Raw genomic sequence first — 263,896 nt, forward strand, 5'->3', positions numbered from 1 at the left:
CCTGCGTTGAGTCTTTGTTGTGGCGCCCGGGCTTCTCTCTAGCTGTGGTGTGCAGGTTCTCTCTCTAATTGTGGCACGTGGGCTCCAGGGTGCATGGGCTCAGTAGTTGTGGCACACAGGCTTAGTTGCCCCGCAGCCTGTGGGATCTTAGTTCGCCGACCAGGGATCGAACCTGTGTCCCTGGCATTGGAAGGCAGATTCTCTACCACTGGACCACCAGGGAAATTCCTGGAGATTTCTTTATGGGGAGAGTTTTAAATAGAAATTCAATGACTTTAAAATAGATATAGAGCCATTCTGTTTATCTGTTTCTTTTTGAATGAACTATAGTAGTTTATATCTTTCAAGACATTTGTCATTTCATCTAATTATTGTATATATTGACATTAAGTTGTTCATAATTTTTCCTTACCGTCCTTTTATTACATGAAAAATCTGTAGTGATATCACCTCTCTTGTTTCTGATACTGGTAACTTGGGTCTTCTCTCTCTTATTTTGCTTGTTCAGTCTGGCTAGCAGTTTATCAATTTTATTGATGGTCTCAAATAATCAGCTTTTGGTTTCATTCATTTTCTCTATTTTTTTGTTTGTTTTTGTCTGTTTAATTTTTGGCTCTATTTCCTTTCTTCTGCTTACTTTTGGCATCCATTTGCTCTTTCACTAGTTTCTTAAGGTGGAAGCTGAGATCATTGATTTTAGACCATTTTTCTTGGCTAATATAGGCCTTTAGTGCCATAAATTGTTTTTTAAGTACCGCATCTCACAAATTTTGCAACGTAGCATTTTCATTTACGTTCCGTTCAAAATACTTTGTAATGTAATTTTTTTTTTCTTTTTGATGCATAGCTTACTTAGAATTGTGTTATTTTGTTTCCAAATATTTGAAGATTTTCCAGACATCATTCCAGTATTGATTTCTAATTTATTTCTATTGTGGTCAGAGAACATTCTTTGTATAACTTAAATAGTTTTAAATTTACTGAAACATTTCATGGCTCAGAATATAGTTGAACTTTCTAAATGTTTTGGGTCCACTTCAAAAGAACATGTATTCTGCTGTTGTGGGGTGGAGTGTTCTGGAAATACCAATGAGGTCAGGCTGGTTGTGTTATTCAAGTCTTCTCTATTCCTACTGATTTTCTATCTATCTGTTCTGTCAGCCGTTAAGAGAAGGATGTATGACTATACCTGTGGATCTACCTGCTTCTTGCAGTTCTATCACTTTTTGTTTCATGTGTTTTGAAGCTTTGTTTTAGGTGCATATACCTTTGGGTTGTTACATCCCTTGATGAAATGACTCTCCTTGTGCCCGCTAATAATATGCACTGCCCTGAAATCTGTTTTGTTTCATATTGCTATATCTGCTCTCGCTTTTTAAAATTAGTGTTAGCACAATGCATCTTTTCCATCCTTTTACTTTTAAACTATGTGGGTCTTATAAAGCAGGTCTGATGGTAATGAGTTCTTGAGGCTTTTGTATATCTGAAAAAGCCTTGTTGGTCCTCACTTTTGAAAGCTTTTCCTCTCGGTAAAGAATTCTAGGCTGATGGATTGTTTTTCTTTCATTGCTTTAAAGATGTTGCTTCATGGTCTTTTAGCTTGAATTGTTTCTGACAAAAAATTTGCTGTCATCCTCTTTGTTCCTCTGTATGTAATGTGTTTCCTCCTTTCCTCTAGCTACTTCCAACATTTTTTCTATATGAGTGGTTTTAATCAATTCAATTATGATGTGCCTCAGTGTCATTTTCTTTACGTGTCTTGTGTTTGAGTTTCTTTAAGCTTTTTAGATCTGTGGGTTTAGAATTTTATTCATATTGAGAAATTCGGGTGCTATTATTTCTTCAAATATTTTTCTGCTCCTCCATTTCCTTCAAGGACCCCTACTCCACGTGCCCTGAAGTTGTCACACAACTTGCTGTTATCCTGTTCATGTTTTTCATCTGTTTCCTCTCTGTGCTTCATTTTCAACAGTGTCTATATTTTTATGTCCTCAATTTCACTAACTCTTCCTTCTACCATGTCTAATCTGTGATTAATCCCACCCAGTGGGATTTCATCTCAAACACTGTAGATTTGTTTAAATTTAACTTGGGCCTTTATTTTTCTATATCTCCCATGTATTTATTTAACATATTTGGTATCTCAAATAGTATCTCAAATGTATGGGATACAGTCATAGTACTTTTTAAAATGTCCTTGTCCACTAATTCTATTATCTGGGTCATTTCTGGGTTAGTGTCAATGGATTGATTTTTCTCCTCACATTGGGTTGCATGTACCTGCTTTTTTGCATGCCTGGTAATTTTTTCCCACTGTGGAGCAAGAGCCTTTTCTTATTTTGCCTGATGACCACTCTGGTTGGTAGGGAGAGAAGCTATTTCTAGTCCTAGGTGAGCTCCAGAGATTGTTCCCTCTAGTTTTTTTGTTTGTTTGTTTTTGTTTTTTGCAGTATGCGGGCCTCTCACTGTTGTGGCCTCTCCCGTTGCGGAGCACAAGTTCCGGATGCGCAGGCTCAGCGGCCGTGGCTCACGGGCCCAGCCGCTCCACGGCATGTGGGATCCTCCCGGACCAGGGCACGAACCCGTGTCCCCTGCATCGGCAGGTGGACTCCCAACCACTGCGCCACCAGGGAAGCCCATGTTCCCTCTAGTTTTATTGGTAGTTACTTTCCATGCCTTGGATAGTTTCCTCTTGTGCACGCCCTGATCTGTGCTCAGCTGAATCTTCTAGGGGGACCCTTTGCAAATCTCCATGGTCCTCTCTCTGTGTAGCTTTCTCCTTTCCAGTACTCTGCCCTGCAAATTTTAGTTGCCTTGGCTTCCTTGCTCTCAGCTCCATATTCCCAAACCAAGGAGAATACCACACTCTGCCAGTCTTCCCCTTTTTTTTGCAAACTCCCATATCTCAGAGCTTGCTGTCCTTCACTGCCCATTATACAATATCTTAAAAACCATTGTCTAAAAAAAAAAAAAAACCATTGTTTTATATATTTCACTGACTTTTTAGTTCTTTCAGGTGGGAGGGCACATCCAGCCTGTGTTTTTCTATCTTGGCTGGAAGCAGAAGCCTTCCTTCTGTACTTCCCTTTGTACACAGGCAGAGTAATTTTCTGATGTTTACAATGGAGAACACTGGGTGAAACTCTACCTTGTAAGATTACTGTGAAGATTAAATGAAAGAACACATATAATTGCTCAGGACAACGCCAGCACTGAACAAGTGTTCAGTTAATGTTGACGTACTTGTCAGCCTTTGCTGTGGCAACAAACAACCTCCACACCTCAGTGACTTACAATAACAAACACCTCTAGCTCATGGGTGTTCTGGTTTACTGGTCTTTAGCTGTCATGATTCAGCTGTGCTTAGCTCACCTTGAGCACCAGTCTTTCTCATTCTGGGACCCAGATTGACAGTAGGATCATCTGAGAAGACAAGAGCATGAGGCCAAATAAATCACTGAAATGCATTTAATGTTTTTGCTTTGATGTGCCTGTTGCATGCTCTCACATTCCATTGGCCATCCTGAAAATCAATGAGAGACCACTATACTCCATCCTCAGCGAGTGCTGGCAGAGAAAGGATGTATGATTCTCTTACAGAAGAGGGAGCTGATAACTGGGGACAAAACATAATTTACAACAGCTGGTGATTGTTATTCACATCTTCTGCAAGTAAGTTTCCCTGTATGTTTTTGTTCAAAGCTATACTTTGTAAAGAGTATTGGGGTGAACGCATCTCTGTCCATTAGCATTTCCTTTATCTTGGGTATATATCTGTCCTCCACTTGGTTTGTTATTGCCCAGAGGACTCTGATGACTGCAGGAGTTGGAACGATTCATTCACAGTGGGCCCAAAGGCCATTGAGACAGATGGATGTTGAGAACTGGCAACTCAAGGACAAACAGTATCAGTGGTCTGGGCATTGGGTGGATAACTTAATGACTTTCTTCAGTCTTCAGTGTGCCACTCCTATCTTAGGCATCCAAGTCTTTATTCATTATCGTTGGTGCAGGAAACAAGGCTCCCATGATGCATCTGAGAAAATCAGCCCATCCGTGGAGGATGCCAGTCACTTCCCTTCTTCATGTAAGAATCTACTCCACCCCCCTCTGCCTGAATGGTTCTCTCCTCCGCCGAACTCCAAGAGCCTTTATTTCAGGGCATCTCACTTGCCAATTACTTACAGGCAATTTTGTAACAGGTCTCCTGTTACATTATTTAACTACCACATGGTTTGAAGACAAAGGAACTCGGATTGTCTCAGGGCCAACTTTGTGCCAAGTCCCTTACACGTAGCAGCTCTTCTAAACCTTGTGATGACCTGACCAGGTGGGTATTGGTGGCTCTGTTTCACAGGTAAGGAAATAGAGGTACAGAGAGGTTAAGTGACTGTTCAAGGTCACACAGCTAGTAAGTGGCAGAGCTGGGATTGGAACCCAAGTTTGTGTGCTTTTCATTGTAAGTATTTTGTGTCTTTAGTGGGATTTTATGTTCCTGGAAAACAAGGACTACTTCTTATACTTCTTCGTATCATCCGCAAAAATCCAATACAGAGACTGAGCAATAGTTAGGTATTTAAAAACGTTACTAAATGTCTTTATAAAGAGAGAAGCAGGTGACTTAATGCTCCTTGAGTCCTGGAAGAAATACCAGGTGTGGTGTAGGAGGAAGTATCGCTCCCCTCTGCTCTCATTCCTTGGTGGTCTAATCCTCAGAGCTGGCCAAGGCCATTGTGTGGCTGAGAGGATGTATAGATAAGAGGGCTCTGTCAGTGCACAGAAGTAAATCCATGAAGTTGCAGAGCTACAATAGAAGAGAACTCACCCTTACAATGTGTCTCTCTACTGGGCTTTCATCATTTGTTATCTCAGCAAAGGCACATAATATCTTACAGGGTCATGTTTCTTAACCCCATTTAACACCCCGGTATCAAACAGCAATAAATAACAGAGCTGGAATCTGAAGACAGGTCTGGCTGACTCCAAAGCCCCGACTGCTGCCTCTACACCCCACTACTGACACGGATAGCGCACCCTCTGTTGAGAGGAAGCCTGGTCAAGCCATCACTGAGGATGAGCAAATGGGGAATTTGCTCCAGCCTTGAGCAAACGGGGAGCAAATGGGGAATTTGCTCCAGCCTTGAGCAAATGGGGAATTAATAACTCAGAATATATTCCACCCACACAACTGAAAGTTACCCGCTCCACGCTACCTGATCTATTGTCACTGGAGACTTTTTTTTTATCAGCTATTACCTGTGTGGTAGTCAAGCATTTCATTATTTTCACTGAATTATCTCATTATGTTCTTGACATAGTCTCTCATTCCCTCTGAAAATAAAGTGGTTTAAGATGAAAACTGCAATTACAGCGCCATCTATTAAAAGGACCTGGGGGGCTTCCATGGTGGCGCAGTGGTTGAGAGTCCGCCTGCCAATGCAGGGGACACGTGTTCGAGCCGTGGTCCGGGAATATCCCACAGGCCGCAGAGCAACTAAGCCCGTGTGCCACAGCTACTGAGCCTGTGCTCTAGAGCCCTCAAGCCATAACTACTGAGCCCTCGAGCCACAACTACTGAACCCACGAGCCACAACTACTGAAGCCCGCACACCTAGAGCCCATGCTCTGCAACAAGAGAAGCCACCTTAATGAGAGGCCTGAGCACCACAACGCAGAGTAGCCCCTGCTCGCCACACCAAAAAACAAAAGAAAGCCCACACACAGCAACAAAGACCCAATGCAGCCAAAAATAAATAAATTTATAAAATTTTTTACAAGTTAATACCACCAATAATGGGACAAATCAACATCACTGCCTCCTGATATGTTGCACTGAGAAGAACACTACATCACTTCTGTGGTGTTCTGGCCCAAAGCATAATACATAACCTAAAACTAATAACAAGGAAATATCAGACAAACCTAAATTAAGGGACATTCTACAAAACAATTGGCATGACTCTTAAAAATGTCAAAGTTATAAAAGAAAAAGAAAGGACGAGGAATCCTTCCAGATTAAAGAAGGCGAAAGAGACCTTAACTAAAGGTAATATACGACCCTGGATTGGATCCTGGGCCAGAAAAAAAAATTTGCTATAAATTACATTATTTAGACTATTACAATATGGACTATAGATTAGATAATAGTGGTTTTCAACGTTAAAATCCCTACTGTACTGTGGATATGTCAAAGAATTCTTTGTTTTTAGGAAATATGTAAGGAAATATTTAGGGGTAAAGGAGCATGATGTATGTAACTTATTCTCAACTAGTTCAGAGAGAAGAATGATGACACAAATATGGCAAGATAACAATTGGTGAATTGTGGTACAGTAGAGATGGTCACAAACTTATTGTTACTCTTCTGATTGGGAGACAGACTAATTCCTGTCTTTAAATCTGAGCTGGTCTTAGTGACTTGTTAGACCACTAGATTGTGGGGGAATTGATGCTCTGGGACTTCCTTGATTACATCATGAGAAGCTTTGAACTTTCGACCTGGGCTACTTCGAAAGCTTCCTCCAGGGGCCTTGAGCTGCTATAAGACATCCAACTCTGGCTTCCCTGGTGGCGCAGTAGTTGAGAGTCCGCCTGCCGATGCAGGGGACACAGGTTCATGCCCCGGTCCGGGAAGATCCCACATGCTGCGGAGCGGCTGGGCCCGTGAGCCATGGCCGCTGAGCCTACGCATCCAGAACCTGTGCTCTGCAACAGGAGAGGCCACAACAGTGAGAGACCCACGTACCGCAAAAAAAAAAAAAAAAAAAAGACATCCAACTCCCTGAGACCACCATACTGAAGAGGCCCTGCATAGGTGCTCCTGTCGACACTTCCAGCTCAACTCAGCATTGCAGCCATCTTCAACCAAGGTGCCAGACTTGCAAGTGAAGCTCTCCTGGATTCTCCAGATCACTCTATCCACTAGCTGAAGAGCATTCCATGACCTCTGTCAACACCACATGGAACAGAGATCACTCACCTGAGCTCTGCCCAAATTCTGGACTCAGAAAATCATGATACATCCTATAATGGTTGTTGTTTCGGGGCAGTTTTTTTTTACACAAAAATAGATAACTAGCTCTAGGTAGATTGATTTTTTACAAGGGCATTCCTTGCGCTGTTCTTGCAACTTTTCTGTATGTGTGATATTAATTTTAAATGTAAAAAAAAATTAGGGCTATCAATTCACGGTTAACATGGGTGTGTATTTTTGCTTAAACCAAAAGCTCTTTTTTTTCAGCAGGAAAAACATTTAGCAATTCCTTAAGTCTATGCCAACCTCTAGACCCAAGTTGAACTTTTTGAGTGAAACTTGGTGAGTCAATACCACAAAGGGGGGACTTCCCTCGTGGTGCAATGGTTGAGAATCCGCCTGCTAATTCAGAGGACACGGGTTCGAGCCCTGATCCGGGAAGATCCCACATGCCGCGGAGCAACTAACCCTGTGCGTCACACCTACTGAGCCTGTGCTCTAGAGCCCGCGAGCCACAACTACTGAGCCCACGTGCCACAACTACTGAAGCCCGCGCACCTAGAGCCCGTGCTCCACAACAAGAGAAGCAACTGCAATGAGAAGCCTGCGCACCGCAATGAAGAGTAGCCCCCGCTCGCCGCAACTAGAGAAAGCCCGTGCACAGCAATGAAGACCCAACGCAGCCAAAAATAAATAAATTAAATTAAATTTAAAAAACTCACAAAGGTGTTTGTTGAACTTTGATGCTCAATGTGGAAAACAAGACTCATAAATTGGAAACACACCTGCTAAATATCTCACCTCTACACTCCATCGCCATTGGATCCAACTGCTTCTTCTACTTCCCCCCTGGATATCTCAGTGGTACTTCAGCTCAACATGTCCTAATCCTAACTCACGTTCTCACCAACCTGAGCCCCAGCCCCCCACCAAAATAAACAAACAATAAATATATCTATTATCCCTAGCCCCCCTTTAGTGCTTGCTATATCGGAGAGTGGCTGCCCTGTTGCATCATTTCAGTATCAGAACAAGAAATCTGGGAAATTCTCCATCATAATTTGCATTGGTTTTGCCTCCTGATCGCTCTCCCATTTGTCTCCTTCAAGCCAAGCCACCATCACCTCTCACCTTCTAACCACTCTCTTTGAATTTCATCTCTCCCTCCTGAGACTTGGTCTCCAGTTCCTTGGGCAGCAGCCACGTTTAGAACACAAATAAGATCGTATCAACTTTCCCGCTGAAAAACAATTCGAGGCTTCCTTTTGTTCTTGGACTTCCTGCAGGAAGCCATAAAGGAAAACTTTAAATTTAACTAGGAAAAATGTATCAAACTCTCTGAGGCAAAAAAGAATACATATAAATTATCATAAAGCAGGCTAAAAGCAAATAACAAATTGGAGGGAAATATTTGCAACAAATTTTTGAGTAACAAAGAGCTATATTCCTCCTTTATATAAAAGACCTCACGAGGGCTTCCCTGGTGGCGCAGTGGTTGGGAGTCCGCCTGCTGATGCTGGGGACACGGGTTTGTGTCCCGGTCCAGGAAGATCCCACATGCCACGGAGCAGCTGCGCCCATGAGCCGTGGCGGCTGGGCCTGCGCGTCCGGAGCCTGTGCTCCGCGGCGGGAGAGGCCACAACGGTGAGAGGCCCGCGTACCGCAAAAAAAATGACCTCACGAATCAACAAGAAAAGGATCAACCTCTAATAGCAAAATGGATCTACAACACAACAATTTAGTTCACAATAAAGAGAAAAATGACATAGAAGTACACAAAAAATGTGCCCAACTGCCCTCATAGATAAATAAAAATGAAACTAAGAAGCAAACAAAAAAGTTGCCTATCAACTTGGCATAGATTGAAAGTTTTGAAAATACAAAATGTTAATGAAAGTATAAGGGTCAGGCAATTCCCTACATGGTTTGTATAATCAAGGCCATTTTAAGACCTTTACAGATTTCAGGCACTCTTACTGTCAGAAGCCATGCCCTACATCATACACTACAATACATGTATATCCGATATTAAGTACAACTTTTGCTGATATTGAAATGTTGAAAGGGTTCTAATAATTTTGCTTTTGAAGTTACTTGACTGTAAGTAATTCTTAGGATGAGCTGTTCAATTTATGATAGGCTATTTAATTTATAACAGCCTATTTCTCAACAGTCGCTATACGTACTTGTGAATTCTTGCAAAATAAGCAAAATATATAACCTACAAATTGTTTTCAGATATAATGAACTTTGTATGAATAACAGCTTTACAAGTAATATGTTGTAGAGATATTTAATTAAATATTTATTGATCTCGAATTTGCAGTTTCCCTTTGTGTCAGGAAACTAATCCATACTGTTCAGTGCCCAGACGTTTCCCTAGGCCCCTGATGCTGAACTATGCCTATAGAACATTTTAGTGGTAAAAGGGCCCTGGACAAACATCTTCAGAGGACAATTAGGTAATGCCTCTCAAAATTATACAGGTGCATACCTTTCACCAAGAAATTCCACTGAAGTGAATTTATCCTACACGTATATTCACACATGTGCCCAAAAATGTCTTTATAAGAGTGTTCCTGGCCACATTGTTTGTAACAATTAAAAATAGTAAGAACTTAAAATGCCCATCAATCAGAGATTGAGTAAATACGTAATGGCACATCCGTGCATTGGGGTACCATGCAGCCCTTGGAAAAAACTGATGTATATCCAACGGCGCTAATGTGGAAAAGTCTCTGCATGTGTTGTCAAGAGGAAAAAATGAAGGTATGAAACACTGCAAGTAGAACTCCATCTCCCTTCCCCTCACACACCAGCTGTTTCTTAGAAAAAGCTATATATTACGTGTGTGTGTGTGTGAAATCACTCTGGAAGCACATATGAGAAACCTTGACAATGGTTATCTCTATAGCATGGGGCACGGATCGGGGAGGGCACTGAGTTTTCTTTGACTATAACCCATGAGTCATTTTCATAACAATTTAACAAAGGGATAAGGGCAGAGGGAGGATGGGGAAGGGGAGGAGAAGGAAGAACAAACTCCTAAACTGGACCAGAGTTCGAGTGATCAGGCACTTTTGTGATGCTGAAAGGCTTCATCTTGTGCTCCGGGCCCTCCCGGGCCTCCACGCTCTGGCTCGCTTGTGTCTCTCCCTTCTGCGCATTTCCAATCCCCCCTCCCATCTCTGAGTCTTTACACATGCTTTTCCTTCTGCCTGGAATTACCCCTGCTAGCACACACACTTAATTAACTTTTACTCCTCTTTCCCATGATCTCTCACTCCTAAGGAGGCCACCCCTGACCTCTCAGGCTGGACCAAGCTCCCCATTATTCCCTCTTATCTATGCTTTTAATGCAGGGCCTGAGTCACATTTCAAATCCTACACCTGTGGGTCGTTTCATGCCTGGCTCCCTTAGTAAATCACTGATAGTCATATTCCTGTCATCCGGCACCTTATCTGACACATAGTAGGTGCTCTGTAAATATTTAATGAGTAAATGAATCACTCACAGAGCTGGGGGGTATCTCCCCTTGTGGAAGTGCGACATTGTTTATCCAGCACGGCCCCTCTCCTGCCCTTCCTACCCCCATAATGTGAGCTAAGGACTTTACCTTCATCAGAGAAAAGCATTCCTCAAGGGGCCTCCCCCAGTGCTGTTAGAACACACAAGAATGAACACTTTCTTGTGGACAGCTTGAAGGGGTGTCAACAGGCTTCCTTTTAATAATCTTACGTTTTTGTTGATGTCACGGCTGTTAGAATTTGGCAAAATGAAAGTCCATTTTATATTGGACAATATTTTGTCAGACATATGTTTGAAAAGCTTAAAATAAATTTAAAAGGAACATGATATAGACAAAACAAAGGTAAAGGATATTTCCACTGCCAATATGGCCAAAGGACCTGATCCTCCCTGAGGAAGCAATGAAAACTTTGGATAAATGTACTGGAAAAAAAAAAAAAAAAGACCTGAAGACACTGAAGAAAGAACCAAAGCAGGCAGAGCCTGGGGACGAGCCTATACTTGGAAAACAATGAATGGCACAGGGTGAGTTACTCATATTCATGGGTTTTAGACTTAAATAAGCCTAAGTTAGCTCCACACAAGGTCGGTAAACCTCTGCTAGAAAACCTGCACTTTCTGGCCTGAAAAAGAAGAAGACAGAGTTCAGGGCAACTGTAGCCACTTGAAAAGTGAAGGTGGATCCTGTAAAGGAGAGAGCCAGAGAGAGTCCCAAATTCAGTGCAAAAGCTCCACTCACATCTCCGGAACCACTGACCCGTGCATGCCCAGGGCAGACTGTGAACAGCCTCATTAAGAGAAAAGAAATAAAGTGAGATTTGAGCTGCTATTAGAGAGAATTTGCAGTCAGAATCCAACAAAGGTAATCGCCTACTAAGAAATAAATGAATAAATATACAAACCAGAATCTTGAGTTTCTACAAAATAAGATGCACGATGTTGGGGATACAATTCAAATTTATTTGAAATACGAAGATCAGGAGAATTTAGCCCATCAGGAAGAAAAAAAGAAAATTAAAAAAGACCACCTTGAGATAACTCAGATGTTCAAATGAGCATGTAAGGATTTTAAAGCGGCTATTATAACTCTATACTATAATTCTACACGAATTCTTCCAGGAAATAGAAGAGAACACTTCCCAACTTATTCTATGAGGCCAGCATCACCCTGATACCAAAGCTCAAGACATGGCAAGAAAAGAAAACCACAGACCAATAGGAACATAGATATAAACATTCCTTTAAAATTTTAGCAAATTTAATCCAACAGTCTATTAAAGAAGAGACTACATCATGACCAAATGCGGTTTATCCCAGGAATGCAAGATTGGCTGAACATTCAAAAGTCAATCAATATAATTCATAATGTCAACAGGCGAAAAAGAAAACTATGTGATCATCTTAATAGATGCAAAAAAAGCATTTGAAAATTTGCCTTTCATTTAGGATAAAAACTCTCAGCAAATTAAGAATCAGAAGGGGACAAAGGGAAATTTCTGAACCTGAAAAAAGAGTATTTATTAAAAGCCTACAGCTAAACTCATACCCCTTGGTAAAGACTGAAGGCTTTCCCCCAAGAATGGGAACAAGAATGTTCACTCTCAATAAAAAATAAAGAATAAATTTGTTACTTTGGGCTGGAAAAAAAAAAAAAGAATGTTCACTCTCATCACTCCTACCAACATCATACTGGAAATCCTAGCAAGAGCAATGAGGCAAGAAACAAAAGCGAAAGCCATTTAAATAGGAAAGAAAGAAACAAAACTGTCTTTATTTGCCAACGACGTGACCATCTAGGTAAAAAAATTCCAAAGAATCAACAAAAAATCTGTTAAGACTATTAACTGAGATAAGTGAAATCAGAAAACACAGTCATAATATAAAAATCAATTGTATTTTTACATACGATTAATGATTAACTGTACATTGAAAATTTTAAAACGGTGCTATTTATAAGAGCATAAAAATCATTAAATACATAGGGATAAAGTGTTTAAAGTATGTGCAAGCTTTGTATGAGAGAGATTAAAGAGGACTTAAATAAACAGAAAGATATGCCATGTTCATAAATTAGAAGACTCATTACTAAGATTCAATTCCCTCAAATTGATGTATAGACTTAGTACAATCCCAATCAATAATCCAGGAGACTTTTTTAAATTGACAAGCTGATTTTAAAATGCATATGAAAAAACAATGAATCCGTCATAGCTAACCCATCTGAAAAGGAAGAATAAGTAAACGGACTCACATTACCTGGTTTCATAACTTTCTATAAAGCTATAATGATCCAGACAGTGTGGAACTGGCGCACATACAGATCACACAGACATATAGATTAATGCAACAAAACAGAGCTGAGAAATAGACTAATTCATATATAGTCAATTATTCTTCAACAAAATTGCTAAGGTAATTCAATGGTTTCTACATCATCTTTTTTTTTTTTTTTGCGGTATGCAGGCCTCTCGCTGTTGTGGCCTCTCCCATTGCGGAGCACAGCCTCTGGACGCACAGGCTCAGTGGCCATGGCTCACGGGCCCAGCCGCTCCGCAGCACGTGGGATCCTCCCGGACCGGGGCACGAACCCGTGTCCCCTGCGTCGGCCGGCGGACTCCCAACCACTGCGCCACCAGAGAAGCCCTACTCTTTTTTATATTTAAGGGAAAATAAAGTGGTATCTTGGAGGTCTTCATTATTTAGGGGTGTGGGCTGGGAAAAGCACTAGGCCATAGGGTGAATAGGGGTACCCAGTGGGGTGTGTGTGTATGTGTGCGTGTGGGTGTGTGTTGTGGGCATCCAAGGTCGCTGGCAGGTCAAGATGCGAAGATGGCTTCTTTCCTGTGGCTTCCTTTCTTTCATTTGTGTGTGTATTTTCCCCTCCTGCTGTCAGGCCTCCTCCCTGGCTTTGCCTCTAGGATGCTTATCATCCCTCCTGCCCTGGCCGGGGCTGCCCCTTCCTCCCCATCTTCATCGCTTCCTTCTCGAGGCCATCACAGTCAGCTGCCTGCTCTCTAGCCGGAGCTGCTGCATTTCTCCCCATGTCTGTCGAGGGAGATGCCTGAGCCACTGTGGAGCATGCCTGGACTGTGAACGCCACAAATTAAAAGAAGGAACAGGGCTCCCGGGATAAAAAGCAGCACCTGTACAGAGAACAACTGCTCTTAATACTTTTAAGAATTCCTCCATATCTATTATCTCACTTAAGCCTTAGGACTGCCCTGAGCAGTGGGATGAGAAATCCTCACTTTAGAGGGAAGGAGACTCTGGCCCAGAGGGCCCTCCTCACTGCCATCAAAATGAGCAAGCACCTTGCTCACAGGATGTCCAATGTCTCATGGGAGACCAGGAGTGCTGAAACCAGTGCAGACTTTGGAACCTGCGAGAAACTCAGGTCTGAGTTGGCTTCCGCTTGCCAGCTGTGTGACTTTAGGCAAGTCACTTACTTTCTCTGAGCTTTCATTTCCTGTGCTCTGTTGTAGTAATACTACTTGCCTCCCAGGATTATTAATGATGATCAAATGCACAACGAAGATAAAATTCTTCTACAAGGAACTCACATACAGATGGCCAAGAAGCATGTGAAAAGCTTCTCAACATCACTAATCGTTAGAGAAATGCAAATAAAAACTACAATGAGGTATCACCTCACGCCAGTTAGAATGGGCATCATCAGAAAATCTACAAACAACAAATGCTGGAGAGAGTGTAGAGAAAAGGCAACCCTCTTGCACTGTTGGTGGGAATGTAAATTGATACAGCCACTGTGGAGAACAGTATGGAGGTTCCTTAAAAAACTAAAAATAGAACTACCATATGACCCAGCAATCCCACTACTGGGCATATACCCAGAGAAAACCATAATTCAAAAGGACACATGTGCCACCATGTTCACTGCAGCACTATTTACAGTAGCCAGGTCATGGAAGCCACATAAATGCCCATCGACAGATGAATGGATAAAGAAGATGTGGTACATACATACAATGGAATATTACTCAGCCATAAAAAGGAATGAAATTGGGTCATTTGTAGAGACGTGGATGGATCTAGAGACTGTCATACAGAGTGAAGTAAGTCAGAAAGAGAAAAACAAATATCGTATATTAACGCATATATGTGGAACCTAGAAAAATGGTACAGATGAACCGGTTTGCAGGGCAGAAATAGAGACACAGATGTAGAGAACAAATGTATGGACACCAAAGGGGGAAAGTGGTGGGGAGGGGTGGTGGTGGGATGAATTGGGAGATTGGGATTGACATATATACACTAATATGTATTAAATAGATAACTAATAAGAACCTGCTATATAAAAATAAATAAAATTAAATTCAAAAAGAAAAAATGAAAAAAAAAAACCTTCTACAAGGAACTCATTTGATTTCTTTCTCCGTGAAGACAAATCTGCTTATTTGTGATTTTTTCCTTTGGGAGCATCTTTACTCACTCATTTTATTTTGAAATATTAAAACCTAAACATTCTGGACTTCCCTGGTGGCACAGTGGTTGAGAATCCGCCTGCCAATGCAGGGGACATGGGTTCAATCCCTGGTCTGGGAAGATCCCACATGCCGCAGACCAATTAAGTCCGTGTGTCACAACTACTGAGCCTGTGCTCTAGAGCCCATGAGCCACAACTACTGAGCCTGCATGCTACAACTACTGAAGCCCCCGTGCCTAGAGCCCATGCTCTGCAACAAGAGAAGCCACTGCAGCGAGAAGCCTGTGTGCAGCAATGAAGCCCCAATGCAGCCAAAAAAAAAAAAAACCCTAAACATTCGAAGCCTCATGTTATGTATATAATTAAAAATGGAACTGTCTCCCCACCCCACAGATTATTGGAGACTATTCTTTTCCTTCTCTGTTTTACCTTCCTCTATTCCCTCCCCCTGGTCTTCTGTACATCATCAGATACCCTTAGTCCATGAGTTCTCCCTGTGCTTGAGTCTAACTCAGAAAAAATCCACCAAAGTAAACGGAACCCTTGTGCACTGTTCGTTGGGAATGTAAACTGGGGCAGCCACTATGGAAAACAGTTTGGACGTTCCTCAAAAAATTAAAAATAGAATTACTATATGATCCAGCAGTTCCACTGCTGGGTATACCTCCAAAGAAAAACAGATCACTATCTTGAAGAGGTAGCTGCAACCCCATGTTCGCTGCAGCGTAATTAATCATAGCTGAGATATAGGAACAAGGTAAGTGTTCATCGACAGGTGAATGGATAAAGAAGATGGAATACTATTTAGCCATAAAAAGGTGGAAATCCTGCCATTTGCAACAACATGGATGGATCTTGAGGACATTGTGTAAGTGAAATAAGTCAGACAGAGAAAGACAAACCTGTATGTTCTCACTTATATGTTGAATCTAAAAAAGCTGAACTCACAGAAATAAAAAGTAGAACGGTGGTTACCAGGGCCTGGAAGGTGGCGGTAATGGGGAGATGTTGGTCAAAGGCTACAAACTTCCAGCTGTAAGATGAATAAGTTCTGGGAATCTAGTGTACAGCATGGTGACTATAGTTACCAATACTGTATTGCATAATTGATAGTTGTTAAGAGAATAGATCTTAAATGTTATACACACATGCAGAAGGAATTATGTGAGAAAATGCAGGTATTAACTAACCTTGTTGTGGTAATCATTTTGCAATATATGCATGTATCAAATCATCACATTGTATATCTTAAGCTTACATGTGATATGTCAATATCGTAATAAAACTGGAAGAGAAAAATTCCAGAGTCATTGCAAGAAAATTATAGGAGAGAGAGAATTACCTTAAAGAATGCCACCTGAACACACGGAATGGGTTGGTGCCCAAAAGGGGGGAAAATAGTTCCCAGGAGATAGAATTAACTTTGCATACAGCTCTCATAAATCCAGACACACTTGTGCTTCTAGGCCTGCCTGGTCCTGAGCACAAGCTCAGAACCATCCCTGCTGAGGAAACCAAGGGCTGGGGTGAACAGCGAGGGAGTCTGGGAGGCTGTGGTGCCCTGGGGCCATCCCTGTCTTCTGTCCCCCACATTCCTATCCACAAAGTCCCCCTCTGACGTCCCCTGCAAGGGCTTCGGCCATGCACCCATCTGGGCTTGGCTGGGCTGGGTTTGGCTGGGAGGAAGAGAGGTCCCCAGGCGGACACAAAGCAGGGCCCTGACCCAGGCCCCGGAAGTGTCCTGCATTGTTCTAAGGGAGGCCCCCGGCAGCTCCCGGCTGGAGGAGGGGAGCAGGTGGGACCCTGCCAGCAGGCAGCACCCTGGCAAGACAGGTGGCGAAAAAAGGGGACAGACAAAGGTGGTGAAAGCCCCAGGGCGGTCTTCACCAAGCCCCCCACCACACACACACACACACACACCTGCTGCCTCAGACCATCCTGACACTGGGGGATGGAAGCTGCCCTGTGTGCTGGTCTGCCTGGGCCGGACCCAAAGTGTTTCTCCGTTTAAGTGTCACAGCCAAATTCCAACTCCCATTTTACAGATGAGGAAACTGGGTCTAAGAAATGCTTGTTCTAGGTCACACGTCAGGATTTAAACCAAGCAGTCTCTTTCCAAGGCCAATATTCTTGATCTGCTTCACTTGATTCTTTCCCTAAGGTAAGTACTGAGCTCTTGGCCTCTTGCACGACTTCTAACCTTGGTCAGAAACACAAAACACTGGGACTTCCCTTGTGGCGCAGTGATTAAGAATCCGCCTGCCAACGCAGGGGACACGGGCTTGAGCCCTGGTCCGGGAAGATCCCCCATGGCGCGGAGCAGCTAACCCCGTGCTCCACAACTACCGAAGCCCGCCGCCTAGAGCCCGTGCTCTGCAGCAAGAGAAGCCACCACAGTGAGAAGCCTGCGCACCGCAACGAAGAGTAGCCCAATGCAAGAGTAGCAGCAACAAAGACCCAATGCAGCCAAAACTAAATAAATAAATAGATTTATAAAAAAAAATAATAAAAATTCCTCAACCTGTGTTATCAGAAGCCAGGATATATCAGAATTCTCCATGGGGACAAATGAATCAAGCTACCAAATTTCTTATCTAGAGATATTCATATCACAATAAAATGTGTGTTTTCAGATGTTTAAAATCATTGTTTTCAAAAAGAGAGACTTTTGACCACACACAGATATGCTGAAGCACAACGAGTCTGAACCACCACTGGCTCCACTGAACACGTTTTGCAAATATCTGGAGGTGGCCTGACCAGTTGCTGGGTACCACTACTCCTGGGCGGGTGGCAAATTGCAGGGCCTCCTGGTACCACCGAGCAGGAAGGGTGGTGCCGTGAGGTAGCTGTCATGCAGCACACACATGCTGGCTCGAGGGCTGCCTGTAGCACAAGCTCTGTCTCCATGAAAAGGAATAGAAATAGAACCATTAGAGAGACTGGAGGTGAGAACAGTTACACTGATCATATTACCATGTGCCATGATTTTGCAGATCCCATCGACTCCTCACGTAGGCAGGATCATCTCCATTTTACAAATGAGGAATGGGGGCTGAAGATGATGATGTGATGAAGGGGTATCTAGGTGTCTCCTCTGCCAATGCTTGCATCCCCCTTCTTCTGGCAATAGCAACCCTTGCCCCCCTCACAGTCAACTATGACTCAGGTGAGGCTGCCTGGCTCCCGGGATGCACACCTGACCCAGCCGGGTCCCTCACCAATTCAATCCGTAGGACACAGCGATTGGCTCAGGGGTGTGCACGTGACCCAAGTCAGCCAAGGAGATTCGGTCAGTCCTGGGGCTTCTGCTGGCTTCTTGGGAAAGAGGAGCTCTCTCTCTTCTGGAATGGCAGAAATGACAGGTGCTTGGTTGGACTGGGGGCATTTTGTGGAGTAAGAACCTTCCTGAGACTGAACCATATAGAGCAGGACCAAGAGACGAGTGAGATCCAGTCCGAGGGTCCTCTGAGTCTGGCATTGCTTGGGCCTTTCATGTATGTGAGCAAAGCAATACCCAATTTTGATTAAGCTCATTGGTTTTCTTTTTCTGCCTATTTCCCTTTGCTTCCCCAGCTCCCCTTCTCTTCTTTTTAACCTCAAGTTCAGATGATGGGGCTAATCCTATTCCTCAGTCATGACCCATTGTCATCAGCCATTGGCAGGTCTCAGGGGGCAGAGGATGGGCACATGGGAAGATGTATCTCCCAGCCTCCCTTGCAGTCAGCAGGAGACGTGACTGAGTTTTAGCCATTCTTCTTTCAGCTATTCTATCCATTATCCACTCATCTTTTTTTTTTTTTTTTGAGCATACTAAAGTAAATTCTAGACACCTTCTCATTTGACCCTCATATAAGGACTTAAAAAACATTACCGGACTTCCCTCATGGTGCAGTGGTTAAGAATCCTCCTGCCAGTGCAGGGGACATGGGTTCGAGCCCTGGTCTGGGAAGATCCCACATGCCGCGGAGCAACTAAGCCCGTGCACCAAAACTACTGAGCCTGTGCTCTAGAGCCCATGTGCCACAACTACTGAGACTGTCTGCCATAACTACTGAAGCCCTCGCGCCTAGAGCCCATGATCTGCAACAAGAGTAGCCACCGCAATGAGAAGCCCACATACCACAACGAAGACTCAACGCAGCCAAAAATAAATAGATAAATAAATTTATTAAAAAATACATTACCACATACCATTATCACACCCAACAAAATTATGGTAATTTCTTAAAATCATCTAATACCCAATCCATGTTTGTGTTTCCCCAACTGTGCTAAAATGTCCTTCTGTAGTTGGTTTGTCCAAATCAGAATCCAGTTATGTTCCTTTTGCATACAGCTTAAGTGTTTTAATATCTTTTAAATTTATTTTAATCTATAATAGTAGCTTCTTTCATTCTTTACCCTACATCATTTATTTATTGGAGAAACAGAGTCATTTATCCTGTAGAATTTCCCACATTCTGGCCTTGGCTGATCGCATCCTCTGCTTCTTAATACGTTCCTCCATCCCCTGCGTTTTCTGTAGGAAGACCTCGAAGTGTGGTTCTATTCAGGGTCAGTTTGGGGGCTAGGGATACTTCATAGTAGTGCTGTGTATTTTCCATGGCATTGCACCCAGAGGCATATCACATCTGGATGCTGCACTTTGGGTGATGTTCAAATGGATCAGGGGGTTCATTAACCATCATAAAGCCCCCTTGCCTTTCACTGCCTGGTTTTAGCAGCAATGATGACTGTGGCTTAGATCCATTATTTCAACAGGGGTTGCAAAAATAGTGGTTTTCTGATCAAATCATGTTTCTTGCTTTTATTCACCATGATTCTTCTCTAAAGATAAACTTTTCCCCATCAACTCTTTGATTACTCTGAAATATAGGCTATCCAGTAAAGGCAGGATAAGTGCTTGTTTCTTTTTTTTTATTTACCTGTTTTCAGAATAATGACTTACTCCTTACCAAACTTAAACAAAAACCCCACAATACATTCTTAGTAAGTATCATTTAAAGAGGATTTAAAGTATATATATTTCAATAAATTACGATCATTATTCTTTTTGATGCTCAAACTGTCTCATCTTTGGCCACAGAGAGTCCCTTCAAGTGGATTTATCTCCTTTCCATAGGACCCAGGGAGTCCTGAGAGCTTCCTTGTTTTCTGGCACAAGATGTCCCAGGCTTATCTTGTCCACATCCTGCCCCAGCCCTGGGGTTAATCATTTTTCCAAGGAGCCCTGATTCCTTTTTGGTACTTAAAAGAACACAATCATTTTTTTAAAATTAATTAATGAAAGTTTTTTTATTAAACATCTTTATTGGAGTATAACTGCTTTCCAATGGCAAAGAACACTATTTTAAAAGCTCTCCTCCTGTGGAAGTGAAGCAGACAAGCAGTTCCCACAATCGCTGGTCAGATCTTTTCTGGTGCCGCCAGGAGAGACAGATGCTGCAAAGAAACCTCACTGCTTTCAAGAGTTTGGCCTCTGGCTGGCCCTGCCGGAAAGGACAATGGAGAAAAGCCCAGAAAAACCAAGCCCAGCTGTCTTCGCATCCTTCCCGCAGAGCAACTGGCCAAGAGCTGACAGGTGTGAGGCGGGGGTTTTCCTGGAGACCCGCTTCCTCTGCTCACCAAGCTGATACCTCAAACAAAGAGTGACAAGTTTCCTCATGGAGGACTCAGTGGTGCTACTGCGAAGTGTGTAATTGTGTCTGTGTGGGAGAGGAGAGGTGGATTTCCTAAGGGCTTTTGGTAAGGCCTACACCAACAATTTAAAGCTCACATCCATCCTAAGAGCTAAGTACCATTTCTATCCCCATTGTACAGACAAGGAAAGTGAGGCTCAAAGAGGTTAAGTCACATGGTTAAGGTCAGCACATAATAAGTAAGTGGATGGGTTACAGTGTGACCCAAGTCTCTTGGATTTCATAAAAATGAAGCTCCCTACACCTGGGGAGGGAGGTGCTTTTACAATATCAAAAACACTAGCAGCAGCAACTGAAATTGCTACATGTCACTCCAATATCCATTCTCCCTTTCCTTCTTATTATCAGAACTCTGGGAAAAAAATGTTCACAGCTGAAAGACTACATTTCCCAGCTTCCCTTGCAGTTAGGGAGTAGCCAATGAAATATAAGCAGAAGATGTTGGCTGGGACTTCTGGGTAAGCTCCTTGTAAGGGAACAGACAGCTGCTGGGTAGCCATTGCCCTCCTCCTTCCTAGCTTCCTGCTTACACTGTGGCCAGGATGACTGGAGCTCCATCGTCATCTTGGATCATAAAACAGCACTGAGAATGGAAACCTGGCATAAGGATAAGGGAACAAAAAGATAAAAGGAGCCTGGGTCCCTGATGATGAGGAATTGCCATGCCAGGTGGGACTGCCTATGACCAAGATTCGCTACTTGGTCAAACTCTAGTCAGTCTCCCCTGAGCTCTCTTCTCAATTAGACCCTGACTTTTGAGCTTCCCATGTTCATCTCTGCATTGTTCAGTTTTAACAAGAATCCTGCTGAAGTAGTTTAGCCAGAACAGTGCCCCAGCCATCAATATCTGATCACCCTTGATATCAGATCAGCCTCCTCGTCCTCCACCATTGTCCAGGCGATGTCTGATTGCACTGGCTTGCCTTCAGCAGGAATACTGTTAGGCCATTTTAGCCAGAATCCTCCTTCATCCCTGATGTTTGCTTTTAGTAGTTTTTCATCCACTTACCTCCTACCCTGCTCCTTAGGCATAAATCCCTACTTGTCTTTGTTGTATTCAGAGTTGAGTCTGATCTCGGTCCCCTGCTACAAAACCCCATTGTAGCGGATCCCCTTGAATAGAGTCTTCCTTACAGTCTTGATCAAGTGTCATGAATCATTTGTTTTTTGACACCTATCTTTGGACTTCCTTTATGGGAGAGAGAAACAGAACCCTATCTTGTTTAAGCCATGTATTTGGGTATTTTGTTCAGGGTAGATGAGCCTAATCCAAATAGATATAAACAACAACGTCAGACGCAGAAGCACTGCAGAATTCTGGATCTTCAGTGATGCCCTGCTTCACAGGCTATCAGCTTTCCCGAGGAAACTTCCCTTTTATATGACAAATATCTTGCAAATTCCCCTTTATCATCTTGAAATAAAAATCAGTCACATGTAATATATCCAAATCAGTACAATGTCCCAATTCTAATGTTATGTTAGGAGAAATGAAAAGAAAATAATTTGTAAAAATATGTATTTCAATATATAAATGCTTGTGCAATTATACCAGCAGACACCATGAAGTACATAGTTAGATGCTAATACCTACACCTAAAATCGCTGTGTGTGTGGCAGGCTAACCGGGGTGTTTTCTTAGTGACTCAAATACAGGAGTGGTTTCAACTTTCTAAAATGGCAAAACCCTCAGTAAAGTTTCAGTCAGAATGAAACAAAGCATAATCTTACCTCGATTTACACAGTTAGATGCATTTCTAGAAAACACAATATTAAAACCACACAAGAGGGAAGAGACATGGGGATATATATGTATAGCTGATTCACTTTGTCATAAAGCAGAAACTAACACACCATTGTAAAGCAATTATACTCCAATAAAGATGTTAAAAAAATACTATGTGTTTACATAAAAAAAGTTCCAGGATGAGCTAATTAGGACCAGGTTTTTCATCTACATGAGTTTCTGGTAGGACAGTGAGAATTCGTGTAGGGTGCAGGACAGCTTTGTGGTTTGGCGCTGTCCCACACATTGCAGGAGACAGTGGACCCCTCCAGCGGACCTGGGCGCTAAGAGCACCTTGCAAGCGCTCCCTAGTGTGTGGGACTGTCCTGGCTGAGGACTGCTGGCAACACAGCTGAAAAAATGGCCTCTGCAGCCCCACAACAAGAGCAGAGTCACCACAATGAGGGCTGTGCTTTCTTCTTCAGGTTTCTGTTGGATTCCAAGGGTGACTCTGGGGTCGGGAATCACTATCCCCATTGGTTGGATGAAAAGGCAGTAGACACTGGGAAATTGCGCATGCTAAAAGAGCTGAGCCTTGAGCCCCTCGACGACTTGAATCCTAAATTTTTGTTAGAAGAGCTAACAAAGGATAAGAAGTGTAACCATCAACACAATTCTGTTTTATACACAAACACCTAGCCAAGCCAACGCTGCACATTTTTCTCGTAAGACACTTGCCGATTAAATTGGGCTGGCTAATTAACCCTTAGATGATGTGAAATTAAAATCTAACCATGCTTTGCTTGCAGCATAAGAATAGAGAGGAAACGCATTTGTGGCAGCTTTCCGCCGAGCTCTCAGCCTGAAATGCGACAGGGATGAGCAGGAGATTCAGACTCACAGTCCGAAGCTAGCCCTTGCCTGATAGTCACAAGAAGGACCTTATACAAGTTCCCAAGAACCATGACATGAGAGGAAGCAATACAAAATACACCAAAATTCATATTTCTTCTACCAAAAAACTGACCAACTTTTTTGTCTTCTAACACCAGATTGGTTTTGCTGAACTCTGGGCATGGCAAATTTATATTATGATTTCTCTCCTTCCCTCTGTAGGCACTGGGTGAACTCAACTTACTGACATAGTCCCTCTCACCGTTTTCATATATGTTTTTCATTTTAAAATAAAGGAAAATGCTTTCTTTATCCAACTCTTTCCTTTGCACACAAGTTTCTACTTTTTTTCTTGAGACAGCAAAGACTGACACTGGCAGAACTTTCTCGAAGCATAGGTCAGGCAGATAAAGGGTTTTAATAAAGGCGGAGTTGACAGCTTTCCTTTGGGCAAAATGGAATGCCCCGCGGGGTACTGCACCTATTGGCCTTATACTGGGTAGCAGGCCTACTCACAAGTGTATCTCACATTTAGTGCTCAGAGCAGCCCTATCGGGGCAGGTATCACAATTCTCATTATATAGATGGGAAAAATAGGAGAAGATGACTTAAGTTCCCAGAGCGGGGGGCAGACTCAGGATTTGAACCCAGATCTGTCTGAGCTAGGAAACTGTGGTGATTCTCTCACCCCCTTTGATAATTCCCCATTTGAACAGCTTTGCCCTCCTCTACTTCCTCACCTGGGGCAGGGCGTTCACTGCCCATCAGGCACAATTATTTTGTGGGGCACAGCGAGCTGGACTTTCTGCCCTGGGACTCTGTCTCCCTCTCCAAATCTGAAACTCCAGGGGCGCAATTGTAAATGCAAATTCTACCTACCAAATCCTTTGGAAAGCAGTTCTCTCTCCTAGTTCTGTGTCTCCCACAAATATAACTGAGTGCAATTATATTGGTCTTTCATAAACAATGAAGAACCGTTGAAGGAAATTCTAAATTCAAGCAAGCTCTGCCAGGATTTCTCTGTAACTCAGTAAACATTGCTGAATATTAGTAAACAAACAAGAAAACTGATGAATGTGTTCTGTGCTTCCCTAGACTGTGAACACACTCTCGGTGATGGGGGCCGAGGGAACTGCCGGGACAGGCCAACTGCAGTCATTGGCTCTTCTCCTCATCCCACCTACTTTAAAGGGAAACCCTCCGGGAGCAAAGAGGAAATTGCACCAAAAAACACAATATTACTTTAAATCCTTGATTTCCTGTATGACACAGCAAAGTATTTACTCTAATGCCCACTCAAGTCAGCATAAAATCTCATGCCCCAAGAGAAGAAGGGCTAGAGGGAGGTAAAAAGAGGGCATTTATCACAACTGCAATTAGAATCAGTTTTTAAGATTTGTAAAGATACAATTAAAGAATTGTACCTTTAATCGTTTTAAAGATACAATGTCAATATTTTGCATACGATGCCCCTGTGGGGTAGAGATTCTAGGAGCTGCTGCTTTCAAATTCGTAATTGCCTTCTGGCTAAATTATACCATTAAATCATAAAATTATTAAGATGCAGCCCATCTTTGGACATATATAACCAGTACCAAATTGTGTCTTTCTTAGAGGACAAATACCTGATGGTGAAAATATTCAAATTACATTTAATTTGTTCTCTATCATCACAGAACACTATAAAATCATTCTGTATTTCTCTCCATGTTTTAATGTTTGTAATCTACCAGGCCCTTAAGCATTGCCCAGATTTTCCTAAAATGTTACTGCAACGAACTTTCGGGGGTACTCCTCTGTGGGTGCATGCTGTTTCCAGGTTCTGCGGGTTCTGAGTGCCAGCTGCTGGGCTCAAAGGGGAAGAACCCCCTGCAGAACCCAGGAGACAGACCGGGCTGCGAGCCCTACAGCAGCTGCCGGGCGCCCCCTAGAGCTTCGGAAGGGGCAAGATGCCTTATTTCTATGTAAGTCTTAAACTCATTCTATTCCTGAAGCCTTTTCAATTAGAAACACGTTTGCTGGGACGAAGTGAGAGAGTGGCACTGACATATATACACTACCAAAAATAGATAGCTAGTGGGAAGCAGCCTCATAGCACAGGGAGATTAGCTCGGTGCTTTGTGTCCACCTAGAGGGGTGGGATAGGGAGGGTGGGAGGGAGATGCAAGAGGGAGGGGATATGGGGATATATGTATACATGTAGCTGATTCATTTTGTTATACAGCAGAAACTAACACAACATTGTAAAGCAATTATACTCCAATAAAGACGTTAAAAAAAAAAGAGAGAGAGAAAGAAAGAAAGAAACACGCTTGAATTGAGAGAAACCTTACTCACTCACTCTGATGCAACCAGCTGCCCTGTTGTGAACTGCACTGTAGCAAGGAACTGAGAGTGGCTTTTGGTCAAGAGTTATCAAGCATCTGAGGCCTCAGTGCAAGAACTGGTGAGGAACTGAGTCCTGTGGATGATCACACGAGTGGCCTCGGAGGCAGATCCTTTCCCAGGAGAGCCTTGAGTTGACTGCAGCCTCAGCTGACACTGCAGCCCCCGAGAGTCCCTGGGATGAAGGACGCAGACCCACAGAAACCATGAGACAGTAGGTATTTGCTGCTTTAAGTTATTAAAGTTTAGGCGTAATTTGTTATGCAGTGATAGATAGGAAGGAAAAAATTTTAAATCATCAGACCCATCAGCAGCTTGAAGAAACAGAGCATCAGTTCGTTCAGTGTCTCCTCTGTGCCTATTCTCCATGCCACCCTCTTTCCCTTTCTCCTGCCAGAGGTAACCACCATCCAGAATTTTTAACATTACCTTGCTTTTTTTTTTTTTTTTTTTTGCGGTACGCGGGCCTCTCACTGTTGTGGCCTCTCCCGTTGCGGAGCACAGGCTCCGGACACGCAGGCTCAGCGGCCATGGCTCACGGGCTCAGCCGCTCCGCGGCATGTGGGATCTTCCTGGACCGGGGCACGAATCCGTGTCCCCTGCATCGGCAGGCGGATGGACTCTCAATCACTGCGCCACCAGGGAAGCTCATCCCTTGCTTTTTAAAAAACACACATATATGTTTGCCTAAACACATTTTGTTGAGTTTTGCAGGTTCTTGAACTTTATCTTATATAAATCCAGTTACACGTATGCTTCTGTGATTTGCATTTCTTATTCAAAATTAAGCTCCTGAGACTGAACCATGCTGATCATGTGGTTCATTCATTTTCACTGATGTGCATTTCTCCACTCTTTTGTCCTTGGACACTCAGAATGTTTTCAGTGATTTTCTATTGCCACCGGCCTGCTGTGAACATTCTTGGGCATGACTCCTGGAACACATGAGCCAGGATTTCTCTGGTGTAGACACGTAGGAGTGGAAGGGATCTTCAACTTTATAATATAATGAAAATGTTTTCCAAAGGGATGCTACCACTCTACACTCCCAACTGGTGTGCAGAAGAATTCCTCTGTTCTACATCCTTTCTGATCGTTATAAAATGACCTCTTGTGATTTTAATTTGCAGTTCCCTAATTACTACTAAGATGAACACTTTTTCACTTGCTTTTTGCAGATCAGGTTTTATTCTCCTGCACAATGCTTATTTATGACTTTTGTCCAGGTTTTTATTGGGTTGTCTTGAACCGATTGAGTCACAGGTGTTCTTTATACATTCTGATACTATACCTTGTCAATTACATGTGTTGCAAATATATTCGTTTGGCATTATCTTTTCATTCTTTTTGAAGTATTTTGAGGAAAAGAAGTTATAAGGTTTAATGTAGTCCAATTTATCAATCATTTCCCGTCTGATGTGCACTTTTTGTGTCTTGCTTAACTTTCTCTCCCACTAGTTTATAAAGATTTTCTCCTATATTTTCTTCTTAAAATTGTAAAATTTTGGCCTCTCACATTTACATCTAATCCATTTGAAATGGATTCTTTTAGTATGGCATAAGGTATCCAGCAACTGGATATGAATATCCAATTTTATAATTTTTCATATGGCTAACCTTGAACCAGCACCATGCTGAATGGTCCATCCAGTTCTTAATGATTTGTGATGCTATCTCAGATACAATCAAGTCTCTGTCTAGGTGTGTGTCTGTTTCTGGGCTCTGTCTTCTGCTCCATTGTTTCAGCTGTATATTCTTGTGCCAATACCAGAAGTCCTAATTACTCTAACTTTATAATAAAAATATCACCTTGGGCTTCCCTGGTGGTGCAGTGGTTGGGAGTCCGCCTGCCGATGCAGGGGACACGGGTTCGTGCCCCGGTCCGGGAAGATCCCACACGCCGCAAAGCGGCTGGGCCCATGAGCCATGGCCGCTGAGCCTGCGCGTCCGGAGCCTGTGCTCCGCAACGGGAGAGGCCACAACAGTGAGAGACCCGCGTACTGCAAAAAAAAAAAAAAAAAAAAAAAAGTCACCTTATCTTATTCTTCTTTAGAAGCATCTAGGTTATTCTGGTCCTTTGTTTTACCATGTACATTTAATGATTACTTTAATTGACTTCTAAGAAAAATGCTGTTGATCTTAAATCATATAAAATCCATAGGTCTACTGGAGACAATTGCTATTGCTCTAAGTTTCCCTACCCATAACATGTTGTATTTCTACAATTATTTGGGACTTCTTTAATAGTTTTCCAAAAGAGTGTATCATTTTCTTCATATTTTCTGAGCTTTAGGTCCAGCTATGTTATTTTTCACTGTTGCTATTGTAAATGGTATTATTTAAAGTTTGTAATATTTTGTTTGTTGCTTCAATAAAACACAATTATTTCTATATACCTAGCAACATTGTTAAACATATGTTAATTCTAAAAATTAATCTATAGATTCTTTTGAATTTTCCATGTGGATAATCATAATAACTTAGTCTCTTCCTCTCTAATTGTTTCTGGCTAGGATCTTAAGTACAATGTCAAAAAGTGGTAATGGCAGCATTCTTGACTTGTTCTTGATTTCAAAGGAACTAGAGTAACATTTCACTTCTAAGTATGATGGCTACTATAGGTTTTTGGGAGATATTTCTTATCAGGTTAAAGAACTCACCTTCTACTTCTAGTTTGTGAAGAGTTTTATCATGACTGAATATTAAATTCCACTGGAGGCTTTTTCCATATCTGTGATGATCATATGGTGTTTCTTCACTAATCTGCTGATGTGATAAATTTGCATTAATACATTATTTAATGTTAAACTAGCCTTGTGTTGTTGGGATTATCCCAATTTGGTCATAATCTACTGTGGACAAAGTGTCGCCTGCCGTTTCAGTAAGCAAAGGATGTTTTGGAGGTCTTAAAGCTATCAGCCACTACAGCTGCTGCCCCCCACTCCTTCCCTGGTGTACCCTGAGGGGATTCAGGATGGAGAAAAACAGGATACTGGCCATGCATACATAGTCAACTAATATTTGACAAGGGAGACAGGAACACTCAATATGGAAAAGATTGTATCTTCAATAAATTGTGGTGGGAAAACTGGATGGTCACGTGCAAAAGAATGACATTGAACTCCGATCTGACACAAAAATTAAGTTAAAATGGATTAAAATTTAAGTCAAAATGGATTAAAGACTTAAATGTAAGACCTGAAAACGTAAAAGTTTTAGAAGAAAATAGGGGAAAATCTCCTTGACATTGGTCTTGGCAACAACTTTTTAGATATGACACCAAGAGCAAAAATTAATAAGTGGGACTACATCATACCAAAACATCTTCCGAAATAAGTTAGACAGAGAAAGGCAAATTCTGTATGATCTCATACGAATCTAAAAGAGCTGAACTCATAGAAATAGAGAATAGAATGGTAGTTGCTAAGGGCTGGGATTGAGGGGATTGGGGAGATCTTAGTCAGGGGGTACAAACGGCCAGTTATGAGTTAAAGCACAGCATGGTGACGATACTTACAATACTGTATTATATCCCTGAAAGTTGCTAAGAGTCCGATTTTAAATGGTTTACCAGACACACACACACACACACACACACACACACACACACACACACTCAAATGGTAATTATGAGAGGGGATGGAGGTGTTAACTAACCTTACTGTGGTAATCATTTTGAGAAAGGAAGGGAGCAGGGCACAACCTTTAAAAGAATAACATAGCCCGAGGACATGACATACACTGATTAGAACCAAATAGGTCCAAGATGGCAGATGACTAGACCTTGAGCCTCAGTATATGCTCATTGTAACACTTCAGCAAACGAAATGATACATCCACAGGCGCCATGGCAGTTTCAAGGCTGACCACAAAAGGTCAAAAAGTGGGCAGTGGCCCAATTCCTGGAAATCCCCACTCCTTCCCCAAAATAGCTGGAATACTCCTCTCACTCCTTAGCCTATGAAATTACCCACCCCTATAAAAACTGACCACCCCATACCCTGGGGCCTCTCTCACCTTCCCAGATGGCCCACACTCTGACATATGGAGTGTGTTTCTCCCTGAATAAACCTTTCACTTTGCTATGGCTCGCCCTTGAATTCTTTCCTGTGTGAAGCCAAGAACCCACACTTGGTGGCTATCCCAGGGACTCAGAGGTGACCTGGGATGTGACCATCCTCTCGTGCCCCACTCTCTTTCCTGCAACAATTTTGCACACAAAAGTGTACTTTCAAATCATCATATTGTACACCTTAAACGCATACAATGTCATATGTCAACTATATCTCAATAAGGCTGGGGGGAAAATAGTTTTGTAATAGTATGGGGAAAACACATCTAAACGTTCTATTCTCTGAACTATTTCCCCAAATGATGGAATTTTGCCTACCGATTTATAGCTTCTCTAAGATAGGTAACATTTTGCACTTTAAAGAACAATGACAACACTAGAAAAACAAAACTGTCTGCATGATTTGGATATATGCTGAAGTATGAGAACCACAGCCCCAGTGTACCCTTGGAAGGGGAGTTTTGAGAATCACAGAGCCTCAGTTAGCTGAGTCTCTAAAGGACTGTTAGCGCAGAACCAACCTGTTCTCAGCCCAAGATCCTTAAATGAGCAAGCAATAAATTCCTATTAGGTTGAGCCATTACGTATTTGAGTCTCTAAACTACTGTGCCCTAGCCTACCCTAACTAGTATAAATGCTTACCTCATTAATTTTCAGCCTTTTTTTCCTTTTATAACATATGGGCTTAAAAGGTAAAATTTTCTCTAAGGACTGCTTAAAAAGTTATCAGTTTTGACATTTAGACTTTTTGTTATTCAGTTTAAAATATTTTGTCCATTTGACTGAGGGGATTTGTGGATTCTTTAGAAGCATGTTTCTCAATTTCCAAACTCACAAAGTTCTTCAGTCTTCTTGTTGATTTCCAGTTTAATTGCTTTGTGGTCCCAGAAACAACTCTGTATGACTTTAATACTTTGAAGTTCGATGAGACTGCTTGGGTCCATTTTTTTTTTTTTTTTTTTTTACATCTTTATTGGAGTATAATTGCTTTACAATGGTGTGTTAGTTTCTGCTTTATAACAAAGTGAATCAGGGCTTCCCTGGTGGCGCACTGGTTGAGAGTCCGCCTGCCGATGCAGGGGACGTGGGTTCGTGCCCCGGTCCGGGAAGATCCCACATGCTGCGGAGCGCCTGGGCCCGTGAGCCATGGCCGCTGAGCCTGCGTGTCCGGAGCCTGTGCTCCGCAAGAGGCCACGGCAGTGAGAGGCCCGCGTACGGCAAAAAAAAAAAAAAAAAGTGAATCAGTTATACATATACATATGTTCCCATACCTCTTCCCTCTTGCATCTCCCTCCCTCCCACTCTCCCTATCCCACCCCTCCAGGCGGTCACAAAGCACCGAGCTGATCTCCCTGTGCTATGCGGCTGCTTCCCACTAGCTATCTACCTTACGTTTGGTAGTGTATATATGTCCATGCCTCTCTCTCGCTTTGTTGTGTCCATTTTTATCAACATTCTGTGTATGCTTGAAAAAAACACGCATATTCTGTAGAGTTGAATGCAGTGTTCTATGTGTTTCCACTGGGTCAGAGTTGTTAATCATCTTGTTGAAATCTACATGCTTACTGTTTTTATTTGCTTGTTCTATCAATTTCTGAGTGAACTTTGTCAAAAACTACCTCTATTGCTGTGGGTTTGTCTGTTTCTTCTTGTGGTTCTTTCCATTTTGGCTTTATACAATGAGAAAATGTCATTAGATGCATGAAAATTTTAAATCATTGAATCATTGTGTTTTGGTGAAACAAATCTTTTATTAATATGTGGTGACTAACCTTCTTGAATTTTAGGAATGTTTTCTTGCCTGAAAGCCTTTTTTCTCTGGTAGCAATATAGTTACACTTATTTTCCTTTGGGTAGTATTTTTACACCTTAACCAATTCTTTTACTTTCAACCTTAGCATGCCCTTATGGTTTAGCCATGTCTTTCACAAAGTTGTTGTTTGTTTTTAAATTCAGCCCGAAAATCTTTAAACTGGAACATTTGGTCCTTTTCCACTTAATGTAACTACTGATATATTTGGATTTAAAACTATCTTATTTCATGCTTTTTGTCTCTCCTTTCTGGCCTTCTTTTTAACTGAATTTCATGTTTTCCCCTTCTACTAGTATGGGGAAGAGGCCTTTCATTGGTCTTACAATGTATATGTCTTACAATGTATATTTATGTATATTTATATATACAATGTATATATAAATATACAATTAAATATACAATGTATATTATGTATATTTATGTATATTAAATATACATTTACAATGTATATTTAAAATTTTAAATGAATCAAAATCTTTGTCTTCCTTCTGGTTAATACAAGGTTCATAGAATGTTCAAACTCCCACTTACCTCCTTCCTCACTTTCATAGAATTGTAATGTGCTCGGGGCTTCCCTGGTGGCGCAGTGGTTAAAAATCTGCCTGCCAGTGCAGGGGACACGGGTTCGAGCCCTGGTCTGGGAAAATCCCGCCAGGGACACGGGTTCGAGCTGTGGTCTGGGAAGATCCCACATGCCGCGAAGCAACTAACCCCGTGCGCCACAACTACTGAGTTCGCATGCCACAACTGCTGAAGCCCGCAGACCTAGAGCCTGTGCTCCGCAACAAGAGATGCCACCACAATGAGAAGCCAGCGCACCGCAACGAAAGAGTAGCCCCTGCTCGCCGCAACTAGAGAAAGCCTGCGCACAGCAATGAAGACCCAATGCAGCCAAAAATTAAAACATTAAAAAAAAATTGTAATGTGCTGTATTTTTCTGTTATTTAAAAAAAAGCCACAATTATCTCTTTCATATGGTTAAACACCTTTTGCATTTACCTGCCTAACTTACTGCTTTTTTGTTTACCATTTTATCTTGCATTTTAGGCCTTCCATTTGGTCTCAGATTCCTTCTGCCTAAATCTTTTAGGATTTCCTTTGGTGAGCTTCTGTTGATAGCAAACTCCCAGTTTTAATTTTTCTGAAATTTCTTTATTCTATTCTCATTTCTGAAAGATTTTTACTGGGTATAAAATCCTAGTTTGGCAGTACCCTGGAAGGAATTGTTCCATTGTCTTCTGTTATTAATGTGGAGTTAGTTGTCAGCCTAGCTGTCATTGCTTTGAAGGTTCTGTCAAAGGAAAAATTCTGGATGCTTTTTTCTCAAATTTTTCTCTTTGCCTTTGGTTATCTAGACACTTTGTGTCTAGATAGGGGCCCATTTTTATTTATTCTCTTTGGGATTACCTGGGATTTTGAATCTGTGGAGTACTGTTCTTCATCAGTTTGAGAAAATTCTCAGCCTTTGTAGCTTCAGATGATCTCTATGATCCGTTTTCTCTCTGCTTCTCTGGGACACCAATCAAACATCTATTGGACTTGCTGTGTATCCTGCCTGCATCTTACTCTCTCGTCTGTAATTTCTTCCCCTTTGCTGCATTTCTTCTGCTCCATCTTTCAGTTCCACAATTCTCCTTCAACGTTGTCCAACTGCGGTTTAAATTTTATTTTTCATTTCTGGAAGTTATATTTGGTTTTCGAATCTGTTCTACCATTTTTAAGCGGCCCATTCTGTTTTCAAGTAGGCCTTATATTTTTAAAAATGTACTAGTTTGCATTTGGCAATCTTTATTTGATACCTCCAGAATCTGTTTTTGTTTTTTTTGGTGGGGGGAGGACAGGCCGTTTTTGCTTCTCTTTTGAGGGTTTTCCCCAGTGGTGCAGTCTCATAGGCCTTGGAGAACTCTGGATGTGGTTTTACCACAACCTGGGATGAGGGATGAGGATTGCTTTTTCCAGGAATGAATGGGATTTGCTTCTATTGTGCACTTGAGATTTGTATTTCTGGAACCACTTTCATTCATGACCCGAGGGTCCCCCGCCCCACTCTAATAATGCAGATTTGGGCTTTAATTCTGCTCAAGGGTCAGTACTTGATCTACAGTTTCAGGGATAGGCTCTTTTCCTCTTTCAATTTTTCTTCTCAGTTCTGCTCAGCACCAAGGAAACTTTGTCTGGTCCCAAGGGGGCAGAAAGAAGACTCCAAATGTACTTCTGGGGTCCCAGCTTAACGGTAAGGGTCTACTAGGCTCCTCAACTTAGGGGAGACCTGCTTGGTCATCTGCTTCTGTCTCCCTTGTTCTGAAAGGCTATCAAGATTATAGTTAGATCAGCAAACACGTCTAAGTGCCTATCAACTTTATAGGTTCTTGCTGTATCTTGGATTTTGGCCTGCTTGTTCCTCATTATTATATTAACTCTAGGATGATAAGATTTTTGAAGTATTTTATCTAGTATTTTAATTGCACTCATTAGAAACTTTGGCCCTAAAACGTAGCCCATTATGCAGGTAGCAGAAATCAAGATCTTCACCTTGCTTTGATGTTCTTCAGTTTCGCTATGTGTATAGGCATGATTTAATCCTACTTAGGATACACTGTGATTCGTGGAGCTACGGATCCATGTTTATCAACTCTGGGAATTTTACCTTTAAAATATTGCCTCTTCTCTATTCTCTTCATTACTTTAATATAATGTAGTATTAGACATTCTCATTCCATCCTCCATGTCTCCTAACTTCTCATTCATACAGTCCTTTTCTCTCTCTTTGCTGTCTTCTAGGTCAATGATTTAGATATACCTTACAGTTTAAATCACTTCACTTATGTCTAGTCCATTTTTGACTTATCTGTTGAGTTGATGTCAGTTCCTGTATTTTAACTTTTGGTCTGTTTATCCCTTATGTTTCTTATTGTATGCTCATCTCAGTAATTACAGCTACTCTGCATTTTCTGTCTTGTCAGTTGGAACCTATTAAGTGTTTGACAGTGTTAAATGTGTTGTTTTCGTGTTTCTGTAATCACTCATAGTGGCTGGTCTTAACGTGTTTGGTGATCATCAAGTAATGCTATGAGAATTCTGTAGGCCTAACTTGTAAAGTTTTCCTCTAACGATTTAATTCTACTTCTACTGGTATCCCCATCCTGGAAGCACCTCAGCCTGCTCTGACTCCCCTACTCTTCAGCCCCAGACCCCAAATATAACTAACTGCTCCTGGTCATCTAAGCTGCAGCACCAGTCCCTACCCTGATTAATCCAGATTTACTCTAATAGTTTAGCTTTGGGCTTGGGGTAGAGGAGTGGAGGGGAAAAAGTCCTTGGGGAACCCTTCTGTTTTTTTGCCAGCAATGCCTTAAGAAGCATGTTCTAAGATTAGCTGTCACGGAAGAGATGAGCTGCTCAGAGGTCCAGCTTACTCATGATACCACAATCAGATATTCACTTGTAAAACCTCCATTTTATATATTTCTTGAAACATATTAAGCATGACTACTTTATGAACTGTACTTTGATACTTCCAGCATCTGAAGTCTTCATGGGTTTCATTCTGTAGCTTTCACTCAAAATTTACTCTTTTCCTTAAGTATCTTTATTTCACGTTACTTTTTAAATACGTTTAAAGTGAACAAATATTAAATGTACAGTTAATGATTTTCATATTGTGTACACACCTATTTAACCACTACCCAAATCAACATGTGAGAGATGGCCATTATTCCAGAGTTCCACTAGGCCCCCTTGTTAGTCAGCTCCTCCCCCACACCTTCCAGTAAACATTAATTTGGCTTCTATCATGTTGAGTAGTTTTGCCTGTTCCTGACCCTCACATAAATGGAATAGAGGATATACTATTCTGTGCCAGGCTTCTTGCATCTAACATGTTTTTGATACTCATCCATGCTATGGCATGTATCAGTAATTCACATCTTGCTTTCTGTTTTGCTGTGCAGTATTGCACTGTATGAACATAAAGTGACCTTCTCTTGATGACCACCTTTAGTAATAAAGCTGCTATGAACATTTGAGGACAACTTTTCATTTCTCTTGGGAAACTTTTCCTCCCCACCTGGTAATAATTCTGGGTGATACAGTGGATATAGTTTTAAATTTTCCTAGAAATGGCATCTTTCCAAAGTAGCTGTACCATTTTAACACTCTAAACAACAATGTATGAGTCCCAGTTGTTTGAACCTCCTCGGTATGATGTTTACTTGTCATTGTACAGGGTGCACTGTAGTGTTTCCTTGGTTCTAATTCATTAATCATGTTAAGTATCTTCTCATATGCCTACTTTTTTGTAAAGTGGCTGTTCAGGTCTTTACCTTAAAGATTTTCCTTATTAAATGTCCTGTCAGATATACTGTGAATATTTTGTCTGTGGCTGCATTTTTACTTTTAATGGTGTCTTTTAAATTTTGATGTTTCTTCTTTTTAATGGTTAGTGCCTTTTTTTGGTAAATTTCAATCCTTGCCTACTCCAAGGTTGCAAAGATATTTTCTTCTAGGTTTACAATTTTAATTTTTACCTTTAGACCTATCATCCATCTTTTGTGTATGGTGATGTAATTGTTCATTTTTATTCATATTATTGTCTAGTTGCCCTAGCATACTTATCAGGGGTGTGGAGACAAAAAGCAAAACAAAAAATCAGTATGTAGTTTAGGAAGATATAGATCAAATAACCTGGGCCACTAAAACTCGCAGTTCATACAATTTTCATCAATCTTATTGGATCATCTTGAAAGCTAAGGTTCAGAAGTAGCAGTTGAAAATGGGCTATTTATTCTTGACAATGAGACTCAAGGAGGAATTATGAGGTGTTTTTTTTTTTTTTTTGCCATACGCAGGCCTCTCACTGTTGTGGCCCCTCCTGTTGTGGAGCACAGGCTCTACACGCACAGGCTCAGCGGCCATGGCTCATGGGCCCAGCCGCTCCGCGGCACGTGGGATCTTCCCGGACCAGGGCACAAACCCGCGTCCCCTGAATCGGCAGGCGGACTCTCTACCACTGCGCCACCAAGGAAGCCCCTATGAGGTGCTTTTAAAAGTAGGGAACTGGATAACAGAAAAGGAGGGTCTAGCACTAAATTTTGTTGGGCTAGATGTAATGAGCTCCTTTGAATTTGACTAGGTTTAGAATCCTGGATCTACCACTAGTTTTCAAAATGTCAAGACAGTTACTTTTGAATCAATTCCCAGGAAAGAATAAAAGAAAATGGATTATTTTTCCTAATGGGCTATTAGAAAACTTTGATCTTTACTTCAAGGAACACCCCTCCCTGTATCAGCCCATATTTCCATCCCTGTTTCAAAGTCTGGGTAAAAATACTATTTTTTTCCAGGCAGCCTTTCCAGATTTTTCTAACAGAATTAATCACCATGACACTTCAGAGAAAATACAACATCCCTGAGGTTCACAGGTAGTATAATTGAGGGCTGCCCATCTAAAACAAACTGAACCTATTTGTTAAGTCTGATTTGCTATGATGCTTTGGGAAAAAAAATCCACTGCCGTTCCAGTAGCCTCAGGACGTAATCTAAGCTCTATATAGATCAGTTTCAAAGACAGACAGGCCATGTTGTTCCAGTTTACTTACTGAGCTCCATTTCTCATGACTCCCCAATGTTTCATTCTAAGCCAATCCCCATCTATCTTTTAGGTTTTTTTTTTTTTTTGCGGTACGCAGGCCTCTCACTGTTGTGGCCTCTCCTGTTGCAGAGCAACAGGCTCCGGATGCGCAGGCTCAGCGGCCATGGCTCACGGGCACAGCCGCTCCGCAGCATGTGGGATCTTCCCGGACCGGGGCACGAACCCATGTCCCCTGCATCGGCAGGCGGACTCTCAACCACTGCGCCACCAGGGAAAGCTTTTTTTTTTTTTTTAATCATCTCAGGGTCATCTCAAGTGCTGATGAATAACCTAGTGTAGTGAGTAAACACAAACACTCAAATTGAAAAAGACCAGCTGTAACTAACAACCCTTTAAATATCATGTGTCTATTCACCCAATATACAGGCTGTTGGGAAATCACATGAAATCACTGTATAAACATAGCACTCTACAAATTTACTGAGTTGACTCCATACATAAAGGTAGTCAGCTGGTTTGTGCAATGCAACAAATTAACAAAGGAAATCATTTAACTACACTTTGCTTGCTTGCCTGAGTGTCAGTTGTACAGATGTCACACTTGAACCTTAAGAAATCATTAACTCACAGATTCCTTCTTCTATCACAGCTCCTGATATTTGGTAACATCCACACAATTTACATCTGGGACACTTGAGCTAAGTCATACCATTATTTTGCCAATATCTTCACTCTACCCACCATTTCAGTCTTCAGTGGAAAGAGTACTGTCAGGAGGCCAATTTCAGCATTATGTTGACAAATGGAACATGACAAATTTGTCCTGGTTTCCTAACAAAACTAGGTGGTTTGACGGTTGCTACAATTTGGGAAAACCTAAAAAAACAAAACAGACAAAATATAAAGTGGGTAGGCACTACATAACACTTATACCTGTGTCACTTGTATTTCAATCTATCATATGTGCATTCAGTTGGTTATTATAACAAGTTTCCAGCTCTTTACCTTTAATATTCTTAGCTTTCCCAAAGGCTGAAATTAAAACAAAAGCTGCTACTGTTAAAAAAAAATTACAAGCTAGGGAGGAATCAATCAAATAACCTAATCAGGCTCCAATTTCTCAAATATTCTTTGCAAATTAGATATTTTGATACATGAAATGTCCTGGATTTACAGATCAACAAACCTGTGGAAAATATGCAAGAAAAGAAATTTCTTCCTGAACTATGAGGGAGTGGGATTATTTGACCTTTCAATTCCTAGAGGTATCTATCACTAGGTCTAGCAGGTAGGACCCTAACACTTAACTTGAAAAAAATGGCCATGCACTTTTGTTCTACACATTAATCCTAAGAAAGTACGATTACATTCTCACCATACCAGAGTATTAGGATACATTATAGAAAAACTGAAAAATGAACACTGGATTTTCATATGCATATTTTAATTTTTGGAATTTTAACAATTCAAATAAAATTCAGCTAGTTAACATAAATACAGAGTAAATGCACATAATTTACAGCCACATACAGGAATTCAATAGCAAACGTCACATAAATGGTCAAAGGATATCAACTCTTTGAAGTTGATTATTTAGCTATGACTGACAGGTCATAATTTAATGGTTCACATATGCAGGGGTACACATTCAAAATGTTTATTAACACAAAAACTGAGTAAAACTAGAATTTTCAGTTTCTAAAAGGAGTAGCATAAAAAGCAGAGTGTAGATTGAGAAATATAAGGGCACAATGGAGATTTGTGTGGGCCGAAAGTTAGTATATTGTATTAAATACTTTTATATAGTTAAAATCCCCTTCCAATTTAAATCATTTAGAAACATCTATATTCTTAGGAATGTTAAAGTCATGATCAATACTAGAGGAGAAAAAGGCTGAACTATTATTTACCAGCCCCAAAGGGGTCCCTATACTGCTAACAGTCCAGGCAGAAAAGCGTGTAAACAACAAAAGACAGCACGAACAACGCTGGAAGGGTAAAGGATAAACTGATTCCTAGCACTTAAGTCCTTCAAGATCAAATCAGTATTTGTAGTGATCTAAAACAAAATCTAAAAATGGTGACGTATTTATACTCCAGTAAAGAGTAAACACGCATTATTCTTAACAACCCAAACTCAGCTGGTCCTCATAGAATAATGCTATTCCACAATGGGCATTTGGTTTTAGGAGACAAAAGTCTGGATTAAATAATTTAATGATATTCTCTCTTGGTGTCAGAGTTAAAAAATCAATTGCTTGAGGGTTCCATCTAGTAAGATTGGTTCCACGAAATTACATACATAAGGAAAACCAAGACAAAAGCTTTGGTGATACAGTTTTTTCCCTGGATTTAAAAGCACTGTATGGTACCCCACAATCACAGGTTGGTCATTCTCAGATTTTTGACTTTGAAATCTAGTAAACTGTTTCTGTAAGCCACAAGTACCAGAGTTCCTATCTGCTGCTCTATGAGTATGTTCTTTCAGTATGTACCGCTTTAACCTGAAAAGTTCAATTTTCTGAGACAATTCTCCAATAAAAGTACATACCAATTTGAAGAGTGCTGACTACCTCTACACTAGAAATAAAAAGCTATCTGATAGAAAACAGATGAAAATAAAACAGTTTAAAAAAGAAGTCCAATGCTTTTTAAGTGTTTTTCTTTTTTTCTTTTTAAACGTTTGCATCAATTAAAAAAAAATCTCCAAAGAAATGTTTCAAAGACAAACTTTATGTACAATTTTTATATAAAGTTTTCTTTTTAAATTATCTTTGTCATACATAAACTACGGCAGATTGTACTTTGGGGGGAAAAAACAAAATAAACTTCATTGCTCCTTTCCAGTTGTCACACAAAGAAACAAAGTCTGAGACTCTAAGATCTTTTCCTTCCAGCACGTAAATATATTCACTTTTAAAAGCTGAAAAAAATGCACTAAAGGGTCAATACAAATACAAACAGGAATAGAATACGAGTTCATCCTTGAAGGACACTTGTTATGAATTTGCTACAACTAGATAAGATGTTCCTTAGCTGCTGGTTTTTATATCATTCTTAATCATTTGTGGGGTATTCAGATCACTAAGATTAGAGAGTCTCTGTCTCACATTCAATACAACTAATGTTTACAGATCTTCACAAGGCAAATTGCACTGTATTAGGCAGGATAAGTGGCACATGAAAATGAAAACACTATATATTGACACTTTACGGATTTAAGTTACAAACCCCATTACTGTTTGTTTTTGGGGGTGGGGGGCATGTTCCTCACAATATATGTCAAAGCTGAAATTCACCATAAAAGGTATTAATAATCCCAAAGGTAATGAAACTGAATTTGCCTTTGGTCTCCAAAGAGATTGGAATATTTTAAATTCCAATCGAAGCACCTCAAAAACATCCAGTTACTGTTGATTGCAAGGAAGTTAAGGTGTAGGAATTTAAGAGGGCACTGTGTCTCACTGGTGACAGTGGAGAAAGCTTGCAATGACATGCTATGATTTTTTTATATGTTAGGGGCACTACAGTGTACATAAGAATACTTAAAACATTTATAGTAAAGATCTCCAAAATATACCTAAATCCCAGAAAAATGTTATGAACACTGTTTCTGCCTAATACATAACCAATACTTAAAAAAAGTAATCTTGGGAATTCTCTCCTACTCTCACCCTCCCCCCCAAAAGGCCACAAAGTGCATTCACAAAAAGTCATTCTTAAGATAAAGCCATTGCACAAAATGTACAGTTCATGTATACTGAAATGACTACCACACTGGAGTTTAATTGTATAAGTTTCATACACCAGTATAGCAACATCCATAAGCGAAAGTCTTTTAATTGAATTACAGTAAATATCTTCATAAGGGCCATACATATAATACATTTAAAGTATTAAAAGGTGCAGTTGAACTCAACAGCAAAATGTAAAAGCTATATCCTGTTAACACGCTTAATCTGAATTAACTTGAATCTTTCTATGATTTACCATTCAAGAAATTCGGATGGAATAAATTCCTTGTCCAAAGCAGTTTGTTCATTTATTAAACTAAGTTAATTAGGATCATTACCTGCCCAATCAGATTGCAGAGGGCCCTTCGTCTATAATGTTTATGCTGCCCCAGGTATTTATAACATCATCTTAAAAAAAGAAAACACCTTGTAAGGACAAAGCTAAAAATTACCATTTTCTCTACTAAATAAATACAACGTATGCAGAGCTTCTGGAAATAATTCAAAGGTTCAAATTCTTAATGTGAAACCAAACAGAGAAACATTCAGAAGCAGTAAATTTTTTCCATTTTAAGAAAATGATACCTAGGTATGGCAGGGGATAATTCAAGTTCATAATTAATTAGTCACTGAAAAGACACTGCATTCATTCATGTATCATTAGGTTAGAAAAGATAAGAGGACATGCTCAAGTTACTGAAATGGCCAAGAATCAACATTTTACTGGTTGTGTCCCAAACTATTACCATTTGAGTTGATACATTAACAAACAATTTAAGTGTTCACATTATGCTAAACATAAAGCACCTGTGAGCAGTGGAAACCAAAACATTTTTAAAGCTAAAAATAAACACATGTTTAGACACTACTTCATTTGTCGTCAAAAACAGTGACTACTAATCCCAAATGATTAACTTTAAAATATAGTGCCAGATCCTCTCAAGGAAACGCGAAAATACTATCACTGTTTTCAATTTTATAGGAATTATGCAGAAGTTAGAAATTTATGACTGGCAATACTATCTTTGGATAGTTATACAGTTACAGATGGCTCTGTCTAGAAAACTGGAAAAGTGCTCATGGAATAAACACTATACTCTGATTGCCATAAATCAACAAAATGCCAACTGTGTCCTGTGGACAGGGTAGAGAAAATGGCAATTTTGAAGAACGAGCGCTTCTAAAGGCTTTTTCTTGGAGGCAGCCAAGGTTTTTTTTCACATTACTAAAAAGACTAAGTAATGTGGTTATGATTACTTTAATTCCTACAACCAAACTTCCACTTAGGTATAGTTCCATGTTCCCACACTATTTTCCTTCTGTCCACCAAGCTGGCTTCGGTACTCCATGGTCCACTGTATCTTTTGGTCTTCCCTCTTTATAGTACAGCAGCCTGGTGGTGCTATCCGTTGAGCAGGTAGACCACTAATTCATAGGTGGCCATCATAATGGCTGTGTTTGGAATCTGTCTCACCAGATGAGTTGTCAGACCACGGTAAAGAGACCCATAGCCTTCTTCTTGAACAAGCAAAGACAGTGTCTGAAAAAAGGATCTATATTTTGTTCCCTCCTCACGCAGTCTTGTTCTTACAACTTCTGTATGGGAAAAAAATAAAGTCATTTTATTTAAACACCAGTGTGATATCTTTATACCCCTCCTAATACTGGACAAATCCCATTTATCAGACTGTAAGTATAAGCTCAGGATAAATGAGGAGTAATTTTTAATGTGCAACTTATTGAAACTAGTTACCATAGCCATGTCTTTCACCAAACTCCTAAGCTAGCTGGCTAAAATCACATATACTAATTATAAAATTTCATAGGTTCCTGAATGGTAAAAGACAGAATAAACAAAAATATCAGCTGTATACTGGATATAGATAAAAGGGAGAATAGATGTGATAAATAAAGGTAAAGTTGGAAAGAGAATAGAGGTGGTATCAAAGATGAATACAAAAAGATACAGTGAGAAACAAGCAGGAAAGATTTTTAAGAAGTGGACATTACAATGAAAAAGTAGAATTATTAATTTATTCACAATGGTCCACATATACCAACATGAAATTTCATGTGGACGAGTCTGAAAATGCTTAAAATACTAGTTAGTGTCAGCTAAAAGGCCACATCTGGGAAGCAACCAGGCAAAAATCATAAACCTTTAGAGCTGTAAAGGATCTTAAAGGTTAGTCTAATTTTTCATTTTAAAAGGTAAAGAAAGAAATGGGGGCTACTAAGAAGTTTCAGTCAGCTGAAGGCAGAGGCTGGGACAAGAATTAAGAGTTCTTCAACCGAAGAATCTGTTCTTTCCACGCCCATTATTTTTCAAACTTTTTCAACACAATGCTCCTGATGGGCCTGAGGGAAATGGCTGAAAGTAACTTTCACTGCAAATGTTAACATTTGAAATCTCCTACGTCCTGTCTTAAATATTCATGTCATTTATATATTTCACTCCAAAATACTGTTTATAAACTGTACCTCTTCTTATAATGATATCATCTCACTTGAAGAGACAGGGTGCTTGCAACTCCAAAACCCTCTCTCTCTCTCACCTGAGCAGGTCACCGTCCCATAGGAGGCCAGAACCTACCCAATGCTGCTGGTACTGTCCTCTTTTGATTTCTCTTAAAGAAGTCAGGAATGGCCCTCAGGAAACTGGAGGTAAGCTGACAGTCTCATTTTGTTCAAGAGTTGTTTTTATTCATAAATTACGTTTTAGAGCAAATACTCATTTTCTAGCTATTTCATTTTTCCTGACAGAGCTTTAATCACATAGCCTTAGCTTTACAAACGTGACTGTAAACATTAATCAGCATAACAAAAGCGAAGCACTTAGATGAAAAACCCAAACCAAACTAAACCCTCAAACATACCAAAATCAAAGTTTACACTTTAACAAAACAACAAAAATGTTACACAAAAACCCTCAGCGTGTTACAGAGAAATTCTTAAGTGGTCTTCTTAGTTATTAATGAAAAAGGCTAATATTATAAAACTTAAAAAACAGAAGTTTTAAAAATCATTAATATATACTTATTTGCCAACATGAAACAATACAAAATAACTTGGTCTTTGGGATTACAGACTTCAATTCAAATTTGAGCTCCACCACTGAGTAATTAAGCTATGTGACCTTGAGCAAGTTACTTAATCTTAACATTTCTGGTTTCCCATCTGAAAATGAAAACAATTCTGGTTATGTTCTGGCATTATCTCTAGACTTATAAGTACTTTGCACGATATTTGTGCAGATTAGCAATAATGTATACTGTATATATGTATGTAGTAATAAAGTATCTAGTATGGCACCTACATCCATACTTTTTTAAAAAACAGAAACTTGCCCAAGTCACCTGGCTGGAATCTGACTCTAGGCTGAAATCTGACTGTCCAGAGCCCATGCCTAATTGCCACCATGCTACTATAGCATACCTGCACTGACCTATTAAAACAGCCTTATGTGACTCATACAGGTTTAATCCCATTACGGTTAACCCATTACGGTTAACTGTATTTAGTTATACTGTAATTCAGTAAAATTATAAATACTCTAATAAGTTGGCCATTGGCTGGGGTGGGAAAATATTTCTGATTTAACAGAAGATTACTCATATACATTCAAGTCCTCTTACCATGTGGATATGCTATAGTTGTGGCACACGTTTTTGAGGTGGCAGCAGCTAGCATCATTCCCACAAAATCTGATGCTTCTTTTACAGACTCTTCTTCATTTTCCATTGTAGAAGCAATCTTATATTCCAGTAGTTTTTGCTTAATACTTTCATAAATAACAAAATGGATAACAGTCTCGGATATGCCAGCATATGAAGCAGACATGCCCCTATAAAATCCTCTAAGTCCATCTGTCTGATACACTTTACGGACACACTCAAAAGCGCCCATTCGCTTTTCCCCACGGTTCCTGAAAAGCAAAAGGGAAAAACCTTATTAACAAAAATAAAGTAGTATAGGTTTTTAAATAAAGTAAATGAAATATATAGAAATATGCCACTCTACTAAGGAATAACCCTCTTTAATTCATGAGGAAGTAAAATGAGAATTTTAAAACATTCATTTTAGATTTCCTATTCTTCTGTCCCAAATTTGTCATACTAGACAGGTAACATAGTTTATTTTACTGAATGCAAAATAACTACTTTGAATCTTCAGTTTCATTGAAGTCTGACTGTATGAATAAGCAACAAAATCCACTGTGACTGTGTTCAAACACACTGTGACTGCAGCTCAAGATAAAAACAGAACAAAATAAACAAAAACCCCTCACATTATATTAAATGTAGTTCTAAGTAAGCTGAGTCTTTTCGCATTTAATAATATATAAAAAGAATGACTGGGACTTCCCTGGTGGTGCAGTAGTTAAGAATCTGCCTGCCAATGCAGGGGACACGGGTTCAAGCCCTGGTTGGGGAAGATCCCACATGCCGCGGAGCAACTAAGCCCGTGCGCCACAACTACTGAGCCTGCACTCTAAAGCCCGCGAGCCACAACTACTGAGCCCGTGTGCTGCAACCACTGAAGCCCTCGAGCCTAGAGCCCGTGCTCCACAACAAGAGAAGCCACCGCAATGAGAAGCCCGCACACTGCAACAAAGAGTAGCCCCTGCTCGCTGCAACGAGGGAAAGCCTGAACACTGCAACAAAGACCCAATACAGGGGGAAAAAAAAAAAAAAAAAGACTGAGACACCAATGATAATAGAATATCACAAAGCAAGGAGTATAATTAGGCTAATTTCTGTGTACCTGGGGGATTCTTCCAAGCCCACCCAGTTCTTCCCCAAAAGTGACTGGGTGACTTTAAATCAAATTTCCTATGATCCTTTGAAGGTAATGGCCATATCTTTCACCTCAGTAAATACTGAATGAGGACTTCTACAGTTATCAAGTATTTATGAAGCATTGTGCCCAAGAAAACTTTCTTAGTGCTACTTAAGGGTGCAGCATCTACTCTTTTACAAGTATATAATTTTGAGTTTGTAAAAATATTTACTACCTTCATCATGATTCCCCCAATACAACTTTATCTGTAAGAAATGGGTTTAAATGCCACCCGCCGGAAAAGAAATAGAAAACTTAACTATTTATAAATTATATACAACTGGATAACATAACAAAATAAAATCACAACTAAGACACCTACCTGATAACCTACAGATTCCTCCAATTTTATAAACTAATAATTGTCTTGAATCAATGACTATCCTCAACTAATGGTACTGAATAAATAGCTTCTCAGTTGAATGATCCATGCAACCAACTGTAATTAGTTTCTGCTGTCATATCCTTTCTTACAAGGAAGTCAAGGGCTGTGAGTCCTCAAGGTCAATATGCAAACACATCAGCCCTGTTCTTGATCTGTGCTGTAAGGGAGCGTCCTCAAATCAACCTTTCACTACTACCCCAGCCCCATCCCATTTCCCCACCCCTAAGCCTAGGAAATTGTGCTGGCTTGATTATTATTTTTTTCACTTACAACATTAAAGAGTTTTAATCCATGCTTTTCTGGGATCACCTACAATCCACCCTATAGCATACTGAAGCATGCCCCTGGTAGTTTATCACAGTACAGTAGGGACTGGCATCTCACACTTTTTAACCTCTGGGTTGGCTTACCTACCATTACCTTTCAGATCTCTGGCTTTAGGAGATAAACTCTGAGTCCTGCTGCAACACTTAACATTTCATTAAAAATTATTCTAGATGAAACAAGAATTAGACACTGCTTTTCAAGTCTCCAAATAGCATACAATTCCACATGACAGGATGTGGAAAACAAGAGCTTTAAGCAGGCATAATTGTTAATGATTTCTTAGATCAGTTTTATTTATAATCTATGATATCTACACTAGACTTCCCAAACCCTAAAATATAAAAAACAGTGAAAATTGTTATACACAGTCTACTCCAGACTGAAAGGCTAAACAGTTTCAAAACTATCAACATGATTATTATTATTATAATACATCAGATAAGGTCATTGCTCTACTTAGAAGTGTTACTTTTTCCCTGTCCTCCATTCTGAAGGCCAACAGGAGTTGAGATGGCAGGACTCTAAGCCACACTGCTTCTAGCTTTGTCTCAGCTGCCAGAACACATCAAAGGCCCTAAACTTAGGATATGTGAGATTTGCACTATTGCCTCTGGTTAAAAATGGGCTCAAAAAACCATCCCTTGACTATTCCATTTAAAGGTGGTCCCAACTGTTTCCTGGGATATCTCTAGAACCTACCAGTACCTGCTCATTATAGATATATTGAATGAATGATCCTGCTGCTATAAAGTGGCTGGCGGTAACAGATGAAGTCCATGAATACACAAGAGCTAAATTCCACGCCAGAACGCTCTGGGTACAAGGCTCATGAGTTTGAGCAATGATCCTTAAAGACTCAGTCTAGACTCATTGATCATGTTGTTTATTTAGGTGTCAGGAGGCCGATTATAATCACACATGGAGTGAATGAAAGTATCACAGCTCGGGCTAGATTAATAAGTCATTTTTCTTTCTTCTTCCTTTACTGAAAAACACAGTGTACAATATACTTTCCTTCCTAGAAACTGTCATACTGCCTACTATTAATGTCACTTTTGCCTCTGATGGTGCAGCCAAGTTTTAAAACCAAACAAAAAAACCAAACCAAAAAACAAAACAAAAAAATCAGCAGCAAATGAGGGGAAAAAATGTTTAGATACCTGGCACTGAGATCTCATTGATACAAATTTATAGAAGAAATTTAGTTGAAGCCAACTTTAACAAATTTTGTTTTAATGAATTAACATACCTTGCATCAAGCTGTAACCGAGTCTTTATAAGCCAAATGGGGTTGGTCGCTGTGATTGCGGTAAAACCTAAACAAACATGTTTAAAATGAACTCTGGTAAAAATTAAGAACACACTATTAACTTCAAGATTTTAAAAACTATATAAATCTATATTAAAGAAAATAAATATTTAAACTATCAAATGATGTATGCTTTACACTTTTATTTTACAAATCCATTCAACCATGAACATTTGTACTTTTTATTTCCAAATCAGTCTCAAATTCTGACCATAACTAAAAGATTCTTTTAAGAGCAAAATATGATTATATATAAACTCCTCTTCCAACATATTCAGAATATCCTATGGGTGGCACTCTACTCTCTAAGCTAAATTCAGAAACCCATTTCTACAAAGAAACATAGAAATCTTGTGTATTCTAGGGCTTTTTTGCATGCAAACTCTACAATAGCTACTTGGGGTCCAACTAAATCGCAAACCACTATGTTCAAAATGGAGTCTACATAAACGTCAGCATTTACCAATATCTGATCTTAAGTTGATTGTACAACAGAAAGAATTGTTTGGCCTTGTGAATACTTTATATAAGCACACAATTACTAATACTCTTAAAATAATGGTATCACAGAGATAAGGGTTCTGTTAGGGTTAATAGGACAGATCTATTTTTCATCCACTTAAAAACATACAAAAACTTAAAAGTTCAAAAAGTTACAAATCAGAACTTCCCTCTTACTTTTATAGACACTGAAGAGAGAAACTTAAAGTAGAAGGTAGTTCTATCTTACTTTAAAACTAAAGTACTATGTATTAACTACCAAGAAGGGTGGTCCCCTAAGATGGCTCATTCCAGGTAGTAAAGTAAGATCTCTGGAACAGTATGTTTCTAGGCTAGTGCATATCTTTTACTTGCTATCTTCCTAGTGCTGTGGGAAAATAGCAGCACATGAAATGCAATCTTGATGATGGAAATTTATGAAGATTGCTTCATCTATACAAAACAGGATTTTCATATAATACTTGTGAACACTTAAGATCACTACACAAACTTGATATAACTTACATCAACCTACATTTATTCATTTGGCCTTTAAATTCAGTGAAAACTTACATGCAGAAATGTCTAAGGATCTTAATTTTAAATACTTGCTATCAAATACTAGTGGGTCAAGCACATTATTTTTAGAAAGGTTTTGAAATATAACCAGCACACTTAATATTAGTAAAGTACTTTCAGGAACAAAAATGCTGTGGTACACTTAGGAGTAATTTGTTTTTTTAGTTAACATATAGTGGAGAACTAATCATAAAACTTTTTTCGCTTTCAAAGTTAGTATGGGTATATCTACAAAGGCAAAATAATTTTACTGAATTGTTTACAAAGTAGAATTTAGTCTCACAGGTTCTTTTCCCTTCTATAATGTCAGATAATTTAGCCAACTCAAATTTTACTCCCTTAATCCACTATATTAATACTGTGGAAACAGCCAGATGTTTCACAAACAGATGCTCAGACTGACTCTATTATGAGGCAAAATAACTGAAATAAGTTTGGTTTAATAACTCCTTCAATAATTTTGTAATGATTATATAGTCTCCATTTCTCAAGTGCTTTTAATACTACATACATACATAATATAAAACTAGGAAGGGACCAACAATTTTGTAAGCATCAGCCAGTACTAAAATAATAAAAATTTAATGTGTTGGACAGGGTGTCAGGAAGATGTTTCAAATAAAAAGTTCTTTTCATGCATATATTCTTGATAAAAGGAAAGAGAAGAAAAATATGAAACCAGATCAGTTTAAATATTTTGTTTGGAAAAGATTTTTCTTGCATGTTGGCTTAACTGAGAATAAAGTTATGGAGTTCAATTTTTTTTTCTCTTGAACCCCATTCTTCTCAGTGAAAATGTCAAACTAAAGATATTCAAATTATATTCTAAAGCAAATGTGCACCTGACATCAGAATTCTGGTCATAAGCCTAATTTAATGATTCTTTATTTTAAACTTAAATATGTGCATTAGCTAAATGTTTATACAGTAATATTAGGAGTTTATTAGTAAAAAGCTGCTCAGCAGCACAAACCAACAAAACACTCTGCGTTACTCACAATGGTTTTTATTAATTATTATGTGGAAATTTTAGGAAAAAACCATTTGCTTTTTATTAAATTTTGAAAGCCTAAAACTGGGAATGCTTATATCCAACTTTTAAAAAAGCAGTCTGTCTAGGTAAAAATCTCATTCAATTTATTATACTTTACTTGAAAAGAAGATGAGCATCAAAGCTTTTTTTTTAAAAAAAGTAAAAGTTCTATGTCTAAAAATATAAGCTCAGGACCCAAGCTTATTAACACTCTTCTAAGTCTCAAATTCCTCAATTAGAAGCTGAAAAAACCCCCATATGTGTAAACTTTAAAATATTACAACACATATTTATAAATATTACTAGGAATAAAATTTTAAATACCCATAATGCTGCGTACATGTTAATAAACTAAACAGGAAGCAAACAACAGGTATTTCTCACTTAACTAAAATTCATTTCCAGACACAGATTGACCTATGGAACATGACACATTAAAATTTAGGTAAGTGAGAGAATGTCATCATCTTATATCTATACAGCTTGCGCTTACTACAGTTGGGGCTCAACTCTCCCAGTAACAAGCTAGTTCTTAATAAAGACACTAGCCTAACTGCTAGCAAACCATTAAGTTAGACAAAAGAATCAAGGCATAATCCACAGGTTTTTAGCTATTGGTCCTTTACCAGTTCTGGTCCTTGGATTTTATGCTATTACATCCTCTTAACCAAAGACACTCTAAGTATAAACTTATGGAGACAGTATTAGGCTAATTAAATCTAGAAAAATATAATCTATTAATTCAAAACATGAAACAAGCAGGAAGAAATAAAAATTTATTACTAGCTTAGAATTATATATGGTAAGGCAGTCTGAAGTTGACAAACAGTCAAAGTTAAACATATCTTCCTACTCCTTTTAAGACAAACAAAGATGCTGGGGATGGTGCCCCTGAAATTTAGAAACTTCCTATTACTTTTTATTTTGACATTTAAATTTTGTGACATTTTGATAATATGCTATTTCATATTAATATTCTGAGCACCCCATTAAACATTAAAACTGATTTAGAAGTATATGAAGAATCTACCTGTAGGTTAAGAAGAATTAATGTTGCTGCTCCACAGTCAGTTAAAGCAAAATGGCAGTATACTGGCCATACTATTAGTAGTATAGTTAATAGTTTATTAGAAAGTTTAAAAAAAACTTTTAAAATGCAATTTTTAAAGTTCTGTTTCATCTAATATTCCATCTGATAATGTAAACCAATTAAAAACCAGATTAACAGAAATCCTGGTTATAGTAAACTTGCTGAAAATGTCTATTTCATTAAGTGAGTGATACCTGTAGTATTGCATTTTCAGTACTTTTTATTTCAATTAACTTCTGTAAGAACAAAGCCCACCTAACCTTCTAAGAAAAATACACTAAAACTACTAAAAAACCCCCCAAAAAAACCTGATTAAAACAAACAAGATCCCATATATTCTTGTCCCATATTTGGAAAGTAACGGTAGGTATTAAGATCAATGTTTTTGTAAGAAAGTAGAAAGCCAAGTATCAACAGACAAGAGAATAGAAAGCACTGTATTAGACTTTTAAAACGTTATGCTAAGCGAAGAGAACTACTGTTTTTTCTAAAAGTTGTCGAACGGCATGATACCATTAATAGCCATGTAAATCTTAAATACTGCTAAGGAATTCTTTGGAGGTCAAGGCTACTATGGCCAAGCTAACGACCCCAAGCTTTTAGTACACGATGACTGAAAAGTTACCCAATTCTTCCTTCTAGAAGGAATATTATAAAGGAATCAGAATTAAAGTTTTATAAAATAGATAATGCACACACAAATTCAGGAAATAAAAATTCATTTCCCGCCTTCTATTAATTCCACAGCTATTATAAATTCCCAGGGTGTGTTTCTTATAACTAGAGGCTGCAAGAGATGCTCAGATCAGTACTCACGAGGTTTAAGTTAGTCCATATTTCTACAGGAAGTGACCTGCGGATGGGGAGCATGAGATGACACGATCTCACTCTTTTCTCGGGAGAAATGTACAGTAAATGCCTAAAATAGACACAGGCTTTTCTGTATCATAACAACAAGCAGTGACCTCATCAGAAACATGTGTACAAAATGAATCCCATTGGAAGGATTTGAGAAATATTTACTGTGAGATCTAACTTTTTGAAAATTTTAAGTTAAAAAAGAAAAAGAAAGGAATATAAGAATGGGCCATAATTTTTTTTAAAAAGTACCGAGTACTGAAAATTCTGCCATCTGTAGCAGTTTCAGAGTCCAAATACTTACCTAAAATAAGATCAATTTTGCCTTAAAGAAAAAATGCTAACCTTGTCAAAGGGGAATCTAAGAAAATATTTAGAGGGGATTATCATATCCCATTTTCCTACCATTCTACCATGCTCAGAGCTGAAATCACAATTTTCTATTCCTTAACAATCAGCCTACTTAGTAAAAAAAAACAGAAACAGGGGAGTTCCCTGGTGGCCCAATGGTTAGGACTCGACATATTCACTGCTGTGGGCCCAGGTTAAATCCTTGGTGGGGGAACTAAGATCCTGCAAGCTGCGCAGCATGGCCAAAAGAATTAAAATTAAAATCAATAAATCAATAAATCAATAAATAAAACAAAAATAGAAAATTCAAGTAACTTCATTTTGTAACTGTAATTTTTTTAAAAAAATAAAGTATAGGTGGCTACAATAGTACCTTTCACCTTTTGCACTATGATCAGTAATATTGCACATCCATTTTTATGAAATATTTTGGATTATTTTGTATTCAGTTTCTTGTGCTCTACAAAATAAAAAAACAGGAAGAATGTTTACATACAAACACACAAAACGTCTAGCCATCCATTTGGCTAAATAAACTGCCATGGACAAATTATTTAAAAGAATATTTTATAATGCAAGACAAAATTTCTACTTAATGAGTAAAAATTTAACCTTTAATAATAAGTCAAATAGAAAATGTATCCTGAAAAATAACAGTGAATGCTATAAGCAAATAAAACCCACTAGGTATGTAGTAAATGTTAAACAATTACATTGTTGGTATTGAAAAAGTTAAGCAATCACTGTGTGAATATATAATCCAATAAAAATCAGAATTCATTTCTTTTAAATCTGTACCGTTGTACAGAAAAGTATATACAACCCAGATAAAAACTTTTGAAAATTGGGAGTTACTATAAAGAAGAAATGTAATACTATATTTTTTTGTATACACGCCTGTGTCCAGGTGTATACAGAGGGATACGCAAATTCATTTTAACAAATACATACAGAAACTCTCAAGAAAATAAATACCCTCAATAGCTAAGACACACTTAGTCTGGCAAATGTCATACGGGGAGGGGGTGGGGGGAAGGCAGGTAAAACAGAGTCACCATTACTTGATTTGATTAAATAGCCTCACAACTGGAAAAAAATTTTTCAATGTATGAAAATTCATAGCTCAAATTGAGAGGTTTACAAATTCTTATACTATTCCCTTGAAATACTAAAACAAAAGAAAACAAGATGGCCTTTAAACAAACTGTCCTTTTAATTAAAAAGGTTTAGTATCTAAAACACTCAAGTTCATATTAATAAAATACAAAATGCAACTGAATTGAGGTTACTTGGAATAAAAACTACGTACAAGGTATGTTACTAAAGCTTAATGCATGTGCTACTTGATGTGGCAAAATCTTGCAGACACTATCATTAATGGTGTATTTTAGTGCATTTTTGACGATAAAGTGACAAGGTTAGCATTTTTTTTTGAACAGCCAGTTAAAAAACAAGTTTTCACATGACTGCCTCTAAGCACTTTGCATCCCCAATTCACATTTTGAAGATCTCTAAAACTTATCCTGAAGAAAAACCAATGCAGTCTGGTCTAGACTCTTACAAGAATGAAAGGAGCAAAAGGCTACCTTAAGTCTGCATGGGACCATTCAGTTTCACCAACCATGTAGCTATGTATAAAAACTGCAAAGCTAAATGTTATTGCTCATGAATAGTGCAAGGAAGCTCTGAAGGCATAGTTCCCAGAAAAATCTAACTGCAAACAAATGGAAGAAGTATTTTCAAATTACACAATAAATGAATAGCGCAAGACTCTCTGAACAAGTATAAGACTATCAATTTACCAAAATTCAAGAAATTCAAGTTGGGAAATAGTATCAATGTATAAATAAAAACTGGAAACTATGAGTTAACATTTGTACACATTTGAGAAAAAAAGTAGAAAATGGCAATTCCACTGAAATTCTCTGCAATGTGATACAAATATAGTAATAAATTCTGATTAGATATGCCAATGAAAAAAGATTTTCCAGTGGGAATTAAGATATTCTGAAACTCTAAATTTGTAATACTGAATATATAACTATCCTCAACTTAAAATAATTGCTTACCTACTTTCTTGGCATCAATTCTTTCAAAAAAGAAAGATTAACATTTCTTTACAATTTTCTGGGGTTAAGAAACAAAAACATGAACACTGGTAATCCAGAAATATATTCTTAAAGACCCTAATACAGTGGATATGTAGTTTGAAATTAGCCACTAACTTTACACTCAAATTTATAGAGGGAAAAATCATATCTAGTTGTATTCAACATCTGTAAAAGTACATTAAAAAAAATTCTAGTTGTAACTAGATGATCTCTGTGGTATTAAAGAACTAATTCTCAGAACATAAACCTATGTAGAGCAACCCACTCATTACAAGAATAAGGTAATGGGGATTCACATAAATTATCTAACTTGCCCAAGATCTCTCTTCATTGGTAAAGAGTATTTCACCACCTTGATCTTTAAAGCTTTACCTTCCAGCTTTAAACTTCAATGAGTCAGTCAACAATTACTAAATATAAAAAGCCATGAAAATAATTTTTAAGGTACATGCTATTTATTATATGGCTATTGACCTTTCAGAAATTAGTATTTCAAACTTACTCTTAGTTCATTAAGTATGTGGTTGAAATTGATCCAATTTATTTCTAAACAGAAAATGGTTAACAGTTTAAGGCACTCATTATTAAGCATCTAATTGAAACTCAATATACTGATCAACAGTTGACAAAAGTAGTTATAATTTGCTTTATAAAGTCACAGCATATTTTGGAAATATGAGACATGGTTAAATATAGAACAAATCTCAGAAAACTATACAGAATTTTTCTAATGAGAACCAAAGGTCATGGCTTTGTCTAACATGCAGGGCAGCAAATGATTCCAGAACCACACTAGTCAAACCAATCTTCCAGTTTATCTTTAAGGCAGTGCAGAGGCCCACGACTAGTTGTTTTAATTCAGAATCATATAGTCTCATCAATGATGATAGAAGAGTTCCTGGAAACATTTCTAGAGCAAGCATGTACACATATCTGGTACCTACATTTTGAGTGTTATCTTAGTGCGATTTATGTGGAATGATAAACATATTTTTCAATACATACGTTGCAATAACTCTGAATTATCAATAATATATCACTCACAAAAATTTCAGCATTTGAGCACAGGACAAAATGAATACTTTACCAAGAACTGCCGGCACATTTCAGACAGAAGCCAAAACATGCAGCAAAAAGGGAAAAGGCACTAACAGAAATTGAGGAGAAAAGAGTAAATTACAGCTCTGTAACTTGTAAGTGTAATTATGGTTGGATTCTTAAAACTGTTAAAAGTGATCACTAAATATTCAGTGTACTACACAAAACAATGTAAATATTATATTACCTGCATGCTATCACAAACTCCTAAATACCAAAATGCCAACTGACAAGATTTTACATATACCACCTAATCAAATTTATTGTATACTAATAAATGTAAAAATCATGTTTACAGATGCTAATCAATGAAAAGCACATTAACTGCCTTAACTTTACAAGGTTAAATTCATCAAAATTCAATATTAAGTCTCTAGGTGTCAGAAAATTTTTTGTCTTTTAATATCATATATTCATACCTGCCATTGCAGCTGAAATCATGTGTACCTGGGTAGAATCAGGATCAAATAAACCATTCAACTTTTCCTTGCAGTTTGAATAAGCAGCAAAGTATATTGCTCTAAAATAAAGATTTAAATTTTGTCAATAAGCATATTGATTTAAGATTTAAGATTTAAAAGACATATAAATTGATCTTTATTATTCCAGAAATCTAAAAACATAATGCCTTAGTTTTTATTTACATTCTCATGTAACATCACATACATATTTCTTCATGAAGACCATGAAGTACTTTTTGTATCAACTCATTAAAGATAAAGCATCCTCAGATAGTCCTACCCCAATAATCCGACAGCAACTAACTGAAAAAGTATAAGACTTTGGCAGGCCTATGTAATGTTAATAAGGCTAAGTTAAATACACTGAGTTAAGTAAACGTGATATGAGTACTTTATGTTTTTTTGAAGAGAGGAAGGTAGAACTGACTCAAGTGATCAAAGTATATGTTAAACAATTTTGAGATACTGTGCTATATACCAATCTATACTACACAAAGAGTAGTTCACAGCACCCTTTAAAAGAACAATTGCAAAAGAAATCAGTCCCATCAGGTCAGATCTTGTTTCCTAACATTTGTAAACATCCCATTAAATTTGTAAATATTTTCCCTGTTAACTCATTGACTGTGACTTCATGCATCCCAACTACCTCCTCACTGTTGAGCTTTCCAGGCATGAGTTGCTTGCTGTATCAAATATCCTGCTATTGCCCAACAATCCTGATTATCTGTCCAATAAGGGGAAGAGTAAACAAACAAGTAAAAATGGGGAGAGTATCACTGCTGTGCTTTTTTAATGTGCTTAAGAAAAAAAGGAAGTTAATATGACTGAAAATGAAACATTCTACTTCACGAAAAAGAAAAAAAAAAAAAGGATACATTGAATGATACCAAATTAGCAAGGGGAATAAATAATGCATTACTAGAAATGAATAAGAAAAGAAAGCATCCTAATGAGAAAATGGGCAAGGAATATACATAGGTAATTCACAGGAGATACAAATGACAAATAATTACAAGAAGGAGGACATGAAAGCAACAAAATAAAACAAATGTATATTTTTAAAAAAACAGTGAAAAATCATGTTTAGTCTATTTGACAAGTATTAAAAGACACGGATAGTAGCCAACCCTGGTAAAATGTGGATAAAGAGCAACTAATTCCCTATCTGAGAATAAAAAGATGGCATGCCTTTTCAGAAGGCAATTGAGCAATGTTCACTAAGTTTAAATGTTCATACGCCCTTTTATCCAGAAATTCTACTTTTCGGTAACTATCCTAAAGAAAAATACTTGCTTAAATACTCAAGGATAAAGGTACAGCTATGTTCACAAAACCATTGTTTTTAACAGCAAAAATCTGGAAATAAATCTAAAGGGTTATCAATAAGGGATCAGTCATACTATACAATTTTTAAAAGCTTCACTTATTTTCATGGAGAAAGCTTCAAAACAAATTTGGTGAAACATGATTCAATTTACGTAAATAATAATAAGTCTACATATTATGCATTTTATGTGCATAAGCCAGAAAAATTAATGGAAGACTATAACCAACTGCTTATCAATGGTGGTTATGTATGGGGAGGGAAGAGGAGTAACTGTGGAAAGGTGCACACGGTGAGAGGTGATGGGTTTAAGGTAATATGTCAAGCTTTACACTACACTTTTTTTAGTCTTTACAGTAAGAATGAAATTTTGGATCATTTTTAAAAAAGAAAGAGCCCATAAAAAGTTGAAACCCAATAAATAAGATATGGATCTACTACACTGTTTGAATACAGAGAGCTGGGTACACATTTTCACTCTGAATGTGAACTCTGCAGTGTTCTATCATGTGAACTCTGCAGTGTTCTATCATGGAAGAAGTCAATCTAAGATAAAAAGAAATCATAGAGAAAGGCCTTTTGGCCTTTCATCATATTAAGGCCTTCTTGGTTTTTTGAACTTGGTGCAAAAACTGCTTCACAGTGATCTCACTAAGAGGTCCTCTGCACCTGCACACGGTACAATCTGCCTATCCTTTTAGATGGCTACTGATACCCATTTGTTATACCATAGTGCTTTATCTTGATTTCTTTTCAGGATCCCCCCTCATGAAGCTTGAAACAAGAAAGACTACCACAATTTGATTAACTTAAATGTATTTTTTTTACCTGGAAGGGGCCACCCCCACTAAATTGGGGCCTAATCCTCTAAACAGGGAACGAGGCCCTTCTTTTTCCAAGATCACCCTGAAAGAGAAAAATATTATTTAGAAAGAAATGTCCTTCAAAGTGTGGTACTTTATTTATATAGCAAATGTAGAGTCTAAATTCCCCATGTTTGCACTATAATATGTTATACTCTTGTCAGTGTTGCTCACTTATAAAAATCTGTTTTTCTTGACAAAGTATAAATTAATAATGATTGATAACAGATTTAGTAGCAATAATAAAAAGAACTCCTTTCAGATTCTTTCCTAAAAGTTTTCAAGACATAATTATCAATATAGATTTCTACATTTATTTTCATATGATCATGCTACTCTTATCTTCAATCTCCTCCATTTTACTACCTTTACCAGCAAATTCAATTCCCAATTAGAAATGTAGTTCCCTCCTAGTATTTGAGGTCCTTTCCTTGATATTGGACAACTCCCTCATACTGCAGCATTATCTTATCCAACCATTCCAGTGAAATGCCATGGCAAAATTTATCACCCTAACATCCTTTAGGGTACTAAAATGGTTAGTCTGCTACTATTCCTTCCTCTACTTAGTTAACATTTACTATATTGAATAGGTACTGTATAAAGACTAAGCAGAGTAAGGAGACAGAAAAGAGGGTAAGGCCCCTGCCACTGAGAAGTTTGCTATCCAGTCGTGGAAAAAAGAATTATATTGAAATAAATAATTTAACAGACCATATCAATAAGCAAATACTATACAAGCTAGATATATATGCCCAGTAGGAAAAGGAACAGAGTCATGTCCAAGTCATGGAAGGCTTTCTGAAGGTGAGTTACTAAATGAAGTTTTGGAGTAAGAAAGAAAGATTGAGGAAGAGTAGGTATTTTAATTCAGACTTAACAGACTGCGCCAGTGGTTCTGAAGCACCTGTACACTTAAGAATGATCTCTTGAAAGGCAGCTGAGCAGAATGGTTAATTAAGGGCCTGAACTGTGGGGCCTGACTTCCCAATATAAAGAGCTCAATTTTGGTAAGTAATGACTTTTATCCTTACTTTCATCAGCAGTAAACAGAGAAAAACAGTACTTTTGGGGGAAGGGGGCAGGTAGGGTGGTGGTTACTATAAGGAATAAATAAGTTAATTAAAAAAAACAGCTTAAGACTTCCCTGGCGGCACAGTGGTTAAGACTCCGCCTGCCAATGCAGGCGACATGGGTTTGAGCCCTGGTCCGGGAAGATCCCACATGCCATGGAGCAACTAAGACCGCGCACCACAACTACTGAGCCTGCGCTCTAGAGCCCGTGGGCCACAATTACTGAGCCCGAGCACCACAACTACTGAAGCCCATGTGCCCAGAGCCCGTGCTCCGCAACAAGCCATCGCAATGAGAAGCCTGCGCACGGCAATGAAGAGTAGCCCCTGCTCGTCGCAACTAGAGAAAGCCCGCATGCAGCAACGAAGACCCAACGCAGCCAAAAATAAATAAATTAAAAAAAAAAAAGAGCTTAAAAGAGTACCTGGCTCACAGTAAGCACTTGATAACTCTTACTATTATCATTATTACTGGAGCATTTGTTCAAAATGCAAATTTCTTAGATCCCACCCTCAAAGTATTCTTAACTCAGTAGGTACAGGACGGTGCCCAGCAATCTACATTTTTACCATGCCACCAGATGACTGACACAGGTGATACAGAAGCACTTAAAAAAGAAAGAAAGAAAGAAAGAAAATTTATTTGGCTGTGCCAGGTGTTAGTTGCAGCACACAGGATCTTCACTGCAGCATGCATGTGGGATCTAGTTCCCTGACCAGGGATCAAACCCAGGCCCCCTGCATTGGGAGTGCAGAGGACCACCAGGGAAGTCCCCAGAAGCACTTTTGATAAAACTAGATTAGACAGAAGCAGAATTAAGAATGACAAATTGTAGAGCACATTTTGAAAATTTCCATGTTTGCTAGCCCTTTCTGTTAATAATCCCTTTGAGAAGTAAAAGAAAGGTAAGTGTCCTTTAAAAAAAAACACATTTGCAAACACTCACAATTTTGCATACAATTTCACCTAATTTACAGACCTCTTGAAGCTCATCCAAGAGCCCCTAAGAAATTGACAAAGCCTGGGGGGAATTCCTAAAGTTCCAGGTTAAGAAGCCATGAAACACTTCATAGCCACTAGGATGGCTATAATCAGAAAGACAGATGGAGTAAAACATAGGTTGGTGAGGAATTTTATTTTACACTTTATTTTATTTTTTGGCAAGGAACTGGAAATCTCATTCATTGGTGGTGGGAATGTAAAATGATGTATCCGCTTTGGAAAACAGTTTGGCAGTTCCCTAAAGTGTTAAATATAGTTACCATACAACCCAGCAATTCCACTACCAGTATATCCCCCAGAAAAATAAAACATGTGTTCCTATAATGGCATTACTCGTAATACTCCAAAGGGGAGACAATGCAAATGTTCATCAACCAATGGGTGGATAAATAAAATGTGGTACGTACCTATACAATGGAATATTTGGCAACAAAAAGATATTTGTTACAACGTAGATGAACCTTGAAAACACACTAAATGAAAGAAACCAGTAAAAGACCACATACTATATAATTTCATTTATGTAAAGTGTCCTGAATATGCAAATCTATAATGACAGAAAGTAGATTAGTAGTTGTTGCCTAGGGCTAGGGGGAGAGGAAGAGGAGAAAACAGGAGTGACTGCTAACAGGAAAGGGCTTCTTTTTGTGGTGGTGATGAATATGTTCTAAATTTAGAGTATGGTGATGGTTTGAACAACTCTGTGAATATACTAAAAACAATTGAATTGTACACTTTAAATGGGTGAATTTTATGGTATGTAAATTATCTCTCAAGAGATGTTGGGAAATTAAAAACCAAAGGAAGAAACCATGAAACAGATTGATTAGGACAGAGCCCCAAAATAGGGAAAAAATGGGAATAAGAGTCAAGAGAGTTTAAGGCAAGAGAATGCAGAGTCGGAAGCCATCTGGACACCGATGACAGGTGAAATATTAAACTGACTCTTAAATGAGAAATTAAAACAGAGCCCAGAGGGATTCCTACAGTTCCTCTGAGGAAAGTCAGAGAAGGCAAAACCACTGAAAAATAGAATTTAAAAAATATAGTATTGTCACAAAAGTCAAAGGAAGAATTTTAAGAAGAGGAGCATTACATTCGGTAATAACTGTCAAAATCATGATATTAAAATACTCTATTATTAAGCAGATAGAAGTATATATCTACAACAATGGCATTTTAACCCCAAATTGTTAACAATTTTATTCTACCTACTCATGTACTTAAGTAAATTTGAAAAAAGAAAAGAGTGATGAAATCTTTTGGTAGTGAAAAACACACAGTATGAGTTTACTTGCTACTACAAAATAAACACTACTGAACTAAGCTCAAATAGATTATGTCCCAACTGAGCTGATAAGACAGACATCCAGGGCATTCAGTTACATATCTAAGTTTAAACATATAAAACTCAATTTCAATAGTTTTGAAATTTCAAATCTAATCTGTAACACAATGAAGTATGGTAAAATGTAAAAACACATCTTTTTCAAACCATTAAGAAATGCCGAACACTGAAGTACATTTTAAAATCAGTAGAACTTTGCTTTAAACCTTAGTTATATTTAGGTCATATAAAAATCAGACTGACATTAATTGGATGTACTTACTTGTGTGAGCACTTTGAAAATTAAAAATACACATAAAGAGTTAGCATTTAACATGATCACATTTCAAAAATAAATGAATTTATTTAAACAAAACAAAATACCTATAATGTCTTGAGAAAATAAATCCACTGGATAAATGTAGAAAATACTCCAAATACACATGATTTGGAAATAATATTACATTTTATCCAACGTACATATTATCCAACTTACTGTTCCTCTCCATTAGGGATTATTGTTTCTACTGAATTTATGGGAGTAATTCTGTCATTAAGTTTGTAAAAACCTTTTTAAATATGGCAGAATATAAATAAACAAACATGGGCATCACTAAGGTAAAGCCGACAAAAAAAATTCATGAATACTGTGCTCTCACTTTAGACAATGGAGAGGTCCAGGAGACACTACTCGATTGACACTGGCTCCAGCCATGGTGTTCAGCTGAACTTCAGAGATATAAAGTGTCACAGAAGATGACTGCAGCCGTGTTTTTACAACTTCCAGTGGACATGTCAGAATAGCTCCCACCGTACCACCACATCTACAAAAAAATGCAAAGAACAAAACTTATCTACTTAATTCACAAATTAGTACACATGCGCAGAGCTATGAAACAAATGAACAACTGGGGCTTTGTGAAGGTACTAAAATTTACGATTTTTGATTTTAGAAGACTAAATAATTTTTTAAATGTTTCACTTATTTGACTGTATACAAACACCTTTAGTAGTTAAAAGTAACTGAGCTTAATATCTACCTAGCAAGAATAATTAGCTGAAGATTCCAAACAGTGGGTGTTACTACTGAAATTTACTGGTACGTCACATCATAGCTTTTAAACACTGTTCTAGGGCTTTATTTGGTACTCCTTGCCCAGATATTACTTGTGTTGAAACCTAGACCATTATTTGAAGTATATCCTATTTCTCAAACTCCTATCTTATCTTTCAAAATTCAAGAAATGGTCTTGAGAGCAATATGAAATAAACCACTGATGGATAATCATACATGTCCCCTTATTTTAAATATCCAAATACTCAGAGGCATTTCACCTACAAATAAATACGGAATTTGAGTCTCAAAATCTGTATGTTAGGCCCACCACGTGGGAATCTGTGCAAAGTAGGTAGGCTTAGCTAGGAGAATCCAATTTAAATATAAGGACTGATCACCAAAACAGCAACAAAATAAAAGCTCTTAAAGGATATTATTTAAACTTTTTGAAAGTATGTAAGAGACCTGGAAAATAATTTTCTCTTAAAGCATTAATAGTTACTCAATGGAGTTCTGAGAACTGTTTTCTAACCAGAGGAAAATCACTCAAGAGACCTCTTACTGCATTGAAAGAGAAAAGCAGACTGAGTCAGAAGTAACCTGGACCTCCAAAACAGGCATTAGAGCAAGAAGAAAAACAGCCCACCACAGAAAGATACTAAACAATTCTACGTATAGAATTTAAAAAATGTGTATATACAAAAGATATAATAAAAGGAAAGCAGGCATGAAAACAATATCATTCCAAAAAAAGTTAGGACAAGAAATCATTAATAAGAGTATTTCATATTACTTTAACAGTACATGCCATCAAGAAAATAAAACTGAAACAAACTTTATGCAATAAAAGTGAAAAATTAACACAACAAATGAAAAACAGAGAACATCCACATGTAAAATGAAACTTGATTCTTACCTCATATCATATTTTAAAAAGTAACTCAAAATGGACTATACAAAACTTCTAGAAGGAAACATTTGGAGAAAAATCTTTTTGACTTTGGGTTAGGCACATATTTCTTAGATTGAACAACAAAAAGCAAACACATGAATCATAAAAGAAAAAAACTGATAAACTGGACTTCACCAAAGTTTAAAATTTCCACACTCTGAAAGAAACTTAAGAAAATGAAAAAAACAAACCACAGTCTGAGAGAACTATTTGCAAAACACTTATCTTGTAAGTACTTATATTCAGAAACAAAACTCAAAAATAAAAACAACTAAAAAAAGACGAACAGATACTTCAACAAAGATATATGGATACAAATAAACAAAGATTTTTCAAAATCATTTTTCATCAGGAAAATGCTAATTAAAACCTCAATGAGGTACACTGCACATCTTACTAATGGATAAAATTAAAAAGACTGACAATAACAAGTGTTGATACAGAACAACTAGAAACCTCAAACACTGCTGGTGGGAATGCAAAATGGTAGATTTTTTTTTCTGGGGGGGCCACACTGTGTGGCTTGCAGGATCTTAGTTCCCTAACCAGGTATTGAACCCCGGCCCAGCAGTCAAAGTGCAGAGTCCTAACCACTGGAACACCAGGGAATTCCCACAAAATGGTAGATTTTGGAGGAAAAAAAAAAGTCACAGTTTGAGAAAAAGTCTGGTGGTTTCTTACAAAGTCAAACATATTACTGCTGTACATCCCTGCAATCCCACTCCTAAGGTGTTGACCTGGGAAAAATCAACACATACAGGCATACTTAGAGAGATTGTAGATTCAGTTCCAGACCATCCCAATACAGTGACTACCACAATAAATTGAGTCACATGAATTTTTTGCTTTTTTAGTGCATATAAAAGTTATGTTTACACTATACTGTAGTATATTAAGTGTGCAATAATAGCATTATGTCTAAAAAAAGTACATCTTAATTTTTAAAAATGCTGATCAAACTTGTAAGTTTTTTGCTTTGAAAAAACAGATGAGTTTCTTTTTAAAATTTATTTTATTGACATATAGTTGATTTACAATGTTGTGTTAATTTTTACTGTACAGCAAAGTGATTCAGTCATACATATATATTTACATTCTTTTTCATATTCTTTTCCATTATGGTTTATCACAGGATATTGAATACAGTTCCTGTACTATAAGAGTAGGACCTTGTTGTTTATCCATTCTATAAACAACAAATTTATAAGCTTTTGCACAGTGAAGGCTTTTGCACAGTGAAGGAAACCATAAACAAAACGAAAAGACAACCTACAGGGCTTCCCTGGTGGCGCAGTGGTTTAGAGTCCGTCCGCCTGCCGATGCAGGGGACACGGGTTCATGCCCCGGTCCGGGAAGATCCCACATGCCGCAGAGCGGCTGGGTCCGTGAGCCATGGCCGCTGAGCCTGCGCTCTGCGACGGGAGGGGCCACAACAGTGAGAGGCCCGCATACGGCAAAAAAAAAAAAAAAAAAAAAAGACAACCTACAGAAATGGGAGAAAATATTTGCAGATGATGCAACTGACAAGATATTAATTTCCAAAATGTACAAATAGCTCATACAACTCAATATCAAAAAAAAAACAACCCAATCAAAAAATGGGCAAAAGACCTAAATAGACATTTCTCCAAAGAAGACATACAGAGGGCCAACAGGCACATTAAAAGAAGCTCAACATCACTACTTATCAGAGAAATGCAAATCAAAATTACCATGAGGTATCACCTTATACCAGTCAGAATGGCTATCATCAAAAAGTCTACAAATAATACATGCTGGAGAGGGTGTGGAGAAAAGGGAATCCTCCTACGTTGTTGGTGGGAATGTAAATTGGTGCAGTCACTATGGAGAACAGTATGGAGATTCTTAAAAAACTAAAAATAGAGTTACCATATGATCTAGCAATCCCACTCTTGGGCATGTATCTGGAGAAAACTCTAATTCAAAAAGATACATGCACCCAATGTTCATAGCAGCACTATTTACAATAGCTAAGACATGGAAGCAACCTAAATGTCCATAAACAGATGAATGGATAAAGAAGATGTGGTATTATATACACAATGGAATGTTACTCAGCCATGAAAAAAAAAATGAAATAACGCCATCTGCAGCAACACTGGATGGACCTAGAGATTATCATACTAAGTGAAGGAAGTCAGACAAAAAGACAAATATATGATATCACTTCTATGTGGAATCTAAAAAAATGCAACAAATGAACTTACAAATAAACTTATGGTTACCAAAGGGGAAAGGGAGAGAGAGGGATAAATTAGAGTTTGGCATTAGCAGATACAAACCAGTATATATAAAATAAACAACAAGGTCCTACTGTACAGCATAGGAAACTATATTCAATATCTTGTAATAAACTGTAATGGGAAAGAATCTGAAAAGTATATATATAAAAATAACAATCACTTTGCCGAACACAAGAAACAAATACAACACTGTAAATCAACTATACTTCAATTTAAAAAGAAAGAGAGAAAAGCATACAATTTATTTAAGTTTTATGTGTAAAACTTTATAAGAAAATGAAGACCCTAAGAAGTGGCTAAAACTGAGCATTTTTATGCTAGGTTTGATGAAGAATGGAAAATCGTGGGAAAATGTGATAGGACAGAAAAAGGGTATGAGCAAAGAAATAAAAATGCTGTTGGGAAAATGGTTCTGATAGACTTGCTCAACACAGGGGTGCCACAAACCTTTGTTTTAAAAAAAAAAAGGCATTATCTTCAAAATACAATAAAGCAAAGTGCAATAAAACGTGCTATGCCTGTATATGTCCACACAAAGACCTGTCCATGAACGTTTACAGCAGCTTTACTCTTAATAGCCAAAAACTGTAAACAACCAAAATGTCCATCAACTGATGAAGGATAAACAGACTGTGGTCTATTCATACAATGGACTACTGCTCTGTAATAAAAAGCAGCAACCTGGATGAATCTCAAAAACATTATGCTAACTGAAAAAAAACAGCACAAAAGGCTTTCATTTTGTAACATTTTCATTTTTATGACATTCTGTAAAAAGCAAAAAAACTAGAACAGAAGTAAGATCAGTGGTCACCAAGAGGCAGCTGAGGTGGGAATAACTGACTGCAAAGGGCATGGAGAAATTCCTGGGATAACAGAAATGTCCTATGTTTTGATTATAGTATAGGCATACATCATTTTATTGTGTCCCACAAGTATTGCGTTTTTTAATAAATTGAAGGTCTGTGGCAGCTGTGTTGTTAGATGATGGTTAGCATTTTTTAGCAATCAAGTATCAATACATTTGGGTTTTTTAAATTTTATTTTATTGGCAGCACCTCGCAGCTTGCAGGATCTTAGTTCCCCAACCAGGGATCAAACCCATGCCCCCTGCAGTGGAAGCGCGGAGTTCTAACCACTGGACAGCCAGGGAATTCCCAGCAATCAAATACATTTGATCCTTGAATAACCTGGGTGTTAGGGGTGCCGATCCTCTGTACAGTCAAAAATCCACGTATAACTATATAGTCAGCCCTCCTGTATCCGTGGCTCCACATTTGTGGATTCAACCAACCATGGGTTGTGTAGTCCTATGGTATGCATTTACTGAAAAAAATCTGCCTATAAGTGAACCTGTGCAGTTCAAACCCGTGTTGTGGTGTGCGGGCTTCTCACTGTGGTGGCTTCTCTTATTGCGGAGCACGGGCTCTAGGCACACGGACTTCAGTAGTTGTGGTGCTCGGGCTCAGTAGTTGTGGCACACGGGCTTAATTGCTTCGCGGCACGTGGGATCTTCCCGGACCAGGGATCGAACCTGTGTCCCCTGCATTGGCAGGCAGATTCTTAACCACTGCGCCACCAGGGAAGTCCCCAGGTCATCTGTATTTTTAAATTAAGGTATATATGTTGTTTTTTTTAGACATAATGCTATTGAACACTTAATAGACTACAGTATAGTATAAGCAAACCTTTTTATGTACTGGGAAACCAAAAAATTAGTATTTCTCAAAAATTCCATTTATGACTTTAAATAGGAAATTAAAAAATTTAATCCCCCCAAAGAAAAGATCAAAACCATGATTATATTTTCAGAAATTAAGCGTCAATTAGACAAATAGTAGGGCCATAAAAGATCTGAAACAAAATTAAGCAGGCCAAGGGAGAGTTCTACACTCAATGAATAAGAAACTGATATTTTTAAGCAGCTATGAAATAGGCTTAAAAACCTAATTATAGGGCTTCCCTGGTGGCGCAGTGGCTGAGAATCTGCCTGCTAATGCAGGGGACATGGGTTCGAGCCCTGGTCTGGGAAGATCCCACATACCGCGGAGCAACTAGGTCCGTGAGCCACAACTACTGAGCCTGTGCTCCGCAACGAGAGGCCGCGATAGTGAGAGGCCCACACACCGCGATGAAGAGTGGCCGCCGCTTGCCACAACTAGAGAAAGCCCTCGCACAGAAAAGTAGACCCAGCAAAAATAAATAAACAAACTCCTACCCTCAACATCTTCTTAAAAAAACAACAACAAAAAAACCCCCTAATTATATATAAGGCCCAAGGAGAATCTTAAAAACAGAAGCCGTAGTTTATTTGTTAATTGTTGAGGCTACATAGTAAGAGATATGAATCATCACAGTATACACTTTAGTATATACTACAGAACTCAAGAGAGCCTACATGGTAGACCACACTGTATTCACACTACAGTAGTGATTTATTTATAGTAACTCATATTTGTTTTTAATTCAAATTTGCCTAGCTTTTTGAAAGCTGTTTAATATATTTACATAAGCTTATTGAACAAAAACCCCAAATTTGTAATAAACATGCAAATTTATATTCTGTAAAACCTAAAGAATATGTCCTTGGTTTTCACAATGAACATGAATTACTTGCATAATTAAAATAAACAAAAGCAAAAAGCAAAGTTAGCACATTCACAGGAATGACTACCTATATCATACTCAGTCATTCCTGGTTCCGAGAGAATAAACACATTACACAAAGAAAACAACCAACCAACCTACCAGGGAAGAACAGTATCTATGCCTCACAGGCTTGTTGTAAGGATAATATACGATAATGATATAACCCATGACATGACACATAGAAAGTACTCAATAAGCATTAGCTACTTAAGTTGTCAGCATCTATTACTGATTATAGCCACTAAATTTTTTAATTTTTTTTTTTTTTGGCAGTACGCGGGCCTCTCACCGTTACGGTCTCTCCCGTTGTGGAGCACAGGCTCCGGACGCGCAGGCTCAGCAGCCATGGCTCACGGCCTAGCCGCTCCGCGGCATGTGGGATCTTCCCGGACCGGGGCACGAACCCGTATCCCCTGCATCGGCAGGCAGACTCTCAACAACTGCACCACCAGGGAAGCCCAGCAACTAAATTTTTTAACAGAACTATTACAAATACTTTATGGCAGACGACAGACATATATACTATGATTCCTAAAAAAAACACTTCAATAAATAAAATACATGACGATCTAAACTGTACAGAGCTGCGGGGGGAGGGCGGTTTAAGTGGGTGTATACACAAGCACTTACACTGTCCTGAAGCAGTTTTACATTATAAAATGCAATAGGTATGTAGTACAGGAGTGACGCTCCAGTGTTTCTCATGCTGCTTTTTATCTTAGTCATTTTAAAGTAATTATTTTGTACACTGAAATCATCATAATTGATGTAGAGAACAAAACTACTGCTGTCAATAAACATTTAAAAATCTCTATGTATGAAAGCAGGATTAATTACATTAGATTTATCTCTTCACCATGTCAAAACTCACTGTCTAAAGGAAAATGCCACAAGGACAAAGAGGAGAAATTAACACGATTTCAAGCAATGAATCAAATGGGAAGGATTAACTGCCTTGGCAAAGAGGAAGAAAGGCTTGCAGAAACAAATACCAGAGAGAAGCAAACAGTTTTGCCCTGCTGAACTCCTTACAACAGGCCTAATGACTAAGTGCACCAAGTACTCAAGATGGAGGTAAGGCTAAGAATTTAAAACAGAAGGACTGGCTGATGGGTAATGTAGCAAAGCTAGGATACCCAGGTGGTATTCTCTTCCTCCCCACCATGGGTAAAACTGTATTCCAGGGCAGAAGGCTAATTTTCTGAAGCACACGAACTCAAACTGTGAGCTCAGGTTTAGCGGGTACAATGGATGCAAAAAACCCACATCAAGTTACAATATTGCAATCTTTCATTATACTGGAGACAAAGATCTCATGAATTTCTAGAAAGAGCAAAAGGTCGCAAACACAGGAAAAGTCATAATAGCATCACACTACTCAACAACTGCAGAAGATTACTTATTCTAGAATTCTATGCCAAACCTAACTATTAAGCAGATAAAATAAGAAGTTCCCGCTGGTAAGGAGACATGGGGGAAGGGGGCAGGGAAACGGTTTTTATTTCAGCAGCTTTTTTTGTAACTATACGTATAAACTTCTTTATTTTTAAATAAATGTTTAATCATAATTTTAGCAGTAAGTATCCTTTAAAAACAGCACGGGTTTTTAACTGGAGAATGTGGTTGATGTTTCTGGGACCCAATGGACTCCATGAAAAAATGATGTATTTGCGCCAGTGTCTTTGACTCAGAACTCCAAAATAAATCCAGAATCTTGACCACCTCTCAACATTTCCACCCTGGTCTAAGCCACAATATTTTGTCGAAGTTACTGGACTAACCTCCTAATTAGTGTCTCTCTTCTTCTACCCTTACCCCACTCCCTCCAATGTATCTTCAATACATAAGAGTGACTGTATTAAAATCTTGTCAGATTAAGTCACTCCTCTGCTCAAAACTTTCCAAAGACTTCCTATGTCATTCAGAATAAAAGTCAAAGTCCTCACAATGGCCTACAAGATCTAACACAATCTGATCTTCCCTGATTCCTCCTGATCTCATCTACTATCCACCTTCTCACTCACTCTGTTCCAACCATACTGGCCTCTGCTCTAATTCTAATTATTAGAGTTTAACACACCAAGCATGCTCCTGCGATATTGGAGGCTAACAATCATCAGTTCCAAGGGAGATCAAAGGATAAAGAGGCCTTCTGATATCCGACTATCCTCAAGTCTCACTGGTTCTACATTCTAAACTTCCTCTTATATTTCCCCTCACAATCCACACTGCAAGTGCCTTAAAGCAGGGCCTCATTTTATTTCTAGCCTTCTAGCTGGTTCTGAGTCCCTTCTGATCCAGTGATGTGGCCAATGTGTCAAGATCAATTGCAAGGTGTCACCAATGTAATTTGCTACTAACGAAAGTATTAAGTTGGATGCTTTACTGGTAAAAGAAAAAGTTACAATTCAAAGTCTCTCATTCATTTGCTTTAAATGCTTCAATTAGCAAAGAATTCCAAGGAGAGAACAGCCAAGTTTGATAGCAGAAGAGCATATAAATGTGTTATTCTGTAATATCAAAAATCTAGAAAGGGGACTTCCCTGGTGGCGCAGTGGTTAAGAATCCGCCTGCCAATGCAGGGGACATGGGTTCGAGCCCTGGCCTGGGAAGATCCCACATGCCGTGGAGCAACTAAGCCGGTGAGCCACAACTACTGAGCCCGCGAGCCACAACTACTGAGCCTGCGTGCCACAACTACTGAAGCCCATGTGCCTAGAGCCCATGCTCCACAACAAGAAAAGCCACTGCAATGAGAAGCCCGTGCACCGCAACTAAGAGTAGCCCCCGCTCGCCACAACTAGAGAAAGCCCACACATAGCAATGAAGACTCAATGCAGCCAAAAATTAAAAAAAAAAAAAAATCTAGAAAGGGGGTTTCTAAGGTTATGAATCAAATAAAACTGTAAAATGCCCCTATACCCTTGGTATATCCACATTAGAAAATCTCAACTATGTGTTCTTCGTAAAACTATTTGGATCAATGCCAATTTTAAAGTTTCAAAGGCAAATGTCATACCTTTTAAAGATATGAGGCCAAGGTTGCTTGGTGAGAGTCAGGTTATCATGTAACTATGCATTGATTTTAGAGAATATTTAAGGATTGTTTAACATGGTTATCACAAAACACCTTTGTAAGACATTTAAAACTATTCTATTTTCATGATGTTTGAGAAATTATACAATAAGTAAATCAAGTCACCCCAGGAATTTACTGGAATGTAGACACATTTTTAGCCTATGGTAATTTGGGAGTAAATGTGTCAGAACTTTCAAGTGTGGCTTCTACTTGTTTACTGTATATAATGAAGATAAAATTTTTTGACATGCCAGGGGTTCTAACTACTCAAGGGCTATGGATCCCTTGAGTAAAGCAATGGCTAAAAGCTGCTTAGAATGGAAAAAAAATTTTTTTTTTTGAAGCTAGGCACAATGGAACCAAGAAACTGGTTAAAAAAAAACAAAATGAAACAATCTGGAAAAACAGATCTTTAAGAAAGAGAAAGGACTCTGAGGGCCCTAAGATACTCTCCCTCACCCAAGTTACAGCAACACAAGAATCAGAAATGTGGGAGGTTGGGGGAAGATAGGGAAGGGGAAAAAGAAATTGTTCACTAAGTAAATATTAGTAACAAGCAGATCAGTTCAGCCATGATGCCAAGAGTCATAAATCCCTAGGTCAGTGCAGATGCAAAACCTGATCAGCAGGATAGCCCCAAGGGCCTGAACCACTAGATTCAGTTCCCCTGGCTTTAAAGAACTTAACTAGCCACACCTATGGAGGAATTTAAGGTGCCCCAGGTTTCTGCTAAGGAAAGGATGGGTCAAGGAAAAGAAATGGGATTCTAAGACTGTGGCTGTTACACATATATCTTTGATTCTGACCTTTTGAGCATGTATGGATCAGGACACTTGTTCTGAATAGGCAAGGTTAATTTATAAATGGACAAAATCTATTCTGATTGGGTCCACAATATTTGTGTGTATGTGTATGTACGTATATACACACATATATATGTATATGCAGGTACTTTAGAAATATATTTCTGTTAACATTAAACAAAACTATTTTGTCAGACAACTGCAGTGTCTAGCTTTGTAAAGCACAGTGAATAGGTTAAAATATTTTGTCATTTTTCTGCTGCAGGTAACACTCCCCTGTAATTTCCTAATTAGGGCATTAGTCATATTAAGAAATACCACTAAGAAAGAGATTCATTAAAATGTTAGCTATAGGGACTTCCCTAGTGGTCCAGTGGTTAAGAATCCGCCTTCCAATGCAGGGGACAAGGGTTCAATCCCTGGTCAGGGAACTAAGATCTCACATGCCATGGGCCAACTAAGCTGCGTGCTACAACTACTGAGCCCACATGCTCTGGAGACTGGGCACCACAATTAAGAGAGAAGCCCGCGTGCAGCAACGAAGAGCCCTCCTGCTGCAACTAAGACACGACACAGCCAAAATTAGATAAATATTTTAAAAAATTAAAAAAAAATGTTAGCTATAGAGTTTCAATCTCAAAACATGTAGCCTGTCTCTGAAATTCCATAAAAATCATTTAGAAAGTCTTACTAAAGATTGTTTCTCTGATAGTATATTTGTAGAGGTTATTTCTTCTGAAGCTTTAATGTTCAGGCAAGAAACAAGTTCTTGAAGAATGAAGGACATATTCTACATACTCGACAGACTAACTTATGAAAAGTCAGATATGAGAGTGGTTGAAAAGTCAGATATGAGAGTGGATGAAAATAATGGTATTTGGCTGGGGGGGTACATGTAGTGTTTCTCATGCAGGAAAAAAATTAACAAGCTAGGCTTATTTGAAATACTAAAGCAAAATCAAAACACTGATAAACTGAAAAAAAAAGAAAATGTTAACCAACAACTTTGATAAACATGGAAACACAGAAGTAAGCCATTATGATACAGCCCAAGATGTGGATGTATAGTCTTCAACGTAAGGAAAAACAATGATATCAAGACTAAAATTCACTACAGAAGCAAAATATGCTGAGGGTATGTGGTAGTTTTAGTAAAAGTAACACCGCCCACCCAAATTACTGTTTTGTTTCTTTGATCCCCCTTTGTAACAAATCTCAAAATCCTATTTACTGTCTCTAATTTCTCTCCCACTCCCATCAGATTTCCCTCCCCCTGCTCTGCTTTGGAAACTGCTGATCAAGGTAACCAAAGGTCTCCACAATTGTTAAATTCAATAATTAATAGCTCTCAGACCTCATCTTAATGGACAATAACATATGTCCTTCCTAAATACTGTATATTTGTTTCTTCACTTGACTTTCAGAACACATTTTCTTGGGCACTTTTTAAGTCTACTTTGCTGGTTCCTGCTCTGCTGCTGATCTCTTTTGCTGAAATTTCCTCTCTTCTGCTCTATATTCACTCCCTTACTGACCTCGTCTAGGCTCATGTCATCATCTATGTTCCACCAACTATTAAATGTGTTATCTCTAGTCCAGAGCTCCTTCCTGGAGTTACCTAATATAACCAGCCACCTAAACAACTGGCTTTTTGCTTCTCTACTTCTCAAATTTTCGTCTTAAATGGAACTACATACTGATCTTCCCCCAACCTTATTCCATCCACAACCTTCCTTCCCATCTCAGTTAACAGCAATTCCCTCCCTCTAGGTGCCTAAACTAAAAACCTTGGAGTTATTCTTGACTTTTCTTCACACACCACATACAGTACATTACAACCTTCTCTGAAGAACCGTTACCTCTCACTTTGATTACTCCAGTAGCCAAATCATTTCCCTACTTCTGGCCCTGCCCTATGTACAGTCTATTCTAAGCATGGTACGACCAGAATTTGGCTTTAAAACTCCTGCAATGACTCTTCCCATTTCAGAAAAGCAAAAGATCTTCAATGGCCTAACAATAGCCTACTACTCTGGCTATACTTGCCTCATTTCAGTGCTCCTACCCTACTTAGGAAGAGGCCTGTTCCCTCTGAATAGTTAACTCTCTCCTCTCCAGGTCTTCGTTCAAAAGTCACCTTCTCAAAGACTCCACTGTCCTCCTCCTTAGAACTACAGTGCACCCCCATTATTCCCCTTTATCCTACTCTACTTTTTCCCCAACCATGGCACTGAAATCTTTTAGTGTAACAATTCAACGCCCCCTTTCAGATAACTGTGGATATCTTTCAATATTACAGTGAAACTGGGCATGTGGTAGGCTCTTGAAATTAGCTGCAATATGGAATCTGAACTATACCAATAAACTTTTCATATTGTTACATTAAAATCCATTGCTTTATTTTACATTCTGAATCTTTTACCTATGCACTACTTTATAACATCATGCATTGGTTATTTGAAAAATATTGGTTCACTGGATTATACAGGTCTTCCAAGTGTAGATACGTTTTGTGATACAATATTTTAAAAATTACATTTTCTATCTATTCAAGATTTCAAGGGACTTCCCTGGTGGCGCAGTGGTTAAGAATCCGCCTGCCAATGCAGGGGACATGGGTTTGAGCCCTGGTCCCGGAAGATCTCACATGCTGCAGAGCAACTAAGCCGTGCGCCACAACTACTGAGCCTGCGCTCTAGAGCCCGCGAGCCACAACTACTGAAGCCCATGTGCCTAGAGCCCATGCTCAGCAACAGGAGAAGCCACAGCAATGAGAATCCCGCGCACCACAATGAAGAGTAGCCCTCGCTCACTGAAACTAGAGAAAGCCTGCATGCAACAACGAAGACCCAACGCAGCCATAAATAAATAAATAAACGATAAAAATAAAAAGATTTCAAAAATTCTAATTTTTGCTTGAAAACTCAAATTTTATCATATGGCAACAAATGTTATCATTTGTTGTGGTTTTTCTTGAACCAACAGGCCCACTTCTTTCATTTTTTGAGAAAATATCTGACAAATATTCAAGTCTGAATTGTCATAGTCTCTCTATCAATTGTTCTTTTAAGACTGGTTCTCATGAAAAAAGAGGCTAGTTCAGCTTGAGGATGAAACAATTGTAGAAATGCTTTACTCATGTTTCCCATTTGCCAAACAGAATATGAAATGAAGATGTGTACTCAAGAGTCAAGATTTTTTGTTTTGGGGCCGTGCCATGTGGCATGTGGGATCTTAGTTTCTTGACCAGGGATTGAACCCACGTTCCCTGCAGTGGAAGCGTGGAGTCTTAACCACGGGACCACCAGGGAAATCCCAAGAGTCAAGATTTAAAACATTAATTTTTACTGCTTCAAAAACATTATTAAGAGACCCTGTGTTTTTAAATTGCAAGTGCTAGCGACTACTAGCACAGTCTGGTGATGCTGCCTTGATGTATGCTAAGGTAACAGCAGCTTCACCAGTCATTGTTTTTGCACCATCAGTCCAAATGTCAACACAGTGAAAAGGCAAATAATGTGTTAGTATTTTTATGAGAAGAGCTTTAATGTCTCAGACCACCAAAAAGGTCTTGGAAACTCCCAGGCGTCCCTGACCCACAATGCTATACTACACTAAACCCCTTACAGGAAAATAAGTTTGAGAATACATCAGGATAAGCAAATTACCTTAGTCTTGCAATCTATTAGTAAGAATTAAAATGTATTTTTAAAAAGAAAAAAAGAAAAAGGTTATAAAAATTATGGAAATAAGGCTAATAAAAAATGTAGACCAAGTGTAAATAAACCACATTATACTTTTAAGTAGTTTACTTCTGCCCTGATTTTACAAGGAAACAGGTGCAAGTAATTTAACAAATATTATGACAAAATTTCTACAGAATCAACATTATCTGACACCCAAATGGAGTTTCTTCCTGAATAAATGAAAAATAAATGATTTGATAAATGAATGGATTGATTAATTCCAGGATATAAAAATAAACCATTTCTTAGATAATCTGAAATTACTAACTATATGTATTAAGCTCTCGCTGTCACAGGAGCTACAAAGGAAGGAAATTCATCCACTTAAATGTTGAAGGTTTATTCCTCCCATTTGAGGCAATCTCTCTCTCAAATGGAAAAAAACCCAAACTGCCTCTTGGTGGACATATGCAGCTGACACACAACTAAACAATGTAGATCTATAAAAGAATTTAAAAACATACTGCTTATGTTTTCATACACAAACATATAGTGTTATTAAAAGCATAGCTAAAATTAAATCATATTTACACCCTTTTGGGGCAGTTGTGAGTAGCCTCCGTAACTCAATCAACCTAACCGATGACCTTACAAACTCTGAATATTAACCCTGACAAAAACATAATGGGACCAAAGGGTGTGTTAAAGAAAGCACGAGTTATGCATGTGAGTCGGTCACCCAGACCCAAGGTCCAGTGCTAGTCTGTTTCAAGTTTTCCTGATTTAATAATACATCTATAAGGCTACTAGAAATCTGAGATCTTGATAAACACATATTTGAATAAATACGATTATAACCATCAGGAAAACAATTCAAAGGCTCCACCTTAAGACAATTTTTGTCTAAAGATTAAATGCCACTGTGAAAGGTTATTGGTTATTGCACAACGGCTAATAAAAAGATCTCTCGTCTTTTCTCTATCTTGTTATTATTAAAGTAAAAAATAAGTTTCCTAACTCCTAATTTACATAATTCTATCATGATAAAAAAATGAAATCTAGTTTTCTATGAAGAACCTCCAAAAAATGATTGCCTAAATATGCAACTTTGAGATATACTAGACATCTTCAATTAAGAACAATGTTACCCACAACTCAGTTTGCATTTCCATAATGCTTAGCATACAGACTTCCAAAATATTCTACAGAAATTTTATACAGAAATCTATTCTAAATGATTTCATTTAATATAGAGCTGGGAGGTTCTTCAGAGATAATTTTAACTCTCATTTTACATGTATGAAAAGCTGTTTAATGTTGGGTAAATTTTTTATACCTTGGTATTTTCCCATATTTTGAAGGGGCAAAACCAGATGATCTTTACCATCCTTCCTAGTTCTACTGTTTCTCTAAAAAAGGTAAGCCAAGTTTTACTGAAATGACTTATGAGACCACATATAAACATGAAAGCGAAATGGGATGCAAAAGAAGAAAATTTATAAGGCTGAGTACCTATCTTGTGTCAGGACCTATAAACAAGTACTTCATTTAATACTCTAAAAAACCTGCATATGCTAGGTTCTTTTTTGGGGGGTAGAGGGGCTCCTAAATCTATTTGGGTTTAGATGCTGCAAAAATGCCCCATTTCTGTTTTTAAAGAAAACGCTAACCATAAGGGCCTTGACAGGCATTAGTAACAACAACGTGGCTGATGATCCTAATCCAAACTGGGAAGTTAGTGCAATCAAGCTAACATTTCAAGTAAATTTTAAACAAAACTTGACATCTGAATCTTGAATGCAGAGCAATAAGAATGTTAGGACCTAGAATAGGGCCTTAGAGATCACTTAGTACAACTTCTTCATTTTACAGATGAAGATGAATTAACATCAAAAAGCGTGTCCATTTTTCACCCAAAATAGTGGCCAGAAGTAGATGCGTGGTATCCTAACTTTCAAAAATTACCTTATGATCTAATTATAGGAGGGAACCCAATTACTTGCACATCTTTACAAGAACATCTACATGGCTAATCGTTTTTAAAAAATGATTTAATTTGCCAAGATTATTCTTACGTATCAGAAATATAGAAAGCAAACCCTGCCTAAACCGTGTCTCACAAATTAAACGAACAGTATTAAATGAAAAGTATTTTAATGCCAGAACAGTGCCTGGCCCATAACTGGTGTACAATAAATGTTCAATGAATGTGCCAACTCGAGGAAAGTACTGTCATCACTGGCAATAGAGTCCACACGTTTAACTCCAATCAAGCCACTGTGAATAGAACCGCCTATGTATTACTTTAATATTCTTAAAGTAGTCGATTTAAAAACAAACTGTATGTTTTAAAGGGATGCGACTTTATATGGTCATAATGGCAGCAAAGCGCCTCAGCATAATTCTCCGTAGCCATTTTTGATAAGACTGTGATCCTACAGATAAAAAGTAACTCCTAAATTTAAAATTGTTACGACTCTCCAAATAATTTGGAAAGAACCACCTAAAAAGGAGACTAAACTGGGTGAACAAAAGATCTGTAGTACTCAAGTTGGCAATCAGGGAACTGAGACTTTAAGTTTAGTCTTAATCTTGTACACACAGTAACTACTGCCAAAGCTTCTGACTTCTCCCCTACCCCCCACTTTCTCCTTTTAAGCTGACGAAAAGCAGCGGGTGTACAAGACGCCTGGTTCTCAGGAACAGAATCCGACCCCAGAAGCACTGTCGCTTTGTAGCGCATCTCGCAACCTGGAGAAAGGAAATTTTCCAAGACCTAGAAACCTACAGCTATTGCGGGCGACAGAACCCCAAAGCCTTCCAGTTGGCGCCGGAAGCCCCCTGACGACCCACCGGGGCCGAGGAGGGCCCGGAAATCAGCTGCCGGAGATCCGACGCGGGGCGTGAGCGACGTGAGGCAGCCCCACAGCCCGCGCGCCAGGGACGGAAGGAGGAGGAGGCCCGGCGCCCATTTTGTGCTCGGCCTCCGCACTTCCCGCTTTCCCCCCCCCCAACGCCGCCCCGGCCGAGCAACCTACGTGAGGCCTGCAGTTACTGGCCTTCCACGGCCCCGCATCCCCGACGTCCGCTAGGCCGCGGCGCGTGAACTGGGCCTGCGTGGACGCCAGCCCCGCCGGCCACTCTCTAGGCCTCGTTCCGGTTCCGCGGGCCCAAAGCCTGACGTCCTAACGGCGTCGCCCTCCCACCCCTCCCCGCCTCGGCCTCAGTCCCGTGGGCTCCCTCAGCTCCCCCGGCTCCAGTCCCCTCAACCCTCCCCGCCCGGGCCTCACTCGGTTCCCGGGGCTGAAGCCCCTTCTCCCTTCTCGCCCGCGTCTCAGGCCACGGCCCTCGGCCTCAGCCCAGCGCCCTCAGCCCCAGTCTGCAAGCCCCTCCTGGGACGTACCCTCCGGCAAACAGATGCACCAGCGTGTCCCTCTGGCTCATTCTCTCTCCCGCATGTCCTCCGGGCGCTGAGGCGGGACGCGGTTCCGGCCGCCGCGACGGCCGCAGCTTCCGCTCCGGACTGGAGCCGCACGGCACCCCAGTGACGGCGACGGGAACTGACGGAGACGCGGCTGCAGAAGGCGACCGGCGCGGCCCTCCCCGCCGCGCTGCACCCACGCCGCCTCCCACCCTGGCTAGGTTTCACCACTCGCGCTAGAGGGCAACTCGGCGGCAGCGGGGGCGTGAATATTCCGACCCTGCCCCCCCCCCCGCGATATAAACAGAAGCTACCATTGGTCCGCACTGCGTGACGTGAAGCAGCCGGCATGCCTCTTTCACGTGATCGCTAAGGGGTTTCTCAATGGAAGGGGCCGGGAGGCGGGGCTAGAGCGCGTGCCCGGAGGGTAGTGGGTCACCAGGTCCTCGCACTTAGTCCTCACTCCCGGAGGGCTGCACCGGCTGCAGCCTGGGCCCGCGCAGACATGGGGATTCGAACTTCACGCTCCTGGCCCCGACCACGTGAGAAACGACCTGGATGCCCGGTAAGCAAGCGGAGTTGGGACGCTAGCCTGCCCAGTCTATGATTTACTTTTTTTAGACTATTTTTTTTTAGAGCTGTTTGACGTTCACAACAAAATTGAAAGGGAGGTACAGAAATTTCCCATTGGCCCCTGCTTGATTCACGTTTTAATAATTGGGTCTATGACCCAGCATTTATGCTTCCTGGTGTCTACCTCAGAGTAGCACTCAGTGCATGGAAAGGCTTATACAGACACTCGTACAGGATCACAAACAACAGTACGGTGTTTACAAACAATGCTTAGTATAGTATACTATTAGTGTAGAATAAATATTCTTTATTTTAGAAAGAATAAAGAAACTGGCATTTACTCATATTTCTAACCAGCAAGTTTTTTCTTGTATGTATATACAAGAAGGTCAAAGACTGAGGGAAAGAAAATGTTTTATCCCTCTGCAACATGATTAAATATTTAAAATTTTTGTTAATTAGTAATTATTTCTAAGGTGCAGAAGTGCAGGAAATAATATAATATAATCTGTATTCATCACCCACAATGAACAAATGTTGATATTTCCCACCTCTTTGTTTGGTAACTTCCATTTCACCTGCAGGGTCCTCACCACACTTTCCCACCCATGTGGGATTATCCAGGGCTCACCTTCCTTTCCTTCCAAGACCATTTCCTTCACGGAGTCCTCCCTGATTGCCTTAGCTCTCTATGCTCATTACCTGCTCCTAAATTCCCACAAAATGTACAGACTGCGTGTCACTGGCAAGTGTGCATCTACTCCACAGTAAATGCTCATCTGTAAAATGGGCATAAGAATACCTACCTCACAAGGCAGTTGTGGGGACTAAACACCTTAAAATTATGTAAAGCACCACAGGAGTGCTATGTAAGTGCTACCTATGATAATTAGTAATATTATTTTACTGCATTGTATTCTTAATAGCAAAACTGGCAGCAGCTAATATTGCTTGAGCACTTACTAATATGCCAGGCTCTGATCTGCAGCATTCTCTTATTAAACTCTCACAACTGCCCTATGAGGCCATTGATATTATTCCCCCAATTTTTCATGAGGAGACTGAGATTTAGAATAATTGACTAGCCCAAGATTATCCAGTTCATCCAGAAAGAGATTGGATTTGAATCCAGCAGAATCTCTCTGATCCCAGAGCTTCAGTTACTGAAGTAATAGCTGCACATTAGAGAGGGAAATTTTGAAAAAAAACAAACGAAACTCCAAAAAGTAGGAATAAAAATTGACACTCTGGCCATACTTCCCCCAAACCCTTGTATTAACTTTTGGTGGGGGGGTTAGTTCTATCTTTTTTTTACAGCAGTTTTATTGAGGAATCTTTCACATGCCATAAAATTCACCTGTGTATAGTGTACAGTTTAGTGGTTTTTCATATATTCTGATGGTTGTAGAGCCATCACCACTACCTGATTCCAGAACACTTTCCTCACCCAAAGAGAAACCCCACACTTGTTATCAGTCACTCCCATTCTCCTCTCTCCCTATCCTCTGCCAACCACTAATCTACTTTCTATGGATTTGCCTAATCTGGACTTTTCATATAGATAGAATTATACAGTATGTGGCCTTTTGTGTCTGGTTTCTTTCACTAAGCATAATGCTTTCAAGGTTCATTCATGTTGCAGCACACATCAGTACTTCATTCCCTTTCATGACTGAATAATAGTCTGTCGTATGCCTATATCACATTTTGTTTATCCATTCTCAATGGATGGCCATTTGGATTGTTTCCACTTTTTGGCTGTCATGGATAATCCTGCCATGAATATTTGTGTACAAGTTCTAGCATGCAGATACGTTTTCACTTCTCTTGGGAATATACTTGGGAGTGTCATTGCTGGGTCATATGATAATTCAATGTTTAACTTTTGGAGTAACTGCCAGACTGTTTTCCAGAGTGCCTGCACCATTTTAGATGTATTTCTTTTAAGACAATGGCTGTAGCTCCATGTTTTGGGCATAGTGAATGCTGTGGTAATTATATTTAATGGAGCTTCTGAAGCTGGTAAGGAGGGAGCCCAAGTTCTTATGTGGAGTAAATTATTCCTGTAAGAGCAATAGCAATTCCTAATGTGACCGTTCATTTTGGAACCTCATTCAGATGGCATCGTGGAAGGAGACTCTGCCCCCTGCACATTCCGTCCGGTAGCCCCTGGGGCTGCCCACTGGGGTGTGGTTGCTGAGGCCTTCATTTTTGTGGGGATTCCAGGGTTAGTTGGCTGTCATGTTTGTTGCGGTTCCACTGAACGGTGTCATCTGCCAGCTGTTTTATAATTTTCCTTCCTCGTTGCTGTTGGCTAATATCTTTAAGTGATTCCTTCAGGACCAGCACACGATGAGGTTTCTTGAGCCCTTGCCCCTTAAACAAACAAGCTTCTAGGTGCTTTTTCAGAATGATATTAAGGCAGGGTGGGTGGGGCTAAGTGAGCTTGCTTTAGCGTCAGGCACACCTGTACCTCTTCCAGACCCCCCCCCCCAGTCCTACTGAGGGGTCTTCTGGGAGCTGTAGTTTTTAACTGAATGTAGAAAGAGAAGCTGATGGGGAAACTGTGGGTGGCCACAACTGGTTACTTGGCTCAAAACAAACAAATAAGCTCATTGTGAAGTAGAGGGGACTGCTACTTTATTTCCTGATTGGTACTAACCTCAAATTTTAATTGCTGCTGAACTGCAGGAGACAATCGTTCTAGACATGGCAGTTGAGGAGGAGGGAGTGATTGGAGGGGGGAATTGGTTTGGTATGCACTCCTGCACTCCACACCTCAGGAACGTTATTGCATGTGGATCGGCTGCTTTTGGAAGAGTATTGCCCAGAAGAAGAGGTGTTTGGTTTTCACAAGCCAAAGATATACCAAAGTATAGAGGGCTGCTGTATTTGCAGAGCTAAATCCTCCAGTTCCCGATTCACTGACAGTAAACTCTATGAAAAGGACTTCCAGAGCTGCTTTCGGTTACATGAGACTTGATCAGGAGACACCTGTAATGCCCGTGTCCTGCTGTGAAAAGGTGGAAGAAATTACCATCAGGATCAAAAAAAAAAAACAACTGGAATCACGTGGTAGAGGCAAGGGCAGGACCCAGTCTAAAGACTACACTGAAACCAGAGAAAGTGAAAACTCTTATCTGGAAACAGGATAAAAAGCAACCAGATCAGCAAACTGCCAAAGGGATTTAAACGTGGTAATTCTGATGCTCACAGTACCACCTCAAGTGCTTTTCCAGCTCAATCTCCCTGTTATAGTAACCAGTCAGATGATGGCTCAGATACAGGGATGGCTTCTGGCTCTAACAGTGTTTTCCATTTTGGATCTCACATACTGGATACGACAGAAAATATGCTGTGGCATTATCTATAAAGGCTGTCTTGGGGAAGTCCTCATCTGACACACATCTATTCAAGTCTTGCTGCAGCAATGAGAAAGCAGCTGCTGAGAAGCCGGAGGCACAGGGGCCAGAGCCTCTGCCCATCTCCACTCCTGCGTGGTGACAGGTTTATGTAGAAAGGAAACAAAAAACAATTTAAATTTTGGGAAACAAAGCAACAAAATGACCCTCCTATTTTTAACTTGGATACCTGCTATTCTGCCAAATGACGATTTCTAGAATAGTTGGTTTTTTTTAATAGAGTTTTTTTAAAAATTTATTTATTTTATTTATCTGTTTTTGGCTGCGTTGGGTCTTCGTTGCTGTGTGTGGGCTTTCTCTAGTTGTGGCGAGGGGGGTCTACTCTTCATTGCGGTCCGCGGGCTTCTCATTGCAGTGGCTTCTCTTCTTGAGGAGCAGAGGCTTGCATGGACTTAGTTGCTCCGCGGCATGCGGAATCTTCCCGGACCAGGGCTCGAACCCCTGTCCCCTGCCTTGGCAGGCGGATTCTTAACCACTCCGTCACCAGGGAGGCCCTTAGGATAGTTTTGAGTGGGTTATTTTTCCTTCAGTTCCACAAACTCTGAAGCCAGTGTCTAGCTTACTAAAAGAAAAAAAAAAGTGTACATAATATCGGGTTGGCCAAAACGTTCGTTTGGGTTTTTTCTGTACGATGTCATGGAAAAACCCAAACGAACCTTTTGGCCAACCCAATATTTCAGATGCTGAGTATTTCATAGGAAAGCTGAATGAGGCTGTAAAGTGCTTTTAAGTCTTTTTTAAAAATCCCCTTGGGCTTTCCTAGTATCCATTTATTAAAAAAAAAAATCCCCTTCTAATGAATGAAATTAGGGGAATTTCAGGGGACAGAGGGGATTTGTTTTATGATAAATGTATGTAGTTTTAGTCTTTCTATATTCAGAAGCAGTGGTTGGAGCATTTTTTTAAGATGGCTGGCTATACTTGTTTTCCTTCGTTATAATAAATTTGTCATAACTCAGTAAACATGGACTTGCCCCTATAGGTAGTTGTTAATAACTTTGAAATATTAAGGTCTTGCCAAGGTTCTGATGATTCAAACCTGTACGACTGAATATTAAGCAGGACAGGCTAAGCTCTCTGGTGTGAATATCTTGAAAGAGTAATTTCTAAAGCTACAGAGGTAACTTGACTGTATATGTTGCATCCCGTGTCACCTCCCTCCATATTGATGTTTGATAAAGGTTTTAATTTAGATGAAACTTCTAAAGCGGAAGTTCCTCTTGGGGAAATGTCAGGTCTTTAGGATAAGCAGTCTTATATGAATAGTACCAAAGCATTACCACTTGGTAGAGAACACACTCTATTAAAAATGTTAAATTATCTGAAAAATAAAATGTGCAGGTCTTCAGGATGGCACACGAAAAAGCAAAGTTAATGCTTCTTGGGGCACATTTCTTAGAGGGCTTGCAAGTGTGTAAATACTTTGTTTATGTTACATGACTGGTTTACTGTTACTGTTACTGTTTACGGTTACTGTTCATCTGTTACATGACAGATTTTCCTTGAAAATCTGCACAATTCACTTTTAGCTCTGGATTACTTCAGTTGACCTTTGTGAAGGTTTTATCTATGTAGAATGGTTGTTCGACTTGTTTTAACCTATTAGGGCTTTGGGTTTTTGTGGGTTTTTTTCATTTTATATTAAAGTAAAATTCTACTAAAAACAATTTTTTTTAATTGCTATGGGCTGAAGAAAAGTTCTTAATAGCTATTTGTGGGGAATTGGAGCACAGATGGACCACCAATGCCATTTTCCCCCCACTTAGCCTTTGTTGGTCTTGTAGGTACAGAAAATTCATATGGGTTCTAGATTGGCAACATTAGTTTTAAATATTTGGGTAAGATTTAAAAAAAAATCTTTGTGTCTTTTTAGCTTTTAGTGGGAGGTTGGAGAGATTGTTTTATATTCTCAGCCAGATGCCATTAAATTTTTTTCCTTATTTTGCTATTAATAAAAAGTAATACCTTCAAACAATACAGAAGTGCATGAGTTAGAAATTAAAATTGTCACTTCAGCCTCTCTTCCTAAATCCTACTCCTCAGAGGACATCATTGGTAAGAGTTGGGTAAGCGTCCTCCTGGGTACTTGATGCCTTGATGGTAATCATCTCAAAGAGCTTCAGATGTGTACAGTACTCACCATGTGCCAGGCCTTGTTGGAAGCACTTTTCATGTATTTTAACTGTAGAACCCAATGAAGGACATTTTATAGACGAGGAGACTGAGATACAGAGAGGTTAGAGGATTTGTCAAGGTGACTCAACTAGCACGTAGCTGAGTTGGGATGGAAACCTAGGGAGTCGGGCTACAGAATCTGTACTCTCATCCTCTATTCTGCACCATCTCAATTGTTCATTGGTTGAATGAGAATATTAGCTATAGTTTTAAAAAAAAGGGGTGGGGTGGGGTGGGGGAGAGGGGGCTTTTGAGAGAACTTAAGGAGATGTGGTGCCCAGAGGACGAAATGTATGCTTATATCTGAGCCCCAGATGGAGTCATGAGGGCAGTGGCTCCCAAATGCAGGTTTCATGTCCCATTGAGCCACCTCTCCCATCAGCAACATCAGTTACTCTGTGTCACATTTCAATTCAGTCATGGTTAAAGGCCTTCCTTAGATACGCAGGTGATAAGCAGAGCTCGCTCTGGAAATATATAAGGAGCTGGTAGAAAATGGATTTCCCCCAGAAGGATTCAGTTATCTTGTTGGAAACACTGTCCACCAGGGAGCAATTTAGGAATGTGTCCCAGGTGGCTTGGAGAAAAACCCAAAAAAACAAAATACGACTTTTCCTACCCTCCAGGACAGGAGTATTAGAAGGGTAGTGACACCTTGCAAAGAAATGCATAGATTTTGTTGAGATAGGGTGTAACACACTTTTGTGTGGACAATGCCTGGGACCTCAACGGCGTGTGGTAATGCAGAAGTTGTGCCCTGCCTCCCATTTAAGAAACCATCTAAGGGCCTTACCAAGGGTCCCTGCTTTTTTTTTTTTCTGTTTTTTTTATTGAAGTATAATTGATTTACAATGTTGTGCTAATTTCTGCTGTACAGCAAAGTGATTTAGTTATACACATACATACATTTAAAAAAACAAATTTATTTATTTTATTTATTTGTTTTTGGCTGCATTGGGTCTTCGTTGCTGCACGCGGGCTTTCTCTAGTTGGGATGAGTGGGGGCTACTCTTCGTTGTGGTGCGTGGGCTTCTCATTGCGGTGGCTTCTCTTGTTGCAGAGCACAGGCTCTAGAGCGCAGGCTCAGTAGTTATGGCGCATGGGCTTAGTTGCTCCATGGCGCGTGAGATCCTCCCGGACCAGGGCTTGAACCCGTGTCCCCTGCATTGGCAGGTGGACTCTCAACCACTGTGCCACCAGGGAAGCCCCAGGGTCTCTGCTTTGCAACCCAACTTGCCTGTTGGCATTTGAATCTTGCTTTTAACATTAATGCTTTGTTTTTATCTCAAAGTAATAAAGGCAAACAAACAACCCAATTCAAAAAAATGGGCAAAGAACTTGAAGAGACATTTCTTCAGAGAGAATGAAAAGATGCCCAACATCACTAATCATTAGGGAAATGCAAATCAGAATCACAGTGAGATCCTACTTCACACTGATTAGGATGGCTACTATAAAAAGAAAACAAAACAGACAAACAAGATCAGAAAATACCAAGTGTTGGCCAGGAAGTGGAGAAATTGGAACCCTTGTGCATTGCTGGTAGGAATGTAAAATAGTGCAGCTCCTGTGAAAAACTCTATGGCAGGTTCTTAAAAACTTAAACATAGAATTACCACATGATTTAGTGATTCCACCTCTAAGTATGTACCCAGAAAAACTGAAAGCGAAGACTCAAACAGATACACTCACATTAATGTTCATAGCAGCACTATTCGAAATAGCCAAAAGGTGGAAACAACCCAAGTGTCCATCGTCAGATGAATGGATAAACAAAATATGGTTATATACAATGGAATATTTATTCAGCCTTAAAAAGGAGGGAAATTCTGACACATGCTGCAACATGGATGAATCTTGAAGACATTATGCTAAAGTGAAATAAGCTGATAAACAACAAATTATATTGATAGGATTTCACGTATGTGAGATGTCTCGAATAGTCAAATTCATAGAGAAGGAAAGTAAACTAGTGGTTCCCAGGGGTTTGGGGAAGGAGGAATGGGGAGTTAGTGTTCAGTGGGTATGAAGTTTCAGTTTGTGATGGTGGAAAAGTTCTGGAGTGGGATAGTATGATGGTTGAACAATAATGTGAATGTACTTAATGCCATGGAATTGTACACTCTGAAATGGTTAAAATGGTAAACTTTATGTTATGGGAATTTTACCAGAATAAAAAAAATACTTCAAGCAATGCATATGGTTGTAAAAAAGTAAATATATAGTATTAGAAAAGTTATAGTAACTTTCCGACTTCCTGCTGATTCCTCAGTCTCCTCATTTTTGCTCCTAGAGGTAGCCACTTTCAACTTTTTACTTTTTCTTTAGTTCCAGATTTCTCAATTATAGCAATTCATGCTGTTTTCCTTGATTTATTAATTTCACATTATCCATTACACTTCAGGTTATCAGAGATGCAGATTTATCTTTCTTACTCCACTCCTAAACTCCCCATTTTTCCTGCTTCATCTTCCTAATAGTTGTATCATGATTTTTTAGTTAAACTGACAATTATTTATCATCTTATGGCTATATAAATTTTGTCCACTGCAAAGCCAAATGGTGTACATGCCGTTCTTGCACAGCTTTTTACTTTTCTTGGTTAACAATTGCCCTTTTTTTTCTATTTGCTTAATTTTCTCTACCTGTCCTAATTTTTTCCACATACTACATCATATCTATCTATCAATGGTTAAAAATATTATTTTCTAAAGGTTTTAAGATCAGTCTGTCAATCCCCTTTTCTTCCGCCTCCCTCTGGAGACCTCCCTCCTGGATTCTTCCCTCTTCCTGCTCCAACCTGAACTAGTTATAGTTACTCTCTTGCTGCACAGTTGTCATCCCGGGATTTACATCCCCTTACCTGTTTTCTGGATCTCATGTTTTTTGGTTTTTGGTTTCTGTTCTTCTTCTTTACTTGCTGCTTCATTCTGCTGAAGTACATTCTTCAGCAGCTGCCAGAGAAGAGTTGCATAGGAGGTGTTATTATTAGATTTTGCATGCTTTTATTTTATCTTCATATTTGATAATTTGGCTAAGTATGGGATTCTAGATTGAGAATCATTTTCCCTCTGACTTTTTTTAATCGACTTTTTAAAAATTAATTAATTTACTTATTTTTGGCTGTGTTGGGTCCTCGTTGCTGCGTGCAGGCTTTCTCTAGTTGCGGCGAGTGGGGGATGCTCTTCGTTGCGGTGCGTGGGCTTCTCATTTGCGGTGGCTTCCTTTGTTGCGGAGCAGGGGCTCTAGGCACGCGAGCTTCAGTAATTGTGGCACACAGGCTCAGTAGTTGTGGCACACAGGCTCAGTAGTTGTGGCTCGTGGGCTCTAGAGCGCGGGCTCAGTAGTTGTGGTGCACGGGCTTAGGTGCTCTGCGACATGTGGGATCTTCCCGGACCAGGGCTTGAACCTGTGTCCCCTGCATTGGCAGGTGGATTCTTAACCACTGCACCACCAGAGAAGTTCCCCCACTCTGACTTTTGAAGTCTCTGCCCCATTGGTTTCTAGCATCCAGAGCTAATATTGAGAAGCTTGACTCCATTTGTAGCTCTGGTCTTTATATAGAACATGTTTTTTTGCTATTTTAACCTTTTAGGATCTTCCTTTTATCCCTGGTTTTGGGAAATTTCACCACAAAGTACCATGATGGTGGTGGAGTCTGTTCATTCATTGTGCTGGGTACCCTATGGGCCTTTTAAGTCTGTAAATGAAAACCTAGAATTCACCCTTGGAGTGTTCTTTAACGGTTTCTCGTGTGCTGGTTTGGGTCTTTCAGCCCCCAAAGCCAAAAAGTATAGTTGATTTTTTCTCCCCTGAACAGTACCTGGCAAGAAGTTGGCACTGGGTCAATACCCAGAGTCAATGGCGGAAAGTTAAAAGGATAGGCTTCTGGTTTGGCAGCAACGCTGTGCAAAGCGGCACTTGGCAAATATTTGGTGGCGAAGAGAGTGATAACAGTTTTATTTCATAGGTGGCCTATTCCCTTGAGTCTGGGTCCCCCCTCACGCCCCACCCCAGAACTGCTTCAGCAGCTTTCCACCTTCTCCATCCTTGACCTCAGGCCATGCCCTCTTACCCTGCATAGTAGTTGGGTGAACAGAAGAGAAACAGAAAACAGGACTGGGAAGTCTCACTGACCTTGGAGTTAGGGTCAAAGATCAGTGTCGGGGAAAGCCCCACAGCCTGTAGTCAGAATTACCTTGGAAAAGCCTTTAAATCTCCCAGAAGTATGAGGTACTAAGAACTTCTTTTACTTTATGTTTCTCTCTGCTCCTCAATTAATCCCTTAATGTCTTCTTTCAGGATGTCTGTGAAACCATCGCCATCCAACTTCTTGGCCACAGCGAAACTGTTTTTCCTCTTTTCATTGATTGGGAAATACTTAAAGTTGTTTTCCCAGCTTTTCCATAATTTTGGCTCTGTAAGACTTTCACTTTCAAACAAAATGGAGTAACAGGGATCAGAAATATGAAAATCCAGGCAAAAAATATATGTAAAAATGTAAACAAAAAGAACAAAGAGCATTGCTCATCATCCCCTTATAAAGAGAATTAAGTCACACCCCACAGTGCCAGTGTGCCCTGAGGGGAATTCAGGATGGAAAAAGCTGGAAGCATTCTGTGCTTTTGGATGTACGGTCCCCTAGATAGTTATTACAGTTTATGCAGTTATTTATTACAGTTATGCAACGAACTTTTATTCAACAAATTTTTATCAGTTAGGGATCTGACACGTTGGTGGATGCTTTCACATATATTATATCATTCTGTTCTCACAGCACACATATAAGGTTGGATTTCTTTATTTTTTTCTACTTATAAGAAAAGGGGGGACTTCCCTGGTGGCACAGTGGTTAAGGATCCGCCTGCCAATGTGGGGGATACGGGTTTGATCCCTGGTCTGGGAAGATCCCACATGCCGCGGAGCAACAAAGCCTGTGCGTTACAACTACTGAGCCTGAGCTCTAGAGCCTGCGAGCCACAACTATTGAGCCCGTGAGCCACAACTACTGAAGCACACGCACCTAGAGCCTGTGCTCCGCAACAAGAGAAGCCACCACAATGAGAAGCCCACGTGCAGCAATGAAGACCCGATGCAGCCAAAAATAAATAAATAAAAATAAATAAATTTATTTTAAAAAAAAGAAAAAAGAAAAGGGGAAGGGAGGGAGGGAGGGGGGAGAGAGGGAGAGAGAGAGGAGATGAAGAGGAAGAGGCAGAAAAACGAGAGAGACAGAGACAGAGGCAAAGTGAGAGGGAGAGAGACAGAGAGATAGAGAGACAGAGAAGGAGGAAGAGAGTGAGACAGAGGCGAAAGGAGAGAGAGGAAAGTTCAACTCCCCTAGCTTGGCATTTAATGGTGAAGTCTCTGTCTACCGCCCCCCTTACTCTCCTACCCCTTCCTATAAGCGCAGGTCCCTCTAAGCCAGCTGAACTGCTGGCGTTGCCCACATTCACACAGTTGCTTCACTCCTCTGGGCTTTCAGAAATGTCCCAACACCTCCCTCCTCTGCTGTGTGCTTGCACAGCTCTGTGCTGGCCTCTCCAGACCGTGCCCTGTCCGCCCCGCAGGCTCGTGCACTCCCTGAGAGCCAGGATTCCTGGCCAACCGCGGGCCCCACGCTTCCCCAGGTTGGGAACCATTTCATATTTGTCTATGTAGCCTCTTGGGCACTTGGCATCGTGGACATTAAATAAATATTTTCCACGTGGCTACCCTGTGCCATGTACTGTCCTAGCAGAGCAACGAGACGGACAAGGTGACAGCTCTCACAGATTTTATATTCTACTTTACAACAGACAATACACTGGTCAACAAATCAAATAATTTCATGCTGTGGAAATATTTTACCATGAAGAAAATTAAGTGATGGGAAGATGTAGTTTAGACTGAGTGGTGATGGACATACTCTCCGGGGACATGGCTTTTACGTTGACTGCTGAGAAGGATAAAAAAGAACCAGCTGTGTGAAGATGGGGGTTGTATTAGTTCCCTAGGGCTGCCATAAGGAAATACCACAGACTGCGTGGCTTAAACAACAGAAATTTATTTTCTCACAGTTCTGGAGGCTCGAAGTCCACGATCAAGGTTTTGGCAGGTTTGTTTTCTTCTGAGGCGTCTCCTTGGCTTGCAGATGGCCACCTTCTCATCGTGTCCTCATATGAATGTGTCTCAGTCCGTGTGTGTCCCTGTTCTAATCTCCTCTTATAAGGACACCAGTCCTATTGGATTAGGGCCCACCCACATGACCTCATTTTACCTTAATTTCCTCTTCAAAGGCCCTATCTCCAAATCCAGTCACATTCCAAGGTACTGGAGGTTAGGACTTCAACATAAGCATTTTGGGAGGACACAATTCAGCCTGTAACAGGGGTGAAGTGCATTTCTAGGCATAGCAAGTGAAAAGGCTCTGAGTGAGTTTAAGGAAAAAGGAAGGCAGTGGGGCAGAGCAGAGTGAGCAAGAGAAGACAGGTTGGAGATGGAGGTGGATAGGTGGACAGGGCCAGCTCATGTAGGCACCTGTAGGTCTGTCGACAGAAAAAAAAAAAGCACAACCTAAAAGTTGAGAATTATGTTTTATTCAGCAGCCTTACTGAAGACTTAAGCCTGGGGATTCAGCCTCTCAGAGAGTTCTGAGGAACTGCTCCGAAAAGATCAGGGAGGGGCCGGGATATGCAGGAGTTCAAACAAACAAAAAACAGGTAGTCAAACATCAAAAGATTACTGCTAATTAAAGAAAACCGGACATCTTAATTAATTTAGCACTTTTCTGTGTATGGGAAGATGCAAGGGTCTGGGCTTATTGAAATCATTCCTTTGATAAGCACCTTAACTATCTAGGGCCAGTATCCTGTTTTTTTTCCATCCTGAATCCCCTCAGGGTGCACAATTGGGGGTAGTGGCTGCTGGCTTGATGGCTGCAACATCCTTTGTTTACTGATATGGCAGGCGACATTTTTTGTCTGCATATTCTAAGTGAGAGGAAAACCCACTGGAGGCTTTTAAGCACAGGTAGTGCAAGGACCTAGTTTTCTTTTCCTTTCTTTCTTTTGGCTCAGAGTCAAATACTGCATTTTATTGGAATAGTCAGTTTCCTCTCTTTTATGTAACTTTCCCCTGCCCCATTGCCCCACCCTGCAAACTTACAAATAGAGCCACTTGGTTAGGGAAATGATAAAGATACAGACTTCGGAATTAGAAAGATCTGGGTTTGAATTATACTTCTACCACTTTGTGATATCAAGCAAGTTAATTAACAGTCTGTGACATTCAGCTATTTCAAATCTAGAAATGAAATATCAATACTCACCTTACATCATGATAATTTCAATTATGCCTCCTAACGTAATTGCCATAAACTAAGCACACAATCAATATACATTGAATAATTTTCTTACTGAAAGCTTTATAGATTATTTTAAAACATCAATTGTATTTTATCTCTTTTTTCTCTTAATCATTTTTTAATTGAAGTATAGTTAATGTACAATGTTGTGTTCGTTTCAGGTGTACAGCAGAGTGATTCAGTTACATATATATATATTTATGTATGTATTCTTTTTTAGATTCTTTTCTATTATAGGTTATTTTAAGATAGTGAATATAGTTCCATGTGCTATACATTTGGTCCTTGTTGTTCATCTATTTTATATATAGTAGTGTGTATCTGTTAAGGGACCCAGTTTTCAATTTCAAAAGATCACTCTGGTAATGTGTGGAGGCTGGGTGGAAGGAGGGCAAGAAAGGAAACAGGAGATGCCTTAGGGGGCTGTTGCAGTTGGTGGCTTGGACTGAGTGCGCACTCTCAGGAGTAGTGAGTAGGCTGGGGTGTGGGGGAGAGTAGGGGAATGGGGAGGATGAAGAAAGTCCATGATACCTTTCATTAAAATGTAGTTTTCAACCAAGATTCATCATCATCGTGAGTAGAGGTGCTAATTTAAGAACACTTTCCACGAATAGAGCAAAGTTATTCCAATGAGTCTTGGATAATTTGATTGGTGCCATTCATTGAACCTTGACTATGTGATAGATACTTGCTTTACGTGTAGTTTCATCTCGTCTTCATGACAACCCCTTGAGGGAATTACCACCATCATTGTAGAGATGAGGAAACACAAGCTCTAGTGAAACCATGGGTGAGCATCAGAGCTGGAAATGCACCCTCGAACTCCCAGTACTCTGGTTTTCCCCCTGCTCTGGGCCCTCCCAAGATGCTTTGCTCACTGCTCACTGTGGGGCTCGGAGGAGGGCTGCTGGCTCCTTCACCTTCTCTGAGCCGCTGAGCCCGTCTCAGATCTGCCAGCAGAGGGAGGCTCACAGACCTGCCGCACAGGCCTTTAATGAGATAGAGCTGCCAGAAAGGAACATTTAGCAGCATGTTTTATTCATTTGTTTTCTGTGAAATATTAATCATGAGCTCCTGCTAACACCAGGTTTGGGAAGCAGTGAGTAACTTTGACTTAGGGCAATCTTCAAAATACTGAACCTGGGACGTCCATGGCAGTCCAGTATTTAAGACTATGCTTCCATCACCCTGATACCAAAACCAGACAAAGATGTCACAAAGAAAGAAAACTACAGGCCAATATCACTGATGAACATAGATGCAAAAATCTTCAACAAATACTAGCAGACAGAATCCAACAGCACATTAAAAGAATCATACACCATGATCAAGTGGGGTTTATCCCAGGAATGCAAGGATTCTTCAGTATACACAAATCAATCAATGTTATACACTGTATTAACAAATTGAAGGAGAAAAACCATATGGTCATCTCAATAGATACAGAAAAAGCTTTCGACAAAATTCAACACCCATTTATAATAAAAACCCTCCAGAAAGTAGGCATAGAGGGAACTTTCCTCAACATAATAAAGGCCATATATGACAAACCCACAGCCACATCATTCTCAAAGGTGAAAAACTGAAACCATTTCCGCTAAGATTAGGAACAAGACAAGGTTGCCCACTTTCACTACTCTTATTCAACATAGTTTTGGAAGTTTTAGCCACAGCAATCAGAGAAGAAAAGGTAATAAAAGGAATCCAAGTCGGAAAAGAAGAAGTAAAACTGTCACTGTTTGCAGATGACATGATACTATACATAGAGAATCCTAAAGATGTTACCAGAAAACTACTAGAACTAATCAATGAATTTGGTAAAGTAGCAGGATACAAAATTAATGCACAGAAATCTCTGGTATTCCTATACACTAATGATGAAAAATCTGAAAGAGAAATTAAGGAAACACTCCCATTTACCATTGCAACGAAAAGAATATAATATCTAGGAATAAACCTACCTAAGGAGACAGAAGACCTGTATGCAGAAAATTATAAGACACTGATGAAAGAAATTAAAGATGATACAAATAGATGGAGAGATATACCATGTTCTTGGATTGGAAGAATCAACATTGTGAAAATGACTCTACTACCCAAAGCAATCTACAGATTCAATGCAATCCCTATCAAACTACCACTGGCATTTTTCACAGAACTAGAACAAAAAATTTAACAATTTGTATGGAAACACAAAAGACCCCGAATAGCCAAAGCAATTTTGAAAACGAAAAACAGAGCTGGAGGAATCAGGCTCCCTGACTTCAGACTATACTACAAAGCTGCAGTAATCAAGAGAGTATGGTACTGGCACAAAAACTGAAATATAGATCAATGGAACAGGATAGAAAGCCCAGAGATAAACCCACGTACATATGGTCACCTTATCTTTGATAAAGGAGGCAGGAATGTACAGTGGAGAAAGGAGCGCCTCTTCAATAAGTGGTGCTGGGAAAACTGGACAGGTACATGTAAAAGTATGAAATTAGATCACTCTCTAACACCATACACAAAAATAAGATCAAAATGGATTAAAGACCTAAATGTAAGGCCAGAAACTATCAAACTCTTAAGAGGAAAACATAAGCAGAACACTCTATGACATAAATCACAGCAAGATCCTTTTTGACCCACCTCCTAGAGAAATGGAAATAAAAACAAAAATAAACAAATGGGACCTAATGAAACTTCAAAGCTTTTGCACAGCAAAAGGAAACCATAAACAAGACCAAAAGACAACCCTCAGAATGGGAGAAAATATTTGCAAATGAGGCAACTGACAGAGGATTAATCTCCAAAATTTACAAGCAGCTCATGCAGCTCAGTAACAGAAAAACAAACAACCCAATCCAAAAATGGGCAGAAGACCTACACAGACATTTCTCCAAAGAAGATGTACAGATTGCCAACAAACACATGAAAGAATGCTCAACATCATTAATCATTAGAGAAATGCAAATCAAAACTACAATGAGATATCATCTCACACCAGTCAAAGTGGCCATCATCAAAAAATCTAGAAACAATAAATGCTGGAGAGCGTGTGGAGAAAAGGGAACACTCTTGCACTGTTGGTGGGAATGTGAATTGGTACAGCTACTATGGAGAACAGTATGGAGGTTCCTTAAAAAACTACAAATAGAATTACCATATGACCCAGCAATCCCACTACTGGGCATATACCCTGAGAAAACCATAATTCAAAAAGAGTCATGTACCAAAATGTTCATTGCAGCTCTATTTACAATAGCCAGGAGATGGAAACAACCTAAGTGTCCATCATTGGATGAATGGATAAAGAAGATGTGGTACATATATACAATGGAATATTACTCAGCCATAAAAAGAAACGAAATTGAGTTATTTGTAGTGAGGTGGATGGACCTAGAGTCTGTCATACAGAGTGAAGTAAGTCAGAAAGAGAAAGACAAATTCCGTATGCTAACACATATATATGGAATCTAAGAAAAAAGAATGTCATGAAGAACCTAGGGGTAAGACAGGAATAAAGACACAGACCTACTAGAGCATGGACTTGAGGATATGGGGAGGGGGAAGGGTAAGCTGTGACAAAGTGAGAGAGTAGCATGGACATATACACACTATCAAACGTAAAATAGATAGCTAGTGGGAAGCAGCCACATAGCACAGGGAGATCAGCTCGGTGCTTTGTGACCACCTAGAGGGGTGGGATAGGGAGTGTGGGAGGGAGGGAGATGCAAGAGGGAAGAGGTATGGGAATATATGTATATGTATAACTGATTCACTTTGTTATAAAGCAGAAACTAACACACCATTGTAAAGCAATTATACTCCAATAAAGATGTTAAAAAAAAAAAAAAAAAGACTGTGCTTCCACTGCAGGGGGCGCAGGTTCAGTCCCTGGTCGGGGAACTATCCCCGCACAAAAAAAAAAAAAAAAAAAAAGGGAGGTACTGAGCCCTCCCCTCATCCCCACCCTCCGAGTTATGTTTTTCCGAGCTGAGCTCTATCTCATGATCCTCTCTTCTGAAAAGGAAAACAAAATATTCAAAGGGAAAGAAAGGGAGGGAGAAGAAGCCCAGGGTGGGAAGGGCAGCAGTTGGCAATGCTGGGAGAGCAGCAGTCCAGGAGGAGGTGGGGTATGGGACATTGCAAGGTCAAGCTGAAGACCTCCTCTTCCAGCGTGGACCACTGAGAGGGGGGACGTGGACCTGAGCTTAGGCCACCCTCCACCCCCCAAGTGGTTTTCTGCTTGCTGGGAGGAATGTCAGCAATGGACACCCAACAGAGGTGGTCTTTATTTTTACTCAGCCCACAGCACACACTGCCACCTTCTCTTTGGGGGCCCCCAGGGCTAGGAACAGGTCTAATAAACAGTCAACAAGAAGAAGGGAGTGGCCAGTATGTGGGGTGGGTATCCAGTGATTTTCAGAGATGGTGCAGCCTCTTCCCTGGGGCATCCTCATCATAATAGTAGCAAAAGGGTCTTTTCCCCCAAGTAGGAGGAAACATGTTACTGTGTTTGACCTGCTGATAAAGGAGGTAACTGGATTACTGCCCTTAGGTAGTGACCAGTCTGAGAAAGCAGACAGGTCAGGGAGCTCCCAGGCTCATGGTCTCTGTTCTCAGGGAGCCCCTAATTTGTCCTTGGGCAAATTCCAGCCCAATGTAGTTTATACAACCACGGTTTCCAATAAAGAACAGGAAATGGTGAACACATGCATGAAAATGACTTAGGTACTTTGTCACATTTGAAGAAGTTTTAGGTAATATATAGGCTGCTTGTTTTAAGTAGCCATTAGACACAGACTTTAAAAACCATTCTGTTTTTTAGATCCAAATACATATGAGAATTTGGTATAAAAGTGGCATTGCAGATTAGTGGGGAAAAATGAATTATTCGATAAAACATGTTGGGATTACTAGATTATCCCATTTTCAACAAACAAACAAAACTTGGGCTTCCAATCTCACTCCTTAGATAAAATTAAATTCCAGATATATTTAAATACAAAAAGGTAAGCCAAGTCAAGGGAGTGAGAAGACAAACCACAGTTAGGGAGAAAATATTTGCAAAACACATATCTTATAAAGGACTGTTACCCAAAATATACAAAGAACTCTTAAAACTCAAAAATAAGAAAATGAACAATCCAATTAAAACATGGGCAAGAGATCTGAACAGACACTTCACTGAAGAAGATATACAGATAGCAAATAAGCATGTTCAACAACATATGTCATCAGGGAAATGCAAATTAAACAATGAGATACCACTACACACCTATAGAATGGTCAAAATCCCAAACACTGGCAATTCCAAATGTTGATGAGGATGTGGATCAACAGGAACTGTCATTCATTCCTGATGAAAATGCAAAACGGTACAGCTGACATAGGAGGGAAGGGGGCAGGGCGCAACCTTTGAAAGAATGACTAGCCCAAGAACATGGCATAAACTGATTAGAACCAAATGGGTCCAAGATGGCAGACAAGTCGACTTCCACTAGACCTTGAGCCTCAGAGCATATGCTCACTGTATGGTGCCTTCCTCACCTTCTGAGATGGCCCACACTCTGTGGAGTGTGTTTCTTCCAAGGCCTCTCTCACCTTCTGAGATGACCTGTGCTCTGTCTGTGGAGTGTGTTTCTCTCTAAATAAATCCGCTTCCTACCTAGCACTTTGTCTCTCACTGAATTCTTTCTGTGATCAGACATCAAGAACCTGAGCTTTGGGACTTTCCTGGTGGTGCAGTGGTTAAGAATCTGCCTGTGAAGGCAGGGGACATGGGTTCGATCCCTGGTCCGGGAAGATCCCACATGCCGAGGAGCAGCTAAGCCTGTGCGCCACAGCTACTGAGCCTGCGTGCCACAACTACTGAAGCCTGTGCGCCTAGAGCCCATGCTCTACAACAAGAGAAGCACTGCAATGAGAAGCACGCGCCGCAACGAAGAGTAGCCCCTGCTCACCGCAACTAGAGAAAGCCTGCGTGCAGTGATGAAGACCAAAAGCAGCCAAAAATAAATAAATAAAATAAATAAATTTATTAAAAAAAAAAAAAAAAGAACCTGAGCTTCATTAAGTCCTGAAACCTGGTGTGTGATCACATTTGGAAGACTGTGGGTTTTGTCCATGTTCGACTCCTGGCCACATGGGTTCAAGTCCCAATCATGGTTTTGGACAGGTTTGAGTCCCGACACGCGGGTTCGAGTCCCAATCTGAGGTGGATGGTTTCACAGCCACTTTGGCTTCCACTTTGGAAGACAGTTTGGCAGTTTCTTACAAAACTAAACATATTCTTTCCCTACAATCCAGCAATTGTGTTCCTTGTTATTTACCCATAAGAGCTGAGAAGTTATGTCCCCACAGAAAAATCGGCACACAGATGTTTATAGCAGCTTTATTCATAATTGCCAACATTTGGAAGCAACCAAGAAGTTCTTTGTAGGTGAATGGATAAGTAGACTGTGGTACATCCATACAATGGAATATTATTCAGCACTAAAAAGAAATGAGCCATCAAGCCATGAAAAGACATGGAGGAAGAACCTTAAATGCATATTCCTAAGGGAAAAAAGCCAATCTAAAAAGAGTACGTACTGTATGATTCCAACTACATGACATTCTGGAAGAGGCAAAACTATGGAGACAGTAAGAAGATCAGGGGTTGCCAGGGGCTGAAGGAGGGAGAGATGAATAGGCAAAGCACAGAGGATTTTTAGGGCAGTGGAACTATTCTCTATGATACTATAATGGTGGATACAGGTCATTTGTCAAAATTACACATTTGCCAAAACCCATAGAATGTACAACCTATGGTAAAACCTAAGGTAAACTACGGACTGTGAGTGACAAAGATGTGTCAGTGTATGTCCATCAGTGATAACAAATGTGTCACTCTGGTTGGGGATGTTGACAGTGGGCAGGTTGTACGCGTGTAGAGTCAGGGAGTGTATGGAAATTCTCTACTTTCCACTCAATTTTGCTGTGAACCTAAAACCGCTCTACAAAATAAAGGGTATTAAAAAAAATTAAACCATCAGAAACAAAACAAAAAAGCAGAGCCAAGCAGTATTATTCATAATAACCCCAAACTGGAAAAGATGCAGCAGATGAAAGGATAAACGAATTATGGTTTATCCATGTATGAAACACTACTCAACAATACAAAAGAAAGAAAATATGCACAATAACATGGGTAAATCTCACAGATGTTAGTGAAAGAAGCCAGATACAATTCCAATATGACATTCTAGAATAGGCAAGACTAATCTAGAGGGAGAGAAAGCAGACACGTGATTGCCTGGGGTGGGGCTGGAGGTGGGGATTGACTGTGAAGGGGATGGAGACACATGGAGGGAATTCACTGGCTGGAACTCAATCAGTGAGGTGATGGAAATGCTCTTAACTGTACTGCTGATTACTTGGCTGTATATATTTGTCAGAACTCATTGAATTGCATACTTGAAATGGGTGCATTTATTGTGCGTAAATTATACCTCAATAAAAGTGATTTGAAAATGAAACCATAAAAATGTTAGAAGAAAATATGAGAGACTTCAGAAAGTGAAAGACAAATACCCTATGATTTCAGTTATATGTGGAATCTAAAGTATGGCACAAATGAACAGACTCACAGACATAGAGAACAGATGAAAAGGGGGAAGGGGGAAGGAGAGGGATGGACTGGGAGTTTGGGGTTGGTAGATGCAAACGATTACATTTAGAATGGATAAACAACAATGTCCTGCTGTATAGCACAGGGAACTGTATCCAATCTCCTGGGATAAACCATAATGGAAAAGAATATAAAAAAAAGAATGTATATATGTGTATAACTGAGTCACTTTGCTGTACAGCAGAAATTAGCACAGCGTTGTAAGCCAACTCTACTTCAATTAAAAAAATTTTTAAGAAGAAAAGAAAATATGAGAGGCTTCAGAAAGTATATAATTTTGTCTTGTCTAAATAGGACATAAAACCTAGATGGCATAGAAGAAAAGACAGACAAATTTGATTATAGAGATGAAAATTTTCTGTAGAGCAAAAAAATAACATGTACAAAAGAAAACAAGTGACAAATTGGGGGAAATATTTACAACTTGGTTTCTCTTGTTCTTAAAGAACTTGAACTGAAACAGTGTGTAAATATAAACCTGTGTTGTCTCAAAACTGAGCCTGGGTGAGGGATATAAGGGCACGTATGTTTTGAGGACTGTGGGTGGTGATTGGAGTTGTGCTGGGTTAATCGTGGAGAACTTGGCTTGCTAGAGGAAATGATTTTTATATATATATATGTATTTTTATTTTTATTGGAATAGAGTTGATTTACAGTGTTGTGTTAGTTTCAGGTGTACAGCAAAGGGAATCAGTTATACATATACACATATACACTCTTTTCTTGGATTCTTTTCCCATATAGGCCATTACAGAGTATTGAGTAGAGTTCCCCGTGGGAAATGATTTATATTAACAGGGCTTATCCCATGCCCACCTGAAACAGAGATACAACCATAAACTCACCATCCAACTTTGGTCTCAGACTACTAGGGCTGCTGATGTTGCCATTGCTGCTGCTGGTGATAATGACCTCTCGTGCTTGAGTTTCGTGTATCTGTGCACATCAAGGTTGGATAAGGGGGCACTGGGATCTAGGAAGATTTTTATTCCCAGGATAGCCTCATTTCCTACCCCTGTGTCTTGATCAGGATGTAGGAAATAGCCCTTTCTTATGAGCTTGAACTGTTTTCCCAAATGAAATCTTAAAAAGGAAACAAATGGAAAACTTCTCCAGGGCACTGCTCCCCTCCTTCACTGCCTTGCGTCTGAGCATTGTCTAGGAACTTGGTTTCTGATTAACCAAAGTCTAGTTCCGGATTAGACTGGCTGACCCTGCTGATCTCACACTTGGCCCAGGCTTCTTTTCCCTGTGGCAGCTCTGTGTGAATCCTAAATAAAGACAACCTGGCTTCTAGGCCAAGGTCAACTGGTTGGCATAAAGTCCAGACCTGGTTAGATGCTGTGTCCTGCCCAGAGCTGGCTTCCTGGTCTCAGGCCTTGGGCCCCAGGTCACCCCCTCTCAGCCCACTCTGAATGGTATTTCCACTCTAAGGCATGCTGCCGGGTTGCCTTGATCCCAGCCCTGGTCCCTGGCTTCTTGAAGAGGAAGTCCCTTTCTTGTGTGTCCCTTAGATCCCCTCCTTGCTCTTCAAACCACCCCCCATTTGCTTTGAAGTTGCTTGTTTTTCTTCTTCAGGAGCTTTCTGTGGATCTGAGCTCCCAGAAATCCTTCTAAACCTTCCTGGTTACCTGCTATGTGCCAAGTACTTAGCTGGATGCCGGAATCAGCCCTGCCCTCAAGTTGCTAAACCTCACAGTTTAGTGGAGGTGGTCAGACAAGTAAACAGGCTGTAACAAATCATGGCTGTGACAAAGGGAAGCACGGGGTGGGGAGGAACAGTGGGAACCTAGAAGGCAGAGAGAGTCACCCAGCTAGGGAGATCAGAGGAGATTCCTGCAGGAGGTGATGCTTGAGCCCAGATCTGAAAGGCAGACAGGGAGACATGTCAGGAAGATGCCCCAGGCAAAAAGAATAGCCTTTCTGCTATTCTGCTATTTCATGCTTCTGGAGAAGCATGAAACAGGAGAGTGAGCTTTGGAACATGGAGGTGATGCTGAAAACTCAGCCTCTGTGCACCGGAGCTGAATCGAATCTTGGAGACAGAGTTTTGGGTGAAGCAGAAAAGAATAGCTTTATTGTTTTGCCAGGCAAAGGGGGGACACAGCAGGCTCCTGCCCTTGAAAACTGTGTGTCCACACCCAGCAGGATTTGGTGATGAGTTTTATACCAGTAGTTCAAGGGTGGGGTTGCTGATAAGATTAGGGTGTGTGCACGGTCTGCACTCCTTTAATCTGGTCTCAGGTAATCTTTTTTCTTTTTTTTTTTTCTTTTTTGACCATGCCACATGGCTTGCAGGGATCCCAGTTCCCCAACCAGGGACTGAACCCAGGCCCTTGGCAGTGAGTCCTAACCACTGAACCACGAGGGAATTGCCCTCGGGGAATTTTTTTTTTTTTTTTTTTTTTTGCGGTAGGCGGGCCTCTCACTGTTGTGGCCTCTCCCGTTGCGGAGCACAGGCTCCGGACGCGCAGGCTCAGCGGCCATGGCTCACGGGCCCAGCCGCTCCGCGGCATGTGGGATCTTCCCGGACCAGGGCACAAACCTGTGTCCCCTGCATCGGCAGGCGGACTCTCAGCCACTGTGCCACCAGGGAAGCCCCGGGGAATCTTTTGATGAGCTTTTCTGGTTACTTTAATCTGACCAAAGGTGGTCTTCTCTGGAATGAAGAATGCTGACATCTTCCACTTGGGAGTTTTAATTCTATTAGGAGCTTAAAGATACTGTTCCGTGTATCCCGTGAGGCAGAACCAGGACCCTGCTCCAAAGCTGCACTATTATTTCTTGGCTATTCTTCCCTTGTCTCTGCATTCCCTCCCTTCCCTGATTAGCAACTGTTTGAATCTGCCCTTTGGGACTCAGGGAAGGTCCTGGAGGCTGTTCCCTACAAACAAGGAATGGGGAACCCAGAAGGGCTTCCGTGCCCAGGAGCCCCACAGGGTCCTGCTCGGTTTCAGAGGTAGGAGCTCATTTTCCTCTGTTGGGCTATATTTGTCAGGAGCTTCTGTTCCTTTTGTAAGGCCCATCTTACCCTGGATTAGCTATCTGAGATCTAATATAAAATTTAGCAACTTAAAACAGCAAATGTTTATTATCGCATACAGTTTCTGCGGTCAGGAATTGGTAGCAGCTTAACTGGGTGGTCTGACTCAGGTTGGAGAATCTGCTTCCAAGCTCACTCACAAGGCTGTTGTCAAGCTTTGGTTTCTCACCATGTGGTCTCTCCATAGGGATGCTTATAACAAGGTATAACACGGTAGTGGACTTCAGTGAGAGACTGGTAGAGAAGGAAGCCACAGTCTTTTGTAATCTAATCTCAGAAGTCACATCCCATCACTTTTTTTTTGTAAATGAATATGTCTCCCCATTTGTATTTGCCGTTGAAATGGAAGTCTCTTATTCTTTAGGACATGTTTAAAAAATTTATTTTTGGCTGTGTTGGGTCTTCATTGCTGCACACGGGCTTTCTCTAGTTGCGGCGAGTGGGGGTTACTCTTTGTTGTGGTGCATGGGCTTCTCATTGCGCTGGCTTCTCTTGTTGCAGAGCCCAGGCTCTAGGCGCACGGGCTTCAGTAGTTGTGGCACGCAGGCTTCAGTAGTTGTGGTTTGTTGGCTTCAGTAGTTGTGGCTTGCAGGCTGCAGTAGTTATGGCTCGTAGGCTTCAGTAGTTGTGGCTCGCAGGCTTCAGTAGTTGTGGCTCGTGGGCTCTAGAGTGCAGGCTCAGTAGTTGTGGTGCACGGGTTCAGTTGCTCCGTGGCATGTGGGATCTTCCCAGACCAGGGCTCGAACCCGTGTCCCTTGCATTGACAGGCAGATTCTTAACCACTGCGCCACCAGGGAAGCCCCATCCCATCACTTTTATCACACTCTTCTGATCACACAGAACAGCCTTGGTACAATATGGGAGGGGATTACACAGGAGTGAATCCAGGAGATGGGATCAATGGGGCCATCTTGGAGGCTGGGTACCACATATCCTACGGCTAAACTGGATTGCATCACCTGTGATCTTAGGCATAGTAACATGTAAACTTAGTTTCCCAGCCATCCATGTAGCTTCGTTGGGACCCCTCATCTTTATTTGGAATCTCTTAGAAAGTTAGACATTTCCTTGCCTCTTCCTGCTTGAGGGTGAGGGCTTTCCTTTTGGCCTCCCATCTTTTGTGTCTAGTTTGTGGAAGTCGCTGCTTCTCACTCCACTCCTTGGGGGATTTATCAATAGGACACACTCTGAGCCAGATGAATAACCAAATCTTCTCTGACTCAACTAACAAACCATGTCTACCTTTTGAGAGTCTAGGTACAGCCAGGGGGTAGCTTTTCTTGAATCATGTTACATTACTTTGGTTTTACAATTCCAAAATATTAAAAGGTAACGTTCTTCAAGAGAAGAGGACGGGTGCTGTGGCCTACAGCTTGGAGAGGTGGTATATGTGGTGTGGTGGAAAGAACAGGGGCTTAGGTTGGAGACAAACCTGATTCTATCATTGGCCAAAGTCCTTAACCTCTCTGGGCCTGTTTTCTCATCTGTGAAATGGATTGCTCTGAAGATCAAATGAGATAATTCATGCATAGCATTTGCTGGCAGTAGCTTGTACAAATTGGTATTTTATTTATTTACTTTATTTTCTCTTATTAATGATACTGGTTTTAGTTTTATCACTACCATCTTCTCTCAAGATCCAACTCAATTTTTACAGCTACTTCAAATCTACCACAGTAATCAAATCAACATTGCCATCTCCGTGTTCTAAACTCAAATAGCATCTGAGTCAGCACTTCATAATTTAATGCTTAATTACCTATCATCTTACGTTACTTTCTATTTATTTTGTGTCAGTCCTGTCTTCACAGTTAGATTCTGTCTTTTCCTAATTGCTTGACATTTGTTCAAGATACTGGGTGTTCTTGGGAAGTTGGCTACAAAGTGAATTCCCTGCTTTGAGCTCAGAAGACTTTCAAGTGGGGAAGAAAAGGGAAGGAGGAAGGAGCAAAGTAGCTAAGTACAGATATTATCAGGAATCTCTGCATGTAAAGTGTTGTATTTTATTTCACCTGCTATGATTTTGTTGGGTTTCCAAATTAATTGCTAAAACCCTCAGTACAGCTAGCAACCAGCAGGGAAGCTATCAAACCAGATTGGATTCATTTCTTTAAAACAGTGAATGAATCTGACTTCTGCAGAGGAAAACAGGCTCTCACCCTTTAAAACTCTTCTTAAAATAAACCAATCTAATATTAATCTGAAAATATCACGTTAACAGTTCTCCCTGCAACACAGAAGTGCTACTATTTAAAAAAAAAAAACCCAAACCTACGTTTCTTTGCCACAGTTAGCAACATATTCATCAATGTGGAGACTGTTTTGCAATAAGGGAAGAATGGTTCCATTAAGGTATCAGCTTTATGGAATCTAGTGGCTGGCTTCAAATGCTATTTTAGGGCCTCCGTGACATGTATAAATGTCTGTGTTGACAGCTCTAGCTTCCTGTTACCAAATGTGAATCAAATTAGTCCTCATTTAAAGAAGGAACTTATTATACAGAGAAAGTCGAATTACAGGGTTTGTTCATTAGTGCACACATTCCTTTTATAGAACCTGCTGTTGCAAATGGGAAGGATCTCCAGCACACGGTACATTGTTGGAAATTTCTGCAGAAGAATAATATTGCAGTACTGCTCTGGTAATGACCTAAGCAGCAGGTCATTCTGTGGGTACCTGCTGAAGCCAGGGAAGGGACTGTTCCCCAGAAAAATTCATAGTCATAAATAAAAAAGTTGGTGAGGGTTCCATTGATTGCTTCTAAGAGTCAATGGATCCTTGGTTAAGAAGCTCTAGGTCAAGTTGACTAGGGAGTTTGGGGTTTTAGGAGGAGGCTGGGAAGTCAGTGATGGCCCGGAGAGTATGGCCGTGTCTCACTGGCTCCCCTAGAAGCCAGCATGGAGTGCTCAGGGTGTTTGAACGAGTGAATGAATGAATGAATGGATGGATGGCTGGAAACACGGTGAGTGCTGATGTCTATTTAAGATCACGACCGAATCAGGTCAGTGACTTTAGGGAAGAATAGCAGTGTCAGTGATGACCTCGTATATAATCCCTTTTGTCCTTTCTCATGTTTGCTTGGGATAGCAGGTTGGTAAACAGAGGGGTCATGTTTGCATCTGATCTCTGACCCTGTTTGGAGAGGAGAGAATCCAGACTCAGCCAGAAGGCACACACATTGTCCCTTTGTGGGTCCTGCTTCTCCTCTAGGAACCCCCGTGCCCTAAGGAGCTCAGTCTCCCAGGAGGGCCCACCTTGCAAGTCTCCCCTTTCCATAGAGCACTTGGGGCCTGTCTGTACCTTCCTTTTCTTCCTGGCAAGATGCCCACGTCCTTGGTGCCGTGATCTCAGAAGGCAACCGGGTAAATGAATTCACACCAGCCAATGTGTCACACCTCAGCTCTGTTGCTCAAAGGGGATTACTCTGTGGGGGTGCTAATTTGATTACCGGGACAGGCCGGTGGGAGAGGCATTTGTGAGTGGAGTAGCCCTACCCAGGGTGCTGACAGCCTTCTCTGCCAATGAGCATCCCTTGAGACCTCGGAGCACAGGTCTGGGTTTGGGTCCTGGCTCCTCCAGTCACCAGCTGTGGGATCTCAGCCAAGTCATGTTCATTTCTTTTAAGTCTCTCTTCTCTGAAGTGAGGAAATAACTCTTCCAGGCTCCCAGGGTGGATGGGAAGAATAGACGAGTGTGTAAATATAAGAAACTATTGGGCATTTGGCAAATATTTTAATGAATGTTATGCATGGACTAGCCTTGTTGGGGGAGGCGGGTAAAGTTTGGGGTGTTGTAGAAATGAGTCCAAATAATCCCACTGAAATTCTGGTATCTAGGGGTCAGGTTTGGAGATAAATTTCAGAAGTGATTGAATTCTGTGGGGCTCCCCTACCCCCGCTGCCCCCAGTGGGTCCCAGCCAACAGTGGAGGTCCCTCCGAGAACCTCTTCAGGCCTCCTTGATGAGTCCTCCAGGCCTGGGCGCCACACAAGCAAGAGTCCCCGTGGGAACAAAGGGTAAGAAGTAGAACGTGATTTGAGCTTTGCTCCCTTTCCTATCTGGGAAGTTGCTGGGGAAAGCAGAGGCTCTGTGTGTCTTGGATGTTTGTGAAGGAGATTTGTGGGTAAACAACTTGTGTCAATGTCAGGCCACATTAGGTCAGCCCTTTCAGATGTCCAGCACAGAGCCTTGTCGCTGAGAGGCCCCCCAAGAAGGGGCAGTGTGAGGGAGGCCATTGCTGACTCACCTGCCCGATCAGGAATGCATCTCATGCATTCCCGATCGCACTCTTAAGCACTTGTCATAGAGATGCATTTGCTGAGATCAGATGCACAGGGGGAGAAGCAAGGTGGAGTTCAGTATCAGACAGAGTGGGATGTTGTGGAAATGCTCTGCAGGCAGCTCTTGACGCCGCTGGTGGAGAGAGAGATCTGGAAGCCACCAGTCAGGAGGTGGCAGGTGAAGCTGTGGGAGCTGATAAGCTCTTTGGGCAGGTGTGCTGAGTGACAGGAAGGATGCATACATCTAGTGGGCTGGTGGGAGCCTTTGGCCTGGGTACAGAATTAAGGGGAGCACTGTCTGTAGATCACTTAAAAACAGTAATAAAAACTGATTAATAGTCAGCTTTTTATTATCATGAGTGCAAGTGATTCTCAACAGCATCCATGATAAAATTCTTCTTTCTGCTGGGGCAGATGGCTCCCACACCCCATCCTTGGTATGTCAGCACCTGTGTCCCCTTGCATTTGTTCATTCCTTGATTGGAGAATGACTTCCCAAATGGCACACCACTCTCCAGGTATGCTCTGACCAAGAACTCTGCTGGTGTTTGCCTGAGATGCTTGAATAGAATTACAACATGGTGATATCCAGAAAAAGGAAGACAAGAGCTTCTAGAGATGAAAGAGATTCCTGCATCTGGAATTTGTTGGAATCCAACACATTTCCTATGTGCCTAGTTTAATTTGGGTTTTTGTCACCTGCGATAGAAAGAATTCCAGTTATATAAATATCATATTAGTAACTATAGGCACAGGAAACTCCAAAAGCATTTGGTTGTACACAAGGTGTTCTGATTGTCACCTAGTAACTGAGGTAGAGGCTATGGTTTCTAGGTTTTTCTTGGCTTTGGTGACCTCTGTAATCACCAAGCAAACAAACACAGTTGGCAGGTCACAGAGACACCTTTATGTACACACCAGAACTCAGTAGAAAGCTGCTTGGACGCCATCCAAGGCAATTATTTACAGAAGTTCCCAAAGCATATAATTATAGGGCCACAGTGCAGGGCCCTGCCCCATGAGGGCAGCTCCCGTGTGTAACCAAGAGTGTTAGACAAGAAAATCACTGAACTGGCTGAACTTGCATTTAGGATAAAAAAAATATATCAATCAATAAAATAAATAAATAAATATTCCACTGCATAAGCTTAAAGCGAGGAGACCTGAATCAACAGCATTTCACATGAGAAAGCTTTGAATATTTCAAAGAGGCAGAAGAAGCTGTCTTTGGGTTTTGAATTTATGCCACTCCCAACACAAACAAGTAGTTGACACAGTGGTTAAAAAAAAAAAAAAAAAGCTGACGTTATATTCCCAGGCAGGCCCTCTCTCATTAGTAGGAAGATGGGTTCAGCACCTTCAGGCTTATAGGGGCCTTGTAGCTCATGATCTCTTAAAGTGAGAGATCCTTTTTTTGCCTAGCAGTTCCCTAAAATAGCTGTGAATATGCCTGCTTGGATGATGTACCTATCCCTGAAATAATCACTGCCCAGGGGGATAGGAGGGAGAGACTGACTTGTTTGGGTCCCTTGCCCAGCCCTGTGGAGTACGAGGGAACATCCTCCCTGACTGACAGCCCCACGTAATCCCATGGGTTAGTAAAGGGTAGTTCCACAAAACGGGGAGACAGGGGTGATAGCAGGTAACAACTGTCCACAGGAATCCTGTGAGTTTCAAAACCTCATTTTCTTTCCCATTGCTGCTCCCTTCTTTCCGATCACTTTGTTTAAAAACTTGTGAGTTGGTTAGTCTGTCATCAATCAGTTTCCCCCTCTAAACTCCCCTAGGCTGGAAGCCTGCAAACTACATTCCCCAGAATCTCTTTCAGCTTGCTTCTGGTAGGATCTTCCAATAGGAGACATTGGCCAGAGACTGGAAGGTGAGAGAAAGACCCCCCAGTTTCTGGTAGGGCCTCTGGGCACAGTGGGGACAGGAGCTGTGAGCAACAAGCGCAGGCTCCTGGGTATGACAGCCTCAGAAGTACGCTGTGGGTGACAACAGGGCTCTGGGTGACAACACCATTTTCTCCTTTACGTCTTCAGCTCCAGGGTTAGCATGTAGTGGCCCTGCAGTTGCTAATCCTTTGGTGATTTTCCCTCTTTTGCTCCTTTCAGTATCTTGTAACCAATTCCTGGTACAGTATTAACACCTTTTTGTTTAAAATATGTGGAGTGGTTTTTGTTTTTCTAATTGTACTAATATAGTCTTCATTTAATTTTGTTATTAGAAATTCTTATTTTTTTCATTTAAAAATTTAAAACTTGTGGCAAAATACACAACAGAAAATCTATCTTTTTTTTTTTTAATTTTGGTCTCACCAAGTGGCTTGCCTGGGATCTAAATTCCCTGACTAGGGATTGAACCTGGGCCTCGGCAGTGAAAGCACCAAATCCTAACCATTGGGCCACCAAGGAACTCCTATATCATGACATTTTTTTACAGTGTACGGTTTAGTGACATTAAGTACATTGATATTGTACAGCCATTACCACCATCCATCTCCGCAACTTTTCCATCATCCCAAACTGAACCTCCCCATTTCCCCCTTCACCCAGCCTCTAGCACCACCATTTCACTTCCTGTCTCTATGAGTTTGACTCCTCTAGGTACTTCATATTAGTGGGATCATACAATATTTTGGGACTGTTTTAGCATAATGTCTTCAAGGTCATCTATGTTGTAGCCTATGTCAGAATATCCTTCCTTTTTAAGGCTCAGTAATACTGCGTTATATGTACATAACCCATTTTGATTATCCATTCATCTGTTGATGGATACTTGGTTGTATATCAGCTTCCTAAGGCTGCCATAACTAAGCACCACAGACTGGATGGTTTAAACAAGAGAAATTTATTTTCTCACAGTTCTGGAGGCTAGAAGTCCAAGATCAAGGTCTCAACAGGACTGATTTCTTCTGAGGCCTCTCTCTCCTTGGCTTGTAGATGGCTGTCTTCTTTTTGTATCTTCACATGGTCTTTCCCCTGTGTGTGTATGTTTAATTTCCTTTTTTGTATAAGGACACCAGTCATGTTGGATTAAGGCCCACACTAATGACCTCGTTTAACTTTAATTACCTTTTTAAAGGCCCTGTCTCCAAATATAATCACATTCTGAGGTCCTGGGGGTTAGGACTTCCATAAATGAGTTTGGGGGGCAGAATTAACCCCATAAGAGGTTGCTTCCACCCTTTGGCTATTCTGAATAATGCCACTATGAACATGTACAGATATTTACTCGAGTCTCTGCTTTCAATTCTTTTGAGTATATACCCAGAAATGGAATTGCTAGAGCATATTGTAACTCGATGTTTAGTTTTTTGAGGACCTGCCAAATCATTTTTTCCCAACCTCTGTACCATTATACATTCCCATCAGCAAGGCACAGGATTCCAACTTTTCTACATCCTTGCCAACACTTGTTATTTTGTTATTATTTTATTTTCATAATAGCCATTCTTATGGATATGAAGTAGTAGCTCATTGTGGTTTTGATTCGCATTTCCCTAACGATTACTGACATTGAACATCTTTTCATGTGCTTGCTGGCCATTTGTAAGTTTTCTTTGGAGAATGTCTATCAAGTCCTTGGCCCACTTGTAGACATTTTTATTTTTCAAAGAAACCATATACACACTATAGCAATAGTAAGTGAATGAAATGGGGAATATATTCACCAGTAATCCCTAGATGTGAGATGACCACAGACAACTGGTACAACCTTACAGAGTCAGCTGTGGCAAGGTGGCACAGCAGGTGGACTCGAGAGCCGCCATTGCCTGGGCTTTGATCTCTGCTTCCTCCACTCACTCGCTATGTGACCTCAGGCAAGTTTCTTAATCTCTTGTGTCTTGGTTTTCCTACTTAAGAAATGGGAGTAATAATACTGCCTACTTCATAGGGTTGTTACAAGGATTAAGTGAGTTAACAATCAGCACAGTGCCAGGTACAAATTCCTATAAATTAACTATCAGCATTTATTCTCTGGATCCCAACCTTCTGGGCTGCCTCCACAGCTGGGCCCCATCTTGTGTCCTCTCCCGCCACTGCTGGTGTTTCTCTTTACCCAGTGATCCACCAGGCAAACAGATCTATGTATCAGATACTAGACGCTAAACGCTTTTCACATACTAACTTTACTTTTTTACCATTACCTTCAACAATAGTCTAGTGATCCTGGGCTCTGGCTCAGTGATCAGCTGGGAAGGAATCTGGGTTCAGATCACAAATCTCCTCTTCCTATGTCACTTCACATCTCTGGGCTTCAGTTTCTTTCTTTTTTTTTTTTTTTTTTGGCTGCGTTGGGTCTTCGTTGCTGTGTGCGGGCTTTTCTCTAGTTGTGGCAAGCCGGGGCTGCTCTTCATTGCGGTGCACGGGCTTCTCATTGTGGTGGCTTCTCTTGGTGCAGAGCATGGGCTCTAGGTGCACGGGCTTCAGTAGTTGTGGTTCATGGGCTCTAGAGCGCAGGCTCAGTAGTTGTGGTGCACGGGCTTAGTTGATCCGCGGCATGGGGGATCTTCCCGGACCCGGGTGTGAACCCGTGTACCCTGCATTGGCAGGCAGATTCTTAACCACTGTGCCAGCAGGGAAGTCCCTGGGCTTCAGTTTCTATATTTGGGAAATGATGAGAGTCATTCCAATTTCACAGGGTCACTGAGGGGTAAGGCCTGTAAAGCACTTAGCACACACAGTGCTTGGCACATAGTAAATGCTTAAAAGATATATATTACTATTATATCCATTTTACAGATGAGGAAACTGAGTCTTAGAGAGCTAAAGTTATTGCCCAAGGTCATAAACCTGATGTTGAGAGAAGATGGACCAAAATCATTTTCTTTATTATTTTCTTCAGTTCTGCATATATGATTTTTGTGCAGTTCCTGTTGTATGATAAGAGTGCAGACATAAGTTTGTATTTTTTTTAAATTGCATTAAAGCATGAGTAATTTTCATATTGCTATGGCGATATGAAGACCTGACTATGTAATATACCACTGAATAATCCGGCATCTTCATGCCCACTATTTCCTTCTCTTGGATTATTTCCTCGGGATAAATTCCCAGAAAGGAATTTGATATGTCAAAGGGTGTTAACATTATTTTTATTTTGGATGCAGAACATCATGTTGTTTTCCTAAAGAGTTCTGCGATAGTAATTATATTTGTATGGCTGTAATTTATTTTCTGGTCTCCTTGAAATAATTGAACATTGATAAATAATGATGTAGATAAGTAATCTCCAGGCTGAAAAAGAGTGAATAGGTTGGGATTAGATGATAATCCTGTTTGGAAACATGTGACTAAGTAACCCCAGTTACTGGATGTGGGTATGTATTCGTTCTTGTCTACTAGATGGGATGCTCACATCATCCGGTTAAGGAGTGTGTATGTTATCCATAACTGACCAGCTCAGTCTCTGGGCATGTGAGGGTATCAGCAGAAGGGTATGGCTTGTTTACTGGGTCCTGCTGAGCACTTGGCTCACCTCCAGAAGAGGCCTCTTGTTCTGAAAGGAACCTGGATCTGAGGTGCCTGAGTGGGAGCCATTCTTCAAATTCTTAACTCAGGGTGTGGAGTCCAGGAGAACAGGGCTGACATCTTTTCTCCTTCACTATTAGTCTTGGGATCTACAGAAAGCTCTGAGAGTCTCTGTTTCTTTATCTGCACAGGGGAAGGGTGATAAAGTAGATAGTAAATATTTAACAAGTCTTCAAATGGCTTCACATATATTAAATCATACCATTCTCAAACAACCCTGTGAAGGAGATATTATCACTAATCTCATTTTACAGATGAGGAAGCTGAGGTACAGACTGGTTAAATAATTTACAGTCAGTAAGTGGAGGAGCCAGGGTTTGAACCCAGGCTCTTGGGCTCCAGAGCTTCAGACTTCAACACCACGCTCACTGTTGAGTAATATGGAAGGTTAACAAACCTTAGCTTTAAGGGCTATTGTGAGGATTGGGGATGATGACACATTGGTATGTGGCTCTGGTCTTGCTATCCTACAGAAATGGTCACTCTTGCTAAATTTATCAGTGACGTCCATATGACCAAACCTAATAAAAACTTTTCTGTTTTCATTTTCTCTGACCTCTCAATAGCATTAAACCCAGTTGACCATTTCCTCATTCTTTTTTTTTTCTTTTGCAGGACGCGGGCCTCTCACTGTTGTGGCCTCTCCGGTTGCAGAGCACAGACTCCGGACGCGCAGGCTCAGCGGCCATGGCTCACGGGCCCAGCTGCTCCACGGTACGTGGGATCTTCCCGGACCGGGGCGCAAACCCATGGCCCCTGCATTGGCAGGCGGACTCTCAACCACTGTGCCACCAGGGAAGCCCCTCATTCCTTTTTTTTTTAACTCACAGGCCATGAGGTAGGTTTTTTCCTTTTTCCTTTTTTTTGTTTAAACAAATATGAATCACAATGGTTCAACAAGTAAGGCAAATTCCACGAATATAAAAGCTGCAATTTGCAGTATACCATATCTAGAACCCAGGGGAGGTGAATTAGACAGAAGTGGTAGTCATTCTAATTAAACAATCAGGTGACATCATGACAAGTTGGTTTTTAGCGTCAAAACTGTCCATTGAAGTTTCTTTTTTCTTAATGATCAGAGGTCCCATGTTGGCTCCAGCCTCTTTGTTGTGTTTCGTGTGTGATCCATCACAGAATGGGAACTTTTTGGCCTCTAACAGTAGCAGTGCACAACTTTATCTCCCAAATCCTCCACGTCAAAAGCATGTACCATGTTGGAGTTTTCTTTCTGGCTGTGAAGGTTTACCATAGATTTGCTGCAATGATCTCTAACATAAAATCTTTTGTAAGCTAGATAACCAGCTGCAACTGTCCCAACAGTAATGGTAACAGGCTGCAGTCCATTCAGCTCTAAGCTGGAGGTTGCATTCATGGTGCTGTCACTTCCAAAGTGTGTACACAGGACACCCAGCACAGACAGCTCGAGTAGCCAGCCCGAGTCACGGTGCGAGAGGCGTCCCCAGGGCACCGATTCCAGGCTGCTCACTCCTTCTTGAAACACTTTTTTTTTTTGGCTTTAGTGACAATCCACTCACAAGGGTTTACTCCTACTCCTCTTGGTTGTTCCTTGTCAGTCTCTTTTTCTCTCTTTTCCTCTTTTAACTGACTTCTAAGTGTTGGTGTGCCCTGGGCTGGTGTCTCCTTAGCCCTCCTCTCTTTTCTTTCCCTGGGAGATCTCACACAGTCCTGTGGTGTAAGATATCATCTGTATTATATATTTGTTGATGACCCCTGTATTAGCCAGGGTTCAACCAGAGAACCAGAACCAGTAGGAATATGCAATGTATCAAGAGATTTATTGCAAGGAATTTCTTATGTGATTTTAAAGGCTTGCTAGGTAAGCCCCAGATCTGTAGGTCAGGCTGTCAGGAAGAGCAGGCTGGAAACTCTTCCCCTGTCCCCACCCTGGCTAGCCTCCATCTCCAGCCTGGACGAAGACTGCCAGCGCCATTTAACCTGTCTCTCTGCTTACATTCCTGCCTCACTCTCATTGTTTACATTCTTGTCTTAAGCTACCCATTTACCAGAGTGTTTCTTTAAGGTGCACAGCAGAGTGATTTGACTTAACGTACATCATGAAAGGACTGTCATAATAAGTTTAGTGAACATCCGTCATCTCATCCAGGTACAAAATTAAAGAAAGAGAAGAGAATATTCCTCCCTGTGATGAGAACTTTTCGGATTTCCTCTCTTAACAACTTTCATCTGTAACATCCAGCAGTGTTCATTCTATTTATCATGTTGTACATGACATCCCTAGTACCGATTTATCATATAACTAGAAGTTGGTACCTTTTGACTGCCTTCCTCCAATTCCCCCTCCCCGCTCCCCAACCTCTGGGAACCACAAATCTGATCTCTTTTTCTATGAGTTTGTTTGTTTGTCAGAGTGACCCTTTTAAAGCATAAACCAGATTTACCTGATTCCCATATTTGAAACTCATCAGTGACTTCCCGTTGCTCTTAGCTTAAAATGGAAACCTCTGACCTTGGTGGAGTATATTGCAGAATTGGTCACAAATTTTTCCCATCCCTGTCCACATGCCCCTTTGCTATGTGACTTTGCCACTCCTCCCATAAAGAGGCGTAGTCCATTTTCCTACCCCTTGGCTCTAGGCTGGCTTTGTGACTTGTGTTGACCGACAGAATGCAGTACAAGTGACATTATTTGACTTTTAAGACTAAGCCTCAAAAGGCCTTGCAGCTTCTACTTTTATCCTCTTGGAATGTTCCCCTGAGACCGACATGTGAAGAAGGCTAGTCTAGCCTCCTGGAGGATAAGCAATCATGTTGACAGAGAAGAACTCTTCCATCCGAGGCCCTCTAGACTGACCGGCCAATAGCCAGCACTAACCACCAGACGTGTGTGGGAAACCATCATAGATCATCTAGTCCCAGACGAGCCACCAAATGATGGCAGCCACCTAAGTGACACCAGGTGAGACTGGTGGTTCTTCTGCTGATCCCAGCCCAAATGGCTGCCTTCCAGAATTGTGAGCAAATAAATGGCTGTTGTTTTAAGCCACTAAGTTTTGGGTTGGTTTGTTACTCAGCTCTGAATACCTGTTACACTTCATCTACAAGGCTCCGTATGCCTTTGACCAGCTTCTCTAAACTTATTTCATACTGTTCCCTCCCTTGATTGTTCTACTGTAGCTCCACTGGCCTCGTCCTGTTCCTGGAATATTCCAAAGTCTTTTCTTCCTCCAGGCCTTTGCTCCCTTTGGCAATTGCATGGCAGGTTCATCTTCATCTTTCAGTGTGTATTAAAATACCATTCTTCAGATTAAATTCAAATACCATGGAGCAGTCTCCCGTGACCACTCCTCTGTGTAAAGTTGCTTCTGCCAGACACTCCCATGTTAGGATTTCTTTCCTTACCACAGTTTAAAATTATCTTGTTCCTTTATTTGTTGACTTGTTTTACTGGAAGGTAAGCACCACGATTCTTCTCAACACAGCACTGCAGGCTGCCACTATCAAAAGATAAACCCTAGCCCCTTTGTAGGCAAAGAGCACGGTTACTCAGTGAGGAAGACAGAACAGCCGGCAACTCTGACAGGTGGTTGAGAGGCAGCATGAGGGCATTCGATGGGGGAGAACTTCTTCAGTGACTCAGAAGCTGCCTTTAAGTCACACTTCAGCAAGGTTAATCCCTCCCAGGCATCTGGCCCAGAGCACCTCGATTTCTCTTCTTATCAATCCTGCCTCAGTTCTGGGAGTTGCTGTGTATAAATTATCTCAGTCTCAAGGATCGCTCTGGAGACTTGGGATTTTTGAAGAACTACTAACGATGGTTAATGTTTTCATTCACAAATATAAAGTGTAATTTAATTAAACAGATTTTCTTCCTCCTGAACTCTTCATACAAATCTTCAGAGATTAGGCTCCCTGCTAAAAAATAAAAAATGTTTTTACTCCTCAAAGTTGGGACAAGGGATGTAAGAAGAGACATTGTGAGAAAGTTCAAGAAATACTGTTTCATTATCATTTTCTTAGGTTTAAAAAAACCCTTAAATTCTAAGAAAAAAAAATTAATCAGAAAACTGACCTCCTGGAAACAGCTGTGGGAAAGCTGAATTCAAAGGGGTGAAGTGAAGGGGCTTCCCTGGTGGCACAGTGGTTGAGAATCTGCCTGCTAATGCAGGGGACACGGGTTCGAGCCCTGGTCTGGGAGGATCCCACATGCCGCAGAGCAACTAGGCCCGTGCGCCACAGCTACTGAGCCTGCGCGTCTGGAGCCTGTGCTCCACAACAAGAGAGGCCGCGATAGTGAGAGGTCCGCGCACTGCGATGAAGAGTGGCCCCCACTTGCCACAACTAGAGAAAGCCCTCGCACAGAAACGAAGACCCAGCACAGCCAAAAATAAATAAATTAAAAAAAAAAGAAGTAACAAATGTTCAAGTACAATTGGTGTCAAAAAAAAGGGGGTGAAGAATGACAGCTTTATTCCGGATATGAATCTCAATACCTCTCAACACAGGAAATGCATACAATTACTGCAGGGAAATAAGACATGATAGCTTATTTATTTAATTGAGTTGAGAGAATCATAATTTTCTTTAAGCCTCTGAGCAAAATATAATGTATTCTAGCACTCAAGAATAATATTCAGAGAAGCCATAGGACAGAAGACTATTTGAATGAGAATGGAGTGATGGAAGTGGAGGGGAGGGGGAGGGGAGGAGGGTTGCTGATTACTCCTTGTTCTGTGCCTCTCAGATCCATTTTCTTCCCTGCTCTGTGTCCCAGCAGTAGGTTCTCTCCAGCCTCTACCCTCTAGCAATCAGGTCGGGTCCAGCCAATGGAAAACGCCAGCAGAGGCTTGGAAGATGGAAGGAGAGAGAGGTCAGGGTATTTACACCTCCTCACTGTGGTTCTGCTCCTCTGAGGCAGTGGGTCTCAAAAAGTGATCAGCATACCAGCAGCACCGTCATCACCTAGGAGCTTCATAGAAATGCAAGTTCTCGGCCCAACGCCAGACCTTCTGGGGGGCCCAGCAATCTGTATTTGAACAAGCCCTACAAGGTGATTTTGATGCTCTGTAAAATCTGAGAACCAATGATGAACAGCCACAGCTTCTGGTGGGCAGACCTTTCTCTGCAGTCCCAGCTTTTACTAGACTCCAGTAATTCTGTCCCCTTCTTTTGTCCTTCAGGTCTGGGGGTAGAAAGGCTTTCTCTGCACGGCTGGTACTTCAGTAGCTCATAACCTCTTGATGGTTGCCTTATCCCTGCCTATTGTGCCTTTGCAAAGTCTCTTTAGTTAAAAGGTTTGAGTGCACTGCCAGTCTCCTGCTATCTGCCTGATTGATTTGCAGAGGCACCAACTGTGGGCAAAGGCTGGAAAGCTAACTGGCCATGGATAACAGAGCACAGGCATATCAGGCTAGCAGGGCAGGGAACGCATGGGAGTGAGCCTCTGCTACGTACCAGGCGTTCACTCGTTTAAGGCTCACAAACCTCCTAGAGGAAGGTATCTTCTGTGTTTCACTGACGATCACCTGAGCCAGACCCCAGACTGCACCTCTGTCATAGACTGGCTGATTCTTCTTTCTGGCCAAGGAGACTTCCTGAGAATCCTGCCCCTGGAGTCCTCACACAGGTCACACCTTCACCCCTCAAACCATCATGAAGTTGTTGTTAGGGGCTGGGGGGAGACTGGTAGGCCCCTTAAGAGCTGTGTGATATTGGGCACGTTGCATGGCCACTCTGAGCCTCAGGTTCCTCAACTGTAAACAGGGATTTTAATGCCTGCTCTGTGGTGTGTTGGGAGGATTGCACCAGGTGACATATGTAGAGCACCTGGAACCACATCTGGAACAGAGTAGGAGCTCTGTAAACCTGAGTACCTCTGCCTTCCCCACAAAGGTGTGCTAGGGAGAGAACCTGACTGGCTAAGTGAATCAGGTCTCACTTTTTAAAAAATATTTTATTGGAGTATAGTTGGTTTACAATGTTGTGTTGGTTTCAGGTGTATAGCATAGTGATTCAGTTATACATATACATATATTCGTTCTTTTTGAGATTCTTTTCCCATATAGGTTATTATAGAATATTGAATAGAGAACCCTGTGCTATACAGTAGGTCCTTGTTGGTTATCTATTTTATATATAGTAGTATGTGTATGTTAATCCCAAGCACCTAATGTATCCCTCTCCACCATGTTTACCCTTTGGTAACCATAAGTTTGTTTTTGAAGTCTGTGAGTCTGTTTCTGTTTGGTAAATAAGTTCATTTATATTATTTTAAAAAATTAGATTCCATATATAAGTGATATCATCTGATATTTGTCTCTGTCTGACTTACTTCACTTAGTGTGATCATTTCTAGGTCCATGCATGTTGCCGCAAATGGCATTATTTTGTTCTTTTCTATGGCCGAGTAATATTCCGTTATATATATGTACCACATCTTTTTTATCCATTCCTCTGTTGATGGACATTTAGGTTGCTTCCATGTCTTGGCTATAGTAAATAGTGCTGCTATGAACATTGGGTGCATGTATCTTTTTGAATTAGAGTTTTCTCCAGATACATGCCCAGTAGTGGGATAGCTGGATCATACAATAACTCTATTTTTAGTTTTTTAAGGAACCTCCATACTGTTCTCCATAGTGCTTGTGCCAGTTTATATTCCCACCAACAGTGCAGGAAGGTGAGGTCACACTTTTTATATAGATGTTGGTCTGGAAACATCATATCCCCAAGGAAAGGCACTTCCAACAGGTGGAATCCTCAGGAAGTCAAGAGGACTTGTCTAAGCGCTGAAGAACTTGGTCAGTAATTGAGGCTTGGTGAGAGAGAGACGGGGCTGACCGTTGGATATGCAGTTTGTTTGTCTTTTAAAGTAAGTTATGCTCTGGAACTTGCCCCCAGTCTCTCTCCTGTGCTCTTCCTGTCTCCTTGACATGGTGGTGACCAGAGGAGGGCAGTGCCTAAGGGGTATCTGGAGGAAGAGTTCCCTTAATGTGACTTTGCAAGCTTGGCTCCCTCTGCTTGGAACTATCTCTATCCTCACCCAGGCCAACTCCTGCTAACTCCTACTCTCTGCTCAGACACCGTCCTTCGGACCTGTTCCCTGGCTCCAGCCATTCTAGGCAGAGTTAACTGCCCCTGTTCCACAACACCCAGCCCCATGCATTCCTCAATTGCCACAGTTGCCAAGGGTGTGGGGTCTGTTTCCTCTCCAGGCGCAGGCATTTGTCTTGCTCACTTGCATCCCGGGTCTAGCCCAGGACCTGGTCTGCATTGGGGCTCAGGGTTCCCAGATGCTCAGCAGTGCATAGGAACAGCCTGGGAGAGGGCTTGCCTCAGGCCTGATCCATCTCCCATTCGTCCCTGGTTAAAGCACATAGACATGTATTTCTTCCACGAACGTTGGTGGAGTATATGCTGGGTTCCATTCTGGATGCTAGAGATGCAGGAGTGGATTGGATGCAGCTCTCCTGGAGCCTGCAGGCTAATAGGGAGGACGACTGTACACTAGGTAATACTGATACACAGCAGAAGCCCTCAGTGGCCCAAGAGAGGTGCCAAGCTACGGGGATTAGAGGAAGAAGGGGTGACTCCCTGTTGGGCTCAGGGAAGACCTCACACACAGGTGCTCTGTTGCCTTCCCGATAACAGAATATCTTCCCAGCAGTTACAGCACATTTCTAATATCGTGATAGCTGCTGTGGTGAGGTGGGGTGATCACAGACACACCTATCCCATGGTCTCTTTGCTTACCTAATCTATGGGTCTCAGTCTTGTGTCACGACTTCTTTTAAAACAATGGCCCTAGCCAGCCCAGGAGGTGTTCTAGAAATCTAAAACAGATGGGTTTTAGAAATCAAAATGTTTTAGAAATCTCAGTCAAATGGGGACCCATTTGAGTGGCACAGTGATCGGGGGACCTGCTGGCAAGGTCAGGGTGAGGTCAGGGATGCTAAACATCCTGCCAGGCCCAGGACAGTCTGGCTCAGTGAAAAACGGTTGCAGATTGTACATGACTCTCAAGTGCCCTGCCTGACGCTCAAGTAGGTGGAAAACTTGTGTATAATGCTCTGACCCTAAAACCTAATCCCGTTTTATATGTAAACACAAAAGTATTTTCTGCTCAATTTTAATAAACACTGAATTTTCCAGGGGTGCAACTACTGTGTAAACCAAAGAACAATGTACTTTATTTTGTTTGGAATTTTGCCAAGGGTTGTTCAAGGGGTTGGAAATGATGTCACCAATGGCAACACTGTCAGATTTGATGCCCAATTTAACTTTCCTGTATCAGTCTGCATTTATAGCTGCTGCATTTGTATTGATTTAAACCTTATTTTTAAATGCCAAAAATAAAGAAAAAAGAGTTGACAATATATATGCTTTAAAGCAACCATAGCAACAGAGATTATACCCAGTGCTGAGGTGAGATGGGCGGGTGGTGAGACGATAAGTAACTTGAGGATGGGAGTTCTTTTAGGTACAGAGGTTGAGGAATCCTTTCTGCGGAGGGGATGTGAGGTGAAAAGTGAAGCATGACAGAGCTAGCCGTGCAAAGGCCCTGAGGTCGAAATAGCTGGGCATGTCTTAGGAACTGTCAGAACCCCCAGGTAACTGGAGTACAGGTGAGCAAGGGGAGCAAGGGCGGAGAGCATCAGGGATTGAGGCTTGAGAAGTGAAAAAGGGCCTTGAAACTGCAGTAAGGATTTTATTCTCTGAAAGTCACTGAGGGGTGTGAAGCAGGGGATGACCTGGCCGAAATTATCTGTTAAAAAGATGAAGCTGCTGGGAAGGTTCGAGGTGAGCCTGGAATATTTTGCAGTGCCAGAAAGCAAAGAAGGCAGTCAACATGGAGACATTACACATGTCATTTTCCTGTTGTCTGGAAAGCTTAAAGGGAGAGAATAAGTGCTCTGTAAATATTTAATGATACCCTGTGTTGATAGAAACTAATCAGAGAACAATGCATGGCAGTTCTGTATTGTGGATTTGTGTAGAGCTGCACTGTTCAATACAGTGTCACTAGCCATATGTGACTATTAAGCACTTAAAATGTGACTAGTGCAACTGAGGAACTGAATTTTAATTTTATTTAATTTCAATTTACATTTAAAACCTGAAACTTGACTCAGTTATTAGAAAATGTTTAGGTGTGTTGAGAATAATTTGATAGCCATTAATAATTTTATATTGATTACATGTATTGGTAATACTGTAGATATATTGGATCAAGTAAGAGACTTTATTAATATTACCAGTTCTTTTTACTTTTTAAAATGAGGCTACTAGAAAATTAAAAATTATATTCTGGCTTACATTATTATTATTTTTTTTTTTTTTTGCGGTACGCAGGTCTCTCACTGTTGTGGCCTCTCCTGTTGCGGAGCACGGGCTCCGGACGCGCAGGCTCAGCGGCCATGGCCCACGGGCCCATCTGCTCCGTGGCATGTGGGATCTTCCTGGACCGGGGCACAAACCCGTGTCCCCTGCATCGGCAGGCGGACTGTCAACCACTGCGCCACCAGGGAAGCCCACATTATTATTTTTTATTTTTATTTTATTTTTTTCTTGGCTGCAACGCAAGGCTTTTAGGATCTTAGTTCCCTGACCAGGGATTGAACCCGGGCCCTGGCAGTGAAAACGTGCCGAGTCCTAACCACTGGACCACCAGGGAATTCCCTCTTTATTGTTTTTTTAGACTTTGTCTACCCTTAGTTGTTGTTTTTTTTTTTAATTGAAATATAGTAGAGTTACAGTTTTGTGTTAATTTCAGGTGTACAGCAAAACGATTCAGTTATACATACATATATATCTATTTTTTTTCAGATTCTTTTCCCTTATAGGTTATTACCTGGCTTACATTATATTTCTAGGAGACAGAGCTGCTCTAGATGTTTTAACGATGAGCCCTCAATGCTGTTTTCAACCATAAAAAATCATTACACGGACAAGGAACTGTAGCGACTTCCACTGTTGAGATTTAACGTTCCAATTAAGTGGAGGCTATAAATGAGATTAATGGGAAAAATAAAGGCAAACCCTGGCCTGGGTGTTGATGAAGTTAGAGGGTAATATGCCAACTTCTCCTTCCTCTTTGTTCTTAAATGCACTCCCTGCCTTTGTGTAGCGTTTCTTTTCTAAGGAAAGGGGGTAAGGTTCTGTTGTTTGCCCAGTCAGAACTTCTGGTCTCCCTTTTCCTGGTCCCCTTCCTGCCCTTCCTTCTCAGGGATTCACATCCCTTTACCCTCCATATCACCCATCTTTTCTGGAGAAACACAGGATAGAAATTTAACTCTAAAGCAGGCGACCTTTCTTTGTAAAGGGTCAGAGTAAATAATTTAGGCCTTGTGGCCATAGTCTCTGAGGCAACCCTTCAATTCTGCAGTCGTAGAGTGAAAATAGCCACAGACAATGTGTAAACAAATGCGCTGGGCTGTGTTCCAATAAAATTCGATTTATGGATACTGAGATTAGAATTTCATATAATTTTCCCATGTCATGAAATAGTCTTCTTTTGATTTTTTCCTAACTCTTTCAAAATGTAAAATCCATTCTAGACTCAAGGGCCATACGAAAACAGCCTGGCAGGATTGGCCCTCGGGTCCTGGTTTGCTGACCCCTCCCTAAAGTATAAGTGAAGACTCAGTGTAATGAGCTATCCTTTGGGGAATACTGGGGCCAGAAAGATCTTTTCATTCCTTCACCATACAGCTCAGTCCCAGCCAATTGTAAGTACTCAGTACTCTACCTGAGTGACTGAAATTTCGGGAGCCCTGTCAAGGTCGGGAGGTTAAACACTATAGATCATCCGAGGACCTGGATGGCTGGAGGGACTTCTGTGCAGTAATCACTCTCAGCGACAGTTCCCTGCTCGGAGTCCTGTACTCTAAAGGGCCTGCTTTGGCCCTGGTCTGGCTTTAACCTCCCCAAGGGATGAAGAATCTACAGGGCAATGGAGACATGCCCATTTGGAGACTCACCCCTTCCTCCATGCTTCAGGTATTGGGACCCCATAACTCCCTGCCCAGATGAACTCAAGTCCACTTTTATGCTGGTGTGGCCTCTACCCTGGGCCCATTCTCCTGTGCAGAGACCACGCTGCCAGTGTGCTCACACTTGGGCCAAGGGATGGCCAAGCGGCTGCTGTTTGCACAGGGTGCAGTGGAGCTTGGAAGCACGAACTAGGGCTGTGCGTGTTGCGGTGAGCAGGGGCAGGGGCTGGGCCTGGGATAGAGGGCCAGGGGTGGCTTCTTCTGTCTGGCTGTGTTAGGCATAAAATTTTAAATGTAAACCTGACTAGGTAATTATGATGGTATAGTTGTCATGGCAGCAGGATAAGCGATATTTTAATCAAGAGTTTGTTAGGTTGACTTATAATTTAAATATTTAGACATATAGTCTTTGGGCCTCCATTTATATCCTCACGCTAAACTCTGCAAATGTTAGGGTAGGCCTGCTTCCACAGTTGCGTTAACTTTGCAATGGAGGTGGAGGGTGGGTGGGAGTCAGTGGTGTGGTAAAGCTGACTTGTACTGGCTACTGAGAGCCCATTGTGTGCCTCTATTCCCAACTCCATGTTCAGTGACGCCACGTTGGTAGCTTGAAGTTGGTCAAGGTAGGAGTATTTACGCCATGGAAATGGCAATGCCGTGAATCAGAGTTTTTGGCTTTTTTGTTTGTTTTGAGAACTGGTTGCTAAGCATTTACCAGCATACCACACGCCGTGTAACTGGCCATTGTTTGTGACAGAGGCTAGCTTGTCCCCACCTTGCCCCGTAGAGAGTCCTCATGTACTATATGAAGAGAGAAGACCCGGAGAGATTTTCAAGGGACACGTTCAGCAGAAAAGTGTGATGGAAGCTTACTGAATCATTCACTCATTTGTAAGAATTTCTGAAATAAACCAAGTTTCTGGTTGTCCCGAGCCACATGCTTGCATAACGCCAAGCTCTGATCCTTAGGGCAGCATTTGCATAGAGAGGCCCCACTTTAGACTGCGGCTGCTGATTTTGATCAGCTCTAGCAAGACATGAACATTCCCAGCCTCATACCTTGTGTTTGCAGAATACCTCTCAATTCAGATAAGCATGTAACGTTTTCATGGTGAAAATTCAGATGCACATGGTGAATTCCTAGATTCCTTTCCCTGAAAGTACTAGTAGTAGCAAAAGCTATGGGTTTCCCCTCTTGTTTTCCATGCCTGCCCTCTGATGGTGAATTGAGAGAAATACAGGTAATTCCCATGAATGCCGTAGATTCTGGAAGACAGGTTTGCAAACGCAGCTACCTGCTGGGCCAGTGTAGAAGAATGAAGATGGCAGGGTGTGAGAAGAATGGGGAGTTGTGGGGTGTACTGGAGAACTCAGGGCCCGTCTAAAAGGGAATGACCCTACTGACTCAGGGTGGAAGGCTACTCCTAAGATTATGCGTCTAGACAGAGGTCATAGCCTAGGAGCCTACAGATAGATGTCTTCTGTTTGGCCTTCACAGTGTAGATCCATGCAGTGTTTCAAAATAGTTGCGTACATTAAATTTTTTTTATTTCCAGAATTTTGGTAAATATCTGAATATTTGGGGTTAAAATCAAAAGCAAATGGGGACCAGTCTTGAAGTTTCCCTGAGCAGACAAAACCAGCTTAGTCATTAATTTAGCTTAATTACCAGTTACCATGAAGACACTGCCTTCTCACTATATGAGCTGTTTTGTAACGTTGTACCCTTGAAACTCATTCCAGGTTTGGCTTGAGGGCTCCCAGTTTGCAAACTGTCTTTTTGATGTTGTGCACTATATATATATATATATTTTTTTTTACTAATTACTACTTCTGTGATTCATAGGTTTTGTTTTGGCTGTTTCTGAACCTTTAGCATGGGCAATCCCAAGTTCACACTGCCACATGGCAATAATTGGGTGATATAAAAACTATTAGAGAAATTTTGAAAATGGCAACTGACATTCAAGAGCAAGTTACTGTAATTTTCCCAAAGCAAGAATTATCTCTACAACATCCCTGACGGACGTGGCCATATGTTTTATGCTTTAGGAATTCCAGAAATAGGGAATCCATTATTTTTCATTTGCTTTTAATTTTTTATTATAAGACATTTCATACAAACAAAACCACGTGCGTGCACACACACACACACACACACACACACACACACACACACACTATAAGGTATGTAGTATAATAAAATAAACAGCCTCCTCTCCACCATCTATCTTAAGAAATAGAACATTACCAATGCTTTTGAAAGCTACCTGTGTTCTATCTCTGTTGAATCCTCTCTCTCCCCACTGAGGGTAAATACCATTTGTTTTCCTTACCATTCCCTTGCTAAACTTAGTTATTCTGAGAATAATTCTAATAATTTGTTTATTGTCACTTTGGGTTTTTCTAGCTAGAGAATCATTTCATTTGAGAAAATTAACTGTTATTTGTTCTTTTCCAATCCTTGTATCTCATTTCTTTTTCTTGAATTTTTGTACTGATTAGGTTCTCTGATTCAGCAGTGCTGAGAAGTGGTAATAGTAGGGGCATCCTTGTTTTATTCCTGATTTTTTTAAATGTTTGTTTCATTGTTAACTGTAATGTTTGCTGTAGGTTTTGATAGGCACACTTAGTTAAGTAAATTCCCTTCTATTCCTAATTTGCTAAGAATAGCAATTATGAATGGTTGTTGACCGTGATCAAATGAACCTTTTCTGCAACTATTAAGGTGATAATATATTTATCTTTAACTTTTTATTATGTAATGTACACAAAATTAGAGAGAATGTTATAATGAATCCTCATGACCCATCATCCAAATTCAACAGTGATCAATTTCCTGCCATTCTTGTACCATCTCCTCCCCCACTTTTTTTGTTTTTTTTGAGTATTTGAAAGTAATTCCCAGGCATCATGTAATTTAATCTGTAAGTACAGGAATGTGTACCTCTAACAGATAAGGACTTTTTAAAAAAAATCTATTTTATTTTTTTATTTTTGGCTGTGCTGGGTCTTCGTTTCTGTGCGAGGGCTTTCTCTAGTTGCGGCAAGCGGGGGCCACTCTTCATCACGGTGTGCAGACCTCTCACTATCGCGGCCTCTCCTGTTGGGGAGCACAGGCTCCAGATGCGCAGGCTCAGTAGTTGTGGCTCACGGGCCTAGTTGCTCCGCGGCATGTGGGATCCTCCCAGACCAGGGCTCGAACCCGTGTCCCCTGCATTGGCAGGCAGATTCTCAACTGCGCCACCAGATAAGCCCCCTGGCAGGAGTCCTTTAGACCCAACCAGGTTCTCAATTACTTGCCACGCAGTCTTAATTTGGATGTTTGGTGGTCGTCTGGGTGGATCTTTTCACGTCCAAAGAGATAGAGCAATAGGAGAATGAGAAAGACTGAGGGGGAAAAGCCTTGGCCTCAGTGCGCTTCTTCACGGCCAGAGAGCTGGTCTCTGCCAGATCCTGCAGGCGACGTCAGCTGCCCCTTAACGGGCTACTTGAATCTACGTGGCTCAGGGTAAGTCCCAGCCACCCTTCAGAGGGGAGCCATAGCCCAATAGGCGGATCGAGATTATGGCCTTGGAGGCCCCGCACTGGGTGCCAGAAAAGATGTTGCAGGAAAGAGAGTGGGGTGCGAGAGGATGGTCACATCCCAAGTCATGTCTGAGTCCCTGGGATGGCCGCCAAGTGTGGGTTCTTGGCTTTGTGCAGGCAAGGATTCAAGAGCAAGACATAGTAAAGTGAAAGAAGGTTTATTCAGGGAGATACACACTCCATAGACAGAGTGTGGGCCATCTTGGAAGGCAAGAGGCCCAGATAAGGACTTTTAAGACGCACAGCCACAATACCCATGATTACTCCCCCACCCCCATAATAATAATTCTTTAATATCATCTAATATCCAGTGTGAGTTCAGTTTTTCCTGATTTTCCAAATTATTGTAATTTTTTTTGTTGGTTTATTTGAACCAGGATGCAAAAAGTTGCACACATTTCGTTAGTGTGTTTCTTAAATCTCTTTTAGGCTGTAAATTTTTGCACACATTTCGTTAGTGTGTTTCTTAAATCTCTTTTAGGCTGTAAATTTTTTCTCTTCTTTTTAAAAATGCTATTTATTTGGTGAAGAAACTAATTCATTTGTACTATAGGGTGTCTTGCCTTCTGTATTTATCTGATTTAATTTTGAACTGTTATTTACATGTTATTCCATCCCTTGTGTTTCTGAAAACTAATAATTAGAAGCAGAGACTTGATTAGAGTTAGGATCTTCCTTTTCTTTTTAAAAAATGTTTAAAATTTTAAAATATTTATTTAGTAAAATTTCTCTATAGGTGGTGCTGTGTACTTCCTATTTCGTCACATCAGGAGATACATAATATCCGATTGTCTCACTTTTAGTGATCTTAATACTAATCAACTTGTTCAGGTGGCATCAGCCTAACCCATCTATTACAGTCTCCCATTCACCTTTCACACCATGCTTTTGGTAGCCATTGTTGATCATTAGCTATGATTAGCTATGATTTCATTAGAGATTGCAAAATAGTCATTTTCTAAGTCATTAACTCTTCCTACATTTATCATTTGTGATTTTTCTGTAAAGAAGAATTTAATCAATTATTTGTTTACTGTGAAAAAGAGTCTGAATGGGAAAGGCAAGGTAAATGCTGGATTCTTTTTAAGTGTCAATTTCAGAATGAGTTGACGTCCTAGCAACCTCCAAAGACATCCAATGATGGCTTTATAAAATTATCATTACAAATCAATGTATTTTTATATATTTGTTGTGTGGTTTTTTTAATAATATTCTTTTTTTTAAACCCCCTTTTGTTTATTTATTTATTTTTGGCTGTTTTGGGTCTTTGTTTCTGCGTGAGGGCTTTCTCTAGTTGTGGCAAGCGGGGGCCACTCTTCATCGCAGTGCACGGGCCTCTCACTATCATGGCCTCGCTTGTTGTGGAGCACAGGCTCCAGACGCGCAGGCTCAGTAGTTGTGGCTCACGGGCCTAGTTGCTCCACGGCATGTGGGATCTTCCCAGACCAGGGCTCGAACCCGTGTCCCCTGCATTAGCAGGCAGATTCTCAACCACTGCACCACCAGGGAAGCCCTATTTGTTGTGTTTTTTAAAGTATACTTTTATATATTTGGTGTTTCAATCTATTGAAATAATAGTTGTTATTTTTTAATTGAAGTATAGTTGAATTACAATATTGTGTTAGTTTTAGGTACACAGCAAAGTGATTCAGTTATACATATGCATATGCATATTTTTTTCAGGTTATTTTCCATTGTAGGTAATATTATAAGATATTGAATATAATTCCCTGTGCTATACAGTAAATCCTTGTTGCTTATCTGTTTTATGTATAGTGGTGTGTATATGTTAATCCCAAACCCCTGATTTATCCCTCCCCTCATCACTTTCCCCCTTGGTAACCATAAGTTTGTTTTCTATGTCTGTGAGTCTGTTTTGTATGTATTGATAGATTCATTTGTATTAGTTTCTAGATTCCACATATTAGTGATATCGTATTTGTCTTTCTCTGTCTGACTTCACTAAGTTACTGTTCTCTAGGTCCATCCATGTTGCTGCAAATGGCAGTATTTCATTCTTCATTATTCTTTTCAATGCTTAAATTTTCCCATCTTTGGCCAGCAGGAGCTTCTTCAAGCTGTTCCAGTGTACTGCTGAGATGCCCCCAGTAGCCTTTGACATGTTCCTTGATTTCTGTTACGACAAGATGTACCAGGATCTTTTTGTATATTTCCTTCCCCAGATGTGGCAAAATTTGTCCAAAGAGCCCTGGTTCCTTTTAAAGGGTAATAATATTTATACACCATAATCTTGGGGTTAGGGGTATATATTGATTCTACTCTTTTCAGAATAACCATACCAATATTACAACAGACAACAAGACCGTTGAATGCAGCTTTGATTCCTTTTGATCTTTTTTTTTTTTTTAACCCTGTGATCTATCCTACTAGGGTGTACAGTCAAAATACTGTGTTTAAAGTCACTTGAGGGACTTCCCTGGGGGTCCAGTGGTTAAGACTCTGCACTCCCAAGGCAGGGGGCCCAGGTTCCATCGCTGGTCCGGGAACTAGATCCCACATGCACGTCACAGCTAAGAGCCTGCCTGCTGCAACGAAGATCCCAAGTGCAGCAATTAAGACCCGGCGCAGGCAAATAAATAAATATTTAAAAAAAAAAGAAAGGAAGAAAAGAAAGGATCACACCTGAAACTTACATGATATTGTAAGTCAACTATACGTCAATAAAAATAAATAAATAAATAAAATAAAGTCACTTGAAATAATTCTGTGTAGTTATGCTACCAGACTGACAAAGAATTAGATTATTTTGTTTGTTTTAGTTTTAATTTTCAGGGGTTGCTTTTTATTTTTTGATTCAATTTTGTGTTTTATTTATGCAAAATATTTATATGATTCCAAAGTCAAACCATTGTTAAAAAAGAAAATCCAACTGAGTAAATTTTGAAGATCTTATAGGCTTTATTCAGTGATTCATGAATCAGGCAGCATCCCATCTAGCAGATAGAAAGGAGCTCCAAGAAGCTGTACAAAATGAAAGACTTTTATAGGCAGAAGGGAGCAGGAACAAGGAAGTTACACTAGTCAAAAAAGTGGGTTGGTTATTGCAGGGTTACTTTCCTTTAGGGGATGACAGGGGTCTGTCAGGCAGATTACCTAACTAGTGCTGAATAGGCAATTTCTGATTGACTGGTTTAAGACGCTATTTCTGGTAGAGTCAAACTCGTAATTAAGTTAAGTCTTGGTTTGGTGACATGGAGCTTAGCATAAGCAACCCTATTTTAGTCCTGTTTTCTTCCTTTTAATACCGTAATACAAAGTACATTCAGAGAACTTTAGCTTCTACCTTATCCCAGCCCATCTGTTCTCTTCCTCCCCTTTCATATGACCGTTAATTATTAGGTTTTGGTTTATCTGTTCTTTGCTGCAATGACTTTTGACACTAACCACCAAGAGTTAGGCCAGACTTCATGGGTTAAGAGCACAGTGCTCCACAGACTAGCCTCACTTCAGACACCAGCCAAAGCTAGGAGGTTTCCAGGGATCCCCCACTTCTGAATAACTGGCTATAGATTTGGGGGTTCTCACGACCCAAACAGGTTTGATAATTTGCTAGTGACTCACAAAGCTCAGGAAAGTTCTATAGTTGCAATTACGGTTTTATTACCGCAAAAGGGATACAAGTCAGAACCAGTCAGAAGAAGAGATGCGTAGGGTGAGGTCTGGGAGGGTCCCCAGTGGGAAGCTTGCTGTGTCCTCTCCCTGTGGCATCAGGACAAGTCACCCTCCCAGCACACTCGTGTGTACTGATATGCATAGAGTGTTGTCAACCAGGGAAGCTCACTCGAGGTATCAATACATTTTATTGGTTTTTTATTGGGATTTCATTATGTAGGCATGATTAGTTGAATCATTAGCCATATGATTGAATTCAATCTCTAGTCCCCCCTCCCTGGAGATCTGGTTGCTATCACCTGGTACAAAGCCTCAACCCTCTAATGACATGGTTATTCTTTCTCGGTAGCCAGCCCCCATACTGAGTCATTTCCTTAGATAAACTACCTAGTGGCCCACTGTCAGGGAGGAAAACATTTTCGTCTACCCTTCTAGGTTCTTATGACTTGTGTAAGAATTAAATGGACAATGAGGTGGATTAACAGGAGAAAATCAAACAAAAGTTTAATAACAGGTATACCTGAGAGAGACCCAAGAAAACAGAGTAACTCACCAAAGCCCTCACCTTAAATACCATCTTCAGCTAAAGACAAAAGAGGATGTTAGGGGTAGTAGTTTGAGACCTCAAAGGGGAGAAAGGGAATTCACATGGATGTGGAAAAGCAAATGTTTGGTAAACAAATGTTTGCTGGGCTGTGCAGAGACAATGGGACACAGAGTGGACTCTGATCTCTGGGTCTTGCTGGGTCTCCCCCATCACAGCTAGCCCATATTCTTTGTAAATATTTCTGGCGATGGCTCTATTCCGGGAACAGGCCCTTTATCCAAATTCCTTCAGGCAGTTCAAAGGGTGGTGACAAGACAAACTTCCTGAGTCTTCTGTTTTTTAAAAACAATCAGCCAAATTAATCCTCATGCCCAAGAGACATATTTTGGGGCAACAAAGTTTGCTCCCCTACGCCACCATGAGTCATGTTAGCATAAGCTCTGGGGTGGTCTGAAGAGCCGTCATGAATAACAGAGACATTCCTAGCACTCAGGAAATTCTCAGGGTTTAGAGACTGACCCCCAGGAATGGGAGACAATGGCCAGCCAGATCCTTGATGATATAGGAATTGCTTATTCAGTTTTGAATATGTAAATTGTATTTTTTCTTTAACGTGTAAATTTAATTGAGTAATTAATGCCTTTTCTAACATTAAGCATACTTTGAATTCCTAGGATAAACTCAACTTGGTAATGAATATATTTTTCATGGGTTGCTGGATTCAGTTCGCCCATATTTTATTTATGATTTTTTATCTATGTTAACCTTGATTATTTTATCAGTGTATGCTTTTAAAAACGTTTTTAATTGGGATATAATTGATTTACAATGTTGGTTAGTTTCAGGTGTACAGCAAAGTGAATCTGTTATACAAATACATATATCCACTCTTTTTTAGATTCTTTTCCCTTATAGGCCATTACAGAGTATTGAGTAGAGTTCCCTGTGCTATACTGTAGGTCCTTATTAGTTATCTGTTTTATATATAGTAGTGTGTATATGTCAGTCCCAATCTTCCAATTTATCCCTACATCCCCCTTACCCCCCAGTAACCATAAGTTTATTTTCTACATCTGTAACTCTATTTTGGTTTTGTAGATAAGTTCATTTGTAGCCTTTTTTTAGATTCCACATATAAGTGATATCATATGATATTTGTCTTTGTCTGACTTACTTCCTTTATATGAGAATCTCTAGGTCCATCCATGTTGCTGCAAATGGCATTATTTTGTTCTTTTTTATGGCTGAGTAATATTCCATTGTATATATGTACCACATCTTCTTTATCCATTCCTCTGTTGATGGACATTTAGGTTGCTTCCATGTCCTGGCTATTGTGAATAGTGCTTCAATGAACATTGGGGTGCATGTATCTTTTCCACTTATGGTTTCCTCCAGATATATGCCCAGGAGTGGGATTGCTGGATCATACGGTAGCTCTATTTTTAGTTTTTTAAGGAACCTCCATACTGTTCTCCATAGTGGCTGTACCAGTTTGCATTCCCACCAATAGTGTAGGAGGGTTCCCTTTCCTCCACACCCTCTCCAGCATTTATTGTTTGTAGACTTTTTGATGATGGCCATTCTGACCAGTGTGAGGTGATACCTCATTGTAGTTTTAATAATTAGGGATGTTGAGCATCTTTTCATGTGCTTTTTAACCATCTGTACGTCTTCTTTGGAGAAATGTCTATTTAGATCTTCTGCCCACTTTTTTTTTGGTGGCTTATTTTTACTTATGCAGATATTTTTATCCAATGCCGAAGAGGCTTGTAGAAAATTTTAACAGCCAAGTGTCCAAAATGCAGTGATATATGCACAGAGAAACTAGGTAGGGAGAGGTTTTTAGGAAAACCCAGGCACTCGGCTGTGAGCACAGGGAAAGCAGAGGCCTGAGTCTTTGTGCAGTTTCCTAGTAGTAAATGTAGTTTGTCGGATCGGTTTTTCTTTCCAGCACTGTGACAGGAGCTTAAGGATGGAGGACACCACTGACCTCAGGGGAAACAAAAACAGGCCTCATTTTCCAGGACCGGAAGACCCACCATGTCTCTCCCGGGGGCCTCTCCCAGGGCCTCGCTTCAGCCTGGTCCTCAAGGTGGGTAGAGAGACTGCAGGTGTGATGGGGGATCACCTGAAAGGCAGCTTCTTGGGGAAATCCTTTTAAAGAAGCGTGTGTCATAGCCCAGGGGTTCCATTAACATCCGCCCAGTTCAGAACATCTCCGCTGGCTGGGCCTCTTAGGAGGAAAGGGATGGAGGAAGGCATAAAAATGCCTCAGCGGACTTTCCCTCGGGACGTGGACCCTCCAGGGCAGCTGCACCTGCACGAGCTCTGAGACCCCGTTCCTGGGGGACAGCCCTTCTGGGGGAAAACTTGAGAAATGTGGTCCTCACGCCTAACTCACCCTGTAGTGGAGCTGGGTGCGTGGGGCTCAGAGAGGAGCAGAGGCTGTTCCAGCGTCGCTCAGACGGTGGATGGGACGCCGAGGGCTCCTGTGCAGCCTCCGTCCCTGGGGCCCTTGTTGCCTCGGACAGGAAGATGGTTTGACTTCTGCAGAACCTGTCATTAGGTCATCTGGTCCAGGACTTTCCAAAATGGAGGACAGTGAGCTCCTGGTGGCCTGGGTCCTGGTGGCCTCGTCCAGCGAGCAGGGCAGCTATGCCAGCTCAAAGCCTGGAGCCAGGCCTGGGGCCGAAGCCTCATTTCCGCGCCCCACATGCCGGACCTCCGCCATGCCACCGGCGTCCCCAGGCCTCCCGGGGCCTCGGTCGGTGGCCCCGCCCCTTCCGGCTCTTCTACCCATTTTTTGATTGGGTTGTTATTTTCATATTGAGCTGTATGAGCTATTTGTATATTTTGGAGATTAATCCCTTGTCAGTTGCTTCATTTGCAAATATTTTCTCCCATTCTGAGGGTTTTCTTTTCATTTTGTTTATGCTTCCTTTGCTGTGCAAAAGCTTTTAAGTTTAATTAGGTCCTATTTGTTTACTTTTGCTTTTATTTTCATTATTCTAGGAGGTGGATAGAAAAAGATCTTGCTGTGATTTATGTCAGAGAATGTTCTTCCTATGTTTTCCTCTAAAAGTTTTATAGTATCCAGCCTTACATTTAGGTCTTTAAACTATTTTGAGTTAATTTTTGTGTGTGGTGTTAGGGTGTGTTCTAATTTCATTCTTTTACATGTAGCTGTCCAGTTTTCCCAGCACCGCTTATTGAACAGGCTGTCTTTTCTCCATTGTATATTCTTGCCTCCTTTGTCATAGATTAGGTGACCATAAGTGCATGGGTTTATCTCTGGACTTTTTATCCTGTTCCATTGATCTAGATTTCTGTTTTTGTGCCAGTACCATATTGTTTTGATGACTGTAGCTTTCTAGTATAGTCTGAAGCCAGGGAGCCTGATTCCTCCAGCTCCGTTTTTCTTTCTCAGGATTGCTTTGGCTATTCATGGTCTTTTGTATCAATGTGTGCTTTTGATATCAAGGTTATAATAGCTTCAAAGAATAAAAATGGGAGTTTGAAATGTTTGTTCCTTGAAAGTTTGGTGGAACTCACCTGTAAATCCATCTAGTCTGGCTGGTGTTTAACTGTGGAGAAAATTTTAAACTACTGCCTGAGTTTCTTTAATGACTATAAATCTATTTAAATTTTCAGCTGAGTCAGTTTTATCAGGTTAGATTTTTCTGGAAATTTATTCATTTATTTATATTTAAAATTTTACTGGTATAATATTGTTCACAACACTTTCTTATTCCTTTATTCTTAAAGTTTAAATTTTTATTTTGAAATAAGTTCAAACCTACAGAACCATTGTAAGAAATATACTAAAGAACTATATTCTTTACTTAGATTTTCCCACTGTTAATATTTTGCCATATTTGCTATATCATTCCCCCCACCCCTGTGTTAAAAAACAAAATTCAACTGAGTAATTTTGAAGATCTAATTGACTTTATTCAATGGTTCGTGAATTGGGCAGCATCTCATCTAGTAAACAGAAGGGCACTCTGAGGGGCTGTACAGAATAGAAGGTTTTTACAAGTAGAAGGAGGGAGGGGCAACGAGGCTATTAACAAAAGAAAACAGAGGATTGTTTCAGGCCAGGTCACCTTCTTTGTGGGGAAGGGCGAGGGTCTATCATACATTTTACCTCTGCTTCTTTGGAGGACTAGAGGGGTAACACAGGACAGATTACCTCATTGGTGCTGACCAGAAAAAATCCCAGACTGGCGGATTAAGACAACATCCTTGGGGAAGGTCAAAACCACAGTTAGGTCAGGTATTAAATCTAGATTTGGTATCATGAGCTTTAGCACAAGTGATGCCATTTTAGTCCTGTGGTTTTCTCTTTAACACACTCTCTCTCTATTTTTTCTTTTTTTCTCCTGAATCATTTGAGACTAAGTTGCAGATAATCATGCCTCTTCGTAGGTTAGCACTTCAGTATTTATTTTCTAAGAATAAGGGTACTCTCTTACATAACTACAGGGAACTTAATGAATTCAGGAAATTTAATATTTAGCAAACAGACAATCTGGCATTATCTAATATATAGTTCATATTCCACTTATGCTAGTTGTCCCAATAATGTCTTCTATAGTGAAGGGGTACAGAGTCTGTCACCCCCAAATACACCTTTTTGGCATAAAGATCATTTTAAGCTGATTATTTTTAAGAAACAGCAGACATAGGAAAGCTCTGAAAACTGAGTAGAACTTACCCTTCTGTAAGAGACATTTACAGTGATAAGGGAAATCTCGATTTGTAAGGGCATCTCCCTGTCTTTACCAGGAAGAGAAGGGTGACTCTAAATCTCAGGAAACTTATCAATGGAGAAAGCCACGATGTAAATCTGTATAACAACTTTATTCTTGTCTACTGTGCTTTCTTCCTGGTCACCCCCCATATCTAGCCTCTCCCCTCCCCTGCCCCAATATCTTCTTTTGTCTGTAGCTAGAGATTTAAGATGGTGGCTTGGGCCATTTCTCTGGGGAGTTACTCCGTTTTCCTGGATGTCTCCCATGTATACAGGAGGTACACATGTTATTAAACTTCTGTTTTTGCCTGTTATTCATCTGTCTCTTATTACAGAGGGTCTTAGTCAAGAACCTAGGAGGGTAGAGACGAAAATATTTTTTCCTCCCTAGCGTTATTTTTTTCTGGTTCATGACCCAATTCAAGGTTACACGTATTTGTCATTGCTCTTAGATTTAAGAGTTCCTCAGAGATTCCTTGGCCCTTTTTTTAAAAATTTTAAATATTTATTTATTTACTTGGCTGCATCAGGTCTTAGTTGCGGCAGGCAGGCTTTTAGTTGCGTACGCGGGATCTAGTTCCCTGACCCGGGATGGAACCCCGGGCCTGCTGCATTGGGAGCACGGAGCCTTATCCACTGGACCACCAGGGAAGTCCCTCCTTGCTCCTCTGTTACATTTACATTTTGGAGAGGACAGGATGGTTGTTCTGTAGAAGTCTGTCATGTTGACTTGTCTCACGTTCCTCATGGTTAGATGTGAGTTATGCATTTCCTCGTAGGAGCACTACAAAATATTGTTTGCTGCTCAGTGCATAAGTCGTCATCACAAGTCAGGTGATGATGATTTGTTATGTCATCTTTGATCACTTGGTTAAGGTGATGTCCAGCAGTTTTCTCCACTGTAAAGTTACTATGTTACTTTCTGTATTAAATAAGTAATTTAGGGAGGTACTTTGAAATGATGGAACTATCCTATTCCTTATCAAACTTTCACACATGAGTTTTAGCATCCATTATTGATTCTTGCCTGCATCAATCATTATGATGATGGTTGCAAAACAGTAATTTTTCTAGCACCTTCTTTCCTTTTTTTTTTTAACATCTTTATTGGAGTATAATTGCTTTACAATGGTGTGTTAGTTTCTGCTTTATAACAAAGTGAATCAGTTGTACATATACATATGTTCCCATATCTCTTCCCTCTTGCATCTCCCTCCCTCCCACCCTCCCTATCCCACCCCTCTAGGTGGTCACAAAGCACCGAGCTGATCTCTCTGTGCTATGGGGCTGCTTCCCACTAGCAATCTACCTTACGTTTGGTAGTGTATATATGTCCATGCCTCTCTCTCGCTTTGTCACAGCTTACCCTTCCCCCTCCCCGTATCCTCATGTCCATTCTCTAGTAGGTCTGTGTCTTTATTTATTGGTTGGCATTCTCTCTCTTTTTTTTTTTTTTGCGGTACGCGGGCCTCTCACTGTTGTGGCCTCTCCCGTTGAGGAGCACAGGCTCTGGACGCACAGGCTCAGCGGCCATGGCTCACAGACCCAGCCGCTCCGCGGCATGTGGGATCTTACCGGACCGGGGCACAAACCCGCATCCCCTGCATCGGCAGGAGGACTCTCAACCACTGTGCCACCAGGGAAGCCCAGGTTGGCATTCTCTTTAAGGACGAGTTCTTTCTTCTCCTCCAGTTATTTATCTTAGTCCTTTCAGATCTCATCAGCATCCACAGTTTTGTCTTCTTTTTAATTTGCAATATTGTTTATTTGTTCTTTCTCCTTTACTGGTCCAATATTGCCAGAATTTTGTGTATTTTATTAGACTTTTCAAAGAACCAACTTTTTGATTTGTTGACTGCCTTAGGTTTGGCCGCCCCAGAAGCGGACAATCTGTGGTTTTCAGATAATGGTGCTGGCCATTATCTGACCATTATCATGACCATTATTAAGACCATCCCATAATTAGAATATGTATCTTTTCTAGTAAAGATGAATTGTTGCCTCCTCCAGGGTAGAAGAGATCTAAGATAATGAACTTGACACCAAATGGCTGCTTATGTCCTTGAGAGATTGTACCATATTGGGGGCGCAGCATTGCTCTGTACAGCTGATGGTCAGGCACTCAGCAGCAGTGGTAGCTAGATCAGCCTTGGTGAGAGGCAGCCCATCCTGTCAAGCTACCATGACTCATCCATTCATTCATGGAACTTTTTGCAAGATTGAGGTGGCTCAGGCTCACTGGCATTCACTGGATGAGTCGTCCTATCCATCTGCTTATTCAGTGCTTCTGTTGCTGCCACTCGCACTTTCTGGAGAGCATTGATGTGGGCCAGAAAGATCCACACACTGCGTGCCCATTCTATACTCCATCCACATGCCTCGTCCATCCTCAGACATCCTTGTTTCCAGTCTTCCAATCTTGATCCTTCCAAGCCCTTGACCAAGCAGACGAACCATTTGCCATTACCTGGAAGTCTGTGTGTATCATTACTTCAGGCCATCACTTCCCCCACACAAAGTGCATGACCGATTTACTTTAAACACTGCCCACTGGGAGGCTTTTTCCTCACCACGCTTTTTCAGGGCCATTCTCTGTAGCAGCAGCCCATTTTTAGTTTACACCAACATATTTTGCTGACCTAACTACTATCAAACCTTTTATTTTTTTCTTCCTCTTTCAGCTGGCTGTAGAGAGATCCCCAGGGGCCACTGATATGGGTTGATGGTAAGGCATCAGGGCGAGAGATGCAGGGTATGTTGGACCTGGACCACCTCTTCATACTGTTTTCCTATTTCCTCCATACCTGCTTGAGCCTCATCCCAAATGTATTATTTTCATTGTGTGACAGATTGCAATTTTGCCTGTCTCAGCTTATGATTTGGTGGGTCTGACAGCTTCCCCAGTTGATGATGTTCTATGGTCAGACCTTCAGTTTTCCCCAGGGTCCAGTACTGAGCCAGAAGCTGTCTTTTGAATGGCCCTGCTCCAGAACCTTAGGGGTCTGGGCTGCAACTCTCATCCAGGGTCTTGCCAGAGACTCCATAGAGTGCCCTTAACTACCACAGATGCCTCTAGCATCACTGGACCTGCCAGACCATATGCACGAGCATTAGGGCTACTTGTACTACAGTCTGAGTCCACCGCAAATCTCCCTCTTGCTCTGGCCCCACTCAGAACTGGCAGCCTTCCACGTTACCTGCAAGGTGTTCAGGCAGTATTGTGTTTCTTTCTTAGGGGCAGGTGGCCCCAAGTGCAGTAACTTGTCCTTTATTTCGGAGAGCATGTTTGGCATATTCTAGACCATGGACTCCACTAGATAGGTAGGGTTCCCAACCTTTGTTAGGGTTTATCTGCCACTCCCTCGTATAAATGCTTATTTCCAGGATGTTCCGAGTACTTGTCACTTCCTAGTCTCCATGTCCAAATAATGTGAAATCATCAGTATAGTGGACCAACCTTGGAATGTCAGGATGTTCAAGATTCCTTCAAGTTATATTGTGACAGAGCAGGAGAGTTAATACAGCCCAAGGGCAAGGCGGTAAATGTGCACTGCTGTCCATTCCAGGTGAATGGGAAGTGATTTGGTCATCCTTCCTGATGGGGCCAGATCAGTAGACGCATTCCAAGTAGCAGAGGCTGTGTTCATCTGTTCTGTCAATAATAAAGGTACCGTATCTGGCATAGAAGCTGCAAATGTGGCTACCTGTAGTTCAGTTTATAGTAGTCTACCATCACCTTCTATTATCCATCCGGTTTTGCAGGGATTACAGTTAATTAAAAGGGGTGTATGAATCTTTAAGTCTTTGAGAATGGCACTAATCTCTGTCATTCTGCCTGGCATTTTGGGGCCCTGGTCTCAGTGTCACCTCACAACTTGTATATAATAACACTGTAAAGGTCTGGGTAGTTTGCTCGCTCCGGTGTACAGCTACTCTGATAAATGGCTGGAGGTCCCTTTGGGGGAAGAATTGGGAGAAATGCTACTATACTTTGTGAAAATTAATAAAAGGGAACCTCAACTAAACGTGGAGTTGGGAAGGCCTGGAGAGGGAGCTCTCATGCCCTGTCATGCCCATTGTCCGTTACCGCAAACAGGACGACTTCAGTTACTGACCCCAACAGGAAGAGTGGTACCTTGCACGACCAAGCAGGTAGTGCAACCACTTTACTCCCACAGTAAGAGAAAGGAAGACTTCTTTCTTGCCCAGCAGCAAGCCCCAATGGAAGACGCCACAGTTCAGCCAATGAGACGCCGTACTCACCTGGACTTTTACTTTCCTCCATTGAACTTTCATTTTTCTCCCCCTTACTGATGACTTCTTTTCCTTGTCCCCAAAGCCTGTTATGTGTAACTCCTTGGAGCACCTCTCTGTTTGCCAGATGAGACATTGCCTGATTTATGAGTCATTTAATAAAGCCAATTAGATCTTCACATTTACTCAGTGAAATTTTGTTTTTTAACAACCTGTTGTGCAGACTTGTATGGGATCTGGTCTCCCCTTTTATAGACAGCCTCTGGGTTTGAGAAGCATCTGCCTTCTGATAACTGGCTCTTGTTTTGGTTATACAGTCATCCGTTGGTACCTGCAAGGGATTGGTTCCAGGACCCATGTGGATAACAAAATCCATGGATACCCAAGGCCCTCCAGTCAGCCTTTCATATCTGTAGATTTTGCATCCATGGAAAGGGAGGGTTGACTGTGTGAGTGAGTCACAGATCCTTGTTATTTGTGGTTTTCTTACTTTGTTACTTACTATAACAAAGCCCAAAATTAATTACTTAGCTCTCCTCCTAAACTTACTTTAACATTAATCACTTTCATTCCGCTTCCATCTAATTTTGTTTGGTATTTTAAATCTGTTTTGTATTATTATGTTAACCCCACAAATTATACATTATTTTTCTTTTATATAATTGATACTTGTTTAGATTTACTCATATATTTTTAAATTTCTTTGCTCACCCTTTCTTCCAGCATATCAGACCTTCCTTCTGGGATCACTTTCCTTTTTTTTTGGATATTTATTTATTTATTATTTATTTAACTTTCCTTCTTTGTAAAGTGCATTGTTTGGAAATATTTTTGTGAAGATCTCTTGGGAATGAATTATCACCGTTTTTATTTGTCTGACAACACCTTCACTGCCTTTTTTTCTTTTCATGAGCTTTTATATTGAATGATAACATAGAGACAGTGAAGTGCACAGTATTAAGTATAGAGGTCGATGAATTGTTTCCAGGGGAAGACACCCATCCAGCTCCCCAGAAGCCTCTCTCCCGTACTCTTCCTCTGTTACCCACCCCAAAGGTAACCACTTTTCTCACTTCTATCACCATCTGTTCTTAAATTTTATATAAATGGGACCATACATTAGGTAATGTTTTGTTTCTGGTCTCCTTCTTCAAACATTATGTCTGAGAATCACCCTTGTCATGTGTAGCAGTGGTTCATTCTCTCTTTCTATTCTTTTATTCTTTGTCCCCTGAACATTCAGCTGTTTCTCTTGAGTTGCTATTTTACTCAAGTTGGTCAATGCCCGTCTTCGGTTTTTTTTTTTTTTGGCCTTGTCGCACGGCTTTCGGGATCTTAGTTCCCCCGACCAGGGATCGAACCCGGGCCCACAGCAGTGAAAGCGTGGAGTCCTAACCACTGGACCACCAGGGAAGTCCTGGTCAACGCCCATCTTAAAACATGGCTGCAGGCTCCACATGTGGTCTGACTAACCCAGAGAAGAGGGAGGTATTTTGTTTTCTTGGGAGGAGGAGTCAGGAGGCTGTGGAGTCAGGCAGCCTAGGCTCCAATTACAGCGATGCGACAGAATGAGTTACTTAACTTTACTGAGCCTCAGCTCCCTGGTTTATAAAATCGAAACTACAAGGTATCTGTTTTATGAATCCCAATGTCCTCAGTGCCTGGCATTGTGTCCGACACATAGTAGGTGCTCAGTAAGTGCTAGTTGACTATATGAATGAATAAACCTACTTTGCAGGGGTTGTGAGGTTTAGAAAAGATACATGTCAAGTGCCCAACAGAGGAGCTAGGGCACTGGAGGTACTCAACCAAAGGCAGATATTCTTATCAAAAAATGATTGCCTAGGCCAAGGTGCTCGTGGCTTTCTACATTTTCCAGGATGAGAAAGTATAAACCATCACTTTGGGTTCTGATGGATTACCAGGCTTAAACTGTCACACAGTACACATTTACTGTGGAGTCCCACTCTACAGAGGGTGCATCTGGATTGCCAGGCACTGCACTATCCCAATATGGTAGCCACCGGTCACATATACCTACTTAAATTTAAATCAATTAAAATAAAAATTCAATTACTCAGTCACAATTGCCATACTTCAGATGCTCAGTAGCCACAGGTAACCGGTGGCTGGCATTTCAGACAGTGCTCATCTAGAACATTCCATCATTGCATGAAGTTCTGTAACATCGTTGCATGAAGTTCTGTTGGATAGAACTGGCCTAGAGTCCATGGTGGCAGAAAGCAATGTGATAGAGTGTGGGCAGAACCATAAAGTAGGAGGCTGAAAGACAAATGTGACATGACAAGCTTCTGAACTTCAGAAAATGGAGAGGAAGGACAGGTCCTTGGGACATGTTGGACGAAGAATGGACAGGACTTTGTGGCAGGGTGAGGAAGGCAGATAGCACACAGGCTCTGGAGCTTGGCAGGGTTGAGATCCTGGCTCTTAACATCTCCCAGCCCAGTTTCTCATCTGTAAAATGGGAGTAATAGTATCTACCTCACAAGGTGGTTGAAAGCATTAAAGTAGGGTGAATGGATTAAGTAGAAAGGCTCAGCACAGGGAAAGTCATAAGTAGGGCACAATAGATGGTAGTTGTACTGATATTAAGGTTCTAATTTCGGGGCTGGGGGAAGAGGTGTTGATTGACAGAAACATCTCTCACTGCACATTTCCTTTCAGGACTCTATCCCCTTCTCCCAGAAACTCTGGTGTCCTCTTTCTCCAGAGGCCCCAGTGCTATAGATCTCTGTATGGTCTCCCTGGCAAGGTCCCAGTCATTGGACTCTTGTCCTGTCATTATCAAACTTCCCTGTCTTGGGTTACACTCCCACATCTGCAAGATGACTTAAGATAATGAAGTCAAGTTTTAGGTTGGAAAAGACCCAAATGGTCATCTGATGTTTGAAGCCATCCTACTGTAAGATTATCCACCATAATTCTAATAGTAACGTCCATACTGGAAGGTCTTCTGTTTGCTAGGACTGTGCCAGCCACTTTATGCGAGTTGTCTGTCGCATGGCCACATATTGTCCCATTTTCCCAGAGGAGGACACTGGAGTTCAGTGAGATGCAGAGACTCTCTTGTTACCCCCTCAGAGAGTAAGACATTGAAGATGTCTTCAGTTTGGTCATTCCTCTGTTGGTTGTTTTGCTGTTTTCCTGGGGTTAGTCAGATGTCAGCATGCTTCACAGGAAGCATGGCAAGAGGGAGATCCTTTTCCAGGTGGTAGCAAGGCTGAGGATGGATGCCACAGGGCAGAGGGGGCAGCCGACCTCCTGGAGTCTGTAGGAAAGAGGAAAAGAGAGCAGGGAGTGGTCCTGCCTGGGGTGCCGTTGTGGGACTGTGGGTGTTCCCTCGTGTCTTGGACCTAAAGGAGGAAGCCAATCTTTCCAGCAGAGGCAGTGGAGGTGGTAGCTATAGGTCCCATGATGGTTTTCCTCCACCCTAACTCCAACTGCCGTTATATTTCTCTCTACAGAATTCATACCTTTTATTCCCCTCACAACTGCGAGTAAGATATTATTTCCATTTTATGGATATTAAAAACAAAGCCCAGAGAAGTGATTTTTGCACATCATAAATGGAGGGACCTGGGATTTGAACTCACGACTCTCATATGATGCTCTCCTCTCTTGTTTTTGAATGAAATTCTAACAATATTCTTTTTATAATAAGTGCTACTTTAATTTGATCTTTCCTAACTTCAAGGAATTTCCCTGTGCCTGTTAATATGTTTTTAAAAGATCTGTTGGAACGTTTGGGTGAATCAGCTGCATTGAAGAAATCTTGCCAGCAGGTGGCGACACAAAACCAATAACTCGGGATCCAAATCAGTGCTTTTCAGAGGACGGAATGGTACTCGCTGCTGTGTCCTTTGAAGGATGGGTGTCTGGCTTCATCCTGTGACTCCTGGGCTACTGGATTCTCCAACTCTGCTATCCGGGGCTCACCTTGGTTTCCTAAGGCCCTCAGGACAAAGTCCCCACGCCTTAGCCCTGCTCAGACCCTTCTGGTCTGGTGAGCGAGTTCCTCCTCCTTTTGCCCTCCTCTGCTCCCTGCCTTCTGGCTTGATGCACCTCACCACCTTGCTTTCCACATTCCAGGCCTTTGTTTCTGCTGGTCACTCTGCCTGGAAGACCGCTTCTGTCCTCCCCCATCTGGTTAATTCCTTCTCATCCTTGGAGACTCAGCACAAGGCTCTCCCACAGGAGACCCACTCTGCCTGCCCCTCCCCGACCCACCCAGGACGGGTGGGGCTCCTTCACCGTCATCTGCCTGTTACAGCACTGGTTGGCCCCCGGTCCTACTCTTTCTGCTTGGCACCTTCCTCCTAGACAGTGCCCTTCAGGGTAGGCACTGTGTCCCATCCATCTCAGGTTATTCCTAGTGCCAGGCATGGAGGAGGTGCAGAAGAAAATCGTTGCTGAATGAATGAACAAATGGATGTTTATGGAGAGGGCCAGTGACCTGTCCGGGGACATTCCGTCCGCGGGCTTTTGTGGAGCCCCAAAGGGCCGAGTCTCTTGTAGTCAGGGACAGCCATCACCCGGAGGGCGGCTCTCCCTGGCCTGCAAGCTGGGGTATTTGTGTTTTCCGTGTGGGGCATTTCTTGCTTCATCTCAACAGCCTCTTTGACTCTCCTTAAATACCTCCAAGGAAGGATGCATCTTCTCAAGACGCAAAGAAGAGTAATTTAAATAAGTGGAAGGAAAATGCATTTAATTGTATTATTATACTAATTTATGGCTCCTGCCTCCCTCGAAAAAGTGCTTTTTCACAGTGTGGAAGCCCATTAGGGCCGAGAGTTGAAACATTGTTTCAGATGGCTGCTGAGAGACGATGGGCTTTGTTTTCATAGCTCTCGAAGCAGGTGGGTAAACAGGCCTGTTTCATTCCCTCTACAAGGCCAGATCGCGACTCAGGACTCAGGGACCCCTGCTGCAGTGTCTGCACTCCCAGCACCGTGCCTGGCACACAGTAGGTGCCCAGGAAGAATCTGCTTAGTGGGTTCACGAATGAACGATAGGGGTGGGACTGGACGCAAGAGTCAGGGCGACTCAGGGTGGTTGGGTCTCTTTCTGGTGAAGTCCCGCGAGATCTGGTTGTAGGGAGCGAAGGCAACATCGCACGTCTGCTGGACTTCTGCTTGCCGCTCTCGCGGAGCGCCACTGCGCACGCTTCCTGGGGTGAGCCTAGTTTCCAGATCAGCGAGTTGAGGCGCAGATGGGTTAAGTACCTTGCCCAGATCACAGTGTCAGAGAGGGGCAGAGTCAGGATGAGCAGCCGGCCTGTGTGATGCCAGCGTTCAGGCTCTTCCCTCCCCCAAGTCAGGCTCTTTTAAAGGATAGCTACCTCATGTGGAGCGCCTGCAATGTGCAGGCGCTAAATGAGGCATCTCTCTATATTATCCTAGTATCTGGTACATAGACGGCGTCAGGTAATGGCTGCAATCACTGTTAATAAGGATCCTCACAAAATCCTTCTGAAGGAGGCATTGTGATTTCCATGGTATAATAAAATGCAGATCCTGGGTCGGTAGTTTTGGGGCGCCCCCTGAGATTCTGCATGTCTAACAAGCTGGATCGTGCGAGTCCGCATTGCACCCTGAGTGGAGGGATGTAGAGAACAGAGCTGAGGTAAGGTCACCCCGCTGTCTAGAGCTCCGCTGCCTCCTCTCACATTCTCCAGCCTCTAGGCCCCCAAGTCAGGTCCCCCAACCCTGTGGGCAGCCCTCTGGGACTGTGCTCTCACGGTGGTCAGGACACTCTGCATGGGGGCCAGCTGGGGCCAGCTCAGGGTGCCCAGGTCAGGCCTACCCTCCCTGGAGTGGACTCCAGGGCCCTCTCAGTGTGAGCACCACTGCTCCAGGCCAGGTCCGTCCATCTGCCCAACCTCCTTCTCTGTTTTTGTCTGGTGCTTGTCTTCCATTATGTCACCAATTTTTTGTTTGTTTTTTGGTAACCGCTTTATTGAGATACAATTTACACACCATATAATTTACCCATTTAAAGAGTACAAGTCAATGGTTTTTATTTTACTTTTTAAAATATTTATTTGGTTGCACCGGCTCTTAGTTGCGGCTCACAGGCTCCTTAGTTGCGGCTCACCAGCTCCTTAGTTGTGACATGTGAACTCTTAGCTGTGGAATGCATGTGGGATCTAGTTTCCTGACCAGGGATCGAACCCAGGCCTCCTGCATTGGGAGCGTGGAGTCTTATCCACTGTGCCACCAGGGAAGTAGTATATTCACAGAGTTGTGCAACCATTACCACAACTGATTTTAGAACATTTTCATCACCCCGTAAAGAAACCATACACCTTGTAGTCATTACCTTCCAACCCTCCCAGCCCTAAGGAACTACTATTCTGCTTCCTATCTCTGTGGATTTACCTATTCTGGACATTTCATAGAAGTGGAATTGTATGTGGTTTTTTTGTGACTGGCTTCTTTCACTTAGCATGATGTTTTCAAGATTCACCCACGTTGCAGCATCAGTATTTCACTCCTTTATATGGCTGAATAATATTCCATTGTATGGATGTATCCCAAATATCAGTTGAATATCAGTTGGGGTTTTTCCACTTTTTAGTTGTTATGAATAATGCTGCTATAAACATTTGCATTCGAGTTTTTATGTGGACATGTTTTCATTCTCTTGGGTATCATATACCTAGGAGTGGAATTTCCAGGTCAAGTGGTAACGCTATGTTTAATTTTTTGACAAACTGCCACACTGATTTCCAAAATGGCTCCACCATTTTACATTCCCCCCAGAAAGGAACAAAGGTTCTGATTTTTCTAAATTCTTGCCAACACTTGCTATGATCTGACTTTTGGATTCTAATCATCCTAGTGGTGTGAAGTGGATGTCACAGCATCTCAACTATTGCAGTGTCAAAATAACTTTTTCTAGTACCTGCCCTTCAGCTGTGCTATGTTGACCTCCCCTTCTTTCCAGATGGCAGTAGCTGTCACCTCATCAACCTCTGCACCAGAGATACAGCTCTTCAGCTACTTCTAGTTATTAGAAGAGTCTCATTCCAATATTAAAGACTCAATCCTATTCGCTCAAAAAATGCAACCTCATGTCTGATTCAAAACTCTCCCTCCCAGAGCTGTGTCTCTAAATGTTAGTTTGGGGGTGTGACATGGCTGTGTCTTCAGTCATCATACTCTCCTCTTCCTTTCTGTTCTATGTTCTGGCTTCTCTTGTGGGAAAATAAGAGGGTACCTGTCTCCGCATCTGGCATGGAGACTGCAGGTCTCTGGTGGTCAGTGCTGCTACTCCAGTCAATGCACCTGGTTCTTTCTTTTTCTTTTTTTTTTTTTAACATCTTTATTGGAGTATAATTGCTTTACAGTGGTGTGTTAGTTTCTGCTGTATAACAAAGTGAATCAGCTATACATATACATATCCCCATACCTCCTCCCTCTTGCGCTTGCCTCCCACCCTCTCTATCCCACCCCTTTAGGTGGACAAAAAGCACCGAGCTGATCTCCCTGTGCTATGTGGCTGCTTCCCACTAGCTATCTATTTTACGTATGGTAGTGTATATATGTCCATGCCACTCTCTCACTTCGTCCCAGCTTACCCTTCCTCCTCCCCATGTCCTTAAGTTCATTCTCTACGTCTGCATCTTTATTCCTGTCCTGCCCCTAGGTTCTTCAGAACTATTTTTTTTTTTAGATTCCGTATAGATAGCATATGATATTTGTTTTACTCTTTCTGACGTACTTCACTCAGTATGACAGACTCTAGGTCCATCCACCTTACTACAAATAACTCAATTTTGTTTCTTTTTATGGCTGAGTCATATTCCATTGTACGTATGTACCACATCTTCTTTATCCATTCATCTGTCGATGGACACTTAGGTTGCTTCCATATCCTGGCTATTGTAAATAGAGCTTCGATGAACATTGTGGTACATGACTCTTTTTGAATTATGGTTTTCTCAGGGCATATGCCCAGTAGTGGGATTGCTGGGTCATATGGTAGTTCTATTTTTAGTTTTTTAAGGAACCTCCATACTGGTCTCCATAGTGGCTGCACCAATTTATATTCCCACCAACAGTGCAATAGGGTTCCCTTTTCTCCCGACCCTCTCCAGCATTTATGGTTTGTAGATTTTTTGATGATGGCCATTCTGACTGGTGTGAGGTGATACCTCATTGTAGTTTTGATTTGCATTTCTCTAATGATTAGTGACGTTGAGCCTCCTTTCATGTGTTTGCTGGCAATCTGTATATCTTCTTTGGAGAAATGTCTATTTAGGACTTCTGCCCATTTTTGGATTGGGTTGTTTATTTTTTTGATATTAAGCTGCATCTGCTGCTTGTATATTATGGAGATTAATCCTTTGTCAGTTACTTCATTTGCAAATATTTTCTCCCATTCTGAGGGTTGTCTTTAGTCTTATTTACGGTTTCCTTTGCTGTGCAAAAGCTTTGAAGTTTCATTAGGTCCCATTTTGTTTATTTTTGTTTTTATTTCCATTTCTCTAGGAGGTGGGTCAAAAAGGATCTTGCTGTGATTTATGTCATAGAGTGTTCTACCTATGTTTTCCTCTAAGAGTTTTAAAATGTCTGGCCTTACGTTTAGGTCTTTAATCCATTTTGACTTAATTTTTTTATATGGCAGTAGGGAGTGTTCTAATTTCATTCTTTTACATGTAGCTGTCCAGTTTTCCCAGCACCACTTATTGAAGAGGCTTTTTCTCCATAATATATTCTTGCCTCCTTTATCAAAGATAAGGTGACCATATTGTGTGGGCTTATCTCTGGGCGTTCTATCCTGTTCCATTGATCTGTATTTCTGTTTTTGTGCCACTACCATACTGTCTTGATTACTGTAGCTTTGTAGTATAGTCTGAAGTCAGGGAACCTGATTCCTCCAGCTCCGTTTTTCTTTCTCAAGATTGCTTTGGCTCTTTGGGGTCTTTTGTGTTTCCATACAAATTGCGAAATTTTTTGTTCTAGTCCTGTGAAACATGCCGTTGGTAGTTTGATAGGGAATGCATTGAATCTGTAGATTGCTTTGGGTAGTACAGTCATTTTCACAGTGTTGATTCTTCCAATCTAAGAACATCGTATATCTCTCCAACTGTTTGTATCATCTTTCATTTCTTTCATCAATGTTTTATAGTTTTGTGCATACATGGCTTTTGTCTCCTTAGGTAGGTTTGTTCCTATGTATTTTATTCTTTTTGTTGCAGTGGTAAATGGGAGTGTCTCCTTAACTTCTCTTTCAGATTTTTCATCATTAGTGTATAGGAATGCACGAGATTTCTGTGCATTCATTTTGTATCCTGCTACTTTACCATATTCATTGATTAGCTCTAATAGTTTTCTGGTAGCATCTTTAGGATTCTGTATGTATAGTATCATGTCATCTGCAAACAGTGACAGCTTTACTTCTTCTTTTACAATTTGGATTCCTTTTATTTATTTTTCTTTTCTGATTGCTGTGGTTAAAACTTCCAAAACTATGTTGAATAATAGTGGTGAGAGTGGGCAACCTTGTCTTTTTCCTGATGGTAGTGGAAATGGTTTCAGTTTTTCACCTTTGAGAGTGATGTTGGCTGTGGGTTTTTCTTATATGGCCTTTATTATCTTGAGATAAGTTCCCTCTACACCGACTTTCTGGAGGGTTTTTATCATAAATGGGTGTTTAATCTTGTTGAAAGCTTTCTCTGTATCTATTGAGATGATTATATGGTTTTTCTCCTTTAATTTGTTAATATGGTGTATCACATTGATTGATTTGCATATATTGAAGAATCCTTGCATTCCTGGGATAAACCCCACTTGATCATGGTGTATGATCCTTTTAATATGCTGTTGGATTCTGTTTCCTAGTATTTCGTTGAGGATTTTTGCATCTATGTTCATCAGTGATATTGGCCTGTGGTTTTCTTTCTTTGTGACATCTTTGTCTGGTTTTGGTATCAGGGTGATGGTGGCCTCGTAGAATGAGGTTGGGAGTGTGCCTCCCTCTGCTATATTTTGGAAGAGTTTGAGAAGGATAGGTGTTAGCTCTTCTCTTAATGTTTGTTAGAATTCGCCCATGAAGCCATCTGGTCCTGGGCTTTTGTCTGTTGGAAAATTTTTAATCACAGTTTCAATTTCAGTGCTTGTGATTTGTCTGTTTATATTTTCTGTTTCTTCCTGGTTCAGTCTCAGAAGGTTGTGCTTTTCTAAGAATTTGTCCATTTCTTCCAGGTTGTCCATTTTATTGGCATATCGTTGCTTGTAGTAATCTCTCATGATCCTTTGTATTTCTGCAGTGTCAGTTGTTACTTCTCCTTTTTCATTTCTGATCCTATCGATTTGAGTCTTCTCCCTTTTGTTTTTGATGAGTCTGGCTGATGGTTTATCAATTTTGTTTATCTTCTCAAAGAACCAGCTTTTAGTTTTATTGATCTTTGCTATCGTTTCCTTCATTTCTTTTTCATTTATTTCTGCTCTGATCTTTATGATTTCTTTCCTTCTGCTTACTTTGGGGGTTTTGTTTTTCTTTCTCTCATTGCTTTAGATGTAAGGTTAGGTTGTTTACTTGAGATGTTTCTTGTTTCTTGAGGTAGGATTTTATTGCTATAAACTTCCCCCTTAGAGCTGCTTTTGCTGCATCCCATAGGTTTTGGGTCATCGTGTTTTCATTGTCATTTGTTTCTAGGTATTTTTTGATTTCCTCTTTGATTTCTTCAGTAATCTCTTGGTTATTAAGTAGTGTATTGTTTAGCCTCCATGTTTTTGTATTTTTTACAGATTCTTTCCTGTAATTGATATCTAATCTCATAGCATTGTGGTCAGAAAAGATACTTGATACGATTTCAGTTTTCTTAAGTTTTCTGAGGCTTGATTTGTGACCCAGGATATGATCTATCCTGGAGAATGTTCCATGAGCACTTGAGAAGAAAGTGTATTCTGTTGTTATTGGATGGAATGTCCTATAAATATCAGTTAAGTCCATCTTGTTTATTGTATCATTTAAAGCTTGTGTTTCCATATTTATTTTCATTTTGGATGATCCATCCACTGGTGAAAGTGGGGTGTTAAAGTCCCCCACTATAATTGTGTTACTGTCAATTTCCCCTTTTTATAGCTGTTAGCATTTGCCTTATGTGTTGAAGTGTTCCTATGTTGAGTGCATAAATATTTACAATTGTTATATTTTCTTCTTGAATTGATCCCTTGATCATTATGTAGTGTCTTTCTTTTTCTCTTGTAATAGTCTTTGTTTTAAAGTCTATTTTGTGTGATATGAGAATTGCTGTTCCAGCTTTCTTTTGATTTCCATTTGCATGGAATATCTTTTTCCATCCTCTCACTTTCAGTCTGTATGTATCCCTAGGTCTGAAGTGGGTCTATTGTAGACAGCATATATTCGGGTCTTGTTTTTATATCCATTAAGCCAGTCTGTGTCTTTTGGTTGGAGCATTTAATCCATTTACTTTTAAGGTAGTTATCGATATATATGTTCCTATTACCATTTTCTTAATTGTTTTGGGTTTGTTATTGTAGGTCTTTTCCTTCGCTTGTGTTTCCTGCCTAGAGAAGTTGCTTTAGCATTTGTTGTAAAGCTGGTTTGATGGTGCTGAATTCTCTTAGCTTTTGCTTGTCTCTAAAGGTTTTAATTTCTCCATCGAATCTGAATGAGATCCTTGCTGGGTAGAGTAATCTTGGTTGTAGGTTTTTCCCTTTCATCACTTTAAATTTGTCCTACAGCCACTCCCTTCTGGCTTGCAGAGTTTCTGCTGAAGGATCAGCTGTTAACATTATGGGGATTCCCTTGTATGTTGTTTGTGGCTTTTGCCCTTGCTGCTTTTAATATTTTTTCTTTGTATTTAATTTTTGATAGCTTGATTAATATGTGTCTTGGCGTGTGTCTCCTTGGATATATTCTGTATGGGACTCTGTACTTCCTGGACTTGATTGACTATTTCCTTTCCCATATTATGGAAGTTTTTGCCTGTAACCTCTTCAACTATTTTCTCAGTCGCTTTTTTTTTCTCTTCTTCTGGGACCCCTAGAATTTGTGTGTTGGTGCGTTTAATGTTGTCCCAGAGGTTTCTGAGACTGTCCTCAATTCTTTTCATTCTTTTTTCTTTATTCTGCTCTGTGGTAGTTACCTCCACTATTTTGTCTTCCAGGTTATTTATCTGTTCTTCTGCCTCAGTTATTCTGCTATTGATTCCTTTTAGAGAATTTTAAATTTCATTTATTGTGTTGTTCTTCATTGTTTGTTTGCTCTTTAGTTCTTCTAGGTCCTTGTTAAACATTTTTTGTTTTCTCCATTCTATTTCCATGATTTTGGATCATCTTTACTATCATTACTCTGAATTCTTTTTCAGGTAGACTGCCTATTTCCTCTTCATTTTTTCGGTCTGGTGGGTTTTTACTTTGCTCCTTCATCTGCTGTGTATTTCTCTGTCTTCTCATTTTGCTTAACTTGCTGTGGTTGGGGTCTCCTTTTTGCAGGCTGCAGGTTCATAGTTCCTGTTGTTTCTGGTGTCTGCCCCCAGTGGGTAAGGTTGGTTCAGTGGGTTGTGTAGGTTTCCTGGTGGAGGGGACTGGTGTCGGTGTTCTGGTGGTTGAGTCTGGGTTTTGTCTTTCTGGTGGGCAGGGCCACGTCTGGTGGTGTGTTTTGGGGTGCCTATGAACTTATTACGATTTTAGGCAGCCTCTCTGCTAATGGGTGGCATTGTGTTCTTGTCTTGCTAGTTGTTTGGCATAGGGTGTCCAGCACTGTAGCTTGCTGGTCGTTGAGAGGAGCTGGGTCTTAGCGTTGAGATGGAGATCTCTGTGAGAGCTTTCACCATTTGATATTATGTGGGGCCAGGAGGTCTCTGGTGGACCAATGTCCTGAACTCGGCTCTCCCACCTCAGAGGCTCTGGCCTGACAGCCGGCTGGAGCACCAAGGCTCTGTCAGCCACATGGCTCAGAAGAAAAGGGAGAAAAAAAAAAAGAAAGAAAAAAAAGTAAAGTTATTAAAATAAAATAAAAATAAAAAAGTAATGGAAAAGAAAAGAAAGAAGAGAGGAACCAAACAAAAAAACAAATCCACCAAGGATAAGAAGTGTGGAAAACTATATAAAACAAAAACAAAAGAACAGGCAGACAGAACCTTAGGACAAATGGTAAAAGCAAAGCTATACAGACAAAATCACTCAAAGAAGCATACACATACACACTCACAAAAAGAGAAAAAGGAGAAAAAATATGTATATATATAAAAAAGAAAAGGGAAGAGAGCAACCAAATCAATAAAGAAATGTACCAATGATAATAAGCTCTAAATACTAAACTAAGATAAACATAAAACCAGAAACAAATTTGGTACAGAAAGCAAACCCTAAGTCTACAGTTGCTCCCAAAGTCCACCGCCTCAATTTTGGGATCATTTGTTGTCTCTTCAGGTATTCCACAGATGCAGGTACATCAAGTTGATTGTGGAGATTTAATCCACTGCTCCTGAGGCTGCTGGGATAGATTTCCTTTTCTCTTCTTTGTTGGCACAGCTCCTGGGGTTCAGCTTTGGATGTGGCCCCACCTCTGCGTGTAGGTTGCATTAGGGGGCTCTAGCTCAGGCCGGGGGGAGGGAGGGGAATGGAATGCGGGGCGAGCCTGCAGCAGCAGAGGCCAACATTATGTTGCACCAGCCTGAGGCGCGCTGTGTGTTCTCCCGGGGAAGTTGTCCCTGGATCCTGGGACCCTGGCAGTGGCGGGCTGCACAGGCTCCTGGGAGGGGAGATGTGGCCAGTGACCTGTGCTTGCACACAGGCTTCTTGGTGGCTGCAGCAGCAGCCTTGGTGTTTCATGCCCATCTCTGGTGTCCACGCTGATAGCCGCGGCTCACACTGTCTCTGGAGCTCATTTAGGAGGTAGTCTGAGTCCCTTCTCCTTGCACACCCCGAAACAATGGTCTCTTACCTCTTAGGCAGGTCCAGACTTTTTCCCGGACTCCCTTCCGGCTAGCTGTGGCACACTAGCCCCCTTAAGGCTGTGTCCACACAGCCAGCCCCAGTCCTCTCCCTAGGATCTGACCTCCGAAGCCCGAGCCTGAGCTCCCAGCCCCCGCCCTCGGGCTGGTGAGTGCCGGTAGGCACCGATCTTTTGTGCGGGAATCTCTCCGCTTTGCCCTCCGCACCCCTGTTGCTGTGCTCTCCTCCATGGCTCCGAAGCTTCCCCGCTCCGCCACCCGCAGTCTCCACCTGCGAAGGGGCTTCTAGTGTGTGGAAATTTTTCCTCTTTCACAGCTCCCTCCCAGAGGTGCAGGTCCCATCCCTATTCTTTTGTCTCTGTTTTTTCTTTTTTCTTTTGCCCTACCCAGGTACGTGGGGAGTTTCTTGCCTTTTGGGAAGTCTGAGGTCTTCTGCCAGCGTTCAGTAGGTGTTCTGTAGGAGTTGTTCCACATGTAGATGTATTTGTGGGGAGGAATGTGATCTCCACGTCTTACTTCTCTGCCATCTTGAAGATCCCCTCTCATGCACCTGGTTCTTAGTGCCCTCTCTGTAGACAACACCCAGGTGCAGGCTGTCTTGGGGGGTTGCATCACTGAGTTCTTTTGGGGGGGCTCTGGGCCCTCCTCAGTGCACAGCTCTCTGATATTGGAGACCTGGCTGTGTCTGATGTCTTCCCGCATCAACCCTGAGACCCTGCCCAGGCCGCCCACCTCACAGCCCCTCCTGTTCAGGTCTCCAGCGTGGATCTCCACTCCTCATGTAGTCTCCTCCTTGGTCTCACCGGGGAGGCAAGGGCTGGGGCAGGAATAGCCTCTCTCTGTGGTCACTCTATGCCCTCCAAAGGCTGAGGACCCCACACCTCTCATTCATTTCTCCTCCACCACAGGGGACTTTCTGAACTGAGAACCTGGGGGAATTGATCACCTTTTCCCCACAGCTTTGGATTTCAACAGTGATACCAAGAAAAAGGGTAGAGTCCCACGGTACCTCTTACTTCCTGTTCTGTGGGGCAGGGATGAGGAGGACTTCTAATGCACCTGACTGGCTTCTCAGGAAACTCAGGCAAGGCACACAGTCCATGACCTCCATGGTTGTAAATTCGAATGACATTCAAATGAAAATGCATGGACAGCATTTCTGAGTTGCAGGTCAGGAGTGTGGAAGCAGACCCTAAACGTGGGCACAGGGATTGAGAAAGCCCTCCAGATCAGCCCCAGCACACTTATCCTGCACTTTCTCAACACTTGCACACCCAGCCTGGATGGGATCGGTTTACATTTGCTGTTTCCTATGCCATTTCTCAGGGACCCAGCATAGTGGCTGAGAGCCCTGCCGCTCGATTCCCACTGCCTGGCTTCAAATCGCTACTCCTACTTTACTAGCTGTGGACCTGGACAGAGTCGCTGAACATTTCTAAGCTTTGGGGTCCTCATCTGTAAAATGGGAATATTAATACTGTCTGCCTCATAGGCTTGGGGGGACTGAAAAAAGACAATGCGTGTGTGTCTTAGTCTGTTAGGCTGTTATAATAGAATACCGTAGACTGGGTGGCTTACAAACAACAGAAATGTATTTCTCACAGTTCTGGAGTCTTGAAATCCAAGATCAAAGTGTTGGCAGATTAGGTGTTTGCTGAGGGCTCTCTTACTGGTTCATAGGTGGCCATTTCTTGCTGTCCTCACATGGTGGGAGGGGTGAGGGAGTTCTCTGGGGTCTCTTTTAAGGGCACTAATCCCGTTCATGAGGGCTCCACCATCATGATCTAATCACCTCCCAAAGGCCCACCCTCCTAATACTATCACACTGGGGGTTGGGATTTAACATCTGAATTGGGCAGGAAGCAAATATTCAGTAGCAATGTGTCTTATGTGGAGTCTGTACAAATTAAGAACTCCATTCCTCCCCCAACTGAAAAACAATTTGCTCTCAATGAATAATTTAACATGTGAATTTAAATCACTGCCTTCTCTAATTGCAGAATGAAAACTTATTTATTGGTGTAGAGGAAACTGGTCACCAGTGGAGGAAAGAGGCCACTTGGAGAGGTGTGTCAGTTACCCTCAGAAGCTCCTCACCCTGGCAACCTGTCTACCTCTCCCTTCAACGCACAAAGTGGGCACTCCACCCATGACCTCTGCCTGATCACATGGACACAAGATGGAAGAGGGATGCAAAAGGAGATCTGGTGCTTGAAGATGCCTGGTCTAGAGCTATATTGCAAAATTCAAATCTAGCCTGATTCCGGTGATTTAATAGTAACGAGAAGGAAATATTTTAAAAAGCTCTGCATTGTGTTAGACCTAGATAATAGTGGAAGCACTTTTAATTTTGTTTAAAGGTACTATAAACTTCTTCAGAAGGGAAGTCAAATTATAATTGCCCATTGCAAAAATGAAGACTGCTGGGATTTTATGTTTTGAAAAACCCAAAGAGGCAGGAAAAGAATTTTAAAATGTTCATTTTGAGTTACATCTCAAATGTATGTCATAAATATAATTAATCAACTGACTACCTCCTACTCATACCACTTTATGACATTCCACGATTTTCTTAAACAAGTTTCACACTTAGACATCTATACAAATAGCCGGCTATCATTTAGATGAGTGAAGGTTCGCTCTGTAACATGAAAATAACACACGAAAGGGAATCTGGCTCCTAAATACAGAGCAGAGGTGGTTATGGCTTGTCTTACTTGGCACTTTCACCCCTGTTACTCAACCAACTAACCAAAAGCTCTTTCCTTAGTTCAGACCTTGAATATTCAGTTTTCTTATCATTTTACAGACAGCATCTTAATTTTAAAAGTACTTCTGGGTCCTAGGTAATGGTTCCATCATTTTCTTTTAGTAAGAACTGATTTTCTTATTTTCAAATGAAGCAACTTCAAAAAAGGATTAATCTCCAGAATTTACAAGCATCTCATGCATCTCAGTACCAAAAAAACAAACAACCCAATCCAAAAATGGGCAGAAGACCTAAATAGACAGTTCTCCAAAGAAGATATACAGATTGCCAACAAACACATGAAAGAATGCTCAACATCACTAATCATTAGAGAAATGCAAATCAAAACTACGAGGTATCATCTCACACCGGTCAGAATGGCCATCATCAAAAAATCTGTAAACAATAAATGCTGGAGAGGGTGTGGAGAAAAGGGAACATTCTTGCACTGCTGGTGGGAATGTGAATTGGTACAGCCACTATGGAGAACAGTATGGAGGTTCCTTAAAAAACTAAAAGTAGAACTACCATATGACCCAGCAATCCCACTGGGCATATACCCTGAGAAAACCATAATTCAAAAAGAATCATGTATCAAAATGTTCATCGCAGCTCTATTTACAACAGCCCGGAGATGGAAACAACCTAAGTGTCCATCATCGGATGAATGGATAAAGAAGATGTGGCACATATATACAATGGAATATTAACCATAAAAAGGAATGAAATTGAGTTATTTGTAGTGAGGTGGTTGGACCTAGAGACTGTCATACAGAGTGAAGTAAGTCAGAAAGAGAAAAACAAATACCGTATGCTAACACATATATATGGAGTCTAAAAAAAAAAAAGGTTCTGAAGAACCTAGGGGCAGGACAGGAATAAAGACGCAAACGTAGAGAATGGACTTGAGGACACGGGGAAGGGTAAGGGTAAGCTGGGACGAAGTGAGAGAGTGGCATGGACATATATACACTACCAAACGTAAAATAGATAGCTAGTGGGAAGCAGCCACATAGCACAGGGGGATCAGCTCAGTGCTTTGGAGGGGTGGGATAGGGAGGGTGGAAGGGAGACGCAAGAGGGAGGAGATATGGGGATATATGAATACATATAGCTGATTCACTTTGTTATGCAGTAGAAACTAACACACCATTGTAAAGCAATTATAATCCAATAAAGATGTTAAAAAAAAAAAACCCTGGTTTTCTTACTTAAAAATCAGAGAGAGAGAGAAGTTCTCATTTATTGCATCTGCCTTGGCCTAGTTTCATCTCAGCAGGCCATAGCAAGCTCACAACGACCAGCAGGTGGCCTGACTCTGTTCTAGAATCTGGGAGAGGTCATCAGGTCAGGCTGTCAAGGATTTTGGTTGCTTTTCAACTAAGCGCTAGAGTCTCAGATGCCTCAGTAACAAGACGAACAGTGCCTCCTGAATCCCCAGTCCTCTGTGGTATATCCACATGCCCACCTGCCTGCATTGCTTGGGGTAGCAGGCTTCTTTGTCATCTTCATTCTACCAGAGGCCAGGGAATTAGGAATCATGCCCCAGTCTGTTGCCTGGGGTCTGTCTCCCTCCCTACCCCATACCTCATCTTACCAGCTCCATCTTAGCAATGCCTGGCTCTTTTTTATTTTTTTAACTTTATTTTTGGCTGCTTTGGGTCTTCCTTGCTGTGTACGGGCTTCCTCTAGTTGTGGCGAGCAGAGGCTACTCTTCGTTGCAGTGCATGGGCTTCTCATTGCAGTGGCTTCTCTTGTTGCGGAGCACGGACTCTAGGTGCACAGGCTTCGGTAGTTGTGGCTCATGGGTTCTAGAGCACAGGCTCAGTAGTTGTGGCGCACGGGCTTAGTTGCTCTGCGGCATGTGGGATCTTCCCGGACCAGGGCTCGAACCAGTGTCCCCTGCATTGGCAGGTGGATTCTTAACCAGTGTGCCACCAGGGAAGTCCCCCTGGCTCTTATTTGCCTATTCTTACTTGCTTCTGTTTCTCTTCTCCTTGAAATGACTTGGCTTGATCCTGTGTTGCCCCTACCCCACTCACGTGTCTGCTTATTTTCTCTGAAGCCACACCCCTTTACCATGATATGGTTCATTATCAGTGTCTGGCCTGGAAGGGGACAGGTTTGCCAAATGGACAGTGTTAATAATTATCACATATTTCATGTATGGAGCGTTCCTGTGCTCCCTCTTTGTACACACACACACACACACACACACATTTAATTTTAAATACAATACATTATAAATATATGAAAAAAATAAGCATAATTGCTTTTTGAATCTTTTGTATCTGTTTAATTTCCTTTATCTTCAGTAGTTTTTTCAGTTTTTTTTCCATTTGGGTCTGAAGTGGTAAACTCAGTCCTTATTTGTTTGAAATAACTTCACTGGGATATACTAGCCTGGCTGAAATTAGTATAGGTTGATGAGTGTATTCTCTCAGTACTTAAAAGATATTTTCCTATGGTCTTCTGCCCTTCACTGATGCTATTGTTGAGGTGTACCAGTTTAATTAATAGTATTTTGTAGGAAATCTGTTATTGTGAAGTCTATACCAGTCTAATTGTTATTATTTTGTTGAAAGTTTGCCCTTTATCTCTAGCTGCTTGTAAGATATTCTTGGGCGTTCTATAGTTCTGCTATGATGTGTCTAGGTTTAGATTTACTTATTTTCCTCATATTCATTATGGTTCCTAAATCTGAGAAGCTATGCCTTCATCAGTTCTGGAATTCTCAGCCATTATTTCTTATAATTTTTTCAAATATTACCTTTCTCATTTACTCTATCATCTTCTGGAAAGTTTATTAGATATAGGTGAACGTTATTGTTTTATCCTCAGCTCTTCTAAATACTCTTTCATATTTTTACATCTTTTTATCTATTTGTGCCTTGTCTGTGGAATTTCTTCAGGCTCATCTTCCAGTTCATTATTTCTCTGTACAGCTTTGTCTAGCACTATTTTTACTAAACCTGTCTTAAGTTTTTTAAACATTATTTCAATGGTTGAACGTTAAAAAAATCTTCATTGAGACATAGTTCACATACCATACAATTCACCCAATTAAATTATACAATTCAGTGATTTTTGTTATAAATGGCTGAATTTTTAATGTCCAAGAATTCCATTTGTTTATTTTAAAAATGTGCCTGCTTTAAAAAAATATAATGCCTTGTTTCTTATGATTATACTTCATTTATTTTGGGTTATTATTTTAAACACATTTATTTATGGTCTCTATTATATTGTCCTATTATCTGAAGCTCTTATGAGTATTCTATGTGTTTGCTGACTCTCACTCAAGGTAGGTTTGTTCCTCATTTGCTTTTTAATTTTAAACTTACGTTCAGTGGACATTCATCTATTGGAATCATCCACAATGTGGGATAAAATTGTGTCCTTCTGCAGTGATTTTTTCATTCACTTCTGTCAGGGGCTCTAGGGATATTACCAGCTTGTAATAGATTTCTATGCTAATTCATCAGCTTGGGGTTTTCTGGGGTATGCTGATAGTGTAAATTTTAACTTTAAAGCTATGTGAGGTATGGGGCTGTGATCATAAGTTCCCAGGGGAGGATTTTTTTTTTTTTTCCCCACACAGCTTGCAGAGTGGTGTCGTTTTTTTCTCCCTGTATTTATGGGTAGGTTTTTCCCTAGTCTACACTGTCACCGAGAGTATAGTCCTTTGATGGTCCTGGCTTCATGTGGGCTTCTAAGTGGCATTTCCTTACTTTGGTTAGGTTGATGGTCTCATCTCACAGTGTCCCCAAATGAGCATTAAAACCCAAGCCCTGGGCTTCCCTGGTGGCGCAGTGGTTGGGAGTCCGCCTGCCGATGCAGGGGACACGGGTTCGTGCCCCAGTCCGGGAAGATCCCACATGCCGCGGAGCGGCAAGACCCGTGAGCCATGGCCGCTGAGGCTGCGCGTCCAGAGCCTGTGCTCCGCAACGGGAGAGGCCACAACAGTGAGAGGCCCGCGTACCACAAAAAACAAAACAAAACAAAAAAACCCCAAGCCCTGCATATTTCCACCAGGAGACATATACCGGAGTGTTCATAGCAGCTTCATTCATCAAGTTTCAAACTGGAAACAACCCAAATGCCCATCAACAGTAGAATTGCTAAATAAATAGTGGATTTTTTTTTTACCATGGAATACTACACAGTAATGAAAAGAGCAAATTGCTGATACATATGATAACATGGATGAATGAAGTAGACATACTATTGAATTTAAAAAAACTAGACAAAAAATGAATAGCCAATGTACAATTCCATTCTTACAAAAATCCAGTACAGGCAAAGCTCATCTTTGGTGATGAGTCAGAATAGTGGTTACCCTTGAGGGGAGATATTGATGAGGGGTTATGAAGGAGCCTTTTGTGGAAATATTCTAGATCCTGATCTGGGTGGTGGTTACATGGTGGTACACATAGGTAAACATTCATTAAGCTTTGCACTTGAGAATTGCACATTTCACTATATGCTGATTATACCTCAATAAAAGAGTAAACAAACAAAAGCTAAGATCCAGTCATAAGGGAGCTGACATGTTTGCCTCTCTGCTTTGGAGTTCCTTTGTATTTCTGGGCCAGGGAGATGAACCTTTCTTTTTTTGTGAGTTCAGCTGAAAAGGTAAAAGAATATTTGTGATATGTTTCCCAGAATCCCTGCTGTTTCTTTGAGGCTGGCTCACAAGAGTCCGTCATATTGCAGATCAAGAAGTCTTAGGTCTCCTTCTGTCTTAAATCACTTTGGCATGCATGTGGCAGGTGCATGCAGCGTAATACGACATATTTTTAGCATAGTCGTTTCTCTACCTAGGTGTTCATGACAAATCACTGAGGCAGGTTTGTGTTCAGGAAGAGCCCCTGGTGTGGGCCCTTTTCATTATGTAAGTGTAAGTCCCCCAGGACCTGGTAAAAGGACAGAAGAGGGCCTGATGTGGCCTAATGGAGGTGAACCCTATCCATGATTCTTGTATTCAGAGCTGATTTGGGGAGAAGGGTGTGCAAATTTGCAGAGGGGTCAAGGAGTCTCCTGTGGGGAAGGCATGGAGATTCTGATTGCCTCCACTGAAATATTCAGCTGTAGCAGACCTTCTCTGATGGATTGGGGATGATCTAGTCTGAGGTCTTCCAGTAAGAAAATGGCATCCTCTGGAGAGGTGACGCAGGCTGAAAATTGGGGTCTCAAGAATCATAGAGGGGCCATATCTGACACAGGTTGCAGTTGAGGCAAGAAGCCCTTGATGACCCAGGCCGCCTTTCCACTAGACTTATAATTGAGGCATACTGGCTGTGCATGTGAGTGTAACCTGAATGACTGCAACATGAGAACCAAGCATGAGACCCCCATGGCCTGTCCAGTGAACTGGAACAATGACAGCATCACCTCTGCAGTGGACCAGTTGTTAACAGCATTACTGCAAGGCAGAAACACACTCAGTGACTGATGACAACTTGGGCTTCCTTGTGGACAGGTCAGACTTTCCAGTTCTCACTCCACCTGGCCTTCAGAAGTGGAACTGAACCCCTTAGGTTGAATAAACTATAGAGCATGAAAAGTGAACTTACTCAACTTCCCTTGCAGCTAGGGGTGGTCATGTGATCTAGTTTTAGCCAATAGGATGTAGGCAGAATTCCCATTTCAAGTGAAAAGAAAAACATCTCTTTTCCCTTTGCTCTTCCTCCTTCTTTCCTGGAGGCACAGCAGCTTTCCTGTGACCACAAGAATGAGTCATAAACTAAGGATGCTGAGCCAGGAGCCTGGATCCTTAAGGACATCCTTGAGCAGTGGTCCAGCCCTGGGCTGCCTAACTCTGCATTTCTTATTATGGGAGGGAAATACACCCCATTTGTGTATGCCACAGTTAGTTGAATTTCCAATGTTTACAGTGGAACCCACTTTTAAGTGTTACTAGGGAGAGACCCAAGAGGGCAGACACTGTATTGCTTAGGGCTTGCAACTGCTCGAGTGATGAATTGGAAAAATGAAAGAAATGCGCTCATGTTTGTAGCCTCAGCTGGTGATGTGGATTGTGTGGATTTAGGCATTATCTCATCATTCCCCAAATAGGACTAGGACAGAAGCAAGGCAGGTGCGATCCACACTTGATACCCTTGGCGACTGAAGCCCAGAGATAGTCAGTGAGGGATTTTCTAATTACGAAAGCAATCCAGGTTCATTGTACAAACAGTGGAAAATATAGAAAAGTATAAAGCAGAAATTACTTGAAATACAGCCCCCTCCAACATTTTGATGCATTTCATCCTGGTCCTTTTCCTTTGTGCAAGCACACACCCATACTCACACTTTGTGATCTTTCATTGTTTTCTTAAGTGACTTTCCAGAGGTTGTGTGGATCGCCAGTGTGGAAACCAGGATGCACGCTGGGGTTATGGTGTGCAGGGCTAAGAGCAATCATTTTGTTTAGTAGATAGTAGCCTGTAGTGTAACTTATTGGCTTTTTCTCTTCAAAGAATAAGAAGAGAGAGGATGCAGAGAAGGCCAGGAAAGGCCAGAGTCTTTTCTCCCACTTTAAGGAGGAGCTGACTGAGGTGTACCGTACTTAGCGTAGAATCTGGTGCACGTCAGATGCGTAATGTTTGTTGAGTAAATGTTGAATGAGTTTTGCATGTGTAGGCACTCTGACGACTTATAAAATCCATCCATTTGTTTATTCATTCAGCACATATTTGTTGAGCACCTCTTATGTGCCTATCTGTGAACAATGACAAAAATCCTTTCCCTCATGGTGCTCACCTTACAGGGAAATGAATGAAAAAATTAAGAACCCAGTGAATTGAGATGAGGAGGAGTTGTTGCTTGGATACCAGTTGCTATAGACTGAATGTGTGTGTCCCCTCAAAATTCGTATGTTGCAACCTAATCCCCAATGTGATGGCTTAGGAGATGCAGTTTTGGGGGAGGTAATTAGGTCAGGAGGATGGAGCCTTCATGAATGGGATTAGTGCCCTTATAAGAGAAACCCCAGAGATCTCTCCTGATCTTTCTACCCTGTGAGGACACAGCAAGAAAAGGCTGTCTCTGAACCAGGAAGAGGGCCTTCACCACATGGCAAATCTGCTGGCATCTTGATTTGGGACTTCCCAGCCTCCAAAACTGTGAGAAATAGATGTTTTTTGTTTAAGCCACTTAGTCTATGGTAGTTTGTTATAGCAGCCCAAATAGACTAAGACACCAAGATACCAAGAATGTTTTCTTCCTGACCTTTGAAACAGGAATAGTTGTAGAACTTTAGAATGACAGATATAGAACAGACCTTGGGGAACATCTAGTCCCATGGAATATACTTCTTAAAGCCTGAGAACACAGTGTTCAAATAAGAACTTACTACAGACAGCCAATTTATAAAGCAGATAAAAGAAGCACTTCTTTGTATCTCTCTCCAGTTCCTTAAAGATGTTCTTTGCTTTTGAATCTCTGTCCAGTTGCCATTTCACTTCTCCACTTCCCTCACAAAACTTGAAAGGATGTGTACACATGCTCTCTCCATGCTCTACGCTCCCAATCGCTCTCCAACCACCCCTGTCCAGGTGTCACCCTTATCCTCCATCAAAACTGCTCTTGGCAAAGTTCTCCAGTGCCTCCGTCTCACCAGATTCAATGGCACTCTTCTGTTTACCTTGTACTTGACCTCTCAGCAGCTCTGACATGCTGCTTCCTCTTCCTTGAAACATTCTCCCCTTTGGTGTCTATGGAATCATTCTCTCCTGGTTTCCCTCCTATTTGTCTGACCATCTTCTTCCATCTCTTTTGTTGGCTCTCCTCTTCCACCTCTACATTTTGTTTGTTTCTTTGTTTTTGGCTGCTTTGGGTCTCTGTTTCTGTGCGTGGGCTTCCTCTAGTTGTGGTGAACGGGGGCTACTCTTCATTGCAGTGTGCGGGCTTCTCATTGTGGTGGCTTCTCCTGTTGCAGAGCATGGGCTCTAGGCGTGGGCTTCAGTAGTTGTGGCTCGTGGGCCCTGGAGTGCAAGCTCAGTAGTTGTGGCACACGGGCTTAGCTGCTCCGAGGCATGTGGGATTTTCCCAGACCACGGATTGAACCCGTGACCCTGCATTGGCAGGCAGATTCTTATCCACTGCACCACCAGGGAAGTCCCCACCTCTATGTTTTGAATTTCCCGTGAGTCAGTCTTAGACCTTCTTCTCACTTATCCCCATAGCCACTCCCTAAGTAATCTCATTGATGCCCTCACTTTTAAATATCTTCTGTATTTTGATTCTAGATTTCTATCGCCAGCCCAAATTTCTAATGAATCCCAGACTTAAATATTCAAATGCCTGCTTAACATTTTGATATCTCATAGTCAACTCAAAATTAGTTATCAAAGCTGAGTTCTCCATCTCCACCATATTCAGGTGTCTTAACTCCAATTTGCCCTCTCTGCATAAACGACCCCACCATTCAGCCACATGTGCAGTCCGGGGAATCCCCTGTGACTCTTCTCTCTCCTCCAAACCACACAGCCAACCCTACAAACCCTGCCTCTTTCCTCCTCCCAAATATATTTCTCATCTTTCCAGGTTTTTCCACTGCCACTACTGTAGTTTCAGCCACATCAACTTTTGCTGGATTATTGCAATCACAGCCTCTTACCCAATCTCTCTATTTCCACTCTTTTAAAATACAAATCATTTCCTAGTACTCTGAGGCTTCAAGATCCTTTCGTGGCCTTGCAGTGCCTCAGAGTAAAATCTGAACTCCTTTCCAGGGCCTAGCAGGCCCTGTGTGCTTGGACTCTGCCGACTCTCCAGGGGCAGATCTTTCCACTCTCACCTTGACCACTGGGCTGCGGCCACACGGGACTTCTTTTAGTCTCCCACGTGGGGCAGGGTCTTTCCCGTTTCCGGGCCTCTGCCCGCAGAGCTCCTCCCTGAGCCTGGAACCGTCTTCCCTTCACTCTCCCTGTAGCTCTTTTTTAGTCTGGATCACAGCTTAATGGCCTCTCCTCCGAGTTCTCTCTAAACATTCTACCCAAATAGCTGCCTAATTTTCTTTATCACTTCACCCTGTTGGTGTCCTTCATGGCACTTGTCACAATTAGCAGCTATTTGTCTGTTTACCTGTGTATTGTCTGCTTCTCTCACTAGGTTGTATGCTCACGAGGTCTGTTTTGGTTACTGTAGTGTATCTGATGCAATATATACTCGTTGCATCAGTAATAATGGATGAGGTGCAAGCCAGATGGTTGGCCTTCTGACCTCCTGTTTGTTGTAGGCTTCCCATCGGTGACTGGAGAGGCTACTGTTTTGGTTGCCCAGCACCCGATCCTCTTATTTCAACTAGAAACACACCCAGGTGGGAGTGGGTGCAGCATGTTGACCCAGCTGGGCCAGCAGTGGTTCTCCACGACATGGCCACAGTTGCAGCCTAGGAATGGGCATGCAACCCAAGCCTGGTCAACCAGAGTGCTTCTCCAAGGTTCTGCTGAGGCTGGCAGGAAAGACTCTTCCCTCATTAGCTGTGAGGCTATAAGAATGTTTGCTTGGAGCTGCTGAGGCAGCGGGCCGGAGAGAACAAAGCCAGAGAGGGGGAGACAAGAGGCAGATGGTGGGGGTGTCCTGATGGTGTCCCCATCACGGGCAGCTCACTGAGCATGCTCCAGTCCTGGAATGACCACGTCTGTTAGCTCACTTCCCATCCTTAGCACACAGGCTCACGGGAATCATGAATACTGAGAAGCAAGCTTCTTCTGGATGAGTGTTAATACCTTCTATTTCCATTATTATCGTTTTTTTTTTCCTTTGAGCTGCTGGGAGACTTCCTTCTTCATTACCCGTGTCACACAGAGAGCTTGTATGCTGCAGGCTTTGATCTAAAACTGTTTAAAGTGAAACAGCTGCTTTTGCTGAGCAGTCTCACCCCAGGTCCCCGGAGAACATGATTGGATAATGAAATGCAAATGGTTGGACCAGGGCTCTGGGGTGGAGGATGCCCTGCCTGCCTCAGCAAACATTGGCTGTCTAAATCCTGCTCAAGACTTCTCCAAACTGTCTTTCCCATCCCCAGCTGTTCCAAGTATCTGAGAATGTCCACATGAACTTGACTTTTTTCCCTGGTCGCTACATGTGTTTAACCCTTCACCGGCATCTCACTTCACTGTGTCCATCCCCTGGCGCTGGCTCAGGAGTGCCAGTGCCTCCCAGCCCCCTGGTGATTGCCACTCCCGTGACTTACGTCTTCCGAGCTCCAGTTCTTCATCCTGTCTCACCAGTCATTCAATCTCAGCAGGCTTATGTCCCATAGAGCACTACCAGGTCTAAAGGGAGAGTCATTCTTCCACTTCCCCAGTTCCTCGTCCAACCTCTTCATTCCTTGCAGCACCCCATCCTTCTGCCCTGATCCCAGGCTCTGACCTTCAGACTCATCTTGACCCTTCTCTTTAACTTGCTCTGCAGATCCAGGCAGCCACCTGGATCTGGTGATTTGTTGATTGATGGTTTCATCCAACCCAATTACCCAGGACTCTCTGTCAGGTCTTGTGTTGGTGCCACGGAGATAGAAAATAGAGCTGCCGTCTCTTGGTCTATTGCTTAGACCACTGAAGCAGAACAGCTGTGCCCCTCGCCCAAGGACAGATGGAAAGCTCCCTAAACTGCATTTTTGTGCATATCACTCCTCTGACGAAAATCCATCATGGCTCTCCGTGGTGCATAGAATGAAGTCCAACCTTAGAGCTGGCAGTATGGCACCTGCGTGAAGCTGTTGTGCACCTGAAATGTGTCCACTCTGAATTGAGATGTGCAGTAAGTGTACAATTCCGTACAGAATTTCAAAGACTTAGTGCAGAAGAAAAAAAGAAGCCTATGACATGCCTCATTAGGCTTTTAATTAATTACATGTTGAAATGATAATATTTTGGATACATAGAGTTTTTAAATTAATACATTTTACTTAAACATTTTAATGGGGCTATTAGAAAATCTAAAATTAATTATGTGCCTTGCATTGTATTTCTGTTGTCAGCCCAGGTGGAGAATATGAAGTTTCCCACAATCTGACTCCTAATGACTTAACACGTTATCTCCTGTTATCCTCACAATAGGCAGAGGTGGTTTGTGTTTTTACACCGTTTTACTGATGAAGGAACTGAGGTTCAGAAAGGAATGGGGGATAGATAGATAGATAGATAGATAGATAGATAGATAGATAGATAGATAGATGGATGTGAAGGTCAGCATCGGGCACACACGCCTGACATCCCACAAGCCTCAGGAGAGCCCCGTGTAGCGTCACATCCACGATGCCTGCATGCCATTGTCCTGTTGTTTCCTGTCTGCCATTCCCCAGTGGACAAGATAGGGAAGAGGGACAATAAAATCATGAAAGCCCTGACTGGACAGACCTGGTGCTGGAGGACCGACTGCAATTATTTACACAGAATCACATGTTAGCTGAGCTCAAGAAGAGCTCTAGTTGAGGTTCGTCATTGTGGGTACCACTTGGTTGGCCTCCCACCATGAGTGGCCACCATGGTGAACAGAAAAAGTAAGCTTTGGTCTTAACCCAAGTTGGAGGTCTCTGGTGGCTGATTTCTTGGGTTTTGGAGGTTGCTTCTTGTTTCAGAAGTTGGTGGGTAAGCAGCTGAGCTGGTCAAGAGTGGCCCCTGGAGCTGCAGGAGTCAAGGGGAAGCTGGACATACAGCTTGGGAGAACCTCCTGATATGCAAAGGACTTGCTGGGGCCAACCAGCTGTTAGGAGGTGCAGCTGGGATTCCAACCTCATTGCCTATGCTGGTTCTAACCACCGCACTGCACTGCCTCCCAGAGGACACTTCCCACTTTCTGTGAACCTCTGGTGTCAAGGATACTTCCGTGTACTTCGTGGGGCTCTGTGTACCACATCAGGGAGTTGAAATTTAACCGGAAGACACAAGAAGTTGGAGAGTTCTGAGCAGGGAGTCAGATAAGGAGATTGATAGCCAGGGTCTAAACAAGAAATTAAACATGACTGCAACATGGATCGAATAGGCCTGCCAAAGGCCCATTTGCATGATGGAGACTGTTGAACAAATTCATCTAAGGGAAGAAGGAGCCAGGCATGATGAGCTGGACCCTCGGTTTCCGCAAGAGTAATTTCTGTGCATCGAGGTCTTTCTCACTCATACCAGGGGACATGACATGCCCGGCAAGCCTGCTTGTTTAGAGCTAGTTGGCAGATTTCCAACAAAGGATGGCTGGCAGGTGCCTGGGGGATGTGTGTCGGGCAGCAGTGGTTTCTGCCAGCAGTCAGCTGGCATTGGGGAGCATACATGATATAGCCCCTGGAAGGACCAGCCCTGGTCAAGGGGAACTGCAGGGAACTGGAGTTCCTGTGTGGGTGAAAGGAGCCAGTGATGCTTAAGGCATTTCTGTTCGTGTGGCTCCATCTGTCCCCATAGGCCCGGGGAATTTGGGGACTTTGAGAGTCCTGTGCTTGGAGCACCCTTTATTGATCCCTGGGGACTGGTGGGAAGGGAGCATGGCTCAGTGTCTGGTGGCTAATTTCCTCTAGAACCCCCTGGAGGGATTCCTGATTCTGGTGGACCACGGTAGCCCTAGGAGTTGCTCAGGGAGCCTTTCAGGGCCTCTTCCCCATTCTCTGATCACAGGCAGCTTCTCAGCTTTGGCAGATACGTGTATTCAAGGAACCACCTCTTCGGAACTAATCTTCGCATTTGTCTTGTGTCAGAGGTCCTGGCTTCATCTGTAGATGTGAGCTCCTTTGTGGCACACCTCCCAGGAATAGATAAATGGTAGTCTGGGGCAAACAGCTTCATAGTTAACTGAGTGTAACTTTTTTAAAATTTTTGATTTTTTGCATCTGACACAAAAATGGAGTGGCATGGGGCAGTGCAACCTCAGTGAAGTGCTTCTCTGTTCTTTTCGTTAAGGAGGCTCCTATCCAATCTCTCATCCACCCAACCACTCACTCCAAACACTTTGGCTTATCTAAGGGGCGAGTGGAGAGCTGGTAAAGCTGATTACTCTTCTTTAGTCAGCCTTTGAATTGGAAACATTGAGAGCAGACAGAGATCTCTGAGATCCTCTGGTTCTGTATCCATGTTGCATAGATGCGGAAACAGAGGTTCCGGGAGGGGATGGGACTTATATGATGGAGAGCTGCTAGCAGAGGGGCTGGGGCCAGGGCCCAGGTGGGTGCTCACTGGCTCCCTACCTAGGCATTTGGCTCATGGAAGGATATCTGGGCCCCATCTGCCCTGCTGTAGTGAGTCCTGTTCCTGCATTTCATTCGACTCTTGTCACTAGGGCGAGCATCACAGTGACATGGGAAAGGCTCCAGATATCTAGAGAACTGGGCTCCAGACCTGTCTCCATCTCACCAGGCTGGGTGGCCTGGGGCACACTGTCTGATACCAGCCCTGTACTTTTGCTACCACTCCACTGAGTTTGGATAAGATGCCTCTTGAGCATGAAACACAAAAACTCCCAAATGATCCACAGTCTGCGTGCATTAATTAATACATGCTGTCTTAGTCAGTTTGGTCTGCTGTAACAAAGTACCATAGACTGTGTGGCTTAAACAACAGACACTTATTTCTCACAGCCCTGGAATCTAGGACATCCAAGATCAAGGTGCCGGCAGACTTGGTTCCTGGCTCGCAGGCAGCCGTGTCCTCACATGGTGGAGAGTTCTGGTTTCTCTTCTTCTTATAAAGACACTAATCCCATCATGGGGGCTCCACCCTTATGACCTCACTTAAACTTAATTACCTTCCAAAGACCACACCTCCAAATACCATCACACTGGGGATTAGATTTCAACATATGAATTTTGAGGAATACAAACACTTAGTCCATAACACATGCATTTATAAGGTGGTTATTAAGACCCACTGTGTGCTCAGCACTAGAAATATAGAGATGAAAGACATACTCCCTCTCTGCAGGGAGCTTCCAGGTGAACAGATGAGAGCCATGGAAATAGCATTGTCTAACTTGGGCGATTTGTGGGTTTCCTGAGCCCAGCTGGGGGACAAGGAAGAAGGCATGATGCCTGCAAATGACATCTGAGGGGCAAGAAAACTGGACTCAGGAACCCTCTCCTCCTCCGTGCTGGCCAAGGGCTCTGAGATTCACAGTGGTAATTAATTTCTTTCTCTTTCAAAGATAACAGGGAAAATGCGAATACGGTGGGGAGGGGACATTTTAGTTTTTAGGTGAGCACCCAGAAGCAGTAGGTGGAAGGGAGCATTGAAGAGGGCCTGTGGCTGGGGGTAGGGCAGAGAGGGGAGGCTGGAGACAGGAAGACACCACTGGCTGCCTGCCTTGCTGGGAGAGCAGGTGCTTCTTCACCCACATTCATGGGTCAGATGGTTTCCTCCACATGTTCCCCCCTTCTCTCCTCTCTCATTTACAGCCCTTTTCTATGGAAGGAAGTCATTTGTTGAGAAGAATCTATGGTGTGGGTTCACCCATTCCTCATGCCTTGTCATTAAACTCCACCATTTTTACCCTCAAATGATTTTAACTTTGTTCTGTGAACTCTCAATCCCATTTTATCTTCCCCTTGAGGATTATCTCTAGCCAGTGTTAAATAAAGCTCACTCACTGGGCCACCTGCTGTGACATGATAGCAAAATTATTCTCAGTATTAGTCTGAGTCATGTAATTGAGAACGTAAGATTGTTAAAAAAAAATCATTATTTTTGTGGTTTGAATTATGGTTGGATTTCATGTGCATTCCAAGGGCATTTCAGGGTATAGTGCTAAATATATATGAATCAGGTCTACTGCACATTTATGCTTTTTAGGTCAGTTATATACTGATTTAATATTTTTATCTACTTGATCTTTTGTAGATTGAGAGAGGAACTAAAATTTCCTTACCATTTTTTTAACCTGTTTCTCCTTCCAGGTGCTATAATTACTGTTTTTTGCCCACTGCTTCTGTGTATCTTGTTGCATTGATATTCATGACTGCTGTATATTCACTGTGAATTGCGTGCTTTAGCCTTATAAACGGTGCCTTTCTTTGTACTGTTTAATGCCTCATGCTCTGAACTTAACCCTGTCCAATATTTAGGTTATGCCCTCTGCTTTTTTCCTTGTTGTTTGCTTTTACCTGTTATACCTTGGCCCATTCTTTTATTTTCAACTTTTCTGAATCATTTTGTTTTTTGTGTATCCCTTGTCTATAACTTGGGGTTTAGCTTTGCTTTGTGATCTTATCTGAAATATGTTTGTAAACAGATAAGTCCGTTTACATTTGTTAATAGGACAAATATTAATATTTGACCTTGGTGTGGCATATTATTTTATGTTTCTCTTGTGTGGTTTCTCAGCAAGTTGTTGCAAAATGAATTTTCTTTGTTTGAAAAGATCATTGGCAGTTCTGATATTCAGCAGGGTTTGTATTTTTGTTCTCATGGTCACCTTTATAATTGTAGCTCTGTATAATATTGTGAGTGCTCTATTTCTCTGGACAGAATTGATTAGTTCTTTTGTATGAATAATGATAAAATTAATATGCTTCATGCTCCGTACCCTCTCTTCCATCACCCACATTTAGTGAGCTTAGCGTTTACCATTGTCTTGTAAAGTTGTTTACACATACTCTTTATTTGCTTTGTCAGCTTTGTATCATATTCTTTGGCTCCCCTATTACAAATGCAACAAGTTGCAAACTTACCCTACTTTTCATCTTCCCTACCCCTTCCCCTTCCTATTTTTTATTACTTGTATCACTTATACATTGTTAAGGCATATAACATTTAAATTCTGTCACCTCAACCTCCAGCTTTGTTTAATTACTTAATTATTTTTTAATTTTTATTGAGGTATAATTGACATATAGCATTGTATTCGTTTCAGGTGTACAACATAATGATGCATTATTTGTATGTATTGCAAAATGATCACCACACTCGGTCTAGTTAACATTTGATGTTTAATCTTAATTTTGTGATTGTGGTACACAGTACCCTTCACTTGCCTTTTTGCTGTAGTTTGTTTCCTCCATTATCTCCTGGCTGGCTGATGGTTGATCTTGTAGATTCCTCAAGAAAGGTTCATGGGACACTATTACATAAGTTTGAAAATTTCAAAACTGTTAGTTTTGTTTGCTTTTGGAAGGACATTCTTTGCTGGGTATAAAATCCTTGGCACACAAGTCTCTTTCTCTTTCTTGTAGATGTGTTAACTACATTATCTTCTTGTTTTGAATGTTGCTTTGGGTAAATCTGAGACATGCCTGAATTTCCCCCTATTTAATGGCTGGTCTCTTTGCCTGGACGCCCAGAAGATTCCTTCCCTCTTTCCCTTCCTTCATCTCCTGCTCCCTCACTTTCCCCTTCTGCCCTCCTGTCTCTCCCTCTCCCTCTTTCTCTTTCACCCTCCAACCCTGTGGGATATGTCTTATGGCTGACTGTTCTCATTCAATTTTCCCTGGTTCATGGTGTACCCTTCTAATACGCAGAGTCGAATCTTCTTTTATTTATTCAGTTTCATCGTTTCTGTTTTCTTCCTTATGGACTCTGATTTTGTATATGTTGGATCTCCTTTGCCTGTTGTAGGTATCATTTTCTTTCTAATCCCCTTAATTCCATCTTTATTTCATTTAATCTTGGTTGCATTTCTTGTATCTGTCCTTTATATCCTTTAATGTCTTTTCTACAATGTATAGTCTCCCTTGTAAACTTTCCAATTTTGTTTTAATTTTTCTGATGGCTTTTTAAAAAAATAAAAAATAAATTTTTAAGAACTTTTGGCTGCGTTGGGTCTTCATTGCTGTGTGTGGGCTTTCTCTAGTTGCGGTGCACGGGGGCTACTCTTTGTTGCGGTGCGTGGGCTTCTCATTGCGGTGGCTTCTCTTGTTGCAGAGCATGGGCTCTAGGCATGCGGGCTTCAGTAGTTATGGTGCGTGGGCTCAGTAGTTGTGTCTCACAGGCTGTAGAGCACAGGCTCAGTAGTTGTGGCGCATGGGCTTAGTTGCTCCACGGCCTGTGGGATCTTCCTGGACCAGGGCTCGAACCTGTGTCCCCTGCGTTGGCAGGCAGGTTCTTAACCACTGTGCCACCAGGGAAGCCCGGTAGGCGGATTCTTAAACACTGCGCCACTAGGGAGGTCCCACTGATGGCTTTTTAAACTTTCTGTCAGTCCCTTTACAGAGTTCTGCTTGCTCACAGTTCATTTCCTCCTGTTTTCTTACTACAACTTCCCTGAATTCTGGCATTTCTATTTTGTGATATTCTTTTAGAGGGATGGTTGCTTTATTAATTTTTAAGTATCCTGGTGAAATATTTATGTACTTTTTTTGCTTTATAGCAACATGTTTTTGAATGAATGTTGTTCACCTGTTGGTAAATTTTGCTGCTCTTCAACTTTTACCTTACAGTAACTTTGTATAGATGAGATGATGCCTGTTCACCTTAAAAAATCGCTTATCATTAAATGTGCTGAAGGTTTTAGTTCCAGCTCTTTACATACAGTGTCTGATGTAATGCTTCATAAATCAAAGCTTTCTTTGCTTTTCCCAAAAAGGACTGATTGCTGGAAATATGGTTTAACTGTGTCATCCTCTGTGTGGCCTTACTTCCTCTGTTTCTCTGAACCCCAGGGGGACTCGTCCTGTGCTTTCTGCTTCCCTCGGTCCCTGCACCTTGCTGCAAATCGGGTGGTAGCTTACACACTTCATGGTGAGTTGCCTGCTTTCAAGAGTTTTATTTCTACTGACACTTTTAAGATCCGCCATCATTAAGTTCTCTCACAACTCAATTTTCCTTTTTTTCCCTTTCTTCCCATGTGGTTTCTGTCTGATTCAGTTGCTTTTGTCAAGCCTTAAGCATATTTTGGAGTCTGCAGATTATATTTGGTTTCTAGTTTCACTGCAAATGGAGTCTGTGGACATATTTTCTTCAATTCTCCTTGCTCCTTTCCCATGATTTTATGGAGAGGATGGACAGTAAGCTGAAATGGGCAGCCATGTTTATACCAAAAGCCCCTACAATGACTTTATTTATTTATTATTGAAGTATAGGTGATGTACAATGTTGTGTTAGTTTCAGGTATACAACAAAGTGATTCAGTTATATGTAGTGATTCAGTTATATATATATTTATATATCTAAAGACTATATAAATATATTCTTTTTTCAGATTCTTTTCCAACATAGGTTATTATAAAACATTGAGTATAGCTCCTTGTGCTATGCAGTAGGTCCTTGTTGTTTATCTATTTACAATGACTTTAAGGTTATCTTCCATCATAGGTTTTTCTTGTTTTGAAACATTGGAGAACTGAGGTCTCTGAGTCCTTGGAAGAGTCCCTGCCTCTGCCCCTGACTTAATAATAAAGGAGATTACAGATTTTTTAAAAAACCTCATATCCTCGACTATCCAGAAATTTAAGGAATATGTCTTTTAGCTAAATCTGAGTTAAAACTTTAAGCACTAGAATTTTCCACTTGAACCATTTTGGAAGGAAATCGTTCTAAATACTAACGTATTCCTTGCTTTCCTGGAGCTTCAAGAATCTACATAGGTGATTGGATACTAGGGGTTGTTATGACTATATTGTACTAAAACACAGTTATTTCATTGAAGGAGTAGAGGGTGTTGGCTTCTGTAAGAAGAGGCTCCCCAATGTAAGTTTGAAATTTCTTGTCATACATAGCTTTCCCCCCTTTTTTTCTGGTGAGTATATTTTCTGTAGGTGCCTTTCTTGTAGCTTTGTGTTTGCCTGTTATGGTCCTCCTTTGAATGTGATGAAGTCTCAACATTCAGACAACAAGGATTGATGGAATTATATATATAGTAAAAGTAAATACACTTTGGGCGTGACATGAGGGACTCTCCCATGAGGAAAGTGCACAGACCTGGTAATATCTGCTTGAGTTGCTTGGGAATCTGTTGTTTCTTGGATCTCAGCTGCCCCATTCCTCTTTGGAGCACCCTGCCTAAACAAAGAGAATTCGCATGGCTGTAACTCATCAAAATGGCAGGTAGGAAAGTGAAGAATGCACTTCAGCGAGATAGGCAGGCGCTGTAGGCTGCATGGAGAAGGTCATTTGACTAGATTACACTAGGTAGGTTGCGTGTGTAGCCACTGCTAGAACCAAAGTTAGTTTGCTGACCTTTGGCAGAGAATAAAACAAAAGGGAAAGTAAGCTGAATCGTTACGTTTCTGACACATCACATGTTTCTGTGGTTTTGATTTTGTACGTGCTTCATGTTGTTATTGTAACCGAACATTGTAACTCTAATTTAAAATGCCACTGCTGTATAGTCTCTTTTCTCTGGAAATACCACGGAAAATCTAAGGAAAACATTTGCCACTGCATTCCATTGCCTTGCAGAGAAGGGTGTCTGTGTTCTTAGTGCCCTGTTGTCCCAGCATTGGGGGAGGGGCAGATGTTTGTTATGCAGGCCAAGTGCACAGGCAAGGTTCTAAAGTTGTTAAGTGTAAGCTGCAAGATTCTAAGATTAATTGGGCTTCACTTTCCAGTGAGATTAGTGTATTATAAATCATAGAGGCATATTCCATCAATCTGGCACCTGGATGCAGGAATATGATAACCCCTAACTCAGCAGAAACGTACCTTTCATCCATTACGGCATCTCTCCTGGAATGAGCCGTGTGCTCCTCAGATAGGGCCAGGGCAACAGACAGCATTTTAAAGACATCTTTGAGATCACTTCCTCCTTTTACAACAGGGAAGGCATTTCTATGGCTCCTTGGTTTTATTCTACAATAACTTTAAAGGAGACAGATTTAAAGCAGTATTTTCTGGGTACTTAGTTTTGTTCAGCCCTTGGGTAAGTTCTCTGGGGTTTCAAAATAAAGATATAATATGATCTCTACCCTAGATGAGCCTACCGTTTAGTTGGGGAGAAAAGCCATATTAATTCTGATTATGTGATATTAATGCTAATTGATACTGTTTATTTAGCACTTACTATATGCATACCAATCAAATATACTAAGAAATGATTCATAGAATGTCTTTCAAAATAAATGCTGACAAGGTCAGAAAAAGGAGAGATACGTCTTGGCTAGATTAATTGTGAAGGTCCCTAGAGGAGGCAGGCCTGTGCTGGGTGTTGTCCACAGGAAGGCTTTAGTGAGAGGAGACAGGCCACATTTCTCAGTATGAGGGTATGGATTGCAAGAGATAAGTAATGTTAGGTAGGCAGTGAGGCGTACAGGAGGAGGCTTGCAGGTGGCCAGCAGAACCACAGAATGTGCAAGAGTCCCTTGCTCTGCACCTTTTCAAAATGGCAGATGGAGAAGTGAACGCATTACAGCTAGATGGGCAGGTAGGCTACACAAAGATCATTTGACCAGATTATGTCAGCTAGGTTGTGTGTGTAGACACTGGTGGGACCAAAGTTAGTTTGCTGACATTTGGCAGGGATATTAAATATGTTTTCCTCCCTTCCTCCCTCTCCTCTCCCTCCTTTCCATCCTCCTTTCTTTTTTTTTTTTTTTTTTTTTGCGGTACGCGGGCCTCTCACTCCTGTGGCCTCTCCCGTTGCGGAGCACAGGCTCCGGATGTGCAGGCTTAGCGGCCATGGCTCACGGGCCCAGCCGCTCCGCGACATGTGGGATCTTCCCAGACCGGGGCACGAACCCGTGTCCCCTGCATCAGCAGGCGGACTCTCAACCACTGCGCCACTAGGGAAACCCCATCCTCCTTTCTTATTATGAACATTTCAAGCTTATGGCTCTGTCTCTGCTCCTTTAATCATCCTCTTTGATTCTCAGCTCAGTTCCCTTAGCTACAATGTCATGGCCACACACTGTTCATTCTACTTCATTCATTTTTCCCCTCAACAAGCCCTTATTGAAAATTCCGTGTGCATCTTCAGGAAATAGACAATCTTACAAGGAAGACAATTAAGACACAATTACAGTATGTTGTGACGAATACCTTGAAATGAGAAACACAGGATGCTATGGGAGCAGATAGCAAGAGAACTTGATTTTATTAAGGGGAGGAGGGTGTCAGAATGGAAGTGACATAGAAATTGAGAACTAAAAGTGTGAGTGGAGATGTTCAAAACTCTCCCTAATTTATTTATTCAATCAGTACATAGCCCTTGAACAGTTCTGTGGTCTAAACAGTGTCCTGGGCTCTGTAAACCAAACAGCTGTAAACAAAACGAGCAAAGCACCTGATCTCATAGAGCTTACACTCTAGTAAGGATGAGCAGACAATGAATAAATCAATAAATATATATAATATTTTGGGTGTTATGGAAGAAAATGAAACGGAGTAAGATGATAGAGTGTATGTTCTTGCATGCGTGCGGTAGTATGTACTGTTTTAAATAGGGTGGTCTGGGCTTCTCTGTTAAGGGATATTGGAGCAAAACCGGATGCATTGAAGGAGCTATCTGGGTGGTGGGGTGCAGCGGGGAGGGGACAGCATTCCCGAGGGGAGCCACTAGGCCGAGGGAGCCACTAGGACAAAGGCTCTCTGGAAGATGTGTGCTAGGATTGTCCAGGAAACTGTAGAAAGGCCAGGTGGCTAGAGCTCTAGGAAGAGAGTGGAGATGGATGCAGTTGTGGAGGTCCCTGTGAGCCTGAGAAAGTAGGGTCTTGCCCCATATAAGATTTACATGTAAGAGGATCCCTTTGGCTTCGGTATGGAGATCTGACAGTAGAGGGGCAAGAGTGGAAGCGAGGAGATCAATTAGGAGCCTATTGTAATGGTCCAGGCAGGAGATGCTGGTAGCTTGCTGGGGTGGAAGGGGGAGAGGTGGAAAATTGCTTATTTAGGCATTGAACGGGCGCTGTATCAGATTTGCAACGAATGCCACTTCACCAACATGACATAATAAGGAAACAAATATTTTTGAAATTCTGCTTGGTACAAAGTCCTGTGCTAGGCACCTTTTATGGACAGAGGTTAGCTTCCTGACAACCATCTCAGGTAGATTCTCTAATCTCCCTTATACAGATAAAGAAGATTCTCTAATCTCCCTTATACAGATAAAGAAACTGAGGCTCAGAGTGGTTGAGATGTGCCCAAAGTGGGAAGTTATTACTTATTTAACAAATTCAGTTATCTGTTCATTCATTCAATAAGCATTGGTGATGTGGTTGGTTCTGAATATCAGTGGTGAACCAAGGAGAGCTAGACCCACCCCCCACAGAGACTACTGTCCAGTGGGGAAGACAAATATTATCTATCTATCTATCTATCTATCTATAATGTTTTCCATATATATATACATATATATATATATGTATATATGGAAAACAATACATCCTTTGAGAAGAAGTTTCAAGTGAGAGTGATTGGAGAGCCCCTAGGATCTATAGTTGGGATTGTCCTCTGGCCCCATGCAGGCTTGTGCCCAGGTTTTAGGGGGGAGGTACCCTCAGTCAAAACTTCCAATGCATCACATAGGACTGCTGTGCCCCGAGTCTGCAGGGAGCACGGCAGGGAAGAGGAGCAACATGGTGGACTCTAAAGGGTGATGGAAGAGACCGTTGATGTGCACGTGTGAGACACCCTTGGGGGTGCTGGGAAGGGAGGTTGGAGTGGCTACCGTTCTGTAGGGGAGAAAAATCTGAGCTGAGAAATGCAATTTTGTGCTCTAATTCTGATACTAATTTTACTTCTGTTTTTTTACAAAGTTCAGTGTTAGGGAGAGCAGGTTTCCCGGAGGGTGAAGAGCAGGGCTGCCCTGTTGATTCAGACCATGGTACCCAGAGTGTGCAGAATCTGTCCTTGTGGCCATGTGCTTTCCCTGGGTGGGTGTGGTGCAGAATGGGCTCTGTGCTGGCGAGAGATTGGGTGAAAGCACTGGGCATCAGGAAGGCTCAAAGACAGGTTCAGTATTCCCTAAGGCCAACTATTACCCCTTATTGCTTTGATAAGGGCTGATCCTAGGAGGCATGTTATTCATAGTGATGATTTCTTTGTTAGTTTAAGGTTTTGGTTGCAAGCAACAGAAGCAGATCCTGTCTAATGCAACCAGTTGATTGAGAAATCTCAATTCACTGAGATATAAACATCAAATGTTTTAGTTCATCCAACTATACTAGTGATTCTCAAACCTTAATATACTTATTATTTAATTATTTATTTATTTATTTTTTTGGCGGTATGCGGGCCTCTCACTGTTGTGGCTTCTCCCATTGCAGAGCACAGGCTCTGGACGCTCAGGCTCAGCGGCCGTGGCTCACGGGCCCAGCCGCTTTGCGGCATGTGGGATCTTTCCAGACTGGGGCACGAACCCGTGTCCCCTTTATCGGCAGGCGGACTCTCAACCACTGCGCCACCAGGGAAGCCCCTTAATGTACTTATGAATCACCTGGGGATCATGGTTAAATGCAGATTCTGGTTCAGCTGGTTTGGGCTAAGGGCAGACGTTCTGCTTTTCTAACAAGCCAATGCTGCCAGTCTGTGGACTGCATTTGGAGTAACAAGGAAATCTACCTTATGCAATGCCCCTTGCCCCTTTGTGATTCTGGAAACATGATCCTTGTTTTATTTTCACACTTTCCAACAGTTGCATGTTCTACTCGTTCTGGAAGTCAAAGCTTATTCCTCCTATTCATTATTTTAAAAACTTAAAATAAAGGTTTTAAGAATTTATTAGTCTCAAACATTTTGGACAAATCCTTCTCTTTCTCCAGTGCAGGCTAGAGTTGCGGTCCTGCCTTCTTAGACTGGGAAGGAGGTGTGAGGTCTGGTCCTGAGGTTTCCCCCTCTCCCACCAAGTGCATCTCATCAGGGGTCTCCCCGGAGACAGACAGGGAAGGGAGGCAGGGAGGGGAAGGCTCTCTCCTTAGCCTCCTCCACGCTGGCCATGGGAAGTGCTGCAGACACTACTCCACTTCAGGCAGCTCTAGCCATCGCTGGAGCTCTTTGCTGGTTTCTCCATGACCGTGCTGTGTGGGGTTTGGGGGAAGTGCTCACCGTGGCCCTCCATGTCTTGGGAACCTACCAGAGGGGCAGGTTTACCTCCCTTTGGCTCCTGGAGGTATATCCCAGTGGCCCTTTCACCAGGCTGGGCATCCTCTCACATGGCCCTGGAACCAGTTATTCCTGTGGAACCAGCCTCTGTGTCTGGTGCTGGGTCCTGGCTATGGGGCTGGTTGAGTGGAGTGGCCATTCCTGCTTCTCCCACTCACGCAGAAACCCCTTCGGGGGCATACAATACTTGGGTCCAATGTCGGGCCATTGGGCATCCCACAGCCGCCTTCCAGGACCAGGTGGGAAGTGGGCTGAGGCTCCCCATCAAACCGTCCCCACCTATCCCACTCCATGCCCAGAAACCACTCTCTCCCCTCCTGCTTCCAGGAACCACCACCCTCAGAATTCAGTCAACACTCCTGACTTGAGGCTCGTGCTTCTCTCTGGGACCTTTTCCTCCCAGGTGAAGTGATCTCAGGGAAAAGAGGGGAAGGCAGAGGTGAGTCTCACAACACAATCCTTGCCATGTCGGTGCCGATGGCTTCCTCTTGCAGGCGTCCTGCCTCTTTTTGGCCCTCCGTGGGCTGGATATTTGGACATAAATCTGTCCTTAGTCTAAGCCATCGCATAGCACCAAGTAGCAATGTTCCCCCTGTTCCCTATGGACAGAACCCTGGCTGCTGGCAGAGCAGCTCACCGATGAAGGTATTTTTGACAGCTCCGGGTGTCTGAGGCTGTCAGCTGTGCGCCTGCTACAGGATCTGGACTCGTGCTTGTCACCGTCATCTCTCAATAGGAAACTCTCGCACATTCATCCAGAGAGACCACAAACCCGAGCCCTTACAAAGCAGACAAGTCTTTGTATTTGTGAAAGCTCCCAATGAATACTTCACGGAGAAAAGATTAATAAAACATCACGCAATTAGCTGCTTCCCTTCAGCCGTTCCATCTCATTAAGGGCGGCACAAGGCACCCCCAGGTCTAACCAGCAAGCGGCTGGCCTGGGCCCTGGCTGGTGGGGCAGCCCTGCTGGTTCAGGGGAGCCACAGCCCCAGTTTTGCATTGTCTGGAGAAGAATTTTCTCCGCTAAGTGATGTGATAAATGGGGCTGGCTCTCAGCAGGACAGCTTTCAGCAGTCGCACCTTTATCTGTATCCCAGATTTTTCCCTTCATTTACTCGTTTATTCATTTATAGTCTTCTGTGTGCTTGGTGCTGTGCTAGGTGCCGGGTAAGGAGCAGTGGTCTGTAGCTCCACTTCCGAAGCCCCTGCCGGATGGATCCCATCAAAGGCTTCTTCTGAGCCGCTTCCTGTCTGGTCCCCTCCCCCCATCCTCCTGCCTGCTCAGCTCTCATCTTCCACCCCGTGAAGACCCTGAAGGGTTCAGCCCGTGTTTTGTGCCTCTGCTCTCGTTCTGTACGAGGCCCCCTCCCAGGCTTCCTTCCCTGCATCCCAAAGCTGTACAAAGAGACCCTGTCTCCTCTCCGCTTCATGAAGAACGACATGGAAAAGGCAGTGATGGGGGCCATGAAAACCCCGTTTCAACGCCTCCTTCCTACCTGGGCTAAGAAGAATCACGTGAAGCGAGCCTTTCTCGTCTGGGACTTTGTTTCCTGTTTGGTCGTGTTTTCTTTTCTCTGGAGTAGAATGGTTAGGAGACGAAAATAGGTTTGAACGTGAATCTCAGGTCCTAGGAGGGTAGCGGGTAGCCTTGGGCAGGTGGCCGCATCTCCGGAAGCCTCAGGGTCCCGCCCTGTGGAAAGAGGAGGACAGTGCTGACCGCACAGTGTGGCGGAAGGTTTCACAACCTACACTTTCTGGAAGGGAAGCTGCGACGGTTACGGTTTGGGTAGTGCTGGGTGGGCATCAGACCCAGAGGTGCTGGGCTGAGTGGCCAGGTCTGCCAGCCCCTAAGGGACAGGTCCATCCCCCTGATGCAGGGCACTGGCACTTTTCTGCCTTTTGTTGCCATCTTTAAATGGTGACACTGTCCGTGCTTCCAGCCTGGCGTCCCTGTGTGAGGCTGTGGCCTTGGTCTGGGATCAGCATGTTGACATGGTGCCCCGGCCCCAGAGACAGGAGCTGACAGCGCCTCCTGACTCCCATCAGACTGAATCAGCTCGCGGCCTCCCGAGCAGGCTGTGACCCCTGTGAAGCCCAGTTAGACCTGTGGGATCGAGAGCATCGAGCTGGAATATCATGCCTGGCAGCCTGACGGTCCATTCATGTGTCAGGCCGCCTTCTCTGAGCCCTTCTAAGCTGGAGGCAAGAAAACCGGGCCTCAGTGAAACATCTTGAGATCCAGAGTGACAGAGGAGGGGATGTACTCATAGCTTTGTTTGATCACCCCACACAGGCAGTTTGGATCGCTGTAAAGTGAACGGATTAGGACATGCAATTATCTGGATGATCGCTTCAGCTCACTAGCCAACTTCACCTCCGTGGATGAGAGAGAGAGGAGGGGGAGGGGCAGAGGAAGAGGGAGGGGGAGGGGGAGAGGGGGGGAGAGAGAGAGAGAGAGAGAGAGAGCGGGAGAGAGGACAAAGTAGGAAGGTTGGTTTGGTTTGGACTAGGTCGTGGTGGTCTTCCATGAAGATGGAGAGTTTGGGCTCTGTGCACCCACCCCAACCCAGTGCAGTTGGAATCATGGGACAGTTTGGATCACAGACATGATGAAAGCAGATGAGTTTGTTGGGAAGGTCATCGAAGGTCATTGTAGCGAATGCTGTTGCTACCCAGCCTAAATCTCTTGTTTATGTTGGGGCCATCTCCCAGCTTCTGAGTGTTCGCTGCTAATAGCTCACAGCTGTCGCCTTTTTCTAAAGCCTTGTCCTCGGCCAAACTGAGCCACTCTGCCTGAAAAATAACACGCCCTGCCCGCCGCCTCCCAAGTCAATGGCTGACACTCAGAGGAGGCAATCAATCCACTTTGCCTCAGGGTGGCACCAGCTCTGGTACAACTAGTGCCTCTGAACTTACCTGAGGGCTCAAGCTTAGAGCACATCCTTGCTTGGTTCCTCCCTCGGCCTCATCCTGCTTTGCTCAGCTCCGTTTTTTGAGAGCATCCCCCCGATATATCACTTGAACAAGAATCCCCATCTTAAGCTTTGCCTCTGGGAAACCTGACCTGTGCAGTCATTGTGCACAGGAGAGTGGTAACCTAGTGCTGAGGAGATGAGGCAGGAGGCTCTGCAATGGTTCAGGCAGAAGTTGATAAGGTCAAGACCAGGGAAAGTGGCAATGAAAAGAGAGAGTAAGAGAATGATGCCAGAGACATCAGGATGGGTGATGTACCAGGACCCCTGGGTAAGGGGGTGAAGGAGAGGGCAAACATGACTGATACTTCACGTGGAGGCGAGTGAGGGCACCTGTGGTGATGCCACAGGTTAATGAAAGAAGCAATGTTTACTGTGCCCTTTCCTATCTCTGGCTCACTTCTCCCATCTTCTCTGGGCCTTTCCCTGTGGCAGCTGCCCCTCTTCCTGGACTTGTTTAGGGTCACAGTTGTACCCTGCACGGCCATCTCCATTCCTCATGTGTGCCATGTCTCTCCAGCTAGACGGTCATCTCCGTGGGTTCCAGGACTGTGCTGTGTTCTTTTCTGTGCAGAACTCCACGTGTGTTTTTCATATGTTAAGAGACTAAAAGAGATGTTTGTTGACTAATTTCTAGGTTAGCTCTTAAGACTTCCTCCAAACCTTGGTGAGTCCTCCCTGGCCAGGTTGAGGTTTTCAAAGCTATAATGTCGCGACCTGTAGACCTTGGTTTCTGCACCATTAACTTATTTCTGTTTCTTCTCGACTTTATTGAGGAATAATTTATTTCAGATAAACCACATCTTTAAAGTGTGTGATTCAATGAGTTTTATCCATTAGGTACATTCATAAAACCATTATCACAATTAAGACAAAAAGCATTTTCATCACCTGCATTCCATCCCCCTTTGCCCCTGGCTCCATGTAACCACTGATCTATTTTTGTCACTTATAGAATAGTTTGTATTTTACAAAAATGGAATCATGTAGTATATGTTCTTTTGTGTTTGGATTGTTTCACTCAGCACAGTGTTTTGAGAGTCTTTCATGTTGCTGAGTGTATTAGCAGTCCATTCCTTTTTTTTAAAAAAAAATCACACTTAATTTTGGGATAATTGTAGATTCGCATGCAGTTGTAAGAAATAGTACAGAGAGGTGCTGTGTACCCTTTACCCAGTTTCCTCCAATGGTAACATCTTGCAAAAATATAATACACCATCACCAACAGGATACTGACATTGATAGCCAGTCGTCACAGGTTGGAAATCCCTCAGGTTGCCCTTCCTAGCCACATCCCCTTTCTTCACTCCCCCCTCCCCCAATTTTAACCCCTAGCAACCACTAATCTGTTCTCCATGTCTACAACATTGTCCTTTTCAGAATGTTATATTAATGGAATGTTTGTATCACAGTATGTAACCTTTTGGGAGTGCTTTATAAAAAAAAAGGATTTATTTTTTAGCGCAGTTTTAGGTTCACAGCAAAATCGAGTGGAAAGGCAGAGGTTTCCCACGTGCCCCCTGCCCCCACACATGGATAGTCCCCCCATTATCAACGTCCCCCACGAAGTGATACATTTGTTACAATTGATGAACTTGTGTTGACACATCATAATCAACCAAGGTCCATAGTTTACAGGGGGTTCCCTCTTGGTGTTGTATATTCCCTGGGTTTGGACAAATGTATAATGGCCTCTGTCCACCATTATCGGATCACACAGCGTAGCGTTACTATCCTAAAAACGCTTTGTCCTCTGCCTATTCTCCTTTCCCCTCCCCCCCCATCCTTGGCAACCATGGATCTTTCTATTGTCTCCATAGATTTGCCTTTTCCAGAATGTCATGTAATTGGAATCATACAGTATGTAGCCTTTCCAGATTGGCTTTTTTTTTTTCTTCACTAATAATATGCATTTAAGTTTCCTCCATGTCTTTTCATGACTTGAGAGCTCATTTCTTTTAGACAATAATCCATTGTCTTTATGTACCACAGTTTATTTATCCATTCACCAACTGAAGGACATCTTGGTTGCTTCCAGGTTTTGACAATTATGAATAAAGCTATCATAAAGATCCATGTGCAGGTTTTTGTGTGGACCTAAGTTTTCATCTTCTCTGGGTAAATACCAAGGAGTGGAATTGCTGAATCATATGGTGAGAGTGTTTCATTTTTTAAGAAACTGCTAAACTGGCAGAAGCATTACAGTTAGAGAAGACAAATTCATATCCAAAATACATACCTAGTCCAGTGAGAACATGTTGCCACCCGCCCCATGATGAAATGGGTGCAATATAATCAACTTGCCACTAGGTGGCTGTCTAATTCCCTTAGGGAATTGTGCCACACTAGGAGCTCGGGGCTGGGCTCTTCCGTTGGTAAGTTAGACCCTTGGTAACAGCAGTAACCAAGTCAGCCTTAGTGAGGGGAAGTTCATGTTGTTGAGCTTGTGTATAGCTGCCATCCTGCCAACATGCCCACTTCATACATCATCTATAGAGCAAACATTGGGGGTGATTGATATCCACAGAACATTCCACATTGTCCGTGTTATGAAGAGTCTCCTCTGCAGTGGATGTCCTTTGGTGAGCATTCACATGGAACATAAATATCTTTTACAACATTTAGTACGTTTTTGGTCACTGTTTCTTTAAATATTTGTTTTCTGTTTCAATCTCTTTCTAATTCTGGCACGCCAATGTCACAAATGTTAGACCTTCTGATATTTCCCCATAGGTTCTTGATGCTGTATTCATTTTTAAAATGTTTTATTTTCTTTGTTGTTTAGATCAAATAATTTCTACTGATCTGTTTTTAAGTTTGCTGACTCTTTCCTCTGTCCTCTGCATTTGGTTTTTGAGCTCATTCAGTGACTTTTAAATTTCATAGATTCATAGTCTCCTTTTTAGTTCTCAAGTTTTCATTTTAAAAATAGTTTTTATTTTTCTGCTCGTATTGTCTACCTTTCCATCCATTTTGAGAGTATTACCTTCACCTCATGGAACATGTTTATAATAGTTCTTTTGTTTGTTTGTCTTTTGGGTTTTTTTTTTTGCGGTACGCGGGCCTCTCACTGTTGTGGTCTCTCCTGTTGCGGAGCACAGGCTCCGGACGCGCAGGCTCAGCGGCCATGGCTCACGGGCCCAGCCGCTCCGCGGCACGTGGGATCTTCCCGGACCGGGGCACAAACCCGTGTCCCCTGCATCGGCAGGCAGGCTCTCAACCACTGCACCACCAGGGAAGCCCTATAATAGTTCTTTTAAAGTATTTGTCTGACGATTCCAACATCTGGATCATCTGAGAACTGACATCCGTTGATTGTGTTTTCTTTTGAGAATTGGTAACATTGCCCTGATTCTTTGTGTGCTGAGTACTTTGGAACACTATGTGGTGAATCTTTGGGTCCTGTTAAATTCTCTGCAGAATGTTGATTTTATTGTTTCAGCAGGCAATCAATCTGATTGGGTTCAAACTGCAAGTTCTTTCTTGCCATCTGTGGCAGTGGTTCCAATGTTTATCTGGGTTTCAAAGACTTTGTTATGCTGCTTTGGATCTATTCCATGCATGTCCCTATCTAGGGCATGGGCAGTGGACGATACTGTAGTTCCGATTTCAGAGTCTTGGCTATGATGCTTTGGGCTGATGCTGTGCATGTACAGCTTAGAGGTGATCCTGGTGCTTGTGACAGAATAAAGGGATCTCCCTCTGCAGCCCTCTCCTCTCTAAGATTTCCTCCACACTCTTCGCTCTCCAGAGCCCTTTTCCCAGGTCCTCTGCTGTGTTTTTCTCTGGTGTTTTAGGGCCCCTGTCTGCTGTATAGTTCTGCAGTGGCACCACCCTTTGGTCAAAGTCAGAAGATAAAAGAGGGGAAACTGGGAAACTCATCCCTTGATATGGATCACTGTTTACGTGTTGGTTCCCTTCCTTAATCTACCTAATTTGTTAACTTCTCGGAGTCTGCAAGTAGCTGTTTTTTGTACTTTGAAGTTTTAGTTGTAACCAGTGGGAGAGAAGGCTGGGGTGGGCTTAATTCATTTTGGCTGGCTCTGGAATTTCCAGGCAACTGTGTTTTTAGAGCTATTGCTAGGACATTGGAGTATGCTGCCTGAGAGTCGAGTGGCGTTATTCCTGCTTCGGAGCTAGTGAACAGAACAAGCTGGTGATTGGGACCTCGAGTAGAGGGTGCCACAGAGAAACAGAGGGGCCTGATTGCCACGAAAGGCTAGAAGTGATTTCCCTTTTCTTTTCTACTCAAGTAGGTATTTATTTATTTTTATTGAAGTATAGTTGATATATGTTACTTTCAGGTGTACAGTATAGTGATCCGGCAATCAAATATACTATGAAATGATGACTATGACAAGTCCAGTAACCATCTGCTCCCATGCAAAATTATTACAGTATTATTGACTATATTCCTTATGCTGTATATTACATCCTCATGACATTTATTTTATAACTGGAGGCTTGTACCTCTTCTTTTTCTTTAAAAAAGTTAATTAATTAATTAATTAATTTTTGGCCGCGTTGGGTCTTCGTTGCAGTGCACGGGCTTCTCATTGTGGTGGCTTCTCTTGTTGCGGAGCACGGGCTCTAGGCACGCGGGCTTCAGTAGTTGTGGCACATGGGCTCTAGAGCACAGGCTCTGTAGTTGTGGTGCACGGGCTTAGTTGCTCCATGGCATGTGGGATCTTCCCAGACCAGGTCTCGAACCCGTGTCCCCTGAATTGGCAGGCGGATTCTTAATCACTACACCACCAGGGAGGTCCCCTGATCACTTTTTTTTTTTTTTTTTGCGGTACGCAGGCCTGTCACTGTTGCGGCCTCTTCCGTTGCGGAGCACAGGCTCCAGACGCGCAGGCCCAGCGGCCATGGCTCACGGGCCCAGCTGCTCCGCGGCATGTGGGATCTTCCCGGACCGGGGCACGAACCCACATCCCCTGCATCGGCAGGCGGACTCTCAACCACTGTGCCACCAGGGAAGCCCCTGATCACTTTTTAATTGGATTTTTTTTTATACTGAGTTGTGTGATTTCTTTATATAATTTGCATATTAACGCTTATCAAATTTATCATTTGCAAATATTTTCTCCCGTTCAGTAGGTTGCCTTTTGTTTTGTTCATGCTTTCCTTTGCTATGCAAAAGGCTTTTTACTTTGATATAGTTCCATTTATTTATTTTTGCTTTTGTTGCCCTCGCCTGAGGAGACAGATCCCCCAAAATATTGCTAAGACTGATGTCAAAGAGTGTGCTGTTTCTGTTCTAGGAGTTTTATGGTTTCAAGTCTTACATTTAAGTCTTTCATCCATTTTGAGTTTATTTTTGTATATGGTGTAAGAAAACCGTCCAGTTTGATTCTTTCGCATGTAGCTGTCCAGTTTTCCCAACACCATTTATTAAGGAGACTGTCTTTTCTCCATTGTATATCCTTGCCTCCTTTGTTGAAGATTCATTGATCATATAAGCGTGGTTTTATTTCTGGGCTTTCTAGTCCATTGATCTACGTGTCTGTTTTTGTGTCAGTACCAAGAGCTTTGCAGTATAGTTGGAAATCAGGGAGTGTGATACTTCCAGCTTTGTTCTTTCTCAAGGTTGCTTTGGCTATTCGGGGTCTTTTGTGGTTCCATGCAAATTTTAGGATTATTTGTTCTACTTCTGTGAAATATGCCTTTGGATATTTTAGGAATATTAATTCTTCTAATCCATGAGCATGGTATATCTTTTCATTTATTTGTATTGTTTTTAATTTCTTTTATCATTGTCTTATTGTTTTCACAGTACAGGTCTTTTGCCTCCTTGGTCAAATTTGGTTCTAGATATTTTATTCTTTTTGATGAAATTGTAAACGGGATTGTTTTTTTAATTTCTCTTTCTGATAGATTGTTATTAGTGTATAGAAATGTTACAGATTTCTGTATATTAATTTTGTATCCTGCAACTTTACTGATTTCATTTATCGATATTAGTTCTAACAGTTTTTGGGGGGAGTCAATAGGATTTTCCATATATAGTATCATGTCATCTGCAAACAGTGATAGTTTTATAGAAGTGACTTCCTTGATCACTTGTAAGCAGATTTCTGTTTGTTTTAGGAACATGCTACGCATGTCATTTGCTACCAGATTCTTTGGAAATAGGAGATTTTCCTTAAACCATGATGTCTGCTGAGGTGTAAATGGCAACTGGTGCCTGCAGTAACCAAAGGATGTCGTTAGTATTACATGGGCTCTTTAGCTGAGTCCCTGACTGGGCCCTGAAACTCCTGGTATGGCCATATATGACTTTTTTCATCATCTTCTTCTTTTTTAAAAATATTTATTGATTTAATGATTTGGCTGCACCCGGTCTTAGTTTCGGCACGTGGGATCTAGTTCCCTGACCAGGTTTCGAACCCGGGCCCCCTGCATTGGGAGCAAGGAGTCTTAATCACTGGACCACTGGGGAAGTCCTGATTCTTTTCTTCTTATAAGAACAAATAGCAGTAGTAATTTTAGACACCTGTCCTTAAGGAAGGGAGACCAAAACCTTTTGCACCCCAGCTTGGAAGGTTTGCTGCATATCCATACTGGGGAGAGAGAACATTATTCTCATTCTCCTGTTTAAACCTCCTTTGTTTAGCAATACTGTTGATTAAATCTTTTGGTATATCTGTAGTTTTAATCAAAAGGAATTTGTATCTAGCTTTGACTGCTCAGCAGAAGTAAATAAAAATACTAAAGATAAATGTGTTCCTTTGCTTCCCAAATAAAAGCAAAAGGAAGTTGCTGTTGGAATTTGCCTTGAACCCACACATTTTTGCCCAGCAAAATTAATACAAAGGGTCATAACATTCAAGTCTGCCTTTTCCTGGGACAGTTTGCTTGGGCCTGTGGGGATTCAGCTGTAAGTTGCAGGCAACCCCTTTGTCACTGGCTTCAGTCAGTGAGGGAGAATTGTCGGAGCTGGCATCAAGGACTTTTAGATAAGGGGGGTACTCTGCTAGTTGGGGAAATGGTTGGGTAGAAGGCAGGATGTAGCAAGATATTTCTTGGATTTTGTGTTTGACAGATTTAAAAGGCATGTGAGACCTTTGGCCAGTCTCTGTCAGCTAGGGTTTTGAAAACTTTAATTTTATTCTAATTAAAAATAATTGAGGGCTTCCCTGGCGGCGCAGTGGTTGAGAGTCCGCCTGCCGATGCAGGGGACACGGGTTCGTGCCCCGGTCCGGGAAGATCCCACATGCTGCGGAGCGGCTGGGCCCGTGAGCCATGGCCGCTGAGCCTGCGCGTCCGGAGCCTGTGCTCCACAACGGGAGAGGTCACAGCAGTGAGAGGCCCGCGTACCGCAAAAACAAAACAAAACAAAACAAACAAACAAAAAATAATTGAAGTGCCGTTTACTCCAGGGAGAGGGGCAGCCGCAGAGTCTGTGGACCCTAAAGCATTAGACATGTCTAAGCCTCACAAACTTTTCATCCTTTCCCTGGGGTCCCTCCTGAGGCAACACCTTCTTATGGGTCTCACTGAGGGCTCAAGTTTCAAGAAACACCATAATGAGTGTTTGAAGGAGGAAGTTAAGAAAAGCTGCCTTCATGCCTTTTTTCTGACTAAGAAGCTTACTAATTAGGGTCCCCAGACAGCACGGTTCAAGCCATTTGGCACAATCTTACTATAGATTAAAATGCCCCCACCCCCCAGGCCCCCAAACAAAAGCCAGAGTGCCAACCAGGGGGACCAGTACTGGGAGGGGGCTTCTTGTTGTAGTCTTGGGTAGAAGGAACCGAAGACCAGTGCCGTGAGTCAAAGCCAAGATCAACACCAAGACCGTGGCACGGGGTGGGGGAGGGATGGGAAAGGGGGCCTGAATCGACAATCAGGAGTCAAGCTGAACGTGGAAGGAATGGAAGTGGTTCTGGAACAAAGTGGGCTGGTCCTGGGTGGCTGCTGGCTGGCGCTGGTGCAGGCGAAGTTTACCTTTGTTGGTCGGGAGGAGCGGGGGACTGGTGTAGATGGGCTCGTTAGGTGGATCCTAAAAGTGTAGGATCCAGTCAGACAATACTGAAGGGGACTCTCAGTGTTTATTTCCCTTTCTCTTTGTCATGGTTGTGGCTATAGAATCAGTTGTAAATAAATGACATTTTCCCATTTTACAGTTACAAGTATTGCTTTAAAATATTTTATTATTAAAAAAATGTGCCGAATGGTTAAAAAAAGCACAACTTGGAAAGCACAAAAGAGAATTAAGAAGAAACTTAAAATGCACCAGGAATTAGACCACCCGGAGATAACTGTCATTGGTATGTTGGTGAATTTCCTTCCTGGTACTTTGGATGTTAAAAGAAACTTGTTGAGCTTGTGTTTTCACGCAGATGAGCTGACCAGGTGAGCCATGCTGGCTAGGTATGAACCACGTCAGCCAGGTGAGCCATTATCCAGAGCAGAGACCTCCAGCTTGAGTGTTGATTGGAGAAATCTCCAGACACATTTGCCCTGAGTAGATGGACCCTGTTAGTGGTCCGACATTATTTTGTCACTATCATTGGTGTGTTTCATCACATGGAGCATCTGATCCCATTTGGACCCAAGACCTGGGAAAGTAAAGCCCAGAATTATGATCCAGTTAAGGGAATAGTTCTGCTTCTTTTGCAAGTCTAAGGAGGCCCATTTTCAAGTCAGTGTCATTACAGTCACTCAGTGGGGGAGCATAATTCTCCAAGCATCTTCTGTAGTGAGACCTTATTATGATGATGGGTGTAAAGAAATATCCATGAGACGTGCACGTCTGATGATAACGAGAACCCCAAACCGTGACATGTCCAATGAACTGTTTAACTGGAAAGGATTTTATCGGAAATGGCGGCCACCCTCCTGACTCTCCAACTATGATGGGAAGTTATGGAGTGTCGATCATGCTCAACACTGCCCACAGAACGGCTGGATGAAATCATATAAATGCAAATTATGCTGTAATTAAAGAGGAAAGAGGCAAGAAGCGAAACATTTAGCTGAGCATGGCCTTCAGGGTCCTCTGTTGCCTTTGAGAGTCCAGGAAGGCTCTGAGGGTTTGCTTTGAAATCATCCCCTTACGCTGTTGACAGGGACAGGAGGTTAATGAAGAGAGCTGCGGCAGTGGTTTTGAGAGAGCTGGCATGCCATTTCGGGGTGACAATCACTAGGGGGTGTCAGATTGATGGTTCTCTGACCCCTCCCGGCAGGAGGAAGAGCAGGCTCCCTGTTACTTATTTGTCTCTCCACCACCAGTTATCTTCCAGGGACCCAGCATTGGGGCTGATGGAAAAGGAAGAAAAAATAAGTGTTCTTCATATGGGGAGGCAGTGCTAAGACCGTTTTCATGGGCTGTAATGACATCTATTTTTAATTTAATTTTTTCAACAGTTCTAACATTCAATTCCAAAATAAAGTAAACTAAACTAAACTAAAATAACATAAAAACAAGTGAAACTCTCTTTTTCCACTTTCAGCCCCTGCCCAGCACTGCTACCCTTCAACCTCAACCACAGGAACCGCTGTTATTAGATTTCTGGGTGTCCTTCCAGAGTGTCTTTGTGCTGATATATGCAAACATTAATATATACTCTTATTTCCCTCCATTTTTATGTGGAAGGTAACATACTGTATTTTTTTTTTTTGTGGTATGCGGGCCTCTCACTGTTGTGGCGTCTCCCGTTGCGGGGCACAGGCTCTGGACGCGCAGGCTCAGCAGCCATGGCTCATGGGCCCAGCCGCTCCGCGGCGTGTGGGATCTTCCCGGATTGGGGCACGAACCCATGTCCCTTGCATCGGCAGCCGGACTCTCAACCACTGCGCCACCAGGGAAGCCCAACATACTGTATTTTATACCTTGTCCTTTTCATTTAATATATCATGGAGCCTTTTCCATACCAGTACATGGAAAGCATCCTTATCCTTTTCTACAGCTGTGTATTGCTCTCTGGATGTACCATACTTACTAATCCCCATTCATGGACATTTCGTTTATTTCCAATTTCGCTACTGCAAACAAGTGTCACTGTTTTGTGTGTCTGCTTTCCCCTGGGTTCTGAGCTCCATAGAGCCTATGTCCTGGGCGTTATTCATAACACATGATACAGTTTCCGATACGTAGTGGATGCTCAGTAAATGTGAGTGGTGGAATTCAGTTCAGTAGAACACCAAAGGCTCCATAGAGGCAGCCCTGGTGAACACAGCTGTCAGCTTGCCCACTGGGGTGATTACAGTAGGCCTGGTAAGACCTTCCTTCCCTCCCCAACTCAACTCCAAATCTTCTGGGTCATAGCTGGAATCCCTCTATTCCTTTCATCCCTTTAGCTTCCTGCTCTCACTTGTTAAAGAGCAAAAGCTCCACCCTGGTGTTTGCCAGTCATGTGCCTCTCAGTGGGGGTCTTCATACTCTCAGAGGAGGTCTCCCCTCTCCTGGCCACATCACACATTCTGACCATTTAGGAGGCAGAGGGACAGACACGTACAAGTGAGTCAAGTCATAACTGGCTCTCATTCATGCTGTCAGGTGGTCACTTACTTGGTTGGTCCAGGGCCTCAGAACAGAGACTCTGGGCTCAAATCTCAGCTCTGCCACTTCCTAGTGGGCGGCATCAGGCAAGTCGCTTTATCTCTGTGTCTCCATTTTTTTTTTTTGAATTTTTGAATTTTATTTTATTTATTTTTTTATACAGCAGGTTCTTATTAGTTATCCATTTTATACATATTAGTGTATATATGTCAATCCCAATCTCCCAAATATCGTATATTAATGCATATATGTGGAACCTAGAAAAATGGTACAGATGAACCAGTTTGCAGGGCAGAAATAGAGACACAGATGTAGAGAACAAACATTTTTTTAATCTATAAAATAGAGATACTTAACATTTATACCAACCTCATAGGGTTGTGGGTGGGATCAATGAGCTAAAGTACTTAGGACAGTGCCTGGCATGCAGTAAGTGCTGGTAAGGGTTTGCTATCATTGTAATTGGCCCTCAGGGTGGGGAGGGGAGTGGGTGCCTGCTATCCAGTCTGAGACTCTGCCAGCCCTCCTGGGCAACCTCTCAAAGCTGGGAGGGGTTGGCACTCTCCTTACTGCTTTCCTGGGTCACTTCCTTTGACACGAGTCAAAGCAGGATGGCTTGCATGAACTTCACTAACATTAAATGCTCCTTTCTTGTGTTGCCTTTGCCTTGTTAGTCTCCTGGGAATGAGCACACAGATCTTTGATGAGTTTTGCTTAAGAGTAATAAAAAGTAGCCAGCCTATTAATTCCATCAATTTCCAAGTAAGAAGGAAAAATCATGTCATGATGATAGCACAGGGCAAGATCTGATTGTGGGTTTCCTGTATCAGTGGTTTTATCAGATAGGAAAGGGAACGAGAGGCAGGGCCTATCCTGTATTGTTGCAAGGTTTCTACATTTTTACGTGGAATAGTACAATTCTAACTTTAAGTAGATTGAAAAATTAAGGACATATATTATAATCCCTACAACAACCACTAAAAAATATGATTGAAAGAGACATAGTTGAAAAGCCAAAGAAGAATTCTAAAAATTATTAAATTAATCCACAAGAAAGCAGGAAAGGAGCAGGAGAGGAACAAAATCAGAGAACACAAATAGAAATCACATAAAAATGCTTAATCACTATTCAAAAATAAAATAAATAAATCATTGATACAGGGAACAATATGGATGAATCCTTAAATTCATCCAGAATAAGCATCAAAAAAGAATGCATACTGTGAATCTTTATTTTCTATATCTATATCTATCTATTTATCCATCTAGCTAGCTAACTAGCTATCAAATTCACTTGTATGAAGTACTAGAGTACTGAACTGAATCTATGGTGGAAAAAATCAGCAACCGTTGCCTTAGTGGGAAGAGGGCAGGGATTTAACTGGAAGGGGCATGAGGGGATTTTCTTGGGTGATAGTTATATTATGTATCTTTAAAGAGATTTGGGTTGAATGTGTGTATGCATGTCAGATTCATCAAATGGTACACTTAAGATTTGTGAGTTTCGTTGTATGTAAGTTTACCTAAAAAGAAAGAAGTAAATTAATATTCACTTTAATTATGGTACACATGCTAAAATATTTAGGGTGAAGTTTACTGATTTCTGCAACTTACGTGCATAAAAAATAAGGTAAATGATGGATGGAGAGTTGGATAGATGGTAGATATATAATAAAATAATTATAATCAAATGTCAATTGTAGAATCTAGGTAGTGAATACATGGTATACATTTTTTCGACTTTCCTGTATGTTTGAAAGCTTTTATAATGAAAAATTGGTTAAAAAAATAAAGAAGGTGAAACAAACGATTTTCAGATAAAACCTGTGGAAATTTGTTGCCAGCAGACCTGCACTACAATAAATGCTAAGAAAGTTTCATGTGGAAGGGAAATGATACCAGGTGAAAATGTGAATATGTAAGGAGGAAAGAAGAACCCTGGAAATCATAAATAGCACATACTGTTTTTCCTCTATTTTCTATGTTACTTAAAGCCAACTGACTGTTTAAAGCAAAAATGATGACAAATGTATTGTGGCATTTAAAATATATGTAGAAGTGAAATATTACAACAACAAGAGTACAAAGTCAGGAGGGGGTGTAAAGAGAATTACACTTTGTAAGTTTCTTCATTGTAAAGGAAGTAATATTAATTTCAGACAGAATGTGATAAGGATATATATTTTAATTATGAGAGAAACCACAAAACATAAACAAAAAGAGTTATAACTAAATAGCTGATGAATGGAATGTAGAACTGAAAAATGCTTGATTAACCCCAAATGAAAGAAGGAAAAGAGGAAGAGAGAACAGAGTAGATAAGTAAAAAAATAAGAATTACATTAAATGTAAATGGACTAAATATGCTGCTTAAAAGGCAAGAGATTCTCAGACCAGATAAGAAAGCAAGACCTAAATCTATGCTGTTTAAAAGATATACACTTGAAATACAAAGACACAAGGAGGTTAAAGTAAAAGGAAGGAAAATATATGCCGTGCCAATACTAAGCACAAGAAAGCTGGTGTGGCTATATTACTATCCCAGAAGGAGCATTACCAGAAATAAAGTGGGTCATTTCATAGTGAGGGGCTGTGTTTTGGTTTAAACATCTCTAATAAGTATTCTGAATTTCAATCAGAATATTTGCCAAAACAGCTGTTTTGTGTTTGAGTTCTTCACTTTTTATTTCTCTTCCCCTCACGTCTCATGTAACTCCTTCCTCTCTAATATTATTAATTTGTAATAAAGTGCTTTTCCCATTTTTATTTCTTTAAAAACTAATTAGCAAAAATAAAATTTAAATAATTGCCCATAGTTTCCTCTTTGTAACAGTACATTTGCCTTCCTTTTATCTTGTCCCTCTGTGGTCCTGGTGCATAGGCATTTACAGTTTTTATAGCTGAAATTATAACACGGTTACAATTTTGTGTTCTGGTCATTCTCTTATATCAGTAAAACACCCTGTTTATGTTGCATGTATTATGGCAAGTTTTCTCAGCCTTGGCACTATTGAAATTTTGCACCAGATTTGTCTGTGGGGAGCTGTCCTGTGCATTGTGGGCGGCTTAGCAGCACCGCTGAACTCCACAATTACTAGATTCCAGTAGACCCCAACCCCCTAGTTGTGACAATCAAAAATGTCTCCACTTTGCCAAAAGTTCCCTGGGAGGTAAAATCACCCCTCGTTGAGGGCCACTGAATCTGGGAATCATTCTTATTCACAGCCTAACATTATATACATTTAGTTGAGGACTCATACTTTGCCAAAATAATTCCTATTACTGGACATATTATTTCCAACACTTTCCATTTAAATTTAAATTCCATTTAAATTTCACTATAAGAGGCCTGCTCATAGCCATTCCTTCCTTCTAGGCTACTTATTTTCCTTAGAGTAAATTCCTGGGTATGGGTGTGTGGGTTCAAGGACATTTGACCATCCTCTTTTGAGGACTTTGAGGAGAAGAATGATCCTCAGAGTGATCGAAAGCTGGGGATTTCCATGCCCTGAATTAGTCCCCTGCCAATATAAATCACGCAAATCATTTAGGACCCATCTGTGTCATGGAGAAAAGTGCAAGGTGACTTATACATTTTGGTGCTGGGTCAACAAATCAGTTATCTGAGCTATAAATTACTGCAGTGATCCATAAATCAAACCTGTATTATATAAATCAATAGATACAGATATATGATGAGAATTTAAGAATACTAATTTATAAAATGCATTATGATAAATTGAACCACGCAATAAAGGAAAACTGTGGCACATCCATCAGTGCCTCCTCACTCAAGGAGACATTAGATGCCCAGACTGGCAGCAAAGGAGCTGGGAAGGAAAGTCAATAGACTCTGCATGGAAGGGGAATATGGAAAACTCTTAGTGATTCCTGCAAAATAGATTGCTGATGTATATTTTAACTTTCAAGAAACATCTAAAGTGCAGTTTTCCTTTTTTGTATTTTTTTCCTCCAGAGTGTCTGGTGCCTCTGGATTTAAGGATGGTTGAGAAAGTAGCCAAGCTTTTTCTTGCTTCAGTGCATGCTTCTGCTCCAGCCTGGAATTCTTCCCTCCAGTTCTCTCTCTTCACTTATATTCGTCCTCCGGTTCTCAGTTTGAATGTCCTTTCTTCAGGGACACCTTCCCCCACACCCCTGACTGGATCAGGTCATCCTGTCAAGGGCTTCTATAGCTTCCCGCTTCCTCATTGCTTATGTATCCATTCCCACCTATTGTTCATGCCCATGATCGCTCTCCCGCATGAGAGCATAAGCTCCAGAGGACAATAGTAGCGTCTGCCTTATCCTCTGCTATATATCCAGTACCTAGTACCTTGCCACAGACTACACACGCTAGTGTTTCTGGAATAACTGAATGACAGTAGAAAGGAGGGTCCCATAGGTAGGGGCTGGGGGCTTGGAGATGCCATCTCTGGCAGATGCTGGGTCAGTGATGCGTAGTATTTATTCTAAACTTCCTCAGCTGTTTTATGAGAACTTATTAAAGGAATGTTGTGGGTCGATAAGTTTGAAAAAATTGCATATTTCATTCTGCACTAGGAGAGTTGGGATGCACATCACCATAGGAAAGGCTGTTCTAGTTAAAAATGTTAAATATTGGGCTTCCCTGGTGGCGCAGTGGTTGAGAGTCCGCCTGCCAATGCAGGGGACGCGGGTTCGTGCCCCGGTCCGGGAAGATCCCACATGCCGCAGACCGGCTAGACCCGTGAGCCATGGCCGCTGAGGCTGCGCGTCCGGAGCCTGTGCTCCGCAACGGGAGAGACCACAACAGTGAGAGGCCCGCGTACTGCAAAAAAAAAAAAAAAAAAAAAAAGTTAAATATTGTTTCACTGAGGTCAGGGTATCCAAACAGAGGGAGGTTATCTGGGTTGTGAGTTTTGCCGGATCCAATCACCAGCCCCTGATCAACACAGTTTTCTTAGGCGTTTCATGGTCTCCCCATCCTGGACAAGGTGATGCCAGAGACACAGGCTACAAATCCTTTCCTACCAAGAGATCTTGTCTTGTTGGGGATACACATACGTACCTGTAACTGAAATCTCAGGCAAACTCTCTGGGGTACGAAACAAAAATTTATTTTTTTCTAACCACAGCCTTTAAACCTGCTCTATTGTATTTCCCTTCCCCACCTCTCGACAAGAGTTCCTGCAGACCCCGCGATTTTATGGTCCCTTTAACTATAGAAATAGTCATCCTGACAGTCAAGACTCACATTCACGCAGCAGCAAGTCCTTCTGGTTAAATCCCCACTTCAGCTTCTCTCCCATCCAAAGCCTCTCCTCCCCAGCTCAGCTGTGGCCTGTGACTGAGGTCTTCTTTTATTCTGTCTTCATCTTCAGTTCTTCTGGGGTGGGCAGGAGGAGGGGGACTTAAAGACAAGGGCCAGACACGCTTACACCCGGCTAGAGATGGCGGCGGCAGCGGCAGGGGACTCCGACTCCTGGGATGCGGACACGTTCTCTGTGGAAGACCCGGTGCGGAAGGTGGGAGGCGGCGGCACCGCCGGCGGGGACTGTTGGGAAGGCGAGGACGAGGACGAGGACGTCAAGAATAACTGGGATGATGATGATGATGATGAAAAAAAAAGAAGCAGAAGTAAAACCAGAAGTAAAAATTTCAGAAAAGAAAAAAACAGAGAAGATAAAAGAGAAAGAATGGCAGCGGAAGAAAAGGCAAGAAGAAATTAAAAAGAGGTTAGAAGAACCTGAAGAACCTAAAGTGCTAACACCAGACAGATAAACTGCGGCTAAAGAAATTACAGGAAGAGTCAGACCTCGAATTAGCGAAAGAAACTTTTGGTGTTAATAATACAGTTTATGGAATAGATGCTATGAACCCATCTTCAAGGGATGACTTCACAGAGTTTGGAAAGTTACTAAAAGATAAAATCACACAATATGAAAAATCACTATACTATGCCAATTTTTTGGAAGCCTTAGTTCGAGATGTGTGTGTTTCATTGGAAATTGATGACTTGAAAAAGATTACCAGTTCATTGACTGTACTTTGCAGTGAAAAACAGAAGCAAGAAAAGCAAAGCAAAGCCAAAAAGAAGAAGAAAGGCGTGGTTCCCGGAGGGGGATTAAAGGCTACCATGAAAGATCATCTAGCAGATCATGGTGGTTATGATGGAGGATATGTTCAAGATTTTGAAGACTTCATGTGACGTTTTATCTTCTCCTGGTGTCTTCTTTCTGTTGCCCACAATCCCTTCAACATGTAGCACAACTTCCTTTCCTTTCAGTTCTGCCAAATGCTACAATCAGAAGTGCAGTATCTTTTGTGCTGGTTATTAACCCCTTGACACTTAGGTGCTAATGTGCAAATGAGGGAACTTGGATCTTGCTGCCAAGGGGTTAACATTGGGAACCTCCATTGCTACTAAATCATAGTTTAAAAAACCAGACCTAATAATGTTGTTGTTGTTGCTATCTGATTTCGTAGCAGCAGTCCCTAAATTGGAAACAAAGGTTGCAACACGACAAAAAATTGTGTAGTATCTACCAGCACCATTCAGTAATACAGCCTTAACCATACCTCCTTGAACTACTTCATAACTTGTCAAGAAAAGCAGTCTGCTGTAAGGGCATGTGGTGTGCACCTAGTATTAAAGTTGCTTTGTCTTAAAATTGAGGGTGAGGATATTAAAAATACATTGTGAAGAAGACTGCTTATCTCAGAGTGAAGATACGGCGGCTGAAAAGCGCTAGTTTGATACTTAAAAATTAAATGACCAAAACCCTCCAACTTGGAAGCTGAAGAAGGTCAACCTCTCCATTATTGCATTGCCAAGTTGTGGAATCTCTTGAGTGCATAGACTGTCTAGTTTCTATCTATCAGACTATTCTACTGAGGGAGTGCTTCAGATGGGGGAGGGAAACACCTTACTACCTATTTTATTTGTCTGATTTAAGCGTCTGAGAAACAAATCTCCTTTGTTCTCTGAGGCTGCAGCGGATCAACTTTAACGGGGTTTTGGCATTTCCTTTATAAAACTTTGTTTTGTTCCACAAACTGCGCCATTTAACTACAGTTTGGTAAATTGTTATGTTAACAATTATGACATCTGCAATGTTTTACAAAGCAACTAATTTAATAAAGTCACTATTGTGAGGAAAAAATAAAATAAAATAAAGACAAAGGCCAAAACCTTTGTGCTTAATGGGCTATGCCGTTGTGGTCCCCTCTCCACTCGCGGGGGCTGGGCGTGGATGGTCTCCAGGGACAGGCAGGGTCATGCTGGCTGTCTTGCAGGTGAATATGTGGACTTTTCTGAAGCCCCTCAGGAGGGGGCTCCCCACGGTCCAGGTCCCTGACCTCTTGTGACGCTCCTGTCTGCCCCCCAACCCAGGCTCTTCCTGGAGGAGCCCCTTGCCCTGGCAGCCCATCCCTGGGGTGATGCCAGCCCATGGCACTGGCTAGGACCATGGGAGGGGCACCCTTGTCCCTCCAGACTCTGTGGCTCTGTCGCCTCATGGGGCTGTCATGGGCTGCTCTGCTCAGCCTCCCACCTTCAGAGCTCTCCAGGTGACCCTCAGGAGACTGGCTCCTCCCTCCCAAAGTCTGGGCAACCCACAGCCAAGCCTCCCAAGAACAGTCTCGCCACAGTCTGCACCGGGGCAGCCTTGGGGCCGACATCTGGCTGGAGAGGGGCAGCCAGGCTCCCTTTCAAAAGCACCCTCCACCTTTCCGGGTGGTGCCCCAAGAGCCCTCTTCACCTGGCTCGGCTGGACGGGAGCGCTCACATCCCTCTTCAAGGCCATTTCCTCCAAGGGCTCCCTCCCCCATCAATGACCTCCTCTGGCTTTCCAGGCTGCGTATACAGGAGGGTGCAGTGGTGGGGTCAGGCTTACAAGACCTCTAGCTTGTTTCTTAGTAAGCACCTTGGGGCTTTCTCCATAATTAGGGGCACTTAACACTAAAGACCCTCAGCTGTGGGGCTGTGATTCTGAGCTAAGCAGGAAAATCTTTCATTCTTCTGTTCACGCATAGGTGAATGGGCAGCATCAGACCACACATGAAAATGGACTTGGCTGGAGGTCTTTGCAATGCTCAAGGCATGTTTGGAATAGGACAAGACCACAGATCTGAGAGTCCGGGGAGGTTTCCAGTGGGAGTTGGGGCCTGATCTGAGCTTTGAAGGATTTTTCTTTATTTAAAAAATTGCATTATAAAAGTTATATAGGTTTCTTATAAAAAACAACCACAAGATAAAATAAAACTCCCTTCCGGTCTCACTTTCCCAGAATAACTTCTCATAGTAGCTCTGTATTGCCCTAGACCTTTTAAAATGTATATATAGGGACTTCCCTGGTGGCGCAGTGGTTAAGAATCCACCTGCCAATGCAGGGGACACGGGTTCGGTCCCTGGTCCGGGAACATCCCACATGCCGCAGAGCAACTAAGCCCGTGTGCCACAACTACTGAGCCTGTGTTCTAGAGCCCGTGAGCCACAACTACTGAGCACACATGCCACAACTACTGAAGCCCACACACCTAGAGCCCGTGCTCTGCAACAAGAGAAGCCACCGCAATGAGAAGCCTGCGCACCGCAATGAAGAGAAGCCCCTGCTCGCCACAACTAGAGAAAGCCTGCACGCAGCAACGAAGACCCAACACAGCAAAAATACATAAATAAATTTAAAAAATGGTTAACTTAAAAAAAAAAGAAATTATTAAAAAAAACGTATACGTAAACACACACATCCGAAACACAAAAAAACACAAGTTTTTTTTTTGTTTTAAGACAATGTGTACCAACTTGAAGGATTTTGAACAGTCTTTCACCAAATATTTGTGTGTGGCTGTGGCTTGCGATGACCCCGTGCCAGTTACTGAGGGCAGGGAGATAAGGCACGCTGGCCAGGCTTGGAGGAACAGGGCTGCTGGATGTGGCTGTGCCTGGGTCCTGTCGCCCAAGCACATGTCCTGGCTGTGTGCATCCCGTGAAGGTGCCCTGGAGGGAGGGATGTCTTTTCATAATTACAGCAAAGGCATTGGCTCCCTGAGAAAGGTGCAGCTTACTGGTGGAGCCAGAGAAAGGAACAGACCACTCTAATGCTGGAACAAGGCTCAAGGGTGACCCAAGGCCTTGTGCGCAAGGAGATAGGAGATCTCCACACCGAGGGAGCATGAGCCGTGAGGCCGGGGACACAGAAGAACACCTGGCTTCTGCCTATGGGATCTGACCATTTACCTGGGGTGAAACTCACACACCTGAAATAAATGTCAACAAATTGACCAAATGAATGATGTGCTGAAGTGTGCGCTACAGATGGTACAGACGATGATGTGCTGAAGTGTGAGATACAGATGGTATTCTAGACATCTGGCTTCTGTGTGGGGACATGCCGGCCAGGCTTTCTGATGGTCAGTGCAACTCCTCTGCTCAAAACCCTTCACTGGTCTGTCTCCTGTCACGTTCAAGAGAAAGAAAACCCCAACTTCTTAGCAGGGCACATAAGGAGGGCCCTCTGAGATCTGAGTGCCCTCTACCACTCCAGCTTCATTTCCTGGCCTTTGGGTGTTCCAGGACCCTCCACTTACACGGAGACTCTTGGAGTCCCCAGAGCGCCCTGCCCTCAAGGCTCTGCAGCTTCTTGGCCTCGGCACAGGCTGCTGTAAGTCTGGATGACCTTATGTGCCCCTCGCTGCCCCTCCCGCTAACTGGCTAACTGGCTAACTCTCCCTTGGTTCCTAACCATGGCAATGCCCATGGGGTTTGGGAATTTCCTCCTAGAAACCACTTCTGATCTTTTCGTTTAAGTGGAGTTGGGAGCAGCCTAGCTGGTGATATACTTTCTCCTATTCTGTCATTCATTCCTAAAACTTCGTGGCAGACAGAGGGGGAAAGGAGGTCCAGATAACCCAGTGTGGTCTCAGAGAGGGAGGCCTGCTGGAAGAGACACTTCGTACATATTAAACTTTACTTGCAGCGGCAAACCATTACATGCTCTGCTGAGGTAGAAAATGGCATTTTTCTTTAAGCTCTGTTATGTTTGAAAGTTATTTGAATAATAGTATACTCGTATATCCAAATCAATTCCTTGTTAGAATGACTCGATGCTTTTGAAACATCGTCTTTGAGGACACACGTATTTAATCTTGGTGGAATATCATTCCGTTTGCTGACCCCATTCAGCCTCAGTTTCCATTTGCAGCCAGAATTAACATGAAGGAGCTCTTAATTGTGTTCTGTGAATCAAAGCCCAGAAAAAAACGTAAACATTTGTCTCAAAAAGAAAACAGGGGCTTCGCTGGTGGTGCAGTGGTTGAGGGTCCGCCTGCCGATGCAGGGGACACGGGTTCGTGCCCCAGTCCGGGAAGATCCCACATGCCGCGGAGCGGCTGGGCCCGTGAGCCATGGCCGCTGAGCCTGCGCGTCCGGAGCCTGTGTTCCACAGCGGGAGAGGCCCGCGTACCGCAAAAAAAGAAAGAAAACAGACTTCTTATATACGAAGTCTTCTGGGTACTCTGGAAAGCCTGAGATTGTTTCTACCAGCCGAGCAGGTTAGGCTCTTTGTGCCAGTTATTGGCTACGAGTGATGGATGAATTTTCCTTCCTGGGCACCGAGGACGGTGGATGATGAAAAATGGTGACCCTGCCCGCTTGCACAGACCCTGCCATCTGCCCTGTTGCTCCCCTCCTGCTTTGTGAAATTCATCAGGTGAGCACTGTTCTAATGGCTGCTCCAACCAAAACAGTAAAAACCTATCAGGGGAGCTACCTATTTGTATCCAATTGTGTTAACTTCCCACTAACATGCTTTTCTCTGCCCTGCCCTTAACTTCCTTTGACGGATGATGTAAGAAACTGATGGGTGAAGCCCTCTATGGCATTTATTGTAGCTGGTTAGTGAGGATATTGTCCACTAAATCAGTGGACCTTGTTTGAAGAGCCATCTGAAACATTTAAAGCTCGAGTCCAAGAAAGGCATTGTTTCATCTGCAGAACTACGATGCTTTATTTTTCGTGGACAGATTCAATTTTGTAATTGATTTGCTGTGGCTGCCAGGAAACTCAGAGCCCTATTTGCAATCCAGTTTTTACCAGTGTATGACCCTGTGAACCTATATTTATGTATGCTGTCTCTTGATTCACCTTCCTATTTTATTTACACTTCTTCTTTTCTGATTTTATTTGATGTATATTTATATTCATATCTCCAGCTCTAGCCCCTTCTATCAAACACAACACCAGAAGTCTCATCTTACTAGTTACAGTGTTCACTCCAGAGCAGTAACCAAAATTCAGAACTTTCTTCCAGGTTCAACTTCTCCAGCATTGAGCTCACTTCTGGATGGGAACCTTGTTGGGGAGTTGTGGACTGGGGCGGCAGTCAGCATCTCTTTTGCCCCAAATTGCTGTTCTAACCACCTGCACCTTCTTCTGCAGATTGCCTGTTGTTCCTCCTGAGTTGAATGGAAGATAAGGGGTAGGAAAGCTCTTACCTGGCTGAGGTTGCCTTGTCCTAAGGTAGAAACAGTCTTGGTCTTTGCAATATGACCCACTCAGCTTCCATAATGAAGCCTGGGGGCTAAAATACAGCACATGTCTCTGTCCCGCTGTTGGTGGAAGGCAATTTGCTCCTGGGACATCTCAAGCCAAATCTCATACACTTCTCTAGACCAAGGCGTTGCACTTGTCTCTGTACCTGTTACGCTCTAAAAGCACAGGGCAAACTCCCCAGATGCTTCTTGAGATGCCCTTTCTGGATCTTCCTGACTTCACAGTTTGGCTGTGAGTACTCAGAGAGCAACCTAGGAGGGTTTAGTGAAGGGACTATGGACAGAGGTGCGGCGAAGTAAGAACAAAAGAAGGTGAGGCTCCCAGATACCAGCACTGTGCCCTGAAGAGGGTAGGGGAGCGAATGATGCACTTGGGGAAGATAGGCTGCCGGACAAATGCAGTGGCTACAAGGAGCCAGCCATAGCCAGGTAGGGGCGTGTTATGGGTCGAATTGTGTCCCCTCAGAAACATATGTTGAGGTACTAACCCCCAGTATTTTATGAATGTGACCCTAATTGGAAATAGAGTCTTTACGGATGGAATCAAGTTAAGATGAGGTCATTAGGGTGGGCCCTAATCCAATATGACTGGTGTCCTTATAAGAAGAGAAGACAGAGACAGAGACACAGACCAAGAGAAGATAATGCCAGGTGAAGATGGAAGAAGAGATTGGAGTGATGCGTCTACAAACCGAGGGACACCAAGGATTGCTGACAACCACCAGAATCTAGGAGAGAAACAGGGAACACGTTCTCCCTTGACCCTCCAGTGGGAGCCAGCCCTGCCGACATCTAGATTTTAGACTTCCATTCTCCAGAGCTGTGACAGATACATTTCATTGTTTTAAACCATCCAAGTCTCTGGTAATTTGTTGTGGCAGCTCTAGGGAATCAACACAGGGTGGGGTGGGAAAATTCCTTCAGCTGTGTTCTCCTGCCTTGTTCTCTCATGGTGGTGCCCCTCACTGGACGGACTCCCACTCTCTGGAAGCCAGAAAGCAAAGGAGCAGTTGCTCAGTCTCTAGAGGTCAGCCTCTGGGCACAGGGCAGGGCAGAGGGTGGAGGGACGGTGGTTGTAGGTGGAGAATAAGCCCAGCCAGCCCTGCCTCCGGCTTCTGTCTTCTTCAGTGTCAGGGCCAGTGGTGGCAGGGGATCCATCCGAAGGGCACTGGAGAAACTGCTGCCTCGACCCCTCTTTTCTGCCTTTTGAATCTGGTTCTTTCGTGAGCACAAGGGGCTTGGAACACAGCTGGCTCCTCACAACTGCATCTTGGATCGGAAGTCAGCTTTCCCAGGAGAACGATGTTATAACCGGGCGAGGAATGGTATTTCCGTGCTGAGAAGGGCAGTGATGTACAGGCTAAAAGGCTGGGGAACCGTAAATGTGAAAGGCTGTTCAAACTCATTTGTAAGCAGGCAAAGTCAAGTCGAAACTGCGTGGAGATGAATCAGTTGTCACCCTCTGGGTTGGCTGGCTGCCAGGGCTGGCTACTTCTCCTTGCAGGGCTGGCTGTGGGTGGTGCCAGGTGTAGAGACCCAGCACAGCGCTGACACATATTAGGTGCTCAGCAAATCTGACTTCCTCTCTCTTCCTGCGCAGCCCCTCTCCTCAGCTCCCCTAACTGGCACTGTAAAGAATATGACATTGAACGCACAGGGCACAGCATCAGTGTATCAGTGCATCAGTGCTGCAGAATCCACCTGTACTGATGGAAACCCCTGCTGCTTTCACACGGAGCACTCTCGGCAGTACATACTCCTGGGCAGAGCAAGTGCTCTCGTGAGAAAAGTGATTGAATTCAATCACATGGGCCTCAAGGGAAGTGGAAGGGCAGGGTGGGGGCTGAGAGTTAAGAACAACACTTGCGCCTTATGACAATGGCATCAGAATTGTAATCCCATTGAGGGATCCCGTAAAAGTTGGATGAGGGTAGCTGCAGTGGGTACTCTGCTCATATCTCCTCAGAAGTTTTCACCATTTCCACCTGTACCAGCCCAACAACCAGGAGCCAGCACCTGCATCTTTGTTAGGGTTGCCCTTGGGCTACTGGAACCCCCTTTGTCCCTGTGCACTGCTGGCTGGAAGTGCCTATGAATTAACATCCCCCTGGGGTCCGTCCTTAACCACTGGCTGATGGATGTCCAGGCAAGAGTCTCCTGGCTCCCTGGAGCCAGGAGAGTTCTGAGCCATATTTTTGTGTCACTTTTCAGAGTTCTTCCATGAGATCAAATTTCAGTCTTCCATTGTGGTAATTGGCTTAATAACATGCTTTTACTCATTGCCTTCACCTCCCATGACTACCAGCCCCCTCTGCTACCACTGTTTCTGTACTTCCTATAGATGGTTTGTCCTCCAGTGCTTCGTGCAGGGTCTGCTTCTGGGGCAACCCAAACTAAGACAGGTGGCAAGCTTGGCCTACTGAGCCCATGGTCTCCAGATATTGCCCCTCTGGGAGTCAGGGATTGGACTAGACTTGGCCACTGGCTTCTTGCTTTTTGTGTTGATTCATCGCCAAGAGCTGCATAGCTTGCTCACAACCTCAACATAATGAAAACATGTATCTAGCACTTGTCACATGCCAGGCACTGTTCTAAGCACTTTGCGTGAACTAACTCATTAAATCCTCATAGAAACCCTACGGACTAAGTATTATTATTCTCATATCAGAGGTGAGACAGTAGGCTCAAATGAGGAGACTTACCCAAAACACAGGACAGGCTAGTAGGGCTTCAAGCCAGTCTTGTGACTTTAGATCATGCTTTTCCCGCTGTACACTTACACTCTATGAAATGTGCTTTTTATTTCTGTGTATTTTTGTTAGCTTTCATGAGAATCTGGGGTATGGTTACTGAGTCCTTTTGTGGAGGTTATTAGCCCTCCATGGAGGGATTGGGGGGAAAAAAGATAAAAGAAAGATATTAAGACTGTGTGTTTTGGAATTCCTCAAACTCATATGTTGAAGCCCTAACCCTCAATTGGAGGTAATTGGAGGTGAGGCCTTTGGGAGATAACTGTGTTTAGATGAGGTCATGAAGGTGGGGCCCCAATGATGGGATTAGTGTCCTTATAAGAAGAGGAAGAGAAACCAGAGCTCTCTTCTCTCTCCACCATGTGAAGACACAGCAAGAAGGTGGTAGGAAGAGGACTCTCAGCAAGAACCAAATCTGCCGGCATCTTGATCTTGGACTTGCCAGCTTCCAGAACTGTGAGAAATAAACGTCTATTGTTTAAGCCACCCAGTGGATGGTATTTTGTTAGAGCAGCCTGGATGAAGACAGAAGGAAAGAGCCAGCCGTGAGACTATAAGAAAGGTTAAGGATGCTGAGAGGGAGTAATTCTGGTCCTTGAATGGCAGTGGGTCTCTTAGCTACCAGGATGGGTCATGAGGTGAGGTGGTCACGGTTTGACAAACCTGGGCTTTGGAGAAGAGGGTCATAGGAAAACTGCTCAAAAGGGTCAAGGAAAGTTTTCTCCAAGGCTTCCTCCATCTTATGCATTCATGGTGGTTCTGGGTGCCTGGGAATTCTGAAGAATCCAGAGGGGTCGAGTTAACCCCCGAGCCACCATTGGGCACTGGAAGGAGGACCACCAAACCAGTTCCCTCTTCCAGGCATATTCCACTCTGCAGAGTTAACAAAGTTACCAATATTTTCTTGATATTCCTGGGAAGGAAGGCCTGAGAATTTTCTAGCAAGGTTGGGTAGGGTTAACTTATGAACAATTAAAGACTGGTATCATTCTCATCTAAAACTATAGTGAAAAAGGGGGAACTAAGAGATAAAGTAACTTGGGAGGATCACACAGTAAGTGAAGGAGCCAGATTTCAAACCCAGCGTCTATATCCGGAACCTCCATTTGTAACTACCACACCATATGGTACCCTTAATAGGATGGTACCTGCTCTACTCTTTTGTGTCAAATGTATTTGCCATCATTCTTATTTTTATGTAAGTGAATATAAAAATAAGCATAAAAGCTCACGGGGATGCAGATGGCCAAGTGCAGGGGAAGCTAAATGGGCAGAGATCTCTGAAGTCCCTATTCCTTTTCAACCAAGAAATTCCATATTTATATGAGGTATGTAAGTTCTCCATAGGATACCACTGGGGTGGGGACAGTTTGGGAACCACCAACGTGGTAGGAGATAAGTAGATTTGCATTTTAAGATCAAGCGGATTGAAGTGCAGAAATGGATTTTTGGGGGGTGGGGGTGTTGGGAGCGGAGGGATCAGTAAGAGGCCGTTGGAAGAGCAGGAGATGGTGGTAGCTTGGAGTAGGGACCTGGGGACATGCAGAATGAGAGAGGCTGGTGGATTTAAGACGTATTTTGGAATTAACATCAATGGGAAGTCCTGCTGTCATTCTTGGGGACATTGAAATCCTCATGGATGGTCCATTCCGTGCTCTTCCCCTCCAAGTCTTGCTCTCCAGACCTCAAGAATCCTTCATCTCCTCTCCACTTTAGCCATCGATTCCAATGGCCATCCCACAGCCCATACCGTCCTTATCACTCGATCTCCTCCACTGTGACATCCCAAACTGTGGTTTTACTCTGACCATCCCTCCCAATCTTTCTATCGCTCTCACTGCGTTCCTCCCACAGCATCTTCTCTGTGTTCACGTTGAGATTTCTACCCCCTTGATCATTCTAATTTCTTTCTATTTTCACCCTTCATTTAGTCACTTCCTTCCCAATCATACCTTGGGCTCATCACTTCAATCTTTCTCTTGCCAAGATCTTCCCTCCCCTTTATATTTGTCCTTCACTACCACCCACACAAGTGAACACCCTCTACACCAGATGGATCAGTCTGGCTGTCTACCTTCTCCAAATGCTGTTGGGCACAATTACAGAATTTTGCTGGTTGGGCCACCAGAAACTCATGATTCTTGACCTGAGTTAGGTGCTCAGCTCTGCATGGAAAGATCATGTTTCCCTCTCAGTGCTCCCCTCTGTTCCTCTCAGAAGCTCATTCACACTTTCTTCTCTCTCTTCAAACCCTATGTGCAAATATGTTTCTCTTCACCATTGGGGGTTGACTTGGCCTCCACTGAACTGAGGAAGTAGATGCTCAGAAGGGCACCCTCCCAAAACTTGCTCTACTTCCTCAAACTACCTCCACCTCCACCCACTTTGTCTCCTTCCTTCTGGTCTCACAGGAGAAAGCTCTCTTCTCTGGGGTAGGGCCAGTTGCTCCAGCTGGGTCCCAATTTTCCTCTCCTTCTCTTTGTACGTTCTGTTCAAACTCTGACCATCACATTCTTCTCATCTTGGAAGGGTCCTTTGATCGCCCTCGGCCCCCTGCTCTCCTCATTAGCTGGACAAGATCCCTTCTTGTTTGCCCCATTTTTAAGGTCCCCAACCCATATGTTACATGACTTCAGAGCTCAAGCCATGAGGTCGGTGGGGGTCAGGGCTGGGTGAGCATTGGGTCCTTCCAACCTTCCATTTCACTCATGGACCAGGTTGGCCCTGGCTATATTTCTACCAGGTGTGTCTTAGAAACCTGGGCATCTGAGGAGAAATTGAGTTTTCTGAATTGCCATCAACATTGACCTTAAAAAAAAAAAAGCCCAATAAGAAGCAAAGAGGATATATCTCTTGATTTCAACCCTGTGAACTTCAACTGGAGAAGTGTGTTTAGGGAGCTTGTTCTTCGCAAGCTTATTACAAAAATAATACAGCTACATAATTGCAGGGGGAAAATGAAATTTTATTCTCTTTCTGTGATGGCCTCGAGGGAAGATAGAAGCACACAGAAAATTTTCTACCTAGGAAAAATAACCAGAACCTCCCCCAAATGCTATGTAATTTAGTCATTAGGTGGTTTGGAAAAAAAAGTTTATCTTAAGCCCCTAAAGAAATAACTTAATGGAGAGATTATTTCATTGAAATTTATTTTAAGGAATTATTTAAAGAACATTGGTCTTTACCACCCATTAATCAGATTTCATTTGATCTTACTTTGGTTTCTCTTTAGTTATGGGTAATTATTTTAAGACTGCTGATTGCCTGCTATAAAGGATCGGATTTTTATGTTATAAAAACATTTTGAATGATCTATGGGCCTGAACACTGTGGGGGAGACTGGGAAAGTTCTGGGATGCAAATTGCTTTAAAGTCGATTGGGCTTGGTCTGGGCTGTGACAGAGAAGAATGAAAATGGAGCAGCTCTGGAGCTTTGCTTCAGAGGCCGAAGGTTCCTCAAGCGTGGCGGAGGTTTTAAAGGCGGCAGCAGATTGGACGGAATCTCTGGAGATGGGGTGTGGGCCACGCCCACTTTGGGGGAGGACTGAAGCTTCTGCCGGCTGGAGAGGACACTGCACCTCCTACAACATGGGCTTCCTGGGACCCCAGAAAGAGCTCAGGTGGAAGGACCAATGCTTCTGCACCCCCAGTACGCATCCCTCCGGTGGGAATCGTGCCTCTCATTTCCCAAAGTACAGCAGACCTCAAGGCAGACCTCAAGTGCAAGCAGACAGGAGGGACACGCAGGGGGAGGACCCACGTGGTGTAGACGGTCATATGCCTGTAGTCGGCGTGAACTGACAGGGTGGTGGGACCTTGAACAAGTCATTCAAATGCTCCAAGTCTCAGTTTTCCCACCTGAGCAATGGGAGAAATAAGGCTGTCGTAAGGAATCAATGAGATGATGCACATAAAGCACTCAGCCCAGTGCATGGCCCACAATAGACACTCAGTATATGTCATTCTTGGGAGTACCTGGTAAATGGGCTCATATGCGCCATCTTGGGAGCTGTTATGATGATTAAATACTGTAACTTAAGTGAAGGACTTAACACAGTGTTGAGCCCACAACAAACACTCGACACAGGGGAGTCATTAGTGTGAGTATCAGTAACATGTCCGGGTAGGTATTTGATCAAGTCCCTGCCCACCTTCCGGAGCTCTCCTCTACCCCCTCTCACCTTCCCTCACGGCCCTCCAGGCGCGCTGGCCTCCTTCTGTTCCCCCACTGCCCAAGCCCATTCCCTTCTCACCTGCGCCCTCTATCTGCACTCAGGCCTCCATGTCATCCCTCAGCTCTCAAGTCTAAAGTGATGTCTGCAGAGAGACCCCCGGGCTCAAGAGCCTCTCCAAGCCCCCTGCACCGACCGCCATCTATCCTGCGTGATGCAGCACAGGCCAACATCTACTCAGTTATTGTCTCTCCCCTCCGTCTGGACTGGAAATTCCATGAGAACAGGGATCTCGCTGTCCACTGCTGTCCCCGGGGCATAGGACAAGGTCCGGCACAGATTAGGTGCTCAGAAAACACCTTCCGCAGCTTCAGCCTATTGGGTGCCCATTAGGGAAGCCCATGGGGGGATTCATTTTAGAGTCAACATCCCAGAGCCTTGAAAATGCTCAGTGTTCTGTGGAATAGGCCACTTAAGGAACCTAACAGCACTGGGCACTAAGAATGTCAGGGAAACATATCCCCCCAGAGAACAAAGAAGCTGAATCTACAGACTGGTCTGAATACAAGAGGGGGTTCTGTCTTCTAGGAGGGAGGTGGTGGCAGCAAGATCCTCCTGGGGTGCCTGCTGCTCAGGGAGGTGGGAGAGGAAGACCCACCTACTTCCTAGGGATAAGTGCTGGGGTCAGAGCTGCACAGACACACCACGGGATGACCTCCACCCAGGGGCCTGGGCTCCACGTCGGGCTCCCTCGGCAGGGTGGGGTGGTGGAAAAGGGGTAGAGACTCAGGCCACACTGTGGAAGGGCAGTGCATGGTCCGCCGCAGTGATTCAGCCTAGAACATGTGGATGGCCTCAGGAATAACACAAAAAGTGTGGGAGAAACAGCAGAAAGGGGGCAGTGGTGAGGTGGCCAGTAATGGTCAAAACAGGAGTAGGGAGGAGCAGGCTGAATCTCAGTGTCTAATGGGTATAGGAAATCCATCCACCCATCCATCCATCCACCCACCCACCCACCCATCCACCCATCCATCCACCCACCCATCCATCCACCCACCCACCCATCCACTCACCCTCCCACCCACACATCCATCCACCCATCCATCCATCCATCCATCCATCCATCCATCCATCCATCCACCCACCCACCCACCCATCCACTCACCCTCCCACCCACACATCCATCCACCCATCCATCCATCCATCCATCCATCCACCCACCCACCCATCCATCCACCCACCCATCCACACATCCACCCACCCATCCATCCATCCATCCATCCATCCATCCATCCACCCACCCACACATCCACCCACCCACCCACCCATCCATCCATCCATCCACCCATCCACCCACCCATCCATCCACCCATCCATCCACCCATCCACTCACCCTCCCACCCACACATCCATCCACCCACCCATCCATCCATCCATCCATCCATCCATCCAAACCACCCATCCATCCACCCACCCCATCCACCCATCCACCCACCCATCCACCCACCCATCCATCCACCCACCCATCCACACATCCACCCACCCACCCACCAATCCATCCATCCATCCATCCATCCACCCACCCACCCATCCATCCACCCATCCATCCACCCACCCATCCATCCATCCACCCACCCACCCATCCACCCACCCATCCATCCAAACCACCCATCCATCCACCCACCCCATCCACCCATCCACCCACCCATCCATCCACCCATCCATCCATGCATCCATCCATCCACATATTTCTCTCTCCCTCTTCCCTCTCTCCCTCCCTCCCTCTTTCCCATTTTTCCTTTTCTCCTCTTTCTGTGCCCCCTGACTGGTTGGGGACACAAAGTAGTGCCTAATCCAAACTCTCAGGGAACTCACAAATTCAGGAGGGGGAGACAAGCTAGAGCATAAGATACATTTCTAAAAAATTTTATTTTATTTTATTAAAAATTTTTTTTATTGGAGTATAGTCGCTTTACAATGTTGTGTTAGTTTCCACTGTACAGCAATAAAAAAATTTTAAAAGGTGCTTTCTTTTTTTTTGAAAGAAAGGGTGCTTTTTTCTTGAATTAAAAAAAAATCAATAAATTTATAAATTGTTCCCTGAACAATGGTGCCCATAAGTCATGCCTTTGCCTAGGGGAGCTTTCTAGAGCCCCAGCGGCTGTCCTGGGGCTGCAGGCACACACGCCCACCTACGCCCCCTGCATGCGGAGGTGCACGTGCCGAGACCCCACCAGTCTCCCATCCTCCAGCAGGTGGCTGAGTCAGGATCAGACTCAGACTGCATTTGCGAGAGCAATGGGCAAGCAAGTGAAATGATGTCAAGAGCGGCCCGAAGCGCATCTGGAACAGGGCACAGCAGCACACATGAGGGTGAGCCAGGGAGTGTGGGCGAGCCTGGCTGTGCCCATGTGGGTTCATGCTGGAGCCAACTCATGGCTGCTGTCCCAGTACCCACGTGGCAGGGAGGTCTGTGCGCTCACAGGTAAGTGAGTGTATGTGTAGATTGCAATGGCGTTCCTCATGTGTGGAGCCCTTGTCCAGTGTACAGCTGGACATCAGTAAACAGCAGCCCTGCGGACAAGTAAAGACATATCAATGTCAACAACACCAAGTGCTAAGACAGAGGTGAGCACAGTCCCGAAAGGGAGCATAGGAGGCGGCACTGACATTGCTCCAGGGGGTCCCTATCAATGCTCTCGGACTGCCTGAGCCGGGGGCTTCTGGGTTCTGTAAAGAGCTTCTCAGATGGCCAGGAATGACTCCAGCTCTTCTCTCCTTCATCTCCCAGGCCCCGACTTGGCCCCATCTGCCTTTGTGTCTTGGTCCTGCACTTTGCCTGGCTTGCTGGAGTGGGGTCCTGGCTCTGGCCTCGCCTCCTCTGGACTCCGGGACGGCCCCTCAGCACCTTGGGCCACATCCATGGACAGGAAGCGCCACGCACCTGCTCCTGCTGAGGCCTGGACACCCCAATGCCAAGTGGGCCCCAGGCGCCCAGCAAGGAGGGAGCAGTAGGGCCTGTGCTCCTGGCGGATTCCTCTGTGCTCTCCCGGGGTGCTGCCCTAGGAGACCATCACAGCCTCCCGGAGGGACTGATGGTCTTTTAATTAATTTACTTATTTTTTAAATTTTTTGGCTGCACTGCACGCGGCTTGTGGGATCTGAGATCACTGACCGGGGACCGAACCTGTGTCCCCTGCTGTGGAAGTATGGAGTCTTAACCACTGGATTGCCAGGGGAGTCCCAGGGACTGATGGTCCTGGGGCTTCAGGCCGGAATCGATGTGGTGAGCAAAACGCTGTGATTGAACAACCCTCACGCAGTGGATTGTACCAGGACCCACATCAACCAGCACATCGCAGAACAAGCTCTTGAGGGATTCCGGAGTCGTCCGTCCGTGTTTGCTTTGTAACACTTCCCCACAAAGGATCACTTCGGGCTGGCGGTGGATTGCTGCTACTGGATTATCTTAATGTCTTCCTGGAGAAACTTTGTGCAGGTTATTCTTCTTGCTAATAAGTATCATATCTACTTATCTATCTTCTCAAGAATAGCAATTCAACACTGCCAAGGCTGTCCTTGCTGGAGAAAACCCTATCTTTCCTGAGACGTATGCGTGTGTAATCCTGGTGACTTATCACAGGTCTTCCTGGGCCCAGGCTGCTGGTGTATTCCTGACACTCTGTCTGGATTACAGCGTGAACGGCGCAGCTCCTGTGTGTTTGCCGTGACTGTCTGCACTCAAGAGGTCTCCACGGCTGAGGGTGATGCAATTGCATGAGTCCTCTTGCCACCCACACATCACGACTAGCTATTTCCTGATGCTTTCAAACAAAGTAGTTCTACCAGCATATGCGCATATGTTAGAAGGTAGAGTGGAGTAGTGGGGAAAAACGAAACAAAACAATAAACATGGATTCTGAGGCCGAGACTAAGGTTTGAATCCTGGAAATATTTGCCCCAGTAGCTGTGTGATGTTGGCCACTGTGGTAGACAGAATAATCCCTGGAACCTTTGAATGTGTTAGTCACAAGGCAGAAGACGCTTTGCAGATGTGATTAAGGTAAGAATCTTGAGATGGGGAGGTTATCTTGGATTCTCCGGGTGGGCTCAATGTAGTCACAGGCATCCTTGTTAGAGGGATGTAGAGTGAGAGGAGAGGTGATGATGGAGTGAGGGGTGAGCGAGAGAGGGAGGGAGGGATGGAGAGATTGAGAGAGAGACAGAGAGAGAGAGATGACAGAGACAGAGAGACAGACAGAGACAGAGAGAGAGAAAGAGATGACATTGGAGGATGTTACGCTGGCTCTGAAAATGGATGAAGGGGCTGTGAGCAAAGGAATACAGATGACTGTTAGAAGCTGGAAGAGGCAAGGAAAAGGATTCCCCTTCGAGCCTCAGAGGGAATTGTGGCCTTGCTGACACCTGGACTTTAGCCCAGTGAAACCCATTTAGACTGTCTCATCTCCAAACCATACAATAATAAATGTGCGTAGTTTCTTTTTTTTTTAAGTTTTTTTTTTGATGTGGACCATTTTTAAAGTTTTTATTGAATTTGATACAATATCGCTTCTGTGTTGTTTTGGTTTTTTGGCCCTGAGGCCTGTGGGATCTTAGCTCTCCGACCAGGGATTGAACCCACACCCCCTGTATTGGAAGGTGAAGTCTTAACCACTGGACCGCCAGGGAAGTCCCCAAGTGTGTGTAGTTTTAAGCCACTGTTTGCGGTACTTTGTTACAGCAGGCATAGGAAACTGATACCGGCCAGCTACTTTCCCTCTCTGAGCTTCCGTTAGCTCATTTCTAATAAGAGAAGAGAAGGCAGGCTAGGAATTACTTTCCCATAAGGTTGTTGTGTGGGTGAATCAAGTAGTGACCGCTAATTCAGAAGGAAGAGGGGAAGCCCTTTGGCATCAGGTCTTTGGGCCCGTGCTTCTCACGCTGTCGGTGATGAAGCCCCCCTCCCCGCTTTTAATAAATTTCAATCCACTGTGGATCAATACTTTTATAAAATGCAATACAAGTGAACCATTAGAAACAAATGAAATAAAGGACATACAAAATCCAAGCCTCACTCTTTTATTATTAGATTCAGCAGCCATAGAATTGTGCTGGGTAATTGCTCTGAAAATTTCTCTACATTTACTCTCGCCTTCTGTCCTTGTGTCGCTTTCTGTGGGCGGGGAACAGACAATTTGCTGCCTGGTCCCGGCCCACACCCTGAGCTGATTGTTACCTGGAGGTGAGTATAGGTTGCAGTAGAGGTCTGGGGCAGTCAGATTGCCTTACAGATGAGGTGATGTCCAGGCTGAATTCTGAGGTAGGAATAGGGGTTTACCAGGAAGAAAAGAGCAAAAACAGAACAGGGGAGATGTTGAAAGGACGGAGGCAGAGAGAGAAAGACAAATATCATATGATATCGCTTATATGTGGAAACTTAAAAAAAAAAAAAGATACAAATGAGCTTATTTACAAAACAAACATAGACCCACAGACATAGAAAACAAACCTATGGTTACTGAAGGGGAAAGGGGGACATAAATTAGGAGGCTGGGAAGTAATATATACACACTACTATATATAAAAGAGATAACCAACAAGGACATACTGCTTAGCATAGGGAACTATACTCAATATTTTGTAATAACTTATAAGCAGAAAGGATCTGAAAAAGAAGATAGATATCTATACACACACATATATATATAATTAAATCACTTTACACCTGAAACGACCACGAAATTGCAAATCAACTATACTTCAATTAAAAAAATCTTAAAAAAGAAAGGCATGCAGGTGAGGAGTGCTTCGTATCTCAAATATGAATTTACCTGCCAGTGTCTTTGAAGGACAGCAGTCTGAAATTTGAGCTGTTCTTGAACCTTGATAAAGAGGAGACTACAAGTTGGTATAGTGTTAATGATTAGGACATGACCTCTCAGCTTAAAATCTTTCGGGAGCTTCCCCCTGCCTTTGGGGTCAATTGACAGCTCTCAGTGGAGCCCTGCTACTTCCCCTTGATCCAGCCTCACCTGCACCAGCCCCTGTGCTCCAGGTCCATGGGACTCCCCGCCCATTCTTCCAGACACGTCCTTCCCCAGGACCCATCATGCTGTTCCTCTGACAGGCATGCTCTTCTGCTTTCTCCTTGCCTGGCACACTCTACCTGTTCTTCAGGTCTCAGCTTGACCAGCATTTCCTCAGGAGACCTTCTCTTCCTTCCCAGCTTTTGTCTTGTTACAAGTTCCAGTGAGCGCCTAAGGCAGGGTTTTGCCTGTCTCAGTGCTCAGTGAATATCTAGTGGTTGAATGAATAAACATGCTGTACTTCTCTCTCCCCAGCAGGTACCACAGTTCCAAAGAAAACTTTTATGTACTCATCTGTTTGATGTTAATATTCCCACTAAACTGTAACTATATGGGGTCAAGGATCATGTCTGTTTTGCCCCCCACGGTGCCTCAAACACAGTAGGTGCTAAAATACACATTGAATGAACATGTGAATGATTGATTGAAAGGATGAGTGATGGGAGTTGGGTGGGATCGATGGGGAAAACCCTATGGGAAGAATCTGATTCTCTTCCTTGGCGTCACCTGAGACTGGGGGTAACAATAGCTGACATTCAGAGGGCTCCCTCACCCCTGAAGTCTCCTGCTGCAGACAATCGTGAGACCCAGTCATCAAAAGAAACAAAGGAACTTTTCAGATCATAAGAGGAATCGGTGAGGTGAAGGTTACATGCAAGCAATTTCTTCACGCTCAAAGATTTTATTGTAGGAATGTCTTGGACATTTTCTTCAGATAGCCGTAGAACAGCCACATTTATAAGGCTGTGTTCCATAATAGTAAGACAACTACCAGCAAGCTAACAAAACCCACAATAGAAAACAACAACAGCAACAAAACAACCAAACGACCCAACTGTGCGAAGCAATTAATCAACCAGAAAACTTCCACAACTCCTGGGACACGTGCAACACAGAGGAGCTGGTCCTTGCATATATCAAGTGCTCTGTATATGTTAGTGGACGTGACTTTTGTTCTCTTGGACGCAGATGGCATTCCATGGTCCTCCTGACTTGGCAGGATCTGTGGTTTCCTGGAGCAGACGTAACAGCTGTTGCGTCCTTGGGGAGACGGGGCTGAGCCGGAATTGCAGTTGGTTGATGTGCCTGGCTTGATGCGATGCGCCATGATGGCTGTGAGGACTGAGGAGGACCAGTTGGCCACCTCCCAGGTGCCCCTCTGAAGCTGTCAGCTCTGGCTTTCCAGACGGGAGTAGGTTACCAGCCAAGGGTGCACCGTCAGAGCCTCTTCCTCTGTTGGCGACAAGCGTGGCTTCACCGGAGCATGAATTCCTCAGGTTCAGTGGCCGGGCTTCTCTTTGGAGCCTCCGTGGTCTCCAAGGCAAGGTCAGCACTCAGTTGTGCCTGTTAAAGGCTCACGTACAGGCTCTTCCCTACAGACACCAGTTCATGATCCTGGAGAGGGAAAATGATCTTGTGGAAAGAAACCAATAGGAGGGGAGTTGGGAGAGCTGGGACCTAGTCCTAGGTCTGTGATCTCTCAGTTGAAGGTCTGAATGGGAGAAAAAGCGTGAGGAAGAGGGAATTCTTCCTGCCTGACTTTGAGTGAGACATTGTTTTTTTCCTTCCTTTGGACTTGAACTGAAACATCAGCTGTTCCTAGGTATTGAGGCTGATGGCTTTTTTTTTAAATGGTGGATTTAAAAAAATCCATCTATTTAAAAAAGTCTATTTAAAAAAATTTTATTGGAGTATAGTTGATTTACAATGTTGTTTTAGTTTCAGGTGTACAGCAAAGTGAATCAGTTATACATATACATAATCTATTCTTTTTCAGATTCTTTTCCCATTTACATTATTACAGAATATTGAGCAGAGTTCCCTGTGCTATACAGTAGGTCCTTGTTGGTTATCTATTTTATATATAGTAGTGTGTGTATGTTAATCCCAAGTTCCGGATTTATCCCTGCCCCAAACCTGATGGCTTTTGGACTGGAACTTTCACCATCAGCTCCCCTGGTTCTCAGCCCTTCAGACTCAGCTACACCACTGGCTCTCTCAGGTCTCAGCTTGCCAATTGTAGATCTCGGGGCTTGTCAGCCTCCAAATCATGTAAGCCAGTTTCTAACAATAAATCTCTCTCTTTCTCTCTCTCCCTCCATCCACAACACACACACACACACACACACACACACACACACACACACACACACACACACAGAGTTGATTCTGTTTCTCTGGTGACCCTGACTAATACAGCAGCGTTATAAAGTAGGGTGATCAGCATGGTGATGGAGGTCTGAGTGCTCTGTCACAAAGATTCCACCAAGACAAGAAAGTGGGCCTTTGTTCCCATTGCTTAGGAGTCCCTGGGGCACATGAACCCTCCCTAGCATCAAAGCAGGCCCCAGAATGGCAGCCTGCCCTGCCCTGCCCTGGCAAATTCCAGGTACCAGCCTTCCTTAGGGTCCAAAGCTTTGAGGGGTATTGGCAGATGCACAGAATTGTTTATTCAGCAAATGAGCATCAGGCATCCTTTATGGGATGGACCTTGTTCCAGGAATACAGTCATGAAGAATGCAGAGGTTCAAGTCTCCCTTCTTATGGGGCCTTTGGTACAGCAGGAATGGGAGAGCAGGCAGTAAGGAAACAGTGATGTGTGAAGACATTAGGCATCATGTTGGCTTCTTGAGGCAGTAACATTAGGTAAGAAGCGCATTACAAGCAGAGGGCAGAGCTAGGGCAAAGGTGGGTGCAGAAAGGGGGCAATGGGGCTTGGCCTTGTAAGCATGACAGGGTGGTATTTGGTGAGACTGGAGGCTCTGGGATGGAGTCCCAACAGTTAGGTTCACAGGCCATGGAAAAGAGCTCAGACTTACTCCAAGTGGGAAGAAAATTCTTTGGAGGGTCTTGAGTAGGGGACATTGTGATCTGATTCATAATGGAATATAGTGTCCCTCTGCCACAGTTGTCCAGGTGAGAGCTGATGGTGGCCTGGACTGGGGTGTGGGCAGTGAGGAGGGACAGGCGTGGGAGGTGGGGTATATTTTGGAGGTAGAGGAGTTGCTGCTGAGGAGGGGTACAAAATTCTGGGGAGGGGTACAAAAGAAGACATGGATTCAAGGAAGTGATCTGGCCATCTCTAAGTTCAGCAGAGGCCCGGACTGGGGTCAGGGATGGCATCTGCCACAGAGAGGTCAAAGCCAGCAGGTTTTGGGCTGAGGCCTTTCCTGGTCAGTCCCTTCATCCCACCGGAGCACTGGGTTAACACCTGCTAACCTCTTCCTTAGTTGCCCTCTCAGCTGGCCAGAGCTGCCTCTGGAAACACCTCAGGTCACTAAGGAAACTTGGTGCTACTGTCTCCTTCTCTTGTCTTCAGGCCCACCTGCCATTCCGGGCACCCCTGCCTCCCAGGACTGGAATGCTCCTCCATTCCTGGGCCTCGTGGGTGCTGGGCGGAGGTCACCGCATGCCTCTGGGTGAGCGGCGGTGGGTGGAGAGCTGCCCACAGGACACGGTCTTCCCCCAGGGTACCAGGCTCACACATGTGCACCGTTCATGCCTGCAAGGCCTTCCCCCTCTCTGGGGTCTAACCCTGCTCATCCTCGGAGTCTTTTCTTCCAGCCCCTCCCACTCCAGCCCCTCCCACTCTTTCTTCCATCCCCTCCCACTTCCATCCCCTCCCACTCCATTCCCCCTCCTTTTCTTCCAGCCCCTCCCACTTCCAGCCCCTCCCACTCCATCCCCCCCACTCCTTTGCTTCCATCCCCTCCCACTCTTTTTCTTCCAGCCCCTCCCACTTCCAGCCCCTCCCACTCCTTTTCTTCCAGCCTCTCCCACTCCAGGCCTCTCCTCTAAGTGCCCACAGCCTATTGGTTAAAGTGAATTGTCTCTTTACTTGAGGGTCATCCTTCCTGAGCTGGAGAATTCCCTGAGGGCAGGGACCATGTCTCACTTCTATTCCCAGCCCCCAGTCCAGGGGACTCTGTCCCTGTTTGGAGTTATGCAACCAATGCATCCATCATTGGCCACAGCAGCAGTGGGCTGGGGAGGGAAACTTGCCTTTCCCAGAGGTGTCCATCTTCCCTTCCACATATGGTACTTAACACACCAGCAGGACAATGACAACAGACTCCAGCTCTATCTTTGTTTCCCTGATTAGGCAGACCTAGTTCTGAGTTCAGATTGTAAATGAGATGCCGTGATTGCTTCTTGAATAGAAGACCCAAATTTGCTTGAACTTAGGCAATAAGTATTCTATTTTTCTGACCTCTTTGGCATCAGGTTCAAAGCAGAACGCATCAGATGTTCTATAATACAGGCTCAGAGTTGGGCTAAAATTCAAACATACTCATACTAATGGGAAAAAATCTGGAGGCTTTAACCACAGCTTGTGATTCAGCCTGATTGACAGTGTTTCCATTTTGTGAAGTCCCTGTTTTCATGTGAAATGAATGACTCCTTTTTCATTTTGCTCCTGAAATAGGGAAATGTTCTCATTGTGGAGGGAAATCTCTACAAGCAGCCCATTAAATAGTAAAATGTTGCTGCTGTGCCTGCGTGCAATTATTACCCACGGAAAGCATCAGTCCCCAAAGGGGGACCATCCTGGAGGAGGTTTGCCCAAATTGCCGAGCTTGGAGGCTATTTGCTCATCATTTGGGGAGACATGCCTTCAACATCAATGTCTTTCTTCTCCCCCAAGTGAAACCTTGGTCTGGATGTCAGCTCGGGAAACTCAACTCCATCTACTTCAAGAGAAAAAGGACTTGGTTGGAAGCATCTTAGGTGCGTTGCTGAATCCAACCTCAGAGGTAAAGCCAGGCAGCAGGACCAGAGCTGGCCCAGCCCGGTTCCAACCTGGGAGTCTTTGCTCTGTGTCCCTTCTTCAGTTTCCTGTCTTTGTCCTTCTGTCTTGCTGTTGTCCAGACTTTCTCTGTTCCCCAGTTCTCATGGTGGGACCTGGTCACCACTACCAGCTCCCAAATTTACGAGCTACACGCAGACATCCAGAGAGAGCCTGATCTCTTTCCCAAAGGCAGTGCCCTTCCCTTGACCATCCCCGGTAAGCAGCGGGCAGGTTGTATTATCTTGTGGAGCTTCTATACAACCCTATGGATGGGGTGGGGAAGGGTCAATTCTTAGAAAAGTCATAGTAGGAAGATAATCTAAGAGGTGTCCGTTACATGGATAGCAAAAGCCTAGAGTCATCCCACAAATGGGTAAGAAGTTCAGGGACTCCTGCCATGTTGGAATTCAAGTTCTGACAATGAAACCCATAAATATCTACTTAGGAGAAAGGGGTTGTGATTCCATGTGAAGCTGTGGCTAGATCTAAGTTTCAGACACTTAACACCTCATTCTAGGAGCTTATGCTGCTGACTTGCGGGGGGGCCACCCCTCCCCGCAAATGTGGTTCCTCTTCCTTCCCCAGACTGGCTCTTCCTTATGTAACATCCACAACAAACCAGGGGCTCCCGGCCACATGATGAAGCTGCTGTCCCTCAAAAACACTCTTTCTGTACATGACCTCTCAGCCTGCCAACAGCCCCATCTTACAGATGTGGAGTTGAGGCTCACAGAGGTTGGGGAACTTGTGGGGGTCACATCTATAGGAAGGAGGACTGGGAAAGGCATTCACATGTTTCTGGTTCTAAAGCCTTTATTATTTTTTTAATTTAATTTTTATTTTATATTGGATATGGTTGATTTACAATGTTGTGTCAGTTTCAGGCGTACAGCAAAATGATTCAGTTATACATATACATGTATCTATTCTTTTCCATATTCTTTTCCCATATAGGTTATTACAGAATATTGAGTAGAGTTCCCTGTGCTGTACAGTAGGTCCTAGTCGATCATCTATTTTATTAAAGACTGTATTTCATTACACACACTGACAACATCATCTACACAGCATCACGTCTTGACACCAGGTTGTTAGAAAACAGAGAAACGATGGATAAGAAAATGAAATGGACTCATCATGAGACAGGATGTAGAAATGTTTGGGTGGACCAGATAGGTTTCCTGGCCACCAGGACCTCAGATGGGCTTATGACCTATGTCATGTGTTGTGGGAGCTCGTGCCCCTCCTCCGGATGTTGTGAATTTCCAGGTCCCCTTGGCACCCAGCCTCTTCGGCCTGTGGGTGCTTTGTCCATGTGACATAGCCTCAACCCAGACGTGGAAACACACTTCTCTTCTTAGGTAACGCCCTGAGCCTAAGTAAAACCTATTCACACAAAGTATTTATTAATGTGAACGTAGGAATGTTAACCCTTCCTTGAGGATTGGGGGGTGGGTAGAAGATGGTTTCTAGCTGGCCATCCAAATAGGCTAAGGTTTGACATGAGTCACTCCCACTCTTACATTATGTATGGTGACCGCAGCCAGGGACATTTCCATGCCCTCCTCACCCCATAGAGTCCCCTCACCTCTCAGTATCTGCAGACCTCCCCTCTCCCCTTTCCTACTGTTCCTTGTGTTTCAGAGAAAAATCACAGAGTTCTCCATTTTCCTATGCCTAGTACCTGCTGGATGGAAATCCTCTTCTTTTCCCCGCCCCCTTCATAGTCCTTGGGTGGAACTAGCACTTCTGTCCAAGGAAAGCCCCGCTCCCCTGTCTGCCCCTGGGGCTGCTGTTTGCGTTCTCCCGGGTCCAGCCTTGTCCGTCCACCTGGAGCTGCAGCCACCCTTTGCAGCCGCTTCCATAATTTCTGCTCTTGGAAGTCATTTTTCTCTGACAGCACAGCACTAGCTCAGCGATCCCTGCCCAGAGCCTCCAGAAGCAGCCATCCTTGAGGACAGAGGGAAGGTATTTCCTGCAGGTGAAGCAACCAGGAAAGAATGTGGTGGCAGGTGGGAGCACGGGTGTCCAAGGAGCTGTGGGGAGTGGGGCAGAGGGAGCGTTGGGTTGGGGGAGTGAGAGAGGAGGTGATGCAGGATTCTGTCAGCCTGGGAGAGGGCTTCACGGTCTGCATAGGAGGAAACGATGGCAACAACCATCCTGTCTTTGTCTCTTTGGCCATGCATGGAAGGTAGGGTCTGGTCCTTAAGTATTTCTATGTCTCAGCCCTAAGCATAGTTCATAGAGGCAAATGGTGCTGATGAGGTGCTGATGAGGTGCTCATAGAGGTGCTGATGAATGAGTAAGTGCAGGAACAGGTTTTGTCAACTGTGAGAGGGATTTAAGGCATTAGGGAGTAGGCAGGTCTAAGGGGCCATTTTATAGCCCCTGAAGTCCCACTTGGCACACACCCACTTCAAGGTCAGCTCCGAGCTTCAGAAAGGCAGTCCCTGGGGTGTTTAGTTGATGGACTAATGAGGCCCACCAGCAAGCCCCTTGGGGAGGAGTTAACCTGCCTTATTTATTCTTTGTATTTCTGCCCCCAGCACATACAAAACGTGCCCCAAAGGAAACTCTTCCAAATAGAGGTCCTTGTGGCCACAAGGTGGCGCCATTGTTCCGGCCAAAGACCCCAGAGCCTGGGGGCAGGACCACATGGCTTGGAACTTTGAGTTAAATCCAAACTCCTCCAACCTCTCTGTCAGGCTCTAATCTCAACGCAGTGATATATTCTAATCCCATAACAAGGGGATTAACAACACCACTGTAGCTAATTTGAATTGAAAAGATCTGTTTCAGACAGTGAATTCCAAGACGCTTCCTTCCCTCAGGGGCAGAGAAGGTAGGAGCAGTGCCTGTACAGACTCTTGGATTGCTTGCAGGCTGAGCTGCTCTCACAGGCGCAGACCCACAGACCACAGCGCTCACTGCCTCCAGCCCCTGTGCGCCATTTTGGTGGCTGTCACACAGACAGCTGGGGGCAAATGGGGGAAGGGTCCCCACGTAAATTCCCATCACTCCTTCCCTTTGCACCAAGCTCTTGGCGTTGACGCCCCTCTACTCTTCTCCGTGTGTTCACATCCTACCCTTTCCTCGAGGTCCAGTTCCCAAAGAGGCTCTTTGTGCACCTCCTGCCCCAAGGACTAAGACCTTCTCTGAATTCTGGAAGCTCTTCTGACTTAATGAGCACTGAGAAATACGACTGGTATCTACCTCTTCATTTACTGTTTTTTTTTTTTTTAACATCTTTATTGGAGTATAATTGCTTTACGGTGGTGTGTTAGTTTCTGCTGTATAACAAAGTGAACCAGCTATATGTATACATATATCCCCATATCCCCTCCCTCTTGCATCTCCCTCCCACCCTCCCTATCCCACCCCTCTAAGTGGTCACAGAGCACCGAGCTGATCTCCCTGTGCTATGCGGCTGCTTCCCACTAGCTATTTTACATTTGGTAGTGTATATATGTCCATGCCACTCTCTCGCTTAGTCCCAGCTTACCCTTCCCCCTCCCCGTGTCCTCAAGTCCATTCTCTACATCTGCGTTTTTATTTCTGTTCTGCCCCTAAGTTCATCAGGACCATTTCTTTCTTTTTTTTTAGATTCCATATATATACGTTAGCACATGGTATTTGTTTTTTTCTTTCTGACTTACTTCACTCTGTATGACAGACTCTAGGTCCATCCACCTCACTACAAATAACTCAATTTCCTTTCTTTTTTATGGCTGAGTAATATTCCACTGTATATATGTTCCACATCTTCTTTATCCAATCATCTGTCTATGGTCACTTAGGTTGCTTCCATGTCCTGGCTATTGTAAATAGAGCTGCAATGAACATTGTGGTACATGACTCTTTTTGAATTATGGTTTTCTCAGGGTATATGCCTAGTAGTGGGATTGCTGTGTCATATGGTAGTTGTATTTTTAGTTTTTTAAGGAACCTCCGTACTGTTCTCCACAGTGGCTGTATCAATTTACATTCCCACCAACAGTGCAAGAGGGTTCCCTTTTCTCCCCACCCTCTCCAGCATTTATTGTTTCTAGATTTTTTGATGATGGCCATTCTGACCAGTGTGAGGTGATATCTCATTGTAGTTTTGATTTGCATTTCTTGAATAATTAGTGATGTTGAGCATCCTTTCATGTGTTTGTTGGCAATCTGTATATCTTCTTTGGGGAAATGTCTATTTAGGTCTTCTGCCCATTTTTGGATTGGGTTGTTTGTTTTTTTGATATTGAGCTGCATGAGCTGCTTGTATATTTTGGAGATTAATCCTTTGTCAGTTGCTTTGTGTGCAAATATTTTCTCCCATTCTGAGTGCTGTCTTTCATCGTGTTTATGGTTTCCTTTGTCATAAAAAAGCTTTTAAGGTTCATTAGGTCCCATTTGTTTATATTTGTTTTTATTTCCATTTCTGTAGGAGGTGGGTCAAAAAGGATCTTGCTGTGATTTATGTCATAGAGTGTTCTGCCTATGTTTTCCTCTAAGAGTTTTAAAGTGTCTGGCCTTACATTTAGGTCTTTAATCCATTTTGAGTTTATTTTTGTGTATGGTGTTAGGGAGTGTTCTAATTTCATTCTTTTACATGTAGCTGTCCAGTTTTCCCAGCACCACTTATTGAAGAGGCTGGCTTTTCTCCACTGTATATTCTTGCCTCCTTTATCAAAAATAAGGTGACCATATGTGCATGGGTTTATCTCTGGGCTCTCTATCCTGTTCCATTGATCTATATTTCTGTTTTTGTGCCAGTACCATACTGTCTTTTTTATTTTTGGCTGCCTTGGGTCTTCATTGCTGCACACAGGCTTTCTCTAGTTGCAGTGAGCAGGGGCTACTCTTCGTTGCGGTGCAAGGGCTTCTCATTGCTGTGGCTTCTCTTGTTGCAGAGTACCGGCTCTAGGTGTATGGGCTCAGCAGTTGTGGCTCGTGTGCTCCAGAGTGCAGGCTCAGTAGTTGTGGCACATGGGCTTTGTTGCTCCGTGGCATGTGGGATCTTCCTGGACCAGGGCTCGAACCAGTGTCCCCTTTGTTGGCAGGCAGATTCTTAACCACTGCACCACCAGGGAAGTCCCGCACTGTCTTGATTACTGTAGCTTTGTAGTATAGTCTGAAGTCAGGGAGGCTGATTTCTCCAGCTTCGTTTTTCTTCCTCAAGATTGCTTCAGCTATTCGGGGCCTTTTGTGTTTCCATACAAATTGTGAAATTTTTTGTTCTAGTTCTGTGAAAAATGCCATTGGTAGTTTGTTAGGGATTGCATTGAATCTGTATATTGCTCTGTGTTGTATAGTCATTTTCACAGTGTTTATTCTTCCAATCCAAGAACATGGTATATCTCTCCATCTGTTTGTATCATCTTTAATTTCTTTCATCAGTGTCTTATAGTTTCTGCATACAGGTCTTTTGTCTCCCTAGGTAGGTTTATTTCTAGGTATATTATTCTTTTTGTTGCAGTGGTAAATGGGAGTGTCTCCTTAATTTCTCTTTCAGATTTTTCATCATTAGTGTATCGGAATGCACGAGATTTCTGTGCATTTATTTTGTATCCTGCTACTTTACCAAATTCATTGATTAGCTCTAGTAGTTTTCTGGTAGCATCTTTAGGATTCTCTGTGTATAGTATCATGTCATCTGCAAACAGTGACAGCTTTACTTCTTCTTTTCCGATTTGGATTCCTTTTATTTCTTTTTCTTCTCTGATTGTTGTGGGTAAAACTTCCAAAACTATGTTGAATAATAGAGGTGAGAATGGGCAACCTTGTCTTGTTCCTGATCTTAGAGGAAATGGTTTCAGTTTTTCACCGTTGAGAACGATGTTGGCTGTGGGTTTGTCATATATGGCCTTTATTGTGTTGAGGTACCGGTTGTTTCTTGACTCCACATTGAGGTGGTGATTCCCTTGAGACAAAACTCCATACCTGGAGCTTGTTTCCTGCACAGAGCAAACACCTAGTCCATATTTATGGATGTAGAAGAGTGAAGTAAAACATTGCTCCATATTCAAGGAGCTGGGAGATGTGTAATAGCAAAACATAAAGAGAGAGAGAGAGTTCTGTGGGTCATTACTCGTGTTCTCAGATAGCTAGCTATAGATTATGATCTTAAATCATGTTGTATTAATACTATTATAAATAATGTTAAGAATAGGTGCATTTATTGAGTTCCTGATATGTAGTAGTCACTGTGCTATGCCTTTTACATATGTAGTTCCCTGAGATTCCCCAACAATCTAGGAGGCATTATTTCCAATTCCCACATGACAAAAAGTAAGGTTCAGGAAGATTAAGTTACCCGCTCAAGTTTCTAAGTTAATACTGGCCAAGCTCTGTGGGCTTGACTGTGGGGTTGGAAAACTCGAGCCACTTTCATAGGGACTCATATGCTGGGGCCATGCGTGGCTCCACTTAATCAGATCTGACTCTTGAAGGGCCCCAGGGGCACGGAGAGCATAACAGCTGGAGGAGTGGCCTGGTGGAGGCCAGAGTGGTGCATCCTGGGGACCTTGATTGAAGTGAATCTCTCAAATTGTCCTTCAGTAAGAAGACAAGGCCCAAAGTATAATGTATTTGCCGAGTAGAATGTGTGCAAAGAAGGTGTATCATTGCCCACTGGTATGATTTAAGGGTCACCTGCGACTTCTCTGCCCCCAAATATCTCCCTCTCTAGCCTGTTATGGTGCCCCAAAGGATGTCGCCATTAGTTCTTATTTCCTTTGAGTTTGAAATGTTTTTCAGTCTCTCAACATTCTCAGTCATCTATCACACCTGGCAAGGGATGAGTTGAGAGCCACTTGGGAGGAGGGTGGGTGCCTGCAAGTGACAGGAGGCCAGGGACAGCTCTGGTTCCCTTGTGTTTTCATGGCCAGGGATGAGGCCCGCAGGCAGGCAGAAGGTTACCGACAGGGCCTCTGTAAGGCAGGGGAGAATCCCGCTTTTGGATCGGGACCAAAGAGTCCTTAGGACCCTGCTTTTCACCCGTTCTTGGTACCCTGGTTCCCCGAGGCTGCCACTTCTGCAGCGGAAGTTCCAGATACAACGGTTTGTCCAGCAAGAAGAATAGGTGTTGCTAGCGATGCGAGATGGAGGGGGGGAAGACAAGTCTTCAGTAGAATCTTCACTCTGCTGAAGATGCCTGCCATGGAAATGCATTTTCTGGGGGAAAGATGTCTCTGGCTTAACACTGAGTATTTCCTTGTTGGAAAAAAAAAAAGCTGCAAGGGCCTCACTGCTGCCTGCATGAGCAGAAGGAACCCCCAGTTGGTCTGTGATGCTGGAAATTCTTTCTGCAGAGGATAAGGCCTTTCATCCTACTATCAAAACTAGGCTGAGGCTGCAAGTCGTGGCAGAGTAAATTTCTGATACCCTTTTCCCTGGAGAGTCCATTGCTATGGAGGAAAGGGGAGAGGCCTGAGCACCTGGGGAGGACGGACAGGTGGGGCAAGGCAGGCTGGGGCATCAGGGATGTCTTTGCACTTGCTGATTTCGTGGTGCACTGTGGGTTGGCCTCCTTGTGCAGGTCCAAAGTGTGTGCGTGTGGCTGGCTTGGCCTATTTGGTAGTTTTCCGGGTGACTTTTCTAGAGTGGCTCCTACCTTGGTTGACCTTGTTTGACTTCAGAAAGTTCCCAAAGATATCCTGGAATCTGTGAAGGTCACCTTATACGGAAAAAGGGGCTTTGCAGATATGATTAAGTTTGGGATCTGAAGATGGGAAGATAATCCTGGATTATCTGGGTGGCCCCTATATATAATCACAAGTTTCCTTAGAAGAGGAAGGGCGGGGAGACTCGGCTATAGTCAAAACGGAGACGGCCACGTGATAGAAGCAGAGGGAGGCAGGTCAGAGTCAGAGAGAAAAGATTCTGGCTTTGAAGATGGAGGAAGAGGCCACAAGCCAAGGAATGCAGCTGTAGAGGTTGGAAAAGACAAGAGCAGGGATCCTCCTTAGAGTCTCTGGGGCTTACGTGGCCCTGCCAACACTTGCGTTTTGGCTAGTGAAATTGTTTTGGATTTCTGACCTCCAGAATTGTAAGAGAATACACGTGTGTGGCTTTAGGCCACCAAGTTTGTGCCATCTTGTTGCAACACCCCAGGAAATTAATACATGGGCTGAGGTGGGAATGGTCATCCCTGGGATCCTGGCCCTTAAGGGGCTTCCACTTTAGGAGGTGAGATGAGACCCACGGGAATCTTTGGACACTAACTGTGCACCCTATTGTTTCCCAGAACCCTTAGCAGTGGAGTGGAGTGGGGCTGGGCCTGGGGGCCAGAGGGGTTTAGGCTCAGAGACACCAGTTCAAGGCTGGTGCCACCACCTCTCATCTGATTGACTTTGAGAGCATTACCTGAACTCTTGAATTCCAGTGGCAGAAAACGCGGCTAAGTGTGCAGCCTGCTGTGAACAAGAAATGAACTAAGGGCTGCTGTGGAGTCACGGTGAGGTCAGTGCCTGGTCCATTCATCTTAAATGCCTCATCCTTCTCCTCACAGATGCATGAGGTATCAACGTTCTGAGTAACTGGGGAAGTGATCGTGAATTAGTAAAAAAAATCTGAATTCTAGGCTTTTGGTAAAAAAAACACCAAAACCCATCATTTTATAGATGGGGAAACTGAGGCTCAGAGAAATTCCTGACTCTATCTCTGGCCCTGCCAGTTGCGTGTTCCTTCCTGCTAGTAAGATATGTCCATTCCTACTTTGTCAGTTACCAAACCCATGACTAGTTCTTTGGCCTTTAGCTCTCCTCCCTCCCATGGGCACAGATCAAGAAAGAAAAAAAAGGATGGTTCTTAAATGAGTGCTGCGCGGGCTCTGCTGACATTGAAGTAGACTCGGATGTTTAGTGATGTAATCTACTGTAGCGTAAGAAATAATGGCATCTAAAATCAGGCTCTGATGAGGCTGAAAAGGACAAATGCTTCATTTTCCTTGACTACAGTTGAGTTCCTTTATGCAGATAAAAAACCGCGAAGGATCCAAACTGGCGTGTGGAGCGTACACGTGCACACGTGACCAACGGGGTGTGAGTGAGTGAGTGTGCGGCAGCCATGTGAGCTAGCGTGGGTATCACGTCCTCCGTTAACTTGAACTAGGGGCCTCAGAAAGCAGAGCCCAAGATAAGAGTTTGTGTGCAGGTAGCCTATTTTAGCAGGTGATCCCAGGGAACAGGAGTGGGGAACTCAGAGAAGTGAAACAGAGAAGGTGGGAAAGCCAGTCCAAGGGCGAGTCATCCAGCTGCTTACTGCTGCGGACAGTGGGCTCAAGCCTGCTGGGGCCCCAGGTGGAGGGTCCACGATGGGCCTGGGGCTGATCCCCACGCGGGGTGGGAGAGGGGGTCATTGTTGGCCATGTCAACAGCCTTCGCCCATCTCGCCTGGTTCTCGTTGCCGAGGGCCTGACCACATGGCCACGTGTGTTTCACAGGCAGGGGCGGGGCATCTGGCAGGAGAGGGAAACGCACAGCTGGGGAGGCAGGTGTTTGCAGCTGGTGTGCTGCTGTAATGGGGGCCGTAAAAGGGCAGGTAAGGAGGACGTGAAATGAGGCTCAAGACGTGTGACATTTCCTCCTACTAGAACGTCCTTTTGTGTTGGTGTTGAAACCTCACTTCTGTCTTGTTATTAAAAGCGTCTTCCATGCATTGGAGACGGCAAGTAGAGACCCGATGGGTTTTGTCCAAGCTCAACAAACTATTTAGAACCTTTCTGAGCTAATTGACATATCAAGGGAGTAACATTGGGCAAGGATCTGGGATGCGTCATACCCTGTGCTAGAAGAAAGGATGAGGAGATGAACACAACATGAGTTCCTGTCCTTAAGGAGGTACCATAGCTGAGGGGGTGGTGCTGGCTTCTGGCAATTGATGGGGGTTAAAATCTCAGCTCCTCAACCGTTAGCTGTGGACCTGGGAGCCCCACACCACTTCTCTGAGCCTCAGTTCCCACACTGGCATGATGGAAATAATATAACGTCTCCAGAGGTAGGATATCAAAATTAAATGATGCAATGAAGGTACACTGCTTAGCCCAGTCCCTGGCACATTATACATACTTGAAATGGTGCTGGTAAGAAGCTTGCTTGCAAGTGGGAAGATGCTGGTACATGGGTAAATTCCTGTCCACGTGCTAAGTATTGTGTATGTTGGAGGGAAGCAGAGTGAGGGGTTAGTGAAGGCTGTGTAAAGATAAATTGTTGAGGCAATCATACAAGAAAAGATGACATCACATGGTAGTTTGTTAATTTTCAAAGTTATTTCTGTTAATACTACTCACTTCATTTTTTTTAAACATCTTTATTGGAGTATAATTGCTTTACAATGGTGTGTTAGTTTCTGCTTTATAACAAAGTGAATCAGCTATACATATACATATGTTCCCATATCTCTTCCCTCTTGCGTCTCCCTCCCTCCCACCCTCCCTATCCCACCCCTCTAGGTGGTCACAAACCACACATGGTAGTTTTAATATAAAACTCAAGTCAAAGCAATTGAGAAAAACCATCAGAACCACTAGCAGGTTCAGAAGTGTGGATGCTTAGGTTACACAGCAAGAGGTTATGGGGGAGAAGATTCGAGAAGACAGACAGACATACCATGTTACTAGATTGGAGGAGATGGTATTTTAAAGATGGCATGTCTCCTCAAATTATTGCATAAACTCAATACTTCACGCTCATTGTTAGTATGAGACTTGTTGCTACTTCATGACTGGAAAGAAATTTGTCCGTATCTACCCTGTCACAGCTTTGACCTAACAATTCCATTTTTAGGAGTCTATCCTCCAGCAATACTTAAACGAGCACGAACACATCCAAGTTTCATTGCCATAGTTTGTGCTCGCAGAAAATTGGAAACCGTCTAACATTCTTCAATAGGGAATGATTATATGATATTATGGAATGCGGTGTAATGGCAAATACAGTCTGTGTATATTGACAGGGAGGTTTTCTAAGATGGCGAGTCACAGGATACTATATAGAGTACGGTACCAGTTGTGTGTAAATGAGAAAATGGGCCTGGCACATCACCAATTTCCCTGGGAACTTGGGCAAGATTAAAGAGGGACTTAATTCTTTTCAAATGAAAGCATATTGTGTTTGTTAGTGTAAAAAAAAAAATGGTGAAAAGGAGTCACAGATGTATTTTCTTTATAGAATAGTCCCAGTACAGTTTTGATATATTATTGTTCCAAAATTTGACTCTTAAGTGACACTCCTAATTTCATGAAAGTAGCCTAGTCATCAAGTAAAAGCTTAAATGAGAGTATTCATTTCTATTTTTCTTGACTTATGGCTCAGTATTTAAAATATAGCTTTTCGTCATGATCACTGAATATTGACTTTTCCATTTTCTTATACTCTTAGATTCATTTCCCTATTCATGTAAAACTCGATGGGTGACAGTAAAGTTTTACGTTCTTTTTTATTCCTTGATTCCCCAGAATTCTTTTCCTTTTTACATAAATCACACATGAATATACTCCTGATTTTCACATTTCACTTTACAGCCCGCTGTGCTGGTTGCATTTGTTACCTCTTAGCTAGGCCACGATGTCTAGGAGTCTTTGTCTTTGCTGATGAAGCCTGCACTCAGATTTTGGGGCACGGATGCAAACTGTTCTCACGGGGTCCCCGATGGTCTCACAGGTGCCTCATGGCGGATGCTCAGGGCCTCCCTGCCCTCAGTCTTCCCTTTCTTTTTGCTGTCTCCTTTAGGGTCACACTCTCCTGGAGGTCCTGCCTGAGAACTTGGAGTCTTGTGCAACTGGCCGGGGAACTTAGAGCTTCCAGACTCTTCCAGGGAGCCCCCACAAGACAAACAAGTCTCTTTTCCTAGGATCAACGGCATTTCCTAGCTGTCATGATATTAATGTCTTCTCCAGGAGGGGGGTAGCTGGAAAGAAAAGAAGGCCAAGTAGGGAAAAGCAAACCTCCTTAAGCCACAGCAGATGAGAATGTAAAGAAAAGAGGAGCAGGACACTGTCAGATGGAAGAGTGGGATGGGTGGTCCAGGCAGAGAAGACGGTCAGAGAGAAGGAACAATTTGGGGAGGGTGTGAACTCGCCAGGGCCGCCTTCTCACCCCACCTCCACGTGCTTCAGCAAACTCCTCTCAGGGACCTTGTCAAAGGTTGTAGATCCTGACATCACAGAGTTTTTCTCTTTGCCTCAGTCCCTTCATGTATAAAATGAAGCTAATGCTAGTGTATAGCTCATCAGATTATCATGAGGATTTAATGAGTTAACATTTGTAAAGTGTTTAAAACAGGGCCTCGTGAGCCTGAGGGCCGTATAAGTGTAGGTATTATTATGATGAACAATCTGTGGCCCTTAATTGTTTTTTCTTTTCCTTACAGATTAGCTATCTGTTTTTAAATTTTCTTTAGAAAATTTTCTTTTCTGTTCAGGGAGAGAAAAGAATCTGTCAGCTTTTTTTTAAAAATAAATTTATTTATTTTTATTTTTATGTTTGGTTGCATTGGGTCTTTGTTGCGGTGCGCGGGCTTCTCATTGCAGTGGCTTCTCTTGTTGCGGAGCCCGGGCTCTAGGCGTACAGGCCTCAGTAGTTATGGCTCATGGCCTCTAGAGCGCAGGCTCAGTAGTTGTGGCGCACGGGCTTAGTTGCTCTGTGGCATGTGGGATCCTCCCGGGCCAGGGCTCGAACCTTTGTCCCCTGCAATGGCAGGCAGATTCCTAACCACTGCATCACCAGGGAAGCCCCTAAACTGTCAGCTTTACACATTTAAACAACAAAGTGGTTTTATTTCAGAAACAGTCCCCGTCATCCTGTCCTGGCCAAAAATTTTTGGCATTTGCTTTTCTTTTTCTTTTTCTTTTTTTTTTTTGGCGGCAACATGCAGCTTGCGGGATCTTAGTTCTCCAACCAGGGATTGAACTTGGGCCATGGCAATGAAAGCGCTGAGTCCTAACCACTGGACTACCAGGGAATTCCCAGCATTTGCTTTTCAGTTGGGTTCATCTGATTTGATAAAAGGTTGGCCGGCCTCTGGGTACGTGTTCTTTTTGCTGGCTTTTCCTCTTGTTGGAGGATCAGTGATGGCCCCATGGCCCCTGTTGAGAAAACCCAGTGTAGTATGGAGGGAAGCTATGCCGTAGGCCCAAAGTTGCCCACAATGTCCAGCCCCCTGCCCGTGGGCCCTGGGTGGGCCTGGGTAAGTAGGATGTTGGAGAAGTGTAGCCTGCCTGCAGGGTGAGCAGATAAACAGGCTCCAGGATGGGAGCTTGATGTGTAACTATGCCAATTGCTATAGTGTAAACACTCCTACTGTGGCTGATTTCAGACAGCCAATATGAGGTCCCTGAATGTGGAGCTGGGAGGAGATGATGTTGGTGGTGTGGACCCGCTTGCAAACTGGTATGAGCCAGCTGGGGCTACCACCACCTGCTTGGGAAGGACATGGACAAACAGAAGAACCTTTACTTCCATAGCAACGGGGCAGGGGCTAGTAAGGACGGGAATGTTCCTGTGGGGATTTCTTTCCAAGCAGGGAATATTGGAGGAGTCAGAAATGGATTAACATTGGCTGAGCCTCTCCTGAGTACTTTCTGAGCTCTATGCTTTGCAGACATGATCTCATTTGATCTTTGTGATGACATTGTGAGTCAGCGAATGCCAACTCCACTTTCATAGGAGAAGACAGAGCCTCAGAGCTTTAAGTAACTTGCCCAAGGGGATGCAGTGGTTGAACAGGGATTGAAACAGTGCCGGTTGAAGCATAATTACTCCTGGGATCGAAAGCAGCAGAGAATAACACTAATGAAGAAATTATAGGTAATCCTCTATGGGTGAATCCATCCTCACTTCACTCCAGTCACTCTGACATAAAAATCATGGATTTAAGACTTGGGAGGAGGCTTTATTGAGCTTAACCCCTCATCAAACAGATAAGGAAATTGAGCTAGAACAGCTGAAATAGACATAATATGAGCACATGTGAAGTCATGGTTAGGAAGGTGGTCTGTGCTCTTGGGAGAAGGAGGAAAGAGGCGGTTTTACTTCCCCAGGCCCCTTCCTCCCCCAGGGCAAGAGGCAAGGGCATCAGTGCCCTAATTTGGGAAAAACAGAGTGATTCCTGGAACCAGGATTGTAAATAAACCCACAGGAGGATGTGCATCCTTTCCTCTCCATGGGGCCTTCCCATGGGCACTGGAGACATGGGTTCAAACCCAAGGAGAGAGACACTGCTTGAGGATGCTGATGACGTCACACCTGCAGGTGGCCATCCAGCCGGGCACTTGCCCCGTGGTCTCCATCAGAGGAGGGCTGTCTTTGTGAACAGTCCCTGGCATTGTGGTACTTCCTGGTTTGGCTGTCACTCCTGTGCAGAAGGGGTGGGAAAGTTCTGGCCTTAATCTTACATTTCAGCCTTTTTTTTTTTTTTATTAGGGAGGAGCTGAGGAGGGACATTTCAAACCTGCTGTCCATCCTGCTTTGATTTCCTCTTTGAATGTGATGACTTAGCCCCTGGGTCAGATGGGGCCAAGTTACTAGGGGCAGGGTCACCGTGCCTTAGGCCTGCTTCCCCTGTCACATCCTGTGTCCAAGGACAGTGGGCTCCCTCTCTCTCTCTCTCTCTATGGTCCCTGGGCAGAGCCTGGTCAGCTTAAGGGCCCCCTGTCTTTTCTCCTCTCCAGATGGTTAAGTGGGTAAGATCTTTCTGGTGGTAGAGGCATAAAATAGGTGCTCAGTCGAGATGAATAGATTAGTTTTTTCCTACCCTACTGCCTTTTGGGGGTGTTGCATATACGCCTATAAAATCTGCTGTTGTGCTACCTACAGTTTATTCACTCGTTCATTCTTTTTTAATTTTTATTATTATTTATTTATTTATTTATTTTTACGGTACACAGGCCTCTGACTGCTGTGGCCTCTCCCGTTGCGGAGCACAGATTCCGGACGCGCAGGTTCAGTGGCCATGGCTCACAGGCCCAGCCTCTCCGTGGCATGTGGGATCTTCCCGGACCGGGGCACGAACCCGTGTCCCCTGCATCGGCAGGCGGACTCTCAACCACTGAGCCACCAGGGAAGCCCCCATTCTTTTTTTAAAAGAATTTTTATTAGAGTATCGTTGATTTACAATGTTGTGTTAGTTTCTGCTGTCCAGCAAAGTGAATCAGTTATATATATACATATATCCACTCTTTTTCAGATTCTTTTCCCATATAGGTCATTACAGAGTACTGAGAAGAGTTCCCTGTGCTGTACAGTAGGTCCTTGTTGGTTATTCATTCATTCTTTTGTGCATCGATCAACAGGTATTTATGTGCCGGGAGGGCTAAACTCTTAAAGATCTTGGAAGCAGGGCTCTTCACTTTTCATCTTGCATCCCTGCGGGCTCTGACTCGCACCCGGCTACACGGGAGGACTTGCCCAAGACTTATGGCATGTCCTGGCCTTCAGCTTCTGGAGTGCTCTGCAGTTAGCCCTGTCCTCCGGGGTGGCCTCAAACTCCTAGTTACAGGCCCCGCATCTGTGGTGCCAGATCATGTGTACCTTACCCCTCACCCACTGCAGGCGTTAGATTGGACTATGAATCTCTGGGATTTCAAAAGATTCAGGCTTAATGACCCAGCTCCAGCTCATATCTATATAAAAGTCAGGGAACCTTAGCAAAGCCGGTCGGCACAGCAGACTGGGAGGCCCATGGAGAAACGGGGGCTCAGAGAGGCAGGGGGAGGAGGGAAGCTGGGGAGGAAAGAAGGACCCAGAGCAAGGCTGCCTCTGCTCCTGGCAAACCACAGGGTCTGAGCTGACGCAACAGTAAAGGGACAGGCGAGCCGGGCCTCAGGCATGGATGGACCTCACTGTCTCCATGGTCAGAGCAAGGAGCCGGGGGCTTCCTGGACGGAGCTGGAGGTCATCTCCCTTTCCAGTGAGAGGGCAACTTGTCCAAGTGGAAAGGAGAAGGGAATCCTCAGCGGCTGGGAAATGGTTGCCTGGGGGAAGCCCTGCAACCCAGGCTGAGCTGAGGAGGGCCACAGGCTCGGAAGCCCACAGTCCCGATTTCAAGCTCTGACCTGGCCACTCTGTGGTTTTATGACCTTGGGTAAACACAAAATCTCTCAACCTCAGTTGCCTTTTCTCAAAGATGGGGGCAAGAACACCTACGTGGCCTTGTTGTAAGGATTCCATAGGGGAATAGTTCTGAAAGGCCTGGCACAGAGCAGGTGCTTGATAAATACTGACCTTCCTCCTCCCATCCTTAATTAGCATTTATTTCTGTGCTTAATGGTCTCCAACGATCGCACCCAGTGAGCCGGGCTTCTTGATGTTCACGTCTTGCCTCTGGGCTGGCTTGGGACTAGCTCTTGGCCTGCAGGAGGCGGTGGGAGTGATACTGTGTGATTTCCCAGGCTAGATTCCTAGCAGCTTTGCTGCTCCCCCTGGGTCTCCTAGAAGCCTTGCTCTTGGGGTGTGGCTTCTCAGAACCCAGCTGGCGTGATTATACGAAGCGGGCATGGGTAGTTGCTCTGGTCAACAGCCCTGGCTGAGCTCCTAGGTGATCACCAGTGTGAGCTGCCAGCTGTGTGAGTGGGCCACCTCGGACCATCTTGGTCAAGGCTTCAGGTGGCTCCAACCACAGCCACTGCATGGAGACCCCAAGGGAGGGCCAGTTAGTCAACTCGTCGAACCAAAACAATGAATGAATGAATGAACAAATAAATAACTAAATAAATTTGGTTTGGTTTTGTTTGAAGCACAATGTTTTGCACTGGTTTGATAAGCAGTAGTAGACAAGGGGAACCATTCCGATTTATTATTGAGTGCAAACTCCATCATGGCTGATTTATGTCTTGCAGTTAGCTATGAAGCTATCTGGAATTCCCTTTCTAGAATGCAAGGTCCATCTTACCCGAGTTTTGCTGGGCTTAGGGTCCAGCATAGCCTGGAGCCTTGGCCACATGGGTGAAGGGAGAGGATGGGCAGAGAGGACAGCCTGGGGATTCAGCTTGGGGTCCAGAACGTGGTCTGAGTGCCCTGGCTCAGTTCTCAGGCTCAAAGAGGCCACAGTTTCTGCATTGTGAGTGCCTGTAGTGAGCCCAGTGCTTTACAGCTGTGACGTTAGCTCATCTTCCCCAGAGTCCTGTGCAGCAGAGGTGATCACACCTGTTCTATAGATGGATAAAGAGAGGCTCAGAGATGTGGAGATATGATTTCACTCAAGGTCATGGAGCCGATGAGCGTGGTGTCAGGCTTTGTGTCCATTTCTGCCTGATTCTGAAGTCGGGTCTCTTTAAGCTGAGGCCTGGAGCATTCTTAAGGGGGTACTTCTTCCCCCATTCCAAGAGCTGCCCTTTGGCACCAGAGACATACCACATGCGTCTGGGTGGTGGAGGAGGGACAAGTTCCCCTAAAGGGTCAAAACCAAGGCCTGCTGTCCATCCCCTTAGAACCCTGTGGTTCCAGAGCCAGGTCAAGGGTCTTCCCTCTGCTGAACTTCCAACCTGAGCATAAGCGGTCATTCTCCCCAGAGCCCTGAATTTCCCAGCAGGGCGGACTGGGGGTCCATGCACAGGCAGGTGTCGAGTGGGGGAAGTACTGCTGCCTGGCCATGCCGAGGCTCTGTCCACTGCCTTCCCACGCCACCTGCTGCTGTCCCCAGGATCCCGAGCCCATCCTGGACCTCTTCATCAACAGAGGCAATGAACTTGGAGAGGTTTAAAGTGGGAAATGTCTGGGCTCCTCTTCTCCCCAACATAGGAACTTACATTTCCCTGCTAGTGGGCTCTCAGCACGCCTGCTTTATCTTCAGGAAACTAATAAGATGTGCTTCAGCCCAAACAGATTTCTACCTAAGCCTATTATCAGATGGCTTGCCAGTCACTCCCTGTCTACCTGCCTAGCTTTCTGCAGAGACGGCGCCTCCTTTAAATTCCAGACAAACTCATTCTCCACAGTCAAACCTATGGGTTGGGTCAGACTCAGGAAAGCTGTCGGTCACTGTGGGCAGAGGGAAGGGCCTGGCTCATCCAGGGGCAGAGGTGGCACTGCCCATGCAGGGGGCTTTCATGTGGGGAGGGGAGATGAGAGTTGTTACAGAACAACACCTGACGGGGGCAGCATGGTCCAGGCACCACTTCCTTTAATTGTCATAACAGCCCTGTAAGGGGAGTATTATTATCTCTGTTTACGGTCAGGAAATTGAGGCTCAGAGGTGTTAAGTGATTAAGATTCCCTTCATTCATTCATTCATTCATTCAGAAACTCTTTACCACCTCAGTGTGGGTTCCCCTGAAGCAGAGCCTGATGCAGGGGTTTGGGCCTGTGTGATGTAGTGAGGGATGCTCTCAGGAGAATCACAGCAGGAAGTGGGGGAAGCAGGTAGCCTGGGGAAAGGGCTGAACAAGGATGTGGTCTCAGGTGTAGTCTCGCCTTGGCCTGAACCACTGAGGGGGCTCTGGAGTATAAGTAGTGCCACAGAGTTGCCCCACCTCAGACAAGCGGGCTGACCTCTTGAACCCTTGTGTCAGCTGGTCACTGCCCCCTGAGGGTGGTGGTACCACCTCCCAGTGTCCCCGGATGAGACAGCTCCTGTCATCCTAAGGCCATTCTCTGGGGACGGTCACATGTGCCAGCTCTTGTAGCAGGAGCTGGTACAACGGATGCTGTAGGTTGACCTACGGTGACTCATTTCACCCAAGAGGACCAGGGTCTGTGTAGGGTAACCTCGCTTTGCCCAGGACTGAAAGGTTCCCAGGCTGCAGGATCTTCAGTGCTAAGACCTGGGCCGTCCTGGTGTTTTGCTGAAGGACCTGCTTTCAGCTTCAGGTTCAGAGGATTCACTGGCAAAATAACCACTCCACACTTCAATAAGCAAGAAATAAGGAAATTTATTATATTAGTAGTAGGTTACAGTATAAGGACAAGCCATATATATACATATACATACGCATACATCATCAATGTGGGAGCACTTACATCTCTATGTATGTTACTAGTTTGAGAGAACGTTCATCACCAAATTGAGACGACAAGCAACATCATCAACCTGGGAGAATTTGCATCACCAGGTTGGGAGAACAAGCAATATGTAAAGAGATAGAAGTGCGTACATCACCAATCCATACCCGAGCAATCCTGGGAGGTCCCTGGAACAGCATTCTGGAGTCGGAGCTGGGAAGGTCCCGGGCCATGCATTCACCCCACTGGTGAGACTTCAGAGTGTTGTCCCGAGGAATCCTGCTTTTATCACCAAGCCGCAAGTTAATAATCATCAGTTTACGTGCAAATGTGCAGCTCTGGCTATTATGTTAAGTGCTTGTATTTCTAATCGTAAGTCTCAGAATGTTCGCTGATCCCCGGGAACTGGCCAGATTCCCAGGGCCCAGGAAACTTGGCAACTTACTCCCTTTGCTGGTTCTCAAGACCGACTTTCGCGGCTTCTGCTGGTCAGCAGTTTGGCATGAAACTCTTTTCAGGACCTCTGTTCAGTCAAAGGCTTATTATTGCCTCTGAAGCCTGAACAAGGCTATTTTATTCACTTCCCTAACACCCGGGCAGCCTGACACTAGTAGTGCCCCCTACCTGGCGGCAAAGGACTCTGAGTGGGGCGCTGACCACGTCTCCTGGATTGCCTGAGGGTCGTGACGTGTAAAAACTCTTCTTGGTAATGGGGAGGTAGTGGTCAGTGGTAAAAAGACATGGTCCTTGCCCTCAGGAGCCCAGAGTCTGGTTGGGGAGACCCCCCAAAAAGAACAATGGCTGCACTGAGGGGAAAGAGGCACGGGAGACTCAGGGAAGGAGGGGTGGGGCCTTTGGAGGGGGACAGATAAGGTTTCCCAGAGGTGATAACCAGTATGAAGCTGAAAGATGGCTTAGCTGGGTGAAGACGTTGGGCGAGCAAAGGCAAGGGGATATTCTAACAACGAAGATTTCAGATGTAAAGATAGAAACCCAATTCAACTACAGAAAAAATATGGGATCTCCAAGCATGGACTTAGAGATGCTTCCCGTATTAGTTACCTAATGCTGAGAAACACATTTCCAGCGCTTAGTGACTTAAAGCAACAAACATTTATTACCTCGCAGTTTCTGAGGGTCAGGATTTTGGTAGTGGCTTAGGTGGGTGGTCCTGATTCCAGGTCTCCTATGAGATTGCAGACAAGATATTGGATGGGGCATCCAAAGGCTCGACTGGGGCTGAAAGGTCCACTCACATGGCTGTGGGCAAGAGCTCTCTGCCTGTTGGCAGGAGACCTGGGTTCCTCATCTGGGTCTTTCTTTAGGGCTGCTTGAACGTCCTCTGACGTGGCAGCTGGCTTCTCCCAGATCAAGAGATTCAAAAGAAAAGAAGATAGAAGTGCCTTTAAGACCTACCTTCAAAAGTCTCACCCTGTAATTTCTACCACGTTATATATATCAGAAGTCACTCACCAAATCCAGCCCACCCACAATTCCCCAGTTAAGCTCCACCTGTTGAAGGGAGGAGTGCCAAATAATTTGTAGACATATTTTAAATTCATCACACCAGGTTTGACTGGATTCAGGGATGACAATGAGGTCTCTCTCTCTCATTCTTTCTCTCCTGCTTCCTTTTCACCAAAACACACGTTAGAAATGCCTTGGCTACTCCTGTTAAACCATTCCCCTCTGTTCCTCATTTACTCAATCAGTGTTTATAAGGCACTTACACAAAGCAATGATTAAGCCAAAGGAATGTATTTCTAACAATAAAATATCAGGCATTGTGGAAGTTTGGTAGGGGAGACATTTTGGGGTAAGAAGCATAACTCCTTGTTCCAGGTAGAAAATGATCTCATCCCATAATAATTAAATGTAAGGGACCACCGCTTTTCATATCTTTTTTTTGTTTTTCGTTTCATCCTTACAGCACTTACTGGCTGTGCCATCCTACATGAGCACCAGGGTCCTGGCTATATGAGTGTGACCATCAATGCACAGGGTTCAACACCAGTTACAGGCTTGCAGAACTGGGCCAAATAACCACCACCCACAGCAAGAATAGCAGTTTAAAAATTCCAGGCACTGGTCTAAGGGTTCTATACATATTATCTTGTGTGATTCTCACAACAGCTCCAAAAGGTAAGTACTGGTATTACTGTCATTTTGCAGCTGAGAAAACTGAGGCTCAAAGAAGTTGAGTCAGTTGTTCACAGTTTCATGCTAAAATGTGGTGGTTTTGAACCCGGGTAATGGGATTCCAACTGCTCTGCTCTCTGCATTCTGCTAAATTGACTTTGGTTAACACGCCACATTCTAGGTCAACGACACGATCCTCTGGGTGGAGACTCGCTTATGTGGGTTGCATGTGGCATCTCCATATGTTCTATGGAAATGGCAGATGGATACTATCGTGAACTCCTCACGACCCCTGCGCCCCGCCCGGGAACATTTTGTTCTCCGTGAATCTCCAGGCAAAGTCAGGATTTCAACCACTGTCACTCCCCTGGGAAATATCTTACAAGAAATAGCAAAGTAAATCTTAGCCAAAAAAAAAAAAAAAAAAAATGCAGCATGTTAGAACAGGAGAATATAGCATAACCGCGTGCGTTTTCTCTCTGCATCTTCATACAGGTGCACTGCACTGAGAAGGGGCTCTGAGCCCCTTCCTGGAGCAGCATCCTGGGAAAGGCCACCCCAAATGTGGTCATTAGGAATGCGGTTCTCTGACTTTCCTCTTTCTGGGGCATGGCAAGGTCAAAGCTGCACACACCTGCCCCTTTGAAGTCAGGTGTGGCCATGTGGCTTGCATTGGCCGGTAGAATGTGAGTGGAGGTGACATGTCTCACTTCTGGGTGGAAGCCGTGCTCCCTCCCTCTGCTGCAGGGCTGGCCAGGCTGCAGATGACACATGTTCTGTCAGCCTGGGTCTCAGAGCGGCACAGCCCAGTGGGCAAGTGATAGGCATGCAGTGAGAGAGAGAGTTACACTTTTCTTAAGCCATTGTTTTTGGAGTTGTTGGCTACTAGATCATGATCTGTCTGTCTGTCCCCCTGCTGAAGGAATTACCCGAGGTCTCTAATTGATCTCAGGGACAGATCCTGCTTTGGAGACTGCTGTAGCTGGATTTGGGATGGACCCATTGCTCACCTCAAAGTCACACTAACCAAAGTAGATTAAAAATGGATAATTGAAATGAGGATCATAATGGCCCTTGATAGATGCATGGACATTTAATTTTTCAAAGACTTTCTGCATTGATCATAATTTTTGCCCAGAATAACAACTATAAACTATATGTGACAGATTCTCTTTTTCAATATCTACCATCCCATTTGCTCCTCTGCAATGTGACCTTGCCCTTCCTCCGTCAAGAGATGAGGTTGATTTCCCAATCCTTGATTCTAGGCTGGACTTAGAGGACTTTGAGTACTTTGACGATAGAATAAATCCAGTGGACTTTGTGCTTTGCCTGTTCTGGGAGTAGCACTTAATTGACTGTATCTTGTCTGCTGTGTTTAAGCTCTGAGATGATATACCATGTGGAGAGAGAAAGAGAGAGAGAGAGAGAGGGAAAAGATATATTAAGAGGTACTATTGTGCCAGATATGTGAGTGAAGAAGCATCGTAGAACTGGATTCTCCAGCCCCAGAGGCCCCAGCTGATGCCACGTAGGGCTAACATGAACCACCCAGCTGGATCCTTCCCCAGATGCGTGACCCATATAATCATGAGCAAAACAGATGGTTGTCTTTAGCCACTATGTTTTGGGGTGGTATGTTATGCAGAATTAGACGACCACAGCTTGAAAACCACAGGGAAACCTGGAGATAGCTAAGGCGTGACTTATTTTCTTCTTTTAAGGGTAAGGAAACTGACGCTAAATGACGCTAACTCCTTTGCACGGGATAACAGTGCTCCTTGGTGCAGTGAAAAGGGCTAGAACACACATCTTCTGATTATCAGCCTTGTCCAGGGTTTTTCCACAACAAAAGACATCCTGGCACATAGGATGCTTGGAGCGTATTTTGCAGAGGATCTACATGACAGGAAAACGAAGCTCAGAGAGACTGAGGGCCTAGCTCAAGCTCACCTGGGGAGTCTGGGCCACTGACCAGACATAATCCACCGCCTTTTGACTCCAGGGTCCAGTTCGCTGCCCTACAGTCTTCTGATTTCTCTATTATCCGAAAGAAGAAGAGCGAATTGCTTGAACAATTAAAATGTGTTTTTTTGCCTTTGTTTCTTGGTAACACCCTGTAAAAGCAAGATCATTCTCGGGGGGATGGTAAATAAAAAGCTATGAAAGTATCTCATTGCCACAGGCTGAACATTTGAAGAGAAATTTGCTGAGTGTGAGCCGTACTTGAAGCCAAGGGAACCGAGGAGACAAGGCAGCAGTCTGTTCCCACAGCTGGAGACCCCAGCCTCACTCAGACCCACCCTGGCCATTCGTTTTCTCAAGATAGAAATAAAAATATCTTGACATGCTTCATATATAATATCTAATAATTATATATATTATAATTTATAAATTATATAGTTTATATAATGGTGCAACCATTTTATCGAGTGGTTTAAAGCCCCGTTACTGTCTCCAATATGTTCTCTCACATCTTTCTCTCTCAATAATGTTACCTCTAGAAGATTTTATAGCTTTCTGGTCACTTCTTGGTCACAAGAACCCTGTTTTCAGGTGTTAAAAGGTCTAGTCAGATCTAAATAAAACCCCTAATCTCACATCTCACTTCTCTTCTTCCAGGTTAGAATGAGCCAGACTGAGGGATCCACAGCGGGAAAGGAGGGTACAGGGACCTTGTCCTGCTTCCTTGATGTCCTTCCATGGCCCTGCTGCTGGCTCCCGCTCCCACTACTTTTTCCCCCAAAGGTACACCCACAGCATCTTACTCCACCTGGCAGTCACTGCTTTTGAATGAGATTCCCTCAGACTGCCTCAAGCCCACTAACTCCTGTGTCCACTGGACACATGGGAATCTCATACATCCTTGTCCCACCAAATGGTGGCAGTGCAGCCACCAACTCTGTCCCATTTCTCCTTGTTCTGACATTATGGGCAGCTACTGTCAGGCTCTGCCCTTATATTTCCAGGCATGAGTCTCTAGGCTCACGTATCACAAATCCCAGAGTAAATTATCAAGGTGTATCAGTTAGCTAGTGGTGCAATAATGCTGTGTAACAAACCACCCGCCAAACTCAGCAACATGTAGCAATAAGCACTTATACTCACAGTCGTGGGACTTCAGTTCAACTGACACAAGTTTGCCTTGTCTGGCAGCTCAGCTTCAAGTGATGGTTCTAGGTGGTCTTGGCTCCTTGCTGCTGGTTGGGCTCAGGTTTGGTTCATGTGTGTTCCTTCAGGGCCAAAACTAAAGGGGAGCAGCTTCCCTGGGGAAGCTAAACCCGGGAGATGACAGAAGTACAAGAGAACAAACCATGCACACTTCAAATCTCTACTAATTACCATGTCTGCTAATATCTTGTTGGTCAGAACAAGTCCCATGACTGAGTGCAAATCCAGAGATGAGGAGGTAGGTGTACTCTGCTCACCATGGGGTCAAAACAAGTCACATGACCAAGTTCAAAATCAGTGGGGTAGGAAAGAACACCCCCATGGAGATGGTTGATTGGAAGGAATATTTGCTCAATAGAAATCTAGTTTACTACCGTCACTAAGATGGGATTTCGTTTCTGCAACTCAGCTTCTAGCTGGAGAGCAAACTACCAGCCCTCCTTCTTGCAAGCACCTTCAGTCTCTCCAAAGAGTTCTCCTCTTCCTGTCTTGAGCGGGGGCACACCTTCCCCTCCACAGCAGAGGAAGGGAGGAAACCAGTTCTCGAATCCTACTTTATGTTCAATGAGCTCTCTTTGAATGACTCATCTTCTCAGTTATAAGCAGGATGGAGTATTGGTTACTGGACTGGTTTTGCTGTCTTGTAACTAGTCCTGCATGGATGTGTCTAGGGATTCTCTTTAGAATGGGTGTATATGTACCACGTTTTGTTCTAGCTTTGGAGCTTCAGCCAAGCAGAAGAAAAGTCCAATTAGCTGGTCTCTTTCCACAGGATTATCTGTTTCTCCCCCTACTCCCCTGCAACACCAATCAGTGGACACCTTTCCGTGCCAACATATAAACTCTCATTTCTTTTAATGACCTTAGAGTATTTAAAAGTATGGAGATATCATTATTTAAATACCCAAGTTCTTAAATGGTAGACATTTAATTTGTTTTTATTGTTTTGTTATTTTGAACAGCTTTGCAAGAAGTATTCCTGACATGCATCTTTATACGCTTGTTTATTTCCATAGAATATACTTCTAATAGTGGGATTGCTGAATTAGCAATAAACTCCAAAAAATAATTTGTGTTTTTTTCATGGGGAAATTAAAAGCTAATATAATATTTCCATGCAACATTTCCTTACAACCACTACTGCCAGAGGCATTACTCTTTTACATTTGTGTATACTGGCAATTCTGATGTGAAAGTGGAAAGTCCCAATGGTAAATCTGATTTAGAGTTGGGGAGATACAGGCAAGAAAAACACCTCAGTTGCTCCCTTTTCCTTTCTCTAAATTTTGTTGTATACATGCTTGAAAGAATGTATTGCCAGGTTGTAGTGCCAGGTTGAAAGAATATCTTAAGACCCAAGGAGAGACCAGTCACTGGAGTTTCTGGTTCCTTGCAGGGTCTCCAGATTCTTTGCAGCAGCAGCATTTTGTGTCTTCTGAGCCAGACTAACATGTCAAATGCAGGAGTGACAAGGAGGACTGTTCAGATAATACATAGCCACTTAATGGGATGGACAAGCTAAAGATCATGATTGCATCCAGATTCCCTGAATTCATCATGTACACCATGGAACAGAAACTCTTATATTGAATGGTAATAAAAGGAAATATCCCAGCATCTATTCTGTCTTTGTTATTTGAGTAATACTATTACATTGTAATAAATTTAAAATATTTTAAACATTTCTTTTCTGATTATTAAAGAAATACAGTCTCTTTAGAAAGTAGAAGAAATGTATAAAGATGCAGAGAAAGATTTACCCCATAATCTCACCACTTAGAGGCCTATAGAATAAATTTGGTGTTTTGGCCCTGATTCATACAAATATTATTGCTTGGTCTGCAAAAAAGGAGTATCACCCCCTGGTGGGAGCTTCCTGAATTGCAGGTAATGCAGGTGATCGATCATTTGCTAAGAAAGAAACAATGGAGAAAAGGAAGTGTTAGATTTGTTCACCTTTATTTCAAGACAAACGGCCTTGGAAGATTCAGCAAGAGCTGGGGAGAGGGGATGGAAGAAGCACAGGCTTGGAATCAGAGGAGGAACACAGAGGTGACAGAGAGGGTTTCCAAAATAGATTCATTTATTCAACTCTCTTGTCCTAAGGCACCTCTGCTTGTTACTATTATTAAATTTCTTCATATTTCATTGGCTACAGTATAGTAAGTTGAAGACAGTGTAAACCTGCTGTTTTTGTTTTTGTTTTGTTTTTGCGGTACGCAGGCCTCTCACTGTTGTGGCCTCTCACGTCGCGGAGCACAGGCTCCGGACACGCAGGCTCAGCAGCCATGGCTCACGGGCCCAGCCGCTCTGCGGCATGTGGGATCCTCCCGGACTGGGGCACAAACCCGTGTCCCCTGCATCAGCAGGCAGACTCTCAACCACTGCTCCACCAGGGAAGCCCAAACCTGCTGTTTTGGTTGAGTAGCTCTTTGGAAGCAAATTGAAACATAGGCTTCCCACATTTGAAAATCAGGCAAAACTATTTAATCTTTCTAACGTTAGTTTCTATGACTTTAAGAGGGCAAGATGAAAGAAAAAAATAACAAAGACAAACCAACCAACCTAACCACAACCTTTTTCTTTGGGTATTAGAGAACTGGCAAAGTGGCTGTGAGGAGAATCTGTGACCCGGGGACCCTGGAAATGGGATTTATTTGCAGGAGCTAAATAAAAGGGGCATGATTCTCTTCCATTTAAACCGTGCTCTAAAAGGTTTCCACTCTAATTATATTAGTCACCACAGGAGGCCCAATGCTCAGGCATTGCCTAGGCAACCCTCTGTCACAGATGCTGATGCTGCACTGGGGGCTGGGGAAGGGCAGCTGGACCATAGCAGGGATTTCTGACCTTGTCAAGTCTGAGGGTCTCCCTAAATGTTGAGCTATTTCTGGTACCTCCACAGGCTAGTGTTTGTGCTTTCAGAAGGTCTTTCTATATTGCATTTGTTCATTGCCACAGCAGCATCAAATTTGAAAAATGCAAGCTCGTGTGTGGAACAGGTGCTGCTACTTTCTTAGGCTGAGCTCACTGCTTGGTGAACATGCCAATTCCAGGGGCTCTTTGGTCGCTCTGTGGCCCAAATACTGGGCCTTTCTAGGCCAGGAGACCTCTGTGAGCCTTCCATGGCAGTGATGGTGACAGGCCTCCCAAGACTGTCCTGGGAAAAACAGCAAAGAGGCCCTCTTACCCTCATCTCAGTGTAAAATTAAAGAGCTCATAGATGGGCAAATTCTCCTAAATGCAGGGCCTTTGATCTTGGAACCCCTGGACTCCCACAGGGCAGGGCATGGAGGCTGGATGAGGGCCTTCTGGACTGCATCGAAATCCTGTACCAGATCTTGTGTATGTGTGCTTTTCGCTAGGGTCTGTCATTTCTCCAGATTCTCAAAGAGAGTCTAGGAATTTGGGAAAAGTTCAGAACTGCTCTGCCTTAAAAGATGCAGGTCTCACCAAGACACGGCTGAATGGAATGATGGCAATCGCGTGGATTAACATTGCAATTGTAGCAACTACTCCCAGTTACTGGGCATCTGCGTCAGTCTGGCACTGTGCTTGAGGCTGTGGGGATGTATTCTCCTTCTGTAACCCGTGGTCCTCATGAGTGTCCTTCCCGGTGGGTGTTACTCTCCCCTTTCAAAGAGCGAACTCCTAAAGCTCAGAGAATGTCAACACCCCGCCAGGGTCCTGCAGAGACAGAGTGGCAGAGACTGGACAGGGGCCCAGGTCTGGTGCCTTGATGCTGGTGCCTCTCTGGGAAATCACCCTGGGAAGGTGACAATGGCTCAAATGAGGTGTCCTCCTGGGAATCCCTGCAAATGTGTGAGAGACTTCACCTTCCTATCCTGTCTCTTCCTGGAGAGCTGGGAGGGAGACCTTGTTTTTAGAGTTGGTGTCAATCTCCTGAGAAAATCCACATGTCACAGGCAAAGTCTCAGGTGAGGTCCCTCCAATCAGCAGGGGGGGACTTCCCTGGTGGCACAGTGGTTAAGAATCCGCCTGCCAATGCAGGGGACACTGGTTCGAGCCCTGGTCTGGGGAGATCTCACATGCCGTGGAGCAACTAAGCCATTGCGCCACAACTACTGGCCTGCGCTCTAGAGCCCGTGAGCCACAACTACTGAGCCCGTGCACCACAACTTCTGAAGCCCGCACGCCTAGAGCCCGTGCTCTGCAACAAGAGAAGGCACCGCAATGAGAAGCCCGTGCACCGCAACGAAGAGTAGCCCCTGCTCACTGCAACTAGAGAAAGCCCGTGCGCAGCAACGAAGACCCAAGGCAGCCAAAAATAAAAAAAAATTAAAAAAAAATTAAAAATAAATCAGCAGGTGGATTCTTACCTGCAAACCCACAGAGTGCTGGGCTGATCCCAAGGGAAGGTGTCTCATTCATTTCTCTAAAGCTTAACCATTCAATTTTGCCCACACAAGACCTCAGCTGCTTTTAAAGTGGGAAACAAACACTTGAGTTCAGGGTGCTAATGTCCGACACTGGACATCAGTGGCTCTTCTGTCACTGGGGGACAGGGGCCCAAAGCCTCTGCTGAGATGAGACAACAGCACAAAGGAAGAGCCTGTCTAGACCTTGTCACAGGGTCTTGGTGTGTGTCTCTGGGTCCAGGTGAGGACTTGGGCCCCTCTTTCAGTGTCTTTGTCCTGAAGGCCACCTGGAAGACTTCACTCACCCTCCATGCCATCCCTCGGGTATCATCTGTCTCCTCTGAGACCCTTTCCCGATTCCCAGGGCGTCTCAGTCCTCCTCCCAGCACGACCCAGCCTGCCCTACACACGCTGTGCCCTTTTCATTAGGTTTCTCTCCTGAGGGTGAGACAGTGCCCCCCTCATCTCTGTGTCCCCAGCACCCTCCCCATGCCCCCTCCCCCTGCCAACCTCTCACCTTTCAGCTTCATTCTCAGACTAGCTGTTCGTGAGAAAAGGGTGCGGGGTGAAGGCAGAGCCCTCACCTATCACAGCCTCCAGGGCAAGGCTGCGTTCTGTCTCAACCTCTCTGTGCCACTTACAAGCTGTGTGACCTCGGGCAAGTTACTTAACTTCTCTGTGGCTCAGTTTCCTCACCAGTAAAATGGAGATAATAATAGTGCCTACGTCATAGGGTTTTGTGAAAAGTAAATGAGTCTGTACATGTAAAATGCTTGGTACAGTGCCTGGAATAGAGTCATAAACGTTAGCTCTTTTGGTTATAATTACTATTATTCATTTTCAGTTCAACAACCTATATATGCTCCTCATTACCCACAGGATAAACTTAAAATTTGGTTTTCATTGACCCCTCTAATCTGGCCACAAATCCCCACTTAGGCTTATCACTCATTGGAGATGAAAAACACATTCCTGTGTATTTTTCCTTCTGACGCTTCTGGTCACCAAATGTGTGAGGGTTTTCCCACACCAGGCAATTGTGCATGACACCAGCTGGGTGTCCTTTAATTCACTTCAAATCTGACATTGTCTACCTGGAGTCAGCTTCAGATCCCACCAGGGAAGGGCTTGGTCCCACAAGACTGTCCCCACTTCAGACCTGTCACAATACCCAGGTGTTTACCTGCATTTCTGAGCCACTGGCTACTCATCAGCTTTCCTAAAACCCCTCCTTGGATTTGATCATTTGCTAAAACAGCTCACAGAACTCAGGGAAACAATCACCTATGTTTACTAGTTTATTATATAATAGAGGATACAGATGAACAGCCAGAGGAAGAGATACAATAGGTGAGGTCTGGGAGGGTCCCCAGTTCAGGAGCTTCTGTCCCCATGGAGATGGGGTGCATCACGCTCCAAGCACACGGATGTATTCACTAGCCCGGAAGCTCCTAGAACCTGTACTTTGGGGATTTTTATGGGGCATCATCATGAAGGCACGATTGATTGTTAACTCCATTTCCAGACCCTCTCCCCTCTCTGGAGGATGGAAGGTGTGGTGCTGAAAAATTGCAAGCTTCCAGTCACGGTTTGGCCTTTCTGGTGACCAACCCCCATCCAAGAGCCACGTAGGAGCCCACCCAGAGTCACCTCAATAGAACAGAAGATGCTCTCATCCCTTAGGAAATTACAAGGGTTTTAGGAGCTCTGCATCAGAAACTGGGGTCAAAGGCTAAATGTTAGAACAAAAGATTCTCCTAGAGCCCCTATTTACAAGGGTTTTAGAAGTTCTGTATCAGGAACTGAGGGCAGAGACTAATGTATATATTTCTTTTTGTTTTACACTCATGCATTTGACACACTAGTCCAGCTTCTACCTCCTTCTTTGTGCTGTGCCGCTGCCTACTTCTCGTTTCTCTGCTCCTTTAATTCCCTTCAACTTCTGTGACCCCAGCGATGTTGCGTGCCTTCCATGAAACTTGGTCTGGACACAGAGCGCAGTAGGGGTGGCCTTGACTTTCTCCCACTGCTTCAGCTGTGGAAGCCCATGGAGGGCAGAGCCTGCTCTGTCTGCTCCTCTATTTGGCTGGCGCAGTACTTGGTCAATTTTTATGAAGTGAATTTGTGGTCTACTTTGGTGTTCGGAAAGAAACTTCCTAGGCCTGGTTTTATTAAGATGAAAGACTCCCTTTATCTTGATTTTCTTGGAAGGCAAAAAAAAAAAAAAAAAAAAAAAAAAAAATCAAAGAAATAAACCCTGAAACATCTACAGTTTTATATAAAAGGCATTATTTCTGAGCTAAATGATTTTTTTCCTAAAGGAAAATTTAGAAATTGTAGCTCCTGGTGGAATTAAAGGAATGAAAATGTAGTCATGCATAGATTCGCAGCAGCTGAAGAACTCTGGGACTCTATTTTGCTACCTTGTACACTTTGGTAAAAAATTCAAGCTTCTGGGCTCGGTTCAGCTTTGCAGTAGCCCGTGTCCCTTGGGCTTCTCCCCAAATTGCATCTTTTCCTAGATTCAGTCAATTATTTGCCTTGGAGTGCATTCGTTTTTCTGAGAACTTCTACACAAGCTGACTCTTCCGGTTGTTCACTGGCAAAGAAATCCTTTGATTTCAAACCAGAATGTCCTCACAAATCATTTGGAACCCAGGGTGACAGGGAAATGTCCCACCTTATCGCTTCCATCACGTCAGCTCTTCCTTTCCTCCCTGTTCCTTTCCTGTCACAGAGCTGTGCCTCTTTATTTTTTATTGGAGTAGAGTTGATTTACAATGTAGTGTTGGTTTCAGGTGTACAGCAAAATGATTCAGTTCTATGTGTTTATATTCTTTTTTCAGATTCTTTTCATTATAGGTTATCACGAGATATTGAATACTGTTCCCTGTGCTATACAGTAGATCCTTGTTGTTTATCTATTTTATATACAGTAGTGTATATCTGCTAATCCCAAACTCCTAATTTATCCTCACCCCTCGCCAACTTTCCCCTTTGGTCGCCATAAATTTGTTTTCTATGTCTGTGAGTCTGTTTGTTTTGCAAATAAGTTCATTTGTATCATTTAAAAAATACTTTGAATTTTATTTAATTTATTTTTTTATACAACAGGTCCTTATTAGTCATCAATTTTATACACATCAGTGTAAACATGTCAATCCCAATCACCCAATTATCACACCCCCACCCCCACCACCCCCTTGCCACTCTCCCTCCTTGGTGTCCATATGTTTGTTCTCTACATCTGTGTCTCAATTTCTGCCCTGCAAACCAGTTCATCTGTACCATTTTTCTAGGTTCCACATATATGTGTTAATATATAATATTTGTTTTTCTCTTTCTGACTTACTTCACTCTGTATGACAGTCTCTAGATCCATCCACGTCTCAACAAATGAACCAATTTCGTTCCTTTTTATGGCTGAGTAGTATTCCATGGTATATATGTACCATACCTTTATCCATTCTTCTGTTGATGGGCATGTATGTGGCTTTCATGACCTGGATATTGTAAATAGTGCTGCAATGAATATTGGGGTGCATGTGTCTTTTTGAATTATGGTTTTCTCTGGGTATATGGCCAGTAGTGGGATTGCTGGGTCATATGGTAATTCAATTTTTAGTTTTTTAAGGAACCTCCATACTGTTCTCCATAATGGTTGTATCCATTTACATTCCCACCAACAGTGCAAGAGGGCTCCCTTTTCTCCACACCCTCTCCAGCATTTGTTGTTTGTAGATTTTCTGATGATGCCCATTCTAACTGGTGTGAGGTGATACCTCATTGTAGTTTTGATTTGCATTTCTCTAATAATTAGTGATGTTGAGGAGCTTTTCATGTGCTTCTTGGCCATCTGTATATCTTCTTTGGAGAAATGTCTATTTAGGTCTTCTGCCCAATTTTGGATTGGGTTGTTTGCTTTTTTAATGTGGAGTTGTATGAGCTGTTTATATATTTTGGAGATTAATATTTTGTCCATTGATTTGTTTGCAAATATTTTCTCCCATTCTGAGGGTTGTCTTGTTGTCCTGTTTATGGTTTCCTTTGCTGTGTAAAAGCTTTGAAGTTTCATTAGGTCCCATTTGCTTATTTTTGTTTTTATTTCCATTACTCTAGGAGGTGGATCAAAAAAGATCTTGCTGTGATTTATGTCAAAGCATGTTCTTCTTATGTTTTCCTCTAAGAGTTTTATGGTTTCCAGTCTTACATTTAGGTCTCTAATCCATTTTGAGTTTATTTTTGTGTATGGTGTTAGGCAGTGTTCTAATTTCATTCTTTTACATGCAGCTGTCCAGTTTTCCCAGCACCACTTATTGAAGAGACGGTCTTTTCTCCATTGCATATCCTTGCCTCCTTTGTCATAGATTAGTTGACCATAGGCGTGTGGGTATATCTCTGGGCTTTCTACCTTGTTCCACTGATCTATGTTTCTGTTTTTGTGCCAGTACCATATTGTCTTGATTACTGTAGCTTTGTAGTGTACTCTGAAGTCAGGGAGTCTGATTCCTCCAGCTCCATTTTATTCCCTCAAGACTGCTTTGGCTATTCGGGGTCTTTTGTGTCTCCAAACAAACTTTAAGATTTTTTGTTCTAGTTCCATAAAAAATGCCATTGGTAATTTGGTAGGGATTGCACTGAGTTTGTAGATTGCTTTGGATAGTAGAGTCATTTTCACAATATTGATTCTTCCAATCCAAGAACATGGTATACCTCTCCATCTGTTGGTATCATGTTTAATTTCTTTCATCAGTGTCTTATAGTTTTCTGAATACAGATCTTTTGTCTCCCTAGGTAGGTTTATTCCTAGGTATTTTATTCTTTTTGTTGCAATGGTAAGTGGGAGTGTTTCCTTAATCTCTCTTTCAGATTTTTCATCATTAGTGTATAGGAATGCAAGAGATTTCTGTGCATTAATTTTGTATCCTGCAACTTTACCAAATTCATTGATTAGCTCTAATAGTTTTCTGGTGACATCTTTAGGATTCTCTATGTATAGTATCATGTCATCTGCAAACAGTGACAGTGTTACTTCTTCTTTTCCAATTTGTATTCCTTTTATTTCTTCTTCTTCCTGATTTCCATGGCTAGGACTTCCAAAACTATGTTGAATAATAGTGGTGAGAGTGGACAACGTTGTCTTTTTCCTGATCTTAGAGAAAATGCTTTCCGTTTTTCACCATTGAGAATGATGTTTGCTGTGGGTTTGTTGTATATGGCCTTTATTATGTTGAGGTAGATTCCCTCTATGCCCACTTTCTGGAGAGTTTTTATCATAAATAGGTGTTGAATTTTGTCAAAAGATTTTTCTGCATCTATTGAGATGATCATATGGTTTTTATTCTTCAATTCGTTAATATGGTGTATCACACTGATTGATTTACTTATATTGAAGAATCCTTGAATCCCTGGGATAAATCCCACTTGATCATGGTGTATGAGCCTTTTATTGTGTTGTTGGATTCTGTTTGCTAGTATTCTGTTGAGGATTTTTGCGTCTATATTCATCAGTGATATTGGTCTGTAATTTTCTTTTTTTGTAGTATCTTTGTCTGGTTTTGGTATCAGGGTGATGGTGGCCTCATAGAATGAGTTTAGGAGTGTTCCTTCCTCCGCAAATTTTTGGAAGCGTTTGAGAAGGATGGGTGTTAGTTCTTCTCTAAATGTTTGATAGAATTCACCTGTGAAGCCATCTGGTCCTGGACTTTTGTTTGTTGGAAGATTTTTAATCACAGTTTCAATTTCATTACTTGTGATTGGTCTGTTCATATTTTCTGTTTCCTCCTGGTTCAGTCTTGGAAGGTTATACCTTTCTAAGAATTTGTCCATTTCTTCCAGGTTGTCCATTTTATTGGTGTAGAGTTGCTTGTAGCAGTCTCTTAGGATGCTTTGTATTTCTGTGGTGTCTGTTGTAACTTCTCCTTTTTCATTTCTAATTTTATTGATTTGAGTCCTCTCCCTTTTTTTCTTGATGAGTCTGGATAATGGTTTATCAATTTTGTTTATCTTCTCAAAGAACCAGCTTTTAGTTTTATTGATCTATGCTATTGTTTTCTTTGTTTCTATTTCATTTATTTCTGCTCTGATCTTTATGATTTCTTTCCTTCTGCTAACTTTGGGTTTTGTTTGTTCTTCTTTCTCTAGTTCCTTTAGGTGTAAGGTTAGATTGTTTATTTGAGATTTTTCTTGTTTCTTGAGGTAGACTTGTATAGCTATAAACTTCCCTCTTAGAACTGCTTTTGCTGCATCCCATAGGTTTTGGATCGTCATTTTTTCATTGTCATGTGTCTGTAGGTATTTTTTGATTTCCTCTTTTATTTCTTCAGTGATCTCTTGGTTATTTAGTAACATATTATTTAGCCTCCATGTGTTTGTGTTTTTTATGTTTTTTCCCTATAATTCATTTCTAGTCTCATGGCCTTGTGGTCATAAATGATGTTTGATATGATTTCAATTTTCTTAAATTTACTGTGGCTTGATTTGTTACCCAAGATGTGATCTATCCTGGAGAATGTTCCATGTGCACTTGAGAAGAAAGTGTAATCTGCTGTTTCTGGATAGAATGTCCTATAAATATCAATTAAATCTATCTGGTCTATTGTGCCATTTAAAGCTTCTTTTTCCTTAATTATTTTCATTTTGGATTATCTGTCTATTGGTGTGAGGTGTTAAAGTCCCCCACTATTACTGTGTTACTGTCAATTTCCTCTTTTATAACTGTTAGCAGTTGCCTTATGTATTGAGGTGCTCCTATGTTGGGTGCATATATATTTATAATTGTTATATCTTCTTCTTGGGTTGATCCCTTGATCATTATGTAGTGTCCTTCTTGTGTCTTGTAACATTCTTTATTTTAAAGTCATTTTATCTGATACAAGTATTGCTATTCCAGCTTTCTTTTGATTTCCATTTGCATGGAATATCTTTTTCCATCCCCTCACTTTCAGTCTGTATGTGTCCCTAGTTCTGAAGTGGGTCTCTTGTAGATAGCATATAGATGGGTGTTGTCTTTGTATCCATTCAGCAAGCCTGTGTCTTTTGATTGGAGCATTTAATCCATTCACGTTTAAGGTAATTATTGATTTGTATGTTCCTATGACCATTTTCTTAATTGTTTTGGGTTTGTTTTTGTAGGTTCTTTTCTTCCCTTGTGTTTCCCACTTACAGAAGTTCCTTTACCATTTGTTGTAGAGCTGGTTTGGTGGTGCTGAATTCTCTTAGGTTTTGCTTGTCTTTTGATTTCTCCATCGAATCTGAATGAGATCCTTGCTGGGTAGAGTAATCTTGGTTGTAGGTTCTTCCCTTTCATCACTTTAAGTATATCATGCCACTCCCTTCTGGCTTGTACATTTTCTGCTGAGAAATCAGCTGTTAACCTTATGGGAGTTCCCTTGCATGTTATTTGTCATTTTTCCCTTGTTGCTTTCGATAATTTTTCTTTGTCTTTAATTTTTGCCAATTTGATTACTATGTGTCTCGGCATGTTTCTCCTTGCGCTTATCCTGTATGGGACTCTCTGTGCTTCTTGGACTTGGGTGGCTATTTCCTTTCCCATGTTAGGGAAGTTTTTGACTATAATCCTTCAAATATTTTCTCGGGTCCTTTCTCTCTCTCTTCTCCTTCTGGGACCCCTATAATGTGAATGTTGTTGCGTTTATTATTGTCCCAGAGGTCTCTTACGCTGTCTTCATTTGTTTTCATTCTTTTTTCTTTATTTTATTCTGCAGCAGTGAATTGCACCATTCTGTCTTCCAGGTCACGTATCCGTTCTTCTGCCTCAATTACTCTGCTATTGATTCCTTCTAGTGTAGTTTTCATTTCAGTTATTGTATTGTTCATCTCTGTTTGTTTGTTCTTTAATTCTTCTAGGTCTTTGTTAAACATTTCTTTCATCTTCTTGATCTTTGCCTCCATTCTTTTTCCGAGGTCCTCAATCATCTTCACTATCATTATTCTGAATTCTTTTTCTGGAAGGTTGCCTATCTCCACTTCATTTAGTTGTTTTTCTGGGGTTTTATCTTGTTCCTTCATGTGGTACATAACCCACTGACTTTTCATCTTGTCTATCTTTCTGTGAATGTGGTTTTTGTTCCACAGGCTGCAGGATTGTAGCTCTTCTTGCTTCTGCTGTCTGCCCTCTGGTGGATGAGGCTATCTAAGAGGTTTGTGTAAGTTTCCTGATGGGAGGGACTGATGGTGGGTAGAGCTGACTGTTGCTCTGGTGGCAGAGCTCAGTAAAACTTTACTCCACTTGACTGCTGATGGGTGGGGCTGGGTTCCCTCCCTGTTGGTTGTTTGGCCTGAGGGAACCCAACACTGGAGCCTACCTGGGCTCTTTGGTGGGGCTAATGACAGACTCTGGGAGGGCTCATGCCAAGGAGTACTTCCCAGAACTTCTGCTGCCAGTGTCCTTGTCCCCACTGTGAATCACAGCCACCTCCCACCTCTGCAGGAGATCCTCCAACACTAGCAGGTAGGTCTGGTTCAGTCTCCCCTGAGGTCAATGCTCCTTCCCCTGGGTTCCAGTGCACACACTACTTTGTGTGTGCCCTCCAAGAGTGGAGTCTCTGTTTCCCACAGTCCTGTCGAAGTCCTGCAGTCAAATCCCACTAGGCTTCAAAATCTGATTGTCTAGGAATTCCTCCTCCCTTTGCCGGACCCCCAGGTTGAGAAGCCTGACGTGGGACTGAGAACCTTCACGCCAGTGGGTGGACTTCTGTGGTATAAGTGTTCTCCAGTCTGTGAGTCACCCACCCAGCAGTTATGGGATTTGATTTTACTGTGATCGCGCCCTTTGTACCGTCTCACTGTGGCTTTTCCTTTGTCTTTGGATGTGAGGTATTTTTTTGGTGAGTTCCAGTGTCTTCCTGTTGATGATTGTCCAGCAGCTAGTTGTGATTCTGGTGTTCTCACAGAAGGAGTGAGAGCATGTCCTTCTACTCCACTATTTTGGTTCCTAATCTCTCACTGATTCTTATTGAGGCCTTTCTTATATATTTTGCCACCAGGTGACTCCTAAACTGCTTGTTCCAAGTGGAAGGTAGTGTGGGACTGTCAAATGGGGGTCACGTGCATGATGCCCTGCTTTTCCAGCTTCTAGGTGATGCTCGCATTATGTGTTCTGTGACCCCCTTCCAGGCAATGGTTGTGTCACTCCAACCTCTACCTTCACATCTCCTGCTTCTCCATTTGTATCATTTTTAAAGATTTCACATATAAGTGATATCATGATATTTGTCTTTGTCTTTCTGACTTACTTCACTTAGTACAGTATGATAATCTCTAGGTCCACACTTGTTGATGCAAATGGAATTATTTTGTTCTTTTTTATGGCTGAATAATATTCCATTCCATTAATATTTGATTACATACACGCATATATAGTACATTGTGTGTGTGTGTGTGTGTGTGTGTGTGTGTAAAATTTCACTGACCTTGGAATGGATGACATGTTTCAGATGCAGTGAATGTGGAACACTTGTGTGCATATATGTGTGTGCCCATATGTGTGTGCATGAGTGTGAGTATATTAGTGTATATGTGTGTGTGTGTGCATGACACAGCTGAGTGTGTGGGTCTGGGTGCTGCTGAGAGTTTGTACCAGGAAGACATGGCAGTGGGCAGAAACAGGGGTACTTGTGGGTAGCAGTGCTCCTGCCAATTTGGGGTTCATATTATCTCTCCGTTCCCTGCATATACCCCTTTATTTATCTCAGAGCAGAGCAACTGTTGAAATGATATCAATAATTTAAATGATATCAACATTTCCCCACATACCCTGTTTTTCATTATCTCTCAAAGCAAAAAGAGAGACATATAGCACAGGGTAAACTCAGAGTTTAACAACTCAAATCAATGAGCATTTTCTGAGGACCTGTGGTGCCCAGCTCCCCATTCATTCCTGTCTCCCTGCCCTTTTGCAAGCCATCCTTGTGGTGCCCTTTCCTCTGGCCTGTGCCTTGTCCAATTCCTGCCCATTCTTCAAAGGCTAGCTCTGGTCCTACTGCAGCCAGGAACCATCTTCCCACAACTCAGGCCACCATCTAGTGGGTCCCAAATGTTTGCTGGTCTGGGAGAGCGCTGCTCCTCATGATCACCCAGAGGCTTTTAGGAAACACCAGTGCCCAGGCCCCTGTGCTATATAATCTGATCAGTGGCTCTGGGGTGGGCCCAGGGCATCTGTATTTTTAAAACACTCCATCAGTGATTCCAATGCTCACATGGGGTGGGGGTAGCTCCAGAGACCAAGCAATATGCCCAGTTGCTTTTCAGTTGGCCTTGTGGTTAGGAAGCAATCTGAAGGTGGGAACTAGCTTTATGTCTCTCTGGTCTCTCCTGAAGAGCCTAGCTGAGCTGGGGACAGTTGATGTCATTAGCATTCTAGCAAATCACAGAATCACATTCACTGATGACTCGAGTTTGTGCCCCTAGCCCAGGCCTATCCTTTGGGTCCTAGTCTTACAAAACTGTGCCAATTATTAAGCTCGTGTCTCCCAGCCCCTACCCTGCCTTTCTGGACTCAGTCTCTGATGCTGAGGGTGGGGCTCTGCAGATATAGCTTTTTTTTTTTTTTTTTTTTGCCAACTGGCTCCTTGTGGTTCTGCTACTAGGGGACACCAGAGGAAGACTGGATGCCTTGAAGGGGGTGAAGGCAAGGGCTCCTTTCTCTCTTGCTCCCTCTTCTGGGTGGCATCACTGCCCTTCCCAGTGATGGTCCTTCCCAGCCTGTGGCAGTTTAGCTGTTACTGTCAGTTTCCAG

At 42.7% G+C, this 263,896-nt stretch overlaps 1 protein-coding gene, 1 long non-coding RNA gene and 2 pseudogenes across 6 annotated transcripts; 3 read left to right on the forward strand and 1 right to left on the reverse strand.

Annotated features, from left to right (window-relative positions):
- Positions 1–28,400: 28,400 nt before the first annotated feature.
- On the reverse strand, positions 28,401–79,563 carry SLC25A36 (solute carrier family 25 member 36). 3 transcript variants are annotated; one of them, XR_013828581.1, is made up of 9 exons: positions 79,270–79,563; positions 62,036–62,200; positions 57,939–58,016; positions 55,742–55,842; positions 47,663–47,729; positions 44,498–44,787; positions 41,201–42,458; positions 37,870–38,004; positions 28,401–28,416 (listed from the first exon to the last, which is right to left on the reverse strand). XR_013828581.1 is itself a non-coding variant. In XM_079923214.1 (7 exons), exons 1-7 carry the CDS (start codon positions 79,308–79,310, stop codon positions 42,265–42,267), a joined length of 936 nt encoding a protein of 311 aa, XP_079779340.1. In that variant the 5' UTR covers positions 79,311–79,563; the 3' UTR covers positions 38,069–42,264. The 3 variants fall into 3 exon arrangements, 1 of the variants encoding a protein (XP_079779340.1); XR_013828582.1 differs by lacking the exon at positions 28,401–28,416 and having other exon boundaries at positions 37,858–38,004; XM_079923214.1 differs by lacking the exons at positions 28,401–28,416; positions 37,870–38,004 and having other exon boundaries at positions 38,069–42,458.
- A 180-nt stretch (positions 79,564–79,743) lies between these two features.
- Positions 79,744–134,176, forward strand: LOC307187010. Its single transcript, XR_013828526.1, has 3 exons — positions 79,744–79,852; positions 113,934–114,156; positions 134,011–134,176. It is a non-coding gene; the product is annotated as an uncharacterized lncRNA (long non-coding RNA).
- LOC307187035 (SIN3-HDAC complex-associated factor-like) lies at positions 81,812–83,916 on the forward strand (annotated as a pseudogene). Its single transcript has 2 exons — positions 81,812–81,851; positions 82,644–83,916. The product of its transcript is annotated as an SIN3-HDAC complex-associated factor-like (transcript).
- Positions 134,177–200,634: 66,458 nt separating the features above from the next.
- Positions 200,635–201,493, forward strand: LOC307187084 (eukaryotic translation initiation factor 3 subunit J-like; annotated as a pseudogene). The gene has a single exon. The product of its transcript is annotated as a eukaryotic translation initiation factor 3 subunit J-like (transcript).
- Positions 201,494–263,896: the final 62,403 nt, after the last annotated feature.

This window comes from Stenella coeruleoalba, assembly GCF_951394435.1.
Source record: "Stenella coeruleoalba genome assembly, chromosome: 5".
NCBI lineage: Eukaryota > Metazoa > Chordata > Mammalia > Artiodactyla > Delphinidae > Stenella > Stenella coeruleoalba.

Bases quoted from the DNA above. Each gene is read 5' to 3' on its own strand.
- SLC25A36 (XM_079923214.1), bottom strand. From the start codon at position 79,310: ATGAGCCAGAGGGACACGCTGGTGCATCTGTTTGCCGGAGG. The intron at 44,788-47,662 runs GTATGTTAATTC...TTTGCTTTTCAG, and splicing joins CGGTTACAGCTTGATGCAAG to GAACCGTGGGGAAAAGCGAA. The intron at 42,459-44,497 runs GTAAGAGGACTT...TTTCCCATACAG, and splicing joins AACTATAGCATATCCACATG to AAGTTGTAAGAACAAGACTG.